The 288,358-nt window shown below is 39.4% G+C and overlaps 7 protein-coding genes across 10 annotated transcripts; 1 reads left to right on the forward strand and 6 right to left on the reverse strand.

Annotated features, from left to right (window-relative positions):
• The first annotated feature begins 48,387 nt into the window (after positions 1–48,387).
• LOC135714514 (uncharacterized) lies at positions 48,388–158,724 on the forward strand. 4 transcript variants are annotated; one of them, XM_065237888.1, is made up of 11 exons: positions 48,388–48,617; positions 48,875–49,233; positions 132,851–133,835; positions 133,899–134,438; positions 150,489–150,616; positions 150,682–155,189; positions 155,258–155,463; positions 155,540–155,824; positions 155,883–156,157; positions 156,224–156,326; positions 156,385–158,724. In XM_065237888.1, exons 3-11 carry the CDS (start codon positions 133,573–133,575, stop codon positions 156,569–156,571), a joined length of 6,495 nt encoding a protein of 2,164 aa, XP_065093960.1. In that variant the 5' UTR covers positions 48,388–48,617; positions 48,875–49,233; positions 132,851–133,572; the 3' UTR covers positions 156,572–158,724. The 4 variants fall into 4 exon arrangements, with proteins under 4 accessions (XP_065093960.1, XP_065093961.1, XP_065093959.1 ...); XM_065237889.1 differs by having other exon boundaries at positions 49,055–49,233; XM_065237887.1 differs by having other exon boundaries at positions 48,388–49,233.
• A 7,986-nt stretch (positions 158,725–166,710) lies between these two features.
• On the reverse strand, positions 166,711–167,755 carry Rpb5 (DNA-directed RNA polymerases I, II, and III subunit Rpb5). Its single transcript, XM_065237885.1, has 2 exons — positions 167,509–167,755; positions 166,711–167,447 (listed from the first exon to the last, which is right to left on the reverse strand). The coding sequence occupies exons 1-2, from the start codon at positions 167,652–167,654 to the stop codon at positions 166,961–166,963; spliced, it is 633 nt and encodes a 210-aa protein (XP_065093957.1). The 5' UTR covers positions 167,655–167,755; the 3' UTR covers positions 166,711–166,960.
• Positions 167,756–177,785: 10,030 nt separating this feature from the next.
• Positions 177,786–187,239, reverse strand: LOC135714509 (uncharacterized). The gene is made up of 5 exons (XM_065237881.1): positions 187,205–187,239; positions 186,109–186,896; positions 182,283–183,595; positions 181,638–182,221; positions 177,786–180,819 (listed from the first exon to the last, which is right to left on the reverse strand). The coding sequence occupies exons 1-5, from the start codon at positions 187,237–187,239 to the stop codon at positions 177,786–177,788; spliced, it is 5,754 nt and encodes a 1,917-aa protein (XP_065093953.1).
• Positions 187,240–191,713: 4,474 nt separating this feature from the next.
• On the reverse strand, positions 191,714–196,385 carry RpL12 (ribosomal protein L12). Its single transcript, XM_065237886.1, has 3 exons — positions 196,252–196,385; positions 195,960–196,033; positions 191,714–192,172 (listed from the first exon to the last, which is right to left on the reverse strand). Exons 1-3 carry the CDS (start codon positions 196,286–196,288, stop codon positions 191,786–191,788), a joined length of 498 nt encoding a protein of 165 aa, XP_065093958.1. The 5' UTR covers positions 196,289–196,385; the 3' UTR covers positions 191,714–191,785.
• Positions 196,386–207,440: 11,055 nt separating this feature from the next.
• Positions 207,441–233,050, reverse strand: rush (rush hour). The gene is made up of 7 exons (XM_065237894.1): positions 232,948–233,050; positions 223,735–224,001; positions 223,535–223,660; positions 219,342–219,448; positions 219,145–219,282; positions 218,978–219,082; positions 207,441–208,520 (listed from the first exon to the last, which is right to left on the reverse strand). Exons 1-7 carry the CDS (start codon positions 232,961–232,963, stop codon positions 208,485–208,487), a joined length of 795 nt encoding a protein of 264 aa, XP_065093966.1. The 5' UTR covers positions 232,964–233,050; the 3' UTR covers positions 207,441–208,484.
• A 7,575-nt stretch (positions 233,051–240,625) lies between these two features.
• LOC135714510 (uncharacterized) lies at positions 240,626–242,434 on the reverse strand. Its single transcript, XM_065237882.1, has one exon. The coding sequence runs from the start codon at positions 242,318–242,320 to the stop codon at positions 240,626–240,628; it is 1,695 nt and encodes a 564-aa protein (XP_065093954.1). The 5' UTR covers positions 242,321–242,434.
• Positions 242,435–242,595: 161 nt separating this feature from the next.
• LOC135714511 (uncharacterized) lies at positions 242,596–246,007 on the reverse strand. Its single transcript, XM_065237883.1, has 2 exons — positions 242,801–246,007; positions 242,596–242,646 (listed from the first exon to the last, which is right to left on the reverse strand). Exons 1-2 carry the CDS (start codon positions 246,005–246,007, stop codon positions 242,596–242,598), a joined length of 3,258 nt encoding a protein of 1,085 aa, XP_065093955.1.
• Between the last annotated feature and the right edge of the window lie 42,351 nt (positions 246,008–288,358).

The following is a 288,358-nucleotide window of genomic DNA, read 5'->3' on the forward strand; positions in this document are numbered from 1 at the left end:
TCTGCTTTGGGGTCTGCTTGTCTTTGATGTATTCGAGATGACTATCGGCTATCGCTTGAATTAGCACCGATCGGCATTTGTTGTCTTGCCGGATTCTCGCCTTCTTCTTCTCCTCTTTCGCCGCCTTCACGTCCGCTGCATCCGTGGTCGGAATGACCCAAAAATCCTCCTCCTCCGCCGCAACCTCGACGCACCGCAATACCTCCAGCTGCTGGCAGTCTTGTAAGCGGTCACGGTAGTCGAGGAAGCACTGATGTCTAATAAACGCTGAATAATCAAAAATTTTATCGTATAAACTCTGTTACAACTCATATGAGTCGAAAAAAAAGCTTATCGACATACCTTATACAACACCAAGTAGTTCAATGTTGTGGTTGAATAAATTCTCCAGATTTGTGTGAACAGAAGTTATTATTAAAAATAGTACCAGTACTATTAAGCATGCAGTTGAATAAAAATGGCCAAGAAGTCGTTTCTTTAATAGACGATTGTTTGTTGGGTGGCAATCGATGTCCGTCGGTGATTGGCACTAGATTGCGGAACAGAGACCGACGTTAAATAAAGGAAAGAAGAAGAAGAAGAGGTGAAGAGGTCTCACCCAACAAACAATTGCCTATTGAAGAAACGACTTCTTGACGATTTTATTCAACTGCATGCTTAATAATACTTGTCCTATTTTTAATAATAACTTCTGTTCAGGCTTTTTTCACACAAATCTGGAGAATTTATTCAACCACAACATCGAAATATTTGGTGTTGAGAATAAGGTAGGTGGAGAAGCTTTTATTCGACTTACAAGAGTTGTAAACAGAGCTTATTCGATCAAATTTTGGTTATTCAGTGTTTATTAGACATCATTACTTCCTTAAACAGGGATGGATGGTATATAAAGGTGTATATAGACGCTTGATTCTCCTGTGAAATAATGTTTAATTAGACACTATTAAACATTTATTAAACGATTATTCTACTACTAATCCGAAAATAAGAATGGCACAGAGCAGGGTTGTTCTCGTTAGTGATTGTTGTTGTGTCATTATTTCTGTCGAAGCACGCACCCACCACACAGATACTAGAAATATTATGACATACATACATACATACATACATACATACATACATACATACATACATACATACATACATACATACATACATACATACATACATACATACATACATACATACATACATACATACATACATACATACATACATACATACATACATACATACATACATACATACATACATACATACATACATACATACATACATACATACATACATACATACATACATACATACATACATACATACATACATACATACATACATACATACATACATACATACATACATACATACATACATACATACATACATACATACATACATACATACATACATACATACATACATACATACATACATACATACATACATACATACATACATACATACATACATACATACATACATACATACATACATACATACGTACATACATACATACATACATACATACATACATACATACATACATACATACATACATGGGCTACAAATGGTGAGTTGACAACCTAGCTCTGGTTCTCACAAGTTCCTACCTCACGCCTCCCCGTGGTGTAGCCTGGGCAATGTTGTCCTTCTGACAATAGCAAAGTGAGGGGGTGCGACGCGAACACTGGCGCGGTAACCATAACACGGCGATAGAGGAAATGCTTCGTCAACCCGCAGGAGTGCCAACCGGCACATTAGGATCGACGCCAGTAAGATCCTTATTACGGCATACTGGATACGGCATGGAACTATGGACACGACACGGCACAATGGATTGGATACCACGCTACAGGGCTGACAGTCGTGCTATTCTGCTCCCTAAGTAAAGAAGGGTGACACCTTCTTGAAATGGCGAGTGGGCTAATAGTGCGGCTGCCCCCGTCCCGGTAAAACCTTGGCAGGCCTCCGGATACGTTCAAAACTCGTCACCAATTGGTGATTGGTGAGTAGTAGGCTCAGATGTAACATTCCTGACTTACGCCGATCTGGCTCTGAACACGGCCCCCATGAAGGACCGTGTCAACCCTAGCATGGCCTCCCTGCTTGTATAGATAACCATGGGATCACGATAGGAGACTACATACAACGAGTGGAGATAGCGGCCCGAAGGGGGGACCCATCAGAATGGATAAAATTGGAGAAAAAAATAAAAATGAAGAAAATGAAAAAACCAAAAAAAATATGAAGAACGACGGCAATACGCCAGACAGTGAAAACGGAGGAGCAAACGTGTTCGCAAGGAGTGGGATATTGCAGAGATCACCAGTGTCGAACCTGGGGGTCACTGCGAGTTCCAGCAGCAGCAGTAAGTTTCAAGAAGAGCAGCCAGGCGTTGGGCTAAGCCAGATATTCACACCAATATCCAGTAGTAGCAAATCCCAAGAACTGCAGCTCGGGAGAACCAAAATGACGGAGGTCAGGAGGAAGATCGATGATCTCTATGTGTTCGTGAAGGATAAAAACAACGTACACAAAGAGATCAAGCAACTTGTGACCGGTATCAAATCCGGCATAACAGTGGCAGATCGGGAATGTCAAGAGTGGAGAAAAAGGGCCGAAAATGCCGAAAAGGCTCTGCTGGAGGCCAAGGAGAGCATAAGACTGGCTCAAGCACATGAGACTCCGAAGGGACCCACAAATCCACGTCCTGAAAAGAGAGATAGGGACACGCCAGGAGATGAGGAGGAGCCCAAAAAACGCAGGGACGACGAGGAAGGCATCAAGGAGATGGGAGAAAATGGTGCGTGGCGTAAAGTCGAGAACCAGAAGGAGAGGAAGAAAAAACAGAAGGAAGATGAAGTGAGGAAGAAGGAAGAGGAAGCGAGGAGGAAGGAAAAAGAAGCGAGGAAGAAGGAAGAGAAGAAGAAGGAAGACAGGAAGAATAAGGAGAAGCCTAGGCCTCGTAGGGAGAGAAGCAAGGGTGACGCTCTGGTTGTTGAGGCGAAGGACAAAACGTCCTACGCAGCACTCCTCCGGAAAGTGAGAGACGATCCGGAGTTGAAACAACTAGGCGAGAATGTGGTGAAAACCAGGCGAACCCAGAAAGGCGAGATGCTATTCGAGCTGAAAAGGGACCCTACGGTTAAGAGCACAGCTTTTAAGGAGCTCGTCGAAAAATCTCTTGGCGAGACGGCGAACGTAAGAGCCTTATCCCAGGAGTCAGTGGTCGAGTGCAGGGATCTGGACGAGATCACAACAGAAGACGAGTTAAAAAGTGCGCTGAAGGTGCAATGCAACCTGGGAGACGTACCGATGGCAATTCGGTTGAGAAAGGCGTATGGTGGCACGCAGACGGCGTTGATACGACTTTCTTCGGACGCAGCTAACGAGCTGCTGAAGACTGGCCGAATCAAGGTTGGGTGGTCAGTGTGCCCGTTGAAAGCTATTCCTCGGGTATCTAAGAAAATGGAGAGATGCTACAAATGCATGGGCTTCGGTCACCAGGCGAGACACTGCAAAGGCCCTGACAGATCTGATCTGTGCAGGAAATGCGGAGAGAAGGGGCACGTTGCAAAAGACTGTACAAAGCAACCGAGGTGCATGCTCTGCAAAAAGGAGGACGGAAATGGCCATGTGACGGGAAGTTTCAGGTGCCCTGAGTTCAAGAAGGCGATGGTGGGCCAGCAATAATGAAGGTAACCCAAATAAATCTCAATCATTGTAACACAGCACAGCAACTGTTGTGGCAGTCAACAACGGAAACAAAGTGCGACGTTGCAATCATTGCAGAGCCATACCGAGTCCCTCTCGATAATGGTAACTGGGTGGCGGATAGAGCAGGAATGGCGGCCATACAAGTCATGGGCAGGTATCCCATACAACAAGTGGTGGCAAGCTCATATGAAGGTTTCGTGATCGCCAAAATCAATGGAATCTTTGTATGTAGTTGCTACGCACCCCCGAGATGGACAATTGAGCAGTTCCACCAGATGCTAGATGGGCTCACCGAAGAGCTCATTGGACGGAGACCAGTCGTCATCGCAGGAGACTTCAATGCTTGGGCAGTGGATTGGGGGAGCAGATGTACCAACGCAAGAGGGTATAGCCTGCTGGAAGCTCTGGCAAAGTTGAACGTCAGTCTGGCCAACGAAGGAACCATCAGCACCTTCCGCAAAGATGGTAGGGAATCCATTATCGACGTTACTTTCTGCAGTACGTCGCTAATGGCAAATATGAACTGGACAGTGTGCGAGGAGTACACCCATAGTGACCATCAGGCGATCCGGTACAGTATCGGCGAACGAACACCGGTGGAAATGCGGAGGACGAAAGTAAGCGAGCGGAAGTGGAAGACGAAGGCATTCAATAAGGATCTCTTCATCGAAGCTCTAAGGGTAGACAACAGCGTCCCGGGCCTAAGTGCGAATGAGTTGACCGAATTATTAGCAAGGGCATGTGACACAACTATGCCGAGAAAACTGGAGCCAACGAACAGGCGGCGTCCAGCCTACTGGTGGAACGAGGAAATTAGCACCCTCCGTGCTACTTGTCTTCTAGCCAGAAGGCGTGCTCAGAGAGCAAGAACAGAAGCAGACAGAGAGGAGCGCAGGGTGGTGTTCCGAGAGGCCAGGGCTGCACTGAAACGAAAGATAAAGCTGAGCAAGTCAAATAGTTTCAAGGAGTTGTGCCGCGATGCCGATGCCAACCCCTGGGGCAACGCATACCGAGTTGCGATGGCGAAGATCAGAGGCCCAACGATGCCGGTTGAAATGTGCCACAACAAGCTGAAAGTCATCGTGGAGGGACTTTTCCCACAGCATGACCCAACGAACTGGCCACCTACACCATATGGCGAGGTAGATGAAGACAACGTTGAACAAGTCTCCAACGAGGAACTCATAGCAGCAGCGAAAGGGTTGAAAGCGAATAAAGCTCCCGGCCCGGATGGAATTCCCAACGTGGCGTTGAAGGCGGCGATCCAGACGTTCCCGGACATGTTCAGGATGGTGCTGCAGAAATGTCTGGACGATGGTCAGTTCCCTGATAGGTGGAAGGTACAAAAGCTTGTGCTGTTGCAGAAGCCCGGAAAACCGCCGGGGGATCCTGCATCGTATAGGCCCATATGCTTGCTGGATACTGTAGGAAAGCTCTTAGAGAGGATCATCCTCAACAGGCTGACGAAATGCACGGAGAGTGAACACGGATTGTCGGAGAGACAGTTTGGATTCCGGAAAGGGAGATCGACGGTGGATGCAATTCGGACAGTGATTGACAGAGCCGAGAAAGCTTCCAAACAGAAGCGGAGAGGAAATCGATACTGCGCCGTGATTACGATCGATGTCAAGAATGCATTCAATAGCGCCAGCTGGGAGGCCATCGCCAAGGCGCTCCATAGAATGAGGGTTCCAGGCTACCTCTGCAGGATTCTAAGTAGTTATTTCCAGAACCGGGTCCTTGTCTACGTGACAGACACGGGGCAGAAATCGCTTAGAATCACGGCGGGGGTTCCCCAAGGCTCCATTCTAGGTCCTACGCTGTGGAACGGAATGTACAATGGCGTGCTGACGCTCAAGCTGCCCAAAGGAGTTGAGATCGTTGGCTTTGCAGACGATGTCGTCTTGACGGTAACCGGTGAGACGCTGGAAGAAGTGGAAATGTTGGCGGCTGAGGCGATAGATACGATTGGTAACTGGATGCAAGGAGCGAAGCTGCAGATAGCCCACCACAAAACAGAAGTGATGTTGGTCAGTAACTGCAAAGCAGTGCAGTGGGCAGAGATTACCGTTGGAGAGCACACCATTGCTTCGAAGCGCATGCTTAAGTATCTGGGAGTGATGATCGACGACCGGCTAAACTTTAATAGCCACATCGAATATGCTTGCGAGAAGGCGACGAAGGTCATCAACGCAATAGCCAGAATCATGCCGAACAATTCTGGTCCAAGCAGTAGCAAGAGACGTCTTCTGGCTAGTGTTTCCTCATCAATACTAAGGTACGGAGGTCCAGCCTGGATTGAAGCGCTGAAAACGAAGCAGAACCAAAGGAAATTGAGCAGTACGTTCCGGCTCATGGCCATGCGAGTCGTGAGTGCGTACAGAACCATTTCGATGGAGGCAGTATGCGTTATCGCCGGTATGATCCCAATCGGCATCACCTTGGCGGAGGACTACGAGTGCTATATGACGAGAGAAACCAGAGGAGTACGAAAAATGGTGAGAACGGAGTCGATGGCTAAGTGGCAGCAGGAGTGGGATGCAGCAGAGAACGGTAGATGGACACACAGGCTAATACCGACTCTTTCGACCTGGGTGAACAGGAAGCATGGAGAAGTCAACTTCCACTTGACGCAGTTCCTGTCTGGTCATGGCTGCTTCAGGAAGTACCTGCATCGGTTCGGACACACAACGTCACCCTTCTGTCCGGAGTGTGGGAATGTGGAAGAATCACCAGAGCACGTGGTCTTCGAATGTCCTAGATTTGATGATGTGCGAGAGGATATGCTCGCCCTTAGCACGGAGAATGTCGTCGAAGAAATGTGTCGAGAGGAGGGCACCTTTAACGCCGTCAGCAGAGCAGTAACGCAGATCATGTCAGCGCTGCAGCGAAAATGGCGGGAAGACCAACTAGAAAGTAGTAATGTGCTCACACAAGTGCGAACTGAAAGCCGAAGCCGGGAGAACTCTCCGGAAAGTAGTAATGTGCTCACACAAGTGCGAACTACGTGACGCTGGGAGATAAATGGCTCACAAATTGGAGAGACGATCAGCGAACTGGAAGCGCCAATTAGCTGAGGTAAAGTGAGGTGCGTAATGCACGGCCCCCTCCGAAGTAATACGACAAGTGGTTCCGGGGGAAAAGGGCAAGGCGTCTAAGGAGGTTTTAGTGCGGTAAGAATCCCACACACCGTGTCACCGCGACTGTGCGCCCAGTCGTCAAGCGGTGGCACGATGGCCTTTTTGAAGGTTTCCTCCTTGCCAAAAAAAAAAAAAAAACATACATACATACATACCTACATACATACATACATACATACATACATACATACATACATACATACATACATACATACATACATACATACATACATACATACATACATACATACATACATACATACATACATACATACATACATACATACATACATACATACATACATACATACATACATACATACATACATACATACATACATACATACATACATACATACATACATACATACATACATACATACATACATACATACATACATACATACATACATACATACATACATACATACATACATACATACATACATACATACATACATACATACATACATACATACATACATACATACATACATACATACATACATACATACATACATACATACATACATACATACATACATACATACATACATACATACATACATACATACATACATACATACATACATACATACATACATACATACATACATACATACATACATACATACATACATACATACATACATACATACATACATACATACATACATACATACATACATACATACATACATACATACATACATACATACATACATACATACATACATACATACATACATACATACATACATACATACATACATACATACATACATACATACATACATACATACATACATACATACATACATACATACATACATACATACATACATACATACATACATACATACATACATACATACATACATACATACATACATACATACATACATACATACATACATACATACATACATACATACATACATACATACATACATACATACATACATACATACATACATACATACATACATACATACATACATACATACATACATACATGGGCTACAAATGGTGAGTTGACAACCTAGCTCTGGTTCTCACAAGTTCCTACCTCACGCCTCCCCGTGGTGTAGCCTGGGCAATGTTGTCCTTCTGACAATAGCAAAGTGAGGGGGTGCGACGCGAACACTGGCGCGGTAACCATAACACGGCGATAGAGGAAATGCTTCGTCAACCCGCAGGAGTGCCAACCGGCACATTAGGATCGACGCCAGTAAGATCCTTATTACGGCATACTGGATACGGCATGGAACTATGGACACGACACGGTACAATGGATTGGATATCACGCTACAGGGCTGACAGTCGTGCTATTCTGCTCCCTAAGTAAAGAAGGGTGACACCTTCTTGAAATGGCGAGTGGGCTAATAGTGCGGCTGCCCCCGTCCCGGTAAAACCTTGGCAGGCCTCCGGATACGTTCAAAACTCGTCACCAATTGGTGATTGGTGAGTAGTAGGCTCAGATGTAACATTCCTGACTTACGCCGATCTGGCTCTGAACACGGCCCCCATGAAGGACCGTGTCAACCCTAGCATGGCCTCCCTGCTTGCATAGATAACCATGGGATCACGATAGGAGACTACATACAACGAGTGGAGATAGCGGCCCCAAGGGGGAACCCATCAGAATGGATAAAATTGGAGAAAAAAATAAAAATGAAGAAAATGAAAAAACCAAAAAAAATATGAAGAACGACGGCAATACGCCAGACAGTGAAAACGGAGGAGCAAACGTGTTCGCAAGGAGTGGGATATTGCAGAGATCACCAGTGTCGAACCTGGGGGTCACTGCGAGTTCCAGCAGCAGCAGTAAGTTTCAAGAAGAGCAGCCAGGCGTTGGGCTAAGCCAGATATTCACACCAATATCCAGTAGTAGCAAATCCCAAGAACTGCAGCTCGGGAGAACCAAAATGACGGAGGTCAGGAGGAAGATCGATGATCTCTATGTGTTCGTGAAGGATAAAAACAACGTACACAAAGAGATCAAGCAACTTGTGACCGGTATCAAATCCGGCATAACAGTGGCAGATCGGGAATGTCAAGAGTGGAGAAAAAGGGCCGAAAATGCCGAAAAGGCTCTGCTGGAGGCCAAGGAGAGCATAAGACTGGCTCAAGCACATGAGACTCCGAAGGGACCCACAAATCCACGTCCTGAAAAGAGAGATAGGGACACGCCAGGAGATGAGGAGGAGCCCAAAAAACGCAGGGACGACGAGGAAGGCATCAAGGAGATGGGAGAAAATGGTGCGTGGCGTAAAGTCGAGAACCAGAAGGAGAGGAAGAAAAAACAGAAGGAAGATGAAGTGAGGAAGAAGGAAGAGGAAGCGAGGAGGAAGGAAGAAGAAGCGAGGAAGAAGGAAGAGAAGAAGAAGGAAGACAGGAAGAATAAGGAGAAGCCTAGGCCTCGTAGGGAGAGAAGCAAGGGTGACGCTCTGGTTGTTGAGGCGAAGGACAAAACGTCCTACGCAGCACTCCTCCGGAAAGTGAGAGACGATCCGGAGTTGAAACAACTAGGCGAGAATGTGGTGAAAACCAGGCGAACCCAGAAAGGCGAGATGCTATTCGAGCTGAAAAGGGACCCTACGGTTAAGAGCTCAGCTTTTAAGGAGCTCGTCGAAAAATCTCTTGGCGAGACGGCGAACGTAAGAGCCTTATCCCAGGAGTCAGTGGTCGAGTGCAGGGATCTGGACGAGATCACAACAGAAGACGAGTTAAAAAGTGCGCTGAAGGTGCAATGCAACCTGGGAGACGTACCGATGGCAATTCGGTTGAGAAAGGCGTATGGTGGCACGCAGACGGCGTTGATACGACTTTCTTCGGACGCAGCTAACGAGCTGCTGAAGACTGGCCGAATCAAGGTTGGGTGGTCAGTGTGCCCGTTGAAAGCTATTCCTCGGGTATCTAAGAAAATGGAGAGATGCTACAAATGCATGGGCTTCGGTCACCAGGCGAGACACTGCAAAGGCCCTGACAGATCTGATCTGTGCAGGAAATGCGGAGAGAAGGGGCACGTTGCAAAAGACTGTACAAAGCAACCGAGGTGCGTGCTCTGCAAAAAGGAGGACGGAAATGGCCATGTGACGGGAAGTTTCAGGTGCCCTGAGTTCAAGAAGGCGATGGTGGGCCAGCAATAATGAAGGTAACCCAAATAAATCTCAATCATTGTAACACAGCACAGCAACTGTTGTGGCAGTCAACAACGGAAACAAAGTGCGACGTTGCAATCATTGCAGAGCCATACCGAGTCCCTCTCGATAATGGTAACTGGGTGGCGGATAGAGCAGGAATGGCGGCCATACAAGTCATGGGCAGGTATCCCATACAACAAGTGGTGGCAAGCTCATATGAAGGTTTCGTGATCGCCAAAATCAATGGAATCTTTGTATGTAGTTGCTACGCACCCCCGAGATGGACAATTGAGCAGTTCCACCAGATGCTAGATGGGCTCACCGAAGAGCTCATTGGACGGAGACCAGTCGTCATCGCAGGAGACTTCAATGCTTGGGCAGTGGATTGGGGGAGCAGATGTACCAACGCAAGAGGGTATAGCCTGCTGGAAGCTCTGGCAAAGTTGAACGTCAGTCTGGCCAACGAAGGAACCATCAGCACCTTCCGCAAAGATGGTAGGGAATCCATTATCGACGTTACTTTCTGCAGTACGTCGCTAATGGCAAATATGAACTGGACAGTGTGCGAGGAGTACACCCATAGTGACCATCAGGCGATCCGGTACAGTATCGGCGAACGAACACCGGTGGAAATGCGGAGGACGAAAGTAAGCGAGCGGAAGTGGAAGACGAAGGCATTCAATAAGGATCTCTTCATCGAAGCTCTAAGGGTAGACAACAGCGTCCCGGGCCTAAGTGCGAATGAGTTGACCGAATTATTAGCAAGGGCATGTGACACAACTATGCCGAGAAAACAGGAGCCAACGAACAGGCGGCGTCCAGCCTACTGGTGGAACGAGGAAATTAGCACCCTCCGTGCTACTTGTCTTCTAGCCAGAAGGCGTGCTCAGAGAGCAAGAACAGAAGCAGACAGAGAGGAGCGCAGGGTGGTGTTCCGAGAGGCCAGGGCTGCACTGAAACGAAAGATAAAGCTGAGCAAGTCAAATAGTTTCAAGGAGTTGTGCCGCGATGCCGATGCCAACCCCTGGGGCAACGCATACCGAGTTGCGATGGCGAAGATCAGAGGCCCAACGATGCCGGTTGAAATGTGTCACAACAAGCTGAAAGTCATCGTGGAGGGACTTTTCCCACAGCATGACCCAACGAACTGGCCACCTACACCATATGGCGAGGTAGATGAAGACAACGTTGAACAAGTCTCCAACGAGGAACTCATAGCAGCAGCGAAAGGGTTGAAAGCGAATAAAGCTCCCGGCCCGGATGGAATTCCCAACGTGGCGTTGAAGGCGGCGATCCAGACGTTCCCGGACATGTTCAGGATGGTGCTGCAGAAATGTCTGGACGATGGTCAGTTCCCTGATAGGTGGAAGGTACAAAAGCTTGTGCTGTTGCAGAAGCCCGGAAAACCGCCGGGGGATCCTGCATCGTATAGGCCAATATGCTTGCTGGATACTGTAGGAAAGCTCTTAGAGAGGATCATCCTCAACAGGCTGACGAAATGCACGGAGAGTGAACACGGATTGTCGGAGAGACAGTTTGGATTCCGGAAAGGGAGATCGACGGTGGATGCAATTCGGACAGTGATTGACAGAGCCGAGAAAGCTTCCAAACAGAAGCGGAGAGGAAATCGATACTGCGCCGTGATTACGATCGATGTCAAGAATGCATTCAATAGCGCCAGCTGGGAGGCCATCGCCAAGGCGCTCCATAGAATGAGGGTTCCAGGCTACCTCTGCAGGATTCTAAGTAGTTATTTCCAGAACCGGGTCCTTGTCTACGTGACAGACACGGGGCAGAAATCGCTTAGAATCACGGCGGGGGTTCCCCAAGGCTCCATTCTAGGTCTCACGCTGTGGAACGGAATGTACAATGGCGTGCTGACGCTAAAGCTGCCCAAAGGAGTTGAGATCGTTGGCTTTGCGGACGATGTCGTCTTGACGGTAACCGGTGAGACGCTGGAAGAAGTGGAAATGTTGGCGGCTGAGGCGATAGATACGATTGGTAACTGGATGCAAGGAGCGAAGCTGCAGATAGCCCACCACAAAACAGAAGTGATGTTGGTCAGTAACTGCAAAGCAGTGCAGCGGGCAGAGATTACCGTTGGAGAGCACACCATTGCTTCGAAGCGCATGCTTAAGTATCTGGGAGTGATGATCGACGACCGGCTAAACTTTAATAGCCACATCGAATATGCTTGCGAGAAGGCGACGAAGGTCATCAACGCAATAGCCAGAATCATGCCGAACAATTCTGGTCCAAGCAGCAGCAAGAGACGTCTTCTGGCTAGTGTTTCCTCATCAATACTAAGGTACGGAGGTCCAGCCTGGATTGAAGCGCTGAAAACGAAGCAGAACCAAAGGAAATTGAGCAGTACGTTCCGGCTCATGGCCATGCGAGTCGTGAGTGCGTACAGAACCATTTCGATGGAGGCAGTATGCGTTATCGCCGGTATGATCCCAATCGGCATCACCTTGGCGGAGGACTACGAGTGCTATATGACGAGAGAAACCAGAGGAGTACGAAAAATGGTGAGAACGGAGTCGATGGCTAAGTGGCAGCAGGAGTGGGATGCAGCAGAGAACGGTAGATGGACACACAGGCTAATACCGACTCTTTCGACCTGGGTGAACAGGAAGCATGGAGAAGTCAACTTCCACTTGACGCAGTTCCTGTCTGGTCATGGCTGCTTCAGGAAGTACCTGCATCGGTTCGGACACACAACGTCACCCTTCTGTCCGGAGTGTGGGAATGTGGAAGAATCACCAGAGCACGTGGTCTTCGAATGTCCTAGATTTGATGATGTGCGAGAGGATATGCTCGCCCTTAGCACGGAGAATGTCTTCGAAGAAATGTGTCGAGAGGAGGGCACCTTTAACGCCGTCAGCAGAGCAGTAACGCAGATCATGTCAGCGCTGCAGCGAAAATGGCGGGAAGACCAACTAGAAAGTAGTAATGTGCTCACACAAGTGCGAACTGAAAGCCGAAGCCGGGAGAACTCTCCGTCAGAGTAGGCTGTATCCACCACCAGGGATAACCGAGTAGAACGTGACGCTGGGAGATAAATGGCTCACAAATTGGAGAGACGATCAGCGAACTGGAAGCGCCAATTAGCTGAGGTAAAGTGAGGTGCGTAATGCACGGCCCCCTCCGAAGTAATACGACAAGTGGTTCCGGGGGAAAAGGGCAAGGCGTCTAAGGAGGTTTTAGTGCGGTAAGAATCCCACACACCGTGTCACCGCGACTGTGCGCCCAGTCGTCAAGCGGTGGCACGATGGCCTTTTTGAAGGTTTCCTCCTTGCCAAAAAAAAAAAAAAAAAAAAACATACATACATACATACATACATACATACATACATACATACATACATACATACATACATACATACATACATACATACATACATACATACATACATACATACATACATACATACATACATACATACATACATACATACATACATACATACATACATACATACATACATACATACATACATACATACATACATACATACATACATACATACATACATACATACATACATACATACATACATACATACATACATACATACATACATACATACATACATACATACATACATACATACATACATACATACATACATACATACATACATACATACATACATACATACATACATACATACATACATACATACATACATACATACATACATACATACATACATACATACATACATACATACATACATACATACATACATACATACATACATACATACATACATACATACATACATACATACATACATACATACATACATACATACATACATACATACATACATACATACATACATACATACATACATACATACATACATACATACATACATACATACATACATACATACATACATACATGCATACATACATACATACATACATACATACATACATACATACATACATACATACATACATACATACATACATACATACATACATACATACATACATACATACATACATACATACATACATACATACATACATACATACATACATACATACATACATACATACATACATACATACATACATACATACATACATACATACATACATACATACATACATACATACATACATACATACATACATACATACATACATACATACATACATACATACATACATACATACATGTTCAGGACATGTTCAGGATGGTGCTGCAGAAATGCCTGATAGCATGGTGCTGCAGAAATGCCTGAACGAGGGTCACTTCCCTGACAGGTGGAAGATACAGAAGCTAGTGTTGCTGCCGAAACCAGGAAAACCGCCGGGGGATCCAGCATCATACAGGCCTATATGCCTGCTGGATACACTCGGAAAACTCTTGGAGAGGATCATCCTAAACAGGCTGACGAAATACACGGAGAGTGAGCACGGATTGTCAGAGAGGCAGTTCGGATTCCGGAAAGGGAGATCGACGGTGGATGCAATTCGGACAGTGGTCGAGAGAGCTGAAAAGGCGTCCAAACAGAAGCGGAGAGGAGATCGATATTGCGCCGTCATAACGATCGACGTCAAGAATGCGTTCAACAGCGCCAGCTGGGAGGCCATCGCCGAAGCACTGCATAGAATGAGGGTCCCTGACTACCTGTGCAGGATCCTGAGGAGTTATTTCCAGAACCGGGTTCTGGTCTACGAGACAGACATGGGACAGAGATCGATTAGGATCACAGCGGGAGTTTCACAAGGCTCCATCCTTGGTCCAACGCTCTGGAACGGGATGTACAACGGCGTGCTAACGCTGAAACTGCCCAAAGGAGTTGAGATCGTTGGCTTTGCGGACGACGTCGTCTTGACGGTAACAGGCGAGACGCTGGAAGAGGTGGAAGTGTTGTCAACCGAGGCAATCGACATGATTGGTAACTGGATGAAAGGAGCGAAGCTGCAAATAGCCCACCACAAAACGGAAGTGTTATTGGTCAGTAACTGTAAAGCGGTACAGCGGGCGGAAATCACCGTCGGGGAGCACACCATAGCCTCGAAGCGTGTGTTAAAATACCTGGGAGTGATGATCGATGACCGGCTAATCAACAGCCACGTCGAATATGCCTGTGAGAAGGCTTCGAAGGCCATCAACGCGATAGCTAGAATCATGCCGAACAACGCTGGTCCCAGCAGTAGCAAGAGGCGTCTTCTGGCCAGCGTGTCATCATCGATACTGAGATATGGAGGTCCAGCCTGGGTTCCAGCGCTGGAAACGAAGCAGAACCAAAGGAAACTGAGCAGTACGTTCCGGCTTATGGCCATGCGAGTCGTGAGTGCGTACAGAACCATCTCGTCGGAAGCAGTATGCGTTATCGCCGGTATGATCCCTATCGGCATCACCCTGGCGGAGGACAGTGAGTGCTACAGGCAGAGAGAAGCCGGAAGAGTACGGAAAGTTGTGAGAGTGGAGTCATTGGCTAAGTGGCAACAGGAGTGGAACACGACGGAGAACGGTAGATGGACACATAGACTAATACCGATTCTTTCGACCTGGGTGAACAGAAAACACGGAGAAGTCAATTTCCACCTAACGCAGTTCCTGTCTGGCCACGGCTGCTTCAGGAAATACCTGCATCGGTTCGGACACGCAGCGTCACCCCTCTGTCCGGAGTGTGGCAACGTCGATGAAACGCCGGAGCATGTGGTCTTTGACTGTCCAAGGTTCGAGGCAGTGCGAACGGAGATGCCCGTCCTTAACGTGGAGAATGTCGTCGATGAAATGTGTCGAGAGGAGGACTCTTGGAATGCCGTCAGCAGGGCAGTCACACAGATTATGTCAGAGCTGCAGCGTAAATGGAGAGAAGAGCAGCGATCTAGCAACGCCAGCTAGCGCTGAGAGTACGACAAGTGCATGAGCACAGCCACCCCCCGAAGTAGTCGCTTCACAGTGGTCCCGGGGGGATCCAGGCAGAGGAGAGAGTAAGGAATGGGTTTTAGTGGAGCTGCACTAGGCAACTAGTGGATACCACACCGTGCCACCTTCACTACAGGCCAGGCTTCTTGAAGCTTTCCTAAACCTTACTATAAAAAAAAAAAAAAAAAAAAAAACATACATACATACATACATACATACATACATACATACATACATACATACATACATACATACATACATACATACATACATACATACATACATACATACATACATACATACATACATACATACATACATACATACATACATACATACATACATACATACATACATACATACATACATACATACATACATACATACATACATACATGGATGGAATCCCCAACGTAGCGTTGAAAGCGGCGATCCAGTCATCCCCGGACATGTTCAGGATGGTGCTGCAGAAATGCCTGAACGAGGGTCACTTCCCTGACAGGTGGAAGATACAGAAGCTAGTGTTGCTGCCGAAACCAGGAAAACCGCCGGGGGATCCAGCATCATACAGGCCTATATGCCTGCTGGATACACTCGGAAAACTCTTGGAGAGGATCATCCTAAACAGGCTGACGAAATACACGGAGAGTGAGCACGGATTGTCGGAGAGGCAGTTCGGATTCCGGAAAGGGAGATCGACGGTGGATGCAATTCGGACAGTAGTCGAGAGAGCTGAAAAGGCGTCCAAACAGAAGCGGAGAGGAGATCGATATTGCGCCGTCATAACGATCGACGTCAAGAATGCGTTCAACAGCGCCAGCTGGGAGGCCATCGCCGAAGCACTGCATAGAATGAGGGTCCCTGACCTGCATAGAATGAGGGTCCCTGACTACCTGTGCAGGATCCTGAGGAGTTATTTCCAGAACCGGGTTCTGGTCTACGAGACAGACATGGGACAGAGATCGATTAGGATCACAGCGGGAGTTCCACAAGGCTCCATCCTTGGTCCAACGCTCTGGAACGGGATGTACAACGGCGTGCTAACGCTGAAACTGCCCAAAGGAGTTGAGATCGTTGGCTTTGCGGACGACGTCGTCTTGACGGTAACAGGCGAGACGCTGGAAGAGGTGGAAGTGTTGTCAACCGAGGCAATCGACATGATTGGTAACTGGATGAAAGGAGCGAAGCTGCAAATAGCCCACCACAAAACGGAAGTGTTATTGGTCAGTAACTGTAAAGCGGTACAGCGGGCGGAAATCACCGTTGGGGAGCACACCATAGCCTCGAAGCGTGTGTTAAAATACCTGGGAGTGATGATCGATGACCGGCTAAACTTCAACAGCCACGTCGAATATGCCTGTGAGAAGGCTTCGAAGGCCATCAACGCGATAGCTAGAATCATGCCGAACAACGCTGGTCCCAGCAGTAGCAAGAGGCGTCTTCTGGCCAGCGTGTCATCATCGATACTGAGATATGGAGGTCCAGCCTGGGTTCCAGCGCTGGAAACGAAGCAGAACCAAAGGAAACTGAGCAGTACGTTCCGGCTTATGGCCATGCGAGTCGTGAGTGCGTACAGAACCATCTCGTCGGAAGCAGTATGCGTTATCGCCGGTATGATCCCTATCGGCATCACCCTGGCGGAGGACAGTGAGTGCTACAGGCAGAGAGAAGCCGGAAGAGTACGGAAAGTTGTGAGAGTGGAGTCATTGGCTAAGTGGCAACAGGAGTGGAACACGACGGAGAACGGTAGATGAACACATAGACTAATACCGATTCTTTCGACCTGGGTGAACAGAAAACACGGAGAAGTCAATTTCCACCTAACGCAGTTCCTGTCTGGCCACGGCTGCTTCAGGAAATACCTGCATCGGTTCGGACACGCAGCGTCACCCCTCTGTCCGGAGTGTGGCAACGTCGATGAAACGCCGGAGCATGTGGTCTTTGACTGTCCAAGGTTCGAGGCAGTGCGAACGGAGATGCCCGTCCTTAACGTGGAGAATGTCGTCGATGAAATGTGTCGAGAGGAGGACTCTTGGAATGCCGTCAGCAGGGCAGTCACACAGATTATGTCAGAGCTGCAGCGTAAATGGAGAGAAGAGCAGCGATCTAGCAACGCCAGCTAGCGCTGAGAGTACGACAAGTGCATGAGCACAGCCACCCCCCGAAGTAGTCGCTTCACAGTGGTCCCGGGGGGATCCAGGCAGAGGAGAGAGTAAGGAATGGGTTTTAGTGGAGCTGCACTAGGCAACTAGTGGATACCACACCGTGCCACCTTCACTACAGGCCAGGCTTCTTGAAGCTTTCCTAAACCTTACTATAAAAAAAAAAAAAAAAAAAAACATACATACATACATACATACATACATACATACATACATACATACATACATACATACATACATACATACATACATACATACATACATACATACATACATACATACATACATACATACATACATACATACATACATACATACATACATACATACATACATACATACATACATACATACATACATACATACATACATACATACATACATACATACATACATACATACATACATACATACATACATACATACATACATACATACATACATACATACATACATACATACATACATACATACATACATACATACATACATACATACATACATACATACATACATACATACATACATACATACATACATACATACATACATACATACATACATACATACATACATACATACATACATACATACATACATACATACATACATACATACATACATACATACATACATACATACATACATACATACATACATACATACATACATACATACATACATACATACATACATACATACATACATACATACATACATACATACATACATACATACATACATACATACATACATACATACATACATACATACATACATACATACATACATACATACATACATACATACATACATACATACATACATACATACATACATACATACATACATACATACATACATACATACATACATACATACATACATACATACATACATACATACATACATACATACATACATACATACATACATACATACATACATACATACATACATACATACATACATACATACATACATACATACATACATACATACATACATACATACATACATACATACATACATACATACATACATACATACATACATACATACATACATACATACATACATACATACATACATACATACATACATACATGCATACATACATACATGGGCTACAAATGGTGAATTGACAACCTGGGAAGAGCGTTTTTCCTATCTCTGGTCCTCACAAGTTCCTACCTCACACCTCCCCGTGGTGTAGCCTGGGCAATGTTGTCCTTCTGACAATAGCAAAGTGAGGGGGTGCGACGCGAACACTGGCGCGGTAACCATAACACGGCGATCGAGGAAATGCTTCGTCAACCCGCAGGAGTGCCAACCGGCACATTAGGATCGACGCCAGTAAGATCTTTATTACGGCATACTGGATACGGCATGGAACTATGGACACGACACGGCACAATGGATTGGATACCACGCTACAGGGCTGACAGTCGTGCTATTCTGCTCCCTAAGTAAAGAAGGGTGACACCTTCTTGAAATGGCGAGTGGGCTAATAGTGCGGCTGCCCCCGTCCCGGTAAAACCTTGGCAGGCCTCCGGATACGTTCAAAACTCGTCACCAATTGGTGATTGGTGAGTAGTAGACTCAGATGTAACATTCCTGACTTACGCCGATCTGGCTCTGAACACGGCCCCCATGAAGGACCGTGTCAACCCTAGCATGGCCTCCCTGCTTGCATAGATAACCATGGGATCACGATAGGCGACTACATACAACGAGTGGAGATAGCGGCCCGGAGGGGGGACCCAACAGAATGGAGAAAAACGGAGAAAAAAACAAAAAAGAAGAAAATGAGAAAACCCAAAAAAAATATGAAGGACGACGGCAAGACGCCAGAAATTGAAAACGGAGGAGCGAACGTGTTCGCAAGGAGCGGGATATTGCAGAGATCACCAGTGTTGAACCTGGAGGCAACAGCGAGTTCCAACAGCAGCAGTAAGCCCCAAGGTGAGCAGCAAGGACACCAAGGAGAGCTAGGTCTTATGCTAAGCCAGGTGTTCACACCGAAATCCAGCAGTAGCACACCCCAAGAAGGATTGCAGCTTGGGAATACCAAATTGATGGAGGTCAGGAGGAGGATCAATGAACTCCATGACTTCATCAAGGATAAGAGCAACGTCCACAAGGCAATAAAGGAAATGGTGACGGGCATCAAATCCGCCATTATTGCTGCCGAACGTGAACAAGATGCGCTGAGGACGAGGTCCGTAACTGCCGAAAGGGCACTGATCGAGGCCAAGGAGAAAGCAGCAGCTGCAATACAGGAGACGCCAAAGGGACCTCGAAATCCACGCTCGGAGAAGAGGAAAAGGGAAACTCCAGGAGAGGAAGAGGAGTTGAAAAAAGTCAAGAACGACAAAGAAGACAACAAGGAGGAAGGCTGGCGAACCGTCGAGAAGCCAAAGGATAAGTGGAAAAAACGGAAGGAAAAAGACGTGAAGAAGAAAGCTGAACAGAAGAAGGAGATACCCAGGACTCGTCGGGAGCGAAGTAAGGGCGATGCTCTGATCGTCGAAGCTAAGGACAAAACGTCGTATGCAGCACTCCTCCGGAAGGTACGAGAGGATCCGGAGTTGAAGCAACTAGGAGAGAACGTGGTGAAAACCAGGCGAACCCAGAAAGGCGAGATCCTCTTTGAGCTGAAGAAGGATCCTGCTATCAAGAGCTCAGCCTACAAGGAGCTCGTTGAAAAGTCTCTTGGCGAAGGGGCGAGCGTAAGAGCTCTATCCCAGGAGACAGTGGTCGAGTGCAGGGACATGGACGAGATCACCACAGAAGAGGAGCTAAGAAGTGCGTTGAGAGTGCACTGCGATCTGGGAGATGTCCCGATGTCAATCCGCATGAGGAAGGCGTACGGCGGCATGCAAACGGCGGTTATACGGCTTTCGACAGCTGCAGCGAATAAGCTGTTGGAGACGGGCAAGGTCAAGGTTGGCTGGTCATTGTGCTCGCTGAAAGCCACTCCTCGGGTTACCAAGCAATTGGAGCGATGCTTCAAGTGCATGGGATTCGGTCACCAGGCGAGGAACTGCAATGGCCCTGACAGATCTGATCTGTGCAGGAAATGCGGAGAGAAAGGCCATATTGCAAGAGGCTGCACGAAGCATCCGAGGTGTATGCTCTGCAAAAAAGAGGACGGTAACGATCATACGACGGGAGGCTTCAAATGCCTAGCATACAAAAAGGCGATGGCAGGCCAACAGTAATGGAGGTAACCCAAATAAACCTCAATCATTGCGACATTGCTCAGCAACTGTTGTGGCAGTCGACAACAGAAACAAAGTGCGACGTTGCAATCATTGCAGAACCGTATCGAGTCCCTCCCGATAACGGTAACTGGGTTGCGGATAGAGCTGGGATGGCAGCTATACAAGTTATGGGCAGATACCCCATTCAAGAAGTGGTTGCGAGCTCATACGAAGGCTTCGTCATCGCCAAAATCAACGGAATCTTCATGTGTAGTTGTTACGCACCCCCCAGATGGACGATTGAGAAGTTCTACGAGATGCTTGATGGACTTACCGAAGAGCTGGTCGGACGACGACCGGTAGTCATCGGAGGAGACTTCAATGCTTGGGCAGTGGAGTGGGGAAGCAGGTGTTCCAATGCAAGAGGGCACAGTCTGCTGGAAGCTCTGGCAAAACTGGAAGTTATGCTGGCCAATAAAGGCACCAGCAGCACTTTTCGCAGAGATGGCCGAGAATCCATTATCGACGTTACTTTCTGCAGTCCGTCGCTGATGGCAAACATGGATTGGAGAGTGTGCGAAGGATATACCCATAGCGACCATCAGGCGATACGATATGGCATCGGTCAACGGAATACTGTGGCAGTACGGAGGACGAGAACTTGTGACCGAAAGTGGAAGACGAAAGCTTTCGACAAGGATTTGTTCGTTGAGGCACTTCGTGTGGACGGGAGTCCCGTAGATCTAAATGCGGACGAGCTGACAGAAACGTTAGTGAGGGCATGTGACACGACCATGCCGAGGAAACTGGAGCCAAATAACAGACGGCGTCCAGTCTACTGGTGGAACGAGGCACTTAGTACTCTCCGCGCTAGTTGTCTCAGAGCCAGAAGACGTGTTCAGAGAGCAAGAACGGAAGCAGACAGAGAGGAACGAAGAGAAGTGTTTCGAGCGGCCAGGGCCGCTTTTAAACGAGTGATTAAGCAGAGCAAGTCGAACTGTTTTAAGGAGCTGTGTCAAGACGCTGATGCCAACCCCTGGGGCGACGCATACCGAGTCGTGATGGCGAAGATCAGAGGTCCAACGATGCCCGCTGAAATGTGCCCAGAGAAGCTGAAAGTCATCGTGGAAGGACTTTTCCCGAAGCACGACCCAACAACCTGGCCACCTACACCGTACGGAGAAAGAGAGGGAGATAACGTCGAAATCACCAACGAGGAGCTCGTAGTAGTGGCGAAAGGATTGAAGGTGAAGAAAGCTCCCGGTCCGGATGGAATCCCCAACGTAGCGTTGAAAGCGGCGATCCAGTCATCCCCGGACATGTTCAGGATGGTGCTGCAGAAATGCCTGAACGAGGGTCACTTCCCTGACAGGTGGAAGATACAGAAGCTAGTGTTGCTGCCGAAACCAGGAAAACCGCCGGGGGATCCAGCATCATACAGGCCTATATGCCTGCTGGATACACTCGGAAAACTCTTGGAGAGGATCATCCTAAACAGGCTGACGAAATACACGGAGAGTGAGCACGGATTGTCGGAGAGGCAGTTCGGATTCCGGAAAGGGAGATCGACGGTGGATGCAATTCGGACAGTGGTCGAGAGAGCTGAAAAGGCGTCCAAACAGAAGCGGAGAGGAGATCGATATTGCGCCGTCATAACGATCGACGTCAAGAATGCGTTCAACAGCGCCAGCTGGGAGGCCATCGCCGAAGCACTGCATAGAATGAGGGTCCCTGACTACCTGTGCAGGATCCTGAGGAGTTATTTCCAGAACCGGGTTCTGGTCTACGAGACAGACATGGGACAGAGATCGATTAGGATCACAGCGGGAGTTCCACAAGGCTCCATCCTTGGTCCAACGCTCTGGAACGGGATGTACAACGGCGTGCTAACGCTGAAACTGCCCAAAGGAGTTGAGATCGTTGGCTTTGCGGACGACGTCGTCTTGACGGTAACAGGCGAGACGCTTGAAGAGGTGGAAGTGTTGTCAACCGAGGCAATCGACATGATTGGTAACTGGATGAAAGGAGCGAAGCTGCAAATAGCCCACCACAAAACGGAAGTGTTATTGGTCAGTAACTGTAAAGCGGTACAGCGGGCGGAAATCACCGTCGGGGAGCACACCATAGCCTCGAAGCGTGTGTTAAAATACCTGGGAGTGATGATCGATGACCGGCTAAACTTCAACAGCCACGTCGAATATGCCTGTGAGAAGGCTTCGAAGGCCATCAACGCGATAGCTAGAATCATGCCGAACAACGCTGGTCCCAGCAGTAGCAAGAGGCGTCTTCTGGCCAGCGTGTCATCATCGATACTGAGATATGGAGGTCCAGCCTGGGTTCCAGCGCTGGAAACGAAGCAGAACCAAAGGAAACTGAGCAGTACGTTCCGGCTCATGGCCATGCGAGTCGTGAGTGCGTACAGAACCATCTCGTCGGAAGCAGTATGCGTTATCGCCGGTATGATCCCTATCGGCATCACCCTGGCGGAGGACAGTGAGTGCTACAGGCAGAGAGAAGCCGGAAGAGTACGGAAAGTTGTGAGAGTGGAGTCATTGGCTAAGTGGCAACAGGAGTGGAACACGACGGAGAACGGTAGATGGACACATAGACTAATACCGATTCTTTCGACCTGGGTGAACAGAAAACACGGAGAAGTCAATTTCCACCTAACGCAGTTCCTGTCTGGCCACGGCTGCTTCAGGAAATACCTGCATCGGTTCGGACACGCAGCGTCACCCCTCTGTCCGGAGTGTGGCAACGTCGATGAAACGCCGGAGCATGTGGTCTTTGACTGTCCAAGGTTCGAGGCAGTGCGAACGGAGATGCCCGTCCTTAACGTGGAGAATGTCGTCGATGAAATGTGTCGAGAGGAGGACTCTTGGAATGCCGTCAGCAGGGCAGTCACACAGATTATGTCAGAGCTGCAGCGTAAATGGAGAGAAGAGCAGCGATCTAGCAACGCCAGCTAGCGCTGAGAGTACGACAAGTGCATGAGCACAGCCACCCCCCGAAGTAGTCGCTTCACAGTGGTCCCGGGGGATCCAGGCAGAGGAGAGAGTAAGGAATGGGTTTTAGTGGAGCTGCACTAGGCAACTAGTGGATACCACACCGTGCCACCTTCACTACAGGCCAGGCTTCTTGAAGCTTTCCTAAACCTTACTATAAAAATAAAAAAAAAATAAAAAAACATACATACATACATACATACATACATACATACATACATACATACATACATACATACATACATACATACATACATACATACATACATACATACATACATACATACATACATACATACATACATACATACATACATACATACATACATACATACATACATACATACATACATACATACATACATACATACATACATACATACATACATACATACATACATACATACATACATACATACATACATACATACATACATACATACATACATACATACATACATACATACATACATACATACATACATACATACATACATACATACATACATACATACATACATACATACATACATACATACATACATACATACATACATACATACATACATACATACATACATACATACATACATACATACATACATACATACATACATACATACATACATACATACATACATACATACATACATACATACATACATACATACATACATACATACATACATACATACATACATACATACATACATACATACATACATACATACATACATACATACATACATACATACATACATACATACATACATACATACATACATACATACATACATACATACATACATACATACATACATACATACATACATACATACATACATACATACATACATACATACATACATACATACATACATACATACATACATACATACATACATACATACATACATACATACATACATACATACATACATACATACATACATACATACATACATACATACATACATACATACATACATACATACATACATACATACATACATACATACATACATACATACATACATACATACATACATACATACATACATACATACATACATACATACATACATACATACATACATACATACATACATACATACATACATACATACATACATACATACATACATACATACATACATACATACATACATACATACATACATACATACATACATACATACATACATACATACATACATACATACATACATACATACATACATACATACATACATACATACATACATACATACATACATACATACATACATACATACATACATACATACATACATACATACATACATACATACATACATACATACATACATACATACATACATACATACATACATACATACATACATACATACATACATACATACATACATACATACATACATACATGGGCTACAAATGGTGAATTGACAACCTGGGAAGAGCGTTTTTCCTATCTCTGGTCCTCACAAGTTCCTACCTCACACCTCCCCGTGGTGTAGCCTGGGCAATGTTGTCCTTCTGACAATAGCAAAGTGAGGGGGTGCGACGCGAACACTGGCGCGGTAACCATAACACGGCGATCGAGGAAATGCTTCGTCAACCCGCAGGAGTGCCAACCGGCACATTAGGATCGACGCCAGTAAGATCTTTATTACGGCATACTGGATACGGCATGGAACTATGGACACGACACGGCACAATGGATTGGATACCACGCTACAGGGCTGACAGTCGTGCTATTCTGCTCCCTAAGTAAAGAAGGGTGACACCTTCTTGAAATGGCGAGTGGGCTAATAGTGCGGCTGCCCCCGTCCCGGTAAAACCTTGGCAGGCCTCCGGATACGTTCAAAACTCGTCACCAATTGGTGATTGGTGAGTAGTAGACTCAGATGTAACATTCCTGACTTACGCCGATCTGGCTCTGAACACGGCCCCCATGAAGGACCGTGTCAACCCTAGCATGGCCTCCCTGCTTGCATAGATAACCATGGGATCACGATAGGCGACTACATACAACGAGTGGAGATAGCGGCCCGGAGGGGGGACCCAACAGAATGGAGAAAAACGGAGAAAAAAACAAAAAAGAAGAAAATGAGAAAACCCAAAAAAAATATGAAGGACGACGGCAAGACGCCAGAAATTGAAAACGGAGGAGCGAACGTGTTCGCAAGGAGCGGGATATTGCAGAGATCACCAGTGTTGAACCTGGAGGCAACAGCGAGTTCCAACAGCAGCAGTAAGCCCCAAGGTGAGCAGCAAGGACACCAAGGAGAGCTAGGTCTTATGCTAAGCCAGGTGTTCACACCGAAATCCAGCAGTAGCACACCCCAAGAAGGATTGCAGCTTGGGAATACCAAATTGATGGAGGTCAGGAGGAGGATCAATGAACTCCATGACTTCATCAAGGATAAGAGCAACGTCCACAAGGCAATAAAGGAAATGGTGACGGGCATCAAATCCGCCATTATTGCTGCCGAACGTGAACAAGATGCGCTGAGGACGAGGTCCGTAACTGCCGAAAGGGCACTGATCGAGGCCAAGGAGAAAGCAGCAGCTGCAATACAGGAGACGCCAAAGGGACCTCGAAATCCACGCTCGGAGAAGAGGAAAAGGGAAACTCCAGGAGAGGAAGAGGAGTTGAAAAAAGTCAAGAACGACAAAGAAGACAACAAGGAGGAAGGCTGGCGAACCGTCGAGAAGCCAAAGGATAAGTGGAAAAAACGGAAGGAAAAAGACGTGAAGAAGAAAGCTGAACAGAAGAAGGAGATACCCAGGACTCGTCGGGAGCGAAGTAAGGGCGATGCTCTGATCGTCGAAGCTAAGGACAAAACGTCGTATGCAGCACTCCTCCGGAAGGTACGAGAGGATCCGGAGTTGAAGCAACTAGGAGAGAACGTGGTGAAAACCAGGCGAACCCAGAAAGGCGAGATCCTCTTTGAGCTGAAGAAGGATCCTGCTATCAAGAGCTCAGCCTACAAGGAGCTCGTTGAAAAGTCTCTTGGCGAAGGGGCGAGCGTAAGAGCTCTATCCCAGGAGACAGTGGTCGAGTGCAGGGACATGGACGAGATCACCACAGAAGAGGAGCTAAGAAGTGCGTTGAGAGTGCACTGCGATCTGGGAGATGTCCCGATGTCAATCCGCATGAGGAAGGCGTACGGCGGCATGCAAACGGCGGTTATACGGCTTTCGACAGCTGCAGCGAATAAGCTGTTGGAGACGGGCAAGGTCAAGGTTGGCTGGTCATTGTGCTCGCTGAAAGCCACTCCTCGGGTTACCAAGCAATTGGAGCGATGCTTCAAGTGCATGGGATTCGGTCACCAGGCGAGGAACTGCAATGGCCCTGACAGATCTGATCTGTGCAGGAAATGCGGAGAGAAAGGCCATATTGCAAGAGGCTGCACGAAGCATCCGAGGTGTATGCTCTGCAAAAAAGAGGACGGTAACGATCATACGACGGGAGGCTTCAAATGCCTAGCATACAAAAAGGCGATGGCAGGCCAACAGTAATGGAGGTAACCCAAATAAACCTCAATCATTGCGACATTGCTCAGCAACTGTTGTGGCAGTCGACAACAGAAACAAAGTGCGACGTTGCAATCATTGCAGAACCGTATCGAGTCCCTCCCGATAACGGAGAGCTGGGATGGCAGCTATACAAGTTATGGGCAGATACCCCATTCAAGAAGTGGTTGCGAGCTCATACGAAGGCTTCGTCATCGCCAAAATCAACGGAATCTTCATGTGTAGTTGTTACGCACCCCCCAGATGGACGATTGAGAAGTTCTACGAGATGCTTGATGGACTTACCGAAGAGCTGGTCGGACGACGACCGGTAGTCATCGGAGGAGACTTCAATGCTTGGGCAGTGGAGTGGGGAAGCAGGTGTTCCAATGCAAGAGGGCACAGTCTGCTGGAAGCTCTGGCAAAACTGGAAGTTATGCTGGCCAATAAAGGCACCAGCAGCACTTTTCGCAGAGATGGCCGAGAATCCATTATCGACGTTACTTTCTGCAGTCCGTCGCTGATGGCAAACATGGATTGGAGAGTGTGCGAAGGATATACCCATAGCGACCATCAGGCGATACGATATGGCATCGGTCAACGGAATACTGTGGCAGTACGGAGGACGAGAACTTGTGACCGAAAGTGGAAGACGAAAGCTTTCGACAAGGATTTGTTCGTTGAGGCACTTCGTGTGGACGGGAGTCCCGTAGATCTAAATGCGGACGAGCTGACAGAAACGTTAGTGAGGGCATGTGACACGACCATGCCGAGGAAACTGGAGCCAAATAACAGACGGCGTCCAGTCTACTGGTGGAACGAGGCACTTAGTACTCTCCGCGCTAGTTGTCTCAGAGCCAGAAGACGTGTTCAGAGAGCAAGAACGGAAGCAGACAGAGAGGAACGAAGAGAAGTGTTTCGAGCGGCCAGGGCCGCTTTTAAACGAGTGATTAAGCAGAGCAAGTCGAACTGTTTTAAGGAGCTGTGTCAAGACGCTGATGCCAACCCCTGGGGCGACGCATACCGAGTCGTGATGGCGAAGATCAGAGGTCCAACGATGCCCGCTGAAATGTGCCCAGAGAAGCTGAAAGTCATCGTGGAAGGACTTTTCCCGAAGCACGACCCAACAACCTGGCCACCTACACCGTACGGAGAAAGAGAGGGAGATAACGTCGAAATCACCAACGAGGAGCTCGTAGTAGTGGCGAAAGGATTGAAGGTGAAGAAAGCTCCCGGTCCGGATGGAATCCCCAACGTAGCGTTGAAAGCGGCGATCCAGTCATCCCCGGACATGTTCAGGATGGTGCTGCAGAAATGCCTGAACGAGGGTCACTTCCCTGACAGGTGGAAGATACAGAAGCTAGTGTTGCTGCCGAAACCAGGAAAACCGCCGGGGGATCCAGCATCATACAGGCCTATATGCCCTCTTGGAGAGGATCATCCTAAACAGGCTGACGAAATACACGGAGAGTGAGCACGGATTGTCGGAGAGGCAGTTCGGATTCCGGAAAGGGAGATCGACGGTGGATGCAATTCGGACAGTGGTCGAGAGAGCTGAAAAGGCGTCCAAACAGAAGCGGAGAGGAGATCGATATTGCGCCGTCATAACGATCGACGTCAAGAATGCGTTCAACAGCGCCAGCTGGGAGGCCATCGCCGAAGCACTGCATAGAATGAGGGTCCCTGACTACCTGTGCAGGATCCTGAGGAGTTATTTCCAGAACCGGGTTCTGGTCTACGAGACAGACATGGGACAGAGATCGATTAGGATCACAGCGGGAGTTCCACAAGGCTCCATCCTTGGTCCAACGCTCTGGAACGGGATGTACAACGGCGTGCTAACGCTGAAACTGCCCAAAGGAGTTGAGATCGTTGGCTTTGCGGACGACGTCGTCTTGACGGTAACAGGCGAGACGCTTGAAGAGGTGGAAGTGTTGTCAACCGAGGCAATCGACATGATTGGTAACTGGATGAAAGGAGCGAAGCTGCAAATAGCCCACCACAAAACGGAAGTGTTATTGGTCAGTAACTGTAAAGCGGTACAGCGGGCGGAAATCACCGTCGGGGAGCACACCATAGCCTCGAAGCGTGTGTTAAAATACCTGGGAGTGATGATCGATGACCGGCTAAACTTCAACAGCCACGTCGAATATGCCTGTGAGAAGGCTTCGAAGGCCATCAACGCGATAGCTAGAATCATGCCGAACAACGCTGGTCCCAGCAGTAGCAAGAGGCGTCTTCTGGCCAGCGTGTCATCATCGATACTGAGATATGGAGGTCCAGCCTGGGTTCCAGCGCTGGAAACGAAGCAGAACCAAAGGAAACTGAGCAGTACGTTCCGGCTCATGGCCATGCGAGTCGTGAGTGCGTACAGAACCATCTCGTCGGAAGCAGTATGCGTTATCGCCGGTATGATCCCTATCGGCATCACCCTGGCGGAGGACAGTGAGTGCTACAGGCAGAGAGAAGCCGGAAGAGTACGGAAAGTTGTGAGAGTGGAGTCATTGGCTAAGTGGCAACAGGAGTGGAACACGACGGAGAACGGTAGATGGACACATAGACTAATACCGATTCTTTCGACCTGGGTGAACAGAAAACACGGAGAAGTCAATTTCCACCTAACGCAGTTCCTGTCTGGCCACGGCTGCTTCAGGAAATACCTGCATCGGTTCGGACACGCAGCGTCACCCCTCTGTCCGGAGTGTGGCAACGTCGATGAAACGCCGGAGCATGTGGTCTTTGACTGTCCAAGGTTCGAGGCAGTGCGAACGGAGATGCCCGTCCTTAACGTGGAGAATGTCGTCGATGAAATGTGTCGAGAGGAGGACTCTTGGAATGCCGTCAGCAGGGCAGTCACACAGATTATGTCAGAGCTGCAGCGTAAATGGAGAGAAGAGCAGCGATCTAGCAACGCCAGCTAGCGCTGAGAGTACGACAAGTGCATGAGCACAGCCACCCCCCGAAGTAGTCGCTTCACAGTGGTCCCGGGGGGATCCAGGCAGAGGAGAGAGTAAGGAATGGGTTTTAGTGGAGCTGCACTAGGCAACTAGTGGATACCACACCGTGCCACCTTCACTACAGGCCAGGCTTCTTGAAGCTTTCCTAAACCTTACTATAAAAATAAAAAAAAAATAAAAAAACATACATACATACATACATACATACATACATACATACATACATACATACATACATACATACATACATACATACATACATACATACATACATACATACATACATACATACATACATACATACATACATACATACATACATACATACATACATACATACATACATACATACATACATACATACATACATACATACATACATACATACATACATACATACATACATACATACATACATACATACATACATACATACATACATACATACATACATACATACATACATACATACATACATACATACATACATACATACATACATACATACATACATACATACATACATACATACATACATACATACATACATACATACATACATACATACATACATACATACATACATACATACATACATACATACATACATACATACATACATACATACATACATACATACATACATACATACATACATACATACATACATACATACATACATACATACATACATACATACATACATACATACATACATACATACATACATACATACATACATACATACATACATACATACATACATACATACATACATACATACATACATACATACATACATACATACATACATACATACATACATACATACATACATACATACATACATACATACATACATACATACATACATACATACATACATACATACATACATACATACATACATACATACATACATACATACATACATACATACATACATACATACATACATACATACATACATACATACATACATACATACATACATACATACATACATACATACATACATACATACATACATACATACATACATACATACATACATACATACATACATACATACATACATACATACATACATACATACATACATACATACATACATACATACATACATACATACATACATACATACATACATACATACATACATACATACATACATACATACATACATACATACATACATACATACATACATACATACATACATACATACATACATACATACATACATACATACATACATACATACATACATACATACATACATACATACATACATACATACATACATACATACATACATACATACATACATACATACATACATACATACATACATACATACATACATACATACATACATACATACATACATACATACATACATACATACATACATACATACATACATACATACATACATACATACATACATACATACATACATACATACATACATACATACATACATACATACATACATGATGGCAAACATGGATTGGAGAGTGTGCGAAGGATATACCCATAGCGACCATCAGGCGATACGATATGGCATCGGTCAACGGAATACTGTGGCAGTACGGAGGACGAGAACTTGTGACCGAAAGTGGAAGACGAAAGCTTTCGACAAGGATTTGTTCGTTGAGGCACTTCGTGTGGACGGGAGTCCCGTAGATCTAAATGCGGACGAGCTGACAGAAACGTTAGTGAGAGCATGTGACACGACCATGCCGAGGAAACTGGAGCCAAATAACAGACGGCGTCCAGTCTACTGGTGGAACGAGGCACTTAGTACTCTCCGCGCTAGTTGTCTCAGAGCCAGAAGACGTGTTCAGAGAGCAAGAACGGAAGCAGACAGAGAGGAACGAAGAGAAGTGTTTCGAGCGGCCAGGGCCGCTTTTAAACGAGTGATTAAGCAGAGCAAGTCGAACTGTTTTAAGGAGCTGTGTCAAGACGCTGATGCCAACCCCTGGGGCGACGCATACCGAGTCGTGATGGCGAAGATCAGAGGTCCAACGATGCCCGCTGAAATGTGCCCAGAGAAGCTGAAAGTCATCGTGGAAGGACTTTTCCCGAAGCACGACCCAACAACCTGGCCACCTACACCGTACGGAGAAAGAGAGGGAGATAACGTCGAAATCACCAACGAGGAGCTCGTAGTAGTGGCGAAAGGATTGAAGGTGAAGAAAGCTCCCGGTCCGGATGGAATCCCCAACGTAGCGTTGAAAGCGGCGATCCAGTCATCCCCGGACATGTTCAGGATGGTGCTGCAGAAATGCCTGAACGAGGGTCACTTCCCTGACAGGTGGAAGATACAGAAGCTAGTGTTGCTGCCGAAACCAGGAAAACCGCCGGGGGATCCAACATCATACAGGCCTATATGCCTGCTGGATACACTCGGAAAACTCTTGGAGAGGATCATCCTAAACAGGCTGACGAAATACACGGAGAGTGAGCACGGATTGTCGGAGAGGCAGTTCGGATTCCGGAAAGGGAGATCGACGGTGGATGCAATTCGGACAGTGGTCGAGAGAGCTGAAAAGGCGTCCAAACAGAAGCGGAGAGGAGATCGATATTGCGCCGTCATAACGATCGACGTCAAGAATGCGTTCAACAGCGCCAGCTGGGAGGCCATCACCGAAGCACTGCATAGAATGAGGGTCCCTGACTACCTGTGCAGGATCCTGAGGAGTTATTTCCAGAACCGGGTTCTGGTCTACGAGACAGACATGGGACAGAGATCGATTAGGATCACAGCGGGAGTTCCACAAGGCTCCATCCTTGGTCCAACGCTCTGGAACGGGATGTACAACGGCGTGCTAACGCTGAAACTGCCCAAAGGAGTTGAGATCGTTGGCTTTGCGGACGACATCGTCTTGACGGTAACAGGCGAGACGCTGGAAGAGGTGGAAGTGTTGTCAACCGAGGCAATCGACATGATTGGTAACTGGATGAAAGGAGCGAAGCTGCAAATAGCCCACCACAAAACGGAAGTGTTATTGGTCAGTAACTGTAAAGCGGTACAGCGGGCAGAAATCACCGTCGGGGAGCACACCATAGCCTCGAAGCGTGTGTTAAAATACCTGGGAGTGATGATCGATGACCGGCTAAACTTCAACAGCCACGTCGAATATGCCTGTGAGAAGGCTTCGAAGGCCATCAACGCGATAGCTAGAATCATGCCGAACAACGCTGGTCCCAGCAGTAGCAAGAGGCGTCTTCTGGCCAGCGTGTCATCATCGATACTGAGATATGGAGGTCCAGCCTGGGTTCCAGCGCTGGAAACGAAGCAGAACCAAAGGAAACTGAGCAGTACGTTCCGGCTCATGGCCATGCGAGTCGTGAGTGCGTACAGAACCATCTCGTCGGAAGCAGTATGCGTTATCGCCGGTATGATCCCTATCGGCATCACCCTGGCGGAGGACAGCGAGTGCTACAGGCAGAGGGAAGCCGGAAGAGTACGGAAAGTTGTGAGAGTGGAGTCATTGGCTAAGTGGCAACAGGAGTGGAACACGACGGAGAACGGTAGATGGACACATAGACTAATACCGATTCTTTCGACCTGGGTGAACAGAAAACACGGAGAAGTCAATTTCCACCTAACGCAGTTCCTGTCTGGCCACGGCTGCTTCAGGAAATACCTGCATCGGTTCGGACACACAGCGTCACCCCTCTGTCCGGAGTGTGGCAACGTCGATGAAACGCCGGAGCATGTGGTCTTTGACTGTCCAAGGTTCGAGGCAGTGCGAACGGAGATGCCCGTCCTTAACGTGGAGAATGTCGTTGATGAAATGTGTCGAGAGGAGGACTCTTGGAATGCCGTCAGCAGGGCAGTCACACAGATTATGTCAGAGCTGCAGCGTAAATGGAGAGAAGAGCAGCGATCTAGCAACGCCAGCTAGCGCTGAGAGTACGACAAGTGCATGAGCACAGCCACCCCCCGAAGTAGTCGCTTCACAGTGGTCCCAGGGGGATCCAGGCAGAGGAGAGAGTAAGGAATGGGTTTTAGTGGAGCTGCACTAGGCAACTAGTGGATACATACATACATACATACATACATACATACATACATACATACATACATACATACATACATACATACATACATACATACATACATACATACATACATACATACATACATACATACATACATACATACATACATACATACATACATACATACATACATACATACATACATACATACATACATACATACATACATACATACATACATACATACATACATACATACATACATACATACATACATACATACATACATACATACATACATACATACATACATACATACATACATACATACATACATACATACATACATACATACATACATACATACATACATACATACATACATACATACATACATACATACATACATACATACATACATACATACATACATACATACATACATACATACATACATACATACATACATACATACATACATACATACATACATACATACATACATACATACATACATACATACATACATACATACATACATACATGATGGCAAACATGGATTGGAGAGTGTGCGAAGGATATACCCATAGCGACCATCAGGCGATACGATATGGCATCGGTCAACGGAATACTGTGGCAGTACGGAGGACGAGAACTTGTGACCGAAAGTGGAAGACGAAAGCTTTCGACAAGGATTTGTTCGTTGAGGCACTTCGTGTGGACGGGAGTCCCGTAGATCTAAATGCGGACGAGCTGACAGAAACGTTAGTGAGAGCATGTGACACGACCATGCCGAGGAAACTGGAGCCAAATAACAGACGGCGTCCAGTCTACTGGTGGAACGAGGCACTTAGTACTCTCCGCGCTAGTTGTCTCAGAGCCAGAAGACGTGTTCAGAGAGCAAGAACGGAAGCAGACAGAGAGGAACGAAGAGAAGTGTTTCGAGCGGCCAGGGCCGCTTTTAAACGAGTGATTAAGCAGAGCAAGTCGAACTGTTTTAAGGAGCTGTGTCAAGACGCTGATGCCAACCCCTGGGGCGACGCATACCGAGTCGTGATGGCGAAGATCAGAGGTCCAACGATGCCCGCTGAAATGTGCCCAGAGAAGCTGAAAGTCATCGTGGAAGGACTTTTCCCGAAGCACGACCCAACAACCTGGCCACCTACACCGTACGGAGAAAGAGAGGGAGATAACGTCGAAATCACCAACGAGGAGCTCGTAGTAGTGGCGAAAGGATTGAAGGTGAAGAAAGCTCCCGGTCCGGATGGAATCCCCAACGTAGCGTTGAAAGCGGCGATCCAGTCATCCCCGGACATGTTCAGGATGGTGCTGCAGAAATGCCTGAACGAGGGTCACTTCCCTGACAGGTGGAAGATACAGAAGCTAGTGACAGGTGGAAGATACAGAAGCTAGTGTTGCTGCCGAAACCAGGAAAACCGCCGGGGGATCCAACATCATACAGGCCTATATGCCTGCTGGATACACTCGGAAAACTCTTGGAGAGGATCATCCTAAACAGGCTGACGAAATACACGGAGAGTGAGCACGGATTGTCGGAGAGGCAGTTCGGATTCCGGAAAGGGAGATCGACGGTGGATGCAATTCGGACAGTGGTCGAGAGAGCTGAAAAGGCGTCCAAACAGAAGCGGAGAGGAGATCGATATTGCGCCGTCATAACGATCGACGTCAAGAATGCGTTCAACAGCGCCAGCTGGGAGGCCATCACCGAAGCACTGCATAGAATGAGGGTCCCTGACTACCTGTGCAGGATCCTGAGGAGTTATTTCCAGAACCGGGTTCTGGTCTACGAGACAGACATGGGACAGAGATCGATTAGGATCACAGCGGGAGTTCCACAAGGCTCCATCCTTGGTCCAACGCTCTGGAACGGGATGTACAACGGCGTGCTAACGCTGAAACTGCCCAAAGGAGTTGAGATCGTTGGCTTTGCGGACGACATCGTCTTGACGGTAACAGGCGAGACGCTGGAAGAGGTGGAAGTGTTGTCAACCGAGGCAATCGACATGATTGGTAACTGGATGAAAGGAGCGAAGCTGCAAATAGCCCACCACAAAACGGAAGTGTTATTGGTCAGTAACTGTAAAGCGGTACAGCGGGCAGAAATCACCGTCGGGGAGCACACCATAGCCTCGAAGCGTGTGTTAAAATACCTGGGAGTGATGATCGATGACCGGCTAAACTTCAACAGCCACGTCGAATATGCCTGTGAGAAGGCTTCGAAGGCCATCAACGCGATAGCTAGAATCATGCCGAACAACGCTGGTCCCAGCAGTAGCAAGAGGCGTCTTCTGGCCAGCGTGTCATCATCGATACTGAGATATGGAGGTCCAGCCTGGGTTCCAGCGCTGGAAACGAAGCAGAACCAAAGGAAACTGAGCAGTACGTTCCGGCTCATGGCCATGCGAGTCGTGAGTGCGTACAGAACCATCTCGTCGGAAGCAGTATGCGTTATCGCCGGTATGATCCCTATCGGCATCACCCTGGCGGAGGACAGCGAGTGCTACAGGCAGAGGGAAGCCGGAAGAGTACGGAAAGTTGTGAGAGTGGAGTCATTGGCTAAGTGGCAACAGGAGTGGAACACGACGGAGAACGGTAGATGGACACATAGACTAATACCGATTCTTTCGACCTGGGTGAACAGAAAACACGGAGAAGTCAATTTCCACCTAACGCAGTTCCTGTCTGGCCACGGCTGCTTCAGGAAATACCTGCATCGGTTCGGACACACAGCGTCACCCCTCTGTCCGGAGTGTGGCAACGTCGATGAAACGCCGGAGCATGTGGTCTTTGACTGTCCAAGGTTCGAGGCAGTGCGAACGGAGATGCCCGTCCTTAACGTGGAGAATGTCGTTGATGAAATGTGTCGAGAGGAGGACTCTTGGAATGCCGTCAGCAGGGCAGTCACACAGATTATGTCAGAGCTGCAGCGTAAATGGAGAGAAGAGCAGCGATCTAGCAACGCCAGCTAGCGCTGAGAGTACGACAAGTGCATGAGCACAGCCACCCCCCGAAGTAGTCGCTTCACAGTGGTCCCAGGGGGATCCAGGCAGAGGAGAGAGTAAGGAATGGGTTTTAGTGGAGCTGCACTAGGCAACTAGTGGATACATACATACATACATACATACATACATACATACATACATACATACATACATACATACATACATACATACATACATACATACATACATACATACATACATACATACATACATACATACATACATACATACATACATACATACATACATACATACATACATACATACATACATACATACATACATACATACATACATACATACATACATACATACATACATACATACATACATACATACATACATACATACATACATACATACATACATACATACATACATACATACATACATACATACATACATACATACATACATACATACATACATACATACATACATACATACATACATACATACATACATACATACATACATACATACATACATACATACATACATACATACATACATACATACATACATACATACATACATACATACATACATACATACATACATACATACATACATACATACATACATACATACATACATACATACATACATACATACATACATACATACATACATACATACATACATACATACATACATACATACATACATACATACATACATACATACATACATACATACATACATACATACATACATACATACATACATACATACATACATACATACATACATACATACATACATACATACATACATACATACATACATACATACATACATACATACATACATACATACATACATACATACATACATACATACATACATACATACATACATACATACATACATACATACATACATACATACATACATACATACATACATACATACATACATACATACATACATACATACATACATACATACATACATACATACATACATACATACATACATACATACATACATACATACATACATACATACATACATACATACATACATACATACATACATACATACATACATACATACATACATACATACATACATACATACATACATACATACATACATACATACATACATACATACATACATACATACATACATACATACATACATACATACATACATACATACATACATACATACATACATACATACATACATACATACATACATACATACATACATACATACATACATACATACATACATACATACATACATACATACATACATACATACATACATACATACATACATACATACATACATACATACATACATACATACATACATACATACATACATACATACATACATACATACATACATACATACATACATACATACATACATACATACATACATACATACATACATACATACATACATACATACATACATACATACATACATACATACATACATACATACATACATACATACATACATACATACATATTGCGCCGTCATAACGATCGACGTCAAGAATGCGTTCAACAGCGCCAGCTGGGAGGCCATCGCCGAAGCACTGCATAGAATGAGGGTCCCTGACTACCTGTGCAGGATCCTGAGGAGTTATTTCCAGAACCGGGTTCTGGTCTACGAGACAGACATAGGACAGAGATCGATTAGGATCACAGCGGGAGTTCCACAAGGCTCCATCCTTGGTCCAACGCTCTGGAACGGGATGTACAACGGCGTGCTAACGCTGAAACTGCCCAAAGGAGTTGAGATCGTTGGCTTTGCGGACGACGTCGTCTTGTCGTCTTGACGGTAACAGGCGAGACGCTGGAAGAGGTGGAAGTGTTGTCAACCGAGGCAATCGACATGATTGGTAACTGGATGAAAGGAGCGAAGCTGCAAATAGCCCACCACAAAACGGAAGTGTTATTGGTCAGTAACTGTAAAGCGGTACAGCGGGCGGAAATCACCGTCGGGGAGCACACCATAGCCTCGAAGCGTGTGTTAAAATACCTGAGAGTTATGATCGATGACCGGCTAAACTTCAACAGCCACGTCGAATATGCCTGTGAGAAGGCTTCGAAGGCCATCAACGCGATAGCTAGAATCATGCCGAACAACGCTGGTCCCAGCAGTAGCAAGAGGCGTCTTCTGGCCAGCGTGTCATCATCGATACTGAGATATGGAGGTCCAGCCTGGGTTCCAGCGCTGGAAACGAAGCAGAACCAAAGGAAACTGAGCAGTACGTTCCGGCTCATGGCCATGCGAGTCGTGAGTGCGTACAGAACCATCTCGTCGGAAGCAGTATGCGTTATCGCCGGTATAATCCCTATCGGCATCACCCTGGCGGAGGACAGTGAGTGCTACAGGCAGAGAGAAGCCGGAAGAGTACGGAAAGTTGTGAGAGTGGAGTCATTGGCTAAGTGGCAACAGGAGTGGAACACGACGGAGAACGGTAGATGGACACATAGACTAATACCGATTCTTTCGACCTGGGTGAACAGAAAACACGGAGAAGTCAATTTCCACCTAACGCAGTTCCTGTCTGGCCACGGCTGCTTCAGGAAATACCTGCATCGGTTCGGACACGCAGCGTCACCCCTCTGTCCGGAGTGTGGCAACGTCGATGAAACGCCGGAGCATGTGGTCTTTGACTGTCCAAGGTTCGAGGCAGTGCGAACGGAGATGCCCGTCCTTAACGTGGAGAATGTCGTTGATCGAGAGGAGGACTCTTGGAATGCCGTCAGCAGGGCAGTCACACAGATTATGTCAGAGCTGCAGCGTAAATGGAGAGAAGAGCAGGGATCTAGCAACGCCAGCTAGCGCTGAGAGTACGACAAGTGCATGAGCACAGCCACCCCCCGAAGTAGTCGCTTCACAGTGGTCCCGGGGGGATCCAGGCAGAGGAGAGAGTAAGGAATGGGTTTTAGTGGAGCTGCACTAGGCAACTAGTGGATACCACACCGTGCCACCTTCACTACAGGCCAGGCTTCTTGAAGCTTTCCTAAACCTTACTATAAAAAAAAAAAAAAAAAAAAAAAAAAAAAACATACATACATACATACATACATACATACATACATACATACATACATACATACATACATACATACATACATACATACATACATACATACATACATACATACATACATGCGCTGAGAGTACGACAAGTGCATGAGCACAGCCACCCCCCGAAGTAGTCGCTTCACAGTGGTCCCGGGGGGATCCAGGCAGAGGAGAGAGTAAGGAATGGGTTTTAGTGGAGCTGCACTAGGCAACTAGTGGATACCACACCGTGCCACCTTCACTACAGGCCAGGCTTCTTGAAGCTTTCCTAAACCTTACTATAAAAAAAAAAAAAAAAAAAACAAACATACATACATACATACATACATACATACATACATACATACATACATACATACATACATACATACATACATACATACATACATACATACATACATACATACATACATACATACATACATACATACATACATACATACATACATACATACATACATACATACATACATACATACATACATACATACATACATACATACATACATACATACATACATACATACATACATACATACATACATACATACATACATACATACATACATACATACATACATACATACATACATACATACATACATACATACATACATACATACATACATACATACATACATACATACATACATACATACATACATACATACATACATACATACATACATACATACATACATACATACATACATACATACATACATACATACATACATACATACATACATACATACATACATACATACATACATACATACATACATACATACATACATACATACATACATACATACATACATACATACATACATACATACATACATACATACATACATACATACATACATACATACATACATACATACATACATACATACATACATACATACATACATACATACATACATACATACATACATACATACATACATACATACATACATACATACATACATACATACATACATACATACATACATACATACATACATACATACATACATACATACATACATACATACATACATACATACATACATACATACATACATACATACATACATACATACATACATACATACATACATACATACATACATACATACATACATACATACATACATACATACATACATACATACATACATACATACATACATACATACATACATACATACATACATACATACATACATACATACATACATACATACATACATACATACATACATACATACATACATACATACATACATACATACATACATACATACATACATACATACATACATACATACATACATACATACATACATACATACATACATACATACATACATACATACATACATACATACATACATACATACATACATACATACATACATACATACATACATACATACATACATACATACATACATACATACATACATACATACATACATACATACATACATACATACATACATACATACATACATACATACATACATACGTACATACATACATACATACATACGTACATACATACATACATACATACATACACATGTCGTTATAATGGGATTCGAACCATGACCTTCCGATCACCAGCCGCTTGCCTTGCCATCTGAGCTATCATAGAATACATCATATGGGCAGCTAAATAAGCAATAAAAGCTTGAATCTGATTACTTATCAGCACTCCCTGCCGTTACTCTAGCTAATTCAAGGAGATGTGAGAATGATTAATTCAGGCATAACATTTGATAACGGCACAAAAGCATTTGTAAACAAACATTCTAAGGCCCTTTACACGTGAACCAAAGTACGCCCACGCAACAACATCATCGGAAAGGGGCAACTATCACCTTTCCGAAAGTGGTATTGGTTTGCGTGAGCGTACTTTGGTTCGCGTGTAAAGGACCTTAGAAAGTTTGTTTACAAATGCTTTTGTGCCGTTATCAAATGTTATGCCTGAATTATTCATTCATAGTTGTTTACATGAGACCAATGTTAACTCTTCATCTCTCTAATTTCGATGGAAAGGATGCTGGGCTATTCTTTTCGATAGATCGATGAATTAGTTGTCGTGAGTGATGCGATCTAGGATTACGATTATAATTAATGCGGCGTAGAAAATAAATAAAAAAAAGGGTTGAGGTTGGGATTGAACTCGCGACCTTCTACTTGGAAAGCGGAAACGCTAACCACTATACTACCAATTTCGTTTTGTTGTTAACCTCAAACAGTGTTGTGGAATAATGAATGAATACGCCGTTTGTAAAGCATTTACAAAGCACGCAATTAAAACATGGACGCATACAGGGTTGCTTCCACTCACTTGCTATGAAGAAATATTTTTCGGAATTATGTAATCATGAACTGTACACGGACAGAAAATTGTTTGCATTGAACAAAAAAAAACTTTATTTGTATTTACACAAACAATTCCGGTTGAAATTATATTGCATTTTATTGTTTCGATAATATTTATTCAAATAAATTCAAAATAAGATTCTTTTTGTTTTCATAAGCCACTCTTCAACTGCAACTATTGTAAAAATAACAATATTCTATTATCAAGCCAACAATAGTTAATTTTAATTTAACATTTATTTGTTGTGTCAATTCCCCGGGCCATAAATGAAAAAATAACTACGTTTCATTCAGCTCTAGAGGTAAGTAAGTATGCTGCTGTTGCAAAATATCAACAGTTTTTCTTTTTTTCCTTGATTTTTTCCGTCGATCTTATTTTCAGTACTGAGTACCAATGCTCCCAACGCCAGGAAGGCCGCTCCCACACCTGGACCCTACCTGTCGACCCATCAACTCATGAACCGGAGAGATTTTATGCCTCAGAAAGCTTTTTTTTTAATTTCATTGTAATTCTGTTGGTAACAAATAGAAAACAAAACATAAAAATAATCGCAAATTATTAAAAATTTAATCAATAAACATATTTTTATTTCTACTGCGTATATTTTTAGGCTTAATAAAATAAATATGATTGAATCAACAAGAAATCTCTTTTAAAAACAAACATATTTTTTGTTGACCCAGCTGCCAAATTTGACAGCTTACGTCAAAACCATAAAAGCTCTTGTGCATTCGAAAAGATTTTCTTTTTGATTTAACAATCCATGGGTTTTTAAAACAAAGATACTGGATTGTTGAAATAATAATGATTTCATTTTGCAGCCAAAACAAAATGAAATTCTTATTAAATTTACGTCAAATATTATTACGTTTAAATTATTTTTTTCTGCGTGTATAATGCTAATTAGTACTTGTAAGTTACAAGAAGAGATCATGAAGTATATGTTTGATACATAAAATCTGTCAATATTGCTTTCAGTGCGTCACAATCAGCGATTTTACCCCGCGCTCACTCTGAGTGAACGCTCACGAATCATAAGATCACTGATTGTGACGCTTTCAAAGCGAAATTGACAGGTTTTATGAGTCAAACACATACTTTACACCCTCTTATTGTTACTTGCAAGTACAACACAGCATTATAACATATAAAGGTTGCATAATTCCGAAAAATATATATATTCCGACTGTATTCACCTTTATTCAGCAATATTGTTAAGCAATGCAATGGAATCTAATAATGTAGGTAGAAAAACAATTATTAGACTTATAATAAAGCATGTTATTAAATCAATTGAAAACAATCGAATTAAAGCGTCAATGTTGTATATGCAAATTACACTTATTCAGTATGTTATTAGATCAAACTTCTGGTGTTGAATCAGGAAGACAGTCATCGTTTGTATAGCATTTAATAAGTATATTAATCAAATCAGATCAAACAGCGGAATAAAGGTGCATCTATCAATTTCAATAAGGTTTTTTCAGCACAAACTTGACAACCTGTTTTATTCAGCATTGTACACTGTTATAAAGCATTTATTCAATATATATGCTTATTTGTGACTCTGAATTGTTTCTAGGGTACATTTTCCTATTATCTCAATTATACGTGGTGTAAATAGAATTTACATTCTGTCATTCTGTCATTTATATATCAAAGAATATTCCATTCAAAGCCACTAAAATTTTCATTGAAACTTACGTGATTTCCACAAACACAAATTCTATGTGCGTTGCACGTAAACCTTAAGTGGTTTTCAAGTGTGAAAAAAATGAGTTACCCACGTGCATTTAGAATGTTTACATGTCAATGATAATGTTTGTTATTTTGATGGTTTAACTGCAAATTGCAAGTAGAATGGATTGAGATTTTTCATTTGCAATAATTTAACGTATGTTGTTTTATAGTTCAGCTGAACAAGGGACGGCAAGGTTTTGAATTGAAGTTATAATGCCTTGATGCATGTAGCATGATTACCATATTCCCTTATAGGTTGTTCGTGTTTTCGATCCGATTTTATTATAATTCCTATATTTTCAAATGTGAATAGTAATAAAGCAAATAAAATAGTTTTTTTTATAATACATATGTACATACATTATTTAAAACGAACATAATACAAAAGTATCGGAAACCGCCATGAATTTCATCACAAGAATCACGTAACTTTTACGTGTTAATCCAGTGACGATGAAGTGTATTGAAATGAGTTCTTCCATATGTGAATCACGTAGCCCCTGACGTAACCCCCCAACAAACAATTTGAGTTGATCAACAGCTGAAAAAGCAATTTTTTTTACTGAAGAAGCTCGTTTTTGCCTGAATATGCGCTTTTACTCAACATTCAATGTTTGTTAGGTTACGTGAAAAGTGCGATAAAAAATCTACATATGTTTTCACGTAGCATTGAAGTGAAGATTGTTTTGAGTGTAATGCTTCTCAACTAATAGTACGTTCAGACTACAGAGTTATAACATGTTATAGCGCTTTCTTGATGGTGGTTTCTGTGTTGCAATTATTTGACAACCGTTATAACATGTTATAACTCTCCAGTCTGTACAGCGTTTAACACTATACACTCAAAATAATTGAAACGTTGATGTTATGTGAAAAATCACGTAGGGTATCTCTTTTTCCATTGCTGTCAATTTTACGTGGCCCAAGTAATCTCTACATGATACCACCTATTGTAATATGTGAACAGAAATTCCTTTCGAAGCCGCCAGACTTCTTATTGAAATTCACGTGATTTACACATACGCAGATTCTATGTGCATTTCACGTAAACCCTAAGTGATTTTCAAGTTTAAAAAACGAGTGATTCACTCATAGTGCTATACAATATAACGTTTATTCATTGTGCATGTTTACATACCATTGGAAATCCAGATTTTGCATTGGTTTTTATTTCTGTGACTTACAATTTCGTATTGTAAGTATAATGAATTCCAATTTTACTTGGAGGTTAATTTAGTTTCTTCTTTTTTTTAGTATGACGACAAGGACCAGCATGTATGGACTTTAATTCAAGCGGAAATTATAAGCTAATGTATTCTTATTTGTTTTCTTGTTCCCGATCCACCGAGTGCGTGCGGGCAGTTTTAATTCGTTTTGTTTGTATTTAGGCTTAGTGATAATTAAATGTTAGAATAAGTGCAAAAAATGTAGTGTTATTTGTATGCTTCGTGTATTAAAATAAATGTAGTGTTTTCTATTCGCGACCCATACATCACCCTTCGAGTGTTGAGGAGCCAGACGCTGCCGAAGCCGGTAGAAGTATAGGTACTATAGATTCCATAGATAAGCGGATGTAAAGTAGAATGTAGCCAAACGAACTATCAGTTAGTGTAGCCAAACGAGCATGACGTCATCATGGTGTGTTTTGTATTATAAGCTCGATTATAAGCACAAAACGCTTTCCACACTCCATATTCCGAATTATTTCGTGGAAAACGGAATATTACGCAAACTACTCCTTGGCTCATTTTTGCAAAGATTTGCTTTGCACTTCATTTTGAATTTTTGCACACAAAACAAAACAAAACTGCATAACGAAGATATGATGGCATGAACATCATGAATGCCAGTAAAAGCATTTATTTTTCATGGTTGCCAAACACACTTTTTGTGCCTCCGCTTATCTATGGAATCTATAGTATCTATAGGAAGAAGCTAACAGAAGAGGTGACAATAGGATCACAGACAAACAGACGTAACTCTTAGAAAAACTTGTTCTTGAAAACATAGTATCTCAAAACATATAACCTCAGTAACGACATCTCTCTGGCTTCTCGCGGAAAACAAGCTTGCTCGCTAACTCGTAAACAATATTGCATAGAATTTCTATAGAATATATAGAGACGTCAAAATGATCCGATGCCAGCGCTGCGGCGAGTAGTTCGCGGAACAGATAATATTCAAATCAACCGTTAAATGCATGAACGAAGATACACAATGAAGAGTTACGTCTGTTTGTCTGTGATAGGATGCTGCACGCTGACGTCACGAATGAACGCGATGAACACGCATTCATCAGTTTGAGATCCAGTGGTGGTTTGTTTACCTTTGCTTGTTAGTCGATTCAAGTGAACTTGAGGTTTAAAAAAATAATTAAAAGATATGATATGCGACTATGTTCGTTTGAAAAATATTCCTCTCCAACAAATCTAAAAAAAAACATTTAATAATTTTTTTTTCTGAGTCCATGTAAACAAACCACTGCAAATGTCAAAATAAGTGAGGTTAACCCGACGGTGCAGCTCCCTATACGGGGGCAAAAATGAACCACTTTTCTGTCAAACGTGAACCAGCTCGTGATTGGCTGATTTGATGTGCGTAAGATAAAGATAGACATAGATAAAGATCAGTGGCACCGGTGGTGTTGTGGTAAGCGTGATTGCCTCTCATCCCAGCAGGCCTGGGCCAGTCGGTGCCGCCGGGATGTTCTGAGGCATAACATCTCTGATCACGCCTTCCTTCGGAAGGGAAGTAAAGCCGTTGGTCCCCGGTTCATGAGTTGATGGGTCGATAGGTAGGGTCCAGGTGTGGGAGCTGCCTTCCTGGCGTCGGTAGCATTGGTGCTCAGCACGGAAAACAAGATCGACGGAAAACAAATCAAGGAAAAAAAAGTAGATAAAGATAGAGATAGAGATAGAAATTAAAGAGTAGAAAGAAAATTGTCACCTCTTCCTCTTAGGGAAGAAGGTATTCGGTTCCCCAACAATTGATTATAACGAAAAATTATGTTTAGTTTATTTGGTCTTTTTACATTTTGTCGTTACTGTCGACGAAATGAAAATTCATTCCTGCTTTCATCATGGATACGTTGAATGTGTGCGTATTGTTTACATTTCTTTATGTTACTCGTCAACCATACCACCCACCCGCCGTTGGCTGCTCCAAAAAGTTTGTTATGTTTGTTTATTAGTAAACATTAATGGGTGAGTTTATTCTCTTTCCTCTGCTCGTATTCTCTCGGAGAAAAACAAACATCACTCAAATATGCATGTGTTGGTGAGGTACTTTAGAAACTGTGCTCAGCTCTCCTCACGTCAGGATGGGGGAATAATCTACTCGTGCTAAGCTCGTTTGTTGTTTCTGCTATTTACATCAGTCGTCCATTCATGAGCAAGTGTTCGTTCTGAACGGATCAGTATCAGGAGTGATTATTTCGCTTTTGAATTCAGTTTTAATAAAAAATAGTTACAATATTGCCCCTTATTCACTACTTTGAATCAACTATAAATAAATTCGACAGTTTACAACGGATGAGTTTTATCAAATTGGCACCGGGCTACAAAGGAACTTGCCCTGTAGTGAAAAGAGGATGTACTTCTCATTCCAGACGTCTGCCATCAGTGAATTTGCCTTCAAGGTGCGTTCGTGGTGTCCAATAATATCGTAAAACGTCTTGCATGTGTGAGTGCATGGTGGTTCTTGTGGATTGTGGTGCAGTAATCGTCGCGCCTTGTGAGCTGGTGTGAAAAAGCTGTCTTCATTGCCGCCTCGCTATGTTCCGTTGCCTGGCAGTATGTGAGACAGATGTCTGTTAGATGAGTGAAAAAAAAATCAATCAAATAAATCTTCATTAATTATGGTGTTACGTTTCCCTTCTCTCTCTTGCTGAGCTAGTTTTATTATATAGCAGCATTGGAGCAGTTAGGAACCAACCAGTGCGACGATAAAAAGCCTCACGTCACGTTCGCATATACATTCTTTTCGAGAAAAGTTGCGGAACAAGGCATTTCTAATGACGCAGAAAAATATTATACAATAATTGTGCAAAATAAAGCTTTTAATAAGTGTAACTAGTGTCTACAACTATAGTGAAGAAGACAAAGCGGACGGAGCGTGGCAGTGAATTATAATTGCAAGAAATATTCTTGCATCATAAACCAATGGTTTGCATTGGTGTGGCATGTGTTAATATGTTTTCAAGAATTACTGTGCATCTATACTATAGAGCAACGAAAGATATAAAGTGACAGACCGTGAGTACCTCTTCCAAGCAAACAATGCTTTACGTAGAAATCAGCAACTTAGCTATGTTGCACATAATATTTATTTGAAATCAGGTTGTATATTTTCTCTCGCTAACACAAAATCAAACATGGTGGACAGCTATCGATTTTCCATTAAATTCCTCTTTCGCTAGGAAAAAACGAAAAGAACATAAAATATTGTTCTTTAATGATATGCAATTTAAAACTTCCACCCCTTAGGTACTTACGTACAATTCCGCTCATCGGTTCTCTCTTTTCCTCTTTTCAAAGCTGCCTCTATCACTACGCATTTGCACAGTCGAATCAAGTCTACGAATTTTAGTCATAATAAGATCTTCATAAAAATCCGATTTTTGTTATTCAGAAAATGATGATATTGTGTATCTTAAGAAAATTTCCGTCTGGCGGCTACCCTAGCTGTCAAAGTATTTCCGCTAATATGAAAATGAGCAATTGCTCTTAAGAGTATTGAAAATACATAGTGTGCATTGACAAACTTGAAGAATTTTTGCTGGCGATTCTTTCAAGCCTTGTTGATTTGACAGCTGTGGTGGAACTTCTGAGATAGCAATATGTTTATATTTTTATCCAGAACAGTATGCGATGGTAAGCAATAGTTACGGTATTTTACGGGATACATATAGAAACCCTAAAAAATATCATCTTTGTAAAATTGGTACAAATGGTTGCTTTTATTATTACAGAACTGGCCTATTAAACAATTTGTTTGTTCTTGTTTCTGAAATCGATAATATCTTAGAAAAAAATTTAGTCCCCATCTCATACATATTTTTAAAACTTTTGGCGAATGGAAGTTGTTACCATTATAGTCTCTATATTCATTGTCTGGCGGATAGAATTTCGATCTATCAAAAAGTGGAACCAATTCAATATATTTTAGACCAACAAATGAAAAGGTACTATCAACATTTATAAACAAACGTTGATTATTCTTTCCACGCCAATCAAACGCAAATTACCCGCATCATCGGATAGGGGAAACTTTCCACAACCCGAAGATGGTATTAGTTTGCGTAGGCGAGCCTTGAGTCACGAGAAAATGGTTTCCGACGTTTTGTTCGCAATAGCTGATGTGCTCTTTTCTGTTGTTAGTCGTGATTTGCTCGATTGGTTCCGCTATTTGACAGCTCAATTAGTTCCCGAGATTCTATCCGCCAAACCCAAGACGCCAAACTATGAATATAGCGACTATAGTTACCATACCATCAGAAGTTTCGAGATAAAGTTTGTATTGTTGGATTAAAGATTAAATAATCGATTTCAAATTTTAAATTCAATTTCTTTTTAGGCAATACATAAGGCATCAATATCTGGTCTTTTTCTGAACACGCTAACATTGTATATGATTGCAAACATCTGCATTTCGACTTTAAAAAATAATGGTGTTTATACGGATTCTTTATGACAACTCGCTCATACGAAAAATCGTTTGGCTGCATCATTTGAGGATTATTTATTTAGTAGTATGTTGTTGTGTAGAGTAAATGTAGGTATTTTGTACCTAACGTTCGTTTTGTTAGTATAGTTAGCTGGGGTTATTCCGAGAGTCGAAGTGACTTTTGTCACTAGTGAAGTGACAAAAATTCACGTCAGGGTGACGTGACTCTCCATTTGCAACCCCGAGCATATTGATTCTTATACATTTTAGCCAGTTTCAATCTATGGTTTTACCAATGTTTACCCATTTTATCAATGCCCAAAAAAGAGTAGGTACGGAGAACAGTGAGAGAAGAGCTATTTTTCCGTTTTATGACACTCATATTTTTCCTACACCGAAAGTGGATGTCCATGGTAGACCCGGGCTGTGCCTATACTAGCTGCTATGCATTCAATGAAAACAACCAGCTGTAAACGGGAAGGCAAAAACGAGTGAAAATTTATGATTATTTGATCAGTGTTTTATTTTTTAATTTATGTAAATAATTTTTATTGCATGCTCCTTGTCCTGCTAGCTCCCTCTCACACATGAGGTTATATGGCACTGTGGGAAAAGAAGAGGAACTTTAAACCTAAACACTCTCCCAGTTTGAGCTGTATATATTCCGGTCGGTATCGGTTCACAGACATGAAGTTGTGTGTAAAGGAGAGGGCTTAATACGTATATTATACACTACCACACGGATTTTAGAGGTCTGTGTCGGCATTTCGTAAAATTTACTGAAAATTTATCATTGTAAGATTAAGTTGTTTTTTTTTCGTTATATAAGCGCACAAAAAATACATATAGCACGACACGCTAGTTATATAGCAAGGCATATAGTCAGCAGAAAAATTAGTTTTACATGCGCAAATAATTTATAAATGTGTAGTTAATCCATTTTATAACTTCATGCAGGGTTCTGTGATAGCCCTGTCAGTTAAGGTGATACGATCCAGAAACCCGGCTCTGGGGCCACTTCGCATTTTCTAGAGGTCAATTATCTGCTACCGGAAAACATACAACAACAAAACTGCTGCGATGCAGCAAATATGGTGATGCAAATTTAATCCCTGAAAGTGCAATGCAGTAGAAATTCGGCTTTTAATACTTTTTAATTGGGCCTCCGCTGTTTGGGCCTTGACCCAATTAAAAAGCAACTGAATGTCAAAATCTCATGTCAAATTAGATTTGACAATCATAAATACATTTTTCCAGGGAGTGAACTGAACATATGCGTTCAGGACTGCAAATCAAATGTAATGAATGTAAACATTTGGTATTTGTTCGAAGCATTTGAGTTTCATTTGTATTTCTAAATGAAAACACAATGTGATTTGCTTCTTCCACTCAAGTGTGATTGAATACGCTTTTTGTGAAATCTTCTCAACTACAACAAAGGATGCGTACACCCAATGAGCTGGATTACCGAGGTGAAGCAATCGTTTAGGTTGTGTGAGTAAAACCCCTGTACGATACAAGCAATTAGTGACGTCACTACTTGCGTTTACGTTGATTTTTTGGTTTACTAATACAACCATATTTCACGATCTGCTTCACCTCTCTCTGTACCTCATTGGCGTACACCCCCAACAAATTTTAGCCTTCTGTCAGTTGATCCAACTAACGAAAAAATCAACTAGCAACACTGCCAGCTAGAATGTGTAGCTAATTCTAGATAGAGCTGGAATTAGGGCGTAACAGCTTTTGTAAACAATGACTTCTTCCGATGATTTCTAGAAAGTTAAGACTTGCCAACGCAAAACAACAACACCATCGGGTAGGGGACGACTTCCCCTACCCGACGGTTATGACGGTTTGTGTGGGCATGCCTTGAGTTCATAGAAATCATCGATAAAAGTCATTGTTTACAAAGGCTGTTACGCCCTAATTCCAGCTCTATCTAGAATTGTGCGCGAAAAATAAGCCTGGAAGTGGTTACATACACGCCAAGAGAAAAACAGTTGAACTCGCATCACGGTTTTCGAAACATTCCCATTCTTTTCACTTGGCAACAGAGGACTTCTACAACAACTTCAAATGACTTCTAGCGAGACAAAAAATATTGCGGCTGTAGTAAATCATTATATCAGTGATTTTGTCAAATTATCTTAACAAAAAATAGTAGAAATTCTCATAACTAATCATTACCGAGCGTATCCCGTAACAATTTAACGCTCACTGCGTGTTTATGCTCATTTCTTCTATTATATTTTATATATTATTGCAATACCTTTCGTGGACCTTTCATAGCATCGTAATGTTTATTTACTTTGCACGATAGGTAGCCGGTTTGACAGTTCAATAGGTAGACTTGGCTTCACTCTTGGCGTGACTCATTATACACCGACTCTACTGTACACATCATCCGCCATTGTAAACCGACGTTAAGATATCTGCTGCTTATACCACAGACAGACATAAAAATTAGTACCGTTGTACTCCTTTAATCTACTGCCTCAAAATGTACAATTTGTGGTACTAGCTTAAAGCAGTACAACCAACAATCAATACGAAACTAACGATTTTAAATTGGCTCACCACTTTAGTAGCCTATTGGTCCCAAGCAAACGATTAACGTACCCTATTCTAGTTGAAATTCTATTACTACACTATGTTTGTTTTGATTCGCTATGAAAGTTTGACAGATAAAATGAGGGGTTATTGGTTTTTCCTATGTTTCGAGGAGTGAATCGATTAGCTTGGGACCGAAGATAGTACCAGAGCTGAGCCAAAAAGTTGAGCACGTTATTTCGGGACCTTCTAGTCTTACAGTTACCTCTATGGTATTACTCTCTCTATCACGCACATACACAATGTCGACCAAGCGCACTTGACCTGCCAGTATCAAAGCAAACAACGTTACAAAGCGTCCAAGAACAACCGATGAAGATGCTGATGCTAATGGAGATCCGATAACACTGGACACCGCAGTAAGAATGCTGATGAAATAGTTCACCGATACAAAGACGTTGATTGATGAAATGCGCAACGAGATAAACATCAAGATCGATGCTGTACAATCTGAGCTGGAGGATAAATTGAATGCCGTCTCGAACGACATCCACTCTCTCAAAGCTGAGTGTGCTGCTAATTTCCAAAGCTACGACGTTGCGTTGACCGAAAGGGTTGACGAAATTTCCTCAGTCATGGACAGCCTGGGGAATAGGAACGAGCTCATTTTTTTTCCTCTGTTCGGGACCTAACACTACTGCGACCAGTAAATTGATCTATTGTAGTATATCCCGTGTCCTTAGTTTAGTGCATGTCGTATTACTCCATCACTATTGAGAAATGATGAAGTATTCGATTTTTTTACAGTTGCCACTCTTGCATTTATCGCAAGGATCCGACTCTAATTGAAAGGTTCCGCTATTTATACCTTTCGGAGTGTTGAAACACCCTCCAAAGGCGCGCCCCTCTGTCAGTCAAAATTGAATTCCTTAGCAACAAAATTAAGGTATGACACCGATAATGACCATGCATCAGAACCCTAGTTTTAACCACTTCAAACTAGGGAACAACGAAGAGAAGATTAGGAATCACATAGATGAAGACAACTAACTCATTTTTGCCTTGTTTCAAGATCATCCTCGGTAGACAAAGCCGAGTCTTGTCACTATCAACAAGGCATAAAAAGTAACAAGGACTAAGATGTGTTCCTTGGATTACTGAAAAATCCTGTTCCCCTAGTTTGAAGTAGTCAGGACTAGGAATCGGTGGTAGATCTTACATCCCGTAACGTACCACGAAAAGGTGATCTACCCACGCTACGGGGCAACGAGCTCATCATAAGTGGGATCCCGTATCTCAAAGGTGAGGACCTCCTAGCGCATTTTAATGTCGTGTGTAAGCAGCTTGGAATTGACGAGCGAACGTGGCCTTCGGTCGACATCAGTCGTTTCAAAATCGGTGCTCTCTATGCCCTCGTTGAATAGCCACACTCTGATGAACATTCCCCGTGCAGTGATGAATGCATGATTTTTTTGCCGAGACGGGCACCACCGAGCAGCTCGGCAATCTATTTTGCTGGATCTCAGTGAAAATTTTGCCGAGATTCAGTTAACAAACGGGAATTTTGCCGAAATCTCCTCTAACAAACATAAATTTTGCTGAGATATCAGTAAAAATAAATGCCGAGCCTGCTCGGTGGTGCCGATCTCGGCAAAAAAAATCTAAGTGTGTAGGAGGTCAACCAAACTGGACGAAGTAAGAAACCTGCTTCAAGACTCCAACGTTAGCGTAGCATGTTTCACCGAATCCTGATTGACACCAAAAGTTAGTAACCGCAGCATTCCCATTCCTGGATATAAAATCTTACACAACGACTGACTGTACAGGCGTGGAGGTGGAATTGTTATCAAAGATCACTTACGGTGTAATAACATTTTTGGGGCAGTACTACAACTCGATTTAAAAGACAAAACAGAGTGCCTAGCGTTGGAGCTGCGATTTGACGCGGAAAAACAACTGATTGTAGCCGTTTAAAATCCCCCAGAAAACGACTGTTCAGGTTTTCTTGCCGATAAATTAGCCGACTTTGCCGCACGTTACGAAACCATTTTGCTTATTGGAGATTTCAAGACAGACTTGAACCCCCGAAACAGTAAGCGAGCACACTTCGAAACAGTACTTCAGTTTTTTGCGTTGACGTCTGTTGGTGACGAGCCAACCTTCTTTCACCATACGGAATGCTCGCAGTTGGATCTGTTTATCACAACCTGCGATTCTGCGCTTTAATCAGGTTAGTTTCCCTGCACTTTCGCAACATGATCTGATTTTCGGTTCTTTGGATTTTAATAGTTCGCCTGCACCTATAATTCAAACGTATCGTGACTATGTCAATTTCGACGCTCCGGTTTTGGAATGCGGTTTTGGGTTGCATGGGACAATATGTACTCCATTGACGGGGTGACGATTTACTCGATTTCTTCAACAGTCATCTCAAACGGATCCATGATCAGTGTTTCTCGCTTCGAACAAACAGCGGCCGCATGCAAAATAACTCGTGGTTTGATTATAATATCAGGAAGTCAATACTGGAACGCGATTTAGCCTACAAGGACCGGCTGAATGCATCGTCGAATTCAAAGTTACAACGATATAAAGCACTGAGGAATCAAATCAACGCGTTGATCAAGGACACCAAAGCACGTTACCTGCGTCGCTTCTTAGACGACAGGATCCCAACCAAAACTCTGTGGAAGCGGATCAAAACTCTTGGTGCTGGTAAGGAACAAGCGTCAGCGGACTGTGAATTCGACCCACACGAAATAAACCGAGTGTTGTTGGTAAGCTACACCAATAGTACATCCCAAGACATACCAACGATGTACGATGATTTGGCGACCACAATCGACAAGAAAGGGTCCGCCATATTGCTCCTGTTAGATTTTTCCAAGGCCATTTACAATTCCGCATCGAAAACTATGTTCGAAACTCGTGACGAAGTTCAATTTTTCCCCTGGTGCAGTATGCCTCGTCGATTCGTACCTATTTGAAAGAACTCAAACTTTCTTTTGTGACATCTGGCGTACCACAAGGGTCAGTGATCGGCCCTTTGTTGTTTTGCTGCTACATTAACGATCTCCCAACGGTGCTAAGATGGTGCTCAATTCAAATCTATGCTGACGACGTTCAACTATATATAAGGCGGTTTGGCCCGTGTGTTCGTGAGCTAATAAGAATGGTGAACGAAGACCTTGAGAGAGTTGCTGAAATGTCTGATTGGAGTGAGATGGACTAATTAATCAGCAATGCGGGAAAATCTACGCTTGTCTGCGCACGCGGCACCCACGAATGTTCGGCTTAAGATGTTCAAACCTCTAATACTGCCGCATTTTCTGTTTGGAGATCTTCTGCATGTATACCCCAGCGCGAACTCCATGGGCAGGTTACGAGTTGCACTTAATAGCTGTGTCCGTTTCGTCTATGGGCTTGACCGGTACGCAAGAGGGAGTCATCTCCAGCCAAACTTGATCGGTTGCTCGTTGCAGAATTTGTATGAATACCGATCTTGTGTCTTTTTGTGGAAACTTTCCAAAACGTGTTCCCCACCAGCGCTCTTCCAGAATTTGATCCCGTTTCAAAGCCGTCGATCGCAAAATTTGATCCTTCCACCGAGATCTCAATGAAACTTTTTTTTGCCGAGATTTGCACAGCCGTGCACGGTAGAAAAAAAACTAGAAACTGTGTAGAAAACTTGAAGAGGCAGTGCAAGTGCCTATGATTTATGGACGCTGGATCGTATCACCTTAAGGTGTGGTACTACCAAGTCGGCGGCGGCGGATTCGATTCCAAGCCTGGTCTTGAAAATCTTTCGGGTTGTAAATTTTCTCGACTTCCCGGGTATAGAGTATTATTTTGTTTGCCACAAAATATACAAATTTGTGTTGGCATACAAATCTCCCAATTAATAACTTTGGAAGTGCCTAAAAGAACACTAAAGCTTCGATCAGACTAGACAGTTTCTCTGTCGCAGTTTGTTTGTCACATACTTGTCATATTTGACTGTTGACCAACGTGATCACACTACCTATACTGCAACAAATCGGCATGTCCGGTTTATTGGATCCATCTCATAACATAGCAATGTTAGAAGGTTCATTCATTCTATGTGATGATTGATAGACTCCATTGGAGTATCAGTTAAAAACTACAACTGCGGTATGGAATGCTTTCTGTTGTAATTTCACATACTTAGAATATGACATTCCTTTCCTTTTGAACGTAGATAGCGATGAGAAAGATGTTCATGAATATTGTCCGATATATTTTATAGTGAAGAACTGTTGATATGTCATGGGTGACTTTGCACTATAAAAAAATACTTGCGTCTGTGATGAATATTACTCACTAAAAGATATATCTTATATGACAATCATGTATATTTTATCAAAAATTATTGAAATAATTTTCAATGTTATATTACACTAATTGATCATGATAAATAATAAAAGCAAAATTGTTAGTCCAACTAAATATTCCTAACAATAGTGTATTGAATAATCTTTATTTTTTACTGTCCCATAAAAAAGGAGTTCCGGAAAAGAATGTATTAAGTTAGAAAAAAAATATTCTACTGCAATATTTACTTTGCTAAGATTCTAATTGAAAGCCTTCTTCTTCTTCTTCTTCTTCGCATTTCAAGCTTATTGCATATCGCATATTAGCTTATTGCGTGCTCTCAACTTAGTGGTCTAGATGCACTTCCACAGTTATTAATTGGGAGCTTTCGATGCCTGTACCATTTTTGCATTGGTATAATTGTATGGCAAGTCCAATCATACTTCTATGCCCAGGGAAGTCGAGAAATTTTCCAACCCGAAAAATTCCTAGACCGGACCGGGAATCGAACTCAGCCACCTCGAGCATGGTCTTGCTTTGTAGCTGCGCCTTTACCGACTGAGCTAAGGGAGGCCTTCTTCACGGCTTATCCAGATTCCAGCACTATTACTGGAACTTCATGAACCAGTTCCATGGATTCGTATAATGTAGAGGTTGTTTTTTGCACACAGAGGCATTAAGAAAGATTTAAACAAACGACACCACAGAAACGGAACATAAATTTGTCAGTGCACTATTTTTCTTCACTCTAGCAAAACGAGCATAAAGTTGTACTACATTTCATGTCAGGAGAGTTGTTATTACTTCATGCTAATTGAACGAGTAAGAGACGGTATGAGAAAAGTGTATTTTTCTGTTTGGCCCCATATCTTCTTTCTTTTATTTAACGTCGGTCTCTGTTCCGCAATCTAGTGCCAATCACCGACGGACATCGATTGCCATCCATTGACGGCAATCGAATGTGTAGGAAGGCAGCTTCCACACCTGCGTAGGATATCGCACCCATTCAACACACATGGGCCGGGACCAACGGCTTTACTTCCCTTCCGAAGGAAGACGTGACCAGAGATTTTTATGCCTCAGAAAAATCCCACCGACCTCGGCTGGGATTGAACCCAGACCCATTGGGGGTGTTAGAAAGCAGTCACGCTTACCACTACACCATCGGCGCCGGCTGTTTGGCCCCATATACGGCTAGCTAGTTTAGCTAATTAATTATATCTTAACTCATGCGTATGATTAAAAAACTGTGAACAGCAAAGTTTAAGGAAATTAATTGGGCTTTTTGTTAAAAATATTTTCAAGATTGAACACTTACGAATAACATCTCAAAAGAGCGAAAATTTGTCAAATTATGCGATAAGTGAATTTTAACCTACGAGTATCTCTAAAATAACAACTTTGGGCAATTTAAGCATTATGAGCTTTTTTGTTCTAAATTTAATGTGTTTTAATATTAACACTATTTCAAAGATATTCGATAACTCTAAGTAGTATTTTGGAAAATAGTACTTTTTTCAATAATTCATAACTTTTTTAATTATGATTTGCCCAGCAAATACACAGTGTCAATAGGTATTTCTTTACATAAGCTACAAAATAAATCTAAAAAAAAAACTAATTTAAAAAAAATATGCAATTTGAGTAATATTAATTTTTTTTTGATAATTTTGTTTTTTTTTGTAAAAAAATTATAATTTTTTACAGTGTATATTTTTTTCTTGGAAGGCACAATACTTGTCCGCAACTTCTTCTAAGACACCATCTCGATCAAACAAAACGTTCACGAGATATATGTTTTTCTATTGATGCGTATCATTTTTGCATAAGCCCTTTTCAAGTGTTAGTCGTGTGCAAAACTAGGGAACCATATATGTAAAATGGCATGTTGGGCAATAACAAACAACTGTGCAAAGTTTCATCATAATCATAAAAGGTCGATCCGAAACGATTTGCGAATCTGTGTGAAACTGCTCATAATAGAAATTTCGACAAAAGTGCTAATATGATGCGATATAAATTCTCAAGTGAATTGAAGAACACGATATATAGGTATTTGACCCTAGTAGGAAATTGGCAACTTCTCTGGGGCACTCGGAACAAAATAATCGAATGGACAAGGAATTTTCGAATTATCAATGTGCTAATTAGTTGGCCATTTTCAACCAGCCCGTCAATTTCCGGTAAGCGCAAAAGTTGGCTAGTTTGTATAAAAATCGACCTATTGTGCTAATTTAAAGGCCACCACTGTAAGTTACTGATCTACGACTGAATTAATATGTATTGATCTTTTGCATTCTGGCGAAACAAATTTTTAGCGATGAAAGCTCCTGCCCAAAAAGGCTATCAATGTATATTATCTTCGTTAGAGGTAAACCAAATGAAAATTTGTATAACATTTTATATGCATGTATTTCAGTATATTATTTAATTTGATAACAACAGTGACACGTCAGACAAATTTTCATGTAATATAAAAAATGTAATTAGGTAATGAAAATAATTTAGTTTTATTTTTGTTATCTTCTGATTGATGTTGACCTTTTTCAACGCTAGATGGTGCGTGAAGCAATATTTTTCTAATAGAGATTAGTGACGTTTAACGCACGCACACTTGCGTATGCATCGCCGTGTACAGTTGTTTATTATTTTCCTTTGGCTAACCTAAAAAATGTATGAAATTAGACCTAAGGTGCCTGAGTTTGACAGCGTTTTGTTATGTATTTTCCTCGGATGTTCACTAACACGCTCTCACAAATCGCACCAACACAACCGGGCGTGAAAATCTCAATAGCTATTGTCTGTTGCAGTGGTGACTGGATTTTTGGGAATATTTTGATTCGCACTTTGATGGTACGCTGACGAAAAACAACAAACTTTTTGGTTATTTCACGCCTACACGGTAAGAAAAAAGTACCCAACGGCCAGTTCACTTTTACCTACTTTAAACTAGTTTGTCTCCTTTTCTCCTACTAATATTGTCAAAATGGACGAGCAAAACCACCCAACAGGGGTAGTAAAGTGTGGGAACCCAACGTTGAGTAGAATCATATTCACCTACTGTTGGGTACATCTAACTTACTTTTGGTTAAAAAGCCAGTGGAAAATTCCATACGAACACAAGTAATTGAAAATTACTTTGACCCGTTTTATCTACTTTTGGGCTCCTGCACTATAGTGCCGAAATGAGTGAAAAGAACTTAATTTTGGGTACTTTTTTCTAACCGTGTTGAACGCTATTGAGTTTAACACATTTGAAAACAATAAAGGTGTACCATTTGAATTTAAACACGTCTCAAAATCATTTTCAATCTAATTCATACTTGGAAAACCATATAATTGTTCACAAATAAGTAATTAAGAATTGTTTGCAAAATTGCAAATATTTTGCAAAAATTTTTTTACACGTGTTTCGAGTAGAATCCAATGAGAGTGAAAAAATCGTGTTTTGTGACTCGAACAGACAATCAAAAGCCAATGTTTTTGTATTCACTTCGGATAAGCATAACTGTCACTTTGACAACTCTATCTGTCATACGCATGGCCCGCACTTTCAAAGTGCGAAGTCCAGTAAGGTGCAAAATGCGCAATATTGCAATGTATGGAAAACGCATGACTAGAAAATAATGTTAATATAATATATTTGATACAGCTCTATATTTATCAATCAAACATTGCTGTCAAATATATAAAAGATCCTTAAACTGATTCATCGATTCAGCAGACAATCCTGCAATTGGCGTTGACGGCTACTCTGTAGCTCTTTACTCCTATGGTAAATTTCATAAGCAAACGTCAGACTGTGCGTGAAACATGGTGGACTTCGTACTATCCTATCGCTCCATCGAAAATTCCCATAAGTGCCATGTCACTGGACGATTTTTCGTCGTTTCCGTCAACGCCAATAAAGTACGCATAAAAAGACAATTCGAAGGACATCTCGGTTGACGGCACCTGCCTCTGGGCCATATGGTATACTGTATGGATGTTCCCATTTCCTCTCCTACGCGCATCAATGCATAAAATAAAAGAACGTGTGCTGCATTAAGCAAACCCCACACGCATCAATATATTGACGCGAAGGGGAATTATTGACAATAATATTGATGATGTGAATTCAGAAATATTGTCAATCTCGATATATTGACGTCAATATAGAATGTATTGACAATACGATTATTGTCAATAAAAGTAATCGTGTAGGGTCCACTTTACGCCTTACTTTATCTATATACATACCTACCTACATGACACGGCGGATTAAGCCCAAGAGAGGGAGAGAGAGAGAAATAAGACGCTGTGAGAGAAGTTCAAACGAATACGAATGAGATAAGGTACACCGGGGAAAGTGGACCTAAAAATTTGGTAGTTCAGCATTTTGTGTTTGTGCAATCTACAATAATCATTCATTTAAATTTTTCAAAGCGCAATAATTATCTGTGGGTATCCCTGCACAAGTATATCAACATCAAAAACCAAATATTAATATAAAAAACAAATCTGGAAATTATATTCAAAACATGCACAATAGACCTGTGTACTAGTGAGCTGGAGTTCACGGACTAAAACAAATTTGAATCAACAGCAGGGCCCTGTTAGCTAATTTTTTTTTTTCTTTTGATTTGTTTTCCGTGCTGAGCGCCAATGCTACCGACGCCAGGGAGGCAGCTCCCACACCTGGACCCTACCTATCGACCCATCAACTCATGAACCGGGGACCAACGGCTTTACTTCCCGTCCGAAGAAAGGCGTGATCAGAGATGTTATGCCTCAGAACATCCCGGCGGCGCCGACTGGGATTGAACCCAGGCTTGCTGGGGTGAGAGGTAATCACGCTTACCACTACACCACCGGCGCCGCTGTTAGCTAAAAATGAACACATGAATAACATAACAACGTAACATTTTAAAAGGGCATATCGACTTTTGTACACAACACTTGTGTTTTTCGTGAACCGAAGTACGCCCATGCAAACTAACAACATCATCGAGTAGGATAAATTCTCCCCCTTTCTGTGATGCTCTTGGTTTGCGTGGGCGTAATTTGGTTCGCGTGTAAAGAGCCTAAATAGTTTTGTTTACAAAAGCGGATAGGCCCTTTTCAAATGTTGTGTCATTTTTTTTCATTGAGTGAACCAATAGTGCTTCACGTTCCCCGTTCACCGGGGCCAGTGGGACCCATTTTAGATATTGAATATAACTATCTAAAAATAGAAACTGGTGACAGTAGATCAACAGTAAATATAATGTTTCATATGAATATGTGCAATATTGTGCAATATGTGAATATTTTTTAAAATGAATCTTACAAAAATACCGTAACGTTTTGTAAAAACAGCACTTCGCATACGAACATAACATAATAAATTATGTAAACAGAGTCAAAGGAAGCACTATATGAGGAGAGGTACGTAAAGTTAGTGGCGCGGTAACCATAGTACGGTGATAGAGGAAATGCTTCACCAAACCTGAGCGTCTGTTCACCATGGAGGTGCGGCTCAAAACGGCATCTGTTCTCCATGTTAGGAGCGGCTGATCACCGTCCTAGTGGCAGCGTGGGACTCTAAACAGAGCTGTACACGATGGTCCCCTGGCGAGACAGGGGGTTAGGGCAGGCCTAACAAGCCACCCTGAAAAAAAAACAAAGTTGCAAATACTGAAGAAAGAAATACGGATCGGAACAATCGGCACAGACCTACGCGACGAAATAAGGACTACGATTGGAAACTCGGAACAAGGAACTGCAAATCGCTCAACTTCCCGGGCTGCGATAGGTTAATCTATGACGAACTTCAACCACGCAACTTCGAAGTCGTAGCACTGCAGGAACTTTGCTGGACGGGACAAAAGGTATGGAAAAGCAGGCATCGAGCGGCTACTTTCTAACAGAGCTGTGGCACCACCAACGAGCTGGGAACCGGCTTTGTAGTGCTGGGTAAGGCAGCCGATCAACGCGAAGATGTGCAAGTTGAGGATTAAGGGCCCTTTCTTCAACTACTGTATCATCAACGTGCACTGCCCACACGAAGGGAGACCCGACGACGAGAAAGAAGCGTTCTATGCGCAGCTGGTGTACGACGGCTGTTCGCAACGGGACGTCAAAATCGTTATCGGCGACATAAACGCTCAGGTAGGACGGGAGGCAATGTATAGACCGGCAAAACAGCCTGCATGCCGTATCGAACGACAACGGCCAAAGATGCGTGAACTTTGCAGCCTCTCGGGGTATGGTAGTTCGAAGTACCTTTTTCCCCCGCAAGGATATCCACAAAGCCACCCGCAAGGATATCCACAAAGCCACACAGAAAACCAAATCGATCACGTTCTTATCGACGGGAAATTCTTCTTCGACATTATCAACGTCCGCACGTACCGCAGTGCGAACATAAATTCGGACCACTATCTAGTTGCAGTATGCATGCGCTCAAAACTCTCGACGGTGCATAACACCCGTCGAAGTCGAACGCCGCGACCCAACATTGAGCAACTACCGAGGGGTACACTGCTCTCGAGAATGAATCGAAAATACGTTAATGAAAAAAATACACAAAAAATCATCATTAGGTACTTGTCATTACTCAAAAAAATGCAACAAAATACAAAATTCGGAAAAAAAAAAATACAAAAATATTCAACGAATAACAAAAATACACGATAATTCGTCATTTGCACGAAAAAATCGAAAATATGTACAATCAAAATGCTGAATTCGAACAAAATGCGTAAATTTATTATTTTGTATTTTAATCCGAGCTCGAATCACAAAACAATGCATTAATGAGTAGAATTTCGCCCATTTTTAAGAAAAGTGCCTTAAATCATTTAGGGTTTTTGATCTAATTTCCGTCCTACTAAGCACAACCCGCGCTTAACCTCTCTTTTCTGAACGAGTTTAAACAAAAATTAATTAATTAATTAATTTATCTTTATTAGGGAGGCTTTCAGCCTTGGGCTGGTTCGCCTCCAAGTTTAAACAAAAAAATAAATATTTCTGTCAAAGATGACTTGCAAATTTATTCACCTTTCCATACGTACCGTTGGATTTGATAAAGAGTCACAAATTGTTGAGATATTGTCTAAAATCTAACACTGCTTCTTGTTTCTAAATTCGTTCTACGAGTTTCAATTCCGTCCTAACGCATTGAAACGCCATTAGATTTTCTTCGTCCTACGGATAAACGTAGAAAAAGGGGATTCGCTAGGAGCGCTTCTTTTGTTTTGAGAACAATGAGCGCAAATATTCATACAATGCGCTCTAATAGGATTTATGTTGTAGCTAATGAACTAACGCATCGGAACAAACCTATTATTGATTTGTGCACGGTGAAATCATTGATATTATTGATCTTTTCTGATCGTCTACGTAGACAATTTAGGGGGGGGGGATGGCTATTATCCGCGGCCCATACAAATTTAAAAAAAAAATGTCTGAACAATTTTCTACGCATTGTTATAAGGGGGGGCGAGGAAACCCAAAAAACTGTCTACGTAGTTAATGAACAGTCCCTAATGAATTAATGAGTTAAGCCTCTTTTCTTTAAAATGGGTGAAGTTCTACTCATCAGTGGGTATTTTAAAGTTAGCGTGTGTTGTGCATTTGTCAAACAAAACGTCAACATGGTGAGTTTGATCCGTTTGATCCTCGGTTCGAGTGGTGAACATAAACACTGAAATAACAGAATTTTATAACTGATTTTCAATACATTACCCTAATAACCGGGTACCATACACTAACGCTTTCATAGATGGTACGACCATACCACATAAAGTTGGGATGATATCCCGAATTGGTGGTTAGGCGCTTCTTATGGTTATTGTTTATGCGGGTAATGCTTAAAAATACACTTTTATTTTTCTAATACACAAAAAAATACATTATTACACAAAATACACGTTTATTCGATAAAAAATACTTCAATACGTTCATCGATACGTTGGCCTGAATCGAAAATACACAAGTGAATCGCCTTTCGGCAACTACGGGACGCCGGAGTTTCCCAGGACTACGCGCAGCAGCTGGAAGTCGCACTACCCACGGAAGAGCAGCTTGGCGCAGCTTCTCTTGAAGATGGCTGGAGAAACATCCGTTCCGCCATAGGTAGAACTGCTGTAGCGGCACTAGGTACTGCAATCCCGGACCGAAGAAATGACTGGTTTGACGGCGAATGCAAACTGTTAGTAGATGAGAAGAATGCAGCACGGGCGAGAATGCTGCAATACCGCACGAGATTGAATGTGGAGCGATACAGACAAGCGTGGAACAGACAAAACTCGGTTTTCCGAAGTAAGAAGCGTCAGCAGGAAGACCGAGATTGCGAGGCGATGGAAAATCTGTACCGCGTAAACGACACACGGAAGTTCTATGAGAAGCTAAATAGTTCGCGCAAAGGCTACGCCGATATGTGCAAGAACTTGGAGGTAACCTTCTCACAAACGAGTGTGAGGTGATTGAGAGGTGGAAGCAGTACTATGGCGAGCACCTCAACGGTGAAGCAGCAGAAAACGAAGGTGGCACGGCAACAGACCTTGGAGCACGCGCAGAAGATGACAGGCTACCGGCCCCTGATCTTCAAGAAGTTGAGGAGGAGATCGGTCGGCTGAAGAACAACAAAGCAACTGGTGTAGATCAACTACCAAGTGAGCTATTAAAATAAGGTGGTGAAGCACTGGTTAGAGCGCTGCACTGGGTAATTTCCAAGATTTGGGAGGAGGAGATATTACCGGAGGAGTGGGTGGAAGGTGTCGTATGCCCAATCTACAAAAAGGGCGACAAGTTGGATTGCTGCAACTACCGCGCGATCACACTGCTGAGCGCCGCCTACAAGGTACTCTTCCAAATGCTATGCTGCCGCCTGTCACAATTTGCAAGAGAGTGCGTGGGGCAATACCAGGCGGGATTCATGGGTGCCCGCGCTACCACGGACCAAATTTTCGCGATTCGGCAGGTTCTGCAGAAATGCCGCGAATACAACGTGCCCACACATAATTTGTTCATCGATTTCAAATCCGCATACGACACAATCGATCGAGATCAGCTAAGGCAGATTATGCACGAGTACGGATTTCCGGATAAACTGACGCTATTGGTTAAGGCGACGATGGATCGAGTGATGTGCGTTGTTCGAGTATCGGGGACACTCTCGAGTCCCTTTGAATATCGAAGGGCAAGGTGATGGACTTTCGTGTCTGCTGTTCAACATCGCGTTAGAAAGTGTGATCAGAAGAGCTGGGATAGACACGAGTGGCACGATATTCAGGAAGTCCATCCAGCTCCTTGGTTTCGCCGATGACATTGACATTATGGCATGGAACTTTGAGATGATGGCGGAAACGTACATCAGACTGAAGGCTGAAGCTAGACGGATTGGACTTGCTATCAACGCATCAAAGACAAAATACATGAAAGGAAGAGGTTCTAGGGAAGACAATGTTAGCCTCCCACCCCGACTTCAAATTGACGGTGACGAAATCGAGGTGGTCGATGAGTTCGTGTATTTGGGCACACTGGTGACCGCCGAAAATGATACCAGCCAGGGTTACTTGCACTCACTTGCTATAAAACAATGGTTTTCTAAATTATGAGATCATTAGATGATACAATGATATGCTGTACTTGTAAGTAACAAGAAAAAGGTGTAAAGGATGTGTTTGACTCATAAAACCTGTCAATTTTGCTTTCAGAGCGTCACAATCGGCGATCTTATGATTCGCGAGCGTTCACTCTGAGTGAGCGCTCACGAATCGTTTAATCGCCGATTGTGACGCACTGAAAGCAATTTTGACAGGTTTAATGTGTCAAACACATTCTTCACAACCTCTTCTTGTAACTTACAAGTACTAATTATCATTATCACATCTAATGTTTTCATAATTCGGAAACACAATTTTTTTATAGCAAGTGAGTGGAAGTAACCCTGATACCAGCAGAGAAATTCAAAGACGCATTATGGTAGGGAATCGTGCCTACTTTGGACTCCCGAGGACGCTCCGGTCGAATAAAATTCGCCGCCGCACGAAGTTAACTGTCTACAAGACGCTGATTAGACCGGTGGTCCTCTACGGCCACGAGACCTGGACTATGCTCGTGGAGGACCAACGCGCCCTTGGTGTTTTCGAACGGAAGGTGTTGCGTACCATCTACGGTGGAGTGCAGATGGATGACGGATCGTGGAGGAGGTGAATGAACCACGAATTGCACCAGCTGCTGGGAGAACCATCCATCGTCCACATTGCAAAAATTGGGCGACTACGGTGGGCTGGGCACGTCGTAAGAATGCCGCACGACGACCCAGTGAAAATGGTTCTAGAAAGCGACCCAACAGGAACAAGAAGAAGAGGCACGCAGCGGGAAAGGTGGATCGACCAAGTAGAAGGTGACCTGCGGACCCTTCGCAGACTACGAGGCTGGCGAACTGTGGCCATGGATCGGGTAGAGTGGCGGACAGCAGAGGAAACAAGGCCTTAGCCTGATTGGTAAGGTAAGTAACGTAAAGTTAGTGAATTCATAGATCAAATAAATGGTCACAGTGCTAAAGTGGCCAACAAAAGCCTCTCGTGATGAGGCTATGAATAAAGGCGTTTAGATTACATATACATAAAAGTTAAAATATGTTTGATTCATTTATATATTATTGTAGTCAATGCAAATTTGTTGAAATGAAGATTTATTGATCAGAAAAGATCTCTAAACATAGCTTTTACAGTTTCAGAAAATACGAGAAGCGATACTATTTATTTCAAACATTTTGTTTTGATAGGTCTCACTTGTCCCGGGTGCTGCAAACTACCGTAGATTCTGGAACTCGTGTACTATTGATGCAAACTAGAGTCGGTGTATAATAAGTAACGCCAAGTCTACCTATTGAACAGTCAAACCGGCTACCTATCGCGCAACCAACCAAACATTACGAAACAATGAAACTCCACTAAAGGTATTGCAATAAAATATAAAATATAATCGAAGAAATTAGCATAAACACGCAGTGAGCTTTAAATTGTCATGGGATACGTTTGGTAATGATCAGTAATGAGAATTTTCAATATTTGTTGTTAAAATAATTCGACAAAATCACTACAACCGTAAATTTGCTTTCTCGCTAGAAGTCATTTGAAATTGATGCAGAAATCCTCTGTTGCGTTACTCACGCGTCTCTTATACACAGACTCTAATGCAAACTATCTAAAACTTGTAATTGATTCGTGTAACTTTCTTCAATATAATTCTGGTAATCATCTGCTACAAGCCTTTCTCTAGTAAATGTTTACAAAAAAGTATCTGCATAAAGATGAGTGTGCCCAACTTTCTTTCCTAGTTAAAGGTGATATGTTGCCAAAACAAATTGTAAACAATAATATTTTTTGTATCCAATGTATGCTTTGTTACAACAACTTTCATTTTCTGACGGGATTGACCCTATAGATTGCTGATAAAATGAGTTATATCCAGCGTTCCCACTCACCCCGTATTCTCACTTGCCCCAATGTACCTTACTACATACTTTGTTAATGAACTTTGTGTACGGCTTTCAAGAAGGAATGTCAATAAAAATAATAATCATCTTTTCTCCCTCTCCAATGTTTGCCTTCTTTGTCCAGTCCCATGACACGTCTCACGATATCGAATGCTGTATGTCCATTATCGCCAAGTCGAAAAAATATTTTTTTATTACATGGAAAATAAGCACCGGGACTGGAAACGACGGTGCATGTAGAATTTCAAACTCTCACAATTACAATACTGTTTAACTGGGACTTGGTCCAGGCCTTTTGAATCCTTATCCATATTAAACTACTTGCACACAAGAAGAGTATATGCCCATTGGACTAAAAATAGGAAACCCTCTTGAACGTCATCAAGAGGATAAACTTTGACGATGCTTTCAAGCAAACCAGTGCTGAAACCTTCCCCTTTTGAGTACGATACACAAGCATTATTGTGCAAGTAGTCAGACTCTTATTTCTCGAAACCGTCTGTAGGCACCATTCAGCAACAAAAACGAAAGGGGTTAAACTAATGGCTGTTATCAGATTTCTGCTTTTGATTGGGCTTCAGGTTCATGGTTCGTTATCATCTATCATTATATACCGTACTATTTTAAAGATTCGTTCGATGATCGCAAGTCTGGCTATTCTAACATTGTGAATCGCACACTTGCAGCCGCGCCTGTATTGTCTATGTTAAAGGCCCGCGCACAATGCATTCTTATTTGATAAGTTGCGAAAAATGACAAAATAATCTACCTTAAGGTATTCAAAAATAGGTTAATATTATTGGCAATGAAATTCAGGTATTGAAACTGCCGTAAACATCACAGCAGAGCTGCTGCTCCATAACATATTTAAGCTCCAACCATGGAACATTAAATGCAGCAAGGTGGCAAACAATTTAATGCTCTAAAACCATTGCTGATTTCCCGCAATGGTAAATTACAAACTGATTTAGTTGCTTTCGAAATAGCGAGCACAATTTGCGTGAATCATGCTTTACCATAACGTTATCTAGTATCTGCGACAAAAACCAAGCTTAATCGTAGGAGAAAAGGAAGAGCTGTCAAATTGGCACCAAAGCGCCAGATAAATTTGGCTTCACTAGAGTTGTTCGCAGATGACAGGCGTTGCAGTACTTTACATAAATTAGTACTTTATTTGCTTTTAATAAATGCAAGTACCTACCTAAATTAGAAATTGAAAAGCCTGAATTTGAAATTTTCGCTCCTCACTGCTTAAACGGTTCCAAATCAGGTCCTGATTATCCTCCTCAAATTTGAACTCATTTATTTAAAAAAAACTGACTGTGCACAAACCATATGAAGTTTATATGAGAAATATTTTTTTATTCATATCTTTCACTATATTTATCTACACAAATTTTTGTTAGCGGTGCTCGAATGAAATTTTCAACTTTGCAAAAGACCACTTTTCGATTAAATTTTAGAAACAAAAGTTAATAAATGTTCGAGACGCTGATGGGGATTTAGTTTTACTATCGGACAGGTTTGAGTCGAATGGTATCAGAATTTTATGAAATTTTGTCAACAGGTAGGGCTTATGCTTATATAAAAAATGGAAGTTTTTAATTTTCCCGGAAATTTTTAGTTGAAGTTTTCGGATTTTTCCGGACATCACGTACTTTAAAAACTCATATAGTAAAAAAAGGTTGTCTGGTGAAAATATAAGGATAGCTCAGCAATCCATAAAAAATAATATTTGAAAAATGTTTTCCATAAAATTTTCACGGTGGTGAAAAATTGTAAGAAAAATCAGGAAAAATCATTGTCAGGGTAATAATTTTTTTATGATTTTTCCCATGCTTCAATACTTCTTATCTTTCAATGGTGAAAATTTAAGAGTGGTTTCTCTTATCGGTATTGAGTTATGATCAATAAACTAACGGCCCGGAAAAAAATGGAAAAACTTTTCAAATTTTACGAAATGCACACACGTTGAAAATCCATAACATGTAAACCAAGTACAGTCGAGTTTTGCTCGTTGGTCTATCTTTAAGTGGGCCTCATGGATGAACAATTTGGATAGTGGATGGAATCGTTGTTAAACGATTTTGATGATAACAAATTTTCGAAACGGAAGCCTTTCACTAAGTAGGCTATGGTCTTAGCACAACGAGCGAAAATTGACTGTATCGTAGAAAAAACGCTGTTATCGAGGCAAAAAAGTAACAAGGATTAATATGTGTTCCTTTGATAACTGAAAAATCCTGAGCTACCCACGTTACGCGGCCGGTTACGCGCCATTCTAAGAAAATCATAAAACAAACAAGAAAACGACAATTTTAATAGCTTTCCTATGACTGGTCGTATGTTTTTCGGTAGTATCTCAAAAACGGTAAGGCTCACCTCTTAAACTTTCACCAGTTAAAATAATAAGAAGTCATGAAAGCATGAAACAAATCATTACAAAATTTTTCATTAACCTGGCATTGCTTTTTTCCTTATTTTCCTTGCGGTTTTCCTCTACCGTGAAAATTACCAGCCCGAATTTAAAAAAAAAATCGCTGATTTAACTATAAACTATTCCTGTGGACTAAATTTCCTAAAATTCTGAGACCCTTCTGTCCTTTTTGACGAGACACACACATGCTCCACACACGGTTGCAAATCGGGTCCAGATAAGTCTCTTAAAATTTGATCATGTTTGTTTCGAAACTGACTCAGAAATGCATTTTAAAAATACATTTACAATGCATTAAGCTTTGATAATATCAAGGTTGCAAATGCTCATTCCGCATAAAAACATGTTTTTTGTATTAATGAAATCAAAAGATGTTATGATCAAATGTTTTACTTGTAAATCACAAGAAAAAGTTTCAAAGTAAGGTTTTTTTAATATTCTTTATTATAGAGATTTCAAAGTAAGGGAACTGTGGGTAAGACGGTCAGTTGTTGATTGTTTGACTGCTTAACAATTTAATTATTGGGTTTTTTTCATATCAACTCTTAGTTTACGAAAAATTAGTACGGGAGCTTAATTTGCGGCGATGCTATGCAAATTTCGATGTAGAATTCCTAAGAGACCATGCTCTATGATTTTTCAAGGGATTTTTCTATCCCAGCTCTCCCTTAGTACACTCAAGTCTTTTTTTACACGGGGGATACGTACCGCGTAAAAAAAACCGTGTAAAAAAGAAACGCGTTGTTTCAAAAAACCGTTTAAAAAAAACCGCGTTGTTTCAAAAAACCGTGTAAAAAAAACCGCGTTGATTAAAAAAACCGTGTAATAAAAACCGCGATATTTAAAAAAAAAACAGCTGCTTCCGTAGCTGAGTAATGAACAGTAAAACGTTGTAGGTACATACATATGTGTATGAATTAAATATCTACGTGGTGCAAATGTGCATACCGTGGTGCATCCTAATTTCAATTCATAGTGATAGCAATGTTTAATCATAGGGGTTTAATCATACAAAGCAGATCACTAGCTTTCATGCTAAAAAGTACTGGTTTTCGAGTCAAAAGTTATTATACGTCGTTTGGTGACCCCCTAAGGTTACATAAGTCAAAGTCTTTTTACCAGGATATTCGGGAGAATTATCAATCACGTCTCCTTACGTGCAGCCCATTCATCATTTTAGGACCACCGAAATCATCTTAGCAACAAACAGTTCGATTTATTCACTTTAATATTGAGAAAGCAAAACGACGAGGGCAAACATACTTTTGAATATAAAAACTAATTGCTTTGTAATGGAAGTTTGCTCTTGAAATAGGGTACATTACGGTACACATAAACTTGCTGATTATGGTGATCCTCAAAATTTCGCCAAATAGCGAAAAATTAAACGATTTTCAGATTTTACCTATCAGAATTACGTTAAGCTGAGGGGTCAGAAGGAAAGGGTGTAAGTGACTTTGATCGATTCTCTTCATCGACTTTCTCTTTTGATAGCAGCTTTATAAACAGATTTCGCGCTATTTCTGCCACATAGTTTGATAAAGAAGCTTCTAATCTAGCATCCAGAATGGCACACGCATCAAGGAATGTGTTTGTAGCTGAATTATTAACGATGAAGAGAATCGATCAAAGTCACTTACACCCCTTTCCTTCTAACTCCCACAATTGTAATTGTTGGGTAGAGACAATGAACCAGGTTTGTGTTGGAATTCATCCATTTCCACTCTTGCATGGTATAATCTAGACGTGTAGAGGCCGGAAATCGATGATTCATGCCATTTTGGAATCCAAGATGGCGGTTTCCGGTTTTGTGAAAAACAGTCAAATAGCCAACATTATGGATATTTTCGGAACCGAGACGACATGCAGAGGCCGGAAATCGATGATTCATGCCATTTTGGAATCCAAGATGGCGGCTTCCAGTTTTGTGAAAAACTGTCAAATAGCCAACGATATGCATATTTTCGGAACGGGAACGACGTGTAGAGGCCAGAAATCGATGATTCACGCAATTTTGGAATCCAAAATGGTGGCTTACGGTTTGTGAATGTTTCAAAAAAATGTTATGCAACAAATTTTAATTAACTTTTTTTTCGATAATCTGTAATTAATCTTCTTACATTTACAAGAACTTCATAACTTCAATGTTGAACAACATGTGATACCAGTGACTTGGTTGTGGAATGCATGTAGGTTATACAGGTACAAGTGGTAATGGCCTGCCGAGATTTGCTCAGCCGAGCTCGGTAGAAAAAACTAAGATGTCTTATTGGCTAAATCAAGAGCAAATTTTCATTATGTCGTAAGTAACATTCGCACCAATCCGAGAAAAATAAGGTTTTGTTTTGATGACCGAAAAGTTATTCCTATTTCCAAGTAAACACATATAATCTCATAGTGATAGCAATGTTTAACATATTTAGCAGGGTTTTAATCATATAAATGCAAATCGCTAGCTTTCATGCTAAAAAATACTGGTTTTTGAGTCAAAAGTTATTATACGTCGTTTGGTGGCCCCTATTGTTACTTAAGTCAAAGTGTATTCACCAGGATATTCAGGAGAATTATTAATTACGTCTCCTTACGTGCAGCCCATTCATCATTTTAGAACCACCGAAATCATCTTAGCAACAAACAGTTCGATTTATTCACTTTAATAATGAGAAAGCGAAACGACGAACGTACACTTTTCACGGGTTTCTCAGCGCTGTTACTCAAGTCAAACGGCATCTCCATAGAAATTGGGTGACTTAAGTAAGGTAGGTAGGTAAGGAAGGTGATTACGTCGAAAAGCAATTTGACTGGTAAATAAATTTAAAAATGGGATTTGATCCTATATTCGGACAGTATATAGTGTAATAGCAGGAAAATCGATTGACACTGATAGCTCGACTTTGTTTACCTTTGTTACATTCGACGTAATGAAAATTTGCTCTTGAAATATCGATTTCAGTGACAAGGATTCTTCGTTCACTGTGTTTCATGACTTTGACTATTCGGTCAGCGACAACTTCAACCCCAGTTCCTGTTATGTTAATAACATACTTAGTTTTTTTTTTATACCGAGCTAGGCTGAGCAAATCTCGGCAGGCCATTACCACTTGTACCTGTATAACCTCTAGTGCTACATGCATTCCACAACCAAGTCACTGGTATCAAATGTTGTTCAACATTGAATTTATGAAGTTCTTGTAAGTATAACAAGATTAATTACAGATTATCGAAAAAAAATTTAATTAAAATTTGTTGCATAACATTTTTTCGGAACATTCACAAACCGGAAGCCACCATTTTGGATTCCAAAATTGCGTGAATCATCGATTTCTGGCCTCTACACGTCGTTCCCGTTCCGAAAATATCCTTATTGTTGGTCACCAAATTACTTTAGATGAACTTAGAGTTATTTGCTTTTCATTAGGAAAATCGGCTGGAGTAGATAATGTTAATTCTAGAGTTATTCAAGATTGCTTTCATGTCATTGGCCACATCTTGCTGGACCTTATTAATGAATCTTTGCAGACTGGACATGTGCCACAAATTTGGAAGGAATCCTTAGTGGTTCCTATTCAAAAAGTTGCTGGAACGATTAAAGCCGAAGAGTTTCGTCCCATCAACATGTTGCACACATTAGAGAAAATTTTAGAACTTGTTGTTAAAGGCCAGCTGTTGGAGTATTTGAATAGCAACTCTTTGTTGATACCAGAACAATCAGGATATCGGGAAGGTCATTCCTGTGAAACTGCGTTGAATTTGGTGTTAGCAAAGTGGAAAGACAACTTGGAGCGTAAAGATACGACTGTTGCTGTTTTTTTGGATCTGAAACGCGCTTTTGAAACAATTTCTAGGCCCTTACTGTTAAGTACAATCAAGCGCTTTGGAATTACGAGTACTGCTTATAAATGGTTTGAAAGCTATTTATCTGACAGAACTCAACGGACTGTTTTTAATGATTCTGTTTCCAGTCCCGTGGGGAATAACCTTGGAGTGCCCCAGGGAAGTGTATTAGGGCCTCTTTTATTTATTATGTATATTAATGATTTGCGACGCGTTTTACGATTTTGCGACATTAATCTTTTTGCAGATGATACTGTGTTATTCATTGCAGCTAAGGATTTAGAAGTTGCCGTCTCACATTTGAATGAAGATTTGCGTTCTCTAAGTAGATGGTTGAAGTGTAAGCAGTTGAAATTAAATACAAGTAAAACTAAATTCATGGTAATTTCGCGGAACCGAGTAAATGATAATGTCTCCGTGGTAATTGATGATGAGGCTATTGATCGCGTTCGGGAGATTAAATATCTTGGCGTGATTATTGATGACAAACTTAAGTTCAACTCTCACATTGACAATGTCATCAAGAAAATTGCCAAGAAGTATGGAATTCTATGTCGACTGAAAAACGATTTAACTATTGCCAGTAAAATACAGCTATACAAATCAATCATCTCTCCTCATCTAGACTTTTGCCCATCCATTTTATTTCTAGCCAATGAAACACAAATATCGAGATTACAGCGTTTGCAGAATAAAATAATGCGTTTGATTTTGCGATGTAATAGATTCACTTCCTCAACTTTGATGCTGGACGCTTTAAAATGGCTGTCAGTGAAGCAAAGAATAGTTTATTTGACTATGGTGTTCATTTTTAAAGTAGTAAATGGTTTGCTGCCTCGATATTTGTGTGATCGAATTGAAAGAGGAAGTGATTTTCATAGATATAATACTAGAAACGCGGATGAAATAAGAACACCACATTTCTTGACTTGCGCTTCACAGAATTCATTGTATTTTAAAGGAGTAAATGTTTTCAATTCGATGCCTAGACATATTAAACGTGCAACAACATTAGCAGAATTCAAGAGACATTGTATTTCACACGTTAAAACTGTCTTTTGAGCAGTTATCCAGTGATTTTTATTTTTTTTTTTTATGAATGGACGAAGTATGTATCTTGACGAAGTTATTTATAACGGATTATTTTGTATGGATAGCTGTCATAACGACTTTTTAATAATTATTGTAGCACTGCAAAAACTATTTTGTTCGCCACGATGGTGATGATGGATTTTTTTTTATATTTGAATTAAAGTAGTAGTTAAAAAAAAAAAAGTAGTAGTCTACAAAGGTTTGAGCCTCGCGCGCGTATTACGGATATAGAGGACTGAATTTAACATTTGATAAAAAAAAATGCAACTTTGAAGCTTATTTGGAAGATACTTTGAGTTAGTATTAAGTTTTCTGGCTGAATGTCGGGGGTTCGTGAGCATTCCTGACATTGCTGAAAATTATAATAGCATCATTGCGGGGTTGCTAGTGTATAGGATGCTTTGTTGATTGTTCATTAACTCTTGATTGCTTGTAATACTTATGAATATTCTAGGTGGACAAAAAGGCGAACTAAGAGGTGGACGCCTAAGCTTTTTCACATTTATGTATATTGCTGTGAAGCAACTGTAAAGTCTAGAGGGAATTTATATCTGTAACTGTAACCAGCTCGTTTTTGTTTGCTAACCTGGTTAAAATGTTTATATTTAATTATCTTAAAGATAAATCGTCCAGCTCAAACCTTTGTAGGGGTAAGAGGTGGGACCATCATCATTATCATCATTATATTTGACAGTTTTTCACAATACCGGAAGCCACCATCTTGGATTCCAAAATGGCATGAATCATCGATTTCCGGCCTCTGCATGTCGTCTCGGTTCCGAAAATATCCATATCGTTGGCTATTTGACAGTTTTTCACAAAACCGGAAGCCGCCATCTTGGATTCCAAAATGGCATGAATCATCGATTTCCGGCCTCTGGATGTCGTCTCGGTTCCGAAAATATCCATATTGTTGGCTATTTGACAGTTTTTCACAAAACCGGAAACCGCCATCTTGAATTCCAAAATGGCCTGAATCATCGATTTCCGGCCTCTACGCGTCGTTCCCGTTCCGAAAATATCCATATTGTTGGCTATTTGACAGTTTTTCACAAAACCGGAAGCCGCCATCTTGGATTCCAAAATGGCATGAATCATCGATTTCCGGCCTCTGGATGTCGTCTCGGTTCCGAAAATATCCATATTGTTGGCTATTTGACAGTTTTTCACAAAACCGGAAGCCGCCACCTTGAACTCCAAAATGGCATGAATCATCGATTTCCGGCCTCTACGCGTCGTTCCCGTTCCGAAAATATCCATATTGTTGGCTATTTGACAGTTTTTCACAAAACCGGAAGCCGCCATCTTGAATTCCAAAATGGCGTGTGAATCATCGATTTCCGGCCTCTACACGTCGTTCCCGTTCCGAAAATATGTATGTACCCATGTTGTCCGGTGAATCCACTCGAAGTACACTTCCAAGTTTGTTTTTTTGACTAAGTCCATTCCTCAGAAAACACTTAGAATGTTTTGGCTCTTTAACCGCGTTATTTCAAAAAACCGTGTAAAAAAACCGCGTTGTTTCAAAAATCGTCGTAAAGAAAACCGTGTAAAAAAAAACCGTGTAAAAAAAGACTTCAGTGTAACATGTTTTGTATTCTTCATGATTTCGCATGCCTCCCTTGTAAGAAAACGTAAGATTTTTTTTTAAACTTAAATACGTGATAATCCCTAAGGTTGTACAGCACCAAAACAATAAACATTGTTGACGATCCTGTTCCTTGTTCAGATTGTTTGGTGAAATAAGTAATTAAATTTTGTTTTTACGCAAGTGCGTAGAGGCATTTTCCTAAATATTTTGCCATTGGGGTAAGACGGACAATGCCAATAATTCATAAGAAATAGTTTTCAATGTTCGGATTTAACTTGAATATTATATATGTATATATAAAGTTGTGTTATATATGTATATATAAAGTTGTGTTATAAATGTATATATAAAGTTGTGTTATATATGTATATATAAAGTTGTGTTATATATGTATATATTTCTACAAACTGTCAAATACATACATTCATTCTAAGGCCGTTCGCAATGCTGTTGTATTTTATAAGGACTGTTTCAATTTGAAACTAGAACAGAAACGCACCTCTCGCAATGCTGAGTTGCAGTTTCATTATTCGAGCACTATTTTGCACCAGATTTGCAACTGCTCGACTATTCTGTTTTATTTCTGAGCGAGTTTGAAACACGAATGGAACTCTGTTTCAAATTTCTTTGGATGTGTTGAAGATGTTTCGAAGAGCTCCACAAAAAAAAACGGAGAACTTCATAGAGAACAGTAAAGTTTATGGAACTTGATGATTACAAACATGTTTTAGAACTGTGCGTTGCGCTGATCGTGTTGCAGTTTTATTTTTGACAGTTTTAAATTATAGAATTGACGAGTAGTTTGAAACAATTTTGAAACTCAGCATTGCGAACGGCCTAAGGAACCCTACGTGGAACTCGAACCAAGTAATTGCCTTTTCAAAGTGCTTCTGCCTGGTAGCCAAATTATTCGAAGCTTGTTATGTATATATATATATATATATATATATATATTTTCCAGGAAAAACTCTTCGAATATATATATATATTCGAAGAGTTTTTCCTGGAAAATCGAGGAAAATTTTGTTCTGTCTATGGCTTGTTTTTTGCGAATTTGTGTGAACGGAACTCAAATATGAGTCAGATATAACATTCGTGTAGCTGGAAATTTCGTTTCTTCTCGTTTTTTCTTCTGTTTATGTTTCTTCTGCTCATGTTTTCTTTAGTGTCACTCGGTTGAAGAAGTCTGCACGTCGATATTCATCTGCACCGACACACTACCGAGTCGATCAAAGGGCCTATTGCTATACTTCCGCAACACTACAGAATTTTGATATTAAGGCCTTATATAGATCGAAGAGAAGGGAAAATAGCATATAAAATGCTCCATTTTTTCCAACGTGAACAATATAATTGACACAAATTTTACTTCGCTTGGAACTTAAACAGATACGATCCAGTGAAATCGAATATTGTGGATCGAATCTTTTTCGCATGCAAGTGCTCATGAAAAGCACAGTAGCTAAGCGAAAAGTTGACGTTTCGAGAAAGAGTGTATCGGTCAGATTTTAACTTCACCGAAGCGATTTTATGATCGCTTTGAGTGACAATTGATTTTTTTTTTCTTCATTAAAGAGACTTTTAGCCTTGGGCTGGTTCGTCTCTGTCAATGTGACAGAGACAAACCAGCCCAAGGCTGAAAGTCTCTTTAATAAAAAAAAGTGACAATTGATTAAATCGCTTATTGCGACTCTCAAGAAGCGATATTTCAGGTTGTATCTGTCTAACACTACTTTGCAACATCTTCTTGTATAATAATTCCGTAAAACATTTGTTTCCCTGAAATGAGTATTTGCAACTTGCAAGTTTTGTTGATAAGATATATAATTTAGAATTCACTAAGTAGTGTTGTGCCCTTTTCTACAAACTGTCAAATACATTCATTCTAATGAACCCTACGTGGAACTCAAACCAAGTCATTGCCTTTTCAAAGTGATTCTGCCTGGTACCCAAATTATTCAAAGCTTGTTTGGAGCTTCATCTTACAAAAGTGCTTAAACATCAAATGCAGCGCACACATTTGTCAACAACTTGACGCAGTAATAGCACAATATACGAATGCTGTGCCGGGTGAAACTGGATCTCACCAGTAGTGTGCAATATTTGTTTGTATATATCCAGGCTTATATGTGCTCGGACGCATGTTTTTGTTATACTGCGCAAACTCGGCAATTTTCTACTAGGTGGCAATATTTGACAGATATTAATTGCTCAAAAGGGAACCTCTAATGGGGACTAAATTGAATTGCATAGGAAAAATTGAATAATTTTGCGAGCTGTTGAATGTGCAAAAGCAAAAAGTTGTTATAACTTTTTCACCGAGAATCAATTTTAACGACGAAGATAAAAACAAAAAATAGCGCTGATTATCAGCGTATTTTTAAAGCTTGTAATAATGATTATATCGCGAATTCAATATAAAAAAACTAAATCCTGCATGCAGTAGGAATACTGCTTCCTTTTAAATTATGTATCATATGTACTCGTTTCAAATTCATAAAACTCGATATGGTTATAGTTTATTGAGCATCTCTCGATACACTATGACTATCTCATTAATGCTCAAGAGAGTTGAAATTAATGAATTCAATTAAAATTAACGATTTCCTACAACCTACTACATAGGTACATACTTATTGTTGCCCGAAACACCATACCTAGCGATAATGCGACCGATAGTTGAGCGTCATATAAAAAGCTATACTAACCACCAGCATCTGCCTGATTTTGGCCTAGCTGTGTAAGGTTGCTTTGCTTCTCGATGACGAAATTACAGTGCAATCTTGAGTTTGTAACCGACTCTATGAGTAATATAATAATATATTCTAAAGTGTTTACAGTAAATTATAGCAACCTATTAAATTTTTATTTTAATAATTGTAATTGTATCTCAATAAGCACACCACCATGATGAGAAGGATAGCTGAATTCATTGTATAACAAATTGGCATACAACTGTACTGTGCATCATATCAGACGGATCACAGACCGGACACAATCTTATTCGACATCGTGCTCTCTACAGTTTGTTGCACATTACCTACCACACGGTATCATGGCTGGCTGATGGCACCACTGGCACAAAGAACTCCTAAAACACCACACACAACTAAGTAGCTTCGGTCCAGGAAAAGCTTTTTTGAAATGTTTTTCTTTCATTTCTTCTCTCATCCAAGGAGATGGTTGTGTATTGTGTTGGATCGTTGCCGCGATGTAGAATGTTTCCAAATTGGAAATTTAATGCGAGCCGAGAGGTATAACGAGTAGAATAAATTTACCAATACATAGGGAGGCAAATTGGATTGAGAGACAGCTTTTGTGATCCATCGACGGCATTCTTATGCTATATAAAAGGGAAAAACGGGAGAGAATAATAATATTCACTGTGGTGATTCGGCAATGTCTGCGTGAGTGAGAAACGAGAAATTTTTACTACCGTAAGTAGGGGTGATAATGGGCCAAAAACGGAAAATGGTCGTTCCCTACCTTATAACATTCACGTTTTAGCAAGGAAAACAATTTTGAGCATGTGAATATATTGAATTATGATATATTTACGGCTGTCATGGAAATGGTTGATTGAAATTTATATTTCATTTTACTAAAATTAAATCAAAACTAAATGTAAAACCTTATGGGGAGGCCAAAACAAAACGTAGATATTAGGAGTACACTTGGCTATGATCGCAATGTACTTCGTATGTATGGCTAAATATCGCGTGTCTCTCTTGTCTATCCACGTAAAGTGGGTTCAAACTTTTGTTTGCCTGTGGACATTTTTAAAAACGTGTTTTTGCTACTATATATGACACTTAACGTTACAGCACTATTTAAATAAAGCAATTAGTTAACATTATCTGCACTTAACTACAGGAGCTCAAGAAACCTATTTTAGTGATCATTTTCTATATATTCAAGATATTTGCATCAAAAAAAAAATTTCAATTTTAGCCCAACGTAGACCCCTAGTTCCAATGTCACTCCGTGTTACGGTACCAAAATGTGAGCATAAAAAGTGCATGTGACTGTGCTTAGGGTAGCAGATAGAGTAACAATGAGACGCTGGGAGGTGCAGGATCATAAAACATGTGTTTAATGCGATGGCTTAACGGCAAGGAAGCACATGCAACTTGAGCCAAGAGGGGTTTCACATCAGAACGCGCCTGGTTGGACCTGAGGTATGGAAGAAAGGTACACACAAATAAGGCCCATTTGTTATTTCAAGTAGATTCGACACGTACGCTCTAGTCTAGAAATAGTATGTGGTTTGCACGGTATCGGGTATAGACGGTCTAAATACACAAGTCATAGAAAACTAAAGAATTGAGCAGATTTGAAATTTGTATTTCTTTGGGTGTTGTACTAGGGTAGTTCAAATTTTCAAATTTTTCTTCAAACAGTGTAATCGATTCCTCATCATTCTTCCAGCTAAAAATATGTAATCAGTCAAAGATGGACGGAGAAAACAAAATGTCATTCGGCAGCAGGATTATCTTGCAACCCTTGACACAAGGTAGCGTTTAACATGACTTTTTCTTCGATTCGTTGTACGTGAAATGTAATATGTAATTGAGTGCATTGCAACGTTTTGCACAGTTCTCAGGGCCGTTATTAACCAGCAAAGATCAACTAATCATCAACTTCTTCTTCTCCTTCTTCTTCGTATTCTTCTTCTTCTTCTTCGCATTTCAAGCTTATTGCTTATCGCATATTAGCTTATTGCGTACTCTCAACGTAGTGTTCTAGATGAATTTCCACAGTTATTAATTGAGAGCTTTCAATGCCTGTACCATTTTTGCATTAGTATAATTATGTTTCAAGTACAATCATACTCTATGCCCAGGGAAGTCGAGACATTTTCCAACCCGAAGAAATCCTAGACCGGACCGGGAATCGAACCAAGTTGCCTTCAGCATGGTCTTGTTTTGTAGCTGCGCCTTTTCCGACTGAAATAAAAAAAACTTGTTGAATTTGAAAACCACACGTTCAATATGTGTATTGAGAGTCCACTCGATTGCAATACTCCCGAGTTTGACGAGAATTCTAAAACAAGTTCACTTTCCATAAAACATAACTTTCTCATATGAATAGGAAATCAATGAGATGGGACAATTATACTTTTATGGACAGTTCAATGGTAGTCGGCACCAATGGTTGAGTGGTAAGCGTGACTGCTTTCTCACCCCAGTGTGTCTGAGTTCAATCCCAGCCGAGGTTGTTGAAGTGAAAAAATCTCTGCTCACGTCTTGTTTCGGAATAGAAGTAAAGCTAAAGTAGCCCATGTGTTCATGGGTTGGATAGATTCCAGGTGTTGAAGTCGTCTTCCTGGCACTCGATTGCCATCGTCAGTTCAATTGGTTATCGATGCTCGTCGGTAGTTGGTGATTGGCACTCGACTGCAAAACAGAGACCGACATTAAACAAAAAAAAATCAGTGGTAGTAGTAATCGTGTGCCCAGGACAGTGCTACAAATTATGGACAGTGTACGACGATGTTGATCAAACAACTTTCGTCACTATCACGAAACGAACATGATCTTCAAAGAATGCCATGTCATTTGAACCGTTTGAACAGTAGTTGGAAATGGGGAAAATGGACGGAAAAATATATTTAATTATGTACCACTGAAATTCACTGAGACAAACATATAGTTCATATCATTTCTGTTGTGGAATCTAATGGAAATGGTAACATCCTGGGGAGAATACAGCAAGTTAGAGGTTTTTTGCTTTTTATTCCTATTTTTTCCCTTGAGAATAAAAAAGCAAAAAAATATTACTTCCAGTATTGTTCCCAGGATGAAACCATTTCCATTCGATTCCGCAAGTTGTTTACCTACACAAATGGTATGAACCTTATTTTTGTTTCAGCGAGTTTCGGAAATGCTACAACATAAAAATTATTTCTTTACCCATTTTTCTCCAATGTGCGTTGCGAGATAAAGTGGTATACAATATACTCGAATAGTAAATTCTGTTCATTGCATAAATTGCACCAATAAGTTACAAGGCAGGTGTTGAATGTGATTATACAAAAATTAATGTAAATTAGTTGAGAAACTCGAAATTTTGTGCATCTGAAGAACGTTGAAAGTTAAAGTTGTTTATGTTTGTGATACTTCCAACATGGGATATATCGTAGAAGCTTGCCGTCTTCGAGAACGTTGTTAAGTTGGCCAAGGCCTACGAGCAGTGTGGAATTTAGGATCCGGGGGCACTTGAATGTAAAATCACCATTAAATGCGTGTTCGATGAAAAATATGATAGTGTTATGTCTGTTTGTCGGTGATAAAATGTTTCCAATGCTAAAAATTACTCATTTTCTGTTAAATTACCTGTTATTTATAAAAATGCCTACATTTAGGCGTAACTGCATAAAAACTTTTTTTTTTCCAAAATATCTGCAGAAAATAAATTTCGTACAAGGATTTAGGGAAGCTACATTTACGGTGGTAAGCTCCAACAAGTATTTTCCTCGGATTAAATTAAATCAAGAATGTCCGGCTTATTTGATGTCAACATCAGAGCAACAGTTATCAATTATTCAAAGCAACTCCAACAATTGATCACCAACAAGCTCAGAATATTGACAGACAACGTATACAATTAATTCAAAAGTTCAGAACTAAACTTTATGAACGTTAAATAACGATTATTTTCTTTAGCAGAAAAAAATGATAAATTAAAAAATTACAATGGACAGCCCAATGGGGTTATACGCAATGATGACGTAGGACTACGTGGTATGATATAATAAATATTTTTGTTAATTGCAGCAGATGCTTGTGTTTTGTGTAGGAAAAGGAATTTTAGCGGGATTCTCTCTGTTAATACTCTTTGGTATACTTTAAGATTGCCCTGAAAAGAACCTTTTGATATGAATTTTAGTTGGGACATGTTCAGAAAATTAACTCTTTTGGAAAATGTTGGTGGCCCTGAAAAGGGCATAAAGCCTTTGGAAGACGTGTAGGCAGCTGCGGGTTCAGTGACGGCATCACGGATCACATTTTCTCGGCACACCTCCTGTTTCCTCGTACATCAGACCCGATATGAGCTTGACACCACCACATCGAGCCAGACGACGAATGGCAGGCCCTGGATGTTATCACACGATGACACTTGGCGACTCCTTAACCAAATCCTTTGCCACCTGGTTGTTTACCTTTGCCACCTGGTTGTTTACCTTTGCCTACTGGTTGTTTACCGTTGAACGGGTGAATTGCAACTAATGCGAACACGCTGTTCGCTACCTGTTATATAGACAACCAGCTCTGCCGGTACCATATTTTTATTGACTATACCAATGAGAAGTGAGAAAATATGGTACCGGCAGAGCTGGTTGTCTTTATAACAGTTAGCTAACTGCGCGTTCGCATTAGTTGCGATTCACCCGTTTAACAGCAAATAACCAGCAAATGACTGGTCGTGGCAAGGATTTGGTAAAGGAGTCGCCAAATGTCCAGTGAGTCGCCAAAGTGCCAAGTGTCAAGTGGTTCTGCGTGATAACATTCAGGGCCTGCATTTCGTCGTCTGGCTCGACGTGGTGGTGTCAAGCTCATCTCCGGTCTGATCCACCAGGGCCACCAAGTTCATTTAAGAAAAGAGTTAGAGTAGAATTTTTAAAGAACTACAAAAATAGTTTTCACCATTAAGTCAAGGCTATTTGTTCTCATTGCATTGATGGCGCTGTTTCATTGATAGTAAGTTAGAAATTTGGAAAAGTGGATGGAACGCTTTGGATGCATATTATGGTCAAAATAAGTCAAAAGAAATCATTCATTATCGTTCAGTTTTTTCCTAGAAATTTTTGTTAAATTTTTTTTTGCGGAATATGTTAAAAGGGAAGGAATTTTTTATGTATTTTTTATGCAGAATATGCAAAATGGGAGGGACTTCAAATGTTAATCCTCCCACCCCCACCAAATGTTACAGAGTGTCATCAAAATACATGGCATGAATTTTCTCTTTCAAATTTGAATGATTTGGCTCTCTGGGGATTGGTAGTAAAGCGGTTAAACATGTATGGGAAAAAAACTTTTTTATTTAATTGTAGCTTATTTCACAAAAATTTCCAGAAAAAAAATGAACGACAAAGTCCATAAACGATTTTTTTTAGGTTGTCGTCAACTTTTTTTGGAAAGCTATGTGAAATTCACATGGATTTCATGCATTACATATGTGATATATTTTTTGAGTGTGTCCCCTGTTTCCAAGTTTAGTTACAAGATTACAACTCTGGAGAGCATTTTGTGTGGTCGTTGGGAGCGTGTGGTTCTGAATATGGCGATGAGGCTGCAAAATATTACGCAATTTCATCCTTCCTATTCACACGCACCCGAGGATCGGAGGCGAATGCCACTTCGACTTGTTTCGTCTACTTACTACTCTTTGACAACTGTGCTGGGGAAGCAGCATATGCATGTACGTAATTGGTGGATTTGTTAATTATTTCGACGCTTTTGGACAATGCTTTAAATTTACTACTTGTTGAACATAAACAGTCAAAAGCATTTATATCGATGCGTAAGCGTATTCCTGATCGATTGGTGATAAAATTATTGAAATTGGTTCAGGGGCAGCTGAGTTATTAACGTTCAAAATCTTTCGTAATTTGGTTACATGTTCCATTTTTAGTTTTCACAAAGTGTACCCCCATATAGAAATCAAAGACGTAGTCCTACGTCAAAAATACAACAAATCTTTGCTTAGCCTCCATGGCCGGGGGCCCAGGGCCGGCCCCCTCAAATCTGGCTCTGCCTAAGGGTCCGTTCATAATCCACGTAGACCGAAATCTGATACTTTTTAAACCCTCCCTCTCCCCTCGTAGACTACAGTAGAATTTTCTGAAACCCCTGCCCCACTAGACTGATGCAAAATTTGAAATTTTCGCTGCACAGTACTCAAACGGCTCCAAATTGGGTCCTGATTAGTGTCTCAAAATTTTAACTCATTACGTAAGAAACTGACTTGGCACAAACCATTTCAAGTATATATGGGAATTACTATGTCATACATGGACGTGCATAAGAATGTCGTGGACAGAACATTCACCTAGCCAGACCACGCTGTATGATATTTTATTTACATCCCTGAGCGGGAAAGCAAAGGACAGGCTACGTTCACTGCTGCCATCTCCCCTGTTCGTGTTTAATTCAATCTTTTTTTACCTTTGTAATTGGAATGTTTAAGTCCCAAAAAAGGTCCTTTTAGTTTTATTTATTCATTTTTTGATAAGTATTCACCATTAAAAACATCCACTTATCTAAGTTATTGGCATAAACTTCAGATTTGAATGTGTTAATAAACCAATATTCACTGCTAGAGGAAATACATCTGGCAACGCTAGCTCAATGATTATTTTATGTTCGCTAGCAAAGAAGTGGAGTCGAAGTGATTTTCTAACCGTGAAATTTTTAATATACCTCACCGAGGGTAAGTTAGCTTTCATTAGAGTACCTCTTGTACTCAGATTTACTCTAGTACTACTAGTTACTCTGAATTACTCTGGTTTGCAGCGAGAACACAAATAACTGGACATATCGTTTTGGTTCCTGATCCTGCAGCTGACAGTCCATCTTCGAAAAGAAACCAAAATGAAAAGCCAAAACTGGTCATGCGAAACCTAGTTTTCAAATCCGCAATTACAAAAATGATGATGTACTAAAAAATATGTCATACAATTTGGCATATATCAAATCGTCATTACCATTTTCAATCACTCGCTATCTGTGAGTCAATCATCACTTTGATTCGTCAATAGTCTCGGTTCTAACCATTTATTATTTTCTCTTGTAAATAACAAAAATATTTTTTTAAGATGCAACGTAATTCTTAGTTTGAGTGGTAGCCAGAATATATTTCCAATTAATAATAATAAATTGAAAAGTTAGTTGAGCACAAACGTCTTATAAAATGCTCTATAACATTAAATCAAGGATGATTTTTCATAGCGATGAATGTGTCTTTGTATAAAAAAAATCAAACGGCGCTTCGACGAAACTCTCAGTACTCCCACGTAAACTAACACCACCTTTTCTGATGGTGGTGTTGGTTTGCGTAAGAGTGGTGAGAGTTTCACTGAATTTATGTTTGAGATTTAGTTTAAAAAAGCGCTTTCATCGTCATCATCACAAAAAAAATACTTGCTTTTCCAACTAAATGGGCCTAAAGAATATCAAAAAGGGCTCCACGTTTAGATTCACGCATGGAACTTCGTGGAAGTCACATGGTGAAACATGATATATCGGAATTTCTAGGGATACTAAAGTTTCAAGTTAATGACCCAAGGAATCCGGAAACTCTCAGGAACATGGGACTGACATCCCTATCTCTACAAGCAACAACTGGTAGTAGTCAAGATAAGTGAGGGCTCATACTGTGAGCCCGCTCTGATAACGTTTTTTTTTTTTTTTTTTTTTTTTTTTTTTAATTATAGTCATTTTAACACTCTTGGGTTATTCGTGACTTGTCCGGGGGTGAGATTTGAACTCGTGACTTTGGCGTGAGAGGTATGGATGTTAACCACTACACCGGGGTCGCCCCCTCTCTGATAACGTATGCATACACATGTGTTACAATGGAAACCAGCCATGTTATACTTTGAATTCTGGCTACAAAACGAATACGACATGCCAGGCCCTTGCTCAGGAACCATCCCAAGTAACATTGCAAGTTTTATAGAGGTTTTATAGCATTCTACAAGTTTAAATCATGATCTACATAACCCTAAAACCAGAATTGTTACTTGGGATGTGTCTTCTATTGATTGGGGTCTCAAATTTCTCAAAAACTGTTACCTTATTCAAAAACGGTTTCGAATATAGATTTCTGATCACTTCAAGCTGAACATTGCATTAGGTCCTAAGTAACATTGACAGATTCTCTTCGTCGACTTTCTCTTTGCATCCCCACGACCATGTAAAGACATTCCCAGGTATTTTCAGCACACAGATCGGTAAAAGAAGCTTTTATCTAGCATCTGATACGACAAGCACTACAAAAAAGGCTATGTGCTCAAGTTATTAACGAAAGTGAAAGTCGATGAAGAGAATCGATCAATGTTTTTTTTTTTCCTCTGTTCGGGACCTAACACTACTGCGACCAGTAAATTGATCTATTGTAGTATATCCCATGTCCTTAGTTTAGTGCATGTCGTATTACTCCATCACTATTGAGAAATGATGAAGTATTCGATTTTTTTTACAGTTGCCACTCTTGCATTTATCGCAAGGATCCGACTCTAATTGAAAGGTCCCGCTATTTATACCCTTCGGAGTGTTGAAACACCCTCCAAAGGCGCGCCCCTTTGTCAGTCAAAATTGGATTCCTTAGCAACAAAATTAAGGTATGACACCGATAATGACCATGCATCAGAACCCTAGTCTTAACCACTACAAACTAGGGAACAATGATTAGAAGATTAGGAATCACATAGATGAAGACAACTAACTCACTTTTTCCTTGTTTCAAGATCATCCTCGGTAGACAAAGCCGAGTCTTGTCACTATGAACAAGGCATAAAAAGTAACAAGGACTAAGATGTGTTCCTTTGATTACTGAAAAATTCTATTCCCCTAGTTTGAAGTAGTCAGGAACTAGGGAACAACGAATAGAAGATTAGGAATCACATAGATGAAGACAACTAACTCATTTTTTTCCTTGTTTCAAGATCATCCTCGGTAGACAAAGCCGAGTCTTGTCACTATGAACAAGGCATAAAAAATAACAAGGACTAAGATGTGTTCCTTGGATTACTGGAAAATCCTGTTCCCTTAGTTTGAAGTAGTCAGGACTAGGAATCGGTGGTAGATCTTACATCCCGTAACGTACCACGAAAAGGTGATCTACCTACGTTACGGGGAATCAATGTTACTTAGGACCTAATGCAATGTTCAGCTTGACTTCATCTTGATGAGCCACATAGTGAAAAAAAAATTGAACTGATATATCTAGCACCTGGAAGGTCATGGTCATGAGAACAACTTTATTGAATACACTAATTTGAGATATGGTCAATATTTCAAAATATTGCATTATCAAGAAACTCACACATAGCAACGCTTAGTGCATAAAATTCAACTATCAATTATAAAAGGCGATTCAATATGTTATCACCTCTTTATAATAGCGGTGCCGGTGGTGTAGTGGTAAGCGTGATTACCTCTCACCCCAGCAGGTCTGGGTTCAATCCCAGTCGGCGCCACCGGGATGTTCTGGGGCATAACATCTCTGATCACGCCTTCCTTCGGAAGGGAAGTAAAGTCGTTGGTCCCCGGTTCATGAAATGATGGGTCGATAAGTAGGGTCCAGGTGTGGAAGCTGCCTCCCTGGCGTCGGTAGCATAGGTGATCAGCACGGAAAACTAGATCGACGGAAAACAAATCAAGGAAAAACATTGTTATCACCTCCTTTCCCCTTGCGTCTTGAATTCTAAGACCGCCCCTCTCCCTAAATAGTGGGCGTCATATTTGAATCGCCCTTATGTCTATCATTTACTGAGCTAATTGGACGAAAACAGTATCTTTGTATAAAACATTTCAATACGTCTCACTGATCGATTCTATTCACCATTTTTTATATCGTTGCAAAAACATTCACTGCTGTGATTGTTATTATATCTGCTAGATATGTATTACATTACATCTTTTAGAGCCTCGCTTAGATTTGTGGATAAAGGAGCACAGCTGAAATTAAGACCATGCTCATTCCGTTCCAGTAAAGAATTTTCGGGTTGGAAAACTTCTCGACTTCCTTGGGAATAGGGTATGATATGAATAGGTATGAATAGGTAAACTTGTGTAAAAATAAGTGGGAACGTACCTTCACCTTCTGATTTCCTTTATAAATTTTCCCCTTTCCACCAATTTGGCGCTAGTATCGATACATTTTCTGTTGAAAATTTCCACTCGCCGCTACCGGCACTTGGTGTCGGTGTTGGTGTAAGTTTTGCAACGCCAACGCCATCATATTGCCAAAGAGGGTTTCAAAGTGGGGAAGTCGACGTTGATGGCGCTTAACTCGAAGAGGAATCTTTACACTAGTTTTTACAGACATTTTTCGAGTCTCAACGTATGTTCTCTGTGTACGAATGTAAAAATGGTGCAGACTAAGAAAGCTCTCCACTAACATAAGTGGAAGTGCTCAAAGAACACAAAGCTGAGGGGGTTAGAGGCAATGGGGTACAAGTGATTTTGATCGATTCTCTTCATCGACTTTCTCTTTTGATAATCATGGCTTTACCAACAATTTTCACACTATTACTGCTACATAGTTTGATAAAGGAGGTTATTATCTGTCATGCACGATAGCAACCGCATCAAGGAATATGTTTGCTGCTGAGTTATTAACGAAAGACAAAGTCGATGAAAAGAATCAATCAAAATCACTTGCACCCTTCTAATCTAATCCCCTCAGTTGAGGGCAAGCGTAAAGTTCTAGTTGGGGCATAATATCCAAAGAAAAAAAAAGAAGATTACATTTTTCTTTAAACCATTTAGTACAAATAACATGATGCATGTTAACTGTGGTTACTCAATTAGAATATAGAATGAATCATGAAATTAATAGATAAATGCAGACAGAACCTCTTGAAATGTTAATCTAGATATGTCCAGTATACACATAAATACAAAATAAAAACTTTGTGAGCTTTAAAACAACAGTTCAAGCAGTTTATTGCAGGATGAACTGTAAAGCTAACGGTCATTTCAAAACGTAGTCAGAAATTATAGCAACAGCAAATATTCATTATGTCGAAAGTAACATTCGCACCGATCCGAGAAAAATAAAGTTTTGTTTTGATGACGGAAAAGTTATTCCTTTTTCCAATTAAACACATATGATCTCATAGTGATAGCAATGTTTAACATATTAAGCAAGGTTTTAATCATACAAAGCAGATCGCTTGCTTTCATGTTAAAAAATACTGGGTTTTGAGTCAAAAGTTATTGTACGTCGTTTGGTGGCCCCCTAATCTTAACGAAAAATACTAGAATTTCTCATTACTGACCATTACAAAACGTATCGCATGACAAATGTAATGCTTACTGCTTGTTTATGATCATTTCTTCGATTATATTTTATATTTAATTGCAATACCTTTCGTGGACCTTTCATAGCATCGTAGTGCTTGTTTACTTTGCACGATAGGTAGCCGGTTTGACAGTTCAATAGGTAGACTTGGCTTCACTCTTGGCGTGACTCATTATACACCGACTCTAACTCTGACGATTGAAAAATCAACATCGGTTTTTTCATCCTCTAATTATTTTATATTTTGCGTGTTCGTTTATGCTAAAGATACTGAATTGGGTAAAGAGGCGACAATTTATCCATTTGACAGGTCTTCTGCTCGATTGGAATAACTTTTCCACTGAAGTTATGCTATTCAAAGGGTCATCAAGGCCAATGATACCTTCTTCTGGTTCTGTGAAAAACATGATTACTATAATAATCATGAATACAGCGAAGCATGTGTTCTGCAAGCCTTTTGTATCATCAAGTACCTACACTCTTCGAGTGAACTGGTGTTTAATTTCTTTGTAAGATGGAAGAGATTTAGACATCCCCCGTCTTCCAGACCCGATTCCTTCATCTTGTGTTCGGCGATGCTCGATCTCTATTAGATTGGACTTTACCCATGCAATGTCTTCTTCGAAATGTTCTCCAGCTATTTTTCGCCTAATTAAACCCTCAAACATTACCGTCTGCTTTTCTCTATTGCATGAGCTTGATTTAACCGCCAACTCTCTCCTTTGTAAAATTTCCGCACTTTGGCTTTTCCACCATGAATTGCTATATGCATAAAGTTGCCTGGTTTTTAATCGAGCATATTCTACACGACAAAAAATAAATTTTAATATTACATCGAAGAGGATGCACTTCAATCATGTCGAAAATCTCATGTAATTTTTATGGCCACAAAAATAATCAAATGCAGTAAAAGCAGCGTAATGTCAGTTCATGCACTTCAATCGTGTCAAAAATATGGTGTAATATTACTTGCCAAAATGGACAAAATTATCATTAATAGAGTGCATGAACTGACATTACGCTGCTTTTACGCATTTGTTTATTTTTGTGGCCATAAAAATTACATGAGACTTTCGAAATGATTGAAGTGCATCCTCATGGATGTAATATTAAAATTTATTTTTTGCTGTGCAGATATTTCCGAAATTTACACCAACAGATATTAAACGTCCTGATCGACGCCCTGGTTCGGCTACTAAAAAGACCAAAAATCGATTTTTTTTTTTTTAGATATCGCAAATCGGCTACGTACGCAGGTGGAGAAAATAGTTTAGGATATATTATTTCAAACCCACGCCAACTTGAAAAATCATGTCACGAGAAAAACGCGTTTAAAGTTTTGAGACTTCGAAGCGCGGGCCAGGACTTTGGTTCGCGTTTGGCCTATTGCTTTCGAACGGAATATCGGACGGACTTCGGAAAATGTTTCCCATAAAACAGACATTTCAAAGAATTTTTTAAGCTCAAAAAAATATTATTATTTTGAAAATTACAGAGTGTACTCTACCTCCTTAACTCATTAATAATAATTTATTTTATCAATTTAAGAACAATTTTATATATGCACCGCCGCCGTATAAAATACCTTCATTTATCCGTGCTATGATAAAGCTCAATTAAAAAGGTACAATATAGTTACCATGTTGTAAATTATAGCTGCAATCAAGTTTTTGTAGTCGTGTTGACGATACCATAGTTAGCCAATTCTAAATCTTACATGCTCGTTCAAATATGTAAAATTGTGAACAGTATTATTATTCCCATACTGATTCTAAAAAGTGAGTAAATGCCAATTTGTATGGTGCTAAAAACGTTTAGTCTTCAAAGAATCTTTCTCTACCGGCAAATTTGACATTCCTGGAGCTATTTTCTCGATCTTTTTTTTTGTTCTTGTGTTTATTATTTATTTTTCTTTACCCCAATCTAAGCCTTTCTCGTCTCAGTCAATAATACAAATAAAGAGAAAAAATCGAGTCCTGCCTACAACGATAATAACACACCAGTCGACCAACTTGAGAACCAGACCTAACTATGCCACATGACAAGCAGAAGAAAACTTTCACGTCTGAGCTCCAGACTCTTGAAACTCACACAGCAAAAAAATAATTTTGATATCACATCAAAGTGGATGCACTACAATCATGTCGAAAATTTCATGTAATTTTTATGACCACATAAATAAACAAATGCAGTAAAAGCAGCGTAATGTCAGTTCATGCATTGTATTAATGATAATTTTGTCCTTTTTAGCAAGTAATATTACACCATATTTTCGACATGATTGTAGTGCATCCACTTTGACGTGATATCAAAATTATTTTTTTGCTGTGCACTCGGCTGAAATATCAACATTAAATTTTCTCGGAACATCTGTCGCACCTTGAGTTGGTTGGTTGGCTGACTGGCTTAGTTATTGTTGAACTTCATTACAACGATGACGATGATGATGCTGATGTTATTATTATTAATAGTTGAATGAAAGTAACAAGTATTTGGATTTTTCGTATGCGCTGGTAACAATCCATATTGACAAAAGCGATATTTTTGTTTAGATACACAAGCAGTAAACAACTATCATAATGTACTAATTATTGCTAATTATCTCGCTAATTATTCAAGCATATCTTTCAAAAACTTTGTACTAACTGCAAAACTGTAAATTCTATCAGGACAGGAAGCAGACACTTTGTTTCATCCCAATAATTGTAGCGAGTAGCCACAATACAGATGATTGCTGACACAAGATGGTGGCAATGGTTATTATAAACCTAAAAAACGCCGCTGATTATGTACGGTGAGAAAACATAAAATGTGCCGTTCTTGAGCTGGTGCTTCACAAAACTAAGCAAGCAAGAGTCCCGACTTGCTATACAAGTCTACAGCTGAAGCCTTAGTCAGATGAAGGCACCGGAGGAGAATCCCTCCGAGGCATTTGTTCTGTGTTATTGACTTTTCTCACAACTGCTCGCCATAGGCTATGTCTCGAAGTCTCGAATGATTACATTCGTGACTTGACTCAGTTTGTGCTTAGCGAAGACTGTCGGTATATGTGTAACTCTCTCAATGATTCCTATAATAATCATATTTCCCTAATCTTCTTCCCTTCAGATGCTGCAAAATTCGCAATAGACTTTTAGTCAATTTTAAATTAAAGTAATAATGTTTTAAGAGGTTTATGCTTTACACACAAATTTAGCACCAATCACTGACTTTGCATAAACAGGTGCACCGTGACTTTTTCGGATGGCTGTATGCTAGAGTGCCAATCAAAATAGTCATCTTGAATTTTTGACATGGTGCATGTGCAAAATGTTGATTGCCTTGAAAAAAAACCCAGTGTAAAGTTTAGACTCAATCGGACGTGATTTGAGGTGGCGCAAAATCGTCAAAGTTTGAGTTTTTTTTTTTGAAAATCGAAAAATCACCCAAGGAGAGGAGGCGCGTGCATTAAATTTAAGGAAGATCTCCAAAAATTTGTTTTTGTGGTAAATCATTTTTACATGAGATACGGAACATTGATAAATTGGCCTCTAAAAATATCCACAACTATTTTCAAACGACTTGTATATCATTTTAAGAAATCACCAGCATCTCATAATCGAAATGACGTCTGAGGATTGTGACTTATGCGAAAGGGGGATAATAAATAAATAAATAAATCTCAAACGTGATATTACATTTTACTTTATTAGCTTAGCTTGAGAGGCGTCTCGTGACTAAAAGTTCTACCTGTTCGTTCCATGTTTAAAAAAGGCGCTAAATAAAGTCAATTAAATAATTTTCTCGTAGGGCGAAAGTAAGGAAATATAAATAACACAAATAATTTGTGATGTTATGAAATAAATTGTTTTCCTATATACGTACTGCGTATTACACCATAAAAGATAAATATTGCATGATATCGATACAAATTAAATGTACATACTACTTTAAGCGACGGAGCTATAACATTCTTCTGCAGAATTGTGACGGTAAGACGCGAGATAAAACCGCACTACCAGAACTGAAAGTCTCTACAGTGCTGGGGAAGTTTGTCCACAATTAAAATAAATTATAAAAAAAAAATCAATGTTATGCTTGCAACAACGAAGTAACGGCCTAACAGAATAACATATTTTCAGTAGACATTACATACAAATGGAAAAACATATCCAGGAGCACTTGAGCCATTATGTTCATACATCCAATATGTTTAGTTTAGATAATAATCTGTACCGTCACGAATGGTTATCAAAGCGGCATGCAAAAACAACCTGTCTCCAATTCTCGTAGAACGTACCTTTCAGACACTCGTTAATATTGCTTCCTTTCTTGGAACAGCAAAAGCTTCTGTCAGCCTCACGGTGCTCCCGGATTTTTTTTTTAACTCTTTATTTGTTCCAATTTCAAATTAAATTACATTCATTACCTAGGTGCTCCAGCTACTACAGTAGCTTACCAGCTTTAATTGTTATGATATATATCAAAGTGTTTTTACATTGTTCCTGCCTTGACAAGTTAGTGAGGGCGCTTTGAGTATCATTCGAGAACGGTTGTGTTTTTTGCTCTGCTGTGTGCTTTTATTTTGTTTTATTTATTGAGTCCGGCCAGTCTTTGTGCTGACGTGGATTTTTTCGGTGCTCGGAAAGGTTTGTGCAGTTGTTTCCCCCTTTGCTTGGGTGCTAGGTGTGCTCTCGCTACCATTTGTTGCCGGTGTGACTCGACCGCGATCTATTGTTGGGTTTTTGTGATGAGCATTGTTTATTATTATTATTATTTAACTTTATTAGGGAGGCTTTCAGCCTTGGGCTGGTTCGCCTCCAATTGCATTGTTTAAGTGCACGGAGTGGTTTGAAGGGGAAATGGAATAAAATGAACTTGTTTGAGCTTGGTATGTGGCTGATCGGTGATGAGCGTGCCAAGCCGGGAGAAATAAAGTGATATGGAAGAGAAATGTGATTGCACAAACGAAGTGACAGGCTCGAAAACTTTGGTGACGAACCTGCTATTGTAATTTTTTAGTGTACCACATGGCAACACTACTGAATTGTACTAGAATGTTTTGGTTCTATCTCTTTCACTCTACTCAAAACTGAAATGCATAAAAAATGACAAAATGATACACTCTTTGCACACTGTGAAAGATCATTGCACACAAAATAAACTTTATTCAAATCAAAAGAAGAATACTAGCCCATCTGGTGGCTGATGGCACAAGCTTTTAAGAAAATTCTATTACAGCGAACCACATTATTTTAATTGATTTCTTCGCCAGTTAGTCGTCTGTCACTTCGTTTGTGGCAGCACGCTGGAGTCGAACGAAAAAAATATATGGTTTTCATGTCGCTTTGTGAGGGTGGGGTTATATAACAAACAAAGTGAGGTGAAGATTTGTCAATGCAGTGTGGGGGGACTCAATCTGATTGATCGGTGGTGTAGTGTGTGCTGGCACGCACACCTTGCCGAGAGGAAATGGAGCGATATGAAAAAATGGTTTGCTCTGCCAAGTTGCCGTGAATTTGGTTGGAGGAAAATATTCATGGAAGCTTCTGGAATACGCTCCCGGACAGTGTGTGGTCCTGATACATACATGTATGGATTTGAAGAGTGTGTTCCAGTTGAGGTTTTTATCATGATTTTCGTTTGCTTCCCGGCGCGTTTGATCGCTTTGTAAGGTCTGATGTGTGTGATGTCGTGATTGCCGCCATGGAACATACAGGTTTGACACTTGGTCGATTAGATTTCAATGCGTTGTAAGTTTGTACTAGGTTTATTTTTTGTATATTTTTGTATTAATTGTATTAAGGTTTAGTTTGAAGTTTCATAAATAATGTATTACTGTACTACTGAGGTACGATATTGCTTTCGAACGTGTGGGCAAACTGTTGGAAAAATGTGGAACACAAAAGCATTATTTTCGGTAGAATATGACTTTTGCTCGACCCATATTCATACACATGTTTGAGTCTTGCTGGGAAATGATGTTAAGATCTATCCCAAGACACTATTGTGAAAGATTGTGAAAGAAGTATCAGATAGAACTCGGGCGTAACGGTACGGAAAAAGTAATAAGAATATTTAAATTGCTTGATCCGGTTTGAAAAACATTGTTAACTGCTTTCGGGGCGTCATTTTATTTGAATTTATTTTTACCCGGGCCTAATATATCGTCGGTAGTAGCTTGGTGTGATTTAAATGGCACGGTGGTTTTAGAGCAACCGTTTTTGCTTACTGAGGAGAAGATCATGGGTTAGCACCCAAGTCTGAATTGATCCGTCCCGGGCCTCTATTGTAAAAAACCATTACTGATATAATTCGGGCTGAACGGTACGGACACAAATTTATTCAGATAATATATGACGTACGTTAGATATTTGTCAATAATTTTATTTTTTAATATGACTACATGGAAATAACAGCAACTCGATGATTTAAACGAAGCTCGTTTGCCTAGTGTCAAACGTTTTTGCTTACTGAGCAAAAGACCATGCACAGCAAAAAAATAATTTTGATTTAACATTAAAGTGGATGCATTTTAATCGTGTCAAAAATATGGAACTGACATTACGCTGCTTTTACTGCATTTGTTTATTTTTGTGGCCATAAAAATTACATAAGATTTTCGACATGATTGAAGTGCATCCTCTTGGATGTAATATTAAAATTTATTTTTTTGCTGTGTGGGTTCAATCCCAAGCTCCTTCGCGTTATATGATCGTTAGAACATCAATTCAGCTTATCGTTTACCAAAACGAACCCTGCTGCAAACCCAACTTTCTTATCCAACATCCCAGTGATTCCTCGTGGAAGTGCAGAGGTGTTCTCGGCTTCCATCAAACCGAGTGTCACATCAACACATTCCTACCCATTCCTTTCTTGATCTGTGTTCGGGCGCGGCTGGCGCTGGTATTTCCTAGTTTGAGATCACCAGTTTTTACACATTGAGGATGATTGCTAGTCCCAAGCACCCTCTATTGGTTCTTTGTGTAATTGATTTGGCTATAACAGAGTAGCAACCGTAGGTCAATCATGCTCATGCTCATGTTCCTGTCTTGGCAATTTAGTATTTAAACAGGTTTTCCATACCTGCATGTCAGTATACCAATAGACATTTTTGAACTAAAAACTATTATATTTTTTTTACTAAAACTTATCTTAATATAAAGGGAACTAATTGTTGCAATTGAGGATTGCAATGCTCTAGCATATTTTAACTATAGATACTATGGCTTCTATAGTATCTATAATTTTCACCCGTTTCGGACGCTCATCGACTGTGGTTGCTGATTTTCGTGCGCAGTTTGCTTACTTGGCTTACAGCATAAAGCTGAATGGAAACGAAAGCTTCTGGTAACGCTGCCCATAGGTTCTCAGTAAGCCGGCAAACGTAAATAAGAAATCGATCTCCCTCTCGGTTGCAGAATACCTCGATGATTAATGAGTATACCTTTAGGCGAATTGTAATATGTATCAGAAATTTTATAGTCACCCGAGTTTATCTTCTCACCGTAGATACAATGGGGCAGAATGATAATTTCCATTCTAACCGTTTGGTGTTTGGGCAAAGTTGTTCAGGTCCTTGTTAAATATCTTATGATATAATTAGATTCAGGGGTGCTTCCACTCACTTGCTATAATTTTTTTTTTCGGAATTCATTAGGTGCTATAATGTTTTTTTTTTATAATAGTCACTTTAACCACAGAGAACAGACGTCCAAATCAAATTCCGGAACTGTGTAAGAAATTTAACTGCTATTTTGAATAGACATTTGAAACTAGCAATATCGTGGTGGTGCTAGTTTCGTATCGACTTCGATGACCGGCAGACGTCATCTCAACATAAATGTCAAAATTGTTGTGAGCAAAACATTGTTTGTTTGAAACCGATCAAAACATGGGCCGCAAGTGCGAGTTTTATTGGTGCGCAAATAAACAAGCGAACATCTTTTCACAATTTTCCTAAGGATGTTGAATTGCCCGAACTACAGGAGATTTTCTTCTTACACTGAAACAAATCGACATGTACCGTTTATTGGATCTATCTTAAAACATAGCAATGTCAGCAGATTTATTAATTCTATGTGATGATTGATAGATTCTATTGGATTATCACTTAAAAACTATGACTGCGATATGAAATGATTTCTATCGTAATTTCACATACATAGTACTTGATAATACTTTGCTTCGAGCGTGGTTAGCGATAGATAAGATGTATATGAATATTGTCTGATATATTTCATGGTGAAAAACTGGTCATATGTAATGAGTGGGAACAGACATCTACACGGATAGAAATCTCCTTATAACTTTTGGCAAATTTCTATTGCTGATTATTCATAAAATGTATAAGTCAACTAATAAGCAGACGCCTTGCAAAAAGTTAATGAAGATCATGTGTCAAATGAAATGTATTAGCGGTCACACATACCTTTAATGCATTCTTATAGGACCTATGTGGTTTGTCTTATGGAATGTATAAGGCTGATGTTTTGGTAAAAATGTATAAGTGAAACACATGAATAAAATAATTGATTTTCGTTTCGTGTAGAAACTAATGAAAAATCATACAAGTTTGCACTATGAGGAAATTCAGTAAAATATACCTGTTTTCACGATGAATATTGCTCACTAAAAGATATATCTTATAAGATAATCATGTATATTTTATGGGAGTTGCTTTAAACGATTTTTGACGTTTGTTGATATATCGCGTGTAAACAGCCATGTAGAAACTATTGGACAGTCTTTTAACTTTGCAGTATAGCAAAACATGTATATCGCAACGTGTATATATTGGAATAGTTTCCTTTGATTTTTGTGGTTTAAAGATTGTAAACAGATCTATCCCAATCATTATATAGTCATATATAATATAGCCTTTTAAGAAATCCAACAGCAAACATTTGTTTGAGCATGGTTTTCTGGGATGAATATCGCTCCCAATAAAATACATCTTACATGATTGTTCTTCATTAATTATTGAAACAATTTTCAACGATGTTACACTCATTAAAATGATTAGTCGAACTAAATATAGCTAACAACAATGATACTGTATTGAATAATCTTTTTTTGTTATTGTTCCATAAGAAAAGGGGTTCCGGAAAATTAAAATGATTAGTCGAACTAAATATAGCTAACAACAATGATACTGTATTGAATAATCTTTTTTTGTTATTGTTCCATAATAAAAGGGGTTCCGGAAAATTAAAATGATTAGTCGAACTAAATATAGCTAACAACAATGATACTGTATTGAATAATCTTTTTTTGTTATTGTTCCATAAGAAAAGGGGTTCCGGAAAATTAAAATGATTAGTCGAACTAAATATAGCTAACAACAATGATACTGTATTGAATAATCTTTTTTTGTTATTGTTCCATAAGAAAAGGGGTTCCGGAAAATTAAAATGATTAGTCGAACTAAATATAGCTAACAACAATGATACTGTATTGAATAATCTTTTTTTGTTATTGTTCCATTAGAAAAGGGGTTCCGGAAAAGAATGTATTGAGATTGAAAAAATAAAGATTCTACTGCAATATTTACTTTGCTAAGATTCTAATTGTAAGCCTTCTACACACCATTAGAAATTATCGCCGACTTCGGTAATTTTTACCGAAATCTGAACAGCTGAACTGTTCGGTAAAAGGTATTTTGAAACTAAATCTCTACTAAAATGATAAGATTTGATCATTTAAACAAGGTTGAACATGTTTTGCAACTATTTTCAAATTTAATTGCCTTTAAAATGAAGGTCAAAGTTTTACCGAATGTTGAGTTGTTCTGATTTCGGTAAAATTTATTGAACACGGAAACAAAATCTTAGGCCGTTCGCAATGCTGTTGTATTTTATAAGGACTGTTTCAATTTGAAACTAGAACAGAAACGCACCTCTCGCAATGCTGAGTTGCAGTTTCATTATTCGAGCACTATTTTGCACCAGATTTGCAACTGCTCGACTATTTCTGTTCTGAGCGAGTTTGAAACACGAATGGAACTCTGTTTCAAATTTCTTTGGATGTATTTAAAGTTGTTTCGAAGAGCTTCACAAAGAAAAAACTCTATGAACTTCATAGAGAACAGTAAAGTTTATGAAACTTAATAATTACAAACATCTTTTAGAACTGTGCGTTGCGCTGAGCTGATCGTGTTGCAGTTTTATTTTTGACAGTTTCAAATTGTCGAGTTGTTTGAAACAATGTTGAAGCTTAGCATTGCGAACGGCCTTAGTGTGCACGGCTAATTCAGATTCCAGCACTAGTACTCGAACTTCATGAAACAGTTCCATGAACTCATATAATGTAGTCGTTGTTTTATTGCGCACAGGAGCATTAAGAAAGATTTGAATACACGACACCACCGAAACGGAGCATAAACTTGCCAGTGCTATTTTTCTTCACTCTAGCAAAACGAGCATGTTGCACTACATTCCATGTCGGGAGAGCTGTTCTTACTTCATGCTAATTGAACGAGCTCAATCTTGAAGTCAGCATTGGTCCAGTGGAATCGAGCGCAGACACCGATAGCATCACACCTCAACAGTTCTTGATCGAATCCCAAATCAGCTACAATAAAAAAGACACAACTGTGAAAGCTCCCTGCCTGATGTTTATTTTTAGAAATCGATTAAATATGTGTGTCAAAAGAAGAAGTACATTTCATGTGATTTTCACATAAACTTTACTTCGATTGATTTATGACACATATATTATATTGTGGTGAAAAGTAAAGCTTATGCTTATGGGTTTCAAATCCATTTCAGTTAATTATTATAATTTGACCGATTTTCATTTATCATATGACGATCATATAAAAGTTGCCAAATTATCAGCATTGTAAGTGTATCAGATATTCATATAGAATTTACCTGACACATTTTCAATCATATCATTTTCAATGGATTATCTTATAGCGCAAATTTATTAGACTTCCACATAACAGGAATATGTCAAATTGGTTCAGTGCTTGCGAATTCCTGTAAGAACGGATGCAGAGTAAGCAGTGTTCAAATCTTATCACATTTTTCTGAATTTAAATGAGGGTTAATTGGAGTTCTCACCATCACTGAATCATTTGAAGATACGCCGCCAGTGAACTAAAAAAAGTCAGTTTTGCTTCTGACTACTATGCCAGTTAAAATTGGAACAAAAGACGGTTGTAGATCTACAGGAAACTGTAAAATTATTCGAAAATAATGGTTCCACAGAAACTCGATTGATTTCCGTCGTTTTGTCTTGTCTTCAAATTTGACAGCTTATTTGGATACACGGTCAATAAGATCAACCCAAATTTTAGTTCAATTTACTCATTAATCGCAAAAAGTGATAACTCGAGTCGCAACATTCCGTATGGCGGCGCTAATGTTTCTAACGTTTTTAAATTTGAATTCTAACACATAATATTACGAAAAATTTGTTTAAGCTTGGATGTCTGTTCTCTGTGCTTTAACGCTCTTGGGTCATTCGTGACTTGTCCGGGGGTGAGATGTGAACTCGTGACTTTGTCGTGAGAGGTATGGATGCTAACCACTACGCCCCCTGTTATAATGATGATTAGAACTTATAATTTACATACAACCTAACAATGTTGCTTTTAGAGCGCCACACTCAGCGATTTTACTACAGGTGAGCGCTCACTCTGAGTGAACGCTCACGAATCATAAAATCACTGATTGCGATGCTCTGAAAGCGAAATTGACAGGTTATATGTGTCAAACATATACTTTACAACCTTTTCTTGAACCTTACAAGCAGGGTTGCTTCCACTGCAAAAAATGATTTTCTGAATTTTGAAATCATTCGATGTTACAATAATATGTTGTACTTGTTTGTTACAAGAAGAGGATGAAAGGCAAGTGTTTGACTCATAAAACCTGTCAATTTTGCTACCAGAGTGTTACAATAAGCGATTTTATGATTCGTGAGCGTGCACTCAGAGTGAGCGCTCACGAGTCGTAAAATCGCTGATTGTGACTATCTGAAAGCGATTTTGACAGGTTTAATGTGTCAAACACTTGCCTTTCAACCGCTTCTTGTATCTAACAAGTACAAAATATGATTATAACATCTAATGATTTCAAAATTCATAAAATCATGTTTTTATAGCAAGTGAGTGGAAGCAAGCCTGCTTACAAGTACAACATATCACTATTACATCTAATGATTGAATAATTCCGAAAAAAAATTATAGCAAGTGAGTGGAAGCAACCCTGATTAGTTTAGTTCCAGATCACACCGTTCAGATGGAGCTTGGAATGCATTTTGACAGAAACAGCCTAACAAAAAACAATATTTTGCTAAGTTTTTTGTTTAGCGGCGCCGATGGTGTAGTGGTAAGCGTGATTACTTCTCACCCCATCAGGCCTGGGTTCAATCCCAGTCGGCGCTGCCGGGATGTTCTGAGGCATAACATCTCTGATCACGCCTTTGGCGCCGGGAAGTAAAGCCGTTTAATGAATTAAAATACCTGATTTTTACCGAACAGTTGAGCTGTGGAAGGTTCGGTAAAAACTACCGAATTCGTTAATCATGTTTGTGTATACTGAAAGTAAGACATTCTTAAATTTTGGTCAATTCCACGAATAAACCATTTCTATATTTATTTTTCGTCATAAACCCAGGGTATGTCCACTCAAACGACGTCTCGAGATAGTTATGTAGTTTTATCAACATTCCTAGCGAAATAAATATTTTATTTAATGATTTTATTGCACATTTGTCAAAATAACTAAAAATCATGCAAACTTCTGTGAACATTAAATCAAAAAGGGGTAAAAACGGGCAGTTCATTTTCTACTCACATGTTCTTCAATGCATACCAATTACTACCCTGAAAAGAGCTAGACCGGGTACAACATGGTTTTTTATACACTATGTATAAAATAGCTTAAAATTGCATTAAAAATCTAAATTTTGCACGTTTGATTCGATGTTGTCTCTTCTTGTCATCCCAAAATTATCAGGTTTGCCTAGCTTTTGTAGAAAACATATGTTTAGTCCAGTGAATCGTTTTCTATGCATAAATCACAAATCATATTGTGTGAACAAATACAGTCGAAATTCGCTGGCTGGGCCATAAAAAAATCATGCGATATATAGCGCTCACGATGATAACGCTAGATTTGGCGTAAATTTACACGATATTTCATGTAAATTTAAGTGCCAAATCCGTTTCCGTGATACGATTTACTGAAAAATATCGAAGCGGATTTTTCCAAAATTAGGCGAGAGTCTAAATGGTCGAGTTCCAGCGCAATCTTGAATCATTGCCCTAGCGAACAATTATACGAGATTTCATGGAATTGTGAGAGGGAAAAATAAAATCGATTCGTCAGTTGGCGTGGATCTGCTCAGTTACGTCACTCTGTCATACCAAGGTGGTTCAATAAACACATTCAATTGTTTTGTAGATAGACACGTTTATTATTTTAGCATGTATGTTGAAACATTGAGTGTTTAGTAAAGCACAATGGTTCACGTTTTGCTCTTTTATTATTTTGACTATTTTTTTCTGCAAACTTTGTTTTATCTTACAAGGTGTTGTACAAGAAATGACGGAATATCATGTCAAAGTATTATTCGCAAACATCGATTCTAATAAAATTTAACCCAATAATACTAACGGCAAAAACATGCATATATATATATATATATATATATATATATATATATATATGTTGAAATACAAAATCCCTCACTTCCTCCTGGTCCACCACAACCACTTCAGGCCTTCCGACGAAGTGGATACGAAATAAGAACTTTTCTCAACGTGTCGCTTTCCGCGCATTCACTTTCGGTTCGATAGTGGAGGAAACGCGTTTGGGTTTCGGACATATATCTGGTACGTAACGTGATTATTATCTGTTTTTGCTGTTATTTTTTGCTCAAATTTCCTCAACAGAACCACTTCCCGAGAGGGTCATATCCAAATGTTATCTCTGGAAGGTTTTATCCTGCCTTTCTTCCTTGATGCTGGCGAAAAATGGCTGCAATAGTCTTTGTGAACCTTTAACCGCATATGTGCTCCACCAGTTATGTGTTGTGTTGTGCCGTGTCATAGGTAGCATTATTATGATTTCTACACTATGGGCTGGCAGGGCTGTATTTCTTGAAACGTGATGGTGGCGAATAGTGCTTGCGATTAAATTAAAATTGGTAAAAACGCACATCATGTAAGTACAGTAGGAGAAAATGGATACGGAGAATGGGGGAATCATCCCTGTTTTATTGTAATCCAGAAACATTTTTTTCGGGTAAATTCCAGAAAGCTTCGTCTAGACGGAGGTGACATTTGCGTCAGTTTGTTGATCGCATACACTTAGGTCCTTTTTCACGTGGGGGATAAGTACCGTCTGAGTTTTCACATGTTATTTTTTTTTCAGTTGTTTTTTGATTCAAAGTGTTTTATGTTCCTTTATACATGAAGTTTACAATGCTATCTAACATGAAGCTTTAGTGTGATAATGTATTAGCTACAGAATGGTCTGAAGAGAGTAGGTAGATAGTTCCGTTAGAGTACGGCAGTATGAAAATTGAATAGAAGTTGCCCTTCGTTCATTTTCAACTTCTATTCAATTTTTATACTGACGTACTCTTGATGCCATGTGTAGTTATATCATGGTCCATAGACATATTTTTAAAATTTCTGAATGTACACCAAAAATGTGACTTTTTTATTAAGTATGTTATTCGAATACCGATGGCTTGAAACGGATAATGTGTTTCGAAACAAGTCGATAGGTTGTATCGTTATCGAGAAATCGTTAAAAACGCACCATGTAAATTGTAAAAAAGACTTGACTGTTTGAGAGCAGTTCTTATGTTTTCACTCCATATGACTTTATTTTAGTGATTCACCGATCAAATTATTCATTTTGAATCCAGGCCGCATCGGACCTATTTGCTTTTTGCTGAAGAAAGTGTTACTGCTACCTAAAGCTACAACAAATTTAAACAGCACTTTTCAGTGCTCAATATACCTGTAAATGTTCTACCTTTGTCGACTCTTATTCGTCTTCGATCCTTGTTTTGACCCTACCCGATGTAATCCTGCTTGGATATCGATTTGGAAAATTCCTCTTCGATCCTTCAGATTCTTATAGTATTCTGCTTGGAATACGATTTGGAGAAAAGGGCAAACTCTTGATCCCCCTTCTGATGAAATTAATTTAAGCAATCAATTTGATTTGCTCACGGATGATGAGATCATCCAGGAAAAAAATCTAGTAGACATTCCCGGCTTAATGCCAAGAAGGCAAAGATTCACCCTATTGTGATAACCACTTCCGATTTCCATGCTCTTCGCACGGAACTTTTGAGCTTCGTGAAATTCAAGTTTTCACTGCAAATTGGCCGTCGGGGTGAATGCTATGTATTGGCTGGAACTTGGAACCATGTATTGGCTTCAGAAACTTACCCGTCATAGGTCTAAATTCTTCATTATTGGTGATTTTAATGCAAAACACCGCTCATGGAATAATGCTCAAAGCAATTCCAATGGTAATATTCTGTTTGATGATTGTTCTGCTGGTTATTACACTATTCAATATCCAAACAGCCCAACATGCTTTTCTTCTGCAAGAAATCCCTCAACTATTGATTTGGTCTTAACTGATTCATGTCGACTTTGTAGCCAATTGGTTACTCATGCTGACTTCGGTTCTGACCACCTTCCAGTAACTTTTGACATATCCCAAGAAATAATTTGTAATCGCAACAGCTCTACTTTCAATTACCATAGAGCTGATTGGGAGCAATATCGAACATTTATGGAATATAACTTCGATCCAAACATTCATTTGCAAACCAAAAATGAAATTAATTATGCTCTTGAATCTCTGACTACTTCTATAGTTGAAGCAAGAGCTGCATCAGTACCAAAATGCGAGGTTAAATTCGATTCAATTATAATAGACGACGATCTTCAGCTCTTGATCCGTCTTAAAAATGTCCGTAGGAGACAATATCAAAGAACACGCGATCCTGCCATGAAAGTTATCTGGCGGGATTTGCAAAAAACAAATTAAAAAACGATTCTCTGCCCTGAGGAACAAAACTTTTGAAAATAATGTTTCTAAATTAGACCCGAGTTCCGAACCCTTTTGGAAACTCACAAAAAAATTAAAAAAAACCTCAAAAGCCTATTCCAGCGAAGTAAGGTCTCTAACTAAAAAATTTCATAATATGAAAGCTCCAGGTGATGATGGAATTTTCTATATCCTCATCAAAAAACTCCCAGAGAGTACCTTGTCTTTCTTGGTTAAATTATTTAACAGATGGAAACATCGATTGGCATACTTTCCTGATAAATGGAAAAATGCAAAAGTTGTTCCAATTTTGAAGCCGGATAAAAATCCAGCTGAAGCTTCAAGCTACCGTCCAATAAGTTTGCTTTCTTCAATAAGTGAACTTTTTGAAAAGATAATTTTAAATAGAATGATGCTTCACATCAATACGAACTCAATTTTTTCAGATGAGCAGTTTGGCTTTCGCCATGGGCATTCAACTACTCATCAACTCTTAAGAGTTACCAATTTAATTCGTTCAAACAAATCTGAAGGCCACTCAACTGAAGTTGCTCTTCTAGACATAGAAAAAGCATTCGACAGTGTTTGGCAGGTTTGATTGCTAAATTTAAAAAGTTTAATTTTCCACTTTATATTATGAAATTAGTTCAAAATTATTTAACTGACAGAACTCTACAGATAAATTATCAAATCGACTACCTGTCTAACTAATCGACTACCTGTTAGAGCAGGAGTTCCTCAGGGTAGCATTCTTGGGCCTATATTGTATAACATTTTCACTTCGGACCTCCCTGATTAGCCTCAGAGTTGCCACAAATCTTTGTTCGCTGATGACACGGGCATTTCCGCTAAAGGAAGAAGTCTTCGTGTTATTTGCAGCAGACTGCAGAAAAGTTTAGATATTTTCTCTTCTTATTTACAAAAATGGAAGATTTCTCCCAACGCACACTGGGGACAAAATCGAAACAATGTGTTAAATTTCAATAACTTCGGTGCTCGCTGGTACAAGAGACTAAAAAATAGTCATTCTTATAGAAAAAAAAGTTTCAGGAATCGATTGGAGTGGGTTTCATCTTGGGCACGATAGGATAAGTTGGGGTTTTTCACAGTTTTGCCCTAAAATCTCCTATTTAGCATGACTTGAATGTTGTATCTCAAGATACCGATTATATAGACGGATGATTTCTTGGGCAAAGTCGATCAGGAGGTCAATGACTGTTGGATGATGAACAGAACAATTCGGAATTCCTCCACTAGGTGGCACTAGTGATTATTGAAAGTGAATATATTTGTGCTGCTGTATCTCAAGATCCTTTTTACCTCAGCGGCGAAACCTGCCCAAACATGTTCAAGGAGTTACTGCGCATCGTTCTTGATCTATTTGGATGTATATAAGAAGCTCAAGTGACGTTCTAGGTCATCCAAAGCATTCTGTAGTTTAGAAAATTTGACAACCAAGGCCTGCACAATGTCCTCAGCGTCGAAACTTGCTTAAACATGTTCAAAGAGGTTCTGTACATCGCTCATGATCAGTTTGATGTATACAGGGTGTTTGGTTCCGGGTTTTACATATTTTTATGGTGGATAGGGCTCCTAAAGTTATGCAAAAATCCCCATGAAACATAGGGTCGGAAATGACTGCTAAGTGAGTTATCCAACATTTTATGTTTTTTTGAATTGCCAACTTTGGTTAGCTATATTTTTTTAATCTTAATGTGGTTTTCTGATTTCAACATACCAAATGAAAGATTAAAGTCTTAGCTATCAATGCTCTTCGAAAAAGAACTTGATTGAAGTTAATTATCATTCATTAAAATTGAAAAGTATGTTGAAAGTACCAAAAAAACTGGTGAAATTTCATACATTTTAGTGTTTTTAAGTTGAAAATTTTCATTTCTGTTTATTTAGTTGTTCTACAAAACATTTTCCATGCAGTTCCCTAGATTTGTGCCTTTGGTAGTAACCTTGTAGGCTTTATGGTTTCTTCGTAATTATTCATTTAAAACAGCCATAAAAACTTGTGACGTTTTCTTAAAATGCGCTATAGTCACCCTATTCGTTCGTACGTTCGGCTGTTGCAGTGGACTACGCACATGAAAATTTGGTAGAATGTTATTGTACATGTTTAGCTACATTCTTAACTTTTGATTACCGCACATCTCCTGCGCGGAAAGAAAACATAACTGCGGAGATGTTTCGCGGTATCGAATATTGCTCAGTCCCAGCCAGCGTTGCCAGGTCATTTTCAGTAAAATCTGGACCAGTTAGAATATAAAATCAGGAAAAATCTGGAATGCTTAAAAAAATCCAGTTTTTAACATAATGCTATTGAAATCAAAGTGATGTGCCAATCTCCCGTAAAAATCGATCAGTATGATCATCTGGAATTTATTTAAGGTACTGGAATGGTTATAAAATATCTTTTTAAATAAATTATATAAAGCAAATAACTTGTTAGCATTGCTAAAATCATCCAAAGTGAAAAAGTATTGATACAGTGGGCCCAATTTCAAAAATTGAGTTATATGTGGGTACTTTACTTCAGAAAATATTTTTAGCATTGATTTTTTAAAAAGAAACTTTTTAAAAAAGAATGAGAAGGATCATTCAAGCAAATTTAATGGGATTTTTGATTTTTTTAAACTATTAGTCAATGTAGTTCTTACTATTTGATGCAGTACCAAAATTTGAAGATTTTATTAGTTCTAAATAATTCTAATATTACCCTCAGGTTGATAAGATTTAAAATTTAATTCTTAACATCATACTACGCACATCACCAAGTAGACCAGTAGGCCATTTTATTTTAAAGTAAAATCCACCTGGCTGAAGTGGGAATCAATGTCTAACATCATGGTACTTACACACAGTTTACCTAAACTACGGGTAACTCCACTATTCGCATAACCATTACGAATAATTTTATGCCAAAGAATATTTTTAGTATATTAATAAAATGAAAGTCTGATTGCTTCATTTTTGAAGTCTCAGGATCTTCAAATGATTCTAAATTTCTGAATTTATATTTTTCCTGGGTCCCAGATCATGACATTTTTGGTTAGCCTGAATTCACTTGAAACTCTTCACAGGATATGTTCGCACTTTTTTTTAGTTCCATTGGAATCATCCTAGAATTCCATCATACTTCTTTTCTATATTCCTCTAAAATAATCTTGATAATATCCAAATTCTTCCAGCATTACCTCTTGGAATCTCTTATAAATCACTCTCCAATTCCACAATTCCCTTAAACTGGTAATAATTCCCAAGAATTGGCACTATTTTGGGTCCATTTTTCTCTATGCAATTCTTAAAATATTCTTAATAAATGTCTTGGTACACTCTTCAGAAAGACCGTCACGCTCTTCTTAGAGTCATCCGATAATTCCCTTTGAATTGCTTTGTTGGTAAGGTGAAAATTGTTTTGAAATCCTCTTCAGTATTTCCTAATTATTCAAGTACTTTGCCAAAATGGTTTTGAAAGTGTCCCAGAAATTTCACATAATTCCGTTAAATGTCTTAAATTTTTATTAAAATGAGTCTCCATAGAAATATTGGACAGAATTCAATTGAAATTATTCTCACGATTCGTATCAGCATGCTCCTTAAGTTTCATCATAAGAATTTTCTATGATTTCTCTTCCGGATTGTATTTCCTTTATTCACAAAATCTTCATGCAACTGTCATCAGAGTTGACAAGACAACTGACACCGTCTTCAACCAGAGGTTGCACAGACTGCATATTTAACAATAGACAACGGACAACACACCACACCACACCCAGTAGACTAGTAGGGAACTTTTCAGGTAGTCAAAATTTGCACCGGCAGGAGCGGGAATTGAACCCTCACTTCGTGGCACTCACAATACGCCTGAACGACGGGTGAAGTCGCACAACCACGAAGCCCACAAAGATGGATGGAACTTTACTCAAAGTTAGCTTAACAATCCTCGTTTGATTTCACAAGGAATTCACCTTACACTTCACTGTGAACTATTTTCAGAATTACCTTAAAATTCCAATAATATCCAACGTTGATGGACTTTAATAATTAAAGTAGCAAGTTTGGCTTATTAGTTTTTGATTGAAAGGTAGATCCATTGCAGTGATATTTTAAAGCAACATGTTTAAAAAACAGGGAAAATCTGGAACATATTAAAAAATCTGGAAATATACGGGGTCTGTCTGTGTATCTGGCAAGACGACTAAAATTCTGGAAAATCCAGATAAATCTGGAATACTGGCAACGCTGGTCCCAGCAGAAAACAAAACGAGAGACACCGAATCGGTGAATTCTGAGAGCGGAAGGGAGAGAAGTAGGTAGTGGTAATAAGTCGATGTCCTTTTTATTTCATAGCACTCGCAGCTCAGCTGCGTTGCTGTTTCGATGGAGGAGTGTGGAGCTCCGCTGCTTCTGTATACACACTTAGATTTTTTTTACAGGAGTTAGTATTTTTACTGGATTTTTGGATTACTGACTCCGTTAAAATTCAAATGACTGTTATTCGTAAAGGTTGGATAAAATCGAAAATTTTTATTTTTCATCATTACACGGGGTCCACAGAAGTTAGTCTGTAAATTTTCGTAACACATTTTCTCAACTTTGAATTTTCCACAGATTTTTTAAATTTTATCGAAGAGTTCCACAACTCAAAAACTCGGTAAAAATTACTGAATACCAAAGACCACTATGACAAACGTGATCGGTCTGAAGGGATCTTTACATAGAAATTGTTTTAAGGTGATACGATCCAGAACCTCGGGTTCTGGTTCCACGTCGCTTTTTCCAGGAGTCCATTATCTGCTACCGGAAAACATACAATAACAAAACTGTGGTGACAATTTATTGCCTCAAATCACAATAGTGCCCGAGATTAACTCCCTAGAAAACTCGAAGTGGCAGTGAAACTGCCTATGATTTGTGGACGCTGAACCATACCACCTTAAGAACTCACTATGCCTTAAGAACTCAGTCACAGTAATTAATTGAAAGCTTTCTATGCCAACCAATGTTTGAAACTGTATCATTACATGCACAGTGATACTCTATGCCCAGTAGAGTGATGCAAAATTTGAAATTTTCGCTCCACAATACTTAAACGATTCCAAATCGGATCCTGACTAACCTCTCAAAATTTGAACCCATTTGGTGAGAAACTGAGATGGCACAAACCATTTGAAGTTTGTATGGGAATTACTATGGTAAAACCAAGATTTTTGTTCATGTCTATCTAATAATTCACCATATCGGTCTGCTTCAAAGACTTTCAACTTTACTTATAGTAAATTTTCCCAGCTACAACTTTGCTGAAGACTACTTTTTGATTAAATGCAAGGATCGAAAGTTATTAATGGTTCAATGCACTGATGTCTTATGATCATGCTCAATCAACTGCTCAGCAGGCAACATTGGTGTTTCTGGGGCGTTGAATAGGACACAAAAGTTATGGCTACTATGTCACTCTGCAAAATACAGTGTTGCCTACAGAGCAGCTGCTTGATCATGTCATAAGTTTACCAATCTCTTAAATAATTAATAACTATTTCCTGTCTCGTTTTACATAGAAACGATCTTCAGCAAAGTTGTAGCTGAGAAATTTTTTTATAAGAATAGCTATCGAGCTGTTTTGCAGCTCAATATGGAAAAAGACTAGAAGGCAATGAACAAAAAGTTGAGATTTCTCATAGTAATTTACATGTAAACTTCAAATGGTTTGTGCGAAGTCTGTTTCTAACCAAATGAGTTGTAACTTTTGGAGGCTAATCACGACCCTATTTGAAACCATTTAAGCACTGTGGAGCAAAAAAGTCAAATTTTGCATCAGTCTAATGCCCAGGGAAGTTGAGAAAATTTCCATCCTGGGAATGGAACATACTGAGTTCTTAAGGTGATACTATTCAGCATTCACAGGCACTTTCACTGCCACTTCGAGTTTTCTAGGGAGTTAATCTCGGGCACTATTGCGATTTGAGGCACTAAATTATCATCACAGTTTTGTTATTGTATTTTTCCGGTAGCAGATAATGGCCTCCTGGAAAAAGCGAAGTGGATCCAGAACCCGAGGTTCTGGATCGTATCACCTTAAAACAATTTCTATGTAAAGATCCCTTCAGACCGATCACGCTTGTTATAGTGGTCTTTGGTTTTTTGTTCATGATTCCGTTATAAAAAATTTGGGAATTTGAACAGTTATCTGAAGTCTATGACTTGGAAAATTGGTAACTACACTGCAATGCTCATTTCTGTTTGCAAACTTTGTAAACATATCAATAAGTGGGGATGGGTGGCATTCACTAGCCCGAGAATACCCTCCACATGCTAGCCTCTTCACCAACCATACATCAGTATACACTTATCGAGTCAGTCATTTTTACCGAGTTTTTGAGTTGTGGAACTCTTCGGTAAAATTTAAAAAATCTGTGGAAAAAATGTGTTACGAAAATTTACAGACTAACTTCTGTTAACCCCGTGTAATGATGAAAAATAAAAATTTTCGATTTTATCCAACCTTTACGAATAACAGTCATTTGAATTTTAACGGAGTCAGTAATCCAAAAATCCAGTAAAAATACTAACTCCTGTAAAAAAATCTAAGTGTGTATACAGAAGCAGCGGAGCTCCACACTCCTCCATCGAAACAGCAACGCAGCTGAGCGGCGAGTGCTATGAAATAAAAAGGACATCGACTTATTACCACTACCTACTTCTCTCCCTTCCGCTCTAAGAATTCACTGATTCGGTGTCTCTCGTTGTGTTTTCTGCTGAGACTGAGCAATATTCGATACCGCAAAACATCTCCGCAGTTATGTTTTCTTTCCGCGCAGGAGATGTGCGGTAATCAAAAGTTAAGAATGTAGCTAAACATGTACAATAACATTCTACCAAATTTTCATGTGCGTAGTCCACTGCAACTGCCGAACGTACGAACGAATAGGGTGACTATAGCGCATTTTAAGAAAACGTCACAAGTTTTTATGGCTGTTTTAAATCAATAATTACGAAGAAACCATAAAGCCTACAAGGTTACTACCAAAGGCTAGGGAACTGCATGGAAAATGTTTTGTAGAACAACTAAATAAACAGAAATGAAAATTTTCAACTTAAAAACACTAAAATATATGAAATTTCATCAGTTTTTTTGGTACTTTCAACATACTTTTCAATTTTAATGTATGAAAATTAACTTCAATCAAGTTCTTTTTCAAAGAGCATTGATAGCTAAGACTTTAATATTTCATTTGGTATGTTGAAATCAGAAAACCACATTAAGATTAAAAAAATATAGCTAACCAAAGTTGGCAATTCAAAAAAACATAAAATGTTGAATAACTCACTTAGCAGTCATTTCCGACCCTATGTTTCATAGGGATTTTTTCATAACTTTAGGAGCCCTATCCACCCTAAAAATATGTAAAACCCGGAACCAAACACCCTGTATATGATGCTCAAGGTTTACCAAATTGTCCTTGATCTCAGATCAAATAATGTACCAGGTCAGTCATAACCGGTACAAGGCCCTTACTGCCGTGAGATGACAAAGTGACGTAAACGTCACCATGGTCAATTTTCACTTTTCTTCATATTCATAATCTATACCCTAAGATACACCAGAAAACACTCTCTTCGTGATAAAAATGTGTTTTGGAAGCCTGGAGACAAAGTGACGTAACCATACATTTTCGGAGAAAGAGTAATATGTTTTCACTGTTTCTACGGATAAGTGACCGTCCACCATATAAGAATGTTGAAAATTCAAAAGAAGTTTTCAACAGTGAGGTTGATATTTTCCGCGTAATTTTGACATTTTTTTACCAGATTAAAATTGTTTTGGCAAATTTTTATAATTATTGCAAGTTTATGCACCCAGGTCCATGACTATAATGCACATCATTTTCGTTGTAATTGATGGTGTATGAGATGTTCTAGGTTCTCCAAGTTGCTTTGGAGTTCAGATTATTTGATCTACAGGCTCAACCATGAACTTCACGATGTCCTCAGCGACAAAACCTACAAAGACATGTTCATAAAGTTTCTGCTGATCGTTTTTGATTTATTTTGATTTATAATCAAGGTTCTCCAAATTGTCTTGAGCTCAGATCAAATGATTTACAAGGTCCTTAGCAACTAAACATCTCCAAACAACGTCAATTTAAGGTGTATTAGAAGTTCTAGGTTCCAAACAGGGTTAAACATATCATACACATTATTTACGTTTGAATTCGATATGTTTAAGACGTTCTGGGTTCACCAAATTGTTCAAAACTTTTTAATTAGGCTACCATCTCGCATTTTAGTTTGATTACATTCATAGATCAGGGGGCCTCCATAAGCTCGGTCGGTAGAGCCTGCGACTATAAAGCAAACCACGCTGGAGGTGGCTGGGTTCGAATCCCGGTTGGTCTAGGATTTCAGATTGGAAAATTTCTCGACTTCCCTGGGCATAGTATATTATTGTACTTGTCACACAATATACACATGTAAAAACCGAACAGGCTTGGAAAGCTTTCAATTAACAACTGTGGAAGTGCATCTAGAGCACTAAGTTGAGAGCAGGCGTTAAGTTACAGTTGGGACGTAATAGCCAGAGAAGATCATAGATAGCACTAACTAGCGGAGGAATTCCGAATTGTTCTGTTCATCATCCAACAATCCTTGACCCCCTAATCAACTTTGCCCAAGAAATCATCCGTCTAAATAGTCAGGATCTTGAGATACAGCAGCGCAAACATATACACTTCGAATGCTCACTAGCGCCGCCTAGCGGAAGAATTCCGAATTGTTTTGTCCATCATCCAACAGTCCTTGACCTCCTGATCAACATTGCCGAAGAAATCATTCGTCTAAATAGTCAGGATCTTGAGATACAGCAGCACAAATATATTCACTTTCAATAATCACTAGTGCCACCTAGTGGAGGAATTCCGAATTGTTCTGTCCATCATCCAACAATCCTTGACCCCCTGATCAACTTTGCCGAATAAATCATCCGTCTAAATAGTCAGGATCTTGAGATACAGCAACGCAAACATATTCACTTCGAATGCTCACTAGCGCCGCCTAGCGGAAGAATTCCGAATTGTTCTGTCCATCATCCAACAGTCCTTGACCTCCTGATCAACTTTGCCCAAGAAATCATCCGTCTATATCATCGGTATCTTGAGATACAGCATTCAAATCATGCAAAATAGGAGATTTTAGGACAAAACTGTGAAAAACCCCAACTTACCCTATCGTGCCCAAGATGAAACCCACTCCAATCGATTCCTGAGACTTTTTTTCTATAAGAATAACTATTTTTTAGTCTCTTGTTCCAGCGAGCACCGAAGTTATTGAATTTTAACACATTGTTTCGATTTTGTCCCCAGTGTGCAACGCTTCCAAAACTCAACTTATTATATTTCCACATAAGCCTAGAGCGTCCTTTTTGAAACCTAGTAGTTGTCACATAATCACTATGAACGGAGCTCCAATTTCCTGGTCAAACCAAGTGAAATATCTTGGATTAATACTTGACCAAAAATTAACTTTTAAAGATCACATTGAGGGCATTCAAGCTAAATGTAACAAATATATTAAATGTTTGTATCCTCTTATAAACAGGAAATCCAAACTTTGCCTGACGATAAACTTCTAATATTTAAACAAGTTTTTAGACCGGCCATGCTTTACGCTGTTCCAATATGGTCTAGTTGTTGCACTACCAGGAAAAAAGCACTTCAAAGAATTCAGAACAAACTACCGAAGTACATAGTATTTCGAATGTTGAGACTTTAGAACAAATGTCCAACAAAATAATTAATAATTTCAAACAAAAATCGTTGCAATCCTCAGTTGCAACGATTAATTCACTTTATACTTAGATAAGATTTAGTTTTAGTTTTTAGTTTTAAGATTTAAATTGTTATACCGACATGCAGGTTTAAAAAACCAGTTTTAAAATACTGAATTGCCAAGGCAGGAACAATGTAAAAACACTTAGATATATAACATCATAACAATTAAGGCTGGTAAGTTACTGTAGTAGCTGGAGTACCTAGGTTAAAATGAAGTGTAATTAATTTTGAATTTGAAACAAATAAAGAGTTAAAAAAAATCATTTTAAATTAATTTATTTTCTCAAAATGTCAAAAAAAATTTGTTATACAAGAACAATGCAAGATTTCGTTTAGGTCAGTTCAGATGTCATAATTTTCGACACATGATTGATGAATGGGGGGCAGAATTATTAGAGTGGTTCTAAATATCGAATTTGCTCCACCAAGCTAAAGCGATTTCAAATCCTGGTAATTCTCCCAAAAATTTGAGCTTATTTGGATGCGAACTCATACTGCACAGGCCCTTTGAAGTTTATATGGGAATGGAGTTGCAACTTTGCCGAAGACCGCATTTGGATTGAACGTCAGGATAAATAGTTATTAAATAATTATGAAAATTATATTCTTCTGACATGCTCCATAAACAGCTCAGCAAGCAACGTTGGTGTGCTTGGCGCGAAGAAAAGGGCAAAAAATCCTGACTACTATGCCATAAGTGCAAGATGCTGTGTTTCCCTGAAAGCAGTCGATTAATCATATCAGAAAGTTATCGGCTTAGAAATCAATTGATAACTAATTACCTAGAAGTCGAATCAAAATCTGGTCTTGAGCAAAGTTGTAGCAGGTAAAGTTTCACATACGAGCATTATTAAATTATTATGGAAAAGTGCTAGGACGTTGAGAACATAAGGTTTACTTTTCCCATAGTAATTCCCATATAAATTTCAAAGGGCCAGCTCGAGTTTGCATTCAAATAAACTCGAATTTTAGGAGAATGATCCGGACCAGAATCAATTGAGCCTGGTGGAGCAAAATCAATATTGTTAATCATACACTCAATTCTGTTATTACACGATTTTTTTTGGCCTCTATTTTTAATCGTGTGATCTCAAATTGCATCCAACTTTAACGAAACTTTTTTCACAAAATCACAATAAAATCAAAGAAAAATAGTTTTATGAAGAATGCTGCAACCATCCTGCATACAGAAAGACAAAAAATGAGTATGGTATACGTTTATATTATGATATGTTCTAATTATAGCCTATGGAAATTACATAGGCCATAATTGGAACACACAACGGCGCCGGTGGTGTAGTGGTAAGCGTGATTACCTCTCACCCCAGCAGGCCTGGGTTCAATCCCAGTCGGCGCCGCCGGGATGTTCTGAGGCATAACATCTATGATCACGCCTTCCTTCGGATGGGAAGTAAAGCCGTTGGTCCCGGTTCATGAGTTGATGGGTCGATAGGTAGGGTCCAGGTGTGGGAGCTGCCTTCCTGGCACGTCGGTAGCATTGGTGCTCAGCACGGAAAACAAGATCGACGGAAAAAAACAAACCAAAGGAAAAAAAAAAAAAAAAAAATTGGAACACACCATAATAGGAACGTATAGGTATAACTAGAACACCCACCCTACATACCCAAACGTGAGCATAATTTTAGTACAACTAACCAAATGCAAATACCTACATTGCAATTTTGTTTTAATGATGACCAAGAATCGATTTTTGATGTGTTTTAGATATTTTTTCAAACTTTTCCGATGATGACTACAACGAAGGGCAAGAACGTTAAGAACAAAACGATCAAATATAAACTTCAAAGAGCCAGTGCAGTATGAGTTCACATCCAATGAATTAAAATTTGGGAGAATTATCAGGACCTGATTTTGAATCGATTAAGGTTGGTGGAGCAAAATTGATATAGCCCTAATAAGAAATATAATGTATATCATTAAATCAATCATATAACTTACTATTCTCGTTTGACCATTGTTTTACTAGTATTCAACAAAAAGTATTATGTACATAATCTGTGACAGCGTTTTTTATGACCTTTATATTCGAACGAGCGCCACGCAACGTGCTGTTCTACGACTATTGCGTTTCTCGTACGGAAGACCGACTGTGTTAATTCGATTGCAAAAGCTGGTTTTCAAAATTTTCTTTTCTAAATTAATTGTAAACATTGACTGCGCCGTCGCAGTGCAATTTCATTTTTTATAGTCCGATTTTCTCCCTCTCACTCGGAATTCACCATCGTAATGGAACCGCATATTGGCAGCATACAGTCACACGGTTTATACGAAATCCGATCAACCGATGACGACGAGACGAGAACGTGGACGATCACTATGGTTTCGTATCGAATATTCACAGCTGCTATGATGGTGAAAAAGTGAAGGTTTTCAAAATTGAGAAAGGAAGGAAGGAAGGAAGAGTCTACAAAGAATGATTTCTCTTACCATGCTCTGCTCTCGGCTTAGTCCAATTGGCTCCCGTGAAGAATAGAACAACTATGAAAGTGGTGATTTCAAAAATGTCCACGGAGCGGTATACGAATGCAACCTTAAAATGATTTTATTTTGCGAATGGAGCATTTTTTTTTAATCTGGTTGCTGCTACGACTGTAGAAACGTTGAAAGCTATGTACACAACTAAAAATCTGAAAAAAAAAATAAATAAATAAATTGTTTATATTATATGTCTATTGAGTAGCCCTTGAGTTTTCTACTAACGTAGCAACAACCAGATTTTATTAAAATAATTTAATCCTCACCGTGCAAAATTTTGAAATCATCAACACTTTCATAATTCTTCTATTCTCTACGGGAGTCAACTTTGATTTGTTAATCAAGAATTTAATTCATAGTTGACATGTCTTTGCAAATAAAGTATTTTTTACATTTTAACGATCAGCGGCACCGGTGGTGTAGTGGTAAGCGTGATTACCTCTCACCCCAGCAGGCCTGGGTTCAATCCCAGTCGGCGCCGCCGGGATGCTCTGAGGCATAACATCTCTGATCAGGGAAGTAAAGCCGTTGGTCCCCGGTTCATGGTCGATAGGTAGGGTCCAGGTGTGGGAGCTGCCTTCCTGGCGTCGGTAGCATTGGTGCTCAGCACGAAAAACAAGATCGACGGAAAAAAAAACAAAGAAAAAAAAAATTTACGATTTTTTAATGATAAATAAACACATAAATCGACTACTTATAACAGAGATCGCGAGTTCCCAACACGTCTCTGCTTCCTTACCTTTGAAAGGAAATAAGATGAGTGTCTACCAGGTTTCAACGATCGAATAGTCTCAATCGAACTGAGGCTACCCGAGAAGATGAAGATGAAGTGAGCATGGTCTAGAGTATACCAAGGAAGACACATATCCGAGAATATGTAGTGATGGTAGATTCTCATAAATCGAGATTGTGTGTTCAGCCCAAGAATTTCTTCAAAATTTGCAATTATAAATGTGTTCGTCACCCCGTATTTGATCAGTATTCTGAAAGGAAGCTCCCTGAAACGGTTCTGAAGATGTGTTACTCCTGCCAGAACCTTGAGACTCATGTTATGCGTTGAGTACATTGCAATTTTATTGGGTGACTTTTTCTTGACCGCGAGAAAGCAGAAATGGCAGTACTCTAGAACAAAAAGACGATTATGCTCAGAATTTCAGCACACGTAGCTTAAACTATAAGGAACAACTTTGCTCAAGACAGCATCACGATTTAAGTTAGTATAAGGGAGATATTAATTATATGCATTCTGCTACAAAATACAGGCAGCTTATGCAACGTATGGACTAGATTACCACTAAAAATAAAAGATCATGTTTCCACAGGCCAACATCCAGGCTCGTGACTTTTGGTGCAGCCGGCGCCGGTGGTGTAGTGGTAAGCGTGACTGCTTTCTTACCCCAATGGGTCTGGGTTCAATCCCAGCCGAGGTCGGTGGGATTTTTCTGGGGCATAAAAATCTCTAGTCACGTCTTCCTTCGGAAGGGAAGTAAAGCCGTTGGTCCCGACCCATGCGTGTTTTAATGGGTGCGATATCCTACGCAGGTGTGGAAGCTGCCTTCCTGCACATTCGATTGCCATCAATGGATGGCAATCGATGTCCGTCGGTGATTGGCTCTAGATTGTGGAACAGAGACCGACGTTAAATAATGTTTCAGCTCTTTTGGTCGTTACACGGGCTGGCGCTTTTGGTTTGATGTTCATATAGGAGATTTGGTTGAAATTTTCATATACATTCAACAGCGAATATCTCAATAAAACAAACTGGATGATCCAGTCTTCAGCAATCTCTGAATCAAATCGAGAATAAGGTAAAAAAAAGTGATTGGTAGAGTGTAGGAGTGTCACTTTTTCATGTATTTTATCCAATATTCCCATACAAAATTCAAACTAAAAGCACCAGCTCATCCTACAATCAAATGAGGTAAAACTTTCAGCCAATGGTTTTCTCACCTAAAGGCACAAATCTAGAGGTTGGCCTGTGGAAAATTAGAACTTAAATTGTTGTGGGCCAGTCTACTTCCATATCTATCACAGATTACAATTTGACTGTGAGCATGCATAAGGGCGTAACCGCAATCATAAAATTCACGGTTGCCAATTATTGCCGAAAATCTCAGTAAACAAAATTACTGATTGCTCGGCAAAATCATCCCTACGGTATTAAAAAATACTGAATATCGGCATTTTTGGTGTTTTTGTTTGTTTCAAGTTAAAGAAAAAGAAGACATATATTATCATGTGAAAAGAAATAAGAAACACTGCAATGAGATTATCATTCTGTATTTCATTAAAAATCATCACAACATCATACATCACAGGAAGTTATTCGAGATTTACATTTGAGGGACAAGCAGCAGCAGCAGCAGGGAATGCGTATTCCAGATATGAATGTGTATATGGCGCTAAAACTCTTCGACATTGGCTGACGGCAAAAAAAACAGGTGATAGAAGTTAGCCTACGAAAAATAATACTGGCGATAGTACAAAACAATTGTAACTTACGAAAAAGATCGTAGATCCTGCCGTCCTCATTTCGCACCTGAACACTTGATTTATTATTCCACGATTTACAGCCAATTTTGATTCATAAGACGAAAAATGGCGGGTGGAAAAAAGTGACAGCTGTATTACCAAAATTCGACAATGGATGAGGTCAATACCGAAATCTCAGTAAACGCAATTGCTGATTTCGGTATTATCTCTATTTACTGATGGGCTAAGTGAATTATTTTGCCGAATTTTTGTAAAAATAGCTTTGCCGTTGATTTGCCGATATTTCGGTAATTTTTTTGATTAATCTCGGAAAAAAATATGTTGGTTGCCGAAATATCAGCAAAATTATGAATTACCGTGTCGGACCCGTATTATTATCTGCCGCGCTCCTGAATCTGTTTTAAGTGTGTAAGTATAACATTGATCGATTCTCTTCGTCGACTGTCTTTACATGGCCGAAGGGATACATGGAGAAAGTCGACAAAGAGAATCGGTTAATGTTACTTAGGACATAATGCAATTTTCAGCTTGAATTGTTTAGCTTAGATATAACATTGTAGAGAGAAAATCGATGAAGAGAATCGATCATTGCATTTTTTTTTCTTTATTATAGAGATTTTTAGCCATTGGCTAGTTCATCTCTTACGATCATTGCAAGTAGGCCCTATTCAACGTTCACTGTCGAATTTCATTACCTAGCACTGCAAAAAACTTGACGGTTTCTCTATTCATGCTAAGAGAATAGCATTGTAAGTCCCTTCTACTTGGAGAATTATGCAATTGATTGGCTTGCTATGCCTCGCCCCCATCCGGGATTTTATAAACCGTTCCATATCATAATGTTAGCCTACTAATCCTTTTTTTTCCACCACAGAAACACCCCGTTTTCTTATGCAAAGTAATGGATGTGCGTTCACAAAACGCACGAAATCTTAAAAAAAACAATATTTAGTATTTTTTCAATTCGATAGGTATATAAAAAATGTACCGAGCAAGCTAAAATGTTCTGATCGCGAGATATTTACGATCAATACCGAAATTTCGCATAAATGTCAAACCCGTTTTTGTGTGCTTTTTTATAGCATTCTGAGGAAGCCCTACCTGTATATTAAAATAGGAGCATTGTTGATACATGGCACTGATTTCACTGTCAATGTTTAGGGAACTTTCATAAATAACGTAGTAGTTAAGGGGGCAGAGGGGTTTCAGAAGTTGTGACCAGCTATGTATTAAGTATATCAAAACACGCTACGAGGGGGAAGGGGGTTAATTAGTCAAAAAAATCTACGTCATTTATGGATGGTGCCTTATTTTACTTCCAAGGCTGTGACCCAATTGGCGAGGTAAATTTAACTCGATTACATTTTTTAAGGGACGTATCAGCTTTTGTAAACACATTTGATCGTCGATTTGGCGTAACTGGTAGCTCACCCACGCATGCCAACACTATAATCAGATAGAGGAAATTTTTCCCTACCTGATATAGTGGTGTTAGTATGCGTGTGCGAGCTATAAGTTACGCCAAACCGACGATAAAACGCGTTTTTTCCTTGATTTGTTTTCCGTCGATCTTGTTTTCCGCGCTGAGCACCAATCTATCGACGCCAGGGAGACAGCTCCCACACCTGGACCCTACCTATCGACCCATCAACTTATGAACCGGGGACCAACGATTTTACTTGCGTGATCAGAGATGTTATGCCTCAGTACATCCCGGCGGTCGATAAAATGCGTTGTGTAAAAACTGGTATGTCCTTTCGAAAAAGCAATCGAGATTTGTAGAACGCGGGATCGTTAGCACTCAGACAAGGAGGTTGATTCACTTCGGAGCGCTTGCGCCATCAAGGCAACGGCGCTGCCTGCAGCCAGTGATCTCGACGGGAACGACGCGCAAGGTGCGAGGTGGAAAACTCGAACGCTGAGCACATGACAGGAACCGCTACATTCCTACTGCTGCTGCTACTGATGCTGTTGCTGCTACCTGCTCACTTGCCGTCACGCCGTCCGAAGCGGAAATGAGTTGAGGCACAAAGGCAGCGGTGTTTTATAACTTTTCAGATTCAAGCAGCACGATGTGGTACTCGATTATGACGACTGGGTTTGGGGAGAACTTTTATTTCATGAAAACAGTTATAAAATTATCACTTTTTATTTGTACATTTCTCAACAGTATCCAGGAAAATTTAAAAAGCGTTTATTGTAGCAGATTATGAGAGTTATTTTCTATCGAGTGGAGTATTTGGATTTTAATTTCATCTATAAATGACAAAGTTATAAGCGTTCAAAACCTTACACCTTTTCGTGACGGTCGCTATTTTAGATTTTCGATTTACCCCCAGTACCTTCCCGTAAAAATATCTAAAAAATTGGCGATTTAACGATAGCGCTCGTGTAAAATAGGAGAAATAGAAAAATTATAATGGTCTCTAAATTAATAGGAAAGAAATCCTAAAAATCCTAATTATCCGATCTTTTTTTTTATCTGTTGCTAAGGAGGAAGAAATCTCAAAAGCTACCCGGTAGACGTATGATTTTAATTTTATTTATTTTTTCTTAGTCTTCGTTTAGATCTATATATTTAAAATTTTCTAACCCCGTATGCATAACCAAATTTATAAAAAAAAACTTTATTCGTAATATAAAAGTATTTTACAATTATTCTTCCATACTTCGCCGTGCAGAATTATGAAACCATCATCATTTTTTTAGTTCTCCTATTGACCACAAGTGGCTCTTTATATCATCGTTAGATCGACAATTCCACTCTCACAAAATTTGCTAAGGAAAAACCAAGGCGGAACAACAAACAAAAAATCCCGACGGCGGTGGAACTGCAGTAGTCTAGTGGAATCATGTTTGCGGATTTCGGTAACAGTTTCTGAGATCACTATGCAACGAGTGTTGGAGAGCAGTTTCTCATTAAATCACTAAGCTGCTTATTAGAAAAAATAGCAAAAATAAATATGAAGAGCTTTGAGTGTGTTGGTTTATTTCCTTTAAATTCCGTTATAATTGCTTATCTTTTGACAGATACGCGTATTTCGTCTACTACTTGCAGACTTCATCAGTGCCAAGTACTCAACACCACGAAATACGCGTATCTGTCAAAAGATAAGTAATAATAACGGAATTTAAAGGAAATAAACCAACACACTCAAAGCTCTTCATAAAGGGATTCTGTTAAGAGGTTCGACAAATTTAAGGATTGAAAAATAAATAAAAGTATTAATTTTGAAACATTGCTGGCTTCCTTCGGAAGGGAAGTAAAGCCGTTGGTCCCGGCCCATGTGTGTTGAATGGGTGCGATATCAAACGCAGGTGTGGAAGCTGCCTTCCTGCACATTCGATTTCCGTCAATGGATGGCTATCGATGTCCGTTGGTGATTGGCTACCGTGTAGCTGATGAAAGAATAGTGATTATTGATACCTGTAATTTTAAAAGTTTATTTGTGACATTAAATTTTAAATGATGATATTTATTACTACTTACCTATATCAGTAAATAGGTGATGAATACTTTACATCTAAGATCTGGAATATGTAGCGGAAAGTCCGTGAGTGGTTGTAACAAACGTGTTTGCTCTTAGTTCTTTTGATTATTCGAAAATCTATTATCTTAACCCCTTCTGTAGTTGAATTGGTGGCCCTAAAAAGGCCCGTTTGTTTGTTGGTTGTTGGCCCTGAAAACGCAAATCCACTCACCCGGACCTGGTACATAGATGACATTGCTTCACGACGCCGATGATGGTGATACTGTAACGCGCAACGCACTTAACGATGATGGCCCACACAGCAAAAAAATAATTTTGATATCACATCAAAGTAGGTGCACTTCAACTGTGTCGAAAAAATGGAGTAATATAACTTGCCAAAAAGGATAAAATTATCATTAATACAGTGGATGCACTGACATTACGCTGCTTTTACTGCATTTGTTTATTTAGACATGATTGAAGTGCATCCTCTTGGATGTAATATTAAAATTTATTTTTTGCTGTGCACAGCGGTGGATCTCATGACACATCTGTGGCCGATCAGAAGTGAAGCAACGTTTTAACTACGGGCTAAAGCGTTCCTGGTTGTAAGTATATGGCAGCATTCACCCCAGACCAAGACGTGATCCGGCCAGCATTGAATTGGATTGTTGTGAAAGAACAACTAGCGCTACTTGGCTCTTTCACACCAGTGCAAGTCGATGCCGACCGGATGACGGCGGCCCAATCATGCTGCCTATTGCGGGAAACCATTCCTCCGGTCGATGTGGGTGCATTCGTCGTCGTCTTCGTATTTCAAGACCAACAATTGAAATGGCCTTAACTCCATTTTGAAAACAAACTTTGTAAGGCCATTTTCTCGCGAACCAAAACCTTCATTCGCAAACCTAAACCACAATCGGGTGAGAAGAATTTCCCCTACCTGTTCATTATGTTGGTTTGCCTTTGCGGACTTCGGTTCGCGAGAAAATGGCCTTACAAGGTTTGTTTACAAAATGGAGTTAAGGCTATTTCAATTGTTGGTCTTGATTTTTGCGATACCTGCTATTCCACACATACGTCGTGTCCGACGCTTATCCGTCCGTTACTCGAAAGTAAATGACAAAGAAAACAGTAGCAGTAAAATTACGTTTATTTCTGTTAATTATGATTTTACATTGTTTTAACATTTTATTATTATTTTATCAACTACGAATATAACTTAGCCTATCGTGCTAGATCACGTATGATCTGATAAGTTGATCTCAGACAGGTGTCTCTGAACCTTTTCAGGATAAAAACTCTCCGTTCTTCTAATGTCTGAATTCCAGCCAGGAGGTGGATTTCAGAATTTCTAGTTCGCGGGGAATTGTTTAGGATCATCCTAAGGATCATGTTCTGGATCCTTTTTAGTTTGAGGTAATGGCATTTGGCGCAACTCTCCCAGGAGGCAGCTCTCACACCTGGACCCTACCGACCCATCCACTCATGAACCGGGGACCAACGGCTTTACTTCCCTTCCCAAGGAAGGCGTGATCAGAGTGTTATGTCTCAGAACATCCCGGCGGCGCCGACTGGGATTGAATCCAGGCCTGTTGGGGTGAGATGCAATCATGCTTACCAGTACACCACCCTTCTAATTCTAACATTTGGCCCGCGGTTTAAAAACGTTGGGCAGACTTGCTTTCCAACTCTAAAGATTGCATAACCCGGAGCAACTAACTTTTCAATATGCTAATGGAAAGGCAGTGGAGGTACGAATGCCGGATGTGACGTGCAAAACGTGCGAGTATACGATCTGCCATCAGAAATACTAGATAGTGATCTAACGTTGGTGCTAGCAAAATATGTTCACAGGAGTGCGAGGTTTTTACATGGACGTTGAAAAGACGATTCCCTCCTCGCTTAATTTCCTCAATCGGAAGGGGAATATATTCTATTCATGGAATAAGGATAAATGCTTCCTTTGTAAGGCGGTGGGGCACCGGATGAATTTCTGCCCCAATCGGAAGTCCCATAAACAGCAACATCTGGATCTGGGCAATAATCAGGATGAAGAAAAACAGGACGATAAACGCAGCATTTCGTAAGCTGGTGTAGTGGCTGGAAGTGCATCGTCGGACAGCAGCAGCCAGGAAGCAGGAAGAGATAGAGGTGCTGCATGAAGGGATGGTGAAAGTTAAACATTGGAATGATCTACACGCAGGCAAAAGAACGTAAGAATTCCATAAGAATATGAATTTTAGCCATAAGAAATGAGTGTGAATTTCATTGATTTGCCTTATTAAAAATAATGTTGACAAACAAATAATAAATCGAAGCAGACTGGAACCGGAAAATGGACGTTGAGGTTAGGGGGCCCGTGTGTTGACCACTCGTCTTTCAACGCTTGGGAGAATGAAATGGTTGAAAGCGTATAAGAGCTACCTCATCTTCTTTCCTTTATTTAACGTCGGTCTCTGTTCCGCAATCTAGTGCCAAAGCCTCGACGGACATCGATTGCCATCCATTGACGGCAATCGAATGTGCAGGAAGGCAGCTTCCACACCTGCGTAGGATATCGCACCCATTCAACACACATGGGCCGGGACCAACGGCTTTACTTCCCTTCCGAATGAAGACGTGACCAGAGATTTTTATGCCTCAGAAAAATCCCACCGACTTCGGCTGGGATTGAACCCAGACCCATCGGGGTGTTAGAAAGTAGTCACGCTTACCACTACACCACCGGCGCCGGCCCAAAGAGCTACCTCATGTTACCCGAAAATCATTCATAAGTCACGCTTATGAAATTAATATATGTTGTGCATACGTCAAGCCTTATGAAGTTCATAGGTCTATTTGCCTCAGTGTATACGAATACGAAGCGATGCAGAAGAAGCAAAATCAGGTGAAGAAAAAAGAAGAACTCGATCCCCCAAAATGCACACAAAACAAATTAGTTCCTCGGCTCCATTTAGCTCCTACAGACAATAATGGAAGGCTGTAAATATAGAAAAAAAATAAAAGTCAAAACAATGTGAGTTCCATTGCTAGATTTTTAATAAATACTGGATGAATTCCGTCAGGTCCGGGAACTTTTGATGCGTCTTAATTCTTCAATTCCTGCAAAATATCCTGCACTTCCCTCCCCTTGGCTTAATTCAGCACGAATTAAGATTCTTAATGATGTTCCAACTATTCCTGACCAAACTCCCCCTCCCCTTGGCTAGTTTTTAACCTGGACGTTGGTGGGCGGGCCTAATCTTATGCTTCATAGTGGAGCGTTGGAGACGGTTGGTTTAGGACCGGCATCGTTGGCTCATGCCATGACAGAATAGTGTCATGAGCATGCGATGAGGATTACTGAGCTTCCCCTCTCTGATGAACCATTGCATAAGAAAACCAAAACTAGCCTGAAGTGATAGTATCACACTTTTTACTCCTTTATTTGAAAGTCGCGTCGTAGTACGCTTACGTATAGGCACTGACGTTGCGTGCGATACTGGCGAGTTTTGCCGCAAATCACTCTTATTTTATTTATTTTTACGCAGATAGATTTATTTGGGTTTGCACGGGAATTATACTATTGAAATATTTCAGAAAGTGCCCAACGGTGCTCCTTCTATTTACGTGACAAGCTTTCATTGTTGTTTTCATTGAAGCATTACTCAGGGAACAATATTAAACACCACCATGGTATTGTCACTAATCTTATATATGCTTCATTTTGGTTTGGGATTAATGTTTGAACTATACCTCGGGATTTCCACTGTGACGTGCTTCTATTGTGACATATCCATACGTAATTTTGTGGGACGACATAGTGGAAACGTGTGAGTGTAGTTGGAGCATATACCTTTTAGTCACTTGAAGGTGTCACCTGGGTCGATCTAAGATTTAATAAATATAGATCAAAGTCAAAATTACTTGAAACACGTTAAATTTTAGATTACATAGCAGCTTAGGTACTTAATAAAGCATGAGTTATGATTGATTAGAGATTTCAATTATTTATTAAATTAGAATAATGAGATATCATAATCATCAAACGAACTTAAATAAGAAAATTTGGACAGCCTAATAACACAGACAAACAGACGTAACTCTTTGAAAAAGTTTTTCTTGAAAACATAGTATCTCAAAACATAGGACCTCAGTAACGACATCTTTCAGGCTTCTTGCGGAAAACAAGCTTGCTCCCTAACTCGCAAACAATATTGCATGAAAGTTCTATAGAATGTATAGAAACGTCAAAGTGATCCGATGCCAGCGCTGCGGCGAGTAGTTCGCGAAACTGATAATATTCAAATCTACCGTTAAATGCGTGAACGAAGATACACATTGAAGAGTTACGTCTGTTGGTCTGTGCTAATAACATTAAGTAGATTAACAAAAGAGTTAGGATGCGGGGGTTCGCTTAGGGAGGCAACTAGCCTTTTCATATATTGTCTGTTTATTTTGATGGTTGCTTTAAAATAACAATTTGGTATATATATTTTTTTTCTTTGATTTATTAGAGGCAATCACGCTTACCACTACACCACCGGCGCCGCTAATTTGGTATATATGTGAAAGGATGAATCAGTGGGAGATGGATTTTCGGTTTCTTTACATTTTGCAACACAAATCTAGTACTATGTGTCATTTCCTCAAAACCACCCAATAACCGACCTCTTTAATCCCTTCCTTTTCCCATGGCGTTCAAGTGGTCCGCATAGACTATTCAGCCATTACCCTTCCTTTATCCTCGGCTTTGGATTGACTTGCGCTCCCATTGCCCCACCAAACGCTGCAAAATGAAAATAAAAATGAAATTCCTGCAAAATATCCTGCACTTTAAGTTGATTGACATCAATGTCCCTTGAAAATTCAGGATAAAATGTTCTTCCGAAAATGTCGTATAGGTCACTTGAAAAAAAAATGCAAAAAATTACAATTTTTTTTCTGAGCTAAGACAAATTGTTGAAGGAAAACTGATAGATTTTAATTAGGTTTTTATGTAATTAAAGAAGTTCTTCGGACAGGACTTTATTTCAAGTTTAGTTTTTGAATTACATTCCACAAATGCATTTACTGATGCTTAAATCAAGTTGTCCAAATAGTTTGCTAAATTTTCACTAATTTTATAAATGACGTTTACAGCAGTTTCGGCATTTCCTTCATTTCTAAACATTATGTGCCAATTGACATCGTTTCACCTATGTTTAGTATTTCCATATTTTGCTAATTGGTATTCAAAGACTTCCTGGTATTCGCTATCGTTGAGTCTTTGGTGTTCATGGGTGGCATATATTAATTATGTCACACAAAATTGAGGAAACAATTACTTCCCCTCCCCCCTTTCGCCACCTTTTTTCTATACCTAATGCATTGCTTGTCACAAAATCTTACATCCCCCCTCCCCTCACCGCCTTAAGAGCGTGACATAATAAAGAGTAATAAATAAGAGAATTCAATTGCTATATGGAACGCTTCATTTTTTCACAATGGATTTAATGATTCGGTCATAGAAAAATCTTAATAAAAGTATAACTGGCAATTTTGTTGGTTTTTAATGTGATTTATTTGCAGTTTTGTAAAAAATTAACTGCAATGTTTCATTATCCCCGACAACTGGGAGTAAAATAGTCAGTATGGCGTTGTTAAGAGTCTAAATAGATGTGAACTTTAACCTCAGAAGGAAGTTGATATAAAATTTGTTCAGCACATTGGAAGAAGGCTTCATAAGTGTTTTTATGAACATGGTCTGGTAGAAAATACACTGAGGCGAATACGTGTGTTTTACCTGCTATGTACATGTTCACCCAAACATGCTCAAATTCTTTAAATTAAGATGTAGAAATTATTTCTGAGTTAAAGTTGGCCGAAAGAGCTATCGGTCACCTGACTTCTTCTGAGACACATGCAAATTTCTTTAGTCTCTGAATACAAGTAGCAGACGTTGCTTAATTTATTATTGGTATTAAGAAAATATATATATATATATATATGTATTTATTTATAATTCTTTACATATAGTTTGCAAAATAAACCAAATAAAATGATTAGTTTAACACATAAGGATTGATGTAAAGTGATGAAACAAGCAGTACTATTAGTTACTATTATCAATTAAACAGCTTTCTTAAAAATTTTAATTTTCAAATAACCTTAGGCATATGCGGCATATACCTACCAGCTATAAATATCATCTTTCCCTGTTATGTTTATCAATTCATAAATTTTCATAACGCATAACATCCATATTATGGACGAATATTCTCTCTCACTCTCTCTTTGTGTAAATATTCTCTATGTATGACTCGCACCCTTCTTATGTACGTCTATTTACTTTATATTTTAATTCACGTGCGGTGATAAATTGAGGTTGTTTATGTTTCTCACAGTTCTTTATTATTGCTTGCATCTCTCTCTAGCGCACGGTCACCCTCTCATTATAGTGCAACTCTCTCAAATTACCGGTTTATTCATCTTTGCAGGTGGTGTGAGCGCCGTTTTTTTTCTTCCGTAAATTTATGTTTTTATTATACAAAGCTGTCACTAATTTCTATCTCTTCTCTTCATTCTCTCTTTCAGATTATCTGCGCTGACGGAAAACGTTGATGAACAAACAGGTTACACTAAAAATACAAATTCATTGTAATTGAATCATCTATATTCGGATAAACCGACACGAATCGACTGGGGAGCTCATCTACAACCACGCCGAGGGGGTCCATCATTGAGTAACATTCTCAGCTTGAGGTTTACCGTATGATAACAAAAAATACCACCGGAGCGCGGGAGAGTGTGTGATCACAAGAGAGTGAGCCCCGAACAGTCATCAATCCATCCATCCATTTGAGCATTGGATGACAACGGCCCCTTAGTTCGTGTGGATTACACCACCGTTGGTGTACAAAGCAACATAGCAAATGAACCAAATCCCTAGTGAAGAGGGAATTGAAATCATCTCTCAGTTCACTCACTGAGCATTTACAGACAAGTGAAAACGAACATTTCCTTTCGGAATAACGATGTTGAGGACGGAACATCAAACGAACACTCGAAGATGCAGTATAGTATGAGCAACCATAGGGTGTAGATGCACGTTGCCTCAAAGAAGTAGAGTGCATTTATTCATTCAAAAAGTGGTTATTAGCTAACTTGCAGACGAAACCGTATAAAATGGTTCGTTTCAGTATGAATGATCAGACTGTGCTAAGGTATAATTAATATACAATCATCTCAGACCCAACGTGAGAAGTTAACGGAATAGAGTGTAATAGCTATCAAAGTATATACTGAACTGTCTAAAAATGCTTTGCTGTGACAAAACGTCTTCTGGTGGAGTCAATTGCAACAGGAACTCTAATGGATCATCTTCGAGATGTCCCAGCGGATCATTACAGCAACCTGACAGCTTGCTGGACACAACAGCCAGACTTGTAGCGCAAAATGAACCTTTTCAGAAAATTGAAGAACGATACGATCGTATACCAGAGCCAGTGCAGCGAAGGATCATTTTTTGGTCATTTCCTCGAAATGAAAAGGATATCTGCATGTACAGTTCTCTTTCCAGGTGGGTAAAAACCAATATTGCAATTTAACATAACAAATATTCACATTTTTTTATACCTTGCAGGGTTTCATCCATTAATTCTGTCGAACCACAAAGTTTGAGTTTCTGTGCCGGATTAAAACTTGTTGAATCTGGATGTGTAGAAGATGTATTACAAGTTGGTTTTCATCTTAGTGGGATCGTGTGGACTTATCCACCAAATCACAATCAACGACAGTCTTTGTCATCTGGATCAAGCACGTCCGCCAATCGTCATGAAATCCCATACCATTTTCCCAACATGAATAACAGTCACCAGCACAACAATTATATTGGAAACAATAATCATCATCATAATCCTCACAATCATCGGCCTTTGACTCCCCCACCTTTGCACCAGGCACCGTTACCCCCAGGGCCTCAAATTCCACCAGGTGCGATGGGTGTTGGAGGACCAGTGATGATTCCTCCACCCCCGGGTATTGCTCAACCGGTACCACCACAGTACAACAATAATTCAAATATTGATCGCGATGGATTCAACAATATTTCAACCTCGTCATCTTCAGGCCAGGGTAATATGGAAGAGAATAAAAAATTCAAAGTATCCGTCAGCTTCGATAGGTAAGTGTGGGTAATCCTTCCTATCCCCAAAAAGTGTAGACAGCAACAGAGAGAATGAGTGATTGAGCGAACGGCTGCAGAATGATTGCAATGTAGCATAAGGGAAATGGGCTTAAAAAAATGACTCATTCTATCATCGAGCGTCGATGAGATCGACCACCGGTGGTGGAGAGCACACACATATATTAAGCTGACAAGCAGTGTAGCAGAGTAGCTCCTAACTACTATAGCGAGAGGAAACTCAACGTGATTGATGGCTATGTTACGAGTAGAATATGATACCTATATCCGCTCCAGCGAAACCAAATGAGTAAATGATCAACATCGAGCTTTTATTGAGCAAAGCACACACGTATTGTGAAAAGCTGAATAATAACTATGGAATCACAATCTTATGCTTAAAGAATAAGTAGTTTTTAGCATGTCAGTAACATTTTTTTTTAATTAATTGAGCTGTTGTCTAAAACCGCCTATCTGTTTCTGCTTTGTTGGATTTTCTATCCATATGGGACAGTTATGTGATTATGGGCATTTTTTTCTTGTTCATATATGCATCAAGTCCTAATAATTGATTATGTTTCCTATTAGACCTTATGCCTGCTCTCAGTTGGCTCGACTTCCCTGCATTGTACTTGACAGGCAGTGGCGCCGGTGGTGTAGTGGTAAGCGTGATTGCCTCTCACCCTAAAGGACCTGGTTCTGGTTCTCACCCTAAAGGTTCTGATGCACAAACTGGTTTCAAGCGTAATCAAAATCCATAAGAAACCCACAGGGTTTGTTTACGTTTAGAATCAATTTCATACAAGAATGATCAGTAGGCTGATTTGACAGCGCACACCCAGAAGTAAAGCCGTTGGTCACCGGTTCATGGATTCATGGGTCGATAGGTGGTAGGGTCCAGGTGTGGGAACTGCCGCCTCCGTGGCGTCGGTAGCATTGGTACTCAGTAAGAAAAACAAGATCGACGGAAAACAAATCATGAAAAAAAGCAATGACAGGTTTAGAAAGCTCTCAAATGTTTTGTTTTGTTGTTTTGTTGAAGTACTAAGCTAGTAATAAACCAGTCAGAAAAAGGGAATAAAGTCAATGATTTTAACATATCGTCAAACGTATGTCAGTTTTCTTACTAAAAAGTTGTCATTGAACGCTTGTATGAATTTTAAATACAGGTATAATAACTCGATATAAAGTAACTGTCACTTTTGACTTCCATCGTCTATATATCGCTAATAATAATTGAATCATACAAATTAATATTACCAATAGATGGAGGATTATCTCATCTGTCCGGTTCTTCTTCTTATTCGCATTTCAAGCTTATAGCTTAGTGCACATTAGCTTATTGCGTGCTCTCAACTTAGTGTTCTAAATGCACTTCCACAGTTATTAATTGAGAGCTTTCGATGCCAATACCAATGCATGAATTTGTATATTGTGTGGCAAGTACAATGATATTCTATGCCCAGGGAAGTCGAGAAAATTTCCAACCCGAAAGATTCCCTCGAACGGACCGGGAATCGAACCCGCCGCCTCCGGCTTGGTAATACCGTGCCTTTACTGACTAGGCTATGAGGCCCTCATCTGTCCGCTGGTTATATTATTTTGCTTGTTTGAATGATAATTTGCGAACAATCAGCGATAGAAGTTAAAAGTGACAGTTACGTTATATCGAGATATACCTGTAACAGTATATTTCAGATATACTATATATATATAGTCTTCAACCTAGCATACTTAAATTAAAATTTCCCTTCTTTACCTTAATTACCACCCATATTATTTGTCACGAAATTGAATAACAGGTGGCACGCACTTCTGGAGTCTTGGCGATGCATTTAAGCTCTGATTGAAGTGCCCAAACGATGAGCATCCACGTTTCGAGCGGACTTTCTTTTTTTTTCAAGTAAATCAACAGTAAAACTCGAAGTTAAATTAAGTTTAGCTCTCTCTCTCTCTCTAGATGATCATTTATTCAAAGGTTGGAACTGTGCTTGTCCGCATCTGGCAAACCTCGAATAAAGAAACTCATCAGCACAACTGCTCCGATCCGTTATTCTTCGAAACTTGTTATACATCAATTGTAGATAATGATAGTGATTTACCACCCATTGTAGCACGGAAACTAAGTCCGACAGCAGTAGGCTCTCTTCTCTGGTTGTCTTGATGAAGCTTAATAACCTCTGATTGTCCTCAACATGTCGCTGTATGAAGGGCCAAAAACGGATTGGGTAGATCGATAGGCAAAGTCGCCTATACGCATCTACGGAACAATAAAGAATCTCCTTCCAACAATTTGATCAGCCAATTGGTCAAAAAGACAAGCCCCCAAACAGCAAGATGCCCCAATGAGTGGGGAGAAGAGCCCGCCCTTTATCCACGAAATGTTATCAACAGGGAGTTGGCATTCCCACTCTCCCCGTCCAAATCGCTTCAATCGGGTGCCCTGTTGGACCGTGCCTTCCCTTTTATATATGTATTTCAATGTATATACGAGTTGATTGTTATGATTATTGTCAATAATACTTACATTTCGATGAAGATCGTGCTACTTATTTTACCTTTTTTGTGATACTCATCATCACAGAAACCAATCTTGAATGGTCGACCAGGTCAATCAACAATACACTCATTCCGAGACGGGGCTCTGTGATACAGGCATCTTCTTCTTCTTCATCGTGTTCGCTCACCACCCGGAATGCTGTAAGATGATCCATTCTGCGATGGCGCTAATGATGTGGAAGTACCGTTGCTGTGTCCGTTTGCAGTGTTACCGTTGCTCCCATTTCTGCTATGGCCGTTGGTATGAGCGACTTCGTTTCCTTTCTGATGATGTCCATTCGACGATGATGTCTTGCTGGAGCCATTGCTGTGGCCGTTGGGTTTTCCCGAATCCGTGACGCCGCTTCCGATGGGCAGATTGCTCTTCATGTGGTTCTTGGCCGGTGTGGCGGTTGTGCGATTCCTGACCGGCGGCGGCACGACGTGGCGTTTCCGATCCATTTCCGGCCTTCTGCCCTTCCGGGGCACAAAACGAGCGAAAAAAAAATGACAACGAAAAATAAACTGTGCTTTTATAGTCTGGCGAGAAAGTCAAAAACTGTGTTTTTTAAATAAATTTAAAACAATTCTCAATATCTCTGTAAATCAATCATAAATTTCATCCGACATTGTTTACTAGACATGATAAAAAAGTGAATAAAAGCACATTTCCTAACAAGGAAATCTCGAAGGTTGAAAATTTCCAGAGATGCTAACGACTGAAGGGAAGTCGATTTCAGTCAAATGTACTTCTTTAGAAGAACCAGCCCGTCCGGTTGAACTGATACCATCAAAGACCGAGCATCTGGCGGAAAAGAGCGTTGACGAAGCACAGGGGGCCAGCCCCGTTTAGAATTATCCAAACCCCATCTCATATTTACTGGTGTTTTTGCTTGTTTTGATATCAAGCCTGTCAAGTTCGATGTTATATTTAACAGTGATTAATAAAATTGGACTACAAACAAAGAATTTTTTAAAGTCCTTTATGTTGATTACCTTTCTTATGTTCTGGACTAGAAGAAGCAGTTTTGTGAAATTATATTATATCGATATTTAATCAATGGCATAACAAGACGTGTACAGGCTCTACAAATTGGCCATGAGCCCAGGGACCCCTCTTTAACTTCTGGGAACTTCGTAAAACTTCAAGTTAGAAGTGAAAAAATTATTTAAGTTTGAGGAGCTTCATAGAATGGATAGTGAACCCTACTGAAATTATACAGCTAGAATAGATGTCTTTCTTTTTCTCCAATGCAACACTTTCGTTGCTTATCAACCATATCAGCTAGAGTTGGTACCCCAGATGAACCAAAAGGCCTATTGAATTCGTGCTTCTTCGGTTCTCTACACACACTCTCTGATACTGATCGTATAGATACATTTGATAGCCAGAGAACAATACAAGTAAGCCAAAAATATACTTTCAAACCGAACGCATCAACCGTGTTATTCTTGTACAATAACAGGCGAGGAAATAAACCGTTTTCAACCCCAGTTTCACCGCGTAGGGTTAGTCGCAAATCCGAACAGAAGTTAAGGGAACATTACTTTTTTGTCAGGGAAGCTCATTACTGATCGGGAACCTTTATATGATTTCAGGGCATGTTTTTGAAGCCTCATGGACTTGGAATAGTTGTGGAAATTACATACAAATTCAAATTACGTACAAATAACTACTTTTTATACATCAATTTGTACTTAAACTCTATCCAATAGTTATTCTCCAGAATGACGAGACAGATAGATTAAGATAGCATAAAGACTTCTCATGGAAAGTCGGTGTCTACTTTTCACATGAATTGATGCTCCGCGCGTTAGGAACGGTCATGTGCGATGTGTGTGTGTTTTTTTCACTATTTATTTGTTCCAAATTCAAAATAAATTACATTTCATTCTAACCTAGGTGCTCCAGTTACTACAGTAACTTACCAGCCTTAATTGTTATGATATATATCTAAGTGTTTTTACATTGTTCCTGCCTTGGAAATTCAGTATTTTAAACAGGTTTTTTAAACCTGTATGTCAGTATAACAATTGAAATCTTAAAACTAAAAAGTAAAACTAAATCTTATCTAAGCATAAAGGGAATTAATCGTTGCAATTGGATTGCAGCGATTTTTGCCTGAAATTATTAATTATGTTTTTTTTTTGCAAATTTTTGGACAATTGTTCTAAAGTCTCAACATTCGACATTCTATGTACCTCGGTAGTACTGTACCAGGGTGGCAACTTCAAAATCATCTTCAGAACTTTGTCCTGAATCCTTTGAAGTGCTTTTTTCCTGGTTGTGCAACAACTATTGACTATTGACAGCGTTTTGATCCGGAAGGATTGTTTATTTAGTAGTGAAAATCTCATCAAGATTCATATACTTGTTCAAAAGTTATCAAAGATGGAACGTGACAGACGTGAAAAAAATCTGCGCACTCACATTTTGATGGACGATGAAACTTACGTAAAAATGGACTTTGGACAAATTTCGGGCCAAAAATTTTACTTTGCTAAACGTAAGGGGGATGCTCCGGAAAAATCAAATTTGTCTTTGCAGATAAATTCGCTTGATTTGGCAAGGCATCAGCAGTTGCGGAAAGAAAACAAAGGTTTTCATCACTGCATATCATGTGCGTTCTCAATGGAAACTATGTAACATCAAAGGCGATGAAAACAATAAACAAAAACTCAAGGAAACCCTATCCTCACCGCAATTCCAACAAGCGCTGTGCATGTTTTCCAATGCCCTGCAATAGGGACAGCTGGGACCGGTCGTATCACAATTTCAGCAGTTCATCAAAGCTTTGGAAAATGCCCACAAAAATAACCCCGATGCGGACAAGAGCAAATTTTCATTACGTTGAAAGTAACAAAGGAAGCAAAGTCTAGCTATCAGTGTCAACGGATGCTCCTTCTATTACACTATATTACACTTATATATTTAAACACCATCATGTAAATGGGCCGTGGTTAATCGCTTACCGGTCTTATAATTGAATTAGGTAAAATTAAATTGCCCTGTAGGGTTGTTTTTGGTCTTTTTTAACCAATGTTATCTCTCGTTCCAATCATCTTTTTCTCATCAAGGGTACAAAAGGGTACAGATAATATTCCATAGGTTTTGTGGGCAGAACCATGTTCTTTCAGAATATGAGTAGAAATTTTGCTCATATTTGCTCCTTTTGGAGGAAAGTGTCCTGGAAAACTTGACTTTTGTTACACAAAAACAGGAATAACTTTCGTAAAACAACATCTATCAATCCCCAACTCTTTTAAAAAGATGCGTCCTCTCATGATCCTGAATTTCTTTGAAGATGGCTCTTTGAATAAAGCAGAAAGAAAAAAATTAAAAAAAAAACAGTTTTTTTTTTCAGAACCACTCTATCTGAATTAAGAAAAACGTCCATAGAACTATGTGTTGATGAGATAGAATTTTGATGTTTTCGGCAAAGTTGCTTGACATTAAATTATCTTTGTTTTTGTAGAAGCAAGTATTCCCCTAAAACATATAAATTAAAATATACGATTTTTTTTATTTTGAATCAAGAGGACCACCCTAGTCAATACCTACGCCAAAAGAAAGATCTTATCTTGTAGACAAACTCTTCCTAAGACATCAAACTCCTAGAGTGCATAGTTTTCGAGATATCGATTTTTGTCGTGAAATTTTGCGTTTTCGACCATAGTGCACTGAAGCGACTATGAATAGACAACGTTACAAGGAGGAGTGTCTCCAGAACATAATTTTACCGTTTATTAAATAACACGAAGGTCCCGTAAAGTTCTGGCCTGAATTAGCCAGCTGCCAATACAGCCGCGATGTCATAGAATGGTATCAGCAAAATAATGTCGATTTTATTGAGAAAAGTATTAATCCACCAAATTGTCTAGATTTTCGTCCTATTGAAAAATTTTGGGCAATTATCAAGCGCAAATTGAAGAAATGTGGCAAAACAATCAAAACACCAGCTGATTTGGAGAAGTGGTAGTAAGGATGGTAGATGAGGTTGACAGTACTACGGCTATACATGATGAGAGGTATTCCGCGAAAAGTTCGAAAATTAATTCGAAAAGCTGACGCATATTTTTTTGTATTTTTCCCTTAAAGCTAAATAAAAATCCTACAAAATGATAAATTTAGCGTTTTTGTACTTTTTTCCCCTTGGAGCAATGACCTATTTTGTGCGGCCAAATTCTTAAAGGAACAGACTTTATTAGCTTTTGAATGTAGGGGAAATGGGCCCATCGCTAAAAATCTGCTATTTATCAATTGTATCTAGATGAACGCGTCATTGGGACGATACTAATGGATATTTTGGTCGATATCGAAAATTTGGTTGATTGCTGAATTTATGTATGGGCCCAAATTAGGGGCATTTAGGTCGACATTACATCAATTTCCCCTATATGAGCATTTTCTATACAAAAATTTCAACCAAATCCTCTATATAAACATTAAACCCAAAGCGCCAGCCTGTGTTTCGTCAAAAAGAGCTGAAATATTCAGAAAGAGGTTATCTCACCCAATGACATGAGTCTGGAATTTTAAAAATGAAAGTGATACAATAGTGGTAGAATTAAAAAGAAATACAACGAGAGAACCAAAGTTCTAGCCGCTAGTGACAGTATCACACCTGTATATATTTTATTCGATAGCCATGTCGCAGCACGTTTATGTAAAGGCACTGACTAAGTAAAGGGTTTGTGTGGGGTACTAGCGGGATAGGCCGCAAGTCACTCTTATTTTATTTTGACAAATATAGTTTGATTTAGTTTTGAAAGGGCAATATACTCTTCGAAACTAATCAAGAAAAGCCTTTTTTATGCCTTTTGAACTTTTCGCGGCTGTCGGGACTCAAAGCGACTACGGTTTTTTAGTAATATGCAATTCTATAGAGCTTACCAAACACTTTCTGGACTTATGTAGTTTTTGGAATTTAGTCGGTACGGACGCGAAATCTTAGAATCTCTATAGTAGTAGAATATTTAGGGAGGTAACCAAAATTAATCAACTTGCCAACATAGGCTATCTTATTTATTTTGGTGGAACTCTGCTAATTACATAGGGGAATGTACGTCTAAGAGAAGAGGTGACAATACGGGGGCGAAAAAAAACCACTTTTCTGTCAAACGCGAACCACTTCCTGATTGGTCGATTTCATGTGCGTAAGATAGAGATAGAGATAGATAAAGATAGAGATAGAGATAGAAATAAAAGAGGAAGAAGCCAATTGTCACCTCTTCCTCTTAGATGTACGTATTCTCGGCAACTTAAGCAGCGACCTTCTTTCTATAGCCTTTTTCTCTAAGGAACGCACACATATGCAGTATTGGTTTGTTTACAATCTTTTGCTGCCAGCTGCTCTAACAATTTCAGTCGAAAGAATTGTCAAAAACTGTTTGAAACGCTTTTGCAAAGCTCCAATCTTCTCTAGTGAGAGCGAGTATTGTCGGCAACCAGTTTTTCTTCGGCAACCGTTCCATTTGAACTACATGTAAATCTGCTGTTCTATTATCGGCAACTCGAAATCAGCTACAATTTGTAGTGCGTGTGTTGCATTTCAAGAAAACCTTGCTAGATTGCTTTTTCTCAGTGGTAAAAATATAGTCAAATTGAAGCTGAAAGCATAAAGAATCGTTTGCATGCATTCAGCGAAGTGTTTTCGTAAGAAAATCCAGTGAAAATAGTCTGTCATGCCGAAGCCGTCATTTCCCCTAGCTGTTTTTTTTTCTGCTGCTTCGCGCGGTGTTCGGAACTCGCTCGGTCTACGAAACTCACTTAGTTTAGATATTTTATACTAAAACCGATTTACTGATTTAATCGGAGTACTACGCGGACGCATCCTTTGCCTCGCTAATACGTTTATTCTATTTTGTCAAGTGCATTTTTAACGACTGTCGGATTTAACGTGGTCTACGGAGCTTACGGGATTCACAATTCAATCGGATTACTGCGCGGATGTATCTTCGCCTCGTTAATACGCACTCACCTCACAACATTTTTCCAAAACTATCTTGAAACATAGGCTAGTCCTTCTGTAGTACAGTCAAGTTTTGAAAACTAAGCTGTCACGCAGCTCCAGCTTGATACCAAAAAAAAAAGTCGAATCATAGCAATTATGCCAGATGTCCGTTATACCAAGTGTCCGTTATACCAAATGTCCTTATGCCAAACGTACCAGACCCGGTTGTGTCAAAACAATAATTATCAGCAATGTCCCACACTCTGAAAATCGGTGGTTTTTATCCCCCCTTTTTTTCACGTAGCTTTTACCGGAATTGAACGTAGCCGAACAATATTTAGCTTAGATTATCTACGTGGTTAGTCAGGTAAAAAGGACATGATTTCCATGTACTTCTTACGTAGAATTGGTGTGAAAAGTAATGAAAAAACGGTAGCTTTTAAATGATATTTTGTTTTGCTGTGAATTTCGAATGTGAAAATGGAATCGATTTATTCACACAGTCAATATTTTGCAATTTCATCGGGCAGATATAAATTTCAAGTATTCCAATTGTTATTCATATCTGCTCATTAAAATTGATTGATTATTAATCAGGTATCAATCTTTATGGGTCTTTTATTTCTCCCTCCCCTTGGCTAGTTTTTAACTTGGACGTTCGTGGGCGGGCCTAATCTTATGCTTCATAGTGGAGCGTTGGAGACGGTTGGTTTAGGTCCGGCATCGTTGGTTCATGCCGTGGCAGAATAGCGTCATGAGCATGCGATGAGGATTACTGAGCTTCCCCTCTCTGATGAACATGAGAGAACCAAAGTTCTAGTCTGAAGTGATATTATCACACCTGTTACTCCATTTTTTTTTAAGAGCCGCATCGTAGTACGCTTACGTATAGGCACGACGTTGGGTGCAATTCTGGCGGGTTTTTCCGCAAATCACTCTTATTTGCGTGACAACAGTGCTCGTTCTATTTGCGTGACAAGCTTTCATTGCTGTTTTCATTGAAGCATTACTCAGGGAACACTGTTAAACACCATTTTTGTACATGGTATTGTAACTTATCTTATATATGCTTCATTTTGGTTTGGGATAAGTGTTTTAACTATGGCTCTGGCTCGGGATTTCCACTGTGGCGTGCTTCTATTGTGACATATCCATAAGTAATTTAGTGGGACGACATAGTGGAAACGTGTGAGCATAGTTGGAGCATATACCCTATATAATTTAAAAATCAGCTAGGAAACTAACTTCATAGTGAATCATTTTAGTCACTTGAAGGACGAACTAATATATAATAAATATAGGTCAAAGTCAAAAACATCTTGAAACACGTTAAATTTTAGATTACATGTAGAAGTGCAGGTACTTAATAAAGCATGGGTTATAATTGATTAGGTAGATTATTTATTAAATTAGGCTAATGAGGTATCATAATCATCAAACGAACTTAAGGTTCAATTTACTTTGATGCATTTTTTTTTAAATTCAAAAGCAGTTTTTTTCGACGCATTATTTTAGATTGCAAAAAGCTCGCGTCATTTTGTGTAAAATATCAAAAGAAATCGAATAGTGCGAGCTTTTTGCAATCTGAAATAATGCGTCGGAAAAAACTGCTTTTGAAATTTTCCAAAAAGCATCAAAGTAAATTGAACCTTAAATAAGAAAATTAAGCTTGAGCTTGAGCTTGAGCTTGAGCTTGATTGACCGCCCACGGTTGCAACTCTGTTATTGCCAGATCAGCTGTAATTACACAGAGAACCAATAGACGATGCTTGGGACTAGCAATCATCCTCAATGTGTAAAAACTGGTGATCTTAAATTAGGCAATACCAGCGCCGGCCGCGCCCGAACACAGGTCAAGAAAGGAATGGGAAGGATTGTGTTGACATGACACTCGCTTTGATGGAAGCCGAGAACACCTCTGCACTTCCACGAGGAATCACTGGGATGTTGGATAAGAGGGTTGGGTTTGCAGCAGGGTTCGTTTTGGTAAACGATAAGCTGAATTGATGTCCTAACGATCATATAACGCGAAGGAGCTTGGGACTAAACCCACGGTCTTCTGCTCAGTAAGCAAAAACGTTTGCCACTAGGCAGACGAGCACCTTTTTAATCACCGAATTGCTGTTATTACCATAACAAATAAAACGATTGACGAATCTTGAATGTGGATGGGCCTGAGATTAGACTCATGATGTTCTGCTCAGTAAGCAAAAACGGTTGCTCTAAGGCCACCGAGCCCCTCATATCACATAATACCGTTGCTCAAATTTTTGTATCCATTCAAACCCGGAACCAACGACAACAACGAGTTTCGCAAAATACACTATACACAAGCGATTTTACCATAAATCTCTTTGATATGTAAGGACCTGGGACCGCGTTTTTCTGCTCAGTAAGCAGGCCTCTGTAACCGACGATCTTTCAAATCCGAAAACTAAAAACTACGAAAAAGTACTTAGGCCTTCATTAAGTTCCACTTTCACGCGACGTTCAATGTTTCAATTTGCTCTTTACGTATTGTTCAGGCTATAAATAGGCTCTTTTCAAAAGTTACGCGAGAAATACGCACAATCGTCGCCTACCTCGCAAAACTGGTTCCAAACGACAACAAAGGCATAAGCAACGATGGATTGTTGAACTTTGCTGGCTGGTGTAGTGCTGCTGAAAAAAGATAAGTCTATTATTTTGGTTAGTGATCGTTTGGATTTGGGTCACCCCACGTTGTGTTTAGGTTAGTATAAATAAATAATACTATTTAGTCATATAAATCACCACAGCTCATTTCAGCGTTATCGGTTTTCGTTTCTGGATTTTTAGTTGCCTCTGTGATATACTTACTTGCGGCATACTATTTTGGGAGTGTATATGAGCGTGTACCATGTACGGTAGCTCATCTCTCATCGTGATGGTGGGTAGACAAATTAGAGAGAAAACAAGGAGGTATTAGTATTAGTTATATGTAAACAAACAAAACAAACGAAGAGAAGAGGAAAGAAGAGCAGAAAAATAAAAAAGGGATGAAGTAGATAACAAAGAAAAGAAACGTAGGCAGATTATTAGAAAAGGCATTATCCGAGCTCAGCAATCAAATGTCACTCCCGCCGAGATCTCAGCGAAACCCCCTCCCCGCCGAGACCCGCACAGCCGAGCTCGGTAGAAAAAACTAAGTGTGTAGATAGATTAGTAGGAAAATAAATAAAACTACTTTATGACTCAAAGTGCAATGAATGAGCGTTAGTTTCGGGATCATTTCAGTGTAAGAGTTATGTTAGTTTTGATCCGTAATCAGCCCTGCCAACCCCTCAACATTAGTTGCAGGCAGTGGTTGTTAGATAATGCGGCACTGTAACTACTACTTTTTTAGAGGTATGATTCGTCAAGTTTATACAACTCAATGTTTCAATTGAGCCAAACTATCTATCTTACAATTACAAAAGCAAACCTAAACTTACAATTATATGCAAATGCAAAATGAAAATTGACAAATCATCGTCAATCCCCTTATTACAGGGCAGGGCCTGACGATTTGAATCTAATTTTGATCAGTGAACGGGCACCATATGGTACATTTTCTCACGATGAACCTATCATTTCCAGCCTATCTGAACTATTTAATAAATGGAAGCCATAACATGGGTTACGCTCCCCCTAAGCGGGCCATCCGCATCCTGTCTCTGTCTTATCTCAAATACAAAATGCCAATGGTATGAATGTATCTATATATAACTTGGAAATGACGTACAATCAAATAAACCCGTAACCCACTCACTTGGTCAGGTTTCAGAATCGTCCAGTGGGCAGTGCGGTCTACACTCCAAGTTACCTTTTTTTTCAAATTTACCGCAAATTTGATATTTTACCCATTGAGTGTTGATTAGTCACAATGAAACATTGTGACAGAAGTTGAGGTTACTAGTGTATTAAATAATCTAGGTCCTATTTAGGATTATATCTGAAAAATCCAAATCTGGCCAACGCCCACCCTAAACCTAAACCTGTTCTAATTCACCTGAAATGACTAACGAATGGAAGACTTTGACTACCCAGCCATGCAATAGTCTCATTCCGTGCTTTATGGCAACTTGATGATTCTATTGCGCTCATCTTCTGGCACCACCCAGGGGAGACTTGGTCCTGTACCCAATGCTTAACTTATCTCCATTCCACTCAGCTACTCGCAATTTCTTGTGATATAGTGGGCGGAATATTATTATATGAGACAATTCAATGCAGACGTCTTTCCAAATTTGGCAGATCGACAGGTAATCGGTGAGTTACCACGATAGTTGCTATTCAACAACTTGACAACGTCCCATCGTCAACGCCTGCTATGAGAATTTCCCATTGCAGACGCCAACGAAATGACGTCATCGAGCTATCGATCAACTACCCTGGTTATCGCCTGGTACCTTATAGCACGATGCTAGGAGGTGAACCGGAAGAATCGATGAGCTACCTCCCCCGAACCTTAAATAAGAAAATTAAGACAGCCTAATAACATTAAGTAGATTAACAAAAGAGTTAGGATGCGGGGAGTCCGCTTAGGGAGGCAACTAGCCTTTAAAGCAACTGGCAACTAGCCTCTTCGTATATTGTCTGTTTATTTTGATGGTTGCTTTAAAATACCAATGTGGTATATATGTGAAAGGATGAATCAGTGGGAGATGGATTTTTGGTTTCTTTACATTTTGCAGCACAAATCTAGTACTATGTGTCATTTCCTCAAAACTCCCCTATAACCGACCTCTTCAATCCCTTCCTTTTCCTTTGGCGTTCAAGTGGTCCGCATAGACTATTCAGCCATTACCCTTCCTTTATCCTCGGCTTTGGATTAACTTGCGCTCCCATTGCCCCCATTGCATTGAAAATATTTATGAGTCTTTTATTTCTGGAAATATTAACAAATTTATTTCATCATCAATTTTAACTAACTATCATTATAATCTTATTATAATCTTCCGATACAGTTAGCAGAGACAAAATGCTGATTCCTTCGCCTGAAATTATGAAAGTAGTAAAAGGCGTAGTGTTAACTACACATTACCATTAATAACTTATGTGAAAGAATCAAATTACCGTTCAATATTTGCTGTATGCTGCTGGGAAACCTTGAATCTTCATGAAGCTCTTCCACCAACTTGCTCGTTGATGCCATATTGATCATGTAAATCGCGCTTCGCGGAAATGTCAAAGTCGCTAACACCCTAATGCCTTGTTCAGACTACATATTTATAACACGTTATAGCGCTATCTTGATGGTGGTTTCTGTGTTGCAATTATTTGACAACCGTTGTTACATATTATAACTCTCCAGTCTGAACAAGGCATAATACAATCACACTATATCGGTTTACGAGAAAAAAAAGCTATACACTCAGGTCTTTTTTTCACACGGGGGATACGTACCGTGTAAAAAAAACCGCGTAAAAAAAATCTACGAGATTTTGATTTTTTACATGCTTAAATGTTTTTAAAAAAATCGGATTTTGATGCCATTTGTAATTATAGCATGCTATGGTCCATATAGACATATTTTAAAAATTTCTGTATTTACACCAAAAATTGTGATTTTTTTCTAAGTATGCCATTCGATTATCTCTAGCTTGAAACGGATAATGTGATTGAAATCAAGTCGATAGGTTGTATCGTTGTCGAGAAATCGTTAAAAACGTACCGTGTAAATCTCGAAAAACCGTGTAAAAATAACCGTGTAAAAAAAACCACGTAAAAGAAAACCGTGTAAAAAAAGACTTCAGAGTATTTTACCAACACTTTTAGTGAACATGACGTGTAATGCAGGTCAAAGTAATTAACGTCACGTACAATTTGAGATTTTCTAAATACTGATCAGTTACGCGATATTTCACGTGAACATTTTTTCAGTTTGCACACAATTCAAATTTAATTGCTGTTTATTGCTCTACGTCATTAATCGTCTACTTACTAATTTTTCCGCAAAATAAGTGCTAGATATTCGTTTCTATTCTTCGATTTTTATGGGTTTATGAATTTTTACTGATTCACACATTCACTTTCTTCAACGTCAGCTGAATGTATTCGGTGCAGTTTAAACAGAATGGCAGTGAACCCGAGCAACGCTGAAGATAAAATTGAAATCAAAATTATCTGTTATGATGTAACTTATTTTCAATACTCCAGTTGATCTCATTTTGGTTGGCTTAACACAGCAAAAATGAGAGCAAAATGTTACAATGTTGAATCAAACGGAAAAGTAAACCTGCTATCAATTAAATCAATTTGATTACTGATTTTGCATTCATGTTGTTTAACTGAATACGGGCCTGGCGTAAATGGTTAGCATCTGTTAGCATCCATGCTTCTCACGCTGAAAGACTTGAGCTCAAATCTCACCTCGGGCAAAACACGAATGACCTAAAATGTGTTATACAAAACAAATAAACAATAATCGCTATGAAGAGCTTTGAGTGTGTTGGTTTATTTCCTCTAAATTCCGTTATAATTGCTTATCTTTTGACAGATACACGTAATTCGTCTACTACTTGCAGACTTCATCAGTGGCAAGTACTCAACACCACTTGAGTACTTGGCACTGATGAAGTCTGTAAGTAGTAGACGAAATACGCGTATCTATCAAAAGATAAGCAATTATAACGGAATTTAAAGGAAATAAACCAACACACTCAAAGCTCTTCATAGCGATTATTGTTTATTTGTTTTGTATAACACATTTTAGGTCATTCGTGTTTTGCCCGAGGTGAGATTTGAGCTCAAGTCTTTCAGCGTGAGAAGCATGGATGCTAACAGATGCTAACCATTTACGCCAGGCCCGTATTCAGTTAAACAACATGAATGCAAAATCAGTAATCAAATTGATTTAATTGATAGCAGGTTTACTTTTCCGTTTGATTCAACATTGTAACATTTTGCTCTCATTTTTGCTGTGTTAAGCCAACCAAAATGAGATCAACTGGAGTATTGAAAATAAGTTACATCATAACAGATAATTTTGATTTAAACTGCACCGAATACATTCAGCTGACGTTGAAGAAAGTGAATGTGTGAATCAGTGACATCAGTGACATTTCGAAAGCTATTTCTTATGTTCGAAAATCCCTGTGTTACCGATCGATCGGTTTTCGAGCAGAACTCAGCCACGGTTGTCAAAATTTAACTTCTTGTCCGTCAGAAATAACCATGCTCGGATAGCAGGGTTAATCAATAACTTTCCATCTGTCAAATTTTAACCAAAAGTTAAAAAAATTCGCCAAATGGTTCAGAGTCTTAAGACTACATCTACGTCGCACAAATTATGAAGCATGCGGTGCGATTTGCGGATTGCAGGGAATATTCAACAGAGTTGCATCTGTTTTCGACTTTCATCTCTTCCGTGATGCACTTCGTCGAAAGTTTTCTTCTGTTTTTCGCCCGCAGGAGTATAGCTGACTATAATATATGTTTTTTTTATGTTATGACCATGCGTGAATGTATTTTTTATTATAGTTTATAAGGTTAACATCAGTGTAAAACAACAATAAAACACGAAAGTAGCCGTATTTAACACATTTCCCTTTTGCAGATGTAAAATCACATCAGTTACGTGCAGTTGCGATACAAAGGACATCTTCTGGTGTCATCATGTCGTTGCTCTGGCTCTGTATAGAATACGTAACGCAGAAACCGTTAAGCTCAGAGTTCCTATTTCCGGTAAGTTGAATTAAGTTGTTTAACAATCCTGAATGAGATTATGTGTATTTCCATGTATTTTATAGAAACGCTTCTGCAAATGAACCGTCAACAGTTGCAAAAGTTTATTCAATACCTGATCTCAGAACATCATACAGAAGTTTTACCAACTGCCCAACGGTTAGCCGATGAAATTTTACAGCAAAGATCGGAGATCAATTCGATATGCGGTGCACCTGACCCAACAGCCGGTGCATCCAAAGACGATGATCATTCTTGGCATTTAGATGAAACACAAGTTTGTGAAGCTGTCAAGACGTATTTAGGCCAGGGCAGTTACTATTACAGCAGCAAGCATCTAAATTCGCTTTTCGGTAAGGTGCGAGAAATGCTGAGAGCACAAGATTCAAACGGTGCAAGAATGCTAACGCTTATTACAGAACAGTTTCTAAATGATCCCAGACTGGTGTTATGGAAAAATCACGGGACACCAATGACGGAGAAATGCCGACAATTATGGGATCAATTAGGTGCACTGTGGGTTTGCATTGTATTAAATCCAAAATCCACCCATGCAGAGCGGCTTCATTGGAAAGCTCTTTTAGAGAAATGGTCCAAAAGTGAAGTTTGTCCACAAGAGGATCCCGATTTGCGTACCTCCACAAGAGAAAGTATTCGAGAGCGATCGAACCGTGAAAGAGAGCGAGACCGAAACCGTTTCTTTCGGGAGAACAATCTCAGAAACATGATGTTCTATAATCAAAACAATATTAATCCTAACGATCAACATCGAAGAAATTATAATGAACGGAACATGATTGACAATATTATGGAAAGGCATAACAACGTTCAAAACGACAACTATGATAGCTCAGAATCGGATTCTGATTCTGATGACGAGATGGAAGAAAACAATGATGCAGAAAACGGTGAAAATGACAACAATGGAAACCAAAACGTAGCTAATGAAGCAATTCCGGATCATATGGAGGAAGAAGTTGACCAAGTGCATAATATTTTACAAGATATTAATTTTGGTGTAAATCCTGATATAGGCAAACAAGAAGTTAATGACTATATAAACTTGAATTTAATGAATGAGAATAGTAGCCTTAATCCGATCCTTCCGGACAATGACGATAGCTCAAGAGAGTCTATGGATGGCGATAATGACAATCCAATGCCCGGACCCAGTGGAATCACTACGAATAAATCTATTAAACAAGATAACTTCTTCAGAGGGAATCCCTGTATCTGTGGAGAGCAGAAATGTGAGTGCAATCGTCCTGTCTTTTTTGATGAGATCAAGCCTGGAAAATTCTTCGATTGTGAAGCATCCAACTTCATGGTTACTGAAGATGCTAACCAGGGCTGTGAGCCATTAAAAGTTAATGAGCACGATATATCAACTGTAGAACTTGAGACTGGTGAAGATAAAAACGAAAAGCACTGTGATATTTTAGAAAAGGAGAATAATTTGAATACGTTTGAAGATCTCGCGGTACCTGGTCCATCCGGTTTGTCAAGATTATCAATAGCTTCAGTCTCTACTGTTCCATCAACAGCCTCGTCTACAACGGACGATTGTAAATGTCATAATGATGGTGACATGATGGCAAGTACTTGTGGTAATAGTAGTAACAATAATCAAGCCAGCACTTGCAATAGCAGTGGAGATAAATCCGAAAAGTCTGAAAACCTCACTGAAACTAGTCAATCTAATGAAGAAAGGCAACCATCGGCCCTGAGGGATAATGAACTGAACAAAGTAAACCAAAACGAAGCAGAATTAGATGAGCCTCAACCAGGTCCTTCAAGAGGGCCGGATTACGTTGGTAAGCGTACGCAGAATGCTGTTAATGATCGTAATAATGATAATAACGGTCGACCTTGCAAGCGTCTTAAATTAAACAATGGTAATTGGGTGGGGAAAAATGCTAACAAAACTCCACGTACAATTTTCCACAAGGCTTTGGATGCAGTTAACATGACATGGGATAATGATCATCTCAAATTCATTCTTGAATCTGATAGTTATTCCATCTCGAGCCAAAACTCGGTGCAAATTGCAGGCTCTAGTAAATCACTTAGCAATAGTCCTAGTTCAAAATCAAACTTCAATGGCGTTGGTCAACCATTGTGGCATGAACAAATATCGATGACTGCCGCTCGTATCGACTCCTTGCGCTCCCATGGCCATATAGAAGCTGCACTAAGATTATCTGTAAGTGTAGTAAGGACGATGAGAGAAATACAAAGAGATGCACAGGCGTTGTGGCACCGTCATAAACCAAAGATTGCCGAGGTTAAAATAACGGAGCCTGTCTGCAGTTGCCAAAGTAAGAAATCAGTAGAGCCCTACCCAGCAGCTTCATCGTCAACGCCAGCGGTGCCGGTAATTAGAAATAAAGATACACCATCGCAGCAAATGCCCCCACCGCCTGTTCCTGGACCCTCATCATCATCATCGAGTTCTTCGGGATCTAGTAGCAAACTGTGTCACTGCCCTGCTCATCAGCAGCATAATTTCCCAGCTGCTCCTCCTCCTCCACCTCCTCCTCCGCCACAACAGCAATTTCAACAGCATCCACAAATGAAGAAAGACTGTTCAAAATGTCTACAAATTAAATGCTATTACGAATCGGTTGGATCAGCTGGACACGGTTCAAGTGCGTCCAAACATAACTACTACAATAATATGATTCGTAATAGCCGTGGTGGAATGATCTGTCATTCATCAAAATGTAATCCATTCATTCCACCGCCAGCCGAAATGTTCCGTAATCCACAACCACATTGTAGTCGAGATTATCGTTATATGAAATTCAATATGCCGCCACCTCAACAGCATCCACATATGCATCATAATCATCATCACCACCAGCAGGGTATGCCTCCTTTAATTGGACCCCCACAAGCACCGCATCATATGCATGCTACGGGTCATCCCGTTGCACCTCCTCCCGCTATGATGCCTCCACAACACGCGACTAATGAGCATCCTACTTTGGCTCCAAAATGCAATTGCCCGGTTCACAAGGACGAACGCCACGATCCTATTCCTGGACCATCAGGAGCACCTAGTATGGGTCCACCTGTAAATGCAAGTATGCCTGGGCCGTCTACTTCATCAGCTGGGCTACCGCCACCTTTGGCTCCATATCATCCACAAGATGTGCTTCAAAAGTCACACATGCCATGTACGCAACATGACAAAACGCAATGCTGTACCAAAAACATATGCTGTAAAATGGCAGCCCAAGCAAAGCAACTAGAAAAGCAATATAATATGGGTCATTGTCCATCAGCTGGACCTTCGACATCTTCGCAATATATGCCACCACCTTGTAACTGTGGAATGCATTCTAATCCACATGGAATGTTCGGTCCTGTATACAATGGAGGCTCTCCACACGTAATACAACCCGGACCGAGTACATCTCGCTGTGTAATGAAACCCTATGACAGGAACAATACAACATCCTACCCAGATTGTGATGCAAGCGGAGCTGGATGCTCTTCGAAATCTCTGCCTAAAGCTTCATCCACAGCTATACAGGTCTGTAATTTAGAAACCGCTGGCCCATCAACAGCTACATTAGCAGCAGCAACGGTTACGAGTGTTCCGATCAAAATCCATCAACCGGATTGTGCTCTTAATAAAAAATCCATAGAATCAGCTAACATGAATAATAGTTCTAAATCAAAAGCAACTGCTTCTAATGGTTCGTCGAAAGCTTCCTCTTTACTAGATCCGATTAAAATAAACCGCAAACCAAACTGTCTATCAAAATGTATTGACTGCAGCATTGGTTGTGAAGTAGAATTTCCTTTGGATGCCATAGCTTGCATTTTTGACTGTTTAACAGAGGCATGCATAATGCCCGAAGCTATGGTTAATGAAATCAGTCGCATGGCTTATGAAATTGGAGCAAATGGAAATAGCCAAAATAATGCTACAGCTCCTGAGGATGTCAACATAATTCCACCCAAATATCGCCACATTCCTGTGCCAGGAAGTAAGGATAAATATGAAACCTACCTAACGCTGGCTTTTGAAGCAGCAATACTAGCTTTAAGTAAGCAGCGCATTATGCCGCATGGTCTGTACGCTCAACACGTGATATGCAAGCAACAGGATCAACTGATTTCCCGTTTGAGAAACATAGACCTAGATCAGATGCTGATCGATGTGCTGAAGAATCTTAGTATCCAGTTATTAGATGGTGGCCCAACTAGTGGTCTTGGAGAAATGATACATCCTGAGTCGGTTCCTATGCACACTTTGGCCAGATTTCTGTTTGCATCATTGCTTAATCAATATTCAGACTTGGCCTTCAGCATTGGTTTGCGAGCTATGCGTTTTCCCATTCTCGAAAACGTCACCGAGGGTTCAGTCAATGGAATTGAGATGCAACACAATAACTTCATGCATTCGCCATATCCTCGTTGGTGGACTTTAGGCCACTTAGAGACTCAGCAATGCTCACTCAGCTCAACAATGCTTAGTGCTGCCAAAGGAGATACAAAACGGTTATCGGCAGTGCTTGAAAATGCTCGTCGAAATATACACAGCTCGTCGCATTTATTCAAGGTAAGTTGTTGTGTGAGAGAGATGGTACTGACAGTCAAAAAAATTTGATGGTATTCTTCGCATTTCAGTTGGCACAAGATGCATTCCGATTTGCCACACCCGAAAACAATCCCCGCAGTCAAACGCTACTGGGCGTTGCCTTCGAATTGGGCCTGCAAGTCATGCGTATGACACTGACATGCCTAAACTGGCGTCGCAGAGAAATGGTACGATGGCTCGTAACGTGCGCTTCACATGTCGGACTCGAGGCATTGATGTCGATTATGCAAAATTGGTATGAATTTTGCTCTACTCATAAACCTTGTATGCCAGAGCAGCAATGTTGACTAATTTGTTTTCTCTCGTTTCAGGTATCACCTCTTCACACCAACAGAAGCAACAGGGCCTGTTGCGACTACGATAATGTCACATTCAACGATCATGCGATTGAATTTGAACTTCCGGCAGCAGGATGAGTTATCAAACTGCGCCCGAACGTTAGCTCTGCAATGTGCAACTAAAGATCCACCAAATTGCGCTCTAAATGCGTTAACTTTATGCGAAAACGATGCGATGGCCTTTGAAACAGCCTATCATATTGTCATAGACGCAGCTATGCATATTATGACTTCTAGTCAATTGTTTACCATTGCTAGGTAAGAATATCCTTCCCATTTGCATCGCAGTTTGGTTAATAGGCACTGTAAATTGTAGGTATATGGAACACAGAGGTTACCCATCTCGAGCGTACAACTTGGCAATGCTTGCTATGAAAAACGTACAGTTGGCATACAACCAAGATACCCATCCGGCAATAAATGACATCCATTGGGCATGTGCTCTGTCTCATTCGCTGGGCAAGGCAGAACTGTCCAAGATGATTCCTCTGGTGATTAAGAATGTTCAATGTGCCACCGTTCTATCGGATATTCTACGCCGATGCAGTGTACCTACTCCAGGAATGCACAATTTTAGTACACATGGTAGAAGTAATTTATTGAACAAATCCATCAAAGGAAAATGTTGACAGTATACCTCTTTTTTATTCTATGCAGGCAACAGTATGCGGCAATGTATGAAATTGAGCTACGATAGAGAACCACTTAACCAACTTCTGGAAGCAGCTGTTTCTGCCTACGTGAATACAACGCATTCGAGGTATGTATTTATTACACATTTCATAAAACTCTCTTTTTATCCCTATTTTTTTTTACAGGTTGTCTCATATATCTCCAAGGCACTACAGTGATTTTATAGATTTCCTCAGCAAGGCAAGAGACACCTTTATGCTGGCTCGTGATGGACCGGCACATTTTTCACGTCTCATTGAAAATATCACCATTGCCTATAAAGGCAAGAAAAAATTGGTCCGCCAAGTAAGACAGCGATTTCAATTTGTCTAATAAAAAATATTGTTTCATAATGCATTATGTAATCCATTGTAATGGGCATTTTGCACCGCGTCAGAATCCTGTACTAAAAGAATTGCTTAATGCTGCTAATTGTTAGTGTTGATACCAGTTTTATATAAATCAAAATTGGATTTTGTAACTAAAACGGAAAAAAATCAGAGCGATTCTTTTTAGCGCCGTCTACAGTGCAAAATGCACAAATTTGGTAGAACTCTTCTCAACTTCTTCGTCAGTTGTTACGCTTATCATCATCAGGGAACGTTCAATTTCGAATGATGCTGCATCATGCCTCATGTTCTAGGGCACATAGTTCGGTGCCCCAGGATTTTAGTTACCCCATGACGATTATAGGTATATAAACTGGCGGACTCGTATGACGTCCTATATAAAAAGACAGAGAAAGAAGTCACAAAAAAGTGGAAGACAAATGACAAAATCCATAGGTAGAATAACAAATTAATGACAAAAATTGTTCTAGTTTTGATTATCCATCGATATTAAACGTGTTACTTTGCTTAATTTTATTCTTACAGAAACCTTCAGTATTATTAACAGTAATAGTGTTCTTCCACTTTTGTTTTCACGATTTTCGTTACTTGTTTAGCCAACTATTCTATTTTGAAAATCTTTTACCTCTTCTTCCCAGTAAGTTTTTTTTGTTTTATTCAATCATGATTTTGCTTAGCAAGAAATGGAACGTGCAAAAGTTGTTAACTAATGTGCGAATAATGAGCTCTAAAAGCTGGATCGGAATTAGGTTTGAAATGACGTGAATAAAGTTTCTATTACTAAACAGATACTGTAGTGAAGTGATGTGTAGTGTAGACAAATAAGCTTAGGTCATGACTTCCATTTTTATAACTAATGCAAATATAATAAACGACATAAACTACTTACATGCTAGCAAGTATAATAAAATATATCTATAGACAATTATCGAAACAAAATCAATAGCTTACAAAACATAAAAATAAATAATCAAATACTAACATTAAGGAAGGAGTTACTATTGATACCAAACCATCTGATATGTGGGGATACTTTTATTGTAAGGCTAATACGTACGAACTGATCGCCGAATGGTCCTAGTAGATAAACGACAGTACTTTATGTTTAGAAACATAATCATCACGTGCGGTATCTCACTAATCAGTTAATCCAATAACAAAGCCAGCCGTTCTGTGTTTATTTTTTTTAGGATTTTCAATAAAACTTGTGCCACCATATCTGTGCCGAATAATTGACTTTGATAGATTTCAGTTCAATTGAAAGACAAAGTAACGTTTAGTATAATTTCATCAATTTAGTTCAAATACCTCAACTATTTATGTAAATTGATTACTAGATAAATTTACTAAGTTATATTTTAGTTTACCTTGAACTAATTAGTGCTGAAAACTAATTACCACCTACGCGCAGATATCAAGAACAAGAAATAAATTAAATAGGAATAGAATAAAATTTAACATAAATACCTGTACGCAGAAATAGCAGCCTACATAGCAAGATATTGAAACCTAAAACTTGTTCAAAGAATGCTGAAATTACGATTTCAGCTCAATGCATCATACAAAACACATGCAAATATTTACTGCCAAACAAAAAACTAATCAAACGATGATACCGATTATGTTAAAAATAAAAAGTTGAACACTGTAATAAACAAATAACGTACATAATTAATCATGTCAGTATTGCTAACTTGCGATAAGTAAAAAGAAATGCTTGAAATTTTTCCGTAAATTCTACTTTCCAACACTTGTTATTTTATACCCAACGCTAAATTACAACAGGACAATTTCTGGGAACATTGTATCTGCTTTTGTCAATATTCTCCATGATTATGTATACATATTTATTTCTCTTAGCACTATTCCACAAATTCAATTAATCTTCTGGTACCGCAGTAGGTAGCTTTGAATTGTTTGCATTATAAATGTAAAAAAAAAAAACAAAAATACTCCATGAAGGCAATTTTCAGTGCTATTGGTAACAAGAATGTTTGTATTTCTTTATTTTCGTTGGAATGTGAGATTTATCTCAGGTATTGTAAAGTTTAATTGACAAACAAAATAAAACTTCGGTAAACAGATTAAAAACTAATGCGACATACCCAATTATACCAATAAACGAACATGATAAATCGCACGTCGACCATTGTTTCTTTATATCACAAGCCCGAAGGTAGCGGAATAAAAACTACCACATAACGTGTATTACTTTGGATAGTCCTAGTTCTAGTTTTGTTTATTTGACCTGCCTAACCTATACTTGTTTTACAAAGGTATAAGATTATTTACGATACCAACGGCAATATAGGTATTTTTAATCTGGACTTGGACTGGACAATTTCGAGAACGAAAGGAAACCTCGCGACCAATTACTTGAAAACAAAAACGTATTTATTCATTGAAAAGATAACAAAATGTAAATTTGTTTGATCTTTTTGCCTTCTTGCGTCTGCTGCATTTCGCGATCGGATTTGGAGTTTTCTAGGAGTTAATCGAGCATGACTGTGTCTTAAGGTATCAATGGGGTGTAAGTATTGTGATCATTACGACAATTCAATAGAACAAAAATTGAATATTTTTTTGTTATTATTAATGATTGTATGACATTCCCCCGAAAGCCATTCCCCAGAATGCTATTCCCCAGAATGCACCATTCCCCAGAAAGCCATTCCCCAGAACGGACTATTCCCAATAAAACCATTCCCCAGAATACACCATTCCCCAGAATGGACTATTTCCCTGAAAAATAGATTGTTCCATTTCCGTGATTTTTTATTTGCTTTTGTCGTACTACAGCCCTTGTTGTTACATATTATAACCATTCTGGACAAGAAAAATGTCATCAAGATAGATTTTTTGCATGTTATAGCTCTCTTTTCTGTACAATAAACACGTACCAACTAAAAAATAACATCAGTGTAGTTACATTTTCAACTATATTCAATGCACTAAACTTGATGTAATCACGCACAGTTCGAAAAAGTAGTGTAAATTTCTGTTCAGTATGATGCACATAAATGGAGCGTCACATATCATATAAGTTTACATTATATCATGTAAAGTTCTAAGACATTTCATGCAATGCAGCAAATAATGTATATAAAAGCCCATTGTTGTAAACAACATTGTTTACAAGTTGCTCGGTTGCGTGAAATGAAATACAAGATTACGTGAATGAATGTTTACATCACTATTAAAATTCAGAATTTTTATCTGTGTGAGACTGACATCCCTATCCTCTACAACCTACAAGCAACAACTGGTAGTAGTCAATATAGTCGCTATATTCATAATCTAGCGGAGAGAAATTCCATCTAGCAAAAAAAGAGAACCAATTCAAGATCTTTTAAAGGGGCCAACCAACAAATGAAAAGGGGCTCAAATTTTATAATCAAAACTAAGATGGTTCATTCCTTGCAAACCGAACGCAAATCAAAAGCATCGTGGAATAGGAAAACGTTCCCCAAGTAAATTATTATGTTCACGGAACCGAATTTTGTTCATTTAAATAAAAAATAAAAATTTCATTCTATAAACATATGAATAGTTCAAAATAAATAAAAAACATGTTTGCAACAAAAATATATATGTTTGAATTAAAGTCAAAAGCATGTTTATTTCAACAATCTAGAATTTGGGTAAACAATTTTTAGCGTGCCCTGCATTTTTTCCTTGTTTACATTCGGAAAAAAAAAATTGCCCTTGCTTTACCAATAAACTGAAAACGGCCCGCAACAAAACCGAAGTCATGGATGCAGAAACCCACCTAGGTAAGTGTCTTTACAAAGGAAAACGAAAATCCGAAATGGATTTTGAATCTATTCCGGATCCTCTAGCCAGGGGGATAATGTCATTTCTTCCTGTTTGCTTCGAGCTTTTATCTTTAATCTTCTCTCCTGCCATAAGCAGGTCCGAAACATCCTCCTCATTTGCACCTGCCTTGTGTTCTTGCTCTCTCCGTAATTGTTTCCACTTCTTTCCGCTTCGAAACTTCAGCAAGCTTTATCATATTCACACAATCCTGACTCGACTGATGAATTTGTTGGATCAACTTCTTACTAAAATCTCGACTAAAATCAGTGCTGTATTCATCCTCCTTCCTTACCGAACTCAACGGTTTCTCCTCATCCTCATCTTCTTCCGATTCCTGCATTTCCAATCCTACATTGCAATCAAACTGAATTCGGGATCTTCCTGCAGATCCTTTTTTTTTTCATCTCTTGGCAATCCATTTTTCTGCTTTATCCTACATTCAAATGCTAATATAATTTAAAATTAAGTATGTTTCTTTCAAACATAAGAAGCATGTTTAAAATAAACATATTTATTTTTGTTCGCATAGTTGTCAAACCAAACAAAAATATTCACGTTTATTTTCTTTTTTTTTTTTTTTCATTTGATTTGTTTTTTCCGTCGATCTTGTTTTCCGTGCTGAGCACCAATGCTACCGACGTGCCAGGAAGGCAGCTCCCACACCTGGACCACAGACAAACAGACGTAACTCTTCATTGTGTATCTTCGTTCATGCATTTAACGGTTGATTTGAATATTATCAGTTCCGCGAACTACTCGCCGCAGCGCTGGCATCAGATCACTTTGACGTTTCTAGTTTCTATATATTCTTTATACTTTTATGCAATATTGTTTACGAGTTAGCGAGCAAGCTTGTTTTCCGCGAGAAGCCAGATAGATGTCGCTACTGAGGTTATATGTTTTGAGATACTATGTTTTCAAGAACAAGTTTTTCAAAGAGTTACGTCTGTTTGTCTGTGCCTGGACCCTACCTATCGACCCATCAACTCATGAACCGGGGACCAACGGCTTTACTTCCCATCCGAAGGAAGGCGTGATCAGAGATGTTATGCCTCAGAACATCCCGGCGGCGCCGACTGGGATTGAACCCAGGCCTGCTGGGGTGAGAGGTAATCACGCTTACCACTACACCACCGGCGCCGTTACACGTTTATTTTCAACACGAATATTTTTAAAATAAACGTAACATTATTTTTATTTTAAACATTAATATTACATGACTTTAAACATGGAATACGTTTGAAATAAACATTGTTTATTTTTGTGGCCAGAACAAACTGAGTTTATGTTTAAATTTACCTCAAATATTTTTGTTTCAACAATAAATTTTTCTGCGTGTTGTTATGTCTACACAAGCTTTAAACCGCGAGAAAAGTGTTCCCGGAATTTAGGTCGCAAAACCTTATATGCTCTTATCTGTTGTTGGTCGTAATATGCTCGATTGGTTCCGTTATTTGGCAGTTCAATTGGTTCCACGAAATTATATCCGCCAGACTATGAATATAGCGACTATAGTAGTCAATATAAGCGAGGGCTCAGACTGTGGGTCCAGCCTGACAACGCATGCATGCGCATGTGTTACCATGGAAACCAGCCATGTTATATTAAATTTGAATACTTTGAAACTTACACTACGGATATGACATGCCAGGCCCTTATTGGATGTAATACAATGGCCGCAATGATTATTTTCCCTTCTTTTGATCACAAACTGGTCTTTCGTATTTTTTGACGTAGAACTACGTCTTTGTCGACTATACTGGAGTGCAAATCAAAAAATATGTGTGGTGAAGGAGTGTTAGGTTTTGAACGCTTGTAACTTTGTCATTTATAGATGAAATTAAAATCCAAATACGCCAATCGATACGATATTACATTACGAACCTGCTGAAATTAATATTTTCCCAATTTTTCTGTAGTTAAACCAACCGGTGAACACTCGTGTTTATTTCAGTTACCATGGAGACGTAATTTGTGATTAGCCCCGGTCCCTTTCAAATTGTATCATTATTTATGAACGGCCTTATATTTGAAATGACGTTTCACATTCATCTAGTGATGTCCGATTTTCATTCGAATAATCGTTTAATCGATTAACGAACCGAAAAGTAAACTATTTATAATCGGTTAGATCATGCCGATATAAGCATTAACATCTCCACAGGATCATCACCGATCGTTTCAAATATGTGCTGCACTCTCATTGGTGGAAAAATAGCAGCACAGCGAACAAAAAATAATCGATTAGTTGTTAATCGAGTAATTAAAAAATGGGACATCTCTGATTTTGGTGTGATTGTTTTGATAAAAATGAGCGCAAAATTTCATCTCTTCCGAGGGGGCAGCAAAACCACAAAATTACCTTGAATACGGGGGGTTCTCATTGGATGAAAGGGACCGTGAAAGAAGACACTAAAATAGAAAGTTTTTCTTCCGACAGTTTCATCTTAGTATTCATCTTTGGTTAAACTATTGACAATGTACAAATGATAATTTTATCACTGTTTTCATGAAATAAGCCTTTTTCCCAAACCCAGTCATCATAAACGAATACCACTTGGTTGCACATCATTCTGCTTTAGCATGAAAAGATATAAATCAGCGCTGCTCTCCTGCCTCTGCTCATTACCGCTTCGGACGGTGTGGCACTAGGTCTTGCAGAAAGCAGGTCTAAGTCAGCGGCTAAAGGTGGATCACGACGTGTCCACCACAATGAGGAATGAGACTTGATCTTTGGGAATGAGACATGTAAAACCCCCTCCCTCTTAACAACCTCTACCCTTAACAATAACCTGAAAAAGACATGGACTTTTACGATCATTTTTTCCGGGAAATAAATTTTAAGCAAACCACAATTACGTATAAATAATTAATTTTTTACATGCAGAGCCAACATTTTCAAAAAACAATTGCTTAACAGGAGACATACACTCGATGGATTACCAACAAGTGGCTGTAAAACATATCTATATATGCAATTATATTAACATCCAAAATCCATCCTATTTTACATATTCTGTACAAAAGAAACTTTCTGCTCCGCCCCATTCATAAAAAAACGGCGGGAAATCCTGTCAGGTTCGGTTGCACATCGTTCTGCTTGATCCTCAAAAGATATAAAACAGCGCTGCTGTCGTGCTCATTGTCGCCTCAGACGGCGTGCTACTTGGTCCTGCAGCAAGCAGGACCAAGTCAGTGGCTAAAGGTGGATCACGGCGTGACCATAATGAGGAATGCGACACAATGAGGAAAAGAAATGTTTGTAAACCCCCTCCCTCCCTTCACAACAACCTCCCCCTCAACATTAATCCGAAAAAGACACTGACGATCACTTTTTTCCGGGAAATAAATTTTAAACAAACCACAATTATTAGTAAAAACAGAAGTTTTTCCCCTTAATTTCTTCCCGCACCATAACTTTCAAATTTGAGAAAAAAAAAATTGCTTGAAAGACATATTCGATGATATTATGTTGATGAATTACACACCACTGACAGTAAAAGTAGTAGTAGTAAAAATTCGTTTATTTCTGTTGATTATAGTGTATACATTGATTTTGCATTTCAATTGATTAGCCTATCTGGCTCTTCATCTTTGTTCATTGGATATTCTAATTTAGTATTTGCGTATTTCATCTAGTTAACAGAATACCCCTTGGGGTATTGTTTTAAATGAAAAATTAGATAACCTACCTAACTACGAGTCTAACTTAACTAACGTGCCAGATCACGCATGATTTCAGACAGGTGTCTCTGAACCTTTCCAAGGAAACCGTTCGTCGCTCTTCGAGAGGCTGAAGGCCAGCCAGGCGGTGAACCTCAGAATTTCGGATCCTGGACTGTTTAGGATCATCCTAAGGATCTTGTTCTGGAGTTTTTATGTGTTCCACACATGAATTGTTGCAACGTGATGAACAAATCAATATCTATGTGTCGGCCAGATACTTAATACACAGACAAACAGACGTAACTCTTCATTGTGTATCTTCGTTCATGCATTTAACGGTTGATTTGAATATTATCAGTTCCGCGAACTACTCGCCGCAGCGCTGGCATCAGATCACTTTGACGTTTCTAGTTTCTATATATTCTTTATACTTTTATGCAATATTGTTTACGAGTTAGCGAGCAAGCTTGTTTTCCGCGAGAAGCCAGATAGATGTCGCTACTGAGGTTATATGTTTTGAGATACTATGTTTTCAAGAACAAGTTTTTCAAAGAGTTACGTCTGTTTGTCTGTGCTTAATATATGTACATATAAAAACCATGCGTGACCACACATACTATTCATTTGCGTATAAATTTCATGTGTACTTCTGAGTGGATTCTGTTTATGTGTGGTCAAATGAAAATCATGTGGAATTTCACATTAATATATTTGTAAAAAAAAAAATGTTTAAATTGTTTTGAGTGAACCATAACCGAAACATTGAAATACTTGAAAATTTTAAGATAAAGTATAATAGTCAAAAATGCATGAAAAATATCAATTTCGTGTGGTTCTACGTCGTACTGCGGTCGCGTCTAGGACACAACACTTTAATTTTTTAAATAGATCATGATAAAAGGTCTAAAGGAGTAATATTTGAAAATGTTGGTTCTTTCAATAAAATACGAAAGAACAGCTCATAATAAAAGAAGGAAAAATCATCATTTATTGGATTTTTTTTTATTTATTCAAATATATTATATATTCATCCAAAAAACATATACACCCAATATTGATATTTTACAAAATGAAAACAATGAAAAACAATTTGGAGCAATTTGAAGCTATGGTATTCGAATAAATTAATGCGTAATTTAATAAAAATAACAAAATTAATACTATGTTCTTCTTCTTCTTCTTTCCTTTATTTAACGTCGGTCTCTGTTCCACAATCTAGTGCCAATCACCGACGGACATCGATGACGGCAATCGAATGTGCAGGAAGGCAGCTTCCACACCTGCGTAGGATATCGCACCCATGCACACTTAATCTAGCTCGGTAAAATCTCCAACAGCTGATAACCTCGGCATTTACTTTTGCTGATATCTCTGCAAAATATCTGTTTGTTAGCTGATACATCAGCAAAATGTTATTTGTTAGCTGAGTCTCGGCAACTGTTTGACTGAATCTCAGCAAAATGAATTGCAGAATTACTCGGCTGTTGGAATCTCGGCGAAAAATTTTAAGTGTGTGGGCCGGGACCAACGGCTTTACTTCCCTTCCGAAGGAAGACGTGACCAGAGATTTTTATGCCCCAGAAAAATCCCACCGACCTCGGCTCGGATTAAACCCAGACCCATTGGGGTGTTAGACAGCAGTCACGCTTACCACTACACCACCGGCGCCGGCAACTTCTTCTACAACATATGATGAATAGATACAATGGCATTTCTGCCGCACTGGCGCTCCCAGCTCACAGAGCTTTTTGACGTTTAATCGGCGCACACTAATGCACCATTTAAATTGAAGGAGTGCGAGCAAGAAGGAAACAGATTAGTGGGAAAACAATCATCCATTCATCCCTGAGTGCAAGATAGAGAAAAACGATTAAACGTCAAAAAGGTCTACTGGCGTACTTTTAATAGAGATTTTCCCTTCTTTCAAACATGAGCTGTTCTTTAGTTTTATTATTGCTTTCTGGCTGATCCTTCAATTTCTGGGAAATGGTACATTCTGGGGATTTTTTGATTCGTATGTTTCGCAAAGGATTGTTTTACTGTAATTGAAAACTCAGCTGCTATAACGGCGCCGGTGGTGTAGTGGTAAGCGTGATTACCTCTCACCCCAGCAGGCCTGGGTTCAATCCCAGTCGGCGCCGCCGGGATGTTCTGAGGCATAACATCTCTGATCACGCCTTCCTTCGGATGGGAAGTAAAGCCGTTGGTCCCCGGTTCATGAGTTGATGGGTCGATAGGTAGGGTCCAAGGTGTGGGAGCTGCCTTCCTGGCACGTCGGTAGCATTGGTGCTCAGCACGGAAAACAAGATCGACGGAAAAAAAACAAACCAAAGGAAAGGGCAGCAAAACCACAAAATTACCTTGAATACGAGGGTATTCATTGGATGAAAGGGACCGTGAAAGAAGACGTTAAAGAAAGTTTTTCTTCCGACAGTTTCATCTTTGCTTATAATATATCATATCTTGATAACTTTTTCAAAGGAACGTATCAGCTTTTGTAAACAATGCATTTGATCGTCGATTTGGCGAGATATGATATATCAAAGTAGATAGGAACTTGTGACATGTTCGTCCAGTACTGAACCCCAAAACAATGCAACAATAATGCACTACGTGTGCTTTTCATAAAGAATTTATTCATTACAATAATGCATTTCTTGTCAATACAGAGCTGGAAAAAGGCCTAGCAGTTTTTGTAACCAATGACTTCTCTCGATGATTTTTAGGAATTTAAGACACACCCACGTAAACCAACATAATCATCGTGTAGGGGAAGTCCCACTGGATACGTCAAACAAATGTCCGCCATGTTTCGTATTGGCGAATTGTGTACAAAAGTTGTTAGGCCCGCTTTTCCAGCCCTGTATTGATAAATATAGCAATTACTTATTTAGCATACTAATCGGTAAGAAATGTACCGCCCAGCTGTTTCAGAAGGCCGAATAATCTTGACCACCTGACCGCGCTTCAAACCAAAGTAACGGGCCACTGGATCACCGGCCTGGATTCTCATCAACATGTTTTCCTTCAGTTTGTATCGTGCCAAAAGTTCCTGTTTTTCTTCCGGTGTCATTACCACATGTTCCGGAACAAGTTCATGTTCGGTGATATTGATTAGTAGTTCTGATTCAAGGAACTGCTCCAGAATATACTTGGGTGCCATGTCAACCAGTGATTGTTTAGCGGACGGTGTCATTCCGGCTTGTACTACTACGACAGCACGATGAATGTTTTCCTCTTGCATTCGGGTACAATAAGTCTTGATTGTTTTGATGCCTATTTTCGGTTCTTCTGGAAAAAAGACGAACATCTGATCCGTCGGATCGTCGTTGTGGGCTACCAAAACAATCAAATCCGAACGTGCTGGTCGTTTTTCACTATGAGAAAATAAAATATTTAAATTTCCCAATTCTTCGGACACAGATTATCCAAAATTACCTCGGTTTATCGCCAAACTGCTCCTTGAACTGTTCCAGTGTTTGATCCAATTCATCTTGGGTCACAAGATAACCTCTATCGTGACTAAGTTGCATGACCGTTTTCCGAATTCTCCATAGCTTGTAGGTTTCTGCATCATCATCCATACTTGATTAATAGTTTTGCTGGTGTTTATAAAGCACAAGACTTCTATTGCTTTTAAGGAAAAATAATTTCATATAGGTTTATCGCCCTATATATATCGGCGATTGCAGTGGAACGTCAAAATGCTTTAACTGGAGTACACGCACTGTAACTGGAAAGGACCCATTAATTGGTACAATTTTTCCCATTTTGAAGTAAAGTAGGTTAACCCATTAAATGGGTAAAAAAATTACCCATTAATGGGTAACTAATACCCATAAATGTGCAATTGTTACCCATTAGTGGGTAAACGGTATTAACAGGGGGTGGAAACTAACGATTTTAAATTGATTCACTGCTTGAGTAGCCTATTGGTCCCAAGTACTTCTATGGCGTACCCCATTCTAGTTGAAATTCTATTACTACACTATGTTTGTTTTGATTCGCTATGAAAGTTTGACAGATAACATCAGGGGTGTGTGGATTCATGCAGAACATGCAGGGGTGAGTGAAATAGCTTGGGACTGCTTGGGACCGTTGTTCTGGTACTGAGTGAGCCAAAAATAATAATGATTTTCTTCGGGACCCAGTGGTCTTAGAGTTACCTCTATGGTATTAATAACAATCAATACGAAACTAACGATTTTAAATTGGCTCACTACTTGACTAGCCTAGTGGCAACAATCAATACGAAACTAACGATTTTAAATTGGCTCACCACTTTAGTAGCCTATTGGTCCCAAGCAAACGATTAACGTACCCTATTCTTGTTGAAATTCTATTACTACACTATGTTTGTTTTGATTCGCTATGAAAGTTTGACAGATAACATCAGGGGTGTGTGGATTCATGCAGAACATGCAGGGGTGAGTGAAATAGCTTGGGACTGCTTGGGACCGTTGTTCTGGTACTGAGTGAGCCAAAAATAATAATGATTTTCTTCGGGACCCAGTGGTCTTAGAGTTACCTCTATGCTAGTGGTCCCAAGCAAACGATTCACGTACCCCATTCTAGTCGAAATTCTAGTACTACGCAATGTTTTTTTTGATTCGCTATGAAAGTTTGACAGATAAAATGAGGGGTTATTGGTTTTTCCTTAGGGTCGGTGTATAATGAGTCACGCCAAGAGTGAAGCCAAGTCTACCTATCGAACTGTCAAACCAGCTACCTACACGAAACGAAAATCAATTATTTTATTCATGTGTTTCACTTATACATTTTTGCCAAAGCATCAGCCTTATACATTCCATAAGACAAACCACATAGGTCCTAATAGAATGCATAAATGGTATGTGTGACCATTTATAAAATTCATTTGACACATGATATTCATTAACTTTTTGCAAGGCGTCTGCTTATTAGTTGACTTATACATTTTATGAATAATCACCAATAGAAATTTGCCAAAAGGTATAAGGAGATTTCTATCCGTGTATCGTGCAAAGTAAACAAAAATTACGATGCTATGAAAGGCGAGGGTTAACCCATAGTGGGTATATAAATGGTGATACAGCTTTGTCACTATATACCCTAATAAAAAATAACCATAAACGAACGATAACCCAAATCATTGAACTATTCCATAAATGGTTTGGATGATACCCAGAACACGTCGTTAAGCAAATTAACCATACAATTTTTATTAGGGTAGGCGAGGGGGTCGCGGGGGGAAAAGTGCGGTTTTAGAGCAAATTGTAAACAAACTCGTGCGCTGTCCCATACAAAAATCCAACATGGCTGAATCATGAATTTGACACATTAGAACACCTATATGTAGTCACCTTGGGTAAACCTACTTTACTTCTAAATGGGAAAATAAATTATTTTGTTCATGTGTTTCACTTATACATTTTTGCCAAAACATTCCATATAAGACAAACCACATAGATCCTAAGAATGCATAAAAGGTATGTGTGACCGCTTATACATTTCACTTGACACATGAGCTTCATTACCTTTTTGCAAGGCGTCTGCTTATTAGTTGACCTCGTAGTTGACTAATACCGAAAACAACAAATCAAGAAGACTGGCAACTTTGCCAGAATCCAAGCGACAGATACAGTAGCGCCAACCGGTGAACACTCGTGTTTATTTCAGTTACCATGGAGACGTAATTTGTGATTAGCCCCGGTCCCTTTCAAATTGTATCATTATTTATGAACGGCCTTATATTTGAAATGACGTTTCACATTCATCTAGTGATGTCCGATTTTCATTCGAATAATCGTTTAATCGATTAACGAACCGAAAAGTAAACTATTTATAATCGGTTAGATCATGCCGATATAAGCATTAACATCTCCACAGGATCATCACCGATCGTTTCAAATATGTGCTGCACTCTCATTGGTGGAAAAATAGCAGCACAGCGAACAAAAAATAATCGATTAGTTGTTAATCGAGTAATTAAAAAATGGGACATCTCTGATTTTGGTGTGATTGTTTTGATAAAAATGAGCGCAAAATTTCATCTCTTCCGAGGGGGCAGCAAAACCACAAAATTACCTTGAATACGGGGGGTTCTCATTGGATGAAAGGGACCGTGAAAGAAGACACTAAAATAGAAAGTTTTTCTTCCGACAGTTTCATCTTAGTATTCATCTTTGGTAGCGCTGCGTTTGAGTGAAGGTGGAAGCAACGCATAGAAAAATGAGCAAATTCACAAACCCTTCGTCTGAGGATGTAATCTTTGCTATCAAATTCGTTCGAAGCATTTACCTTTGAGCGACAGATGACGCGATTGTACCTGTCTTATAGCGTTTGATTTGTTGTCTTCGCTAATACATTAAGCGAACCCCACACGGTAAGAAATATTCTCAATACTTACAAGTATTGACAATAATAATGATGATGTGAATACAGAAATATTGTCAATATCGATGTATTGACGTCAATATAAAATGTATTGACAATACGATTATTGTCAATACAAACTGTCGTGTAGGGTCCACTTTAAAGTTTTTATGAATAATCAGCAACACGCTATTTCAAAACTACCCAAATTTGTGTAGATACTACTCAGATTGGTCAAAACTGAACGTACCCAAAAATGGGTAAACATACATTTACCCAAATCTGGGTAAACGTACATGCGACACAAATTGGGTAACGGTTACTCAGATGTTGACATTTGATAAAAGGGTAAACTTTACCCATTTTAAAAGAAATTAGATGACATGACCGCTGCAATAGCTTTATCAAACATAACCTCACCCGACTAGCTCCTCTAGCCTGTTATTGATTGTTGATGTCGTATTGTCGGAATAATACAAACTACGGAATACGACATTAAAATACCCAAAAATGAGCCTTCCAAATAAACGAACTAGTTATAAAATCCCCAAAAACGATACCGTTACAAATGCTAACCATTGATTGAGATTCGATTTTATTAGAGATCTATAAATTAGGAACTACAACAAACATTTATGGTGGTAAGCTCCAACTCGGATTAACTTTTAATACCGTCCCTGTTTGGATGATCTGCAAAATATTTGCTTAAAGCCGCGTTGATTCACTCTGATGTCGACATCAAAGCAGCCGGACATTCTTGATCGGGATTTAATCCGAGGATAATATCAGTTGGAGCTTACCACCATTAGTATCGAGAAAAGCATCACAGAAGATCTCGATAACCTACACTGATAAAATTTCAAAGATTGTTTTTATGTGTCCCACACATGAATTTTTGCAATGTGATCAACAAATAATATCTATGTGTCGAACACATAATGAACATGTGTACACATAAAAGCAATGTGTAACCACACATACTATTCATTTGACTCATAAATTTCATGTGTGCTTCTAGGTGGATTCTGTTTATGTGTGTCCACATCAAAGTCATGTGGAATTTCACATGGAAATTCGTCAATAAAATGTCTGGAATTCTATTAGTGTAGCATTAGGAAAATGTTCAAAGTCCAGAAACTAACATTATACTTACTAGCTTAAGCTTCTGGTAGCATTCGCCATGAAACAGTTACATATACATATGTACATTGTTTAGCATCCGATTAATATTTTTTTTTTTCCTTTGGTTTGTTTTTTCCGTCGATCTTGTTTTCCGTGCTGAGTACCAATGCTACCGACGTGCCAGGAAGGCAGCTCCCACACCTGGACCCTACCTATCGACCCATCAACTCATGAACCGGGGACCAACGGCTTTACTTCCCATTCGAAGGAAGGCGTGATCAGAGATGTTATGCCTCAGAACATCCCGGCGGCGCCGACTGGGATTGAACCCAGGCCTGCTGGGGTGAGAGGTAATCACGCTTACCACTACACCACCGGCGCCGTTTAATATATTTTGAGGATCTTAACTTTTACTGGCAGCGCAACAATCTCCCTTTCATACCTGCGCCATTTTTAACTTTAGGAAAATTTCGATTAGAACTATTTGCCCAGAATCTTGGTAGATTCTACTCGTCAGAACAAAATTAGTTTACCCAGATTTTGACAACTCCTTACACACCCATTTTCTTAAATCTTGTTCGGTACTTTTTTTGCTGGATTTGTTCGGTAAAATGTAATTTTTACCGAATCCTTTGTAAAAAATTTTTTTTACCAATTTTCCGCAATCAGAACTGCTGAATTTAAGTAATTTACATACATTTACCGAAAACTGTGAATAAAATTTGCGGATCGAAACTGTAAAAGGCTGCGATTCCGCAATTCTGTAAAATTTTTGACGAATGTACTGTAAAAATAATCTTTTACAAACAGAATCAGCAATAAAGTACCGAATTCTGTAAAAGTTACTGAACAGATTTTCGTGCTGTCAAACTCAATATTGGCTGCCATTTCGATGTTGCGTGTCTTTCGGTTCTACGTTGTGAAACGTAAGTACTTTACTTTTAGGTAGATTCCGGGCAATTTATGCCGAAAATATAGTTAGTATTATTTCTAGGCCAATTTGTTTCAGACGTCATCGACGTTAGGCATGTCCTCATCTACCAAAAAAAAAACTATATTTTAGCCGAGATTTTAGCACGGTTTGCTACTGAATCGAGCGAGTCCGGGTTCTTTAATGATTTTTTTTTTTTTCAATTTTCTGTATGAACGAAAGATGAAAATGCCTCTTCAAAAATATATAATTAAAAGGAATGAATCTTTTGGTTTGGTGAAAGAAAGAAACAGTTAATTAATCAATAAAAATAAAAATGTTTATGATTTATTAGGAAAATAAAGTACAGTCGATTCGATAAAAAATATACTGGACGCTACACTGTAACTGGAAAGTACCCATTAATGGGTGAAAAAGTGCCCATTTCGAAGTAAAGTAGGTAAACTCATTTAATGGGTAAAACGTCTTTACCCATTAATGGGTAAAGACCTTGTACGTCAAATCATGGGGTACTTTTTTACCCATTTTTAAATAATAATTGGCTTTATAAAATGGGTACAAAGTACCCAATTTTGAAATCCTTAAACCAGGATTTTTCTTTTAGAATTTGTATGATTTATGGATCATTGAAAGAGCCACAATGAATAGTTAAGAATACAAAACGTTATTTATATTTATATCTTTATTTCACCATTTTCCATCCAGTGGTCTTTCCATCGTTCGTGCAAGAAATGGTGCTCCCAAAGCTCTCCTGGGATCTCCTTGCTGATCCGGCTAGTTCTGTCCCTGCAAGTTTCAGATTGATTTTGACGTAGAACTACGTCTTTGTCGACTATACTGGGGTGCAAGTCAAAAAATATGTGTGGTGAAGGAGTGTTAGGTTTTGAACGCTTGTAACTTTGTCATTAATAGATGAAATTAAAATCCAAATACGCCAATCGATAGGATATTACATTACGAACCTGTTGAAATAAATATTTTTCCATTTTTTCTGTAATTAAACTTTTGAAAATGTACAAATAATAATTTTATCACTGATTTCATGAAAAAAGCCTTTTTCCCAAACACAGTCATCATATACGAATACCACTTGGTTGCACATCATTCTGCACGAAAAGATCTAAGGAAGAGATCGATTTTTTTTCGATTTTTTCGTGGACAAAGAATCGATCCGAAAAATCAGAAATCGGGATGAAAAAGATCGATCTTCCAAAGATCGAACCAAGATCGCCCAATCCTACCCCCCCCCCCCTCAAATACCTCTCTTAAACCCCCTCCCCCCTCAAATACCTCTCCTAAACCCCCACCCCCTCAAATACCTCTCCTAACCCACCCCCCCCCCCCCCCTCCCCCACAACAAAAAAAAAAAACCCGAAAGCGAGACAGACTTTGACGATCCCTTTTTTCCGGGAAATAAATTTTAAACATACAATCCTAGAAGGGACGAATATCAACATCACCCAACGGTTCTTTCGGAACCACAACATCAAACGGCCCTTTTAAGGGCCACAAATAAAATTAAAAGAGTTGATTTTAAAACTTAATTGCATATAATGGAAATTCAAATAGTTACCAGTGTCTACACCAAAATATGTAACGGCTTGTTTAGGACCATACATTTGAACTTTCATAATTTGTTACATACCAGGAAAAATACTTGAACCAACCTTGAACACTAACAAAATTTCAAATATTGTTTTTATGTGTCCCACACATGAGTTGTTGCAACGTGATCAACAAATCAATATCTATGTGTCGGCCACATACTTAATATATGTACATATAAAAACCTTGCGTGACCACACATACTATTCATTTGCGTGTAAATTTCATGTGTACTTCTGAGTGGATTCTGTTTATGTGTGGTCAAATGAAAATCATGTGGAATTTCACATGGATATTTGTCAAGAAAAATGTGTAAATTGTTTTGAGTCAACCATAACCGAAACATTGAAATACTTGAAAATTTTAAGATAAAGTATAATAGCCAAAAATGCATGAAAAACATCAATTGTGTATGGTTCTACGTCATACTGCGGTCGTGTCTAGGACACAACCCTTTAATTTTTAGATGTGGGCAGAAAGAAATAAAATAAGAAATACCTACTTTTCAAACGAGCAATTTCCATTCGACATCGTTAAGACACTTTGCGACTGAAGCGAGGACTGGAAGATGTTATCTAAGTTGCTTTTCACCCATTAATGAGTAAAAAAGTACTCATTATTCTCGCCCGAAGCGCTCTGAGAAATGGGTAAAAGAGTACCCATTATTTGAAATTGAACTTCACCCATTATTTGACAGCCTCATATAGTCATCAAAAATGGGTCCTTTTTTACCCATTAATGGGTACATGGCAGTTGCAGTGTATGGTAAACTTTACTGATTCAGTAAAATTTACAGTCCAGGTTAGTAAATTTTGACAGCCCACAAGCGAAGAAAATTTACAGAACAGATTGTAAATAAAAAAAATTACCGAATGGATTACCGAATGTTCAGCTGTTCCATATTCGGTAAAAAATTACAGTATACTGTAAAAAAATCTTAATGTGTACACGCTATTTCGAGGCTACTCAGTGACTGGGTAAATCGCACTCAATTTTGTATGCTGTATAGAGTTGTCAAAAAATGAGTGAACTGGCCCTAATAAACAAATACCATAAACGAACAATAACCCAAATAGTCGAACTTTTCCACAAATGGTTTGGATGATACCCCAAACACGTCGTTAAGCAAAATAACCATAACAAATTTATTAGGGGGGTTTTGCTCCGATGAATGGAATCTACCCAGATTCTGGGTAAATGGTTCTGACATAAATTTCGGTTAGTAATGTCGGCAAGAAACGAAGACGAGGCAAGGGATCCGGACGTATTACCATAGAGGTAACTCTAAGACCACTGGGTCCCGAAGAAAATCATTATTATTTTTGGCTCACTCAGTACCAGAACAACGGTCCCAAGCAGTCCCAAGCTATTTCACTCACCCCTGCATGTTCTGCATGAATCCACACACCCCTGATGTTATCTGTCAAACTTTCATAGCGAATCAAAACAAACATAGTGTAGTAATAGAATTTCAACTAGAATAGGGTACGTTAATCGTTTGCTTGGGACCAATAGGCTACTAAAGTGGTGAGCCAATTTAAAATCGTTAGTTTCGTATTGATTGTTGGTATTACTCCCAAGGATTTGAACAAAGGACAGGTGCTTGGTTTCGGTAAGGCCGACATTGTATGGCCAGGATTGTCAGCGCCGATTATTCGAAGTCGAGAGCTTGTACAACAGCAGCAGCTTCCGGAAGATAAGGAGCGGGATGCCAAGCTCAAGAAGATTCGCGATGAGATGGTGAACTTCAAACGGATGAGGCTCAGTCCCCTTGAGCGAGGTTGGTCTGGATATAAAATGTAAAGCCATAGTATAAGACCGCCGTATGCAGTTGGAGAGGACAAGTTTGAAGGATTCGACACCAAATGTGTGGAACTGAAGACCGTTGTCAATATGAAGGGCAATCTTAGTTGGAAGAGACGTCATCATCTGAGTACTGCGAACTCAGCCGATTTTATTTTTCAAGTAAGCTAGAAAACATCTTGAAAATCTTCCGAAGTTTCAAATTGTTTTGCTGAAACAGCTCACGAAATTGTATATACATGCTGTCAAATGAACTCTTGGCTCCTCCTCCTCTGCTCCAGAAATAACATATACATGGTGATGGGAGTGCACCTGCGCACAAAGCTTACATGACTCTTATAAAGTTTGATTACATTCTTGTTTCAGCAACCCAGTTTTGGCATTATTAATATCAAATAAAAATACTTTTTCGAGCATTCCGCTCGATGATTTACATTATCCACCAACTAAGGTTAATGTTTCCACAGTTTCATAATGATAATTATTAATTTGTTTTCAGTAGGTGGCAACACCTTTACTTGTGGTTCAAACAGTAACTACCTACGTGACTTCTGAGCTCTTTTCAATGTTTGGCTCCCGTTTGACAGTTTGACTCGGCTCCCAGATGACAAGCATTTTGAGTTGGTTCGCAGTACTCAGGTCATCATCTGAGTAACCGTTACCCAGTTTCATCCATTAGCACGTTTACTCAAATTTGAGTAAAAGCATGTTTACTTATTTTTGAGTAACTTCCCTTTTGGCTGAACTGAGTGATTTTCGACTCAAAAATGAGTAGCATCGAAATAGCGTGTATACACTTCCTATATAGGAAGTTAAAGAAAATTAACGAAATGGTTGGTGGGGATCAAGGTGACTACATATAGGTGTTCTAATGTGTCAAATTCATGATTCAGCCATGGTGGGTGATACGAGGAGGTCGCGGGGGGGGGGGGGAAAGTGCGGTTTTAGAGCAAATTGTAAACAAACTCGGTCGCTGTCCCATACAAAAATCCAACATGGCTGAATCATAAATTTGACACATTAGAACACCTATTTGTAGTCACCTTGGATTCAGCCATGTTGGATTTTTGTATGGGACAGCGACCGAGTTTGTTTAAAATTTGCTCTAAAACCGCACTTTTCCCCCTCGCGACCTCCTCGCCTATTTAGTGACAATGGAGGCGAACCAGCCCAAGGCTGAAAGCCTCCTTAATAAAGCTAAATAATAATAATAATATTTAGTGACAAAGCTGTATCACCATTTGTTGTTGAGAGAGTGAAACAAGAAACTAAATTCCATGAATTTAATCCGTCGATGTTGTAAATTATAAAATTCCTAAGAATGAAACAGTTTTTACTGGTAATGTCAACAGATTAATCAATTAAGTATAAGTTAATCTTACTTTTAGTGTTTCTAGTTTCTCTAACAACTGTAATATTCGAATATCCCGCAGCTAACGACCTGTGTTTGTGTATATAATATTCGTTTAGTATTTAAATAGCTATAGTTTAGAATTAAGGAATTTCTCACCTATGAGCTAACGACAATACAATGGCATTCGTCATAACGGGCTGTTCAAAGCCTGGTTCTCATTGAATAACCTCCTTTTCGTCTAGATGTAGTATTATACGATATTTTCACTCTTATATCATTATCTTGTAAATAACTCACCTAAATTTAGCTTAATCCGAACAATTCAGTAGCTGATAGTTCAAATTTCCGTAAATTTAAGAATAACCAATTTAGTATTAAGTACTTAATTGTCGTTTCAAAAAAAAAAACTAGATTAATTTGATTTAACGATGGCCGCTTTGTTGTTATTTTGCATCTCTTCGGGTGATGATTCATTCGTAGTGCTATTAATACCTTGACCAGCACTGGGTGTGGCGTACAGTAGCGGAGCGTTAAATGTGGGCACGGTCACGTTTGATTCTGACGGGGCGTAGTCAACACTCCCCCCGGAATGCGCGAAGGATCCTCCAATAGCGTATTCGTCCTAACGCCTACGTCGAGCACAGCCAATGAAACCGCCGGGCGTTCGTATATTCCACCAGACGCTGTTTGTACGGTTGCCCAACGTACCTGTCCATCGGGAGCTTGATGCGTAGCGATAACTCTACCCTTAGGCCAACAATTTCGGGACAGCTTCGGATCGACGATCACTACGATATCTCCAACAGTGATTGGTTTCGCTGGTGTAAACCACTTGGTTCTACGCGTAATGGTGGGCAGATAATCTCTTACCCACTGCTTCCAGAACATGTCAGCCATGATCTGAGACTGAGCCCAACAGTTCCTCCGCATCACAGGACTGTCATCGATGGGAACCCACGACCTTAAGCCATTTGCTGACCCCAGCAGAAAATGATTGGGCGTCAAAACGGGTGATTCATCGTCATCTACAGGAATGTCGGTCAGTGGTCGTGAGTTGATGGTATTTTCAACTTCCACCAACGCATTCTGCAACACTTCGTCGGTAGGTAGTCTGCTAGTTTGTACTTTAGCTAGGTTCAGCTTGACGCTGCGAATCAGCCGTTCCCACGCTCCACCCATATGTGGCGAACCCGGTGGGATGAAGGTCCACTGAGTGCAGCTTGAAGTGAATTCGTTCGCTAGCTTGTCATGGTCGAGTAGCTCCATTGCTGCTTTGAGTTCCTTGCTAGCAGCTTGGAAATTGGTTCCACGGTCGCTATAGATAACAGCGGGAACTCCCCTCCTAGCCATGACGTTCCGAATTGCCATTACACACGTATCCGTGGTCAGTGTGTGAGCGAGTTGCAGGTGGATGGCGCGAGTAGTGAGACAAGTAGCGAGGACCCCCCAACGCTTTTCAGATCGTCGGCCCACCGAGACTAGTATCGGACCAAAATAATCCACCCCCATGTAAGTGAAAGGTCGACTGAACGCAGCCAGACGTGATTGTGGAAGATCACCCATCATTGGCGGCTGCGGTCTTGCTTGATCATTCTTACACTGCTGACAATCTTTCCGAATGGCGTAGTAAGTCGCTTTCAGCCTAGGAATACGGTAGCGCTGAAGAAGTTCGTTGATAATTGTAGCATGGTTCTGGTGGTTCAACCGCTCATGAGTGTCGGAGACAATCAGTCGTGTAATATGATGATGGCGAGGAAGAATGATCGGTTCAACTGCATCACGGTCAACAAATGAGCATGCCTTAGTTCGACCTCGGACTCGAGCAACTCCGTTGTCATCCAAGAAAGCACTGCGAAAGAGCGGGTCGTTTCGGACGATCTTCCTTTGCGGGTCTGTTGTAGAGTCGCGTGTGGATAACGTAGCGATTTCATCAGCGTAGGCTTCCGACTGTGCTAATCGGAACAGATAGTTTTCCGCTTTAGCCAACTCTTGCTGAATCAATGGTCCGCTGGTGCGTTGTTCCTTTCTCATGGAACGCCTAAGATTTTCTACGTAGCGAAATATGTATGCCGTCCGACGAAGAAGAGGAATCCACTTGGAATAATCTTGCACACGTATCACCGGATCCATTTGCATTGCGTGGATAAGCAGGTGTGGCCGAATCTCTTCATCCGTTGATTTTTTGAAGCTAGGGGTTACTGGCCAGCCATGTTCGTCTTCTTTCAGAAAATCTGGTCCACGGAACCACCGGCTATCACTGGAAAAATCAGGAACTCGTATCCACTTTGTTCCTTCATCAGCGACGTTCTGCTTCGTTGGGACCCATCGCCATTCGTTGACGTCGGTCGATTCTAATATTTCACTGACCCGAAAAGCCACGAACTGGCTGTATCGCCGATGATCGGATGCCAGCCAACAGAGGACATCTTTGGAATCTGTCCAGAAGTACCGTTTGTAGATCTTGATGGAGAGGGACGCCAGTATAGTATCCGCTAATCGAACTCCGAGTAGCGCTGCTTGTAGCTCGGACCGTGGGATGGACAGGAACTTCAGTGGAGCCACTCTGGTTTTTGCTCCCGCCAAAGCGCATTCGATCACGTTCCCTTCTCGGAATCGGAGGTAAACTACTGCCGCAAAACCGTTTTCGCTTGCATCGACGAATGTGTGCATCTCTACTTCAGCTTCTACTGACGTCAATGATCGGTAACATCGAGGTACTTCAACAAGTCTCATATCCGGAAATACTGCCAACCACTTCAGCCACTTCTCAAACTGCAAGTCTTCAATTGGATCATCCCAGCCAACCAACGTTCTCCAAATTTCCTGCAGAAGCACTTTCAGGAACATTAGAAGATGTGCAATGAAGCCTAAGGGATCGTAGATCATCATCAGCGTCCGGAGAACCTCCCGTTTCGTTGGTCGACGGCTACCGGATAAAAGTGCTTCATCATACCGGGAAGACAATTTGTACGTGAAACAATCATTTGATGTGTTCCACCACATTCCAAACACCTTTTCCGTCGTTGCCTCCTCGCCGATATTCAGATTTTTCTCCTCCGTTGCTGCTCCTTTCAACGTCGCCTGGACCATGGCAGAATTGGAAATCCAGTTGCGTATTTCGAACCCGGCATGTTCATGGATTTTCTTTACATCTTGAGCCAACTTCACGGCTTCTTCTTCTGTTTCCGTGCTCACGAGCATGTCATCGACATAGTGCCGTTTGATGATAGCGTCGACTGCGTCTGGGTAGTCCTGTTCAAACTTCTTCGCATTGGTATTCTTGACGTGTTGTGCAGTGCTTGGAGAACAGCAGGCACCGAAGGTCATCACCTGTACAACATAGACACTTGGTTCTGACTCATCGTCGTCCATCCAAAAGAAACGCTGGCAGTGCTGATCTTCCAGCAACATTTGTATTTGGTGGAACATTTCTCTGATGTCACCGCATACCGCCACCCGGAACTCACGAAAACGAATCAGTACGGACAGAAGCGATGTTAATTGATCGGGGCCCTTCGGGGCACAGTGGCTGCAGCATCCCACACTAAGCGTATCTTTCCAGGCTTGTTGGGATTCATCACTACGAAAATTGGCAGGTACCAAATTCGAGCATGCGATTCGTGCAGTTCTTCTGGAATCAATTTTCGCACATAGCCTAGGGGAAGGACAGGTCCAAGTATCAGCATCAATATCGATGGTGGAAATATCAAATATTTTAATATGTGTGATATTTGCGAATCTTATACTTAGTCTGATAGTTGTTTTTTTTTGTTTTTGACTATTTTTGGTTTGAAGTGTACATTTGACATTCGTTTAATAAAAAATGGATTTCACACCAGAGGCAAGTCATTCTTTGATGATCTTGCTGGCCACCGACACCAAAATCCGCTCCTTGTTCTAAAAAATTCGGCATTATTTGTTAGCTGATCTCAGTGCACATAATCGGTCGCACTTCTGTCCCAGAAAATGGTCATTAATTTCCACGAATTCTTCATCGTCTGCGAACCAATGTGCTGTCCTCCGATGGAACAGGAATCGACTGACTACGCCTCCCATGTACACGGAGTCCCAGAGTGATGGTTCCGTGGTCGTATTACACTCGATTTGCCATGAGCCTGCAACTGGCAAAATTTGCTGCTAGGGGAACGTCCAGTACCGTTTTTATCATGAAAAGTCGAAGTCGAAATCGATCAGAGCTATCCAAAACGAAAATCTAGGCAAACATGAAAGCTGCTGTAAACATAAACAACAACGGTGAAACGTCATTGAGTGTATGTGTTAAAGTTACACTGTTTTTTTTTTACTTTGAAGCTGTCCGCTTGACAGTTAATATCATTAATATTTATACTAAAAATTATAATAATTACCAATTTGAGCAATTTTTACACAAAATATTACTTCAGATCAAGTTGTACTTCCCCTAGCACATAGCCCTTGCTAATATGTTCGTGCATCTTCAATTTAAGTGCCTCGGCAAGCTCGGGATCCTTAATCATCCGAGTTTCTAAACACTTCCAACGTCTGAAAGCCATCCCTTTACTGTCCGGAAGACGGACGTGATCGTATTTCCAGAGAAGGCAAGATTCGTAACGGTTATTCATAGGACGTGTCAGAGATTCCAACAAAGATTGCGCCCGCTGATCTTCCTTTGAAAGAAGAAGCTTGCTTGGTTTGATGATTCCGAGACTATCAAGCGCAAAGTATGATTTCATCGCTTTATGGAGACCATCGTCGTACTCCCGATTACACTCACATGTTTGAACGCTGTGGTAGTTTAAGTATCCGATTGTATCTTGCTTGCCAGTACAGTTACCATAAACCATCCAACCCAAGCGCGTCTTTACAGCGATCGGTTCGTTTGGCTTTCCTTCACGACTCTTGAATCCGTGTCCGAGATCGGTGTTATCCAAACCGATTAGAATTCGCGGACTTATGTCATGATATGATTCAAGCGGTAATCCAGACAGATGTGGATACTTCCTCTGCAACACGGAAAGCAGCAACGTTTGTTTGTCGAATTTGTAGAGAAGACATAGTGTAGACTCCGGCCAGATCGTACTTCTTTGAGCTTCGCGCCCCGGAGATTTGTAGATTCACCTGTTGCGACTCATTCTCTAACTTTCGAGTACCGCCAGTCCACTTTAAGCACAGAGATTTTTTGGGTCCTTCAACGCCTAATTCCTCTGCCAAACTCTGCTCCATAAGAGTTAGCTCAGATCCATCGTCGATAAACGCATAAGTCTGCACAACTTTTTTTGGTCCGTACAATACGACTGGAACGATGCGGAATAGCACTGTGGACTGTCCCTGATGCAAATTGCAGCTTGGTTCTGATCCTTCCGAATGTGGAAAGCAATCAGTAGTATGTTGCGATGTCGATTGTGTTGATGTTTGATGGTTCACCGGGTTGTGGAGTAAAGGATGGTGCAGGTACGTACATCCGTTTGTACCACATTTCTTCTGTTGTTTACATGAGCCATTGTGCTTACGAAGACATTTGCGGCAAAGTCTGCACTCCTTCACAGTTGCCCACTTCGAGTCGTAACTCAAGCATTCGAATCTACTGCACTTCGCCACGTTCGAACAGCTTCCCTTGCACACTACACATTCAGCTTCGACAGTTTCCTTTGGTGCAATCGACTTCGGCTTGGTAGACGCTTCGGTCGGTTCCGAGCTGCTGGACTCTGACTCAGAGTGAAGATTTAGAAACCCATCCTTCTTGGTACCACGACATCGCTGATCACGACTTGTAGTAACCATCACTGAACTTACATCCTCCGCTATAGTGTACAGCCACGCACTGAAGTTTACAAGATCTGGGTTTGGGTTATTCCGAACAAACCTCGCCCAGTCTAATTTTAAGCTTGACGGCAACCGCTCTACTAATTCGTATCGGAGTGATGCGTTGAAGACAAAGTCGTCTACAGCACAGGCTCGGATTGTCGCAACCATATTCTTCACAGCCAGTGCAAAATTCACCACCGTCTCGAGTTTCTCCATGTTTGGTGGAGGTCGAGGTGGAGGTACACTCCTGATCTTCTTGACGATCGACTGGACAATTGCATCTGATCGCCCAAAAAGCATTTTCAGAGTCGACACAACATCCGCTACGTTTGACGGGTGAAGTAGCTCGCATCTTACTGCTTCCAAAGCCTTACCTTTCAGGCACTTGCGTAATCTCAGCATATTCTCCTCGTTCGTGAAACCACACATCTGTGTGGACGAATTAAACGTAGAGTAAAATAGTGGCCAGTCCTCTAGTGTTCCGTCAAATTCAGGCAGATCCTTGGACACCGCCTGCCGTGCTGCAATTTGGTTCCGGTTCAGAATGCAGAATGTTTCGTCTGCGGTTGTTGCTGCCGGGTATTATTATTATTATTTAGCTTTATTTAGGAGGCTTTCAGCCTTAGGCTGGTTCGCCTCCAATTGCTGCCGGGTATAATCTCGGATGAGTCGATTGTTTTGGAGTTGAATACTGACCTGGAGCGAACTCGTTGACATTGATACCTGCATTAATGGAAGGAACGAACGATGGTCTGGCATGTAATTGTGAAACAGCAAAAGGGTTTATCTTCCATTTAATTCCACTTAATTAATTTTGGTATCCATGACAGATACGTATTTCGACTACAATGTGCAGTCTTCATCAGTGTCATTCCCACTAAAGAACTTATCCAAATCTAACCCCCTTAAGTACTCATCCCCTAGGTAAAAAGTCAAGATCATAGGTATAAAAATGAAACTACAATGTGTTGAATCGGAACCTACCTAACTAATAAAAACCAAAGATTTAAGTAAGCTAAAGGAGAAAAATCTATACAAATCTCTAATAAGGAAAATCCCCAAAGGCTTGGTAGCCATCATAATGAAGTAATGAAATTGGGTTGTTAGCGGAATGCTAAATAAAACAGCAAAAGGGTTTATCTTCCATTTAATTCCACTTAATTAATTTTGGTATCCATGACAGATGTTAGGTAGGTTCCGATTCAACACATTGTAGTTTCATTTTTATACCTATGATCTTGACTTTTTACCTAGGGGATGAGTACTTAAGGGGGTTAGATTTGGATAAGTTCTTTAGTGGGAATGACACTGATGAAGACTGCACATTGTAGTCGAAATACGTATCTGTCATGGATACCAAAATTAATTAAGTGGAATTAAATGGAAGATAAACCCTTTTGCTGTTTTATTTAGCATTCCGCTAACAACCCAATTTCATTACTTCATTATGATGGCTACCAAGCCTTTGGGGATTTTCCTTATTAGAGATTTGTATAGATTTTTCTCCTTTAGCTTACTTAAATCTTTGGTTTTTATTAGTTAGGTAGGTTCCGATTCAACACATTGTAGTTTCATTTTTATACCTATGATCTTGACTTTTTACCTAGGGGATGAGTACTTAAGGGGGTTAGATTTGGATAAGTTCTTTAGTGGGAATGACACTGATGAAGACTGCACATTGTAGTCGAAATACGTATCTGTCATGGATACCAAAATTAATTAAGTGGAATTAAATGGAAGATAAACCCTTTTGCTGTTTTATTTAGCATTCCGCTAACAACCCAATTTCATTACTTCATGTAATTGTGGCTGCGCTTGCTGCGGGTAGCCACTCTGTGCACTAGGATTTGCTTCAGGTGCAAGCGGTGCTTTAGCGTGAATATTCAACTGTCCAAACTCAGGAATATCAGCTGCTTGTTGGCGAAAATGTGTATTCGAAATCTTCCTATGGAAGAACGTTGGTTTATCGTGGAACCATAGAGGTTACTCTAAGACTAGAAGGTCCCGAAATAACGTGCTCAACTTTTTGGCTCAGCTCTGGTACTCTCTTCGGTCCCAAGCTAATCGATTCACCCCTCGAAACATAGGAAAAACCAATAACCCCTAATTTTATCTGTCAAACTTCCATAGCAAATCAAAACAAACATTGCGTAGTACAAGAATTTCGAATAGAATGGGGTACGTTAATCGTCGCCTCATAGCCTAGTCAGTAAAGGCACGGTATTACCATAGAGGAAACTCTAAGACCACTGGGTCCCGAAGAAAATCATTATTATTTTTGGCTCACTCAGTACCAGAACAACGGTCCCAAGCAGTCCCAAGCTATTTCACTCACCCCTGCATGTTCTGCATGAATCCACACACCCCTGATGTTATCTGTCAAACTTTCATAGCGAATCAAAACAAACATAGTGTAGTAAAAGAATTTCAACTAGAATAGGGTACGTTAATCGTTTGCTTGGGACCAATAGGCTACTAAAGTGGTGAGCCAATTTAAAATCGTTAGTTTCGTATTGATTGTTGGTATTACCAAGCCGGAGGCGGCGGGTTCGATTCCCGGTCCGGTCGAGGGAATCTTTCGGGTTGGAAATTTTCTCGACTTCCCTGGGCATAGTATCATTGTGCTTGCCACACAATATACAAATTCATGCATTGGTATTGGCATAGAAAGCTCTCAATTAATAATTGTGGAAGTGCATTTAGAACACTAAGTTGAGAGCACGCAATAAGCTAATATGCGCTAAGCAATAAGCTTGAAATGCGAATAAGAAGAAGAAGACGTTAATCGTTTGCTTGGGACCAATAGGCTAGTCAAGTAGTGAGCCAATTTTAAATCGTTAGTTTCGTATTGATTGTTGGTGGAACTGCGAATGTGCAGTTTGCCAACAATGAGCATCCGATGAATGAAGTTCGTACTGCCTTTCTGGAGCTGCAACCGACGTGGTGGATGACTGGCATGAGTGATACTGCTGTTCAGACTGCAAAACTGGCTCTGACCGACGCTGACCGAGTTGATTCGTACGGAAAATTGATGGATTTCGCTTGCACTGGACGACATCTGAAGCTTGGTGCTCCTCAGGCCTACCCGACGTGTTCGGTGGCCAATTCGTCTCCTGCGTTACTGATCCAGAATCTTCCCCTTGGTGTTTCGATTCAGCTAACCACTCTGCAATCCTCGATGCATGATCTTCGACGTCATCGACCTCGGTTGATGTTTCGCTACTGTACTCCTTAAGTACATTGTACCTTCGTTCCAGAAAACGCTTCTCCATCTCGAACTCCTCTTCCAGTTTTTTCAGCTCAAGTTCTTTCAGCCTTCTAGCCTCACTGCGGGAAGAACTGGCCTTGCTCTTGGTTCGTACTGTATTGGTCTTCTTTAGGGGTGGATTTTGTTGTTGCTGACCAGTCGTTGTGGTGGAAGTACTGGTGAGGGGAATGAGTACGTCCTTACATTCCGGACAGACCCAACTGACGTTGGCGATATCTTCTGAAACTTCCACACATACGAAATTGAACCATCGATCGCAACCATCACACTGCACCATCTGATTATCATCACGCTCTTCACACAACTGACACTGGTAATCACGATTTCTTCTAACATTGCGAATAGGGTTACGTCTAGCAGCGATCACGGTACCGGCGTTGTTTTTCTCGACATTGACAGCGTTTCGGTGTGGAATTGCCCCAGTTCCTTGGGGTTGTGTGATATTGGCAACGTCAGCATTTTCCTCGCCTATGATGCTAGGAGGGGGTATGACCACAAACGGAGATGTGCCACTTGCACTGGTTCTCGCGGTTCCTGGGACTGGATTGTCTCCGTTTTCCCCTATGTGCCTTGGTGTTTGCGTTGCAATGATCGTCCGTGTGGAACTTGACGATTTCAGCGAAATAATAAAAGAATTTTATAAATTGTTGTTGAGAGAGTGAAACAAGAAACTAAATTCCATGAATTTAATCCGTCGATGTTGTAAATTATAAAATTCTTAAGAATGAAACAGTTTTTACTGGTAATGTCAACAGATTAATCAATTAAGTATAAGTTAATCTTACTTTTAGTGTTTCTAGTTTCTCTAACAACTGTAATATTCGAATATCCCGCAGCTAACGACCTGTGTTTGTGTATATAATATTCGTTTAGTATTTAAATAGCTATAGTTTAGAATTAAGGAATTTCTCACCTATGAGCTAACGACAATACAATGGCATTTGTCATTACGGGCTGTTCAAAGCCTGGTTCTCATTGAATAACCTCCTTTTCGTCTAGATGTAGTATTATACGATATTTTCACTCTTATATCATTATCTTGTAAATAACTCACCTAAATTTAGCTTAATCCGAACAATTCAGTAGCTGATAGTTCAAATTTCCGTAAATTTAAGAATAACCAATTTTGTATTAAGTACTTAATTGTCGTTTCAAAAAAAAACTGTAGATTAATTTGATTTAACGATGGCCGCTTTGTTGTTATTTTGCATCTCTTCGGGTGATGATTCATTCGTAGTGCTATTAATCCCTTGACCAGCGCTGGGTGTGGCGTACAGTATTAATTACTTTATTTGTACAGGCTCAATCGAATAAACTTTACAGAGCCGAATTATCATGTGGCGTACAGTAGTGGAGCGTTAAATGTGGGCACGGTCACGTTTGATTCTGACGGGGCGTAGTCAACACCATTTATATACCCACCATGGTGGGGATGTTGTTCATTTGTCAATTTGTAACTCCCAACACAGTTTACCATTTTTGGGTACACGCTAACTTCTGCTTACTCACCAGGTGAGTCGATCGTACTCACTTTCGTCCGATGTATCGAGTTGTCAAAAATTGAGTAAACGAGAAATGTCAAACTGAGTAAAAGCCACTCAGTAAGCAAAATCCTGGACTTGGAAAAATGCCAGTCATTTCGGAGGTAACCTCACAAAAAATGTTAAGTAACCGGCTGAAATGCCTTCAGGTAAGTACGAATTGCTTAGGGAAACGGTGTTGAACCATTTTCTGCTCCGGTAGAATGAATCAGGAGCAAGCAATTTCCATTTCCTAGAATATAAATCATAAACAAAAACCCTCCCCGCAACTGAAAATATCGGCGAGTGGATTTGACTCAGTCTACGTGAGAACGCCGTTTACTCAAAAGTGAGTGAAAGGCGAGGTGAAAGGCTACTCAATTTTGAGTAGCCATACTTGCCACTGAGATGAGTACATTCGACTCAATTTTGAGTTGACCAGAATAAGCGTGTAGGTTCAGTTTTGACCGCTCTGGGTGGATTATACCCAAATTTGGGTAGTTTTGAAATGGCGTGTACATCAACAATGCAGGATGCAGCCAACACTCTTAGCTACGATTACGTAAAATTATCGGTAAAAAGTTATCGGTATTTTTTACCGGTAAAAATTGTTACTTTTTACTTTAAATAGGCTATTTTTTACTATAAATTAGGTATTATTTAACGTTAATTATTGGTAATCCATGATTACCGATAATATAGGTATGTGAAGTTTCTTCGATTATCGGTAATTTCTACCGATATTTAGGTATTCTTTACCGAATTTAAGGTATGTGTATCTTAGCGTGAAGTTTCAAGTTTTTTTGTTACCCATTACTGAGTAAAAAAAACACATTTTTTGACAGGTATACTACATTCTTAATATCAGTGCCAACATTTCAAAGGGGCGTAATTGCTTTTGTAAACAATGACTTTACCCGTAAATTTCTCGCGAATGAAATCTTACCTCTCCAAAATAACAATGCTAGCTGGTAAAGGAAACATTCCTCTACCTGCTGGTGTCATTATTTTTCATGAGTGAGCTTTTATTCGCGAGAAATCGACGGCTAAAGCCATTGTTTACAAATACAATTACGCCCCTTTGAAATGTTGGCACTGATATGTGTATTTAGGTTGCCTGTAAATGAATAATTACCAATTCGCGATATATTGCACGTAAAGTTGACTATGGTTCGCATTTACGCCACGTGCACGGTAACTTGACGGTAACCACCGTAAACACATTAATGAATAAAAAAAATTAAAGTTGACCGACAACGCAAAACCATCCGTGGACCTTACTGACTACCATAACCATTACCATTAAAATTCTCAAACCATAAGTAAAAAGGTTCTGATATAGTTCTCTTTCCGAAAATGTCTGAAGAAAACAACTATTTTGAATGATAACAATACATAATACAAACGTTCACGTAACATTCCATAACCATTTCAGTTAAAGTCACCTCACTCGCGGCGCTGAATATGCCTCAATACCTTCCCCGGTTCAACATTACGCGACCTCAGCCCCGTAACGTGGGTAGATCACCTTTTCGTGGTACGTTACGGGATGTATATGGTATTTGTTTATTAGGGTATGCAAAAGTGCTTATTTAGTCAAAGTCTACACATCCAGAAAATTTTATTAAAATCTGAGAGGGTGCTGCCAGCTTCGATTCGATTTGACGCGAAATGCGTCTTTAGACTTCTCATATCTGATATTAATACCTTGTTCACATTACAACGTATATCACGTGATATACGCTGTCTTGCAATGAGCACTCATACATCTAGTTTTCACTGGAAATCCTGTGTATGAGTGCTCATTGCAAGACAGCCTATATTACGCTGTAATGTGAACGGGGTTTAAATTAGTAAGGACTAGAAATACTCAGACAACGGCGCCGGTGGTGTAGTGGTAAGCGTGATTACCTCTCACCCCAGCAGGCTTGGGTTCAATCCCAGTCGGCACCGCCGAGATGTTCTGAGGCATAACATCTCTGATCCACGCTCTGATCACGCCTTCCTTCGGATGGGAAGTAAAGCCGTTGGTCCCCGGTTCATGAGTTGATGGGTCGATAGGTAGGGTCCAGGTGTGGGAGCTGCCTTCCTGGCACATCGGTAGCATTGGTGCTCAGCACGGAAAACAAGATCGACGGAAAAAACAAACCAAAAGGAAAAAAGTAGATGGGTCTGTGCCTAGGGGCACGAACGGAAGCTTGACGTAGGACCGCTAGTGGACGGCATAAATGTGAAAAGCATTTAGTTCTTTTAATTGATCAATTATCTATTATCTCAACTCTTTCCGTTTTTGAATTGTAGGCTTACCAAATTTGTAGTATTGTTTTTTTCAAAGAGAAAGTTGATTAAGAGAATCAATCAAAATCACTTGCACCCGTGCTTCCAAGTTTGGTTACAATATTACAACTCTGGAGAGCATTTTGTGTGGTCGTTGGGGGCTTCTGGTTCTGAATATGGACAAAAAGCACAGATAAATTCTATTCCAACTCTTTACTGATGTAAGCTTGATGGCCCTGAAAAGGGCCGTTTTATTGAAGAGGACATCCATGGTCACTTACGCTTGGCGTGTGTAGGTGACAGCATCACGGATCTCATTTTTCAGGAACACCTTCAGAACACCTCGTAAATCAGACCGGAGATACGTCAGCCACCGCCACGGCGAGCCAGACGACGGATGGTGGTTATCTCGAAGAATTTGCGTTTGGTTCTGAATATGGCGATGAATGTGCAAAATATTACGCAATTCCATCCTCCCTATTCGCACGCGCCCGAGGATCGGAGGCGAATGCCACTTCGACTTGTTTCGTCTACTAACTACTCTCTGACGACTGTGCTAGGGAAGCTGCATATGCATGTAGGTAATTGGTGGATTTGTTAGTTAATTCGACGCTTTTGGACAATGCTGGTCATTTACCAGTTTTTCAATAGTTTTTGTTAAAAATCAACATTTGGAAGCATTGTTATCGATGCGTAGCCATATTTCTGATCGATTGCTGATAAAATTATTGAAATTGGACCAGGGGTAGCTGAGTTATTAACGTTCAAAATCTTTCTTAATTTGTTACATGTTCCATTTTCGGTTTTCACAAAGTGTACCCCCATATAGAAATCAAAGACGTAGTCCTACGTCAAAAAAAATAGAAATACTCAGAGGGAGAGATGGGCGGAGAGAATGTTTTGAGCCAAATGAACTGTCAAAATCTGAGCCAATCGAACATTCCAATTGGAATTTTCCGAGGATTTCTTATTCTTACTAGAATAAATTTGAGAGGATTGCAATCGAACAGAAATTCAATCACCTTTATGTTTTGTGTGCTTCTCAAATTCAACTAGTTTGTGGATTCAAAAACAATTTTCTAACTCAATTGATTAATTCAACTATACTTGAAATAGTGGCGCCGGTGGTGTAGTGGTAAGCGTGATTACCTCTTACGCCAAAAGGCCTGAGTTCAATCCCACCGGCGCCACCGGGATTTTCTGAGGCATAAAATCTCTAATCACGCCTCACGGGAAGTAAAGCCGTTGGTCCCCGGTCTATGAGTTGTTAGGTCGATAGGTAGGGTTCAGGTGTGGGAGCTGCTTCCCTGGCGTCGGTACACGGCGAATGAGAACGACCCAAATTTGAGTTTAATTCACTCATAATCGCCAAAAGTGCAGGAACTCAGCGATGAGTAAAATTTGTCTCATGTTTTTTCCAGGGAAACATTCCTGAATTTGAGAAAAGTAAAGATTGGATTCACTAAGTCTATTGGTACTACTCCGAGACTGAAGCGAGATTCAGACTATGAACATAGCGACTATAATTGGTACTCAGTACGGAAAAAAAAGATCGCGAAAAACAAATCAAGGAAAAAAAAACTATACATACTTGAAAAGTTCTACCAAACACTAAATGAAGCCGATTTTATTTAATAATAGATTTTATTGAACCTTCTCTCAGTAGCATCGCACTTATACTTCAGGATATATTACATTTACTCAGTTGGGCATTCAATCGCACCGCTGTTGATGTCGTCGATAACTTCATGTGGCGCACGGCTGTCGATCGTACAGCCAACGCTGTGAGCCGTACCCAGCACCTCCTTGCAGGTTCCAGACAGTTCGCGAGCCATCGAGCGAGGTCGCATCACTCGGGCAATGCTGATCACTTCATCGAAGGTAATGTTACCATTGTGCTTGATGTTCTTCACCTTCTTGCGATCACGTGGTGGTTCCTTTAGAGCTTTTACAATCAGGGAAGCAGCCGATGGTACAACGGAGATTGCTGCTTGTCGGTTCTGGATGGTCAAGCAGACAGTGATCTTCAGACCCTTCCAATCTCCGGTGGCCTTAGCAATATCGTCACCAATTTTCTTGGGAGACTAAAATGAGAGAAGGATTATAGAATAAGTACCTATTAGCAGTTTGGTAAATCTTATATGGTCAACAATCTGTGGCAAAAGCGTTAATTTTTAAAGTTCTTCAGAAATTATACAGACCAGTTGTAAGCGTGCTAATATCAACCGGTGGAAACTAACGATTTTAAATTGGCTCACTACTTGACTAGCCTATTGGTCCCAAGCAAATCGATTAACATACCGCCTACACGGAACCAAATTTTGTTCATTTAAATCAAAAATATAAATGTTCATTCTATAAACATATGAATAATTCAAAATAAATTAAAAACATGTTTGCAACAAAAATATATATGTTTGAATTAAAGTCAAAAGCATGTTTATTTCAACAATATAGAATTTGGGTAAACGATTTTTAGCGTGCCCTGCCTTTTTTTCCTTCTTGTTTACATTCGGAAAAAAAATGCCCCAATCAACTGAAAACGGCCCGCAACAAAACCGAAGTCATGGATTCGGAAACCCACCTAGGTAAGTGTCTTAACAAAGTTCCGGCTCGATAAAACCGGAGGAACCCCAGCGGTATCGACGTCACTCTGTCGTTTCTGATGCCGATCCTGTATCATCCTCCTCCACAACTGACGTCGAAAGAAAAACGAAAATCCGAAATAGATTTTGAATCTATTCCGGATCCTCCAGCCCCCCCTCCTTGAACACCAAACGTAGAAAGAGGCCGGCATGAGGACCAGCGTTAGAAACGACAAAACGACGCTGATATCACAAAGTTTCACTGGTTTTACTGAACTGAAACTTCCGGACACTCACCCCGACGGGTCCCCGCATCTCGGACCAGGACCCAACATCCACAGCTTACCCTTAATCGCACCCGAAAAAGAGCAGGAGCTTAGATGCCTTGTCTGCAGATCGTTTTTTCATCTCTTTGCAATCCATTTTTTTTGCTTTATCCTGCTAATATAATTTAAAATTAAGTATGTTTCTTTCAAACATAAGAAGCATGTTTAAAATAAACATATTTATTTTTGTTCACATACTTGTCAAACCAAACAAAAATATTCACGTTTATTTTCAACACGAATATTTTTAAAATAAACGTAACATTATTTTTATTTTAAACATTAATATCACATGACTTCAAACATGGAATACGTTTGAAATAAACCTTGTTTATTTTTGTGGCCAGAACAAACTGAGTTTACGTTTAAATTTACCTCAAATATTTTTGTTTCAACGATAAGTTTTTCTGCGTGTACTCATCACAGTATACTCACAGATGGCGGTAGTGTTTTAGCGACGATGTTTATATTGAAAAATATTCAATGAGTTATGTCTGTTTGTCTGTGCTAAAACGGCTAAAACACTACCGTCATCTGACGTGTGATGGGCAATACACTTAAAAGGTGGCTGTAGTGTGTAAACGTCAAACGCAAGGGAATTGACTATGCGCGCCACAGGTACCGGTACTACCAACTAACACATTTAAATTGACCGTTAAAAGCGATTTCGATTAACATTTCAAGAGTCTTATATCTGCTTCTCTGTGGTAATACAGCCTTGAATAATGAACAAATTAAGCCGCAGAAATCAGTAATACCACGTACAGACTATGGCTTATATCATATAATATAGGCTTTCTTGCAATGAGCACTCATACATAGGATTTTCAGTGAAACCTATATGCATGCGTGCTCATTGCAAGACAGCCTATATTACATGATTTAAGCCATAGTCTGTACGGGGTATAAGTTGCAGTACAATATTCTTCATGGAAATATATTCAGCGTTCAGAATCATAACGGCCCAACTGCGATGACCGACTCTCTTCATCTATTTTCTTTTTTGTTAATAACTCGGGTGACTTCCCATTTTTCGATGCATTTGATAGCTAATACATCGATTTAATACACTGTATTGGAACAATTTCGGAAAATTGGTTCACTTAACTGTTGCAATGCGAACAGAAAATCGATGAAGAGAATCGATCATCGCAGTTAGGCCCTTATGATTCTGAACGCTAGGTGTATATTATTTGCCAAATACTTGGGGGTTGTGCAGATTATACTCAAAAATATGATTCCTCAAATACTAGGAACCCAAATTTATCCAAATCATGTCAAAATTTTACCTGATAATAGAGATGCCCAGCAGAGTATCGTTGAACAAATGAATTACAATCAACTCTTCAGAACTCAATATCGAGTTATAAAACTATAGTAAAAATTAATAATTAATTTCATGGCTACTGTGATAACTATTGTGTATGGGATTGTTATTCTATAACTCCATGGCTCCTTAAATATCGAGTTGTAGAGAGTTCAGTGTACTAATATCTATTAAGTTTATACGACAGGCAAACATACATAACACTCGTAAGTTGTTCATCGAACACGCATATAACGGTCAATTTAAATGTTCCTTAGTTGGTAGTACCATAGAGGTAACTCTAAAACGCCGGCCAGACTGGCGAGTTATAACATGTTATAACGGTTGTCAAATAATTGCAACACAGAAACCACCATCAAGATAGCGCTATAACATATTATAACTCTGTAGTCTGAACGTACTATTAGATTTGAACCGTGTTCATCTGCGTGAGAGCCAGCTATAATATAGGTTACTTTATGCATCACAAGTTAAAAGCATGTTGATTTATGATGATCACTAGAAACCAAATTATATGAATAAATTACATTTGACGGTTGTTATAATTGATCAAAGTTATAGTTGAATTGAGTATAAGATGAACAGTTGAATCTATTAGGTAGATATGATTAAGTTGACGGTTGAATTAATGTTGAAATAACTATAGGTTTCTTTCAAACAACAATCTTTTTCCACTTGAAAGTAACTATTAGGAAAGTTATCTTAACTTAACGAATTTGTTCTCCGTATATAATTATTCTTATTATATACTTATTCAAGCGAGTCCTTACTTATGACCGGTAGTATACACGTTTTGAATTTTATTGCAACTGGAGTATTTACAATGAATGGCTAGCATCGAAAAATTACATTTGCCTATTTTTGTTCAAAACAAAATCATTTTTTCCATAATTTTACGTAAACAATGAAGTATTTAATGAATTGATAAATAATACTGACGAAGTTATCTCCAACGAATTATGGACATGTATGGACACTTACATAGACATTTTAGTAATTAGCGTAGAATAGACAAAAAAAAACTACATTGTGATGATGGATTTTTAATTTTTTCATTATGAAGTAGTAATAGTAAAAAAATAACTGAATAGTCTACAATGGTTTGAGCCTCTCGCGCGGAATTCAGATAAAAATAGCTGGAAGTCGTTTTCCTGGATTTAGTCCTGGCACTGCAGGAGCTTATACGTGTAAATTCTAGGTCACGTGGAAGTATTGTCGAAGATTATACTTGGACTCTTGATAGCTAGGTTACACCTGTAAATGTTTTTGGTTGTTGCCTATAGAATATTTAACAGGGAATTTATATCTGTAATTGAAACCAGCTTGTTTTTGTTTGCAAACCTGGTTAAAATGTTTATATTTAATTATCTTTAAGATAATTCGTCCAGCTCAAACTTGTAGGGATAAGAGGTTGGACCATCATCATCAATTAATCGAATAGAACGTAGAGAAGAATTAAAAAACTGAGATTTTTAAAATCAATTGAGCACACATCGAATAGCCATGTTTTCCATTGTTTAGAAACCAAATCACACACTAACAGACCTTGCACCTGAAGAATTTTAATTTATTTTCTTTAAAGTTCTTGAATTTAAAAGAAGAACGCAACTATAGTATTTGTAAACAAACTTACCAGACCAAGTGGACCGATCTTAGGAGCCAATGACGAGGTGGCACCGACTTCCCCACCGACACATCTCAGGTAGACTAAAAATCAGAAGAAATATAATTAAATTTCCATTCAAAACAGACAATTATTGAACTTGCTAACATCCAATAGTACAAACATAACCGTACAACGCATCTGGGGGTGCCAACAGGAGTTTACTCTGAGGGCGAAGACCGTATGCGACCATAATTGTTTCTTGTACAAAAATCACTAAAATCGAAAAATTCATGGAAACCACAACAAATTCTTAACGTACCGTGTTTAATCTCATTGGGATCGAACTTTGGTGGCATCTTGGTGAATAAAACAGAGAGTTTTCGATGAAAACCTACTTCACAACTTTACAAATGTGTGTTCACACAATTGTTAAAGATGCCGGAAAGAGAGAGAGACTACCTTTGACAGACAACGCTTTGATGGATCAACTTCCGGGTGACTTTGTCAAAATGTAAGGTTACCAAAAATACCATAGCTAATGGATAAGATAGTTGTCCGGTTTTAAGTTCGGTAAATTGAAAAAGCCTTTCCACACACGGTGTTTCGCGAAAATCCCTGCACGGTGTTTCGTGAAAACTCATTAATGGGTATAAAAATCCCACATAAACGTGAACAATAAATTGACCTTACCGATAATGGTTATAAATTGTTTATAATCCCTCCTTAACTTTAACTGAAATGGTTTTGGAACCTTACATGAACGTTTGTGTGATAAAGTTTTAACCTTATGTATTATGGTTTTTAGGAAGCGGACCTTACAAATAATGGGTTGTTAAGAACCATTACCATTTCATTCTTGTTTTCTCCATACATTTTCGGAAAGAGAACTATATTAGAACGTTTTTACTTATGGCTTGAGAACATTAATGGTTATGGTTATGGTAGTCAGTAAGGCCCATGAATGGTTTTGTAACATCGATCAACTTTATGTGGAATATATCGCGAATTAGTAGCCTGTAAATTAATAATTATCAGTTCGCGATATATTCCACGTAAAGTTGAGCGATAATACAAAACGATTAATGGACCTTAATGACTACCATAACCATAATGGCCACCACCCTTCGACGATCGCTCATTGACAAAATTCATACACGCAGAGAAATGGATTGCACGTTCAACAAAATATTGGGTCAAAATCAACAAACATGTTTGTTATCTGAGGGCTAACAAACAATGTTGTTGATTTCAACCCGGTATGTTTATTGATTCTACAATCGTGATAGTTATCACCACCACTAGATATGATTGTCGTTACAACAATCTTTTTTGATTGGGTCCACAATCATGTTTGTTAAATCAATTATATTGTTTAGTTGAACTGACAATGGTACACACTAAGATGTTTTTACAGTATACTGTAATTTTTTACCGAATATGGAACAGCTGAACATTCGGTAATCCATTCGGTATTTTTTTATTTACAATCTGTTCTGTAAATTTTCTTCGCTTGTGGGCTGTCAAAATTTACTGACCTGGATTGTAAATTTTACTGAAAAATCGGTAAAGTTTGCCATAGCGTTCAGTATTCAGTATTCAGAATAGACTGTACCGAGGACTTTACTTTATTTTCAGAATAAATCATAAACATTGTAATTTTTATTGATTAATTAACTGTTTCTTTTTTTTCACCAAGCCAAAATATTCATTCCTTTTAACCATATATTTTGAAGAGGCATTTCCATCTTGCGTTCGTACAGAAGATTATTTTTAAAAAAAATCAGTGAAGAACCCGGACGAGGTTATCGACTCAGTAGCAAACCGTGCTAAAATGCAGTTTCTGCGGTAGAGGAGGTCATTTAGTTGCCTAACGTCCATGGTGTCTGAAATAAATTGGACCAGAAATGAAAACTAATTTTATTTTCAGCATAAATTGTACGGAATCTAACAAAAAGTAAAGTACTTACGTTTCACAACGTAAAACCGAAAAACACTCAACATCGAAATGGCAACCAATATTGAGTTTGATAGTATGAAAATATGTTCAGTAACTTTTTCAGAATTCGGTACTTTATTGCTGTTTGTTTTGTAAAAAATTATTTTTACAGTCACAATTTTTACAGAATTTTGGAATCGCAGCCTTTTACAGTATCGATTCGCAAATTTGATTTACAGTTTTCGGTAAATGTATGTAAATTACGAAAATTCAGCAGTTCTAATTGCGGAAAACTTGTTAAATAATATTTTTTGCAAAGCATTCGGTAAAAATTACATTTTACCGAACAAATCCAGCAAAAAAAGTACCGAATAAGATTTAAGAAATTTGGTGTGTAGGTTAGTTGAATTAACAAAATTTTTGTTAACTTAATAATGTTCGGTAAGGACTTTTTTGCTCACAAAGAAAAGTTCGTGTTTTGTTTTTTTTTTGATTTTTTATTGTTATTCTATATTTACATTCAAATTACTTTGCTGCCTTGTCCTTACGTGACAGAAGCTTGAGGTCGTACTTTTCGATGATCGATCTTCATTTTGCAGAGTGAGTGAGTAGATAGGTTGCCGTACACTCTTCTCGAGATACTGAGGTTTTCTCAACGTGTGCGACAGGAGCTGACATGTGTGACAGGGTTGGAAGACCCTGAAACATGAAAAAATATACCTGTTACTACGCTGAATAGGAATTGAGGGGGAATTGCAATAACAGTTTTCAAGCGATGTAAACAATGGGTTTAAATTGACGAGTTGGAGTACATGTTTGGCAATACATGTTTATTCCATCCACTTTATGCTACGTTATAAGTGGTTAAAAGTCTTAAGTTATCTGTTAACACATACCTGATTATATCGCCACTGGTTCAGTCCGTGGATAACCTTAGCACTTTCAGCACAAACGAAGTGACAGACGGAGCGGCTCGAAATTTGATTTGACGCACTTACATTTGAAATTTTCGAGTGTACCTCACAGCAACACTATCTACTCATACGTACTAGCTTAAAGTAGTTGATGCTATTGATTGTACCGCCTGTTATCTCTTTTTCTCTAACGAAAATTGAAAGGGAGAGCCTGTTGTCAGACAGCATGACATTATGTTGCTTTCGTTGTTATCTGGGCCAACATTATCAGGGGTGAATACTTAGGGTTAACATTTGCTTATAAGTAAACGATGTTGAGCTGTCAATGACTCGCGCGTGTTGGCGGCAATTGTTGCTACAGATTTCATCAGTCCGTGCTTCTAACCAAAGCTCGCCAAAGCCACAGTCATCCGCGACCGAGAAGACATCGACGATTATTTCAAAAGAAAAATAGTTAGGTAGCTTGCTATTAATTTTTGAAATTTAAATTTCTTTTGTTTTGTTTGGTTTTTCTTCTACTAATTATTTATTTTATTCGACACACTGTTCTTTCCGTCGCGTAGTTCTATTTTAATGCTACTGTAATGTAATTCATCAGGGCTATCGAGCAGCTAAATGTGTTCCAACATGTCGCTCCAGTTGATGATACTGATGTCATCCAGAGGACGGCGCGTGGTGGCGTGACACTTTAGCAACTCCGTATAATCGCATTTGGAAACGCCTTTTCCGGATCCCGTAAAATAGGCCTATCCAAGCGACAAGTCTCGGCATCGATGCGAATTATGTATTTTAGGTACATCACACAGCTTCTTCTTCATCGCTTCCCTTCTGGCATAAAGGGAGGATCTCATGGATCAGCATTGGGTCATAAGCAGGTCTTTGTGGGGAATGGTATTTGATGCCTTATGGGGAAATTTATTCGATCGCTTCGAAAGTTATTCATGGCACCTGGGAAACCTTGAGTCAATAAAGCGCTTGGTACGGTACTTTATTTAAAAAGATATTGAAACAAGTAAATAAGTATGTGTGTTATGAATGTTTATACCCGCTATTCTCAAAAACAAAAGCGCTCTGGTGGAATCCATTTTTTTCTTTTTTCTTTTATTCGATAGGCCAAAGTGCAGCGCCATTGAATATCAATGCGTTCAGAAGCAGTGTTAGATTTTAATCTTTTGCAAATCTACCGCTACGAATGAAAAGTCAAATAAATTTAAAAGTGATGTTCGATACAAACATTCTATTATTTGTTAAAACACGTTCGTAAAAGAGAGAAGAGTGGGTTGCGCTTAGTATAACGGAAATGTGATATTTAACACTTGCATAAATTATCTTTTAATATTTTGGGGGAAATCCATTCCAAAAAATGTGAAAATATGATCATCTACATAGAAATGTCCAGACTTCCCGCATATGTCGAACATTTTCAAAATGGCTGAAAGTTATATGTTTAACTCTCCGAGCCCCACACAAATCATACTTTTCACTATTTGTGTAATATCTTCGGTAAATTTTATTGTATTTTTTATGTTGTTATCTTGTTGGAAAGGGTATATTAATGTTACGTTTTGATAGTTTGATTGAGCATAGCACAATTTTTTTGGTTTTTCAGTTTTTGTCGAATCGGTAGACATGTCGTTTCAGCAAGTTGAAGTTGATCGGTTTCTCAATGTGATTGGTGAGGCGGAATGAAACAAGTCAGCTCTTTCACCACAAACGAAGTGACAGACGGAGCGGCTCGAAATTTGATTTGACGCACTTACATTTAAAATTTTCGAGTGTACCTCACGACAATACTATCTACTCATATGTACACTGAACCAAGACACCCGCAAGACTTCGAATGATTATTGCATTGCTCGAGCCCTTTAACAATATGCATTCGAATTTCGGATGATTTTCTTATGGTTGAATTCGTCGTCAGATGATGAACATCCATATGACTGTCTTCCAAATACAGGATGATTTTCGTTTGAAAATTAGCTATAAAACATACGGCAATCAGAGGACAAACATTTAAGAATATTGTGACATGCAAGTGCTTTTAATTAGATTTATAATTTGATTATCTACATTTCTAAGCTGAATAGCCATAATAAGCCATTCCATTATGGATACAAATTTTTTTTCGTGGTGAAGGAAACCTCCACCACGAATTAGCCAAACATTGGTTTTCATCCTTTACCTATGTTCGAAACAGCTCTGATAGCGATGCATATGTTTCCACCTCTTTTGTCAGCTCAGATCAGCAAATGACATTCGATAGAATTATTTACATCATCGTTTTGAATGATTTGCGTTATGGGGCTGAACCAATACCATATGCATTTCCATTTAGTATGACAGTCATTCTGAAGAGAGCATTACGCACTTCAACTGAAGGCCCTATCCCTTCTCATAACAATTTTCATCCTGTATTCTAGAGGAAAATCATCTGATTTCAAAACAACCGTCATCCGTTGCAGGTATCATTCGAAAAAGCGATTTCGGTGATTTGTTTTGAATGGTCTGAGGTTTCATTCGATCAGAGGATGATGTTTGTGTACAGTGTACTAGCTTAAAGTAGGGGGAACCACCTGTTATCTCTTTTTCGCTAACGAAAATTGAAAGGGAGAGCCTGTTGTCAAACAGCATGTCATTATGTCGACTGCACTTCTTTTGTATAATGAAAGGCCAGAGGCCAAAATGATTAGGGATGAACACATAGGGTTAACATTTGCGTACAAGTAAACGATGTTGAGCAGTCAATGATTCGCGCTTGTTGCAATTGCTGCTACAGATTTCTTCAGTCCATGCTTCTAACTAAAGTCAGAGTCATCCGCGACCGAGAAGACATCATTGTTGGACGCCAACAAACAGAACCCGGCCATACTCGGTACGCATTTGCTCCTCCGTAGCGGAACTGGAAGGATCCACCCAAGCTGCCTGTTGCGATATCAGTTTTGTCTGCTCCAGCTTCTTCTTTTCTTCTGCAGAACCAGACAGTGCGAGTACTGGTTGTGTTTTATCATGCCAAACCAACCGGTGGAATACTAATCCGAGAGACGATTTCTTAGGCACGTTGCATTTGTCGCAGTAGATCGTCACTTGCCGGTGCACTTTCATGGTTACAATCGCCGTTGCAGTAGTTTCGTCATACAGATCGACCACTGGATCGATATCAACCCGATAGGTAAGGCCGGCATGCTTCGCGTAGTGGCGCTCCCTCATGTCGCGGGGAATCCTTTCCAAACAGGCGGCGCATTGAAACTTCTGTATACGAATCGATCGGGACATAGGATTTAATGTCACGTTTTTATCTCTTGCTGCCTCGTCTGCTCAGCCTATTCTTATTCATCTTTTTTTTCTATTACTTCGACATCGATCGGCTTCCAATTACTGCTGTGTACGGCGTTTTCGTTTGGCAACTCAAACCGGTTCCGGAAAGGCAAAACATTTTCCGGTACGGGTGCGGGTAGTGCAGCTAACGTTCGTATCGGAGTGGATGTCCCTGTCGAATTGGTTGATTGGATCTAGAACAGTTCTAGATAGAGCTAGAATTAGGGCGTAACAGCTTTTGTAAACAATGACTTCTCTCGATGATTTCTCGGAAGTCATGGCTGACCCTGGTAAATCGACATCACCATCGAGTAGAGGAAGACTTCTCCTACCCGATGGATATGTTGGTTTGTGTAGGCGTGCCTTGAATTTCGAGAAATCAACAAGAGAAGTCATTGTTTACAAAGGCTGTTACGCCCTAATTCTAGCTCTATATAGAGTTATCTAGGTTCCAGAGATATGAACATTTGTCTATGTTCGAAGATTTACAGAAGTTTCTATATTCGAGATCTTTAAAATGGCCTGTCTTAAAATTGACAAATGTGTACTAGACTTTGAGCTTTTCTCTCTGCACCTCAATTTTTCTCAATTTCAAGATTTCCTAATTAATGACTATGTTCAATCGTTCACATCCCGATATTCATTCATAATCAATTCGCGTTCGGAATCTAAAAACAACTTAAATGGTTGGTTTCCCAAAAATAGAGACAAGAAAATGAGCACTGAGTGAGGAAATGGAGGTTAGTAATTAACCTATTGAAAAATGCTGGTTTGTGAGTTTATAATATTTCTCAAAGTGGGTCGCATTCAACGACAGATCGGAACCACATCTTTCGTTTCTTTCCGATCAATACATGCCACTATTGGTAATTTTTGTCTGTTTTAATCTCACTATTTGGTCACTTTTTTCGTTATTTTAGACTCTACAGCCACTACAGGTCGGACTCGATTATCCGGAGTATCGATTTTTTTTCACTCCGGATAATCAAATCCTCCGGATAATCGAATCACAAAAAAAAATCAAATCTGCCCCTCCTCTTAGCTACATCTAATATTGTTAAAATCACAAACGAAGTGACAGACTCGAAAACTTTGGTGACTAACCTTCTATTGCAATTTTTCAGTGTACCACATGGCAACACCACTACTACTGGATTGTACCACATGGCAACACTACTATTGGATTGAACTAGTATTTTCACCAAATGTACTAGAATATTTTGGTTCTATCTCTTTCACTCTACTCAAAACTGAAATGCATAAAAAAAATGACAAAATGATACGCACTCTTTGCACACTGTCAAAGAATCATTGTACACAAAATCAACTTTGTTCAAATCAAAACAAAAAAACTAACCCATCTGGTGGATGATGGCACAAGCTTCCAAGAAAATTCTATTACAGTGAACCACATTATTTTAATGGATTTCTTCGCCAGTAAGTCGTCTGTCACTTCGTTTGTGGTTAAAATAATCATATTGTACAATATAATACTAAATTATTTCAAATGTCTGATGCATAAAAACTTATAGAAAAAAAAACGCAAAAAAATACTCCGGATAATCGAGTCTAAAATTCCGGATAATCGAACCCCGGATAATCGAGTCTCCGGATAATCGAGTCCGACCTGTCTTATTGTATAAAATACTCACTACCAGCCCCGCAAAGTAGACGTATTGTAAAACAATTCTGCTGACAAAACTATATCACTGTCTTCAAAGGGTTAATTTTGAACGCCTTTTTTTTTGTTTAAGGCAGATTTTTTTTTTAAATAACCGGGAAAATACCGGGAATAAAAAAATGGTTTTGAATGGACACCCTGGTGAGCGACGCGTGACGCTGATAATCACTGGACCACGAAGCCAACAAATGTTGTCGAAAGAAGAAAAATTTACGGAAAAATAGGACAACGCAAACATTTCAGAAATTCTATATGTAGGTACTGCAAAATTGGTTTATACACCACTTGTTAGATACTTAAAAGTATTAGCTTAATCATTCCGAGCAATAGGGATACACCGGGGTCGCTGGAAGGATAACAGTAACATGTTTGCTCAGCAACAAAGAATGCCGGGCAGCATGATACCAATAAATGGTCCGCACAGCAATGTCCAAAAGTATGGCCGGAATACGTAATCAACGTTCCTTGTCGGATCGTCACAGCAGCGAAATATTCTTCAACCGCTAGTAGAATGGGACCACTATGTATGCCACGTTTTTCCATACAAGCAAACGTCTATTTTTTGCTCACTGTTTCAGCGAAACCGCCATCCCTCTACATTATGAATGAAATCAAAACATTGCTTCCCAAAGTGGCTACTCAGGTCAACTTTTCTCGGAATCAAAAAAGAAAATCTAAATGTGATTTGTGAGGCAGAAGGAAACAAGTCAGCTCTTTCATTATCACGACGTTCTTATGCATAATCTAGTGTGACGTAACGTTGGATCATGCGTAAGAACACCGTGAGAACGAAAGAGTTGTCTTCATTCCTTCTGCCGCACCTATAGTAACGCACACGGTTCCCGCGCTGACTGTTCCTTACTTTCTCACTCTAATCAAAATTTCCTTCGATGAGTGAGAAAACAGCACCTCGTCAACGCGAGCGAGAACGCGGGTTGCCAGATCATTGCACACAAAACCAACTTGAATTAATTTAAAGCAAAACTACTAGCGAACCTGGCGGTGAGGGGCGGAAGGTGGACTAAAATTCTATTACAGAGAACCACATTATTTTAATTAATTTCTTCGGAGAAAGTCGTCTGTCACTTCGTTTGTGTTAGAAGTCAGGTTGGTGTCGTGTTGGCTTAGCTTTTTCGTCGGAATATCGACCAGAGCTTCGTTTATGTGTACATTTAAAAAATATTGAAATCTAAATAGTATAAAAGTTACGCTAAATCGCAACTCTCCGTACCGACGCAAAGGTCGGTATAAATGGAGAGAATGCAAACTTAGTATAAAAATGTTTTATGCGTGCCATAGTATAAAATCGAAATATACTTACAATGCATAGGTACGGTTTGTTCGAGAGAATGTATTGTTCGCTTCTCTATTTTATTTATGGTAAATATTGTTTTCAAATAGAAATAAAAATTGTCTCAGGAAGCTTTTTGAATTAGTTTATTTTTTATGAATATTATTTAATAAATACTTACAATTTCGATGCTGTCCAGCAGATCACAGGCGCAGTAAAAATCCGCCGGAACAAAGCTCCGAAGGGAATCCAGATGTTCTTTTTCCTGTCATTTTAGTAAACACTGATCGAATTCCACTCCGTTATTCGGACTTAGTATAATTTTGACGAAAATTTTAATCGAACCAATGTATAAATTTTGAAAAAGCATAAAATTTAATCTATATTCGTTTTCTAATATTTTTGAGTGTAGGTTACACTCAATTAACTACTTCATTCGAGCAGTTAAAATGACGTTTACTACCACCTTGAACTTTGAAATAAAACATTATTTTATGATTTTTTTTCTTCTAGAACCACGAGAAAAGTAGCCAACATTTGTGCGTTTCATAACAAAATAGAAATTAGTTGGTCCAGTTTTGTGGAATAGCTGGTAGAAAGTCACGCCAAAACTGCTTGACAAAGTGGTCAATTGAATAATATCAAGCGTTTCTCAAATGAGAATGTTCCATAACCTTCGTCAAATGACTAAGCAACTGATAGGGTAAATTATGGCTTCGGCACCCATTGACTGTTTTCGGCAACCGAAATTGAAACGTTTATTTCACTGTATTTTCCCATCAAAACTCTTCGCTGAATGTATTAAGCCGATTCCTTACCTTTTCAGCTTCAATCTGATTACATTTTTACGACTGTGAATTCCTGTTATACCATATTTTTCTTTAAATGAAATATACATACTACAAAATACGGCTGATTTCGAGTTGCCGATAATAGAACAGCTGGTTAACACGCAGTTCAAATGGAAAGGGTGCCGAAGAAAAAGAGACTGCCGACAATAGTCACTCTCACCTGAGAAGTTTGGAGCGTTGTAAAAACATGTTCAACCCGTTTTGATCAATTCTGTCAATTGGAATTGGTAGAACAGCAAACAGCAGATAAATGTCAACAAACAAACCTGTCATGTATGTGTGTGACGCTGAGAAAACGCTAATAGAAGTTCGGACGCTGCTTAGATTGACGAGAATACGTAAATTCCCCTATCACCCATTCGAAGGAGGTTCCCCTTGATAGCGGATAGCTGCCGCGAACCATAACTTGACTTTACCGAAAATGGTTAAAAATTGTTTATAATCCCTGCTAAACTGAAATGGTTATGGAACTTTACATGCACGTTTTTGTGATAAAGTTTGAACCTTATGTACCTATTAAGGTTTTTTGGAAGTGAACTTTACAAATAATCGGTTGTTAAGAACCATTACCATTCCAAATTCTTGTTTTCAACATACATTTTTGGGAAAGGAATTATATTGGAACCATTTCACTTATGGTTTGAGAACTTTAATGGTAATGGTTATGATAGCCAGTAAGTTTCATTAATAGTTTTGTATTATAGGTCAACTTTACGTGGAATGTATCGCGAATTGGTAATAAGTAATTTACAGGCAACCTACACAGAAAAAAAAGTTGTTGAATATTACATCCAAACTGCTGCAACCAAGTCAATCCATTGTGTAATAGAACGTTGTACGATGTACATCGATTTTGCGAACAAAATTACATCCATTGATGTAATATTGTATCTGCTTTTTGCTATTACATCATTATTTCATACATCAGCTTGAATTACATTGATCGATATTACATTTTTTTTGCTGTGTATTCGCGATATATTCCACATAAAGTTGATGGATGTTACAAAACCATCTGTTAACCTTACCGACTACCATAACCATTACCATGAAAGTTCTCAAATCATAAATAAAATTGTTCCAATATAATTCCTTTCCCAAAAATGTATCTTGAAAACAAGAATTTGGAATGGTAATGGTTCTTAACAACCGATTATTTGTAAGGTTCACTTCCAAAAAACCTAAATACATAAGGTTCAAACTTTATTACACAAACGTTCATGAAAAGTTCCATAACCATTACAGTTAAAGTTTTAGCAGGGATTATAAACAATTTTCGGTAAGGTCAAGTTATGGTTCGCGTTTATGCGGGTGTTTTACTCATTTTCATCAAAAATGTTCAATTGATCTTGAGAATTTACAGCACTGGTCACGATCAAACCCAATTTATTCGTGATGCTGGTGTAAACGCAGCAGTCAAGCTTCGTGGATGTTAGTCCGTATTTCTATAGCACCATTATTTGAGAAGTGTAGTAGAACATTTGACCACATTTAGCTTTAAAATGCAAACATACTATGGATTGAAAATGTGAGCAATTTTTATACTTTATTCATAAACTTAAATACATTCCATATACATTTTTATTTGATGACCATACCGTAAGGTAATAGAAATATAAAATTAACAGTATTCTGGGTGAAAATTTAGCCGATTCGTAAGTCGAAGCATGCATTACTAAATTCTGATTTTACACAAGATGTTTCAGTGGACCTGTTTTTACACGCTGGTGTGTTTTACTTATCAGCAAATACTAATTATTGTTTTCACTTGTTTCACTACTTTCGTACCGATGAAACGGAAGGAAAATATACACGATAGCTTCTATATACTCGTCGATGAATAAAATGTAACCACTTTTTATGTCTATCTCTTTATTCCTACCGCCAAAATTTAAACATTTTCGTAAAAACTCAATCTACCTCACTGTAAAAGAATGAGTGCTTATCTTAGCGATAGATATATCAAGTGGTTAAGTGTCATGAGTGTATACACAAGTTATCGTACAACATCACTGTCTCCATGATTAGTGATTACCGATATTTATATGGTGACACAATCGAGACAATTCGCACTACATTTCTGATAACAAGTGTCCGAAAGTGGGCGAAACATTGTAACATGTTTTTTTTTTCTCGGAAAACAGAACACATCAATTATGTTGTACCCCAAGGGTTCTTGTTCAATATCATTTTTTAGTTTTTGTTATAGTTCAATAATGGAAATGGTAAGTTACTGAGAAGTTGCATTTGATGTGTTTCTTGTTTTGCAGAAGTTATTTTAATGAAACTAATAAATGGGGATTCTGCAAATATTACCAATTATTAGTTTCTTCAATACAACATGTATAACTTATAGTGCAAAAAAAAAGGTAGAATGAGAATATAGTTATTTGTTTGTATTTAAAATTCAATTCACATAGATCTAGGTTGTGTTTGCGGGATTTTGAGATGAATAAAATACTATTCACTTGTTGTTCCTGCTTGTATTTTCCTATAGAATTGGTGAGACTTCTAGACGAATCTGGCTTTGATGTGGGAGGATTGCTTTTTCCGTGTCAGTACGGCTATTTCTCTGGCTTTTCGTCTCCGTAGAATTTTGGCTGTGAATAGAATAAAATTTGTTATAGTTAGCAGAGATTTGTAAAATTAACACCAATATGAAATAAAAACAGCTTAAATACACTTTTCTATCTAGCTTACATGGGGGGGGGGGGGTTATGCTGCCAAATCAGCCTACTGATCATTCTTGTATGACATTGGTTCCAAACGTAAATAAACTATGTAGGTTTCTTGTGGCTTGTTTTCGTTTGAAACCAGTTATACTAAAGTCAAACACTGAGAGAGCATCACACATGCTATTGTTTCACAGCATATTTGCTGTCTACATTAAATTTTTACGCACCCTCTCGCCAATTACGTAACCGACAATCGTTCACAGTACGTCACCATCGTACTAATTATGCTAAATTTGAACCGCTAAATCAGATTATGTCTGCCCATAACAAACATTGTGAAATGATCGACCTAAATATGTAAATGGCAACATTGCGAAAATATTTCAAAACTCTGCGAATCACTAGCTAATAAGATAAGTAACAATGTATACGAATAAATAAATAACTGTTACGTAATTTCTCCATATATTCCAAAGTGATCAGAAATTCTTCTGAAGACCTTCGATCAGTTAGAATGTATGTTATAAATATAGCGTTGATGAGGAATCATGTCGAAGATCTTCAAATGCTCAGAAATTGAAATCCAATCCTTTTAATGTTCTCTTATCATATCAGGTTGACCCGGAATTATCCCGAATTATTATAATCAGGATTACTTCCACTCAATTCATTTTCATTTCATTTTCAAGCACAGAAGGGGGTCATAGGGCCAAGTCACCAGCGAAAAATCGCTGTCCATACTGCACCAGGGTAGAGGTATAGATTTGGCATCACAGAATAATAACCACAGGGGTCAAATGAATCCTGTTTACGATACCGGATAGTAAGGAAAGCTGTTGAACATAGGGGATAGTCAGAGTAACAGCAATAATAGTGAAAGTTAGGAAAATAAGCAGGTAGAGATGGTTGATTTGCAATGGCTATCGACTCTGTTATATGGCCTACCGTATCAGATTCAAATTAATGTCGTTTAATATTGCGCTTATTACTTTTATCTTTATTCTAAGCAATCTCCTTTCATACTTGTTTGTTTTAAAGTGAACTGGATGAAATGATTGTTTTATCAAAATTATGTTAAAGTTAACTACTATTCATATTTGCTAATTAATACCTAAATGTAATTTTTAATTTTATGAAGATAAGTTGCTCAGAATAGCAGCCTGTAATTCCGTACCAGAATCCGCCTCCAATTTAATGTCTTTTGTGGATTCGTAGTAGCAAAGTTGTGCTAAAAGCTGAATAGTTACCTAAAAATACTACCTAAATCGTTCACAATCAGAGCCGGGCCACTGATGAAAACCAAAACTACAACCCTGAAAAAACGAATCGATATTTTCGAAGGCGAACACAACCTATTCTTGCTAGTGATTCTGTCCAATTGTTAGGTATCCAAATTATAGTCATTCGTAAATTTATTATTGAATATATGGATGAATTATCTATTATTGAATAACTATTATTTACGATAATCACATGAAAGAAATAACATATAAACTACAAACAAAACGTGACTACTAAAATCTCAAAAAGATATTCTCACAAGTATATTTCACGCAACCAGGAATCTCAAAACCATTTGACGCTATAATGATACTCTGCACATGTTAGACACAAGAAAAGGCCAAAAAGCAAGCGTCCGACACACAAAACCCGCCAAATCCACTGGCAGTCACAATCAACGATTCTACGAATCGCGAGCGCTCACGAACCATAAAACCGCTGACTGCGACACTCTGAAAGCGAAATTGACAGGCTCTATGGGTAAAACACCCGCCCTCCAATCTCCTCCCGCATCCAACAACACAAACCCCCACTACAACATCTAACGAATTCAAAACTCCGAAAATCACTCATCTATAGAAAGTGAGTGGAAGCAACCCTGCATGCAACTATTCTTCATGATACGCTTTGTCTGTCTATCTTTCTATTAGGCCTGTGGACATGTGTTAGCTTCGAAACTTCTAACCAAACTAGGAAAATTTTGAAATCACAAAAAAAAAATCAAAGGTAATTACAAGCAAAATACATATTGATTATTTTACGCAAAACCGAGCAAGTAATATTAAATCTCTTGTATTGTATGCTAATGCTAATTGACTGTAACAAAAATAATATGCTTAAATAAAATAAAATATTAATAAAATTATATGAAAATTTAGTAGAAAATCATTACTTTATTGGTGAGAAGTTTCTAATAAGCCCTCCTAATTCCTCTGTATACAGAAAAAATCTGATACTATAATCAGAATTGCTCAGTCTGCATGAAAGAGCCGATTTCATCAAGGAAGTTCTATTAACAACCAAGAATTAATCGTTTGAGGTATACTGAAGCATTAAGAAGGTGATATGTGTCACTATGGGAAATCATCATCGTTGTAAATATAAAGAAATTAAACATAACCCTTTGCTTCAGTACCGTCAACCTCCATGTCCATGGGGAGGGAGGATTACGTCCACTCAATTCGCTATAAAAATGTTTTTCGAAATTATGGAATCTTTAGATGCTATAATGATATTTTGTACTTGTCAGTACAATACAATAAGAGGCATGAAAGTATGTATTTGACACATAAAATCTGTCAATTTCGCTTTCACTGTGTCACAATCAGCGAATTTATGACCCGTGAGCGTTCACTCAGAGTGAACATTCCAGTTTTCACTGGAAATCCTATGAGTGTTCATTGCAAGACAGCTTATATTACGTGATATAGGCTGTAATGTGAACGGGGTATTAGCCTCCCAAAATTTCAAATCATTTGGTAAGAAACTGACTTGGCACAAACCATTTGAAGTTTAGGTATGGAAATTAGTATTGGCAAAACCAAACTTTTTGTTCATTGACTTCTAGTTTATTTCCATATTGCTCTGTTAAAATGTTTTATAATTATTCTTATGGGAAATTTTCTCAGCTACAACTTTGCAGAAGATCAATTTTCAGCCAAACGTTAATCAAAATAGTTATTAATTATTTAAGAGACTGCCAATCTTATGGCATGATGAAGCAGCTGTTTTGTGGGCGACAATGTATTCTGCAGTGTGACATAGTAGCCATGATTGTTGTACTCTATTCTACGCGTCAGAAACACCAATGTTGCCTGCTGAACAGTTGATTGAGCATATTCATAAGACATTAGAAACTTGAATCATTAATACGTTCCTTACATTTTATCGAAAAGTGGTCTTCAACAAAGTTGTAGCTGAGAAAATTTTCAACAAGCAGTATAATTAAAAAAAAAAACAGCGATATAGTTAATAATTCACCATATCGCTCTGTTTTTTTTAATGATACTGCTGAGATATGAACTAAATACTTTTTTTTTTTTATTAGAGTGACTTTCAGCCAGTGGCTGGTTCGTCACTTAATACCCCGTGCAGACTATGGCTTACACTGGAGTCGCTTTTTACGCGGTTTTTTCATGCGGTTTTTTTTACGCTGTTAGTGCCGCTGAGTCGCAATTTACGCGGTACGTTTTTAACGATTACGACCTATCGACTTGATTCCAATCACATTATCCGTTTCAAACTATAGGTAATCAAATGGCATACTTTTAAAAAAATCACAATTTTTGGTGTAAATACAGAATTTTTTAAAATAGCATGCTATTACAAATTAGTTGCTTTGACCCTACTCATCTACATTATTACCAATGTTCTTCCTTAAAAGGATACAAAAACTTATGCCGGAAATGTCTTGTTGATAACCCGAGTGCTACACAAAATAAAGTCGACAATTGTGGCTTCTGTTATGCATTATTGTCAAAAATCACGACTCCTATGAAATATAAGACTAAAGCAAAGACTAAGAAGTAATGTAAACGCTTGAAATATGCAGTTTAGATGTAATGTAATACGAATTTTGAATGTTTTATTTTTTTTGGTTTATTTTTAATTTTTTGGTTATTAAAGATTAAAACGACCTCAAGCACGTTCGAGCGGTAACGAACAAAAACAGGCCCATCAACCAAACAGAATAAACGACCCCACAACGGGTTAGTAACACATTGTCGCACTTGAGAATTGACGGATGGTAAAGGAAGTTACCCTTTAGGGTCGTTTTTCCTTGTTATCACATGAACTATGTAATAAGAATAATTACAAACGTAACAAACTTTAAAAAAGGGCGTATTAAAAAAAATATTTTTTTTTTCAAAAAGTCATAGCATGAAAACTATTGATCTGATCAAAATGACATCTGAAAAGAATTTTATTTTTTTTCCTTTGGTTTGTTTTTTCCGTCGATCTTGTTTTCCGTGCTGAGCACCAATGCTACCGACGTGCCAGGAAGGCAGCTACCACACCTGGACCCTCCCTATCGACCCATCAACTCATGAACCGGGGACCAACGGCTTTACTTCCCATCCGAAGGAAGGCGTGATCAGAGATGTTATGGCCTCAGAACATCCCGGCGGCGCCGACTGGGATTGAACCCAGGCCTGCTGGGGTGAGAGGTTATCACGCTTACCAAGTAAGTAAAGCCGTTGATCTACGTAATGATGGGTCGATAGGTAGGGTCCAGGTGTGGGAGCTGGCTCCCGGCGTCGGTAGCACATTGGTGCTCAGCACGGAAAACAAGATCGACGGAAAACAAATCAAGGAAAAACAATTAACTACCTCCAACTTCTTTTCAGATGCAGGGCTGTTACAAGATTTTCTAAATTTGATCCGCGAAATCCGCGATTTCTCAAAAGAAATCCGCGACTTCAAATACTAATCCGCGACAAAAAAAAAAACATTTCAGTGCCAACATTACAAAGGGGCGTAATTGCATTTGTAAACAATGGCTTTAGCCATCGATTTCTCGCGAATAAAAGCTCACTCATGAAAAATAATGACACCATTAGGTAGAGGAACGTTTCCTCTACCAGCTAGCATTGTTATTTTGAAGAGGTAAGATTTCATTCGCGAGAAATTGATGGCTACAGTCATTGTTTACAAAAGCAATTATGCCCCTTTGAAATGTTGGCACTGATTTTTTCATTGTCTAAAAATAGCATTTGTATACTACTACATGGCATTTCAAGCCTATTGCTTATATAGTAGCATATTAGATTTTTGCCTGCTCTCAACTTAGTGTTCTTTGAAGTACTTTCACATTTTAATTGAGAGCTTTCTATGCCTGTACCATCCTATGCCAAAGAAAGTAGAGAGATTTTCTAACCCGAAAAATTAATAGACCGGACGGGAATCGAACTCAGTCGCCTCCAGCATGGACTTGCTTTGTAGCTGCGCCTTTACCGACTGAGCTAAAGGAGTATCGTTTGTAACCTTCGATTTTTTTTTAAATAGCATTTATCATCTTCAGTTATTTATGTATAGTATAAATTCTGAGTAATTAGTGAACATAATAAAACACCCTTACATTATAAGATTCTATTGAATAATACCGGCCTAGATTTGATGAAACATTATTTAAAAAAAAAATGCATTTTCATTTGCAATGCATTTTTTTTTTAAATTTAACCTTTGCGTCTCTGACGTTTTCAAACCAAATACCCTGCACAGAATCGAGAAATTACCATAGTTTCATAAGTCACACTTGTTGGTCACGTCACGGTTGTGTATTTACACGGATATTCCTTGAGTTCTGTCCAATGGTGAGACATTTTCATGATTTTTTTTTTATTTCTAATGTGAACCTAGCACTTTTCGTTGTCAAATAATAACCGAATCGTATATATGTGACTTTATGGATCATGCACGACTTATTACTATGTATACAGGAAATTATAGGTTTTCCAAATCGTCCAGGACATCAGTTGATTTGTTCTACTAGATCAACCAAGACTGCAATAATGTCTGTAGTATCGAAAAATGTCCAATCAGATTCAAAGTGTCTATGTGGATCATGCATGATCTATTTCCGAGTAATCCAGATGTTCAAGGTTCTTCAAATCGTACTGGAGTTCAGATAATTTGATCTACTAGATCAACCGAGATTGGGACAATGTCATTACTATCGAAATATTTCCAGACAGATGCACAGTGTATATGTGGATCATGCATGAACTATTGTCATGTATACCAGATGTTTTAAGTTCTCCAAATCGTTCTGGAGTTCAGATGATTTATTCTACTAGATCAACCATGACTTGGATAAAGTCTGTAGTATCGAAATATATCCAAACAGATTCATAGTGTCTATATGGATAATGTTTAATTATTTCCACGTATACCAGATGATCTAGGTACCCCAGCAGGCCTGGGTTCAATCCCAGTCGGCGCCGCCGGGATGTTCTGAGGCATAACATCTCTGATCACGCCTTCCTTCGGATGGGAAGTAAAGCCGTTGGTCCCCGGTTCATGAGTTGATGGGTCGATAGGTAGGGTCCAGGTGTGGGAGCTGCCTTCCTGGCACGTCGGTAGCATTGGTGCTCAGCACGGAAAACAAGATCGACGGAAAAAAACAAACCAAAGGAAAAAAAAAAAGATGATCTAGGTTCTCCAAATCGTCCTGCAGTTCAGATGATTTGTTTAACTAGATCAACAAAGACTAGGATAATATTTATAGTATCAAATTATCGATTTGGAAATCCTAGAACATTTGGCATACACGGAAATAGGTTGGCATGATCCACATAGACACTGCAAATTTATTTGGGCATATTTCGGTACTACAGATATTGAATTAGTCTTGGGTGATCTAGTAGAAAAATAATCTAATATCCCAAATGATTTCAGAACTTATTACATCTTGTATACGTAGCAATAGGTCGGGTACAATCCACATAGACACTTTGAATCTGTTTGGATATATTTCGATACTACAGACATTATTGGAGTCTTGGTTGATATAGTAGAAATGACTGCGAAGCAATTCTGCAACAAGTGAACATTAATGTTCAACCTCGATCACTACGCAACAGTCTTATGCTGAGACTTCCACTTCTTCGAACTAATTATAGCATAGGGAGCGCTATTTACGGCTTGCAGCTAGTGTTCAACCGAGTAGCGTCGATGTTCGATTTCCACTTGACACGGAATATGCTTCGCCGAAGATTCTCTGCCTTTTTTGCTGACCGAAGGCGCTTGATACCCAACAGCTAAGTGTAAAATTTAAGACTTATAAATTTTTAGTAACTTGACAATGCTTTCCAAGTTATTTTCGTTTGTAACTGTAGTAACTGTAGTATATGTATGTCGTCTGTATAATCTGTACTTTTTTACAACACATCATTGGGACTATTTCTAGTCTGTTGATGCAACCATAACAAATAAACAAATAGTAGAACAAATCAACTGAACTCCAGGATGATTTGGAGAACCTAGAATATCCGGTATACATGGCAATTGCTCGCATATATACGATTCGTTTATGATTTGACAACGAAAAATGCTATGTTCATAATGGAAAAAAGGAAAATGTCTCACATTGGACAGACCTCAGGGAATTTCCGTGTAAATCCAATGTGACTTTGGAATTGAGATCATCTATATCGATTATTTGCAGGGTGTTTGGTTTGAACCGGTAAAAAATTGAGAGCTAAATGAACAACAAAATTGATGACAGCAAAATAATCCGGGACGGAAAGATTACAATGAATTCCACAATTTTTGTGACAGCACATCAATCCCTTCGCGATTTTCGCGACATCATTTAATGATTCCGCGATTTTCGCGACTGAAAATTCAAATCCGCGACAAATCCGCGAGAATCGCGAAATCCGCGAAATTCGCGAAATCCGCGCCTGTTGTAACAGCCCAGATGTCATCTTGATCAGATCAATAGTTTTAGTGTCATAATTTTTTGAAAAAAATATAATAAACTTTTTTTCAAAAGTTACTGTGAAGAAAAAAAAAATCATATTTAAATGAAAAAATGCAACCATTTGTAGTAGCAAACGTATAAGTAATGTTTCATTTAAATCGGAAATACTCATGTTCAACCGGTTTGCGTTTTGGGCTGGAAATCTATAGTAATCGAGTGCAATAAACTCAGGTGAAAACAATATCTACAAAAGATTAAAAGTTATTAATTGTCACAGACCTCTAATTTTACTTATTTCCTAAACTATTCCTCTTCTTGTTAATTTGCTTAATGCTGGCCTGCTTGCGTTTTCTTATTGAGCTTAATATGAAGATTTATTCTACAACTTTAAAGGCTAGTTGCCTCCCTAAGCGGAGTCCCTGCATCCTAACTCTTTTGTTAATCTATTTAATGTTATTAGACTGTCTGAATTTTCTTATTTAAGTTCATTTGATGATTATGATATCTCATTAGCCTAATTTAATAAATAATTGAAATCTCTAATCTACCAAATCAACCCATGCTTTATTAAGTACCTGCACTTGTGCTTGTAATCAAAAATTTAACGTGTTTCAAGTACTTTTGTATTTAGTATTTATTATATCTTAGATCGTCCCAGGTGACACCTTCAAGTGACTAAAATGCTTCACTTTGAAGTTAATTTCCTAGTTGATTTTTAAATTGTATAGGGTATATACTCCAACTATTCTCACACGTTTCCACTATGTCGCACCACAAGAATACGTATGAGTATGTCACAATAGAAACCTGGGGCCTCATAGCCTAGTCAGTAAAGGCACGGTATTACCAAGCCGGAGGCGGCGGGTTCGATTCCCGGTCCGGTCGAGGGAATCTTTCGGGTTGGAAATTTTCTCGACTTCCCTGGGCATAGAGTATCATTGTGCTTGCCACACAATATACAAATTCATGCATTGGTATTGGCATCGAAAGCTCTCAATTAATAACTGTGGAAGTGCATTTAGAACACTAAGTTGAGAGCACGCAATAAGCTAATATGCGCCAAGCAATAAGCTTGAAATGCGAATAAGAAGAAGAAGAAGAAGATGTCACAATAGAAGCACACCACAGTAGAAATCCCGAGCCATAGTTCAAACACTTATCCTAAATCAAAATGAAGCATATATAAGATTAGTTGCAATACCATGTACAAAAATGGTGTTTAACATTGTTCCCTGCGTAATACTTCAATGAAAACAACAATGAAAGCTTGTCACGCAAAAAGAAGGAGCACTGCAGGGTACTTTCTGAAATATTTTAATAGTTTAATTCTCTTGCAAACCCAAATATATCTATCTGTGTAAAAATAAATAAAATAAGAGTGGCCACCCGCCAGTACCGCACGCAACGTCAGTGCCTATACTCATACACCTCTCAAACAAAGGAGTAACAAGCGTGATACTATCACTGCCAGACTATATTTTCGGTTCTCTCATGCAGTGGTTCATCAGAGAGGGGAAGCTTAGTAATCCCCATCGCCTGCCCATGGCGCCATTCTATCGCGGCATGAGCCAGCAACGCCGGCAATAAACCTACAGTCTCCAACACTCCACTATAAAGCATGAAATTAAGCCCGCCCACCAGCAGCAAGGTGCAAAAACTAGCCATAGGAAGGGAAAAAAACCACAGGGGTCAAATGCATCCTGCTTTAAAATATCGAAAGTTGTTACATATATGGGATAGTCAAAGTAACAGTGATTAAAAGGTTTCAAAATAGAGAGGCAGAGATGGATGATTTGCTATACCTATTCAATTTTGTGTGTTCAGCTATGTAAGCATATGCATAGGAAAAAAAAAGTATTTATAACGCGTCTCTAGCAAAATTTGAGCGAACAAAGGCACCCACAAAAATCAAAAACCACAGAAAACACGTGAAAAAAAAACCCTAAAAGAACAGAATCTAAACAACAGTTGCAAAGAGAGAAACATATTTGAAAAATAATAAAATAATAAAAACCACGGATTTAGGCCTCCGCCGTAATTTTTTGGATTTATGTGTTAGATTGCAGCAGTAAAATGGATTAATAAAATGTATGTTTCACATTATTAATCATGGCTCTAGGCAACGTTAAAAACTTAGGTTAAATTCACGATGCACCCCATTTGTTTAGGGGTGATTCTAAGTGCCATTCTTCAAGTACGCTTTATTAGGCACAATGATATGTCTAACCATTACAATTTTTTATTATTTTTTAGGTTGCATTTTTTCTGCAAATCAAATTTTTATGGCAAATGCTGTGTACTGTAGTACACACTCATAAACATAAATCATAAATCATAAAACATAAATCACTGCAAATTCATTTTTTGTTAACTGATTGAAAAGTGAAGCGTTCTTAACCCCACGGTAACTGAGCATGTCACCCGTAATGTTAGCCCGACCCGATTTGTTAGCCCCACTGCGCATAGGACTTTTATCTATCAATAATTTCACATAACCGTAATTCCAAATTTTTCTCATTAATCTTCAAGATGGATGGTTAAGGTATAGGTACATACTTTGGTGCAATAAGACCACCAAAAAAGCGCATGATTTTCGTAGAAGATTAGAAAACATTTTCAAAAGTGGGGCAGGCAAAATCGGGTCTTTACTGTATTACATTTTTACTTGATAACATACCTGATCATGTGTATCTTTTGATTCTTCTTCATCGTCTGAATCATCGTCTCCGGAACTTTCTGGAGATGTCACTGGTTTGTTGTTATTGGCGTTCATTCCTTTATTCTGTTAATATTTAAAAAGAGAAGTTGAGTTTTTTTTTCTAACAATGAGGGATTTGTTGTAACCTCTTCTCTCTTCATTGAGCTTAGATTATCATAGCAGTCTAAACATACACGCAGGGGTTTGGTACTTTGTCCTGGTAGAAGGAATTTTTTCGATGAACATGGTCCGCATACCACAGCACCACAGTTTCGGCAGTGATGCTAAAAAATAAAATTTACCGTAGCAATCTTCTCTTGAAGCGATTTGGGGATGATCTTACCCTTCGAATTAACATAGTGAATTGCGTTTTCTTGCAATGCATGCATATGTTAGCTTCACTATCCGGCACCCAAACAGCTGCATGATTCTCTACTGGCTTTTTGCCACCTGTTGAAAAAAATAACGATTCATTTTATTGTGAACCAAGCATACCTGCCGGCACCTCACTATGCCCGATTCCAAATATTTGCGTTCTCTTGAATTTTCGACTGTAGGTTATTTTAAGTTTTCATTACTATGTTTACCTTTCCAATAGGGGATTTTCATTTGTTTGATGACCCGATTTTGATCAAGCGATACCTTGATAAGTAATAAGAAATTTATGCTCAAGGACTTTACTCACTAGGGTGATAAGGGATTGTCTGGAAGTACGTGCACAGCTCAAAAAAAAAAAGTTGAGCTGTGCGCTATTAGTCTCATGCACTCGGATTTTTTAGAGCAAGATACCAAAGAGAGCACGCAAAAATTTGAGGAACGTGCAATGTGGGTAGGAGCGCTCAAAAAAACACAAAGAGAGCTCAAAATTAGCACAACATAAACTCATTCCACTATAAACTGTTCCAAAATCAATGTAAACATAAGCAACATTTTGGATGTTAGTTCCGTAGCATGGAATAATATTATTTCATTCAAACTTTAAAAAATGTTATCTTTTTGAAAATAAATACATTCTGCATGAGCGCATATTTTTTCCTGATAATTCAATTTTTCCTAAAATTTTAACTCATTTGGATGCGAACTCATACTGCACTGGCCCTTTGAAATTTATACGGGTAAAGTGAACTTTATGTTCTCATCGTTTTAGCCCATCGCTGTAATAGCCTACGAAACATTTTGCTTTCTGTGCTAATGTGAAATTTTACCAGCTACAACTTTTGTCAAGACCGCATTTTAATTGAACGTCAGGATAATTAGTGATAATTGACCATTTTGTCAAGCAGTTTTGACTTGACTTTCTACCAGCGATTTCACAAAACTGAACCAACTAATTTCTATTTTTTTTTATGAAACGCACAAATGTTGGCGACTTTTCTCGTGGTTCGAGAAGAAAAAATCTCAAAATAATGTTTTTTTTTCAAAGTTCGAGTGGTAGAAAACGTCATTTTAACTGCTCGAATGAAGTGGTTAATTGATTAGGAGAATGATGTTCTTATGACATGCTCCATCAACTGCTCAGTAACGTGCAAAGATCACCTTTTCGTGGTACGTTACGGGATTTAAGATGTACCACCGATTCCTAGTCCTGACTACTTCAAACTAGGGGAACAGGATTTTTCAGTAATCAAAGGAACACATCTTAGTCCTTGTTACTTTTTATGCCTTGTTGATAGTGACAAGACTCGGCTTTGTCCACCGAGGATGATTTTGAAACAAGGAAAAAAATGAGTTAGTTAGTCTTCATCTATGTGATTCCTAATCTTCTATTCATCCCTAGTTTGAAGTAGTTAAGACTAGGGTTCTGATGCATGGTCATTATCGGTGTCATTCCTTAACTTTGTTGCTTAGGAATCCAATTTTGACTGACAACGGGGCGCGCCTTTGGAGGGTGTTTACATAGCGGGACCTTTCAATTAGAGTCGGATCCTTGCGATAAATGCAAGAATGACAACTGTAAACAAAAATCGAATACTTCATCATTTCTCAATAGTGATGGAGTAATACGACATGCACTAAACTAAGGAAACGGGATATACTACACACTAATCGAGTCAGTACGGTTTTACCGAGTTTTTGAATTGCGGAACTGTTCGGTAAAAGTTTAAAAATCTGTGAAAAATTTATTAATGAGAAAATTTGTTCTGAACTTGTACATACTTAGTTCTGTTAACCCCATTTAATGATAGAAAATAAACTTGGTCGATTTCATTGATTCCTTACGGATAACGGTCATTTGAATTTTTACAGATTTTTTCAGCAATTCAAAAACCCAGTAAAAACATACTGACTCCTGTAAAAAAAATCTTAGTGTGTACAATAGATCAAATTAACGGCGCCGGTGGTGTAGTGGTAAGCGTGATTACCTCTCACCCCAGCAGGCCTGGGTTCAATCCCAGTCGGCGCCGCCGGGATGTTCTGAGGCATAACATCTCTGATCACGCCTTCCTTCGGATGGGAAGTAAAGCCGTTGGTCCCCGGTTCATGAGGTGATGGGTCGATAGGTAGGGTCCAGGTGTGGGAGCTGCCTTCCTGGCACGTCGGTAGCATTGGTGCTCAGCACGGAAAACAAGATCGACGGAAAAAACAAACCAAAGGAAAAAAAATACATCAAATTACTGGTCGCAGTGGTGTTATGTCCCGATCAGAGGAAAAAAACTGCCCAGTAGGCAACATAGGTGTGTTTGACACGAAAAAGGGTAAAAAAAATCTAGGCTATTATATCATAAGTGCAAGCTGTTGTGTTGCCCTTAAACCAGTCGATTAGAAATCAATTAATAACTAATTACCTTGAAGTCTAATCAGAAAGTGGTTTTGAGCAAAATTGTAGCTGATAAAATTTCACGTAAGAGCAGATAGCAAGCTTTTCCTTAAATCATTTTTGCGTAAGGCTAAGCTAAGACGTTCACTTTTCTCATAGTAAATAATTTCTTTCAAAGGACCAGTGCAGTATGAGTTCGCATCCAAACAAACTAATTTTTTAGGAGAATCATCAGGACCTGATTAGTAAGCCATTTGGGTGAGCCATCATGGTAATTTTTTCAAAACAATTTTTTTATTCCATTTGAGGCCCCAAACAACTGTGCAAAATTTGGGGACGATTTGAAATTTTTGGGAAATTTGTATAGATATTGGTATTGGAAAACCTAATTTTTTGCATTTTCATTCCATTTTCGGTGCGTTTGATGTTGCTTTTGTTAGCTACTACATCGTTTTAGTACACTATACTGCAGGCCTGCCGCAACGAGTTTAGAAAAAGTCTTCGCATCCGGCCGCGGGTTGTTCTATTCTTGTTCATCTTTGTCAGACAAGATCTTATAATCATGTTAGTAACAGTTTCTAAGATCAATATACAACGAGTGTTGGAGAGCAGCCAGCAATCTTAGGATTATTATTAAATAACTAAGCTGCAACAGCGGTCAGCGGTTAACAACTAACAGAATAAATACCTAGTTGAATTTTGCATCCTTGATGAACACTAGTAGCAAGTTTGTCATAAAACAGTTGCGGAAACATATATATGACATAAACAAGTGGCTGCAACTTTTCGTGATGCGCACTTGGAAAGATCCTTCCTATGTTTTCTTTATATAGTTTAGCAATTCTTAATGCTTGTTAAATAACACTAAAGTTTCTGGTTGTATAAAAAATGTGAGAAACCGCGTAAGCACCGACCAACCAAGATTGATAAATTCATATACTTGAATATTTTCAAATGTTTGAATTCTGATAGCTCATGACATTTTTGCATTTTTTGTTTGATTTATTAAATTGTTTGATTTATTTTTAAGTAATCAATTTTATTACTTTTGGCCCAAATCAGATAATGTGATTGGAAAAATGTTAAAAACGTACCTACCACGTAAAAAAAACAGCGTAAAATCCGGCTCCAATGTAGAATGAAAATTAATGGCCCGCCAGTTAATCTCGATTCTAACATTTGACCCGCGGTTCAAAAACGTTGGGCAGGCCTTATACTGGAACAATAATGATAAAAAAAAAACACTCGATCAACGCTATAGTGAATCAATAAGTGAACAGCATACACGCCATTTTATCGTTTATGGGCAGCAAGTACACTACCCATAAACACATAGCTATTCCATTTTAATAGGAAATCAAGCAAAGATGTGACTGTTATGCTTTTATGGGCAGTTTACTGCCGCTTTTTTCATGGCGGTCCGATAGTTCGTGGGTGCCCATAGCATAAATCAGTAAGCCGATAAAACGCATTTTATATTAGCTTTGCACCATTGCTTATGCCATGGGACATCACATTCTGCTGTTTTCCCCCAGCTTTTTCAGAACAAAGCTGTTGAGTTCATCCTGTATTACAAAAGTATGGGTGCTTTCCATGGAAAAACTCGGGTTTGACAAAAACGAAAATGGGACCGACATGCGAAGAGCGGCAGTATGGCAAATGATTAAGACATATCTTTTCTATCACTAGAAAACTAATGGTAGCGGTTACATTCCAGAAATTGCGCAGAGTTTGGTACCGGCGGGGTAAAGTGTTAGTTTTGACAATGTTTGCAATACTTTTCCGTAACAAGTCTTCAATGCATTTATTTATGTGGGCCATCCATTCTTGTTTTTCAGTTTGTGTAGCAGCGTAAACGGCGAATGATTTTGTAGCTGTTCGAATCAACCAACCATTTCTATATTCTACAAATAGCGAAAACATAAATTTACATGTAACTATAATAATATATGTATGAGCTGGTTTGAACCCAACTTACGTCCATTGTCTTCAAGAGCTTGTAATTGCACCTCCTCTAATGGTATCAGATGTTGTTTGTTGTATTTCTTCTTGCCAATTACAATGTTACCATAGACAAGAATGTCATTGAACAAAAAGAACTGACGCGCTTTTGGACGTTTGCGACACATCTTTGTGAGTACACCTTCTCCAACTAGGACCCGGCCTGGAACATACAAAGGCTGACCGGAACTGCCGAAACAGTTTTCGACCATCTGTATTCGACGGGCATTGGCTTCACTATTCACTGAAATACAAATGTAAAATTATTAGATAAGTTTGAATAATTATGAGCCTCAATATATTGCTGTTTCAGGGCATGCTGTTAAAGCTGATAATCTGTCAAATGCGTTTTTTTTCTCTGAATTGGCAATAACTAGGGTTGCAAGTGTGTCTTATCAGTATCTACTAAGTCACCTCTTCACCTCAGAAAACTATTTTATCAGCCTACTATTAAAGCTCTTCTTCTTGTTCTGCTTTATTATAGACTTTAAGCCCTTTAGCTGGTTCGTCTCTTTGAAGAGGAAGGATTCCTGAGGGGGTCCCCGAAAAAAAAACAATACATAGTGTTTGTTACAGAGTTTAACGATCTCAGAGTTCTGTATACACTGTTATAATAGTAAGAGAAGCGAACGAAGCTGTAATTAATTTCAGAGAGAGGTCCGAAGCCTGCGGGGTTGTCGTCGTCGTTCTTCCGTTCGTCATGTCATTTAGAGAGCTGGTGTTGGCCAAGGGACGTTGTTCGTCCGTTGTCATGCCATTGTTCGTTGCGGGGTTCTACCTAGATTGGTGTCTGTAAGGAAGTCCCTTTCCCTGTCTGGCGAATTGGATAATGCATCTCTGATGCTGCGACCGATACCGTATTGATCTCGGAGGTTTTTATATGCAGGATAATTTAATATGAGGGCCTCCCTTAGCTCAGCAATAAGCTTGAAATGCGGAAGAAGAACAATTTATTATGAGATGCTCAACTGACAATTTAGTTAAGCACCCACATTATCACGGGATCCGAGATCGTGTGAAAATGCTATGAAAACTGATAATCTGATGCCTAATGCTATTTTTTCTCTGATTTGGCAATAGTACAATTCTTTATACTCCCTTATCTCAGTCGGTAAAGGCATAGCTACAAAGCAAGACCACCATGAACTGTGGAAGTGAATCTAGAACACCAAGCTGAGAGAACTCAATAAACTAAAATGCGATAAGCAATAAGCTTTAAATGCGAAGAAGAAATAAGAACATTTTTTTATCCTGCACAGTGTTGGCAAAATCATCAATTAAATTATATTTTTCCGCTCGCAATATCACACGAGATATTATTATTATTATTATTGTGCCATGCTGGAGAGGGCATTATACACCTTCCATGCATCAATCAAATAGATAAAGATGAGATGGCTCTTAGATAATGATGAGTCGATTTAAATCAGCCGAATACTAAATGAGGGTTAAGTTGATCCTTAACACAGAAGTGTAGATGCATAGGTAAAGGATAATAGAAAGGAGAGGCAAAGGTGTTGAAATGCAGAATTAGATGTCGTCGAGATTGAATGCGCATGTTTAAATATCGTTGATCCGGATACATGGGACAGTTATGCGTATAACTGCAGTATAGTTATTCCAACATAATTTGACCGTCAACTCAATCATATCTATCTAATAGATTCAACTGTTCATCTTATACTCAATTCAACTATAACTTTGATAAATTATAACAACCGTCAAATGTAATTTATTTATATAATTTGGTTTCAAATGATCATCATAAATTAACTTACTTTTAACTTGTGATGCGTAGAGCAGGCGATAAGATAGCTGGCTCTCACGCAAATGAACACGGTTCAAATCTAAGTTGAATGTTCTTGTTCACTTTTCTTTATGATTTTGCAGTTGTGTTTTTGAGATCGATAAAGAAGCAAAACAAACTTCCTAAATATGTCGATAATGAAGAGCAGTTCTTTTAATAAATATTGTAAAATTTTGTTTTCCCAACAATGGTTTTCTTGAATCAACTAAAGCATAGTTGTATTTTGGAGTTTTACGTTTGCAGGGCTGATAGCAATCACTGCTGTTAATAATAGTGATTTTAGTGACCATGTTGATGGAATAAGTGACCAAATAGTGACTTATAGTTGCAAAAATAGTGACTAAAAAGTGACCTAAGAGAAGAAAAGTAGTCGTTATGATGGCACACCAAATAAATGTTTGATTTTTTAGACTTATTCAATTAGCATCTCATAAACACTTATGTACGATAAGAACCTTTAAAGTGAAAGATTCAATAGAAAGTTTATGGTCCAAACCCACGGTATTAGTCAGGGTGTCTACTAGCTGCAAAAATCTGGAAAACCGAGAATCCACAGGAATTTTTTTTCCCTAAAATACCTGAGTCTCAGAGAATTTAATAATTTTCTTACGAAGAATATATGATAGAAAATAAATAATTTTAAAATACAAGCATTTATTTTTCTCGTTATTTTCATTCACACTTTGAACTTGATAGTGGATTAATTAATTTTCAGCAACAAATAAATTAAAAAAACAGGCTTGGAATGTTTTTTTTTGGTTTTGGGACATGCATATTTCCTAGAAATATTAAATTGAAACTAGCTCTGGATTTAATAGAGCTTTGATACTTCAAGAAATTTTCAAGAATCTGGAGTCTAATTATATGACTAGGTTTGTTCCAAGGGAGTTCTGGGAAAAAATAATTTGGACAAAAACATCAAGTGCAATCTGCTTTCAAGGTAGTTCTGAGGAATTTTAGATTTCAATTGAAGTTTTGAGTAGAATTTTAAGAAACCCTGAATTGAATTAAAAGTAAATTTCAATGAAAACTCGTAGGAATTTCTGAGGAGAACAACTCATGTGAGCTGCAGAGGCAAATTCCAAGGGCATTCTGAGCATAATTTCATAAAGTTGGTGGGAGAAAACGAATCCGGAGCATAAGTCATAGGATTTTTTTTGAAAATACTAAAAGGATTACAATTAAATCTGAAAATAACTCAAGAGCATCTTCAACGAAATTTGAAAACTCAATTCAGGAGAGTTTTCCAAACAAATTATGAGAAGAAATCTAAGGGATTTGTGAGGAAAAATGCCAATGAATTCTTAAAAGATTTCCAATGTGAGTAGAATTCCAAGAAAAGGAGTGCGATTGAAAAAGAAATCTGAAATGAATACATTTAAAATTTGGAGAATCTTTCCAAAGGGTTTCTTATTGTGGAAATTTTCAAGGTAATTCCAAGGAAAACTAACAGAAAATTTAAATTCGGAGGATAGCTTCATCAAAATTTTGAGAAATATTTCAATGGAAATCACCGTTGAATATGGAATGGATTATTCCGAGGTTTTCAGAACTACTTAAAAGTTCCCAAATTTTTCCCTAAGTTAATGAAACTGCCTTGAAGTTTTTTTTTGTAGTTTGAGAAACTAGCCTGAGCCTCACAATACTTCTCATCAAATTCTTAAACTTCTCTGAACTTTTTAGGACTTCCTAAAATTTCCTAAATGTTTTTTCCTGGATCTCCTTTAAAGGATTAACAATTCGCTGAAGTTCTCTAAACTTCTTTAAAATTGATGTGACTTCTCTAATGTTAACGGAACTGCTCTGAGGTTCTCTGTGCTTTTCTGAAATTCTCAATACTTCTCTAAAGTTTTTGCAGTTCTCATGAAGCTTGTTGTACTGCGCTGAATTTAATTGAACCGTCCTAAAAATGTTTAAGCTTCAGTAAACTTCTGAACTTATGCGAAGACTTCAATTAACTTTTTAACGTTTCTGAAGTTATCTGAAAATCTGGGAATTTAAATTTCCCACAAATTTTCTGAAACTAATGGAACTGAACTCCCCTCAAAATTCCTCCAATTTTCGGAGCTTACTTCACTTCTTTCAAAAGCTCCTGCATTTTGCTAATGTTCATAAACATTCCTGAAGTTTGCGGATCTCTCCTTAAGCTCCATAGATTTCATTGAAGTTCTCGAAATGTTTCTGAAGACCACTGTGAAGTTTTTAAAGTTTTTCTAAATTTATGGAACATCTGTGATTCCGCAATTTTCATGAAATTCGAATGAAATAACTAATATAGTTCTATGATTTTCTCTGAAGTTCTCAAGATTTTTCTGAAGTTCATGAAACTTCCATTAAATTATCGACAGTAATTTAAAACTTCTTCAATAGTCTAGACTTTCCTGGTGTTATTAAAACTGCCTAAACGATTACTGAATATCTTTAAAGTTCTCCAGACTGCCCTGAATTTATCATTATATTTTAAGAAACCGCAACTTTACTGAAATTTATTGATTTGCCTTGAAGATTCGACAATTTTCCTTAAGTATTCTAACCATTGCCGCAAATTTGCTTAAGTTAATGGGATTATTCTGAAGCTATCTGATCGTCGTCGAAGTACTCGGAACTTTGCTGAATATCATGAAACTATCTAAATTTATTAGAAGTTCGCTGGAATTTTTTGAAGAATCGCAGCTTGCTAAAAGTTCTAGCATTTTTTTGATTAATGGAACTTTGTTTATATTCTCTAATCAACTTAGCTAAATTTTCACATTTTTTAAAGTTATTGAAATCTCCATAACAAAACACCCTTAAAATACTCTCACGTTCATTTAGATTCTACAATTTCCATGAAATTATTTGAACTGCCCTTTGATTCTCTGATCTGTCTTGTTGTTCTTGAAGCTTTTTTAAAGCTCTCAATTCTATTGAAGAAAAAGTTCCCAGAATTTCTCTGGACGTCTCGAAGTTCCTGAAATATTTCTGAAGTTTTCATATATTCTCTTATGGTCTCTGTACTTTCCTAAAATTCTCGGAACATCTTAAGGGTTCTCAATTTTTCTAAATTTACGATTATAGATCTTTTAAATGCCCCAAAAGTCTGGACTAAAGTTACGGGAACTGCTCTTAAGATCGGAAATTCCCCAGATCTCTAGATCTAGCTTTTCTGAGCTGCTTAGAACTTGTTAAAAATTTGCACAATACCCCTCATGTTTTCTATATTTATCAAGTTCGCTTAACACCTATGATGTGTTCTGAAATTCTAGTGACTTCATAAAAGTTTTTGTGCTGTTAAAAGAACGGATTTGAGGATCTTAAAGCTTCTAGTAAGTTCCCATATTTTCAGTGTGTTAACTTCCCTTATGTTCCCGTAGTTTGTTTATGGAGCTTCACCGAAATTCTCAGCATTTCCTTTTATTGCTCAGAACTTCTTCAAAGTTCCTAAAATTGTTGTGAAGTTAATGGGACTGCAATGAAGATCTCTAATTTTTCATAAAGTTAATTACGAACTTGAAATAAATCATTTATTTGTTTTCCTTAATCCTGGCACTTTGAAAATTTTCAATATCTTGAACTTGTACTTGGAATACGTAACTTCAAGACATTGAATATTTTTAAATCTTGGGCTTACTCAAATTAAGTGCGTTTTTTTAAAACTATTTTAAGTGAGAAATTAAGCAAGTGCTTAACTTCAACATTCAATGGATTTGATTGTAAAGCTTTTGATATAAAACTAATTGCCATGTCTTAATTGCTGTTGTTTTTGATTTTCCAAAAAAGCGTATTTTGAACGCATTTAAAAATAGCTTTCTTATACATTAAAGTTCTGGAAAAACTCATGAAATTTTATTTAGAAAAATGAGTAGACAGTGAACAGTGTACATAGATAGAGAAAGACGATTAAACGTCGCAAAGCAAAGAATGATCAATCTTGAAATAAATTCACTAAAAAAGTTGAAAATAGTGACTGATTACAAGAAAAGGTGACTTTAGTGACAGCCTTCAAAAAGAAACTTTTTAGTAACTGGCTTGAAAAAAGTTACCATATATATATATATATATATATATATATATAAATATATGGTCACTTATATATATATATATATATCATTAGTACACACTTATCGAGTCAGTAATTTTTACCGAGTTTTTGAATTGCGGAACACTTCGGTAAAATTTAAAAAATCTGTGAAAAATTCAAAGTTGAGAAATATGTTACCAAAATTTACAGACTAACTTCTGTTAACACCGTGTAATGATGAAAAATAAAAAAATACGATTTTATCCAATCTTTACGAATAACAAGTCATTTGAATTTTAACCGAGTCAGTAATCCAAAAATCCAGTAAAAATACTAACTCCTGTAAAAAAATCTGTGTGTGTATACAGAAGCAGCGGAGCTCCACACTCCTCCATCGAAACAGCACCGCAGCTGAGCTGCGAGTGCTATGAAATAAAAAGGACATCGACTTATTACCACTTACATTTTATGTGATTTTCATATACATTTTAATTATATTGATTTATGACATGGATATGATATTGTATTGAAAAGTAAAAGTTATGCTTTTGGGTTTCAAATCCATTTCTGTTAATTCTTATAATTTTACCGCATTTCATTAGGTATATGACGATAATATAAAAGTTACCAACTTATCAGCATTGAAAATGTATAAGATATTCATGTAGAATTTACTTGACACATTTTCAAACATATCGTTTTCATTGGATTTTCTTATAGCGCAAATTTATTAGATTTCCATATAACAGGAATAAGTCATATTGGTTCAGTGTAGACGGTTTGACAGTTCGATAGGTAAATTTTGGTTTCAGTCTGCGTAACTCTTCTATTATAAACTCTGGTGCAAATCAGTTCAGGTCTGTGGAAAATCGTACAATAAGACATTGGCCAATTGGTAAATCAAAGTTGGCACTCGTGGAGAATAGATGGACTATGAGTGTGATGATGGTTTCCAAATTTTACACGGTGAGGTATACGAGTTCAATCTTAAAATGCTTTTATTTTGCAAATGAAGCATTTTATTTTAATCTGGTTAATGCTACGTTAGTAGAAAACTTAAGGACTACTCATAAGACATATAATATAGAAAAAAATTTCTTTTAAGATTTTTAGGTGTATACATAGATTTCAGCTTTTCTACCACTGTAGCAGCAACTAGATTTAAATAAAATATTCCATTTGCAAAATAAAAGCATTTTAAGATTGCTCTCGTATACCTCCCCGTGGAAAATTTTGAAACCATCATCACTTTCATAGTTCTTCTATTCTCCACGAGTGCCAACTTTGATTTGCCAATGCTTCACGGTGAAAATTTCCACACTCATTACTCTTTTGAGGGATCCCCTATTCAGCGCCAAAGGCTGAAAGAATCGCTTAGTATCTAGGTAGGTATACATGAAAAATATTATGCATCATTGTTTCATAATTTCGAAAAGTAGCATTTTACCTGTAATTAGCATTTTAGAGATAAACTAGCCTAAGGCTAAAAATCTCTTTAATAAAGAATTAAAAAAAAAAAAAAAAAAAAAATGTAATTAGCATTTGGAACACTGGTTTTAAGCACTAGTAACAGTCTATTTGGTTAGTTGATGCAATTTAATCATATAGTACAATATACCGAGTTCCTCGGTTGTATCATTGATAACCTGATTGCTTCATTGGGAACTACTTGTAGACAAGAATTAAATTTAACATTATGAATCATAAGCACCTAACTGCGATTATCAATACTTTTCATCGATTTTCTCTTCGCATTACCACAGTTGAGTGAACAAATTTTCCGAAATTATTACAATACAGTGAAGTGAAAGAATGTATTAGGTAGCACAAGCAACATCAAATTCCCCTAGAAATGTTACTCCAGCCGAGTTATTAACGAAAGAGAAAATCGATCTAATATTTAAACAAGTTTTTAGACTGGCCAAGCTTTACGGCTGTGCCAATATGGTCTAGTTGTTGCACTACCAGGAAAAAAGCACTTCAAAGGATTCAGAACAAAGTTCTGAAGATGATTTTGAAGTTGCCTCCTTGGTACAGTACTACCGAAGTACATAGAATTTCGAATGTTGAGACTTTAGAACAAATATCCAACAAAATAATTAATAATTTCAGGTTAAAATCGTTGCAATCCTCCTTCCCTTTATACTTAGATAAGATTTAGTTTTAAGATTTCAATTGTTATACTGACATGCAGGTTTAAAAAAACCAGTTTAAAATACTGAATTGCCAAGGCAGGAACAATGTAAAAACACTTAGATATATATCATAACAATTAAGGCTGGTAAGTTACTGTAGTAACTGGAGCACCTAGGTCAAAATGAAATCTAGATAAACATTTCAAAAGGTCCTATCTGCATTGATCGATTCTCTTCATCGACTTTCTCTTTCGTCAGTAACTCAGCTGCAAAACCTTTCCCTGTTGTATTTGACGTTTTGGACGCTAGATAAGAACCTCCTTTATCAAACTATGTGGTAGAATTAGCGCAAAACCTGTTTGCATAGCAGTGGTTATGAAAAGAGAAAGTCGATGAAGAAAATGGATCAAAGCAGATAGGACCATTTGAAATGTTCATCGAGGAATGTAATTTATTTTGAATTTGGAACAGAATTTAAAAAAAAGAGAAAATCGATGAAGAGAATTGATCATCGCAGTTAGGCCCTTATGATTCTGAACGCTAGAAATGACTCACGCTTGGGTCCTTGATAACAGCTACTCACTCGCTATACGCTACTACTACATGCTTCGCCCATTAAGGAAGCTTATACTAAATGCACAACCATATCAACTCGAACTTTGCGATTGGCGGAGATGGTCGTATTTTACCCGATATTATATCTATTATTACTATAATAGTCCTGTTCAGTTTTTTCATATCCGTTTTCTAGATGATTCTCTTTTTTGCGTATGGATGGTGTAGTGTAAAACTACAGTAATATTTACATCAAGTCTAAGTCATCGCTGTATTCCCTCCAGCTTGCTAAATAGCTTTTCAGAATGAGCAACACAATGGGATGTATGTATTTAAGTTTTCTTCCTCATAAATCACTGTTTTACTTTTCGCGAACAGGTAACCTTTGCAATACCCGTCCAATGTTTATGCTTTTAGTTTGTTTACGTTTGCTAAACCAACTTTTCGTTGTTTATCCCATATTTTACATGATGCAAGGTTGTAATATTTCCCTGTCTGAATCATCAAGATATTAATCGAGTAAGTCAGTGTTGACATTTTTGCAAGGGATCTTCAATTTCCGATGTCTGTCCTTGAGCTGCATGATTCACTGCATAATGTTAATATACACTGTGATTTCATCGCTGTACTATATTTATGCGAAATATACTAGCGTATATAACGAAAATTTGCAAATTATTTCGTGACACTCACCTAGTTTGTCCACCATTTTCACAGTATTTTACACTTCTGATTTTTACTTTCTCTTTCTGATCAACCACACTGAATTAAAAAGAGTACCTTGAAATGTTCCAATCCAGAGCAAATAATGTCGCTATCCTGCTCCTACCTAAAATTGGGCTAGAGGCAGATCAGTGTATACGAAACCCAATGACATTTATATAAGGTCTGGGCCAACAGGCAGCTTGCTGGTGTTAGAAGCAAAAATGTTGTAAACATTGCTGAACAGCTGCGAACAGATAGAAATACGTCACTGCCAACATACTGAGAACAGATAGAAATACGTTACTGCTAACAGCTGTTTCGTGTAAAAAGATAAACATTGCAATAAAAGACGAACACCACTAAACATTTGCACATTTCACTAACACCAATAAGCCCTTTGGCCCAGACCTCATATAAACGTCATTGTACGAAACCTATCCTAAATCTTCCCGTCTCCTTTTCTCACAAGCGAATTTTGACAGTTCTGCCGGGTTTCTGCACGGTAACCGCAAAATACCCAATAATAACTACAAAGTAAGCATTTTTGAGGTAAACTGGGACTACCCATTAAATGAGTAAAATGTTACCCATTTAAGAGTTATTACAACTAAAAAAAAACAAGTATTAAGCATTCATTTTTGAGTAACAAATCAAGAACAAATTTTCATTACGTCGAATGTAACAAATGTAAACAAAGTCGAGCTATCAGTGTCAATCGATTCTCCTGCTATTACACTATAATACTGTCCGAATATAGGATCAAATCCCATTTTTAAATTTATTTACCAGTCAAATTGCTTTTTGACGTAATCACCTTCCGATCAAAATAGTTTTCGATGTTACTTAAGTCACCCAATTTCTATGGAGATGCCGTTTGACTTAAGTAACAGCGCTGAGAAACCCGTGAAAAGTGTTCGTTCGTCGTTTCGCTTTCTCATTATTAAAGTGAATAAATCGAACTGTTTGTTGCTAAGATGATTTCGGTGGTCCTAAAATGATGAATGGGCTGCACGTAAGGAGACGTAATTGATAATTCTCCCGAATATCCTGGTAAATACACTTTGACTTAAGTAACAATAGGGGCCACCAAACGACGTATAATAACTTTTGACTCAAAAACCAGTATTTTTTAGCATGAAAGCTAGCGATTTGCATTTGTATGATTAAAACCCTGCTAAATATGTTAAACATTGCTATCACTATGAGATTATATGTGTTTACTTGGAAATAGAAATAACTTTTCGGTCATCAAAACAAAACTTTATTTTTCTCGGATTGGTGCGAATGTTACTTACGACATAATGAAAATTTGCTCTTGAAATAGTCATAAATGGGTTATATTTTTACTCATTTAAACTCTGGCGGCCACAATCTGACTGAGTTTTTGGTAGGGAAGATAAGATTTAAAGTTTGGCTTGTGTCGTTTGACGTGTAAACGTTCAAATTTGAACGTTTACACGTCAAACGACACAACCCAAACGTCAAACCATATGTTCCTTCCCGCATAAGCACGAACCATAAATTGACCTTACCTAAAATGGTTAAAAAAATTTATAATCCCTGCTAAACTTCAACTGAAATGGTTATGGAACTTTACATGAACGTTTAATGATAAAGTTTTAACCTTCAGTAGGGGAATTTACGTATTTTCGTCAATCTAAGCAGCGTCTGCACTTCTACTAGCATTTTCTCAGCGTCACGCACATATATGATGTGTCTGTTTGTTTACATTCATCTGCTGCTTGCTTTTCTATCCATTCCAATCGACAGAATTTTTCAAAACGTTTTGAAAGCGTTTTTACAATGCTCCAAACTTCTCAGGTGAGTGTGACTATTGTCGGCAGCCTCTTTTTCTTCGGCAACCTTCCCATTAGAACTGCGTGTTAACCAGCTGTTCTATTATCGGCAACTCGAAATCAACCCCATTTTGTAGTGCGTATGCTTTATTTGAAGAAAAATGTAGCATTACTGGATTGCTCGATCGTTCAAATATAATCAGATTGAAGCTGAAAGGCTAAACAATCGTTTGGACACATTCAGGGAAGTGCGTTGATGGGAAAACATAGTGAAATTAACGTTTAAATTTTGGTTGCCGAAAACAGTCAATGGGTGCCGAAGCCAACATTTACCCTATTATAATTTTTTGGAAGTGGACCTTACAAATAATGGGTTGTTAAGAACCATTACCATTCAAAATTCTTGTTTTCTCCATACATTTTCGGAAAGAAAACTATACTAAAACCTTTTAACTTATGGTTTGAGAACATTAATGGTAATGGTTATGGTAACCAGTAAGGTCCATGAATGGTTTTGTAACATCGATCAACTTTATGTGGAATATATCGCGAATTGGTTGCCTGTAAATTACTGATTACCAATTCACGATATATTTCACGTGAAGTTGAGCGATAATACAAAACCATTAATGGACCTTACTGACTACCATAACCATAACCATTAATGTTCTCAAACCATAAGTAAAAACGTTCTAATATAGTTCTCTTTCTGAAAATGTATACAGAAAACAAGAATTTGCAATGGTAATGGTTCTTAACAACCCATTATTTGTAAGGTCCGCTTCCAAAAAACCATAATACATAAGGTTAAAACTTTATCACAAAAACGTTCATGTAAAGTTCCATAACCATTTCAGTTGAAGTTTAGCAAGGATTATAAACAATTTATAACCATTATCGGTAAGGTCATGTGATGGTTTGCGTTTATGCGGGTTACCAAAAACTCAGTCAGATTGTGGCGGCCATAAGCGTAAAATGCTGGATGGCCGCCGCAATCCGACTGAGTTTTTTAACGTTTACACCAGGGGTTGAAACAGTTGACGTTTTTTACTACACTCGCTTCGTTGTCGTGCGCGACAGTCTGTTTGTATTCGAACACTCATGCTCTACCGTCGTCTCTCTCACACAACACGAGCGGTAGAATAACATTCGAGCTAAAAGAAAATTATCAAAATAGCTATCATATGACATGTGTGATTTCGTTGTAATTCCTCAATTTGGGGTAAATCAAATCATTTCTGATCAGAAATATTATACACACAAGCACACCATTAGCAGCTCTTATTATGAAAAAAACTAAAATACATACATTCGTGACGGTCTTCGGCAACAGTGTCGTACGACAGAGCCTGTCATATGACATTTTAGTTTGGTACTGTACTATGATAGCTTGTTTTGCAAGTGTTGGAGGCAAAGGCAGTCAATTATCACAGAAAATGTGTCGACTACCGTGACCGCTTACAAGACTGGTTTACACGTCAAACGACACATGCACGGTAAGAAAAAAGTACCCAACGGCCAGTTCACTTTTACCTACTTTTGACTAGTTTGTCTCCTTTTCTCCTACTAATGTTGTCAAAAACGAAGGAGCAAAACCACCCAACAGAAGTAGTATAGTGTGGGAACCCAACGTTGAGTATAATCATATTTACCTACTGTTGGGTACAACTAACTTACTTTTGGTTAAAAAGCCAGTGGAAAATTCCATACGAACTGCACACAAGTAAATGAAAATTACTTTGACCCGCTTTACCTACTTTTGGGTTCCTGCACTATAGTGCCGAGATGAGTGAAAAGAACTTAATTTTGGGTACTTTTTTCTAACCGTGTGGGATAGTGAAAGTCAAACCAACACACATACACTCTAAAGTACACTGTTATTTTTTTCAATCAATAAATTCGCCAACCAACAGTAAAATAACAATAATATATAATGTTATTGAAAAAAATATATATGGGGAAATCACGAAAATTTCATTGTTAAGATACTTAACAACCCCCCTTTTTTATTGTAAATTTTCCATTTACCATGAAATTTACTGTTTTGTACAACATAAATCAAGGTAAATTTATTGTAGACGTAGCAATATAAATCATTGTTAAGACAATAATTTTCGTCTTATTGTTACATTGTTTTTTAATGTATTTTTGTTGTTATTTTTTTCTGGAATACCATTTTGTTTATCATGTTTTTCAAGAATTCAATGATAACATTTGATTCAACATAATCAACAACAACATAAAAAGAGCTCGGCGATTTTATTTTCTCTTTGGTAATTTAGGCGTTTTGTTTTTTTAAAATGCTTTATAAAAAAGTTTAAATGAGTAAAAAATCGATATCAACTTTGAAAAATCGATTCTGTCAAACATCGAACAGAAAAAGATCAGATGAAAAAAATCGATTTTTCGAGGCAAAAAAATCGATTCTGTAAAAATCGCATCGACATCGCCCATTCCGCGTCTGACGCGTTTGTTTAGGTCGTCGGTTTTGTCGGTTCTGATTTCGGCGTTGGTCGCGAGTTAAATCTGCCGGTGAGGTGCTGGCGCTGCGTTTTACAGACTGTACGGGCGAAATAAAGCCATTCACCCCTATTCTGTATTTCGTTTCGAACGAAATTCTCATACAAAAAAATATTTTTTGTATGAGAATTTCGTTCGATACGAAATACAGAATAGGGGTGATTGTGTCGCGAGTGATTGGTGATGGAAAGTCTGGATCAACAATAGAAAAGGGCCCATCAGCATTTGTAAACAAACCGTTCCAAAGCCCTTTACTTACAAAGCGAAGGCAACCAACGCAAACCAACACCATCATCGGATAGGGGAAACTTCTACCTACACGATGATGGTGCTGGTTTGTGTAGGCGGCCTTCGATTTGTGAGGAATGGGCTCTGGAACAGTTTGTTTACAAATGCTGATGGGCCCTTTTCTATTGTTGATCCAGAAGTGGACGCAGTCCATTTTTTCTCGGATGAGCTCCCTCTAGCTCGAGCAGCTAGTGTGTGTTTCGGGGTGCTGTGTGAGGAAGAAAAGGCGAGAGTGCTGTTTTTAACACCGATTGAAGAAGTAGTGGTGGCATATCTATGGGAGCTCTTCGAAATCATCGTGATGTCATGGATTCCTATGTAACATATCGGGTGAGATCTTTCCTTTATTTATCTCTTAACTTTCATTCCACTATTATATGAAACATACGCTGGGTACGGAAGGGTTCACCAGGGCGCCCGATTGAGGCAAGGTGGATGGGGGGAGTGGAGGTGCCGACTCCCTGTTTTGGGAGTATCATAAGGGAAGGGCGGGCTCTTTTCCCTACTCACGTTCCCCTGTTGGGTGGCCTGTTTTTTGGCCGGTTGTGTGATCCTGTTGTTGGAGGGAGATTCTCGTTTGCCCCGTAGATGCACGCTGGCGATGTTGCCCACGGATTCACCCAAATCGTTTTTGGCCTTTTATGCAGTGGCGGGTGGAATGCAATTGGAGGTTGTTGGACTTGATCAGGTCGAGCAGTGAGGATGGTCCATAGTTTGTGGTCGGTTGTCTTGCTACAGTGAGTGGTAGTTCCATGTCATCATCATCATCCATAAAAAAAATAGCTCAAGTAAATGGAAAATAACAGAGTTAATCATCAGATAAAATAAAAACTCCCATTTATTTTTACTGTGGTTTTTTTTATAGGTATTTTTTATAGGTATATTTTTAGGTATTGAACAATATAGTTATTTTGACCGGAAAAATAATTACGTCTGCTATAATTTGTTCTCCATGGGTGCTCGGCTGTCAGTGACTCGTTTTCCTCTCAATCATTCAGACTCTCACGAGGTAGTGAATGATGAGGCAGATGGCAGTTCATACACACAAAAAACAAAAATTGTATCAATAAAAACCATGCATTTTCAAAATAAAAGTTTCTCAGCTTTGATAGTTTTAAGCACGAAAATTCTCAAAATGAAAGTATTTGGTTTGTTTTGAAAATGTATTTTCATATCAAAATGACTCAATGAACCTGACTGTTTTGCGCACTGATCGGATTCATGTCGATGTTCACGCTAACTTGAATGTACCCATTAAATGAGTACATTTAACTCATTTTATGATATTATTCCAAACTGTCAAAAAATGGGTATTTTCAAAAAATGAAAAGCGGGTAATTTTCAATCATTTTTGAAATTGTCTTCTTGCAATAAAAATGGTTAAAAAAGGGTTTGGTAAAGTGAAAGTGCAAAGTGTTTTGGAAGTTAACGGATTTCGCATGTGCTATGTCCTGCAAATTAGTTGGAATCCGAGCGATAAGCATCGCGTTTAAAAAAAAAAGTTGGAGGCTGGTGTACAAGACACAACCGCATTGTTGACGTAGGACTGTGAAATCGTTTACAGTTCGGACGTTTTCGGAGATGTCGCGCAGCAGGAGAATGCATACGATGAGGGTTTCTCAAGCGAACCCCACACGTATCAATATATTGACGCGAAGGGGAATTATTGACAATAATATTGATGATGTGAGTGCAGAAATATTGTCAATACCGATGTATTGACGTCAATATTGAATGTATTGACAATACGATTATTGTCAATAAAAGCAATCAGTTAATGAAAGTGAAATGGGTAAAATTTAACCCACCGATAAGACTACAAATAGAACATAATTTATTTCCCTAACAAATTATTTGATTTTTGAATCATTTTGATGTATTTACCCGAAAAAAATAACAACAAAAATACATTAAAAAACAATGTAACAATAAGACGAAAATTATTGTCTTAACAATGATTTATATTGCTACGTCTACAATAAATTTACCTTGATTTATGTTGTACAAAACAGTAAATTTCATGGTAAATGGAAAATTTACAATAAAAAAGGGGGGTTGTTAAGTATCTTAACAATGAAATTTTCGTGATTTCCCCATATATATTTTTTGCAATAAAATTATATATTATTGTTATTTTACTGTTGGTTGGCGAATTTATTGATTGAAAAAAATAACAGTGTACTTTAGAGTGTATGTGTTGGCTTGACAGATCTACTTTATCGACTTTAAAAATAAATCGAAAAAATAAAACATCGCCCGGGAAGGGAAGGGGGTGGTATGTCTGTTACGGGTGAGTCCTTTTTTTACTGGTTATGGATTGAGATTCGATCCGGAACTTGTGAGAAATGGAGGCCAGCTCCTCTGCACTCGATCTCTCTAGGTCACGTCTCCTTGGTGGTTGAGCGTCGTTAATGCATTCTACTGGAGAGAATCACCCATGAAATATGCTTCCACCTGAGAGTTCCTTCCTGACATCTTCAGCGCCTATCTTGATTACATTGGCAGTGTTGCTGTCCCTCTCATAGTCTGCATGCCTCAATCAGATTTATTTTTATTGTTCGTGAAGTAACCCACAATGAAAACACACCAATATTTAATGTAACAACAATTTTTATTGTAATAGAGTTTGTCCGCGCAACGGAATCCTCTTCGGTAGCTCCCACGCCTGGCAACGGCGGAGTGGAATGATTTGGGGTAGGTCACTGGTTCTGGTTCACGGTGAGAAAGTTCTAAACTCTAGCCTTGACAAAGGCTGTTTGGTTGGCTTCGGTCGGAGGGAGAAAATGAAGTCGACTTCACTGCGTTGCTTTGAAAGGTTGTATTTGACGTGTAGATGATACAATAGTTTGGTTTGAACTGAATACTTGGCCGGGATGCTGGTCATATTTATATCTGTTGGTTGTGTGATGTGTGGTACAATATAATTTGTGTGGGTTTTTCGTCTGGTGAATTGTATCCTGTGCTAACTGTTCGCGTTGTTCGCGACATACCGGCCACCAATGAAATAACAATTTCATTCAAATTAACTTATACTCTAATTCAAGATCACTTCTTAATCTAAGTCATGAGGATTCTTCTGGGATAGCAGCGGTTGCTGCGTTTCCATCTGGGCTGCCAGGCACTTCACCGGAAGTGGAGGCGGAACTATCTTCGCTGTCGGTTGGTAGAAGACAGATCTTCACAATCGGTCGGTCGAAGATTGCACCGGATGCCAGTCTGACGGTCACCACACGGACGAGGCCATCCGCGCCGGGATGGACGGTTTCAATTCGACCCATGCTCCACCTGAGTGGTGGTAGGTTGTCGTCCTTCAGGAGTACCAGCTTGCCGACGAGAACATTCGGCTGCCGGTAGTAGTGCTTCGTACGTTGCTGCAGTTGATGAAGGTAGTCCGTCGACCAGAGTTTCCAAAACGTTTGGGTTCTGCGCTGCATCTCCTGCCAAAGTGACAGCCGATTGTTGGGAACTTGGGCAAGGTCGGGCTCCGGGATTGATTGGAGTGCTGATCCGACCAGAAAGTGTCCCGGTGTGAGGACTTCCGTGTCACTTGGGTCCTCGGATAGGGCGGTCAGTGGCCGAGAGTTGAGACAGCTCTCTATCTGGCAGAGGATGGTACACATTACATCACTTGACAGGGATTCCAAGCCGACGACTCGCCGAAAGTGGTGCTTGAAAGCCTTGACCGCGGCCTCCCAAAGGCCGCCGAATGTTGGAGCGTTCGCAGGGATGAAATTGAACTGGATGGATGATTCAGCGCAGAACGATGCTACCTTCAGTCGGAGTTGTTGGTCGTTGAGTTGCTTGCAGAGGTCTCGTAGTTCCCTGTCTGTGCCCTTGAAGTTGGTGGCATTGTCACAGAACAGAGCAATTGGCTTGCCTCGGCGGGCAACGAACCGTTTCAACGCTGCGATGAATGCTTCGGAGCTGAGATCACCAACCAATTCGAGATGTACTGCCTTCGTTGCCATACAGACGAATATAGCGACGTATGCTCGGATCGGTGGAGATGGTTTCGTTCGACGTACTGGTACCTTCAGCCAAACGGGACCACAGAAGTCAACGCCCGTGTTGAGAAACGCACGGGTCGGAGTGATGCGAACTTTCGGAAGCTGGCCCATCAGCTGGTGTTCTGCTTGTGGTCGTGTGCGGTAACAACGCAAGCAGGATTTGACGTATCTCCGTGCCAGGTTACGGAGGTTTAGTGGCCAATATTGCTCACGGATGTGTGCGATCATCGCACGCGGACCAGCGTGGAGAAGCTGCTTGTGCACCGAATCAACGAGTAGTGAGGTAAACGGGTGCGCTGCAGGCAAAAGCATTGGATGCTTGCGGGTGAACGAGTATGAAGAGTGGTTCAGCCGGCCACCGACCAGAAGTACATCATCGTGGATGAAGGGATTCAACGTACGTAATGGGGACTTCTTGAGATCCGCTTCGCATCTGGCCTGAAGCATAGCGATTTCTTGGCTGAAGCACTCATTTTGCACAACTTTCACAAGGCCTTCTTGTGCTTGAAGGAGTTCTGCTGAGGTAAGGTACGGAATAGCTTGTACGTCGAATCCAGCTATCTTGGCCCGACAGTACCGCACGAACCTGCGGCAATATGCAGCGATGCGGGTGAGTCTCGTTAGTGACGAGTAGCGGATGAACAGTGTGCGGTCGGGGGCTTCGGTGGATCGAGTGACGGCTGCAAGCGTATGAAGTTTCACCTCGAGAACTTCGGGAGGAAATTCACAGGCGTCTTGGACTGCAAACATACTTGGCCACTCCGCTGGATTAGACGTTAACCACGGTGGACCCTTCCACCATAGTACGTTGTTGACGAGCTCGCAGGGATCGACACCCCTCGAGATGAGATCGGCCGGGTTCTCCAGACCGGCGACGTGATTCCAAGTGCCTCCTTTAGTGAGTCGCTGCACCTCCGCGACACGGTTTGCCACGAAAGTGTTGTAGTTGGACGGTGGGTTGTACAGCCAGTGGAGAGTGATTGAAGAGTCAGACCAAAAATAAGCATTAGCATTGATGTTGAGGCTTAACATAATGGTTTGGAACAGTTGGCTAAGGAGGACAGCAGAGCAGAGCTCTAGGCGGGGGATTGATAGGGTTTGGATAGGAGTTACTCGGGATTTGGCGGTTAGGAGACGTGTTGTGGCGACACCACTTCTTCCGACACTTCTCAAGTAGATACATGCTCCGTAAGCATTTTGGGATGCATCGCAAAACCCATGAAGTTGTACGTTGTCTCCGGCGCCTGGAGCTTTGACCAAACGAGGGATGGAAAATGATCCTAGAGCAGCCAGACCAAGTCTATAGTCTTCCCACACGGTGCATAGTGAATTGGGAAGCTCCTCGTCCCAGCTCAGTTTCAACTTCCAAAGTTGTTGGACAAAAACTTTGGCTGTGATGACCACCGGACCCAGGATGCCCAAGGGATCAAAGAGTTTGAACATCTCGGAGACCACGATTCGTTTCGTGATCGAATTATCAGAGAATCGCTCAGGAACTTTGAACCGGAAGGTATCCGATTCAGGGTGCCACAGCAGACCGAGTGTGCTGACGGAGCCTTGGATGTCATCTACTGCTACAATCGGCCTATTATCCTTCAGGTTGTCCGGGATGTTTGACAACACTTCGGACGAATTCGACGACCACTTTCGAAGCTCGAACCCTGCCGTCGAGAGGATGCTCTGCACTCCAGAACGTAGCTGCATTGCTTCCTCCACAGTGTCAGCACCGCTGAGGAAATCGTCCACGTAGAAATCCTTGCCGATTTTTGCTGCAGCATCGGTTTCGCTCTCCGAGTGATCGTATGACAATTGCTGTAGACACCGAGTAGCTAGATACGGCGCACATGCGGTGCCGTATGTTACCGTGGTCAGCTCGTAGGAACGGACGTGTGGATCCGTCCTGCTTTGCCAGTAAACGAGCTGAAGACGCCTATCGTCGGGATGTACCCACATCTGACGATACATCTTGGTAACATCTGCAACTAGAGCCACCTCGTACATGCAGAATCTGATGACGATAGCGTATAATGTGTCCTGAACAGTCGGCCCCACCATGAGGCAGTCATTGAGAGAGATTCCCGTAGAAGACTTGCTGGACCCATCGAAAACCACTCTGCACTTAGTGGTAGTGCTGCTGGGCTTGAGCACGGCGTGGTGGGGAAGATAGAATGAGCGGGTGTTGTCTTGTAACGGAGCTACGGGAACCATATGGCCAAGATCGATGTATTCTGCCATGAAATTAACATACTGGGCTTTCAAATTGGGGTTCTTGCTGAGTCGACGTTGCATCCATTGAAATCTGCGAAGGGCACCGATCTCAGAGTCACCAAGTTGACTCAAGACGTGCTCTTTCTTCGGCAGGCGTACAACGAATCGGCCTGATTCGTCGCGGGTGGTGGTTTCGGAAAAGTACATCTCGCAAGCTAATTCTTCCTTAGACAGTCCACGGCTTTGAGGGCAACTCTCGACTTCCCAGAATCGAGTCAGTTGTTGGTCTAAGTCATCGGTGGTGCACAACAGAGCGACTCGCTCAGAGTCTTGGGTAGCGATATCGATGGCGACCGGTCCACTTACTACCCATCCATGCACGGTACGTTGGAGAACAGGCTGGTGTTCAGAAGGACCAGCTTTCACTGGGATTTGTCCTTCCTGCAGAAGGCTGAAGAACAGCTGAGCACCGATAACCATATCGATCCTTTGCGGCGAAGCGAAATCTGGATCTGCCAAGATTAAGTCAGGAGGGAGGTTCCATTGCGAAATGTCGATTGCCCGAGAAGGCAGATCGTTCGTGATCTTGGAGAGAATGCTGAACGTCAGTGTGTTAGAGTAGGCGGAATTAACAGAACTGAAATCTGCTACGGTGCAGTAGGTGCTGTTGATAGTAGAACCACCCATTCCAGCGATAATTGCAGCTTGCTTTCGTCGGTTCAATCCCAAAAGCTGAACGATTCTTTCGGTGATGAAGTTTGACTCGGAACAGGAGTCCAGCAGGGTTCGAACAAATGTAGATCTCCCCGACGGGCCGTGGACCCTTACCACGGCGGTGGATAACAGAACAGTTGAGTAGGTGGTGGTGGAAGAGCTTGCTGCAGCTAATGCGTTGGTGAGAGGTTGGTGGGTGACAGACGAGGTGGTAGGTGATAGTGGAATTAGAGTCGACAACGATGCCGGAACCACGGCTTCGCTTCCGTTGATGATGGTGGATTGTTGGTGTCCAGGTGGTGGTTTTACTTGGGGTTGGGTGGAACGATCGTTGGGGGAGGAGGAATGCAACAGTGTGTGGTGTTTCTCGTTGCATTTCCGACAGGGTTTGGAAGAGCAATCACGGCTGAGATGACTCGACGACAGGCAATTCCAGCAGAGCTTCTTCTTGCGGACGGTGTCTTGCTTTTGCTCGATTGGCATCCGTTTGAACACCTCGCAATCGTAAATCCGATGTGGTTGATTACACACGATGCAGCTGAAAGATTTTGATTGAGATGGTTTTGCAACGGATGCGGTATGAGCAACAGAGAGACGTGGTTTGTCTTTTGGAGGGGAGGGTATCAAGCTATCACTGTTCAGGGACAATAAGATCCGAGCTTGATCTTTCAAGAAGACAATCAGTTCGCTGTAGGTTGGAATCTTCTCCTTATCGCTGCCTGTTGACCTCTCCCATTCCCTCAAGATGCTGTTATTCAAACGACTACACAACATGTGTACCAGCAGGGAGCTCCATTGCTCGGTCTGCTCCCCCAACGTCGTTAAAATCTTTACGTGACGTTCGAATTGGTCAACCAAGGCTAATATCGCAGCAGAAGATTCCTTCCTCACAGGTTCAATAGCGAACAACAGGCTGATGTGATTTTTAATCAGCAGACGTTTATTATCGTACCGACTAACCAACAGATCCCAAGCGATCTTGTAGTTATCCCCCGTGACGCTCGTCGTGTCGAGCAATTTCTTGACTGGATCCTTCAACGCAGCCATCAGATAATGGAACTTATCCACAGCAGCCAAACCCTTATTGTTGTGGATCAGACTGCGATAAGTGTCATAGAAAGGGATCCAGCCATCGATCTCACCATCAAAGGTCGGCAGATCGATCTTCGGTAGGCGCACTACCGAATTAGCCATGGGTGAGGTGGTAGCGGATACTGAAACATGACAGTCTAATTTGTGTGTAGTGAGGAAATCATGCAGTGTGTAATAGGTATCTTCCATTTCGTGGCGACTCTTCAGAAAAGAGCCTTTTGTTTCCGATTTTTCCTCCATCATTAATTCCATCGCAATAGATGCATCAACGAATCGGTCATATAGGGTATCAAGTCTAATTAATCTTGAATCGATCTTGCTTTGATCGACCTCGGCATCATAGTTTTTAACGAAGCTTTCGATGGTCTTGATAGCGTCCACCGTGACGCTCAATATCTTAGACCGCTCCCGAAGCGAAGTCATTTCGCCTACAGGGACCGCCACTTAACAAAAGCAGACCACCGATCACCACCACAACCCAAGCAAAATGATCAAAATGGATGCCGGTTCACTCCACCACTCCAAAATCCAAAAAAGTTGCTTACACTAGCTTTGTACTCACCGATTATCACGCCAACCCAACACAACCAACTCACGAGCGATGGCGCAGGTTTTGACGCCCAAACCTGGAAACGGCTGGATCAGATGGCACAGGTTCTGACGCCCAAACCTGGAAAACGCGTTGTATGATTGCACAGGTTCTGACGCCCAAACCTGGAAAACGAGATGATCCGACGGGTTTTGACGCTAAACCCGGGAAAACGGCAGGGTACGTGCGGTTTTTATCGGTCACACAGTGTAACACGATATCACGCACTAGCGCTTTTCTTGAAAATATCACTGCAGTTTCTTTAATTGTTCAAGTCCAAATTTTGCACTATCACTCGCTGCTAACTTTTGCGAAACTTGCAAACACGACCAAGCGACGGAAAGCACACAATCTCCAACCGACCAAAACCACAGCAATGGTGCACCGACCGAACGATCGGTGATCGATTTGAATTGCCCCACAATGGGCAAGCGATGATGCTACTACAGCAGTAGCGGTGGGGTCGCAACAAAGCGACGGCAAATGGATGACAATGCACAACGTTAGTGTCACTGGTTCCACTTCGAATGATCTCAACGATCCGGTTCGAAGGACCAAAAAGATATCCGCGCAACGGAATCCTCTTCGGTAGCTCCCACGCCTGGCAACGGCGGAGTGGAATGATTTGGGGTAGGTCACTGGTTCTGGTTCACGGTGAGAAAGTTCTAAACTCTAGCCTTGACAAAGGCTGTTTGGTTGGCTTCGGTCGGAGGGAGAAAATGAAGTCGACTTCACTGCGTTGCTTTGAAAGGTTGTATTTGACGTGTAGATGATACAATAGTTTGGTTTGAACTGAATACTTGGCCGGGATGCTGGTCATATTTATATCTGTTGGTTGTGTGATGTGTGGTACAATATAATTTGTGTGGGTTTTTCGTCTGGTGAATTGTATCCTGTGCTAACTGTTCGCGTTGTTCGCGACAGAGTTGTTCATTATTGTTCTTGATCGAATCATGTTAACAATAAAATAAATGAAAAATACGATAAAAACCATTGTAGCAACATTTTATTATGTACATTCATTGTACAGCTAGGTAGCAGTTTTGTCGTTTTCGGAAGAGTACAACATTTTAACAATCATTTTTATTGTCGACAATAAATATTAATGTTAGAGCATTGTTTCCACTGAAAATTTCACTGTAATTTTTATTTCGGGTAGTGACAAATTGAATGGGTGAATCATGGGTTACTCTATATAAATTATATTCTAACTCTTTACTGAAATGAACTTAGTGGCCCTGAAAAGGGCCGTTTTGTTACGTTGGTGATAAGATTTAACCTCCGAAACCGTACAGAGTGCGTCCCTGTCGCTTCAGAGCGTAGACGACATCCATGGCCGTGACGGTTTTGCGCTTGGCGTGTTCAGTGTAGGTGACGGCATCACGCATATTTTCTAGGAACACCTTCAGCACATCTCGGGTTTCCGCGAAGATCAGACCGGAGACGCTTGACACAACCACGTCGAGCCAGACGACGGATGGTAGGCTTGGGAACACCCTGGATGTTTTCACGCAGAACCTTCCGATGACGCTTGGCGCCTCCTTTTCCAAGCCTTTGCTTCCCTTTGCTTACTTGATGCTTGTTTGTCGTTGAACGGGTGAATCGAAACTAAATAATATAAATATTATATTATAATAGAAAAATTTTCTCGCTTCCCATTGGCTATATTATATAGCCAATGGGAAGCGAGAAAATATGGTACCGGCCCGTTCAACGACAAACAAGCATCAAGTGCTTGGAAAAGGAGGCACCAAGCGTCATCGGAAGGTTCTAGGTGAAAACCGAGGTGAAAACATCAAGGGTACTACCAAGCCTGCCATTCGTCGTCTGGCTCGACGTGGTTATGTCAAGCGTCTCCGGTCTGATCTTCGAGGAAACCCGAGGTGTGATGAAGGTGTTCCTAGAAAATATGCGTGAAGCCGTCACGCATATACGCTCTGAAGCGACAGGGACGCATTCTGTACGGTTTCTGAGATTAAAACTTATCAGCAATGTAACAAAACGGCACTTTTCAGGGCCACCAAGTTCATTTCAGAAAAGAGTTAGAATAGAATTTATATAGAGTATCCCCTGCTTCCAAGTTTTGTTACAAGATTACAACTCCAGAGAGCAGCGGCGCCCGTGGTGTAGTGGTAAGCACCCCAGCAGGCCTGGGTTCAATCCCAGTCAACGCTGCCGGGAAGTTCCGAGGCATAAGATCACGCCTTCCTTCGGGGTTCCCGGTTCATGAGTTGATGGGTCGATAGGTAGGGTCCAGGTGCGGGCATGCACAGTTGTACACACCAACTGCTCATTTGGTAATAACTTTTCACTCAGATGTTGAAATTTATTTTTCTTTAAAGTGATTGATAGATTAGGCTCATAGTTTACTATAGATATGCGAAGATTAGGTAAAGCTTAACATTTGAATCAACACTAATCAATTTAACACTTAAATTCCGAGATGTGTAGTGAGCATTTCTCACCTCATTTTTACAACGCAAAAACAAATACAGTTTACTACTAGCATTAAAATCTACTTTATTTTTCATATCTATAACAAGCTTACACTCTATTCTATCTACTGCTTCAAAAAGAACTATGTTGCGTCAACTGTGTGCAAAGTTATTAGCAAATGAGCAGTTCATGACCAAAACTGTGTATGCCAAGCATGGGTGAAAAAAAAAACAGAATTTCTGTGGTCTTGGGGGCGTGTGGTTCTGAATTGGCAACAAAATGTTCCGCAATTGTATCCTCCCTATTCGTACCCGCCCGAAGATCGTAGGCGAATGTCACTTCGACTTGTTTCATCTAGGAACCATTCTCTGATGACTGTGTTGGGGAAGCAGCACATGCATGTACGTTAGACTGATGCAAAATTTAACTTTTTCGCTCCAGAGTGCTTAAATGGTTTCAAATCGGGTCGTGATTAGCCTCCAAAAGTTACAACTCATTTGGTTAGAAATAGACTTCGCACAAACCATTTGAAGTTTACATGTAAATTACTATGGGAAATCTCAACTTTTTGTTAATTGCCTTGTAGTCTTTTTCCATATTGAGCTGCAAAACAGCTCGATAGCTATTCTTATAGAAAATTTCTCAGCTACAACTTTGCTGAAGATCGTTTCTATGTAAAACGAGACAGGAAATAGTTATTAATTATTTAAGAGATTGGTAAACTTATGACATGATAAGGCAGCTGCTCTGTAGGCAACACTGTATTTTGCAGTGTGACATAGTAGCCATGATTTTGCCCCGTAACGTGGGTAGATCACCTTTTCGTGGTACGTTACGGGATGTAAGATCTACCACCGATTCCTAGTCTTGACTACTTCAAACTAGGGGAACAGGATTTTTCAGTAATCAAAGGAACACATCTTAGTCCTTGTTACTTTTTATGCCTTGTTGATAGTGATAAGTCCTCGGGTTGCCTGGAACGAGGATGATCTTGAAACAAGGAAAAAATGAGTTAGTTAGTCTTCATCTATGTGATTCCTAATCTTCTATTCGTTGTTCCCTAGTTTGAAGTGGTTAAGACTAGGGTTCTGATGCATGGTCACTATCGGTGTCGTTCCTTAATTTTGTTGCTAAGGAATCCAATTTTGACTGACAAAGGGGCGCGCCTTTGGAGGGTGTTCCAACACTCCGAAGGGTATAAATAGCGGAACCTTTCAATTAGAATCGATTCCTTGCGATGAAGGCAAGAATGACAACTGTATCAAAACCGAATACTTCATCATTTTTCAATAGTGATGAAGTAATACGACATGCACTAAACTAAGGACACGGGATATACTACAATAGATCAAATTACTGGTCGCAGTAGTTTTATGTCCCGAACAGAGAAAAAAAAAAAAAAAAGCCATGATTTTTGTGTCCTATTCAAAGCCCCAGAAACACCAATGTTGCCTGCTGAGCAGTTGATTGAGCATGATCATAAGACATCAGTGCATTGAACCATTAATGACTTTCGATCCTTGCATTTAATCAAAAAATGGTCTTCAGCAAAGTTGTAGCTGGGAAAATTTCCTACAAGTAAAGTTAAAAGCTTTTGAAGCAGACTCTGCATCACTGCATCACTGCATCACTGCATCACTCTAATGTACGTAATTGGTGGATTTGTTAGTTATTTAGAAGCTTTCGGACAATGCTTGACATTTACCACTTTTTCAATAGTTTCAATTTGAAAATCAACAGTCAAAAGCATTGTTTTCGATGTGTAGAAATGTTTTTGATCGATTGGTGATAAAATAATTGAAATTGGTCCAGGGGCAGCTATGTTATTGACGTTCAAAATCTTTCATAATTTCATTTTTCGCTTTTCATAAATTGTACCCCTATCTTCCCGAAAGACGTAGTCCTACGTCAAAATGCCGAGGAGGCAGCAGATTCTTACCGGCCGGTTTTGATTGTGATGAAAAAGGTGATTGGGTAGTTCCATTATTCCCATAAGAGTCAAACTGCAAACCTAAGTGTTGGGGAAGATTAGCACGGTATATCTGGGTGCTTTCAAGAACCGATTGCTATGAGGAATGTAATTATGATTAAATTTAGGTATGTATTATAAAAACCGACGGTCCCGTTTCAGGTTAGCAGGTTAATAGCGGGTTCGGAGAATAAAACGATGTTTATATGCCCAGGAATCCAAATCCGATTGTTCAACGAATAGAGACAACTTCTTTACCCTTCAAAAAGTACAACAATGTCTACAACTTACTGCAACACTCGCATATTCCAGTACATCGGTTAATTCTAGATTCTCTAGTTTATGATTACCTATGTGATTATGTTTAATATAGACTATGAAATGTTTTGATGATTTCAGCTTCTACAAACGTTCAAATCCCTTATATCTCTCTGTGCTTATTTTTGATGACAGCCAATCCCATGAAGCAAATACAAAACAAAAAATAAAACGGGTACTTTTTACTCATTGACAGAAAAAACAAGATGATTAAAAACTACCTATTTTAGGACACATTACTCGAATACTCATGAATGAGTAAAGTCGCTTCTACTCATTTCATGAGTTAAGCCACTTTTCTTTAAAATGAGTAAAATTTTACTCATTAATGGGTACTTTAGAGTTAGCGTGTTGTTCTTTTTTTTTAACTAGTTCGTTTATTTGGGAGGCTCAATCGCGTTAGCTTTACGGAGCCGATAGTTCATTGTTCTTTGTTTATAACAAAATTCACTTAATTCTATGTGTAGTAGGAGTTGGGCCGAATACTCGCGGCTTACTCGAGGTTAGAGAGGTACATTGTCGAAGGATAGGATCAGGGGACGAGTTTGGGGGTAAGGTTTCGTTGTCTCATCAGAGCGTTGTCGCCAGTATGAATGGTAGTGCGGTTCTAGTTACGTCTGGAGTTCGACCGGCTATGGTGACCAGTGGGCGACGATGAGACTCATCGAGACGGGGGGACAAGACAAACAAAAACTATTAAAGAGAGACAAAAGACAAAGGAATTAAATTCTTATACTAGAAATTTGAAGAAACACATAAACCGACTGCATATAGCAGATATCGCGAGTTCCCAACACGTCTCTGATAGGAACATAGGGTTGTCTTCCTTGGGCCTCAAGGGTATTCAAAAGTCGCTCTCTGGTGGCGTCATTATCCGTACATTGCCAAACTGCGTGATCGATGTCATCGTAACCGTTTCCACACCGACAGATGTTGCTGTCTACGAGGTTTATTCTATTGAGATGAGCATCTAGCGAGTAGTGGTTGGACATAAGTCTACTCATCACGCGAATGAAGTCACGACTTAAGTCCAAGCCTTTAAACCACGCTCTCGAAGAAAAATTAGGAATAATTGAAGATTTTCCGTCCAAGATTTCCATTGTCCCAATCGGTTTGCCAACTCGAAAGGGTACTCTGACGCACTAAATGGTAAAATTCATCGTGTGAAATTTGCCTGTCATAAAATTCGCCTTCCTGCGCCCACCTTTGCGAGAGAGTCCGCCTTCTCATTGCCTGGGATTGAGCAATGTGAGGGGACCCATACAAAGGTAATCATATATGATCTTTCGACCAGTACACTCATCTGCTCCCTTACCTTTGAAAGGAAATAAGATGAGTGCCTACTTGGTTTCATCGACCGAATAGCCTCAATCGAACTGAGACTATCCGAGAAGATGAAGTAATGGTCTGCGGGCATGTTGGAAATCATCCCCAATGCGAAGTTGATTGCTGCCAGCTCAGCAACAAAAACGGAACAAGGTTCCTGGAGTTTGCGGAAGGCGCTAGAGTTTTCATTGAAGACACCGAAGACAGTGGATCCACTGAGACGAGACCCGTCTGTAAAATATCTGTTTACGCAATTGACGTGTTGGTACTTTTCAGTAAAAATACGCGAGATAATAATAGTTCGAAGTTGATCTGGAATCCCGTTAATCACTTGTTTCGTGGACAGATCATATTCAATTGAGAAACTGCGATTGGTGAAGTGAGCACGGTCTGGAGTATAACAAGGAAGACACATATCCGACGATATGTAGTGGTGGTAGATTCTCATAAATCGAGATTGTGTGTTCAGCCCAAGAATTTCTTCAAAATTTTCAATTATAAGTGTGTTTGTCACTCCGCATTTGATTAGTATTCTTCCTTAGTATTCTAGAGAGCTTCCAGAAACGGTTCTGGAGGGGTGTTACTCCTGCCAGAACCTCGAGACTCATGTTATGCGTTGAGTACATACAGCCAAGAGCAATACGCAGACAACGATATTGAATTCGTTCCAATTTTATTAGGTGACATTTTCTTGCCGAGAGAAAGCAGAAAGAGCCGTACTCTAGAACAGAGAGAATAGTTGTTTTATAAAGCGTTATGAGGTCTCCCGGATGAGCACCCCACCATGTGCCGCAAATTGAACGGAGAAAGTTGATCCTCTGTTGACATTTTTGCTTCAAATACGTAATATGGGTATTCCAAGTGCATTTTGAATCAAACCAGACCCCAAGGTACTTGAAAGACAATGATTGAGTAATGTTTCTGCCCAAAAGATTAAGCTGCATTTGGGCTGGGTACCGCTTTCGAGTAAACACTACCAGTTCAGTTTTCTGCGGCGAGAATTCGATCCCTAGATTCCTAGCCCAAGAAGACAAGTTATCTAAGGAACTTTGCAATGGTCCTTGCAAGTCCACGGCATGTGGACCTCTTATGGAAACCACACCGTCATCTGCAAGTTGTCTTAGCGTGCATTGTTCTGCCAAACAGTTGTCGATATCTTTGACATAAAAGTTATAAAGAAGAGGGCTGAGACATGAGCCTTGGGGCAGGCCCATGTAGCTAATTTTGGAAGTTGTCAGTTGTCCAAGGGAAAAGTTCATTTGATTTTCTGACAACAAATTGTACAAGAAATTATTTAAAATTCCAGAAAGTCCACATCTGTGCAGATTGTCTGACAGAATTTCAATGGAAACTGAATCAAAAGCCCCCTTAATGTCCAAGAATACTGAAGCCAATTGCTCCTTGTGCGCAAAGGCCAGTTGAATATCTGTGGAAAGCAGCGCTAGACAATCGTTTGTTCCTTTGCTCTTGCGGAACCCAAACTGTGTATTTGATAGCAAGTTATTTGTTTCGACCCGCTGATCGAGTCTCCGAAGGATCATTTTCTCCAACAATTTCCTAATGCACGAAAGCATCGCAATCGGGCGGTATGAGTTATGGTCAGACGCTAGTTTGCCAGGTTTTCGAATAGCTATTACTTTGACCTGTTTCCATTCAGGCGGTATAATGTTGTTTTCTAGTAAGGAATTGAATAAGTCTAGCAAGCGTCTTTTAGCGAAATCTGGGAGATTTTTCAGAAGATTGAATTTAATCATATCGCTTCCCGGTGAGGAGTTGTTCGATGAAAGAAGAGCCATAGAGAATTCCAGCATTGTGAATGGTCTATCCAGAGAGCTGCCGCTCGGAGACGCTTCTCGAAGAATGTGTTGTGCTGGAACTGAGTCCGGACAGACCTTTTTAGCGAAATCGAATATCCATCGGTTGGAGTATTCTTCACTCTCATTAGAAGATGAGCGGTTACGCATGTTGCGAGCCACCCTCCACAAGGTGGTCATTGAGGTTTCTCGAGAGTCCCTCGACGAAATTGCGCCAATAACCACGTTTTTTTGCTTTGATTAATTGTTTCAGCTTTGTTTCAAGCTTTGAATACTCCTCGAAGTATGTGGAGGTTTTGTGTCTACGAAAAGCTTTGAAAGCATCAGATTTTTCTACATACAATTTTGTGCATTCTTCGTCCCATCCAGGTGTGACTGGTCTCCTTTTGAAGGGCGCACTTGGAACTTTTCTTTTTTGTGCTTCCAGTGAACTTTTGTAAATCAAATCGGCGAGGAATCGATATTCTTCCAATGGTGGAAGCGTATCTATTGATTCGGCACCGATTGTCACCGCCGTTGCATATTTATGCCAATCTATGTTCCTTGTAAGATCAAATGGAACTCGAGATAGTTCTGCAGAGTGAGGGGCACACTTAATTGAAATGATGATTGGATAATGATCGCTACCATGGGATCATTGATAACCTTCCACAGACAATCCAATGATAGCGATCTTGAACACAAAGATATGTCGAGTCGGCTTTCTCGAGCCGGAGGTTTTGCTATACGTGTCGCTTCACCAGTGTTCAAAATAGTCAAGTTGAAATCGTCGCATAAATCGTAAAAAATAGCCGCTCTATTGTCATCATATAGATCTCCCCACCCAGTACCATGGGAGTTCATATCACCCAGAATTAATACTGGGGATGGAAGAATCGAAACTAGATTCCAGAGTTGACTACGGCTAATGGAGGTTCTTGGTGGAACATAAACTGAAGCTATGCAAAGGTCTTTGTTCTTCACATTTATTTGGCAAGCGACGATTTCGACGCCTGATAGAGCAGGAAGGGAAGTTTTGTAGAAAGGGTAGCACTTTTTGATCCCTAAAAGTACTCCTCCATAAGAATCGTCTCTATCCAGGCGTATAATGTTAAAATCGTGGAAGTTGAGTTCTTTATCGGAAGAAAGCCATGTTTCACAGAGAGCAAATATATCACAATCAGAATTGTGAAGTAAAAATTTGAACGAGTCTAGTTTAGGCACTAGACTACGGCAGTTCCACTGTAGCACAGTGATCATATCTTCAACCTCGTTCGACGAATTATCCATCGAAAGATATGATTGATGCAAGGAGGGGCCATGAAACAGTCAATTGCTTAAGATATGATTCTAATGTTGGAAGCAAGGCAGAAACTAAGCTTCTAAGAGGGTCTTGTATGTTGAACATATTTAATATGAATTCCACAATGTCCGAAAAAGCTAGCAAACCTCGTTCGGACTTGGATTTCTTTTGAGAAGTTTGAGGAGCAGCTTTATTATTTTTCTTATCTTTTTTGGGCAATGGTGGAAAATTCCTGCTGCATCCAGGATTTGGTTCAGCAGGAGCCTTCGGTTTCGTTTTTTCATCCCCATTACCCTGGGAATTTGCCAATCTTCTGGAGGTGACTTTTGTTTTCTTACGATGCACTTTCGGGGAGGGGCATTTTCTTTTTGAGGATCCGTCCATTTTTGAAGGTGCGTGTACCACCGTAGAATCACATTCATCGGATGAGTCAGAGTCCGATTCTTCAGCTGACAAAATCGAAAATTGGTTTGCATCTTGGACGGCTGATGCAGCCTTCACCATTTGAGCATATGTCTGCTTGGAGCGTCCAGAGATTGAACGCTGCACTTTATCGGAGTGCTGTTTGTACATCGGGCACTCCTGCAAGGGATGAGGATTCTCGCCACAGTAAGCGCATTTTACTGATTCTTTGTGGCAAGAATCCTCTTTGTGGTTTTCACCACATTTGCCACAACGAGTTTTGTTGCCGCAATGGCTGGCCGAGTGTCCCAGCCTTTTGCAGTTGGTACAATTATATACCCTCTGTACAAACAGCCGCACCGGAAAAAAAGCACCATCAATTTTAACAAAGTTTGGGAGAACTGAACCTGCGAAAGTCACCCGGAACGAGTCTGAATGTTTATAAACTTTTTTACCGTCTAGCAAAGATGCTGAATGCAGTTGCCTTACATCCAGTATCTTCACTAGCGCGGTAGCGAATGTCGAGTTTTTAAAAGTTCCCGAGGCATGTTTCAAGTCCTCGACAGTCAGACTCGCGTCGGAGACCACGCCTTCTATCTCCACATCTCGAGAAGGGATGTAGATATTATACTCAACACTAAAAAACTCGTGGTCAGCAATTTTATTTGCCACATCATAAGTCGGTGCTTCTACACGCAGTTTGTTGAATCTTTCTTTGTGTACCAAGATTCCCGGATACTTCCGCAGCAAATCTCTCGTAATGTCGAGAGTTTTCAAAGGTTTATTTTTGGGCCGAAAAAAGAAAACCCATGGTCCTTTCGAAGACGGTTGATAGTATCTGGTTCGCGCAACGTAGGCATCCGAAGACGCCATAAGTGTTGCGCAGAAGCGGTGCACAACCGCTTAAAAATGAAAAAAAAAAAACTTAAGAATAACTTTCACCAATTAATTTACTTAACTACTAGTTGTTAATATTTCGTTGCCCGGTGTGCGAGCAACCATACAAAAAAAAAAAATTATCAAAAAAAAAATTATATAAAAAAAAATTAACTTTTTACTAATTGCAAAAATGCCCCACCCTATTAGGGAGAGCACACTGCCACAAGGCAACTTTGCTATACAATAGCAAGGCAATCGAAAAAACTATCCTATTATACTTATGCCGTTTGCTACTGCTTGCTTGCAGCTGCAGGTGGCGATACAATGGAGACGTCGATAACTGCGATACAATGGAGACGTCGTGATGATGGTGATCTTTCACCGGGATGGGAAGAGATGGACACTCGAAATAAACGGGCTCGCCGAATTTCGGTGCTTCCGAGATACGCGCGCTTATCACCTGGACACTGCACTGTGATGCGAAAAAAACCACGCGGGTGGAAAAAAATCACAACTAAAGCCTGGTACGCAGCTGAAAAGAAAACGGAAAAGTAATTTTTGAGGATTTTTCCCAAAAGAAAATTTGACAGCTATAGTCTGCTAAATTTTGAGATTATAGGGAGATGTGGTCAAATTGTAAAATCAACACTTATTAGTGTTTATGTTGTTTAAATGCATCCAAAACATCAGTTTTGCAATAAACGCCAACATTACCTAACGGAATAATTGATCAGACCATTATTCCGCAAGGAAAGTGAAATTGCATTCAGAATGCGCCACCTTCATGTCGATCACGATACTAATGTAATCGATCTTTCCTTTACCGATTTCTTTTGAACTGCGTACTGGGTCAAGAAATGCTAAAGGAAAATAATTTCTTTAGCATTCCGTGTCCTATCCCGTAGCACGTAAAAACGGCATTACTTTTCAGCTGCGTATCAGGCTTAACACGGTCCCGGTCTCTCACACGACATAAAGTATTAAGCCTGGTACGCAGCTGAAAAGTAATGACGTTTTTCGTGCTACGGGATAGGACACGGAATGCTAAAGAAATTATTTTCCTTTAGCATTTCTTGACCCAGTACGCAGTTCAAAAGAAATCGGTAAAGGAAAGATCGATTACATTAGTATCGTGATCGACATGAAGGTGGCGCATTCTGAATGCAATTTCACTTTCCTTGCGGAATAATGGTCTGATCAATTATTCCGTTAGGTAATGTTGGCGTTTATTGCAAAACTGATGTTTTGGATGCATTTAAACAACATAAACACTAATAAGTGTTGATTTTACAATTTGACTACATCTCCCTATAATCTCAAAATTTAGCAGACTATAGCTGTCAAATTTTCTTTTGGGAAAAATCCTCAAAAATTACTTTTCCGTTTTCTTTTCAGCTGCGTACCAGGCTTTAACCGACTCAGCGCTCGATACGGAATGTGTTGTTCATTTGTCAACTTGTCACTCCCAACACAGTTTACCCATTTTTGGAGGTTCAGCTTTGACCGATCTGGGTGGATTTCGATGTGCGGTGAAAGAGGTGAGGAGAAAGGAAACTAGTGGACTCTTTCATTCTGACGGTGTTCTTATGCAACAGCAGACGTGACGTCAAGTCTGTTGCTGCATAAGAAGACGCGAGAACGAAAGAGTCCACTAGTTTCCTTTCTCCTCACCTCTTATACCACACATCGGGTGGATTCTACCTAAATTTGGGTATAAACGTCATTGAATAAAACCCACATAAAACTGGCAAGTTGCCAGCAGCGCGCCCACGGACCGCCCGGCGGACTGGGCGGACTTGGGCGGAGCACTGGCGCGGTGCTATTTGGTCACCCTTTGCGCATATTTGCGAGGGGCACGCAATACAAAGAACCGGTGCGTTGAAGTTAAAATACAATCATAAGTACTTAAAGTAATTAATGCGTTTTGAAGTAGTACTGACGGTAATTAAAATTATCTATCCGTAATTAAAAGTATTCCCTACAAACAATTCAGAGCCACAAATAAGCATATATATTGAATAAATCTAGATAGAGCTGGAATTAGGACGTAACAGCCTTTGTAAACAATGACTTCTTTCGTTGATTTCTTGGAACTCTAGGCACGCCTACACAAACCAACATATCCATCGGGTAGGAGAAGTCTTCCTCTACTTGATGGTGATGTCGATTTTCCAGGGAGGGCGATGACTTTCGAGAAATCATCGAGAAATGCCATTGTTTACAAAATCTGCTACGCCCTAATTCCAGCTCTATCTAGAAATGCTGTATAAAAGTGTACAATAGTGAATTAAACGGATTGTCGAATCATGTGTTGAAAAAACCTCATTGAGATCGACAGCTGCTCCTTTATTCCGCTGTTTGCTCTGATCTGATTAATTTACTGATTAAAAGCTGTATAAACGTTGACTGTCTTCCTGATTCAACACCAGAAGTTTGATCTAATAACAAACTGAATAAGTGTAATTTGCACATACATTGACGCTTTAATTCGACTGTTTTCAATTGATTTAATAACGTCTAATAATTGTTTTCTAGCTCCATTATTAGATTCCATTGCATCGCTTAACAATAATGCTGAATAAAGGTGAATACAGTCAGCATAATAGCTATTTTTCCACTATGCGTTCATGTTTTAATTGCGTGCTTGTAAATGCTTTACAAACGGCGTATTAATTCATTATTCCACAACACTGTTTCAGGCTAACAACAAAACGAAATTGTTAGCATAGTGGTTACCGTTTCTTACCGTTTTTTTACCCAACCTCAACCTTTTTTTTTATTTTCTACACCTAATTAATTTAAAATGTAATCATAGATCGTATCACTCACGACAACCAATTCATCGATCTATCTAAAAGAATAGCCCAGCATACTTTCCATCGAAATTAGAGAGATGGAGAGGTAACATTGGTCTCATGTAAAACAACTATGAATGAATTAATGATTCTCACATCTCCTTGAATTAGCTAGAGTTACGGCAGGGAGTGCTGATAGGTATTCAGATTCAAGCTTTTATTGTTTATTTAGCTGGCCATATGATGTATTCTATGATAGCTCAGATGGCAAGGCAAGCGGCTGGTGATCGGAAAGTCATGGTTCAAATCCCATATAACGACATGTGTGTGTGCCGGCGCCGGTGGTGTAGTGGTAAGCGTGACTGCTTTCTAACACCCCAGCCGAGGTCGTTCGGATTTTTCTGAGGCATAAAAATCTCTGGTCACGACTTCCTTCGGAAGGGAAGTAAAGCCGTTGGTCCCGGCCCATGTGTGTTGTGAATGGGTGCGATATCCTACGTAGGTGTGGAAGCTGCCTTCCTGCACATTCGGTTGCCCGTCAATGGATGGCAATCGATGTCCGTCGGTGATTGGCACTAGATTGCGGAACAGATACCGACGTTAAATAAAGGAAAAGAAGACATGTGTGTGTGTATGTATGTATGTAATACAATTTCTAGTATCTGTATGGTGGGTGCGCGTGCTTCGACAGAAATAATGACACTCCTGCTCTGTACCGTTCTTATTTTCGGATTGATTATTCCGTAGTTGAATAATCGTTTAATAAATGTATAATAGTGTCGAAATAATCATTATTTTAACATGAAAATCAAGCGTCTATATGCATCTTTTTTATACCATCGCTGTTTAAGGAAGTAATGATGTCTGATAAACACTAAATAATCAAACATTTGATCGAATAAGCTCTGTTACAACTCTTTTAAGTCGAATAAAAGCTTCTCGACATACTTTATTCAACACCAAATATTTCGATGTTGTCGTTGAATTAATTCTCCAGATTTGTGTGAACAAAGCCTAAACAGAAGTTATTATTAAAAATAGTACAAGTATTATTAAGCATGTAGTTGAATAAAATTGTCAAGCAATCGTTTCTTCAATAGGCAATTGTTTGTTGGGTTGAAAATGTAATTAATGTACTTTAATTACGAAATTTCAACTGTAATTAATGGAGCTAAAATGTATTTATTACTCTACATTGTGTAATTAATGTAATTAAAGAGCAGTAGTTAATGGAATTAATTTATTAAAGTCGTTGCCTGAGTTGGAGTTAAAGGTTATTGCGTGCCCCTAGCATATTTGCAACATTTGAGCGCATGAGGCGAAAACGATACCTGTAAAAATGATCCTTTTGGCAATTTTATCCGCTATTTGTCCGCCCCCATCCACCCCGGCGCGCTCCCCGGTTGTTCACCAACATGATTTTATCAATATACTTTATTTATCATATTCTTATAACTAACATATGGGTCATTCCAGCTCAAGTGCACGTAGAAAAAAACACTGAGGCGTAAATTAACAAAATATTGTGTTGTTATTTTATACGACATTTCTATTTGTTTCAGTTCACTTAAAATATTCAAATGAGTGCAGAAGTTCATTTAAATCAAACAAATAAAATTGTTTAAAACTGTTTTCATTGTTTTAACTAAATATTTTTAAGTGCACGTTTTAAACTGTGAGCCTGTATCGGCATCGATGCTATTTATAGTTAAAAAGTTCCTCCTTATGGAAAAGCTGCCTTCAAACTTTGATCTTCAAAAGTAAGTTTTAGTTTTAAAAATAATATCGATTAATAAAGTTTCTTGACAAGCAATCTATTAACTTGCATTTGAAATTTCAGCGCTGCGATAGGGCGAAATTAGGCTACACTGTTGATCATCGACGGATTCGTTCTTTGGCACTGCATATGCAAAACCTGCGTGCAATATTTCTGCGTGTGGGTACAGAATTTAAAAAAGTTGTGGTCGATGTCACCGATTTGAGCCAAACTTGGCCAAAATGCTTATTTTGGAATTCTGAACAAAGCCTTTTTTTGATTTGGCTCTAAAGTGCCTAGATCCTTCTGGGCTACAACCCTGGATTTTCGAGATTTTCAAAAATTTCAACTTTCAGAAGAGATTACTCCACAACCAAATAAGCTATTGGTGATCTTAGAACGTCAACTTGAAGGTTTTTTTTAATGTAAATTCTTATATGTGTACAAACATTTCGCTTTAGTTATAGTAACTACAGTAAACAGAAAATGTCCTATTTTCACCATGGGCGGGATTTTTTGTTTCTTAATATTTTGGGCTCAAATTTTCACCACAAACTCTTCAACTTTATGTGTTTGGACAAATAGTTTTTGAGATATGGCCAGATGAGTGAGAGGTAGTTTTGAGCTTTTCTGGTTAAAAATCAATGCTATTTAATATATTTTTATTTTTTCTTGAATTCCTTCACGTTGATGGCACAATAATATTTTTATGTTATTTTTCACATGTTCTGGGCATGATTCTCATTCTATGAAATCATAACTACCTCATTTATTTACTTCTGTCCATAATTTAATTGTGGTTCTAAAAGTGAAAAATACGTTCCTACATACATGCAGCCAAAACGTGAAGAACGATGAAATCAGATAGATTAGCAGGTATATAAAATAACAGTTGTGGATGACAGCTGCTACTTGTATAATACCCTTATTTGAGTAATTAATCTCACGAGCAAGAATACTTTTTTTATTATAGTTATAAAGAAAAATAAACGTTGAACCTTTATTTTTCATTTTTTGAAAATACACTTTCCATTCATGAACGTAACTGTCATGTTCTTCTTCTACGCATTTGAAGCTACGCATAGAAACAGTTGCAGACTTATAGTCTAAGAATTAGTATATATTTTAAGGCTTGCAAAAACAAAACAAGTAAGGCTTGTACTCGAAAAAAATGCACCATTTTTATCCGCGTGTAACTTTTTTATCCGTGAGTAAAAATTGATGAAAATCTGGGTATAATTAGTTTGGAGTGAATTGTATACATGTGCGCGCCGTCATGGAAAATCCGATTGCGACCATGAGATGGATCGGAAGACAACTGAGTCTCGGGTGGTAAAATCGTTTAAGGAGTCCCAGACGACCAAGCGGTAGGCTGGAAATGGAAGAAAATCGAAGACAACTGACCTTGTGAAGGCCCGGAAGGTGTTGGATTATTTAAAGCGAAATCCGAACCTTTCGATTCGCGACGCGGCTCTGAAGGCAAAGTGTTCCGCCTGGTTCGTTCAGCAAACCATGAAACGAGCTGAGCTTCGTGTATTCAAGGTCCGAAAGGCACTGAACCGGCGTGATCAACAAAACACGGCGGCCAAATCCCGCGCAAGGAAGCTGTATCGAGAGTGGTTAACGAAACCAATGTGTGTCGTTATGGATGACGAAACCTACATCAAGGCAGACGCAAAGCAGATACCGGGGCTGGAGTTCTACATTGTCAAATCACGGTTTGATGTTCCGGAAGACATAAGGAAGAAGAATGTGGACAAATTCGCCAAAAAAAATACTTGCTCTGGCAGACCATATGCCAATGCGGTAAACTCAGTAAACCGTACATCACAATCGGTACCATCAACAGCAAAATTTACCGCACCGAGTGTCTCCAGAAGCGTCTGTTGCTCTTCCTGCGGTCCCACGGAGGCGAGACATTATTTTGGCCGGACCTGGCATCATGCCATTAGGCGCGATCGACGTTGGATTGGTACAGAGACAATAACGTTGTTTTTGTACCAAAAACCGCCAACCCCTAAAATTCACCAGAGATTCGTCCGGTGGAAAGATTTTGGGCCATAATGAAGGTCAAAGTTCGAAAATCGTCCAAGGTGTTTAAGAACGAGCTTGAAGAAAGAATGGATGAAAGTGACCAAAAAGGTCGGCTCCACCATTGCACAAAATTAATGAGGGGTCTTAAGGGAAAGGTGCGGGCTTTCAGCGATGGAATGGAAATTGAATAAAGTAATTATGCCGAAACATAATTCATATGTATTAGTTCATTCCCTGAAAGTTTCAAGAAAATCCGACTTAAAATAAATTTTTGGCGAACGCTATTGTCTGGTGCATTTTTTTCGAGTACAGGCCTTAGTAAGTTGTGTTTGTGCTCAGAAAACAAAATTTGCCTGGGACATAAGAAGAGGTATATTTTCAACATTGGGAGCACTTCAAAAATTATTTAATCTCTTTTGGCTGATAGCAAACAGATATTTATGTAAAAGTGAATCGCAAGTATGTAAAATGAGTACCATCCTCTGAATAGCGCGGCGGGTTGTACCATTTTCCCATCGCTATTTCTCGGTTGTACTCTAACCAAACGAACAGATTAATTGTAGATGACTAATTTAGAGTACTATAGCACTATAGAAAAAAAAATAGATTTTCCAAAAGACAGAAATAACGGTGGGTGGATAATTGTACATAATGGTTTACAAACTGATTTTGAACTATGGGTTTGCTGACGATACATGGCAGTTACATTTACAGTTAACTCATGCATTGATTTTGGCATCGAAACCTCTCAATTAATAACTGTGGAAGTGCATTTAGAACACTAAGTTGAGAGCACGCAATAAGCAAATATGCAATAAGCAATAAGCTTCAAATGCGTAGAAGAAGAACATGACAGTTACGTTCATGAATGGAAAGTGTGTTTTCAAAAAATGAAAAATAAAGGTTTATTTTCTTTATAACTATAATAAAAAAAGCATTCTTACTCGTGAGATTGTATATACAAAAAAATAATTAATTACTCAAATAAGGGTATTATTCAAGTAGCAGCTGTCATCCACAACAGAAATTTTGTATAAGCACGTTTTGGCTGTATCCTACAGGAACGTATTTTTCACTTTTAGGACCACAGTTAAATTATAGACAGAAGAAAATAAATGAGCTTGTTATGATTTTATTTAATAAGAATCCTGCCCAGAACATGTGAAAAATAACATAAATGTATTATTGTGCCAGGAATCCAAGAAAACATAAAAATATATTAAAAAGCATTGATTTTTAACCAGAAAAGCTCAAAACTACCTCTCACTCATATGGTCATATCTCAAAAACTATTTATCTAAATCATTTGCCCTTGGAAACACATCTAGTACAGGAGTTTTCCAAAGTGTGGTGAAAATTTGAGCCCAAAATATAAGGAAATAAAAAATCCCGCCCATGGTGAAAATAGGCTATTTTTTGACAATATGGATACCTGACGGTAATCAGTCTGTTTACTGTAGTTACTATAACAAAAACAAAATGTTTATACACATATAAGAATCTACATTAAAAACCTTTCAGCCAGACGCTGGTTCATCTCCGTCATCAACAATAGAAATTTGCCAAAAGGTATAAGGAGATTTCTATCCGTGCACTAATAAAATTTCAAAGTTTGTTTTCATGTGTCCCACGCTTGATGGGAGGTTTGTTATAAGTATCTATCATGTTCTTGCCAATGGCATGAACATTATTTTCTCGTCCAACACGTCATAAAGACGTTTTGTTAGCAGCAATGCGTACATCTAATTGCTAGAATGATATTTAAAAGTATTTTAAACTCCTTATAAGACAACCTGCACATTTTCAGTTGTATTAATTTTATGAGATGCCATAAAAAAGTGTTTTTATAACGGCGCCGGTGGTGTAGTGGTAAGCGTGATTACCTCTCACCCCAGAAGGCCTGGGTTCAATCCCAGTCGGCGCCGCCGGGATGTTCTGAGGCATAACATCTCTGATCACGCCTTCCTTCGGATGGGAAGTAAAGCCGTTGGTCCCCGGTTCATGAGTTGATGGGTCGATAGGTAGGGTCCAGGTGTGGGAGCTGCCTTCCTGGCACGTCGGTAGCATTGGTGCTCAGCACGGAAAACAAGATCGACGAAAAAAAACAAACCAAAGGAAAAAAAAAAAAAAAAAAAAAATGTTTTCAACTTTCTTTATAACAAACCTCCGAATACCTAATAAGAAACTGTTAATCACTGCGTGAAGAGACAGTCCGGCTCAATGGCACTGTCAATGTTTACGTCAATCCGGAAAGTACAGAATCTCTTCAAGAACTTTATAAATTCAACTAAGATTGATTTTGTATACGACAAGTTTTATAGTGGTATTAAAACAGTAAGATGCACGTTTAAATAACATTTAAAGATAAAAGCAAAAGAAAACTATTTTGGAAAATGTTGAATCTAGGAAGTATGAAGAAAACATCTTGAAACCTCATATATAACGTGGGATGTTTTCTGCATCACTTATAATACATTTATACAACAAGCCGTTCTAATTCTTTTTCAAAAAGTTTTTTTATGTGTTACTTGGTAAATGAAATAGAGGAGAATCCTTTTGTTAGTAATTTCGAAGGTTTGTGTAACTGTCTTTCGTGTGGCTAGCTACCTATTGCCAATGCTGCTTAACTAAAACTGTATTATATTTTAAGGAGATGTAAGTGAAGACTTTACAGCTATGATTCTGCAAACCTTCGTCGAGTTTCTCTTTGTATCCCCATGGCCATGTAAAGACGTTCCCAGGTATTTTCAGCACACTGATTGGCAAAAGAAGGTTTTATCTAGCATCTAATACGACAAACATAACAAGAAACGGTTATGCGCTCGGACGAAAGACAAAGTCGACGAAGAGAATCAATCAATGTTATTTAGGACCTAATGACATAAAGTCTGGAACGACCAAAAATTGGTCAACTTTAAATTGGTGTATTTCTGTTAAAAATCCATAATAAAAAACCTGAAATGCTGCATTTGGAAGTTGAGTGTATATACAATGGTTGCTATGATGAGTTTTCACCGTTTGCTCTCCAGTTTCAAAATGACGCCCAAGTAAGAGGAGCAGCGTGTCAACATTTTGCTCGCGCAGCAAAAGAATCCGACGTTCTCACACGCCAAGTTGGCAAATTGCTGGATCTGGCCAAATCGACCGTAGCAAACGTTTTAAAAGTGTTCGGGGAGCGTCTGTCAACCGCCAGGAAGTCTGGAAGCGGTGGCAATCGTAATCCGGACGTGGAAGCGACGACGAAGAAGGTGGCGGTGAAATATAAGTGAAATCCTAACCTTTCCATCCGGGACGTCGCTGGCAAGCTGAATGTCTCCCATACTACTGAGCAGTGGGCCAAGAAACGAGCCAGGTTGTCAACGTTTAAGAAGGTAAAGGTGGCGAACCGAGATTACAAACAAAACACGTCGGCAAAGCAGCGGTCCCTAAAACTGTATACGAATCTGCTCACAAAGTTCGACTGTGTCGTGATGGACGACGAAACTTATGTAAAGGCGGATTTCAAACAGCTTCCGGGCAGGAGTTTTATACCGCATCAGGAAAAGGGTGGCTGAAATTTTCAAAACCATCAAACTATCGAAGTTCCCGAAAAAATATCTCGGCTGGCAGGCCATATGCACGTGTGGTCTAAAAAGCGGCATTTTCATTACTATGGGAACCATCAGTCAAGAGATCTACGTCCAGGAGTGCCTGGAAAAGCAGCAGCTACCATTCCTAATACCTTGTACAGACATACAAAGTACACTGTTATACTACCGTAGTACTTCTTTAAGCAAGTACCTGAAATTGTACCTTTTGAGGTACTCGATTAAAGGAGTACAACGGTACTGCTTTGTATGTCTGTCAATGGTATAAAGCAACATAATAGATCTGTGCTGTTCTGGCCGGACTTGGCGAGCTGCCACTAGGGAAAAAAAAGCAATCGAGTGGTACGATGCGAACAACGTGATTGTGGCACCAAAAGATCACAACCCTTCCAACAGCCCAGAACTCCGCCCTATCGAACGGTATTGGGCCTTGGTCAAACGGAATCTCAAAACAACTAATAAATCCATGAAAAACAAGCAGCAGTTTAAATCTAACTGGCGTTCGGCGGCAAATAAGGTCGATGAGACCACTGTGCAAAATTTAATGGAAGGAGTTAAGCGAAAGGCATGGCAGTTCTCATTTGGCTAACCAAAAGAATAAACGAACATTTTTCCTTTAAATATATGAACTGAACTACCAAAAGAAAAATAAGAAGATTTTTGTGATATGAATTTTGACTGAGTGAAACGATTTTTTTTTGGTCGACCAATTTTTGCGCGTTCCAGTCTTTATTCAGCTTGAGTTTAAGTGAAGTGAAATCGATCAGTTTACACTTCCGGTACGCTCTGTATCGAAACTTTAACTTTTAGCTTAGTTGCTGTGCTTTTCGCGTTTACAAAGTAAACTTAAGCGAAAAAAATTAGATCCACAAAATTTGATGTCGGATCGTATCTGTTTATAGTTCCAGGTGAAGTGAAATTTTTGTCAATTACATTTTACACGCTGGTTAAAAAACTAGTTTTTATATGTTTGCTTCGATCTCTATATGGTAGTTCGCTTAAAAATGCTATAACAATCGCCAAGCTCGCTGTGATGTCACCAAGTACCTCGTCACCCACAAATTGGCGCCCTGTCACATATAGAGTTGCCACAATGATATTAGGTTAGCTAAGGTCAGTTAACTGACTGGTGGGAAACGGGAGCTTAAGCAATGGCAATTATGTATGCATTTATGTGGTAGTCTACCATAATGGATGCTTTTTTGTACAATTTTATGTTTTCTCGTGGTTTCGGTTGTACAAAATATGAGAATTAACTTTCCCAATGCTTTCAATTGTATAAAGCATTAGAGTTAGAAACATGATCTTGTAAACACTAGACAACTTAATTGGTAGTTCGCTAAAAAATGCTGCAACAATCGTCAAGCTCGCTGTAATGTCACCAAGTGCTTCGTCACCTACGAATTGGCGCCTATGTCAGCGGTCTAATAACTCTTATACCCCGTTCACATTACAGCCAATATCACGTAATATAGGCTGTCTTGCAATAAGTGCTCATTGCAAGACAGCGTATATCACGTGATATACGCTGTAATGTGAACGTAGTATTAGCGCGCTAATGGCATAGCTCCCCTGCCGCATAGAGAGTTGCCGCAATGATATTAGGTTAGCTAAGGTCAGTTAACTGACTGGTGGGAAACGGGAGCTTCAGCATTGACTATTATCACAAACGAAGTGACAGACGGAGCGGCTCGAAAACTTTGGTGACTAACCTGCTATTGCAATTTTTCAGTGTACCACATGGCAACACCACTACTACTGGATTGTACCACATGGCAACACTACTACTAGATTGAACTAGCATTTTCACCAAATGTACTAGAATGTTTTGGTTCTATCTCTTTCACTCTACTCAAAACTGAAATGCATAAAAAAATGACAAAATGATACGCACTCTTTGCACACTGTCAAAGAATCATTGTACACAAAATCAAATTTGTTCAAATCAAAACAAAAGAACTAACCCATCTGGTTCTCCAGAAAATTCTATTACAGTGAACCACATTATTTAAATGGATTTCTTCGCCAGTTAGTCGTCTGTCACTTCGTTTGTGCTATTATGTACGCATTTTTATGATGTTATCTAAAAACGATGGAAACAATTGAAAACATTCAAACAACGTTTACTTTAAACGGTTTGTACATCTGAAAACATTAGAGAATAACAAACACGAGATAAAATTGAAACGAACAACGTTTAGTTCTAACGTTATGTACATCCGAAAACATCCCAAAAACGTTTGGTTCTAACATCGGTAAACATCAGAAAACATTTACATATAAAAACATTCGAACAACGTTTAGTCCTAACGTTTTTTTTACGTCCAAAAACATCCGAAAACGTTTGGTTCTAACATCGGGAAACATTTACATTAGAAAACATCAGAAAAAATTTACATTTAAAACATCCGAACAACGTTTAATTCTAACGTTTTTTACATCCGAAAACATACGAAAACATTTGGAAACATTTGGAAACATCGGGAAACATTTACGTTAGAAAACATCGAAAATAGTTTACATATAAAAACATCCGAACAACGTTTAGTTCGAACGTTATGTACATCCGAAAACATTCCTAAAACGTTTGGTTCTAATGTCAAAAGATTGAAATTCTTGACGTCAGGACGACATTTGAATAGCAAATTTTTTTCCAAAATTGGTCACTCTACACACTTGTTTTGCGTGAACTTTTTTCTCAGTGTACCTCAGTGTGCCGCAGTTGTACCGGCAGTGCAAAGAAGTCATTGAACTGACTTTTGATTGCTTGTGAATAATGCCTTGTTTGGCAACCCGGTATTTTAACAGCTCTTGTTTTTGTTTGTTTTTCAATGTTTTCAAAAACGACATGGACTCCAGTTGGAACTACACACTGGATGCAGCCGTCTCCAAGGATGCCTGCAACGGACGAGCTTCGTTGCTACACGATCCATCCATCGACGGAAGACCGACCCCGCACAACGAACGTCAATCATTAGTCAACCAACTCTTCTGGGAGCTGGCGGAGGAAACGGATTTGCACCGCATAAACATCATCCGTCGGAAAACTGGAAACCAACACCGGCCGGAACACACGTCGGACTGATGAAGGACGCACCGCTGACCCGAAACGGACGAGCCAATTTTCCAAGCAGAACTACTTGTCAGAGTACACCCTGCCGGACAATTCGATCAGCTTCAAGGTCTACAGTGCTTCCATAGCAGTTGCTTCCCAGGCCAGTAAAAATCGCATTCTCCACTTCTTCAATACACCCGTATGCCGTCCGAGGATCTGCTGCTGACTGCATTCACCAACAAGGACTGCCACCCGTCGCAAGTGCGAATGTTCCCGCTGAAATCGGAAAGTTCCTCCTCCGGATTGGTCAAGTTCCCGAGCGTAGCCCTGGCAGTGAACGCCATCATGAAGTGCAACCACAACGCGATCGATCACAAATGCACAAAACTCCCGTTCATTATGAAGCTGTTATAGTTGGAAGTGCAAAAAGGCAGGAGTAAAAATAATTTGTTGAACTATTTGAGTTTTTGCCAAGACGGTCCTGCCCCATTATATGTTGGACGATGGAATGATTGGTGTAGCAGCCACCGCCATGGATGTATTCGAGCAGTTCGAATGGTCGGATGGTATAGTTTTTGTTTGGTTGTTGACTATCCGATTAAAACTCAAGCACCACTTGTCGTGCCACCGGCCCAAGATTTCTAGCGTCGGCCATGGCTACACGAATTAGCGATGCAACTCCCATGGCAGCGGCTGCTTCCAATGCTGCTGCTGCTTTAGTTGCTGCTGCTGCTGTTCCTTCTGCTGGTCCGTTTCCTCTAAAATTCGTAAAAAAAAAGACGGACCAGCAGCAGCATTGGAATAAGCCGCAGCCGTGGGAGCTGCATCGCTACTTCGTGTAGCCAATGCCGGGAAACCTCGGTCAGGTCAAGATACCGCTGTTAGCTGTTCTTTGTCTGGGAGGAAATATGGATGCGCCAGGTTTTTATTTTCTAGAATAGGCAATTACTAAAAAGAACCTTTTGAAAAACCTATACGAGAATCAATTGATATTTTTATTCGATAAGTACAAAAAAAAAGTTAAGTGTCTGGAAGAAAAAGTGGAACAAAAAAAAAGTTAGATGGAGGCCAACTCGCTTGCTGGGTTAGAGTTTCTGTGCCTTTCAGGGCGAAGTTTGTTTTACCTTCTTTCTATTGTAAGCTCTTGCTTGAGGGGCCATTCAATAATTACGTAAACATGATTTCCAATATTTCAGACCCCCTCCCCCCTTGTAAGACATAGTAAGATTTTTCAATACCACCCCTCCCCCTGTAAGATATTACCAACTTTGTTTTTTTGATAAATCGGTATTTCGAAACAATCGGCTGTTTTGGTGATCAAAACCACAATTTTTTATTTAAACAACTATTTAAAAGGCAAAAAAACTTCACAGATCAACAGGTTTAAAACTAAACAGTATCAAGTTGAAACCAATCAAAAACAAAATGATTATTACTCGTCATCGACAGTAAATTCATTCTTCGCCCACACGCGTGCTGGTGAATTTCAGCAACACCTAATCCTTCAGGAAATTCGGTTATCTCAGATGTCTCTCCCCCATCAATATCGTTAACATCAATCCACTCCCTTCTTGAGCTCCAGCTTTCTCGTCCTGAAGCAAGCACCATACTTCATTTCCTCGTCTGCCCTTAATTCGAGTCGATCGTTCCTTCGTATTTTTCGTTTTACAAACTTTACCATGGAGTGCCTTTGAATGAATATCCATACTTTTCTTAGACGCAAAATACAACCCACATGTCGCACAGATTTGTCCAGGTAGTTCAGCTGTGACGGATGGACAAAACATATCATAAGGCATCATGTCCGTTTGAGGAGGCATAGGGCGAGGAATATCTAGAGATATATTCTGAAATAGTGGTAAGAAAAGATCCGTCTTCTTAACTTCGTTCAAATCAGGAACTTTTAGGCTATCAGATGTTTGTCGTAACGGACATGGTAGAGGCAGGAATCGTTTAGGGAGGATATTCAATATATTACTACGCATCGGTTTGCAACACGATGGGTCAATGCACTTAACAATTTGTAGAGCATATTGTGATTCGCGGACATGTACACTGTACCATTGTGGATCAGGTTGTGATGGCAAGGCTGGTTTACTATTTCCTTCCTTGTATTCCACGACGACCTCATAACCATCAATAAATAAAGAGCTCCATACACTTGAAGGAACGTCTCCTGCAGCTTTGAAGTTTTTCAACTCAAGATCAGCGTCTTGAGTCACACCCTTTCCGTTAAGGTGGGTTCCGTATGCATCACTTGGTAGAATTAACCCAGCCAACTGAGCGCTCAAAGGGGCCATCCATCGTTCAACTCGATTAAACGCACTTCTACCGGGAGCATTCATCACTACAAACATCGCATCAAGATCGTGGTCTAGGAAATGTTTAATAGCGAAAAGAATCACCTTTGGATACCTATAATTGAAAAGATCACATCAATATTTTCATCATCATTTCAGCTATATTGAACAAACCCACCTGGGATTCTCGTCCGGTCCTCCGTCCACTGAAACATCAACAACAGGTTTCACCAAACCAGCACTATTCTTGACATGCTGTTTAAAAACGTCTATCTCAAGAAGTATATTGAAATCTTCGGCATGCGTGTTAGCATTTGATGCTGAGTGTTTTTGGTTTCTAACTGCAATATACGTTGGTCCTGAATAGGAGATTGCATCAGGTGAACCAAGACCCTGCTCTTTAACAACCATGGTACTATAAACCGATGGAATTAATTTATGCTTAGGCGCTATAACCCAATCGTGATCTGGCAGTTAAACTCGATATTCCAAGTGCATCATGAGCGGCGCTTGTTTATTCGCTGCAGTGAGACCTATCGGAACCTTCGCTTTATCATCTTGACTCAAGAATATAACTTGGTCGGGTCCAAAAATAGATGCTAGAGATTCTTTTTTTTTTCTTTGGTTTGTTTTTTCCGTCGATATTGTTTTCCGTGCTGAGCACCAATGCTACCGACGTGCCAGGAAGGCAGCTCTCCCACACCTGGACCACAAACGAAGTGACAGACGGAGCGGCTCGAAAACTTTGGTGACTAACCTGCTATTTCAATTTTTCAGTGTACCACATGGCAACACCACTACTACTGGATTGTACCACATGGCAACACTTCTACTGGATTGTACTAGCATTTTCACCAAATGTATTAGAATGTTTTGGTTCTATCTCTTTCACTCTACTCAAAACTGAAATGCATAAAAAAATGACAAAATGATGCACTCTTTGCACTCTGTCAAAGTATCATTGTACACGAAATCAACTAAATATGTTCAAATCAAAACAATAAAACTAACCCATCTGGTGGATGATGGCACAAGCTTCCAAGAAAATTCTATTACAGTGAACCACATTATTTTAATGGATTTCTTCGCCAGTAAGTCGTCTGTCACTTTGTTTGTGCCTGGACCCTACCTATCGACCCATCAACTCATGAACCGGGGACCAACGGCTTTACTTCCCATCCGAAGGAAGGCGTGATCAGAGATGTTATGCCTCAGAACATCCCGGCGGCGCCGACTGGTATTGAACCCAGGCCTGCTGGGGTGAGAGGTAATCACGCTTACCACTACACCACCGGCGCCGTTATGCTAGAGATTCAACACCACGTATAGTAGACGTGCAAAAAACTCCATCAACGTGCGTTTTGTGTTCATCGGTTTGAGCTTTACACAGTTTTACCAACAATCAATACGAAACTAACGATTTTAAATTGGCTCACCACTTTAGTAGCCTATTGGTCCCAAGCAAACGATTAACGTACCCTATTCTAGTCGAAATTCTAGTACTACGCAATGTTTGTTTTGATTCGCTATGAAAGTTTGACAGATAAAATGAGGAGTTATTGGTTTTTCCTATGTTTCGAGGGGTGAATCGATTAGCTTGGGACCGAAGAGAGTACCAGAGCTGAGCCAAAAAGTTGAGCACGTTATTTCGGTAACTTCTAGTCTTAGAGTTACCTCTATGGTTTTATCTAGAATAAAAACAAGCATTTATCAAAACACTGTCGTTATTTGTATGGGTTTTCTTATAGAATATGGTATGCACTCAATTTTGTTTTACGCGATTTTTATTTATTTCATATTTGATCTCATGCATTTTATGTGATTTTTAACCAGATTATATTAGATTAGGTTGTACCTAATTTAAGATCACACGATCAAAAATAGAGGCGAAAAAAATCGCGTAAAACAGCATCAAGTGTATTTCTTATACATATTTTTTTTACTTACCGGAACAGTTTTTACATGCCTTTTTCCATCGATCGTGGACGAGTTTCTTGGTAGGAGCCTCAAATATAACCCGCTTCTTGAAATTTTGAATCCTTCGTCCAAAATAGCACCATGCAGATCGTCTAATGTTCGATAGGTGCGTATCATTTCTGTTCTTCTTTTTCCGTCTGCTGCACTTTTCAGAAGCACCAAGTCAATGATTGTTTCTAAAAGAACATCCTCATCTTCGATTCATGGACGGCCAGGACCATATTGCACATTGATGGAAGAAGACGCTTCCGGAGCAGCTTCTACAAGCTTTTTCATCGTTTCCCGTCTCTTTGCTATGAATTTCTTCTGGTACTCCGCATTATGTCACATTCGTTTTAAAGTTTGCTGTTTTTGCATGATGTCCTTCTTCACCTTTTTGATTTTTGCATCCGATCCATCGCCTAGTCTGGCATCACGAGCTGTAATCAATGCGTTTTTTGCGCAATAAGCACCGTCACCTCGGATGCAATCTTATCCTGCGATAGAGTGGGATTCTTCTGTGATGAGCTGCCTGTATCCGACTGTTGATTTTCTCTTGGAGTGTCTGTCATCGTATCTTGACCAGAGGGAACCGAGGTTGTTTGTTCAACGGAAAAAAATAAATAATACAATATAAGGTAAATGAGATATGTTAAAGTTTATGTGTTGTTACTTACTTTACTGAAAAATAACGCATAACTGCTGCGTTTTCTCAGTTTCATTGCTTCAAATTTTTGAATTTCGATGCTGACTGCATTTTACAAGTCGTCAAACGATTTATTGGCTTCTTTGATTTCTCGCCAAACATCATTCGCTTTTTGTTGTGCAACAGCTGCTGAAAATTCCGAATGAGCTTCCTTAAAAGCCCGCTGCAGCTTGATGTGTAGGTCCCCTTGTTTAGACATACCGTTTAGAAAACGAAAACAAGACAAAAACGTTTTAAAAATTACGGAAATTACAAGACTATGTACTTAAATCGATCAATGTCCATCACACCAAAACAACTTGCAACTCTATCCGTAACCAACAAAACAATCGCCATATTTTTATGATATCAGTCAGTTGCGAGCAATGTTTTAGAAAACCAAATACCAGGTAGCATAAACACGATTTATAATAGAGATTTTCACGTCCGGTTGTATTGGTGCGATATGTGAGAGTGTGTTAGTGAATATCCGAGGAAAATGCATAACAAATCGGTATTTCGGGACCTTCTAGTCTTAGAGTTACCTCTATGGTAATAGACCTTAACGTATTGGTATTCAGTATTGAAGTATTGTTTAGAGCATTGGTAAACTGGAAGAGTGGATGACATTATTAATAAACGATCCATTAACAGGAAGATTACCACCGGGTCCGTAGAAATTGACCTTGACGCGCATTTTAATTTTTCCAAAATTTTTTCAAAAAGATATCAAAAATTCAAAAACATCCGTTTGTTTATGGTAGATTTCAAAGAAAATTTACGCATAAAACATTTTTTTATCTCATTATTTAAAAAAGTTGGATATAAAACAAATTCAAAATATCTGATTTTTCGATATTTTATATCCAACTTTATTAAATCATGAGATACAAAAAAAAATTGTAATCCTTCAATTTTCTTTGAATTGTGTGGAAAACCTGATGTTTTTACAGATTTTCGGTATCTTTTTCCAGTATTTTTAGAAAAATCTAAACGTGAATTTTTCAGCGGTGGCGGTAAGCTGAATTCCCCTTAAGCTCATGGCGAAAGTGGGGATATTCAAATTTTACATAGGTATCTTCGATGTCTCTTCAAATATTGCTTCTTGCGGTGAGAAAATTAATATACCTATTATGCTTTTTTAGTAACATCGACGTTTTGTCGAAATAATATAATTGATGTATTTAACATTAGTATTATTTTATCTTAATTAAAACTAATATTATGCCATACCCACATTCTAAAGTCAATTATCCATACGATACGGAAGCTCTCTACCCGAGCAGGAACGAATATCTCGATAGCTTAAATTGGTGTGGATGAGCGTGACAAAAAATAATACCAAAAAAATGTTCCCACAATACCATTCCAATACCAAATTATGATAATGCAATTCCAAAAAAATACCACCCAGGTATTCTTGTGGTATCCAAATATCAATTTTTGGTATTTACGAAGTATTTTCCATGTAATTTTTTGGTATTACTCTTTGGTATTTTACCTCTTTTGTCATGCTGGTCAATACCAAATTTTGGTACCAGATTAGAATTAGGTATTCATTAGTTATTTCCTCCTTGGGTAATGGTGATTACTATCAGAAGTACGGACCAGCAAATGGAACATTAAACGCAATTCTAGGAAATACTAGAAGCACAGACAAACAGACGTAACATAGTATCTCAAAACATAGGACCTCAGTAACGACATCTCTCGGGCTTCTCGCGGAAAACATGCTTGCAAGCTAACTCGTAAACAATATTGTATAAAAGTTCTATTGAATGTATAGAAACGTCCAAGTGATTCGATGCCAGCGCTGCGGCGAGTAGTTCGCGGAACTGATTATATTCAAATCAACCGTTAAATGCGTGAACGAAGATACACAATGAACTGTTACGTCTGTTTGTCTGTGCTAGAAGTGTTATTTGGAAAGCTGCACTAACAATCTTTTTCTTACGTAAGATTTTTATGAACCCACCCCCCTCCCCCCATCATAAGAGAGCGTAAGAAATTTGAAAAGCCCCCCTCCCCCCTAAACGCTTACGTAATTATTGAATGGTCCCTTGCCAGATTCAGAGTTAAATTGCCAGGTCTATATACCCTAATTAAGTTTTCATGCTGGTCAGAAAAAAATAGATTTTGTCAATAGGCAACGAATGTTATCAGAACGTTGTCAAATTGAAGCATAAGTTGGATTAGATTACAAGGAGCAATTAATTGAACTGTAATTTGGTTTTGAAACTCGATGATACTAAGTTACGTTGTGTTTGTAATAACGTCTCGATTAAAACATTCTTCATTCATTCTTTGTTTACGTGCTTAGGATTTATTCTAGCGCCTATTTAATGGGACGTCCACTCGGAGAGATCTAAAAGAGTGGATCGGGATGACCGCTAGAAGAATGCGATGGGACGTCCACTTGGATAGATCTGAAAGAGCGGATCGTGATGACCGCTAGAAGAGTGTGATTGGACGGCCAATCGGAGAGATCAGAAAGAGCGGATCGGGATGACCGCTAGAAGAATGCGATGAGACGACAACCAAAATTGGAACGTTGATCTCACTGGATTTTCTAAAACTTTTCGCTGAATGTCTGTCAATCTGCTTACATTTTACGATTTTATTGTTGGTTTTCATTAAATGTTACTTAAGCTACTTATTTCAAGTTCCCGACAATAGAGGAGCAGTCAAACAAGCAGTTCAAATGAAAAGGTTGTCGAATAAAAATAAATTACCAACCACTCACATTGTAAAAACGTTTTATACTAGTTTTGGACAATTCTTTCGATGGTAATGGATAGAGTATCAGGCAGCAGGGAAATGCATTGTCGCGCTTATGTTAAATTCTCATTTGGTGACGGTCGCCACTCATAAGCGCGATGCAACCCAGCCCATAAGGATTATACACAGGTGTGTAACTTTGATAGTATTTTATAGCAGCGCACAATGGGGAAACATGAACGGAAAAATACATTAAATGGTATACCTCTGAAACTCGCTGAAACAAAAACATGGTTCATATCATTTCTGGAGGTAGAAAACTTGTGGAATTGAATGGAAATAATTTCATTCTGGGGAGAATAGGGAAAAATTTAGTTTTTAATGCGTAACAACTTCGATTTTTAGGGAAGCAACGCTAAATAGGGGAATATACGTATTCTCGGCAACCTAAGCAGCGACCTTCTTTCTATAGCCTTTTTCTCTATGGAACGCACACATATGCAGTATTGGTTTGTTTACAATCTTTTGCTGCTAGCTGCTCTAACAATTTCAGTCGAAAGAATTGTCAAAAACTGTTTTGAAACGCTTTTACAAAGCTCCAATCTTCTCTAGTGAGAGCGAGTATTGTCGGCAACCAGTTTTTCTTCGGCAACCGTTCCATTTGAACTGCATGTAAATCTGCTGTTCTATTATCGGCAACTCGAAATCAGCTACAATTTGTAGTGCGTGTGTTTCATTTCAAGAAACCCCTGCTAGATTGCTTTTTCTCAGTGGTAAAAATATAGTCAAATTGAAGCTGAAAGCATAAAGAATCGTTTGCATGCATTCAGCGAAGTGTTTTCGTAAGAAAATCCAGTGAAAATAGTGTTTCAATTTGGGTTGCCGAAAATAGTCTGTCATGCCGAAGCCGTCATTTCCCCTATGTGTGATTACGATCTTTCATCAGAGATGTCCGACCGCGATGTAGGAGTGCTTTGGTTCTGGAATATAGGGTACGGTGGCGAAAAATACACCATTTAAGCAAAATCATGAATTTCTAGTGTATGAATGCTAAGATTAATAAAAATGCAATTGAGTATTTTACAGCTGTTAATCCTGATAGATTCAATTTGAATCCAACATGTCTTTGTTTTTGTCTCTTAAACAATTAATAACAATTTAATTTGACATTTGTCCGTAAGAATAGTTATAGATATTTTTGAAAAAGCAATATGGAAAATGGGTAGAAGACAATGAACAAAAAGTTTGGTTTTCCCATAGTAATTTCCATACAAACTTTAAATGTTTTGTGCCAAATCAGTTCCTTACCAAATGAGTTTAAATTTTGTGAGGCTAATCAGGACCTGATTTGAAACCGTTTGAGCACTGTGGAGAGAAAATTTCAAATTTTGCATCAGTCTACTATCCAGTCTTGCCAGCGTTTTAGAAGCTTAAGTTGTGGTTGGTGATCTTAACAACTATGACATGTTCTGCACAAAGAAGAATTAGAAGAATGAGTGAGTTTCATAGGTAATTACTGGTGAAGAAATCATGTATCAGTTTCGTCACCAGGAATTACCTATGAAACTTCCAGTTGAAAATAAACACAATCCGTCAGCTGCTTCAACGCACTTATCGTCACTGTTCCCTTCTGGAAGTGTACCAGGAAAAGGCAATCCGGGTACTTTTCGTGTTCTCGTCCCTTCTGGTAATCCGGTAGACGGTAATTGGGACTAGCTTGTAGTGGTCCTTGATTTGATCCGAGATGAACTTTGGGTCGTAGCTCGGTAGACCGCGGATGACCACCTTGAAGGGATTCTCACCGGGAATATCGTGGGTGAAGAATTCCTCCTCTTCCTCTTACTTCGCTTGTTAGTTGCCACCCGAGCTTCCTTCATGGGGATCTTTAATCCGTTGCATGCTTCTTGAGTGATTTCGTCCCATTGTGGGACACACTCTCTCACACACGAGGTAACCGGACAAGTTCAGACGCGAAAACTTGGTAAACGTTTAAAAGAAAACTGTTCGTATCATTAACTAATGGTCACTATTCGAGTCTCAGATGGGACCATGAATATGTGCATCAACTAAGATCGATTAGCGAGGAACTATCAACTAACTCCATGACCTCGAATTGGATATTGTGGGAAAAGCAAACGAATAATTTCGCTGAGTAGTAGTAATGTAGTAAAATTACGTTTATTTCTGTTAATTATAATTTAACATTGTTTTAACATTTTGATTGATTAGCCTATCAGGCTCTTCATCTTTGTTTAATTTGTTATTGTAATTAAGTTATTCACGTTTTTCTACTAGTTTACAGAATATCCCTTAGGGGGTGTGTTATGTTTGAATTGAAAAAAACTACGAGTATAACTTAACCTAACGTGCTAGATCACGTATGATCTGATGAGTTGATCTCAGACAGCTGTCTCTGAACCTTTCAGGATAAAAACTCTACGTTCTTCTAATGTCTGAATTCCAGCCAGGAGGTGGATCTCAGAATTTATAGTTCGTGGGGGACTGTTTAGGATCATCCTAAGGATCTTGTTCTGGATCCTTTGGTGTTTGAAGTGATGGCATTTGGTGCAACTCTCCCAGATTGGCATACCGTACTCGATTACGGGAAGGATGATTTGCTTGTAGACAGCAAGCTTATTTTCAGGGACAGGGTGGACCTCCTGTTGATGAGTGGATACAGTGATCTTATCAAGTGTTACACTTGGTTTTGGTTTTGTCAACGTGCTCCCTTAAAATCAGCTTGCTGTCTAGTGTTAAGCCGAGGTAGACTACCTCTTTCGACCAGAACGTACAGGCCTCTCTAAAGTTTGGCAGTCAGAGCTACCCTTGTAGACGATGGATGTGTCATCTGTGAACAGAGACAACAATCCACACTAATAAAAATTCAATGCTATTTTTATGTGTCCCACACATGAATTTTTGCAATGTGATAAACAAATGATATGTTTGTGTCGGACACATAGTTCTTATGTGTGCACATAAAATTTATATGTAACACAACATACTATTCATTTGATTAATACATTTCATGTGTACTTTTGAGTGGATTCTATTTATGTGTGGTCACATTAAAATCATGTGGAATTTTACATGGAAATTTGCCAATAATAATGTGTCGAATTTTATTAGTGCACAATCAGGGGGAGCCGGCATATCGGAGGTGAATATGATGAATAGAAAGGGCCAATGATGCTTCCTTGTAGAACCCCGGCACCGATGTTGAAAGCATCCGATGTGATGCCATTCAGAGAGACTCTGAACGTCCTGTCCTAACGTACTGCTGCAATTTGAACACCAGGTCATCATGCCAGACATTGTCGATTGCTTTTTCAACGTCCAACAACGCCATGGCAGATGTTTTCGAAATAGACTTGTTGCGTCTGAGAATGTTTGTTACTCGAGTCAGTTGGTGTAACGATCTTTCCGAAAATTCAAGTATCAAGTTGTTTTCTTCGGCACATGTTAAGATAGCCGGTGATAGACTGCTCTTTCGAACAGTTTTGATAACCCTGAGAGAAGGCTGATTTAGCTGACTTCCAACACGAGGGTGTAGTAGATATAAGGGTTTTGAAATAAAATTATTAAAATTTGTTGGGCAGTTAATTATTCTTCTTGTGAGTTATTGTAGTAATAGATTGGTCTTCCCCTTTTTCCTTTTCGATGCGTGCATACCTCTCGCAGAAAGCACAACAGAGAAAACGACATTCTATTGGTGGCTCTTTTAGAGAATGAACTACCAATAGTGAACAAACAGTAAAAAGCTGCAGCAGACCGACGGTATATAAGAAACGAACAGCGGAAGCAACAGTCATTCGATTGACAGATTTTGCAGCGAGCAGACCACCTACGGAAAAGCAGTTTACCAACTACCAGCGAAGCGAGCCGAGAAGAGTCAGCACCGGCGTGGCGGACCAAGCCGTATCGCCACCATGTTGGGTTACGACAATGGCGCAGCAGAGGACAGCTCCCAACGAAGGTATGTATTTATTTATTTTGAAGTGGATTGCAAAGAAATCAGTGACTGGAAATATTTTTGCCTGAGTGTGATAATCAGTTAACGGTTAACGGTCGTATAAAAAGTGCCAGGTCAAGCGAAAGGTCTTGACAAGGGCATGGAAAGATTTTTTTTTTTTTTTCCAAGAGAAGCAATAGATTTTTTGCATAAAAGCTTGAAATACTTAACACCAAACAAAAAAAATGAATGAAAAGTGAAGCCAGGTCAAGCGAAAGGTCTTGACAAGGGCATGACATGATAAGACAACTTTATATTTCTTTGTAAAGAAGTGGAAGATCTTTTTTAAGAAGCTTAAAATACTAAGTGAATGAATATATAAAATAAAAACAAAAAAAATATGCCAGATCAAGCGGAAAGCCTTGATAAGGCATAAGTAAAGTAATTGGTTAATTTTGGATGAAGTGAAATTTCATATTAGCTATGCATAATCCGCTGGAGTTTGAGCGGGTCAAGCGATTAGTCTCGACAAGGGTACAATTTTTTTTTAATGTACTGATGTGTTTATGTTTATAAAGAAAGACATAGTTCAAGTTATCAATTGAAGCAGTGAGCGATTTCTAGTCCTGCCGTGATAAATGGATATTTTTTTTTTAAACAGTTGTTTTATTTTTTTTGCTGCCTGTAGTGAATCACCGGATACTATAATAATTTCCCGGCCCAGAGTAACCAAACGCGACCTAAAAAATCAGCTGAAGGCTACAAAAGAGCGCGCTGCGTTATTTTTTTTTTTTTTTTGTTCATTAATTTATTTGATAAGGCTCAACCGAATTAACTTTACAGAGCCGAGGATTCTTGGTCACTATACAATACATCTTAAAACTATAGTCAAAAGGTACAACACAATAAACACTTTATCTTCCGCTATCCAAAAAGCATCCTCCATCAGAACTGGAGCCGCTTCCAGTAGTTTCATTGTATGGCAAATTGTTGTATGCCAACGAGGGTCAGAGCGCGTCCATTGCAGCAATGGACACAAAACGTGGTCAGCACTCACACACTCATCACGAAACGGTTGCTTTCCAAAGTCGACCGAAAGAACTGCTGATGAAGAACAATGAGGAGGACCACACAATGGTTGCTGTCGAGAAAACAGACGATCGCGTAGCACACATCGAGAGTGGCCTGCTTTTGTCGACAGCCGAGTGAACCAACGTTGCGTTATTGACAGATGACATAAAAAGATTGCGAGAAGAAAATGATGTGCTACGCAGACCAAATGTTGACAGAAATGAAATTGCATCAAATGATAATGGCGTAGTTGAGGTGAATGAAAAAGCGACACCCAGTGACACCCATCGAGCTGTTTCGTCTGGAGAATCAAAGCTTTTGTCAAGCGTTCATCAACTATCCATTTCGTCGTTAAATGTTGCAGAATGTAAACCAGATGCGGAAGGTGAAGGTATTCAGCGACATTCATTTGAGATGTGGCGTGATCTGCTCGTAGATTCGATGAAATTGTTGGGAATTCAGGACGAGTCTACAATGTTCACGATCTTCAGAGTGAAAGCTGGTCAACAGCTTCTTGAAACTTTCAAGAATACAAAGTCAGACTCTAACGCACCGGCCGCGGAAACATTCCCATTCTCAAATGCCATGTATAGGCTAAAACTGTACTTTGGCTCTGGGTCTGACGTCATGCTTCAACGACGTAAGCTGGCTACAATGGACCAGAAACCAGGCGAGTCAGATCTATCCTACATTGGCCGCGTGGGAGCGACTGCAAGACTGTGCGATTTTGAAGAAGGCAAGCAATTTGAGCAAATTGTAAGCACCATCGCAGAACATGCATTGAGGAAAGATGTCCGGGCGATAGCTCTTAAGATGCTTAGTCGAAATGCATCATTTACGGACCTTGTGGACAAAATTCGAGAATTGGAGGCGATCCGACTGAATGAGGAGTTTTTCTTGAAGAAAACAATGAAGTCAGACCTCGCATTGGTTGCTCCTGTAAGAGATGATTTTCCTAGCAATACGGGACGTCAAGGCACTCGTGTTCAAAAAAAATTATCCGGCAAGAAACTATCAACGCCCGAGGTTTGGCGGAGGACGAGCATCGAACTTTCAATATAATCGGGGATACAAAGGACGCCGTGACATAGAGCGAAACTTTGCTGCACCGCAGGCAAATAGGTGTTGGAGGTGCAATAGCGTGTATCACATGCCATCGGAGTGTGACGCCGTCGATAAAGTATGTCGAAATTGCGGAATACCGGGACATCTTGCGAGAACATGTACTCAGCGTTTCCCTGGCAGTTCATTGTCGCGGAAGAGATTTGCCGAGTCAGCACCGGAGACAGCACCAAGCCCAAAATTGGCAGCGATTGAGGCACCTGATTTGGAGAGCATCAACAAGGAAGAAGTAAGTGCTCATACAGGCCATTAATTTGTAATGAGTAATTTTTTAAATTGGAACATAAAGTTAAATTTTATTTTCTATGGTTTTGATGATACCGAGATTTGATTATGTCTCGGGTTTTGAAGTATGAGATACGTTCATTAATAAAATAAATGAGTTATAAAACAAACATACAAAAAAAAACTACATTTTCTTTTAGGCAATCTCTGATGTCTTTGAATTGGCTGCAGTGCTGTCTGTTAGCGATGAAGGTATGATTTCCGTAACGCTTGGAGGCATGGCTTGTGATTTCCTAATCGATTCCGGGGCGCAAGTTAATACATTCTCTGAACATAACTCTCGCTTGCTTACATCCGACAAAAAATATCGTAACGAGATCTATAACTATCAAGAGAAATCAGACCGCTCATTGAAGCCATATGCATCTTCTGCAGAAATTAAAGTTCTAGGCACGTTTGAAGCTTTTTTATATATTTCGGACGACAGGCCAGTACTCCTCGAAAAGTTTTACATAGTCAATGAGCGTTACTCTTTACTGGGAAGGTTGACAGCAAGCCGGTATTGCGTCCTTTTATTGGGACATAAAGTCCCTGTGTGTTCGAATACTGGTGATACAGATTCTAGCAACTGCATCAGAGCATTATACATGGAAGAGGTGTTCCCCAAGTTTAATATTGCTCCCGTCAAAATAAACTATGACGCACTCACCTGAGGTAGAATATGACAACATAGCTGAGCCCGAGGATCATGGCATCTCACATAACTTGAGGGATTTCGGACAGGATGCAGCCACTTCACCCCCTGACCAACACGACGTAAGTGACCATGTCGCTAGTTTATCAAGTAGCTCTTTTTTAAGTGAAACTACAGTCTATTGCCAAAATTTTAACCGTATGCGTAGTGCGTATAAAATAAATGAAATTCAAAATAAAATAAGCGGATGCACATATGATATAATAATTGGAACAGAAACTAGTTGGTCTGATAGCATTAATAGCGAAGAGATCTTTGGTAGTAAATATTGTGTTTTTCGATGTGACCGCGATTTATCATTATCAGGTAAAAAATCAGGTGGTGGTGTACTTATTGCTGTGAATGCTACATTTCAAGCTGAATAAATTGTTAGTGAAAGCCAAAAAGAATTTGAAGATGTGTGGGTTAAAATTTTAATAAACGGCGAAGAACATCTTTTCGCTTCTGTCTACTTTCCTCCGCACTTTTCCAAAAAACCAGCTTACGAAAAGTTTTTCACTGCTGCAGAACTGAAAATTCAAAGAGAAGATCCAAGAACCAAAATTCATATTTATGGAGATTTTAACCAGAATACTGTTAATTTTATACAGGATAGTGATAATGATTCTCTGTTGTTACCAATTGTAGGAGAAAACGATACTTTGCAATTCATCTTTGATAAAAGCAGCCACTTGGGACTTCATCAAATTAACCATGTTCGTAACCAGCTCAATTCCTATTTGGATCTTATGTTTACTAATTGTACAGAAGATTTTTGTATTGTAGAAGCAGCAGTTCCATTATGGAAGAATGAAAAATTTCATACGGCTATTGAATACTCAGTGTTCACAGAATCGCATCGGTCACGCCCAAGCGTTGTTGATTTTGAATTAGTTTATGATTTTAAAAATGCAAATGTTCCTGAATTTAACAACAGACTGAATAACATAAGTTGGCAAAACCTTTTAAAAGATGAAAACAACATGGACAAGGCTGTTGACATATTTTATACTAACTTATACAATATTATTGAAGAATTCGTTCCTAAAAGACAAAAGAGAATAGTGAACAGCACCAAATATCCTGTGTGGTATACACAAGAAATCAGAAATATTAAAAACAGGAAGCAAAAAGCACACAAGGCGTATAAAAAGTTTAAAACGTCACAAAATTTAGAAAAATACGTTGAAATTTGCGGAGCACTTGAGGCAGAAATATCGTCAGCATATGAGAATTACAATTCAAGAGTAGAGAACAATATAAAATCAGATCCCAAAACGTTCTTTAACTTCGCGAACGAAAAAATGAAGTCATGTACATTCCCATCACGCATGCAGTTTGAAGAGTGTGATAGCACTGATAGTGAGGATATTTGTAACCTATTTGCTCGTTTTTTCCAAAACACATATAAGAAATCCAGTAATGCTCTTGATTTGAACTATTTTTCTTACCTACATGAAGGGGAAAATGACGTATCAGTTAAAAATATCACTGTTAAAGAAATTTTTATGACTTTTGAAAGTCTCGATGCTGGCAAAGGACCTGGTCCTGATGAAATACCTCCATTTTTATTGAAAAAAATAGCAACAAGTTTTGTTAAACCATTGTTTTGGCTTTACAATTTATCTCTCAAAACAGGTGATTTTCCAAAAATTTGGAAGAAATCATTTTTAGTTCCAATATTTAAATCTGGCAAACGGTCAGATATTAAAAACTATAGAGGTATTGCAATTATGTCATGCATTCCTAAAATGTTTGAAGCAATTGTTAACCAGAAAATATTTAACCAGGTTAAGCATCGCATTTCAAATAATCAACATGGTTTTTTTAAAGGTCGGTCAACGTCTACTAATCTGTTGGAATTTGTAAACTTTTCTATTGAAGCAATGGATAGAGGTAATACCGTTGAAACCTTATACACTGACTTTAGTAAGGCCTTTGACAGAGTAGACATTCCCTTACTTCTTTTTAAATTAAAACGTTTAGGTATGACAAGTACACTTTTAAAATGGATTGGATCATACTTGACAGAAAGAACACAGATGGTCCGCTTTAAAGGAAAAATATCTTCGCCAGTTAATGTTACCTCGGGAGTTCCACAGGGATCTCATTTAGGTCCTTTATTATTTATTTTATTTGTGGATGACGTGAAGTTTGTGTTAAATCGTTTAAATGTGCTCATATATGCTGACGATATGAAACTGTACATGGAAATCTTTGACAATTCTGATTTGCTACATTTAAAAAATGAAATTGATGTTTTCTACAACTGGTGCGTTAAAAGTCTGCTGGATATTAATGTTAAAAAATGCAATATTATATCATATTCCAGAAAAAACACTACTCTAGATTTTACATGTACTCTAGGAAACCAGCTGGTTGTAAGGTGCGATAAAATTAGGGACTTAGGAGTAATTCTTGACTCGAAGTTGACATTTGTAGATCATGTGAATACCACAATTCACAAAGCAAATAATATGTTGGGATTCATAAAAAGATTTAGTTATCATTTTAAAGACCCATATACCATCAAAACACTTTATATAGCTTACGTGAGATCAATTCTCGAATACTGCAGTGTGGTTTGGGCTCCATACCATGAAACTTATATAAATCGTATGGAATCAGTTCAAAAACAGTTTTTGTTATTTGCTCTTAGGAAACTAGGCTGGACCTCTTTTCCCACTCCTTCTTATGAGTCCCGTTGCATGTTGATAAACATTGAAACACTTAAGAAACGAAGAGAAATTTCCATGATTTCCTTTGTCAATGATATTATCTCACAACGCGTAAATTCAGAAAAAAATATTAGCAAGATTAAATTTTTACGTACCATCACGCATGTTAAGAACTCGAAATGTATTTCAACTGTCACCTCACAGAACGAATTATGGTAAAAATGGACCAATTAATAGAATGATGAGAGTGTATAATAATTATTGTGAGCATATAGATCTAACGATGTCTAAAGATACAGTAAGGAGAACACTAACTGCTAGGATTTCATCTCGTTAAGTTTAAAACAATTTTTATTTTTTAGATATTTGTATATGCAGTCTACATTTGCTGACAATTTCAAATAAAACGTATGTTTTAAAATAGCATGTAAGGCAACAGCACTATTGTAAAACGGTCTACACTGATTGACGACAAATAAATAAATAAATCAGCTCCACCATGCAGGAATATCTTCACCAACATACCGATAGCTCTGAAGACGTTGGTTCACCAAAGGTTAATGCAGTTAGTAAAATCGGACATCATCGAGCCAGTACATGAAGGCATGGATACCTCCTTCTGCTCCTCGATGTTGGTAGTCCCTAAAGGCAGAGATAATATACGATTGGTAATTGATTTGAGAGGACCCAATCGATGCATATACAGAACACCGTTTGTCATGCCAACATTGGAAAATATTCTGGCGGAACTCAATGGAGCCCGATGGTTCTCAACTATTGATCTTTCAAATGCTTTTTTCCACATCGAACTTGCTGAAGAATCACGACACCTCACCAATTTCTTCACAGAATTTGGCATGTTCAGATGCGTGCGACTACCGTTCGGTCTATGTAATGCGCCAGACTTGTTTCAAGAAGCACTTGAAAGAAAGGTTTTGGCAGGATGTCGTGGAGTTAAAAACTACCTTGATGATATTCTAGTGTCTGGTAGTACAGAAGAAGAACACGACGAAAACTTGAAACATGTGATGGCCCGATTAGAAAATCACAATGTTAAATTGAATACCAGTAAATGCTGTTTCAAAAAGCAAT

Source organism: Ochlerotatus camptorhynchus, unplaced genomic scaffold (genome assembly GCF_037179485.1).
Source record: "Ochlerotatus camptorhynchus isolate MF236.1 unplaced genomic scaffold, CSIRO-AGI_Acam_v1.1 ptg000657l, whole genome shotgun sequence".
Classification (NCBI taxonomy): domain Eukaryota; kingdom Metazoa; phylum Arthropoda; class Insecta; order Diptera; family Culicidae; genus Ochlerotatus; species Ochlerotatus camptorhynchus.

Coding starts and splice junctions, on each gene's coding strand:
- LOC135714511 (XM_065237883.1), bottom strand. CDS start 246,007: ATGACTTCGCTTCGGGAGCGGTCTAAGATATTGAGCGTCACGGTGGAC. Junction 242,647..242,800: donor CTCCAGGCGCCGGAGACAAC/GTACAACTTCAT, acceptor TCCCCCGCCTAG/AGCTCTGCTCTGCTGTCCTC.
- LOC135714509 (XM_065237881.1), bottom strand. CDS start 187,239: ATGACAAATGCCATTGTATTGTCGTTAGCTCATAG. Junction 186,897..187,204: donor GTATTGTCGTTAGCTCATAG/GTGAGAAATTCC, acceptor GAAATCGTCAAG/TTCCACACGGACGATCATTG. Junction 182,222..182,282: donor AGAAGTACGATCTGGCCGGA/GTCTACACTATG, acceptor TCCGTGTTGCAG/AGGAAGTATCCACATCTGTC.
- RpL12 (XM_065237886.1), bottom strand. CDS start 196,288: ATGCCACCAAAGTTCGATCCCAATGAGATTAAACACG. Junction 196,034..196,251: donor TCCCAATGAGATTAAACACG/GTACGTTAAGAA, acceptor TCTGATTTTTAG/TCTACCTGAGATGTGTCGGT. Junction 192,173..195,959: donor AGATCGGTCCACTTGGTCTG/GTAAGTTTGTTT, acceptor CTCTCATTTTAG/TCTCCCAAGAAAATTGGTGA.
- Rpb5 (XM_065237885.1), bottom strand. CDS start 167,654: ATGGATGATGATGCAGAAACCTACAAGCTATGGAGAATTCGGAAAACG. Junction 167,448..167,508: donor CAGTTTGGCGATAAACCGAG/GTAATTTTGGAT, acceptor ATTTTCTCATAG/TGAAAAACGACCAGCACGTT.
- LOC135714514 (XM_065237887.1), top strand. CDS start 133,573: ATGCTTTGCTGTGACAAAACGTCTTCTGGTGGAGTCAATTGCAACAGG. Junction 155,825..155,882: donor CAATTGTTTACCATTGCTAG/GTAAGAATATCC, acceptor TGTAAATTGTAG/GTATATGGAACACAGAGGTT. Junction 156,158..156,223: donor TTTTAGTACACATGGTAGAA/GTAATTTATTGA, acceptor TATTCTATGCAG/GCAACAGTATGCGGCAATGT.
- rush (XM_065237894.1), bottom strand. Junction 219,449..223,534: donor TGAAGACTTGTTACGGAAAA/GTATTGCAAACA, acceptor TTTTTTCAACAG/GTGGCAAAAAGCCAGTAGAG. Junction 208,521..218,977: donor CAAAAGATACACATGATCAG/GTATGTTATCAA, acceptor TTCTATTCACAG/CCAAAATTCTACGGAGACGA.
- LOC135714510 (XM_065237882.1), bottom strand. CDS start 242,320: ATGTTTGCAGTCCAAGACGCCTGTGAATTTCCTCCCGAAGTTCTCGAG.